Source organism: Natrix helvetica (genome assembly GCF_964273705.1).
Source record: "Natrix helvetica genome assembly, chromosome: Z".
Taxonomy (NCBI): Eukaryota; Metazoa; Chordata; class Lepidosauria; order Squamata; family Natricidae; genus Natrix; species Natrix helvetica.
The window spans coordinates 121,067,893-121,342,600 of record NC_138554.1 but is presented as its reverse complement, the minus strand read 5'-3'; the positions used below and the strand labels follow the sequence as shown (position 1 = coordinate 121,342,600).

Below are 274,708 nucleotides of genomic sequence, written 5' to 3'. Positions count from 1 at the left end.
TTTGTAGAATCCATCCCACATAGCATAGTATTCTGTATCTCCTTTATCTTTTATATTTAGCGTTAGTATGTCCATTTCCACACAGACTAGTATCTTAGTTATTATCTCCTCCTCTGAAGGGGTGTTTTCGCTCTTCCACTGCTGTGCATACACAATTTTTGCTGCGGTCAAGATGTGTCATATTAGATACATTGTCCTTTATCATAACCATCTGATATAATGCCCTATAAAAATAATTCTGGCTTAAACACTACATGTTGTCTAGTCAGTTTTTCTAACCACATATGAATTTGTAACCAAAATTTCCTTGCCTTTATACATGTCCACCACATGTGGTAATATGTGCCAGGTATTTGTTTACATTTCCAACAGTTTGGGGAGATATTGCAAAACATTTTGACCAATTTTGCCAGGGGCAGATGCCATCTATAGAACATTTTAAAAAGATTTTCCTTATAAGATGTGGCCATTGTAAGTTTCCAATTTCTCTCCCAAAGCTTTTGCCATTTATCCAAGTCTATATTATATCTAAAACTTTTAGCCCATACTATCATCGTCTTTTTAATTTATTCTTCTTCCATTTCATAAGTTAATTGTATAGTATCTTTATCTGGGACTCAGTGGCTAAGATGCTGAACTTGTTGATCAGCAGCTTGACAGTTCGAATCCCTAGTGCTACGTAACAGAGTGAGCTCCCATTACTTGTCCCAGCTTCTGCCAAGCTAGCAGTTCAAAAGCATGTAAAAATGCAAGTAGAAAAATAGAGACCACTTTGGTGGGAAGGTAACAGCATTCTCTGTGTGTTCGGTGTTTAGTCATGCCGGCCACATGACCACAGAGATGTCTTTGGACAGCGCTTTGAAACAGAGATGAACACCACCCACTAGAGTCAGGAATGACTAGCATATATGTGCCAGGGAAATCTTTTCCTTTACCTATCTTTATCAATTTGTCATCTGTCCCCACTAATATCTTGTCCAATGTTGTTAGTTCTCTATAAAAACTCCATGTTTTCACATCTTTCACATATCACGATTGTATCTGCAGGTGTGGTCACACTCTAATTCCATCCCTTGGTCTTTTAGTTCTAATAAGGTTTGCAATTCACAATTCTCATTTAATATATCCTTATAAGAAACATTTCCCCCCATATTTATAAGATTTGGGTGTATAATGCTTCTAAGGTGGGCAGCCAGACTAATATTTCCCTATAGTTTTATTGGTTAATTTTGTCCACACTAATAACAATGTGTTTCTTACATAATGTGTTTGGAAATATCGATGTGCCATATTTCTCCCATACCAGAGAAATGCATGCCACCCTAGTTGAAGGTCATGACCCTCCAATAATAATAGTCTTCTATTCCTCAAAGTTATCCACTCTTTCACCCATGTGAGTGCAATTCCCAGTCAGGCAGACCAAAACCTCCTTTTTCTTTTGACTCTTGCAGTAGTTTCACTTTTATTCTTGGTTTTTTCCCTTTGCCAAATGAATTTCAACATTATTGTATTCAATTCCTCAAAATAATTTTTCTCTAGTTTTATTGGTATTGTTGGGGCGCGGGGGGGGGGGGGGAAGTATCTTCGGCATTATGTTCTGTCAGGGGAAAAAAACGCCTGATATCTGAGATCAATGGATCGGGCTGATTCCCTTCCGCATATCTTTTGAGATATTAAGAAAATAAATAAAAGTCTTTGACGAGTATTCTAATTAACAAACAAACTTTAATAAAAGTAAATAAAAGTAAAATAAACTAATTGTTACATTTTGATAATGAAAGCTCCGTCTGCCAGCTCTGCTTGGCAGCCGGACAAAGAAGAAAGGAATTTTGGAATGTGTAACGCATGCGCAATAAATCACTTTCAGATAAGAACTTTTATGACCTGCGCAATAACTCTTTCTTAGTTTAACTCTTGAGTGTCAATTCATTCAGTTCAGGCCTAGCAAACTTTTTAACATCGTGACATGTTCATCTTTATTGTGGCTATTCAACTCATCATGGAAAGTTGCAAGCTTTTCCATCTCTCCATATCCAATTTAATTGGATGCATTAATTTTGTATAGTTGTTCTCTTTGATTGTTATACATCTTACTGTTAGATAGTTTCATAAGTATTTCACTTTTTTCACTATCTGGATATTCATTTTTTTAATTAATTCATCTCTCTGTTTATTTGTAAGATTTTTAACTATCATTTTGGTTTTTTCCTTATTTACTTTTAGTTCAGCAACCTCTCCATATTCGTCTGATTTCTCTATGAGTTGTGGGCCTGATTCTAATGGTTCCTCTAAGATGAAAAGTAAATTGTCTGCAAATGCTTGTAATTTGTACTTTTCTCTTTTGATTTCCATTCCTTTGATTTGCTCATCTTGTCTTATGTTTCTGGTTAGTACTTCCAGTATTAAGATAAATAACAATGGAGATAATGGGCAGTCTTGCCTTGTACCTTTTTGAATTGAAAAGTTTTCAGTCACCTCAACATCACAATCACTTTGGCTTTCTGGCTTTGTGTGTATTGAGAGGATGATTCTTTTTATCTAGTAAGAAATCTATCAATAGCTCCAGAGCACATAAAATTTAATCAAATCAGTGTCTCTAAGCAAAGCATTTGATTTTGCCATTTCAGCAAGCTCCATTAATTTCAAAGTCTATTCTTCCATTGTGAGTATATATTCTTCTTTCATCTTCAGACATAAAATACCTTGTTATGATTTTGGTAGCATAATTGGTCAGGCACCATAAATTTAAATAGCAAGAAAATAGTTGATTTAATGTCTTTATGAACATATATTAAATGATCATATGTGGAATTGTATACATATTCTGTTTGTCCTATTACAAAAGAAAAATTGGAGTTTTTTTTTAAAAAGTGTTTAAGAGGACCATCAACAATATCAAAAGACTTAATACCATTGGGATTCTCTCATGACAAAAAATAATAAAGTTATAATTTTCAACTTTTTAAACAGACTAATGATGAAAGATCTAAGGAAATATATAAAATTATGTAAGCTATAAGAAAGTAGACACAAACTTTCCTTTCCTAATTTTAGACAATATTACAATCCATCATGGCTAATCAAGCTGAAAAAGGGATGAGGTAAATAGGTCAAATGGAAGAATTTAAAGACATGATTCATGGCCTTTAAAAATGTTTGCTTTGATATAGAAAAGACAAAACAATACATATTTTTTAAAAATATAATAAATCTAAAATTGTAAAATCAGGGTGTATTGTTAACCACATCCATTATGTATTCTGGAGTAGTATTTCATAATTTAAGCAAGAACAGGATCCAACTTGTAAATAGCATAGAGAGATACTGCAGGTATTTGAAATTAAGTCCACTCAGATGGGGCATGGTTTGTGTTTGTTGTTATTTATTTTTTCTTTGCAGCTATTTTTTATTTTACTTGACAAAGTTAAGATGTAAAACTTCAAAAAATCTAAAACAGGGCAAAAAAAGAACAAAACAATCAAGACATTAAAAAAGAAAAAGATACATAAACACATACATATAATATAATACACATATAATATCCCTCTAAGTGAATACTGATTAATGCATTACTATGTCATTGATTCCCACACCTTGCGAAATAGGCACCCCACCAAAAAGTTTAAACTGATACATTTATTTGTAAGTTATTGACCTGTCTTCTACATATGACAAAATAGTTAAAAGGAATAATAATAATACTAAAACAAAACAAAATTAAAGTTTCAAAATTCTGTTAACTAACTCTTATTGTAATCACTCGTAGAATATTTACTATGGCATCATATTTATCCCAGATCATCCCAAAAGTTAAAAATAGTTCTGATAGTTTAGACCAAATCCAGCAAAAACTCAGGTATGTGCTTTCCATCTTCGTAATAAGCATGTTGCTAGAAAGCTGCAAATTATATGAAAAAGGAAGTTATTGGAGCATTGCCATAGCCCTAAATATTTAGGGGTTACTTTAGATAGGACCCTAATATATAAGCAGCACTCTACCAACATTAAACTGAGGGTCAGTGGACGTAATAACATTAAAAATTGTATCTTGATCAGTGTACACTTGAGGACGTTATAGCAGCATGACAGAACACAATTAACACTGCTAGTTTCTGGTCAAGATCTGTTTAATTTGTACATATTTTAATCTTGTATTTAATATTTTAAATGTTATGTCATGTAGTATGCCTTGTTTTAATTGTGATGCTTCTGACCCGAATAAACAAACAAGCAAGTACTATAGTACTATAGTAGCAAGTAAGCCAAATTGTATTAAAACACTGGTTATGCAATCAGTTTCATAAAGTAACTACCTTGGACAGCTTCAGATAAACAATAGCATTAAAAGAAATGGATCATTACATTTGTTAGTCTTTCCAGGTAAACTAGAAAGGAAGTATAACCAGATAAAGACATTCTTCTTTATTGTAAAGCTACATTAACAGATCTGCAAGAGTATTTCTCATACCATCACTTTTACAGCCCAATAACCTAGGACACAATCCTCCTGAGCTTCTCGTAATATCCACTGTGCAGCTCCGGACTATGCTTTCTGTCATCTGACCATTCCCTATAGGCAAAATCTCTTTGCCAGGTCTCAGACCAGAAGTTGCTGATTCTTGGGGGGTTCTTTTAAGCTTTAATTAAATTTCAGTTTGACCAAAGACCCAAGTCCAAATCTGGCTTCTAAAATATTTTATGAATGGTGTCTTTGCTGAATTTGATGCACTGTATCATTGAATGACTGAAGATCTCTTTATTCAAAGAAGCAGTAATTCTTCAATATTGACAGAAGCAACAAATCACAGTGCTAAAGGATAAGTGGAATTTATCTTTACTGAGTAGTTATGGCCTGAAATCAAGCACTCTGCCAACATCTTCTACTGGGTGCAAGTTGCTTTCCAATCTGTCATAATGTACTATTCAAATAAATCTTCATCTACTTCTCAGCCAATCAGGATTTGGCTGAATTCTGAATTTCACCTGACCACTTTTGCTATCTGCCAATATATTTTGTTCCTAAGTGCAAATCAGAAGTCATTGCCAGTAAATCTGCTTTCATACCTTTAAGTCATATTGTCACCTACTATGTGTTCTGCCAAACTAATCAATGTAGAAGAAGGGATGCTTTAAAATATAGACAAGGTCCAGAAGGCTGTTGTTCTTTGGCATATTTAAGAAGATGAACAGCATATCTGTAGGGTTTCAGGGCTGATCAGCTTGTTTTCTGTCTAACATGATAAATGGAAGGTAAGAAAGAAGTATGCCAGGGGAGCTTCAAGAAAAAGTTTTGGGTTGTATGAATTTCAAGATACTTCAAGTGTCATGGCTAAGCCAAGATAATTTGCTGTCTGAAGAATATACAGAGTCTCTGGCACTCTCATTTCATGTGCACTAGCAAATTTAATTGTTTCTCTTTAAGTGATCCCATCCCCAATATAGGTGAACCCCAGAAGAACAAACAGGAGTCTTCTATAACATACAGTGTAAGGACAGCTACAACCACTATGTAGGACAAACAGGCAGATGACTGGCAAAATGCATCCACAAACACCAATTAGCAGTCAGAAGATATGATGAAAATTCTATAATTTCACAACATAAATATAAATTTAACCATAGTTTCAATTGGAAAAATGTGACCATTCTAGACCAAGCCATTTCCAAAAACACCAGGGAATTTCTAAAAACCTGGCACTCTGACAAATCAGCTATCAATAGACACATAGATATTAACAACATCTATAGACTATAGACTATAGAACATATATAGACTATAGAGCCTGCCAACCTAGCAGTTTGAAAGCATGTAAAAATGCAAGTAGAAAAATAGGGACCATCTTTGTGGGGAAGGTAACAGCGTTTCATGTGCCTTCGGCATTTAGTCATGCTAGCCACATGACCACAGAGATGTCTTTGAACAGCGCTGGCTCTTCGGCTTTGAAATGGAGATAAGCACCACCCCCTAGAGTCAGGAACGACTAGAACATATATGGGAAGGGAACCTTAACTTTATTTATTATTATTTATTTTCTTAGATTTTTAGACCGCCCCTCTCCCAAAAAGGGACTCGGGGCGGTGTACAGTCAATAATAAAAACATTCACAATAATTAAATACGTTTAAACTGCATTTAAGATACATTGGAGGAGGAAATAGACTGTGCTAAGAAATAAATAATACTAATCTTAAAACATCACAAATAAAACCCCAACCCTAAAATAAAATAAATCCCTGGGAGGTACAACTAAGAAAGTGCCAGGCCAGCTGATTGAAACAGGTGAGTCTTTAACTTTTGCCGGAAGGAACGGAGGTCGGTGGTAGTTCGAATGTCTGGGGGGAGGTCATTCCAGAGGGTTGGGCCCATCACAGAGAAGGATCTACTCCTAGGTGTCGCCCGCTGGCATTGACTAGCAGACGGCACCAGGAGGAGCCCCTCTCTGTGTGAGCGAATAGGTCGCAGGGACGTGTGTGGTAGGATGCGATCCTGCAGGTAACTAGGTCCACTGCCATGGAGCGCTTTAAAGATGGTAATCAATACCTTGAAACGCACCCGAAAGGCCACAGGTAGCCAGTGCAGCTCGCGCAGGAGAGGTGTTACGTGGGAGTAACGTGTACGTCCCATAATAGCCCGCGCGGCTGCGTTCTGAACTAGCTGCAGTCTCCGGATGCGTCCCAAGGGAAGCCCCATGTAGAGAGCATTGCAGTAGTCCAGGCGAGACGTCACCAGCGCATGAGTGACCGTGCGCAGGGCACTCCGGTCCAGTAGGGGGCGCAATTGGCGCACCAGGCGAACCTGGTGGAACGCCCCCCTTGCCACGGCTGCCACATGGTCCTCCATTGACAGCCGGGCATCAAGGAGGACGCCCAAATTGCGCGCCCGCTCCACAGGGGACAATTGTTCGCCCCCTATGGCCAGCGATGGAGTCAGCTGGCTGAACCGAGGTGCCGGTAACCACAGCCACTCGGTCTTGGAGGGGTTGAGTTTGAGTCTGTTGTCCCCCATCCAGACCCCGACGGCTTCCAAACACCGGGACATCACTTCGACAGCCTCGTTGGGGTGGTTTGGGGTTGAAATATACAGCTGAGTATCATCAGCGTAAAGATGGTACTCAACCCCAAAACCACGGATGATCTCACCCAGCGGCTTCACATATGCGTTGAACAGGAGAGGCGAGAGGACCGACCCCTGTGGCACCCCACAAGTGAGTGGCCTCAGGGACGATCTCTGCCCCCCTGTCAACACACATTGCTTCCGGTCGGAGAGGTAGGAGCCGAACCACCGCAAAACGGTGCCTCCGACTCCCATCCCCTCCAACCGGCGCAATAGGATACCATGGTCGATGGTATCAAAAGCCGCCGAGAGGTCTAACTTTACCTATAAACTATGCAAAAAAGGCTATCATCCAGCCCAAAAAGGAGCAAAAAGATCCAAGCATCTCTCTACCAGTAATCAATACCCAGATCAGCATAAATTAACTATGCTGTTAATCAGGTGAACATCAGACCACCGTTCAAGTAAACAATACTCCAATCAAGAAATGCCAAAGAAGCCAACAGCAAATAGCCCAACCAACGAATTACTAAGACCAACCCTGACAGGCATGCCACCATGTGACAGTAAACAGCACTCCTCACTAGCACTGATGATGTTACCTAGTTTGGGTAATAAAATGTCTGCAAGAAAACAAGCAAGCTCAGAGAGCACCAAGGACCCCTCATTTCAACCCTGAGCTACAGATATTCTCCATTATTCGTACAATTTATTATGTATACTTCTTAACTGGCAAGTAACTGTCATGAAACCATTCCACCAGGTGATGTGAAGATTAGTTATGTCCTTTCAACTGCAATTGTGGTTTTTTTGTCTATATGGGAGATAATTACTATCATTTTAAGTTGAGATTACTGATCTGCTTTACAACTAATGAGACTCTGGGTCCGAAGTGTTTGTTAATATATAATAAAACTTCTGACTTATTAATTGAATAAATGAAGTATGTAATTATGTTATTATGAGAGACATTCTTGAATTTTGCTGTTATTAATACAAGAGGGGAATGGCAGACCATAGAGTCTTTCTCAATTATGATATGAAGAAAAACACTATTTCCTTAGGAATCCTCAGATGCTATCCATGGCATGACTAATAATTTTATAAATAATGCTCTTTGTTTTTTTTAAAAAAGCAGTTTGATAGTAATGCTTGTTTATATATCTTGTAGTAAGATGTGTGGCAAACAAATTAAATGTTTGTGTATGTCTCGGTATATGTCTCTGTTATATGTTTGCTTTGTCCACATATTTATTTCATATGTTTCATTGTACGCCGCCCCGAGTCCTTCGGGAGAGGGTGCGGCTAAGAAATAAATATTTATTTATTTATTATTATTATAAATAAATATAGTACGTTGTAGTTTCTTGTAGTTAGGACACATTTTAACAAATACTCAAAAACATGATTCTTTCTCAGTTATTCATACTTTATGTATCAAAGCATATATTAAAAACTATGGCAGTAACACAAAAGTTTTGAAATTTAATGTTCAGATTATGTTTGCTGTCCTCTTTGTACCTAGTTTTTAAAACAAAAAACAACATGTCTTCTGTTTTGTAGAGACACTGCTGGGTCCAGTAGCAAAGATTTTGTTTGCTAGTTTTTTTAAAAAACTAAAAATAACACCTAACTACACTAAGATGTCCATATTTTAAATTCTTTATATCTAGATATTTAATTTGTTTTAAAGAAATTTATTTGTCCTGAACTGAGGTGAATATAGCATGTGCTTAATGTTATTCTGCTTATGGGGAAAATTGCATTAAACTCAACAAAGGAATTGAACAATTCAGCATCAAAATCATTGGTCCCAGGAATCTTGGTTCATTGGCATGAATAATTGATTTTTACAGCTCCAATATTATAGAGCTGAATTAGATTGTACAGCAATACTTGCATAAGAATCCAATTTAGTAAATAAGAAAGGCCACTTATCTTTAAATAAAGAGTCCTTTATATATAAAGGATGACTATAATTTTTAAAGGGCAAGGCAAGGAAAAGATGTTTGTCCAATCCCTTAAAGAACTGCTGTCTGGGTCTGCACGAAGGAAAGGGAAGGAAAGGAAAGGAAAGGAAAGGGAAGAAGACATTTGTCTCAATAGCAGAAGTTTTGCATCAGCAGTAAAAGCTCCTCAATGGTTCCTTTCACTCCATCAGAATTAGATGTGCTATACAGCCACTCCCGCCTCCCTAAATTAATCTAGTGCACGGGTGTCAAACTCAAGGCCTGGGGGACAAATCCGGCCCACAGGGTGCTTAAATTGGCCTGCCATGCCACCCTGGAAACAGCAAAGGACCAGTCTGTGGTGTTGTGCCAGCAAAAACTGAGCTCGGGAGGGCTGTCCACAGCCCTTCTGAGCTCCATTTTCACTGGCAGAGAGTTGCAGGAGGCCATCATAGTAGAAAATGGAGCTTGGGAGCCTGTTTTTGCTGGCAGAGTGCTTAGGCCACCACAGGCGCCCCCAACACAAGTGACATTGAACTGGCTATGCCCACCCTAGCCACGCCCACCCCAGCCCTCTAAGGTCACACACAGCTATGATGTGGCCCTCAATGAAATTGAGTTTGACACCCCTGATCTAGTGCCTTTAGGTGCTTTGAAGAACTTAGCCTGCTTCAAGTTTCAAGGTAAAATTGAGCTACTAATTCATCTGGCTTCTGCACATGGAGTAGAGATAGAAATGTGGGCAGTAAGTGTGTTGATGATATGCAAGGATGGACCAAGTAGAGTAAATTACATTGAGTTAGGCCAAGGCCATAAGTGAACCAAGGTCATAAGTACACCATCATAACTTCAGGATAACAGATTTGAAGGGACCTTGGAGATCTAGTCCAACTCCCCCCCCCCCCTGCTCAAGCAGGAGACCCAGATCAGACAAATGGCTGTCTAATCTCTTCTTAAAAACCTCCAGTAATGGAGTATCCACAACTTCTGAAGGCAAGCCATTCCACTGATTAATTCTAGATTGGATACACCTTGACAAATTTCCATCCATTACTTCAGGTTCTTTGAAAAATACATTTACTCCGTCTTTTTTGAGATAGCTCCTTAAATATTGGAAGTCCTAGTCCGTTTCTTCATTAGACCGGACATTCCCAGTTTCTGCAATCATTCCTCATACATTTTAGCCTGCAGTCCCCTGATAATCTTTGTTGCTTTTTGCACCTTTTCAAGACTCAACATCTTGTTTGTGTCATGGTAACCAAAACTAGACATTTTTCCAAGTATGGTCTTACCAGTGCAGTACAAAGTGGTATTAACACTACACATGACCTTCATACTATCCCAAAGTACTGCTTTAAGTTTTTTTTTGTAGTTGCAGCACATTGTGGCTCATATTTAAGAGGTTATCCACTAGGATTTTTAGATCCCTCTCATAGTTACTGCTGTTGAGTAAGGTTCCATCTATTCTACACCTGTGCATTTGGAGTCTTTTATCTAAGTGTAAAATATTACTTTTCTCATCATTGAATTCCATTTTGTTGGATAAGGCCCAGTGTAGATAGGGCCCTTCTGGATCATAAGCCTATCACCTAAAGTGTTGGCTATTTCTCCTCGCTTGATGTTGTCTGCAAATTCAATGATTTCTCCTTCTATCCCCTCATGTAAATTGTTTTTGAAGATGTTGAAGAATACTGGATCTAATAACAGAACCACCATTGCAAGCTTTCCTCCATATAGATGTAGTTCCCTTAAGAAATATATGTTCAGTGCAGGTGGTCAGCAGGTTATCAATACATTTGGAGATGATGCTATCTATCCCACATTTTTATATCTTACAAGAAGTAGGATGCGATCTACTTTATCAAATGCCTCATTGAAGTCCAAGTAAATTATGTCCACAGCATTTCGCTGGTCACTTCAAACTCACTGGTCATAACTTGAGGACTACCTGTATTACAAAATCACCCTAACAGCACCATTAATAATAACATGGAGAAAATTATTCAGTCTACAAAGCTCAAGTCTAATCACTTCATCCAAGTAATAAGAAGGAACAGCTGTAAAAATAATTAAGAAAAACAAAACTGGACGCAAGCAGCTGTGTTAAAAATATACTTTATTTCTGAACAGATGGGCTGGATATGATTGAGAGGAAGCTATTCATTACCAAAAGGGGGAAAAAGAAGGGAGGAATTTACTTATTATCTTTAAAACCATGATAGAAGGAAGTTTGCATGGGATTCTGAAGCAATCTTAGATCTGTTTATTTTCCACATGACTTATGAACATGCTCCAAGTTAAATATATATCTATACAAATGCTATCAATCAATTAAGTATTTTACCTGTGGGAGCTCTCCAATATATTGCAATGATATTGGTACCCATGAAAGGAAGATTAGAAATATTTTTGGTTATTTATAAAGGCTAATAAAAAGAACTAAGTTAAATTTAGTTAAATTTTCATTATAAGGGGGGAAATTGTTATGATACAGGATACAGTCAAATAAAGGAGGGATAATAATACAAAGGAAATTATTTATGGATGGGTACAACATAAGGAAACTGGATGTAAATGGTAAATAGTGATTTGATAAGGAGGATTAGAAATTTTTGTTACTAGAAATTATGGATGTTTAGCTAGAATAGGCCATAAGGATTCAGTGTTATTGGAGGATTTTAGAAATAGCAAATGAAATGCCAGTATGTAGTTATGTTTTAAATCTTGATATATTTTATAATGAAGGACGTTTAAATAATTGTAGTCAAATGAAAATGGAGGTATGATGATGGTAATATGTATAAATATTGGAGTTAAAATACTTGAGTTAATATGAATTATGATTGATGACTATAGAAGAGATGCACGGAAGTTTTTTTGTAACCAACTGATACACTTTCTACAGTATGTAAAAAAGGAGGATTCTTTGTGTTGTGTTAGTTTTGAAAATTAAAAAAATATCAAAAAATTACATTTCTTAATTAATAAGAAAAAAGTAAAATCAGGAGTAAGGAATCAAAAATATTCCTGATAAAATTAAATGTTTGAGGACCTCATAACTTGGAATTTTTCTGCTTCAAAGACTAAGATTTTATTTAAGCATGATTTTTGTGTTTGTTAAAGAGGAAGTAAACCTGGACAGTGATGTATCATTAAGAGGATAAAACATTACCTTGGCTTCCTTCCTTTCTTTGAAAATGTTCAATGTTTTTTATTTGTTTATTATTAAACTTCTGCATTACTGCAATCACTCAACTGCTTACAATAGAACCAAAAGTCATACAACTATCAAAAGCAGAGATCAACGTGCAGAAAAAAATAATGGTGGCGTAATACATGAAATCAAAAGACTTCTCTGAAATGATTATTTTCAAAAATGTTCTGAAAGCTAGCAGGAAGGGAATGAGTTTGATCTCTATAGGAAGGCTATTCCCAAAGCAAAATACCCCTACATAAAAACTGTGCTTCTATCCTTGGTCCCATCACCACCCAGAAGGCCATAACCAGTATTTCCTACACTATTTAGTAGTCAGAGTTAATGGTCCTAAAGATGGGTAGGTGCCAAATTACAAATTATTTTATAAGTGAGCTCCTTAAGTTACCCAGACTCTAAGGCAGGCTCTGCAAAATTGATGTTATATGTTCCCATCCCTTAGAGCTAATAAGTATACCAATCACCATATTCTGTACCAATTGTAGTTTCCAAACAGCCCTTTGTGAAAAATGTTGTCATAGTCTAGTCTGATGATGATGAAGGCATGAGTTACTATAGCTAGGTCTTCATCTACCAGGTAAGGTCACAATTAATATATCAACTTGAGCTTGGCGAATGCCCCTCTAACTCTAGTTTCTAGCAGTGAAACTAGAAGGAACTGAAATTGTGAATCTGCTCTTTCACAAGAAGTGTCTGCCTATCAGACACAACACCTCTGTAGAAAGAGAACCTCAATGTACACATAGTAACTCTTTCTTACTTGTGTTCAACTTCAATCTACTTGCTCATATCTTATAGTCTCCAAGCATCAGGCAAATGCATCAACAGTCTCTTCTCTATGTCCCAGAATGGTAATATAAAGTTGGGTATCATCAATATATTGAAAAGTTTGTATACAAAACCATTGGGTGGCCTGACCGAGCAGTATATACGTAATTGTTAACCAGCAAGGGAGAAGGGGCTTTGGCTCCCCACATAAACAGAAGCTATTGGACCAACGTTCCATTCCTTATCACCATTTGAGAACATGTGTTGAGGAAGGAGCGGAATCACTCCTCTCCCTAACCCATAGACAATTCAGTGTCATTCTTAATTATAAGTGAATCATGGCATGATCTGCCCAAGATAATAGGATGATGGAACTTGTCTTCAGCTAACCAATCATCTGCTTAGAATCAAAATAATGTCTAAAGTGTAGCCACCAATATGGTTTAGGCCCATTACTTGGGAAAAACTCATGAGCACCATGAAGGATGTTCTCCACCACAAGATCCAATAGCTCAGGAAGGGGAAGATCTATCAGTACAGAAACAGGGTCGAAAGCTCATCCATCTAGTCTTTCCTAGTATTTAAGCACTCATACCTCACGATCTCAAGAGCAGCATCTCTGACTACATATAAAGCAGCACATATGATGAAAACCATTCCCTTCCCTGGTGTTGGTATTAAGCTGCTGAAACCTGGAAAGTCAGATAATTAATGAGATCTATAGTTATTCAAATAAACATTGCTTTTTATTGTTATGAGAAAAAGAGATCATTGCTAAACTCTGGTGTTAGACAATATTTTCTTGTCCACCTATAACTCAACTGAAAAGGAAGCAAATTGATTAGGAATTATTTATGGAATGAATGTGAATATGAAATTATGGGGTGAGTCCAGTTTTAGCTTATTTTAGAGTATAAATGTTGTACTGCTAACTCTTGTATATCTCTGAAAAAAATATTAAGTAATCTTTGTAGATCTGGTTTAAGTGATAGTAAGTTTAACTTGGGTTTATATGGAAAATTAGAGAAGCTAAACCACTTGAAGGGTGGTAGAAAGTGAGCATAGATAAAAATCTCTATTATGAAGACACTAGCTAGAATGGTGGTCTGAAATTCTGGAGGTCAAAGTATACAGGTGAAACTCAAAAAATGAGAATATCGTGCAAAAGTTCATTTATTTCAGTAATGCAACTTAAAAGGTGAAACTTATATGAGATAAGACTCATTACATGCAAAGCAAGACAGTTCAAGCCGCAGTTCACTCCCTCCAAGACGGAGTGGCTGTGGATACCGGCACTCCGGTTCAACCAGTGGGTTCCATCACTGGCCATTGGGAACGAACAGCTGGCCCCCTTGGAGCGGGCGCGCAATTTGGGCGTCCTCCTGGATGCCCGGCTGTCAATGGATGATCATGTGACGGCCGTGGCAAGGGGGGCGTTCCACCAGGTTCATCTGGTGCGCCAATTGCGCCCCCTATTGGACCGGGGCGCCCTGCGCACAGTCACCCATGCACTGGTGACGTCCCGACTGGACTATTGCAATGCTCTCTACATGGGGCTTCCCTTGAGATGCATCCGAAGGCTGCAGTTGGTCCAGAACGCGGCCGTGCGGGCAATTATGGGAGGTACCAGATACTCCCATGTAACACCTCTCCTGCGCGGGCTGCACTGGCTACCTGTGGCTTTTCGGGTGTGTTTCAAGGTATTGACTATCATCTTTAAAGCGCTCCATGGCTCAGGACCTAGCTACCTGCGGGATCGCATCCTGCCCAATACATCCCTGCGGCCGATTCGCTCTCACAGGGAGGGACTCCTTCGGGTGCCGTCCACTAGGCAGTGCCAGTGGGCAACGCCCAGGAGTAGGGCCTTCTTTGGGATGGGCCCGACCCTCTGGAATGACCTCCCCCCCAACATTAGAATAACGACCGATCTCCGCTCCTTCCATAACAAACTAAAGACCCACCTGTTTAATTTAGCTGGCCTGGCCTAACTGTAGCTTTTGTGTCCCTCTAGCCTGTATTTTAAATTTTAAATGTTTAGGGATAGATTTTATAGGTTGTTTTAATTTTTAACTATGCTGTACAGCCTATCATATAATCTGTTTTAATGGGTATTTATAATTATTTAAGTTTGTATATTGTTTTATTGTGGTCTGTACACCGCCCCGAGTCCCTTTGGGGAGAGGGGGCGGTCTATAAATTAAATAAAATTAAAATTAAATTAAATTTGTCATAATTGTGATGATTATGGCTTACAGCTCATGAAAACTCCAAATCCACAATCTCAGAAAATTAGAATATTGTGAAAAGGTGCAATATTCTAGGCTCAAAGTGTCCCACTCTAATCAGCTAATTAAGCCATAACACCTGCAAAGGGTTCCTGAGCCTTTAAATGGTCTCTCAGTCTGGTTCAGTAGGAATCACAATCATGGGAAAGACTGCTGACCTGACAGTTGTGCAGAAAACCATCATTGACACCCTCCATAAGGCGGGAAAGCCTCAAAAGGTAATTGCAAAGAAGTTGGATGTTCCCAAAGTGCTGTATCAAAGCACATTAATAGAAAGTTATGTGGAAGGGGAAAGTGTGGAAGAAAAAGGTGCACAAGCAGGAGGGATGACCGCAGCCTGGAGAGGATTGTCAGGAAAAGGCCATTCAAAAGTGTTGGGGACTTTCACAAGAAGTGGACTGAGGCTGGAGTCAGTGCATCAAGAGCCACCACACACAGACGGATCCTGGACATGGGCTTCAAATGTCACATTCCTCTTGTCAAGCAACTCCTGAACAACAAACAACGTCAGAAGCGTCTTACCTGGGCTAAAGAAAAACAGACCTGGTCTGTTGCTCAGTGGTCCAAAGTCCTCTTTTCTGATGAGAGCAACTTTTACATCTCATTTGGAAACCAAGGAGCCAGAGTATGGAGGAAGAATGGAGAGGCACAACTGCAAGATGCTTGAAGTCTAGTGTGAAGTTTCCACAGTCTGTGTTGATTTGGGGAGCCATGTCATCTCCTGGTGTTGGTCCACTGTGCTTCATTAAGTCAAGGGTCAACATAGCCATCTACCAGGAGATTTTGGAGCACTTCATGCTTCCTTCCGCAGACGAGCTTTATGGGGATGCTGACTTCATTTTGCAGCAGGACCTGGCACCTGCCCACACTGCCAAAAGCATCCAAACCTGGTTCAATGACCGTGGGATTACGGTGCTTGATTGGCCAGCAAACTCGCCTGACCTAAACCCCATAGAGAATCTATGGGGCATTGCCAAGAGAAAGTTGAGAGACATGAGACCGAACAATGCAGAAGAGCTGAAGGCCGCTATTGAAGCGTCCTGGTCTTCCATAACACCTCAGCAGTGCCACAGGCTGATAGCTTCCATGCCACACCGCATTGAGGCAATAATTGCTGCAAAAGGGGCCCAAACCAAGTACTGAGTACATATGCATGTTTATACTTTTCAGAGGTCAGATATTGTTCTATGTATAATCCTTGTTTTATTGATTGAATATAATATTCTAATTTTCTGAGATTGTGGAGTTGGGGTTTTCATGAGCTGTAAGATAATCATCACAATTATGACAAATCGTGGCTTGAACTGTCTTGCTTTGCAGGTAATGAGTCTTATCTCATATAAGTTTTACCTTTTAAGTTGCATTACTGAAATAAATGAACTTTTGCACGATATTCTAATTTTTCGAGTTTCATCTCTAACTTTCACAGAGTTTGTACAAGATGAAGTTTTAAGTTTTTTGATAGAAAAGTACTTCAACTATTGAGGGTGAAGGTTCGTTGTTCAATCTTGTTAATTGGTTTCTGGATGTTTCGTTACCAGTCTAGGTAACATCCTCAATGGAGTTTAGGGCTTGTCAGTGTTCTGAACATTGACACTGATATCCCCTAAACTCTGAAGATGCTACCTAGCCTGGTAATGAATCATTCGGAAACCAACCCGCAAGCTCTGAGAATGAACCTTCACCTTCATCCTACACCCAAGCTACAGATATTTGCCACTATTGCAAACTTCAACAATTATTAACAATATTCAGCCAAGACCTTCCCCCAGCTTTTCATTTTTTGCTTTGATAAATGCTCTTAACTAGCATGACTTTTTTTCTTTGTGTCCATTTTGAAATTTATAATTGCAGCAATTTAAAAATGTCAAATGTGTTGACTTGAAAATAGTTCAGGTGATGCTCTCATTTGAGGATTGGGACATAGAACATAAGAAAATTAACAGACTTAGGGAAAAGCAATATATCAATGATTTCTGCAGGAATAAAATAGTATAACATGTTGAAATGCATTGTTAGCAATGAACATTCACTAACATCCATCATTCAAAACTTTCTGATAAAAAGTATGTGTTCTATAAAAATGTATGTTTAGCAAATGGATATGAAATAATAGCAAGAATTAAATCTATGGTTTTTTAAAAATACATTAAAGAAGGTTGCATATAAAACCAATGTACATTGGGGAACGTTGCCTACAAACATTTATGTTATATATGTACACTTAAGACATTAGCAAAGATTTAATTTATATTGATCCATAGATATAATATTTCTGGCAAGCTTTAAAAGTTAAATAGAAGTATGTATGTAGAACAAAAGATAGAATCACAGAATCAGAAAATGATAGAGCTAGAAGGAACCTTGGAGATCTTTTGGTCCAACTCCCTGAACAGGTAGGAGACCTTATACCATCCCAGACAAATTATTGTCTGATATTTTGTAGAATCTAGGAAAAAGGACAGGAAAAAGAGTGGCTATCAAGACAATAGTCAAATAAGAATAAGGTGAGTCTGAAGAAAAAATGAAATCTAAGTAAATGTCTCAGATAAGATCCTCCCTAAAGTGAAAGAAGGAAGCATAGTGAGACTTGCAAAATTCTATTACTATAGTTTATATAATAAAATTAGTATTGATCTAAGAACATAGGATTCCTAGTCTGATCTACTTTGAAGGGCTGACACATCTCTGTCCATCTTTTTTCATGGTTGATGCTATTCATTGGGAATATATCTACTACAAAATGTCCATATTGCAAATAATACACAATGATGAACAGAAACAAGCAAAGAATAGTAACAAAACCCACTCTACTTCTACGGTAGTATCTGGAATGATAGATATACTGATCATTGAGATTTGTCAGTGCTTTGGATTCAAAGCGCAAGAGGTTTATTGTATTACTTGGTGTTCTCTGTAATTCTTTAATTTGACTGTATCTTCCCCTGGAATTGTGTGGTTACCTACCCTTGAAGTTGCAATATGATCCTGAAAGAATACATGCTTGGTTTGAGAAATTGCAGGTGTACCTGCAAATACAAAGTACTTTGCCTCTTTGCCTTTGAAACTTAAATGCCACATAACCTAAATGCTACATAGCATTTAGTCATCATTCTTTTGCATCTCTATTATTTTTCTCTCTAGGGCAGCTGGAGTAATGGGAATATTGTAATATATTTCCATTACATGCATTAGATAATTCTATCACAAAAACATGGAGATCAGCTTTGGCTCAGTTAGTGACCTGTTGTGATTGGATTTATTTCCAACATACCTGGAAAACAACAACATTGAAAATGATATGGACATTTCTCAGTGCAATTCCATTTAAAGATTCAAATTCAAATTTTTAATTTGTTAGCCGCTCCCTCTCCGCAAGGGACTTGGGGCGGCGTACAATAAAAATATACATACATACATATAGACATACAGATACACACATATACATACATATACATACATGGAGGAGGTAATAATCAAACATATATCACAATAATAATAATAATAGAAAATTAAAATTAGCCATTAAAATATCCCATGATAAAATACAATTTAAAAGGACTGTCAGGAGGAGGATAAACTACGGTTGAGCCAGGCCAGATAATTGAAAGAGGTGGGTCTTGAGCTTTACACGGAAGGAGCGGAGATCGGAAGTAATCCTGATGTCAAGGGGGAGGTCATTCCATAGGGCTGGGCCCATCACAGAGAAGGCCCTGCTCCTGGGTGTCGCCCCCTGACACTGTTTAGCGGACGGCACCCGGAGAAGTCCCTCTCTGTGTGAGCGGATTGGTCGTAGGGATGTATGGGGCAGGATGCGATCCCGCAAATAACTAGGTCCTATGCCATGGAGCACTTTAAAGATTGTAATCAAAACCTTGAAACGCACCCAATAGACCACAGGAAGCCAGTGCAGCTCGCGCAGGAGAGGTGTTACATGGAAGAACCTAGTCCTCCCCATAATCACCCGCGCGGCCGCATTCTGAACCAACTGTAGTCTCCGAGTGCATCTCAAGGGAAGCCCCATGTAGAGAGCATTGCAGTAGTCCAGGCGAGACATCACTAGCGCATGGGTGACTGTGCGCAAGGCATCCTGGTCCAATAAGGGGCGCAACTGGCGCACCAGGCGGACCTGGTGGAACGCCCCCCTTGCCACGGCTGTTACATGGTCATCCATGGACAGCCGGGCATCTAGGAGGACGCCCAAATTGCGCGCCCGTTCCATGGGGGCCAGTTGCTCGCCCCCAATGGCCAGAGATGGAAGCAACTGGTTGAACCGGGGGGCCGGAAGCCACAGCCACTCCGTCTTGGAGGGGTTGAGTTTAAGTTGGTTGTCATCCATCCAGACCCGTACGGCTTCCAAGCACCGGGACATCACCGGGAAACCCAGATTATGGGTTTACAATTCCCAACATTACCATCTAGTCTGGTCCTTCTGGTTGATAATTCTGACAAGTGGGTAAAGTTACTGCAGAGAGTTCCTTGCAGCATTCACATCAGTGGTGGATTGCTAACCAGTTTACTCCCGGTTTGCTCATGCACGCACTCATATGCAACAATTCTGTGCATGTGCAGAAGTGAGTGGGTGGGCGGAGCCTCCCACTGCCACCACTACCAGTTGGGCCGAACCAGGAGCAACCCATCTCTGGTTCACATGCATGTAATATATGCAGCAACTCTAAATAGTTCTGGATTATAGTCTTACACCACATTTTAATTTTATTCTGAGTTTCATCCAAATTCGAGACTTAGGTTTGCTTCATGTGACAACACAAAGGGAAACATTTGCCAAACATCTGTTATATATTCAATTATTGTTGGATTTCTAATCTCCAAGTCAGTTCTTCCAGGTCTCTCGTGTCATAAATTACATACCTCATCCCTTCTTCCATTTAAGTTGGCCCTCTAAGAAGGACTGCAGATGAATAAACTGAACTTCAAGACCAATGATTTAGCCTGCTTATCATACTATTGATCTGTTAAGAGGATGTTCCTAATAAAGTACTGAAGAAAACTTTGGAAGTTTGATGTCACGAAACACTGGAATTTGTACTGTTTCATTTTCTGGGTCAACAAAAGTGACAGGCAATTAAAGGTAAAGAACTGATATGCTTCAAAAAATAAATAGAAAGGAGAGGTGAATCAGTCTTTTGGCCAGAGATTAAAAGAAAATGTGGGCCTTTATTTAACTATAAACTGACAGGTGAAACAGACCAGGAAGAAGTACCAGGAGTGATTCAGGGACACAGTTCTTGAATTGCAGCTTTTAATTTCTCTCTGGGTTAGAATGGGATAGGAATTATGCAATAGTCCCTTAATATCCCTCCCAGCTGTGGAATACAACTGCATCTGGAATGGAATATCTCAGTGGAATTATATTACAGCTGTAGGGTTACTAAATACTTAACTACAAATATATAAAGAGGATTAGAGGAATAAACCTAATTTGTCATTAGCTGAGAAAAAGAAATTGGAGTCAGATACAGAGATACTTTTTTCATTTTAAAAACTCTACAATTAAAACAGTCTAGTTATAAACAAATAGGAAATAACTGGTCAGTTTGAGAGGTCAGATGCAGTACACGGTGCTGTGGAAATGTGGGTAGTTGCCAGTCATTTAGTTAATTGATTTATGTTTTTTTTTAAAGCTGCACCACTATAACTTCCTATTTCTAGTATGAAATATCTTGAAAATGTTCTTTTACTATTCAGATTTCAAATCACTGTTCAGTTTAAAAAATGAGCTTATTTAGGGCAACAGTTAGTCTAGCCTGGAATCTTGTTTCTACCTTAGCCAAACACAGACCTACAATAAATCCCTAAGTTTGGCATGAAGGCAGCAGTATTTCCTTTTCCATCTGCAATGCCTAAATATTTGAATAAAAAGATTTAAGAAGACATTGCTTTTGAACGTAGAAGTTCAGTTTAGTTACCATAGTTCATATCTATTGAAAAAACCCAGTTCTCTATTATAGTAATGCCTCTAATCCGGCTTTAAAACCACTTTTCAGCAGCCTGAAAGTTTAATAATTATTTTATTTTTTAAAGAAACATTTATAGTGCGTTTCATTCAAACAATTTTAGAATAATGCATATGAAAAGGTCAAGACTATTATAAAATATGTTTGAACCCATCATATAAAAATAACACCAAAAAACACAACACATTATTAAATAATACCTCAAACTGCATTGTAACCAATAACAGATGCTGTAGTGTAGTCCTTCTTAGACTTAAAATTTCCATTGCTAGGCAAAAATTGTTAAGTGAATCATGTCTGTTTTTACCAAGTATTGTACCACAGTTGTTAAGTAAATCACTGCAGTTATTAAGTGAAACATGGTTGTTTAGCAAATCTGACTTTGCTTATCAGAAGTCAGCTGGGAAGGTCACATTAGTGAACATCTGACCCCGGATTTTTATTATGTGACTGTGATGTTGCTGCAGTGGTCGTAAGTGTGGGACTGATTGTAAGTCTTTTTCCCCCAGTGCTGTTGTAACTTCAAACAAAAGCTGAGGACTATCTGCAACAATGCCTTAGCAAATTAAAATGTCTTAATCTGGTGTTGAAAATTATGACATTTCAGTTCTCTCTTTGAAGATAATATTTCAGAGCTCAAGAAGATCTTTGTAACATGTGGTAGCTGTATTCATGATGGTTGCATCTTATATGAATATCTTAACGGACAGTTGCCTAATCAACTATATCACCTACAGCTAGTCCTTAACTTAATAATCATAACTGAGACCAAAATTTCCATTGCTAAGCAAGACAGTTGTTAAGTGACTTTTGCCCCATTTTATGACCTTTCTCACCACAATTATTAAATGAACCATTGTGATTGTTGCATTAGTAACATGGTTGTTAAGTGAATCTGGCTTCCCCATTGAATTTACTTGTCAGAAGACATCAAAACGTGGTCACATGAGTCTAGAACACCACAACTATCACAAATATGGATCAGTTCCCAAGTGTCTGAATTTTGATCATGTGACCATGGGGATGCTGCCCTAGGTGTGAAAAATGTGCTTAAGTCACTTTTTTTCTATGCCTTGTAACTGAACTATCAGCAAACAAATGTAAATCAAGGAATACCCGTGGATCTATTTAAAAAAAGTTAAGGGACGATACCTTCAAGAACCTCAGATTGGAAAATTTTCAATTAAGGAGCAGACTAATAAATAGAAAGAATGAAGCTCTTTTTATTTTAATTTTTTTTCAGCTTTATGCTGGCACTCATAAAAAGATGCATTCTAAAAATCTTTTTAAATTTCAAGAGATTGGACTTTATTATCCAGATGTAATTCAAAGAAAATTAATTTCAGATAGCAGGAACAAAATAGGAAAAAAATCCTAAAATGTAGAGTGGCAGCTTCATTATAAGAAAAAGCTCATAAACTTGATTGCATAATCAAATCAAGTTCACAGGAAAAGTCTTCTCAAACTTGATGTTCTCCAAAAATGGGCTCCTCAACAATAGTGAGAGAAATTTCTGTTTAGTGTAGCTCTGGATTATGGAAGACAATAGTTTGGGAAAAGTGAAAAAAAAAACTGCTCTTGTAACTACATCAAGGATGGACTTCAAAGGTTCCAGCAATGGGTTTACTGCCATGTTGCTGGGTGGGCGTGGCCATGGTGGGCGTGGCCTAATCAGCCTCTTGCAACACAACGGGGGAGGGGGAGGTGTTGCCCTCCCCAGGCTCCGGAAGCTTTCCTCGAGCCTCCAGGAGGGCAAAAACTGCTCCCCCCAGGCTCCAGAGGCCAGCCAGAGCATTTAAGAGTTCACAAACCAGGAAGAATCCTAGCTAGAGGATCGTCCGAATCTGTGCGAACCCCCAGCAGCCCATCCTGAACTACATCATATAAATACATAATATGGATATGAAAATCTTCCAACTCTGGATATAAAAGGGAAAAAAGAACTCTGATAAGGTGCACAATGACAAAAGACGTTAACGTAAAAGAAAGTGCAGAGGAGAGCAATTAAGATAATTAAAGGGAGCTAAAATATATGCAGAATGGTTGCAGGAATTAGCTATGGCCAGTCTAGAGAAAAGGACTGGGAGTGACATGACAGCAGCAGCAGCATTCCAGTAATTGAGGAGCTGCCACAAAGTCGAATTATTTTTGAAAGCATCAGAAGGCCAGACAAGAAACAATGGATGGAAACTAATCAAGGAGAGAAGCAACCTGGAATTAAGGAGAAACTTCCTCACAGTGAAGACAATTAACCAGTGGAACAACTTGCCTTCAGAAGTTATGGGTGCTTCATTACTGGAGTTTTTAAAGAAATAAAGAAACAAAACAAAGAAAAGGGAGAAGACAGGAATAGAGAAGTGGGATAAAAGGCTTACTAGGAAAAATCAGATAATTGGAAATTGTTATATGGAGAAATATAAAGCTGAGATATGTGGTTCACTCCTATACATGATAATAAATTTGAGTTGCTAACTGATTTAATATGATAATGGAAAGATAACTAAATAAAGGTTAAAATATAAGGAATATGGACAAATACGAAACTTATGGGGAGAATGTAAAGCAGAGATATGTGATTCACTTTTATACATGATAATTAAACACAGTTGCTAATTGATTGGATATGACAATGGAAGGACAATTAAGAATGGGTTAAAATATATGAAACATGGATACATATAGAACCCCTAAGATGATGAACAAAGTGAGATGTGTACCGCTTGTTATTCTATATAGTAGATTAAGGGGGTTGTAATGAACATTGAACAGTAAAGATTGTTATTTAAAGACAAGAGTAATCTAAGCCAAGATATGGAAAAATGGAAAGGGAACATGAAATATACCTACAATGGGAAATTATTGGGATTACAAAGACAGAATCACAAATTTGGGGCATGTAAGGATGTATAATTATATAAATACAGTGATGAGAATATCTGGGAATTGTAACCAGTTCTACATCTCGCTCAAAAACAGGCTGTGGGGTTTTTAAAAATACAATGACTATATATCAGCGATGGTGAACCTTTTTTTGCTCGTGTGCCATAAGTGGGGGGAGCGCAGGGGGAGTCATGTGCAGGCATGCCGCACCCAAAATGCAATGTGCAACCCCCCCAGTACGCATGCGCACACTACAGGCATGACCCCCATTTTTGCATGCTTTTTTCGCCCTCCCCAGGCTTCAGAGGTTTTATCAGAGCATGGGGAGGGCTAAAACAGTCTCCCCCGCCCCACCGGAAGCCCTCCGGAGGCTTCAGGGACCTTCAGGAGGCTTCCCTGAAGCCTCTGAAGCAGTCAAAACGACCCTCCGAGGAAACTGGAAGTCACTTCCGGTTTGCTCAGAGGGTCGTTTTGAGTGCTCCAAAGGCTTTCAGTCAGGGACCTTCAGGAGGCTTCCCTGAAGCCTTTGGAGCGCTCAAAACGACCCTCTGAGCAAACCGGAAGTCACTTCTGGTTTGCTTGGAGGGTCATTTTGAGCGCTCCGAAGGCTTCAGGGACCTTCAGGAGGCTTCCCTGAAGCCTACGGAGCAGTCAAAACGACCCTCCAAGCAAACAGGAAGCCCTTTCTCAAACTTCTGGTTTGCCGGTAAGACTGGTTTTTTGCGCTCTGGAGGCTTCAGGGAAGCTCATGAAGCCTGCATAGGGCCTCTGGGGGGGGAGGCTCTTTTTGCCCTCCCCAGGCTCCTATAAAGGCTCTGGATCCTGGGGAGGGCGAAAAATGGTTTTAAAAGGTGAAATCAGCTGTCCAGCGCACGGATGTGCGCTGTCCAGCTGACAGGGCAGCGCCTCGCATGCCCTGACAAATGGCTCCGCGTGCCACCTGTGGCATGTGTGCCACAAGTTCGCCATCACTGCTATATATGTATACTTTTTTTCTCTTAAAAAAAGAAAGAGGAAGATATATGTTAAAATTAAATATGTATATTGAAAAAGAATTGTAAATACCATCAACATAAAATGGAGCTCGCTCAGAGGCTGAAATTTACCAAGTAAATGAGATGAAGAGTGTGAAGTAGAGGAGAGAGGTAAGGGAAGAAGAGAGGGATAGGAGAGAGGGCAGGGGGGAAGAGGAAGAGAGAAAGAAGGAGTGGAAAGGGGAGAGAGGAGAAGGAGAGAGGAAGGGGAAGTAGAGAAGGACGACAGAGGGAAGAAAGGTAGGGAAGAGGAGGAGAGAGGTAGAAGAAAGAATTGGATAAGGTACAAATATGGTGTATGGAGAGCAGAAGAGCCAATAATTGTTTTTGGGAGTTGATGGTAAGACGAATTGATGTAAACAGTTGATAATATAATACGATGTTGGTTATGTAATAGTATACATGTGGCTATATGTTATGAAAATGAAAAAATAAAAAACTTGGGGGGAAAAAGGTTATGGGTGCTTCATCTCTGGAGTTTTTAAAGAAGAGACTGGGTAGCCACCTCTCTGAAATGATATAGGATCTCCTGCTTGAACAGAGAGTTGGACTAGAAGACCTCCAAAATCCCTACCAGCTCTATTCAGATTGGATTGAATCTATCAGCTGAAAATTTGGTATCCACTTAAGCAAGTTGAAAAGGACTTACTTACTTAGAAAATAATAGGTAAAGCTTTGAGAGCGGCAATTTTTAAATCACATATTCTGTAACAAAGCTGCTGTTTTATAATGTCTCGATGTGAAGAGTTAATCAAGATGTGCGTCAGTCATCCAGAAATCTCCATTCAATCCCAGAACGGTCCAACATTTTTTTCAATCGTATACTCTCTTCTGGAATTTTCCAGCAAAGCACAAGTCAGTTGGCTGGATCTTAATATGGAGCAGTTCATCTTAACAGCAACTGACATTTGGATTCCAAACATGTAACCTTCTTTCACACTCTTTTATCCTCCATTTTATTGAAAGAGCCTTCCCTCAGCTCTTCCAAAATAAATTTTAGAGGTTACTGACTCAAGACCAGTAAATGTAAAAGTAACATATGGAAGTGCTTAAGGTGCATTGATGTATAAAGAGAAAAGTGCTGAGGTCTTTCCTTGGCTTCACTTTCAGCAGTTCATGTGGTGAGTGGAGGAGATGAGTTGATCAGCTGCACGTCCTAAACCTTTGGAGACTTCTGTACCATTTTAGAACTGCAAAGTAGAGGTGGAGAATCCATGGGGGTTTGTATACATTGTATCGGAGAAATATTTTCTTCTCATTTGAAAAGATAGGTAGGATATAGAATTTTAAACTTCAGATTTTATTTTTGTGGGGTTCTCGGTGCTCTCTGAGCTTGGATGCTTTCTTGCAGACGTTTCCTTTCCATCATGCTAACACTGATGATGGTTTGATAATGTTTTCTAGCAACAGCAGCACCAACAATTATTAAAAATTATTACAGTAGTAAAAACGAATGCAAACTTAAATATAGAAAAACAGAAAGAGTAGAAGATGCAGGAAGGATAAAAAAAGGGAAAATATGAAGATATATAGAAAAGAAAATAAGTATGTAGTAAAGAAAAGTCATTCTTGATCTTGTCAGATAAAACATCCTCTTTCATATCATATTGTAGAGAAATACTCTCTCCGCGTATACCAGATGTCTACCTTGACATTGTTAATAACCTGAGTCCATTTTGTTTTCAAAAATAACTTTCCATATGTCCAATGTTAGAATATTTTGCTCCATTCTATAATTGTAAATCAACTTTAAGTGTTGTTCTCCTTAATTGTAATTTTTATTTCTTATATAGGTGAAACTGGAAAAATTAGAATATCATGCAAAAGTTCATTTATTTCAGTAATGCAACTTAAAAGGTGAAACTAATATATGAGATAAGACTCATTACATGTAAAGTAAGATAGTTCAAGCCGTGATTTGTCATAATTGTGATGATTATGGCGTACAACTCATGAAAACTCCAAATCCACCATCTCAGAAAATTAGAATATTACATGCAATCAATAAAACAAGGATTGTTCCGGACAAATGCAACCCAATATCTTCTTAAAAACTTAAAATGTTGGAGGACCGACAACTTCTAGAGGCAAGTCATTTCATGTCAGAAAATTTCTCCCTACTTCATGATAACCCTTGTACATTAACAACTCAGTAAAAAGCACCTACTTTTAAGAATCCTATCCCTGTGGCTTTTCTTTACTGTAAAGCAAGGGTATCAAATTCATGTCATCACAGCAGCATCACGTGACTTATTGGGACTCCTCCCCTTCACTAAAATTTTATTTTATTTATTTATTTATTTGACTTATCAGTCGCCCCCTCTCCGCAAAGGGACTCGGGGCGACGTACAATCAAAACAAATATACAGATGTGGCATGGAGGAGGTGACATCAATGCTTAACAAATAAGATTCCAATAAAAAGCCACTAGGTTAAAATAAATAACAATAAATTAAAACAGTTAAAATAATTTAAAACCCCAAAATTTACCTTTACCGTAATTAAAATTGCCAGGGAGGTTAGAAAGTTCTAGTTTAAGCCAGGCTGGCTAGTTGGAACAGGTGGGTCTTGAGTTTCGTGCGGAAGGAGCGGAGATCGGTCGTTATCCTGATGTCTGGGGGGAGGTCATTCCAGAGGGCTGGGCCCATCACAGAGAAGGCCCTACTCCTGGGCGCCGCCCTCTGACACTGTCTGGTGGACGGCACCCAGAGGAGACCCTCTCTGTGAGAGCGAATTGGTCGCAGGGATGTATGGGGCAGAATGCGATCCCGCAAATAGCTAGGTCCTGTGCCATGGAGCGCTTTGAAGATGGTAACTAACACCTTGAAGCGCACCTGGTAGACCACAGGGAGCCAGTGCAGCTCGCGCAGGAGAGGTGTTATATGGGAGAACCTCGTTCTCCCCATAATTGCCCGCGCGGCCGCACTGGCTGTGGGCATGTCCAGCACATGACACATCCAGCCCACAGACAGGGAGTTTTACAGCCCTGTTGTAAAGAAATTATCCCTGTGGCAAACAGATATCAGTGAGCATGGTGCCTTTAATCAAGAAATCTTCACAAATCTGGGAAGATATTAGATTTTGGTTTCAGTTTGAATTTTTCAAATCTGGTCTCTTTAAATGCTAAGTCTCTTCATTGTAGTGTATTTGTGTTCTTTTAAGTTCTTTCCTGACTCAGGATGTTGAAGCCTGAATCTTTAGCTTGGATCCATTTCCTTCCTTGCCTCCTACCTATCTCAAGAATTTCAAACTTCCTGTTTTATTTAACAGTAAGGCAAGAAATGCTAAAAACAGGGACTGTGATGCAACTGTTGTGCCATCAGTTGTGTAAACTCCCTAATTTCCTAGGCTGTAAGAATACCTGTAGAGGCTTTCAAAGCTTCAGTATACCACTGGTCCAAAGAGTTGCTTGCACTAAATTAGAGTTTCCTGTGTAAATATTTTCATTGAAGTTCATAGTGGCAAAAGGAAACAGTTGAGAGTCAGTCTGGTCTGCCTACAGTTTTAAGATAATTTGTTCTGAGAAGCACAATAGTCTCTTGAAAGGATGATTAAGGAAATGCAGCAATATATATATTTTAAATTAGTCTGGAACAAGGGTGTCAAACTCAAGGCCTGGGGGCTGGATATGGTCTATGGGCCGCCCTGGAAACAGCGAAGGATTGGCCCATGGTGCCTCTGCCAGTGATGACTTGCGAGCTCCATTTCCACTGGCAGGAGGTTGCAGAAAGCAATTGCAATCGAAAACGGAGCTTGGAAGCCCGTTTTTACTGACAGAGAACTCGGGCCACCACATGAACCCCCAACACAAGTGATGTTGAACTGGCTATGTTCACCCTGCCCCCCCCCCAGGTGAAACACAACCCTGATGCGGCTCTCTATTAAATCGAGTTTGACACCCCTAGTCTAGAGTATCAGTAAAGCCGGGGAGGTTTAATTAATCAAGGATTGAGCTTGAACTGGAAGTGTGTGAATTCAGGGTGATATACTTCCTTTTATTCTGGCCAAGATTTAGTTTAGTTGGATTAACTGAACACAATTAATGAACTTAGATACCATACAATTAATTATTCCATACTACCATCACACTGTAAATTGCAAATTAGATCGAAATTAAGCACAATCCAGTTTTAGACCCAATATATATTTGTGCTGAGTGTAAGAAATAGAGAGAATGGTTTGGCATACAAATAAAACTTATCAGATGTTACTTCATTCAACATAACTTTGAACTTAAAGAGATAAGAGAAAATGTAAAATATTCTGGAGAGATAAAAGGAAAGAAAGAATTTAAAAAGGTTCCAGGTAAGTTAGGTTTCTTCCTACAAATTAAGCATTTACAGTAATAGTTATCCATGTTAACAGGAAGAGAAACAAATAAAAATGAACTACACAAATTTGTGAATAAACCGCAGTAATGATTGGCATGTAAATTGAGAAAAGATAGAGAAAAGAAAACAATGCTGAAACTTCAGGTGGGAGATACTGTATTAATGCATACTGTGGTGGTGCAAAGAGTATTTCATCAGTTTAAAAAATCCCTATTTATGTGATGTATCAGCCCAGGCCCTCTCTTCCATTCCTTGCCCTCATTCTGTCCCATAGAATTAATTAGTGGGAGAGTAAAGTGGAAACCCTGTATAGAGAAATGTCCGGACTCCTTAATGGGATGTTATACAAATGTGACAGGCAGACAGATGGATATAGCAAAGAATAAAATAAGAATTTTGAAAGCCAGAGGAAGCCATACAGCTAGAATTCAAAATCTTTCAGCTCTGTCTCATGATCTGCCATGCTAACCCTTCTCACACTTCTGATTGGTTTGGAACACAATTTTCCATTGGCTAGCAAGGCACCTCTCCTCTAGAAAATAGAAACAAGCCTCTGCCAGCGCATCTTAGCAGCTGAACCAAATGGAATTCCTTTTGTGATGTTTATGAAACTACCTCGACATGGGGACACACCCTCAAGCATGGCCTGCGTAGCTAAAGCCGCAACCTTCCAAAGGCTCCCATTGTGTTACTTTATTTGCACTTTTCCAGGCTGATTTCTTTTATTCTCTCCCTCCCCCTCCCCTCCCCACTTTTGAAGTTACAAAAATCATTACCATCTGTTTAAAAGCGAGCAGCGAAAACTCAGTGCTAATAAATGCCAACATGGACCGCAAAGCCCAAGGGAATTGATGCAAACCTTTTGGTTGTTAGTATGAAAGATTAAAAGCTATTACAAAAGTGGATTAGATGGCTTAGTATTATTTCTAATGATGTTTCCAAAAAAAAAAAAAAAAAACCAGCAAGCAAAATCTAGAATGGAAGAAAAACCTCTAGTTTTGTTTGTTTATAATTGCTACCCTTAAAATTAAAAATAACCTTTTCTCCCCATATACTCAGCTGAGTTTGTGCTTTGGCAGTATTTTACCTAAGTCACATTGAAACTTTTTCCTCCAAGGTAGCCTATGTCCCAGCAATTCAAATCTGGCTGAGGTTAGTGACGGCTTGAACTTGGGACTTGCTATCTCATAAAACAAAGATATAAATTGTGTTTTTTTTCCCATAGATCTCCAAGAAGACAGCATCACATTTTTTTTTAACAACTTCGGTGATTTTTATATTTTATGTATTACATCTGAAAGAAAATTCAGAAGTTTGAAGCTTGAGAATTGCCACACAAAAAAAGCCTTGGGGGCTGAAATTCTCCTAAATGCAATGAAACAAAATTTGGGCTCTTGCGTAGTACTAAAATGTAATATTTCTTTATTTAAATATAGACTGCTTTAGCCCTGTGAACGCAGTCATTGTTTTTTTGCAGATCTTCGCTTATGGGATAGTATGTTGCCAGCTATGTGTGTGTTTATGTCAGCCAATTAAGGTTTACCCAACAAACTATGTTTATGAAACCATGACTAAGTTTGTCATCCAGGATTTTGTCTTTACTTAATCTCATATGATTGATTATTCCATGATTATGTTTAATACTATCTGCAATAGCAATATTTATTATTCTATCAGTTTATCCAAATGTAACATTTCCTTGGCCAATCTTCTTTTGAGGATAGAGAAATGTTTGTGCTAAATACATGAAAAGGGGGCAGAGGAGTAATTTGTTAAAAATATACTGTTTTTGGTAGTCTTGCAACATGTAGCCCAGCAGTTAGACTCTTTGTTTTCTATATCATTATTCCATTGCTTTATTTTTACATTGCATAGAATTATTGCATATGAGGAACAGTAATAGTATTGTGATTTTTTTTTTCTATCTAATTTGCTAGGAGTAGGCTTACTGAGTCATTCAGGCTAATTCCCTTGGGTCTCATAAATGTAATACAATACTCAATCTCCTTTGATTTGTATTTAGTAAATACTTAAAAGCACTTGGGTCAGAAAAAAGAAAAGAATCAGGAAGTGGGGAAGATAAGATTTCTTCTAATCGTCTGAAGAAAAAAATGAATACCTTGAGATTTGAGGCAATTGATTAGGACTCTGATCAAAGGTGAAATACTTCTTTGAAGGTTTGCTTTATTAATAATCAAAATGGCACAGAAAGTGTGCAGATGTACAGATTACAGATTAATAGAGTTGGAAGGGATCTTATAGGTCATCTAGTCCAATCCTCCAGTCAAGCAGACCCTACACCCATGATGGTGAACCTATGGCACACGTGCCAGAGGTGGCATGAGAGCCATCGTCAGCTGCTCTTCTGGTTTCCAATGTACACATGTGCACCAGCCAGCTGGTCTTCGCAGGCACCTGAGCGCTGGAAAACAGCCTGAAAATGGCCCGAAAAACAGCCCAAATCAGCCAAAATATGGCCTGAAAATGGCCAAAATACAGGGCGATTTCTGGGCTGTCTTCAGGCTATTTGTCAGGTTGTTTTTCGGCCATTTTCAGGCCATCTGTCAGGCTAAAAACAACTAGAAAAATGTTCAAAAAACAGGTATGCATTCACTGGCCAGCTGGTCTTTGTGTTTTCGGTGCTCCGGTGTGCGTATGCACATACATAGATGCACATTCCAGTTTGGGCATCAGTGCTGAAAAGGTTCACCATCACTGCCCTACACCATTTCTGACATGTGGCAATTCAGCCTCTTTTTGAAAGCTTCCAGTAATGAAGCTGCCACAACTTCTGAAGGCCAGCTGTTCCGTTGGTTGATTACATTATGCCTTGTCTGGCCTTCAGGTGCTTTGGAAAATAGTGAGACCCCTTCCTCTCTGTGGCAGCCCCTCAAATATTGGAACATTGCTATCATGTCTGCCTTGGTCTTTCTCTTCACTAGACTAGCCATGCCCAGTTCCTGTAACTGTTCTTCGTATGTTTCAGCCTTGAGTCCCCTAATCATCTTGGATGCTCTTCTCCGTACTCTTTGTAGAGTTTCAATATCTTTTTAAAAATGTGGTGACCAAAACTGGATGCAGAATTCTAGGTGGGGTATTACTAAGGCTTTATATAGTGGTCTTAGTACCTCAATTGATCTTGATTGTATCCCTATGTTAATGCAGTTTAGGATTACATTGGCTTTTTTGACTGCTGCTGCACACTGCTGGCTCATATTTAGCTGGTTGTCCACTAAGACTCCAAGATCTCTCTCACAGTTACTGCTATTAAGCCTGGTTTCATCCAGTCTATATGTGTAGTTTTGGTTTTTCTTGCCTAAGTGTAAGACTTTACTTTTCTCTACATTGAATTTCACTTTGTTAGATAGGGTCCAGTGTTCAAGTCTGTCAAGATCCATCTGGATCTTGAGCCTATCTTCTAGGGTCTTAGCTATTCTTGCCAACTTAGTATCATCTGCAAATTTGGTAAATTCCCCTTCTATTCCCTCATCTAAGTCGTTTATGAAGATAAACGTATCTATATGTACTTATGTAGAATTCACAGCTTTTTCTTTAAATTCCAATATCTATCAAAACATTATGAACAGAATTGTACTAGCTTAACATATTCCCACTGCCATGCCATTTCTTTACAGTCGTGAGGTGCTGGGGGAACAAGGAAATTGACAATGGGACTGAGTCCATATCCTTAACTATCCATGTCATAGAAAGGACTTTGGAGATTTTTCAGTACAACTTCTTACTCAGGGCAATACAATACAATAGTAGAGTTGGAAGGGACCTTGGAGGTCTTCTAGTCCAACCCCCTGCCTAGGCAGGAAACCCTATACCGTTCCAGACAAATGGCTATCCAACATCTTCTTAAAGACTTCCAGTGTTGGGGCATTCACAACTTCTGGAGGCAAGCTGTTCCACTGATTAATTGTTCTAACTGTCAGGAAATTTCTCCTCAGTTCTAAGTTGCTTCTCTCCTTGATTAGTTTCCACCCATTGCTTCTTCTTCTACACTCAGGTGCCTTGGAGAATAGTTTGACTCCCTCTTCTTTGTGGCAACCCGAGATATTGGAACAATGCTATCATGTCTCCCCTAGTCCTTCTTTCTCTTAAGCTAAACATACCCAGTTCCTGCAACCGTTCTTCATATGTTTTAGTCTCCAGTCCCCTAATCATCTTTGTTGCTCTTCTCTGCACTCTTTCTAGAGTCTCCACATTTTTTTTACATCGTGGTGACCAGAACTGAATGCAGTATTCCAAGTGTGGCCTTACCAAGGCATTATAAAGTGGTATTAACACTTCACGTGATCTTGATTCTATCCCTCTGTTGATGCAGCCTAGGACTGTATTGGCTTTTTTGGCAGCTGCTGCACACTGCTGGCTCATATTTAAATGGTTGTCCACTAGGACTCCAAGATCCCTTTCACAGTTACTACTACTGAACAAGGTACCACCTATACTGTACCTGTGCATTCCATTTTTGTTGCTTAAATGTAGAACCTTACTCTTTTCACCATTGAATTTCATTTTATTAGATAGTGCCCAATGTTCAAGTTTGTCAAGATCCTTCTGTATCTTAAGCCTATCTTCTGGAGTGTTGGCTATTCCTGCCAGCTTGGTGTCATCTGCAAAATTGATGAGTTTCCCATTTATTCCCTCATCCAAATCATTGATGAAGATGTTGAAGAGTACTGGGCCTAAAACAGAGCCTTGGGGTACTCCACTGCATACTTCCTTCCATGTAGATGCAGTTCCATTGAGGACTACAGGTTGAGTGTGGTTGGTCAGCCAGTTACGAATCCATCTGGTGGTGATGCAAATTCGTTGCTTGATTATTTTTTCTAGAATCTTTCCTGGTATTGAGGTCAGGCTTATAGGTCTGTAGTTTCCTGGATCTAATTTTTTCCCTTTTTTGAAGATGGGAACCACATCAGCTCTTTTCCAGTCCTCTGGTAGTTCCCCGGTGTTCCAGGATCTCTGAAAGATATAATTCAGTGGTTCTGAGATCTCGTCTGCTAGTTCCTTCAGAACCCTGGGGTGTAATCCATCCGGTCCTGGTGATTTGAACTCATCTAGGGTAGACAGGTGCTCACTTACCATTTTCTTCCCTATTTCAATTTGTGTTCCTAATCTGATTTTTGTGGTGCTGCTTTTGATAGGTTGGACTGTTTTATCCCTTTGTGTAAAGACAGATGCAAAACTTTAGTTAAATAGTTCTGCTTTCTCCCTGTTGCTTGTCACCTTCTTGCCACTTTCTCCTAGCAATGGACCAATTGTTTCCTTAACTTTTTTCTTGTTTTTAACATGTTGGAAGAAGCTTTTTTTTTTTTGTTAATTTTTACTTTTGTGGCAAGCTTTTCTTCATTGTGAGCCTTAGCTTTCCTCACTTCATCTTTACAGGCTCGGGCTATTTGCTGATATTCTGTCTTAGTTATGTCCCCCTCCTTCCACTTTTTATACTTACCTTTTTTGTCTTTCAGTTTGTCAGATAGTTCTTTATGCAGCCATGCTGGTTTCTTATGGGAGCTGTTTTTTTTTCTTCATTGGTATTGTGCTAGACTGGGCTTTTGTAATCTCATTTTTCAAAATTTCCCAAGCTTCTTGAGTTGTTTTCCCCTTGAGGATTCTCATCCATGGAATTTTTCCCAAGCTCTCTCTAAGTTTATTGAAATTAGCTTTCTTAAAGTCCAAGACTCTAGTTTGACTTTGTTCTACTACTTGTGTTTGGATAATGTTGAATTCCAATATTGCATGGTCACTTGCCCCCAGGGTTCCTATGGCTTCAACAGCTTCTATCATTTCCTCTCTGTTAGTGAGGATTAAGTCCAATATGGCTGATCCCCTTGTTCCCTTCTCTACTTTTTGGAAAACAAATTTGTCTGCTAGGTTTGTTAGGAACCTGTTGGATCTTCCACTTGGTGCAGAATTTGTTTCCCAGTTGATGTCAGGGTAGTTAAAATCTCCCATTACTATTGTGGTGTGCTTCCTACATACCTTAGTTAGCTGACTAGCAAAAAGTTCATCTACTTCCTCTGCTTGGTTGGGTGGCCTGTAGTATAGACCTATGGCAATGTCATTTCCCCCACAACCTTTAATATTGATCCAAATGCATTCAAGATAGTTCTCTTACCTAGATAAATGAGTGCCTGACTATTGTTTTAAAAAGTTTTGGTACCCATGAATCCAGGAGGCAGATTGTTCCACTGGTTCTTAACTCATAGTTAGGAAATTCCTCCTCATTTCAAATTTGGGTTTCTCACTGTAGATCTTCCATCCCCTGGTTCTTGTCCTATTCTTGGGTGCTTTGGAAAATAGATCCACATTCTATCCTGTCACAGTCTTTCAATGATAGGAAGATCGCTATCAGGTTTCCCCTTAGACTTTTCTTCCTTAAGCTAAACATGCCCATTTATTTTAACCATTCTGTATAGATTTTAGTCGCCAAGATTCTCACTGTCTTTTTGCTCTTCTCTGCACACTTTTCAGCAATTTTCTTATATTACATTTACTAAAACTGGATCCAGTATTCCTGATACAATTTGACTGGTGCAATGTAGAGCAGAATCAGCACATCTTGTAATCTTGACAGCTGATGCAGCTCTACCAAGCCACCCATATCTTTGTGACAAATACTTCTGTTGAGCGAACCATCATCTACAGTATCTTATACCTGTGGCCCTGATTTTTCTAAATTAAATACAAAACACTGCATTTCTCACCCCTAAACTACATTTTCTTGGAAAAGTCTCATTATTCAAGTTATTCAAGGGCCTGTTGAACCTTAAGCATGCCTTCCGAGGTATTATTTATTATTATTTATTTATTTATTTATTAGCGTTTATATACCGCCCCCTCTCCCGAAAGGGACTCGGGGCGGTGTACAGTCCGTATCAAAATACAACAGATTAAAACATAGAAATAACTACATAAATACATGTATGAGAGGAGGATAAAATATGCCAAACTGTACAGCTAAATAAATAAATCGATACAAAAGTTTAAAATATCAGGTTAAATATCAGGGTATTAGCAATCCCCTCCCAGCTTTGAGGGTACTATACACTTCAGTAGGTTAAAGAAAAATGAAAAGTAATAGAGCAAAACATGCATTATGTGTAACATTTTGTTATAAGTAAGTTCTTTCTATTTGAGACTTAACTGATGGATGGAGGACCGTCATCTGATTTTTACTGTTCCTTAAAAGTTGGTATGATTTGAATTTAGGAAAGGAAGGTATGGGTCATATTCTAAATGATAACAAAGATGGGATTTAATGGGGAAGATTTGTCCAGATATCATTCATATCTTCAGAGCAGAAAGAAATAGAGGAAAGAATTTGTTTCGTAATTGGTTAAATTGTAACTTGAATCTAAGTTTAAGGAATAAATGTTTGGATTCTCTTTACTTCAGAAATTCTTTCTCATTTTAACATTTAAAACAGAATCAATCTCAGGACAACTGAAATCTGAAGCTCAGCTTGCAAAATTTACAAGTTTTTGTTGAGCTCAGGAATCAGAAGGGAATAAAAGCTACATTATGAACTTCTTGGATATTGATAGACTTTTGGTGTCCTTCTGCACATAATGATTTCAAAAATAGTACTTAAGGTTTGGGAAATCACTCGGAGTTCTCCAGGATTGGGAAGGTGATATGTCGTATAAAACATATAAAATATATAAAGTAAAATATAAAATAAATACAGTTATGCAATATTCTCTTCCTGTATTTATATGCCATTTTTCTGCTAAAGGATACTTGTAGTTTACAAGTATATAGTACATTTGCCAGGAGGGACAGTTGAATTATGCCAGGCCTGCTAATCGGAACAGGTGAGTCTTCAGTTTTTGCCGGAAGGAGCGGAGGTCAGAAGTGGTTCTAATGTCGGGGGGGAGGTCATTCCAGAGGGTTGGGCCCATCACAGAGAAGGCCCTACTCCTCGGTGTCACCCGCCGGCATTGTCCAGTGGATGGCACCAGGAGAAGTCCCTCCCTGTGTGAGCGTATTGGCCGCAGGGATGTATGTGGGAGGATGCAATCCCGCAAGTAACTAGGTCCCGTGCCATGGAGCGCTTTAAAGATGGTAATCAGCACCTTGAAACGCACCCGGAAAACCACAGGTAGCCAATGCAGCTCGCGCAGGAGAGGTGTTACGTGGGAGTACCTCGTACTCCCCATCACAGCCCGCGCGGCTGCATTCTGAACTAACTGCAGTCTCCGGGCGCGTCCCAAGGGCAGCCCCATGTAGAGAGCGTTGCAGTAATCCAGGCGGGACGTCACCAGCGCATGAGTGACCGTGCGTAGGGCATCCCGGTCCAGTAGGGGGCGCAATTGGCGCACCAGGCGAACCTGGTGGAACGCCCCCCTTGCCACGGCCGCCACATGGTCATCCATTGACAGCCGGGCATCAAGGAGGACGCCCAAATTGCGCGCCCGTTCCACAGGGGGCAATTGCTTGCCCCCTATGGCCAGCGATGGAATCAGCTGGCTGAACCGAGGTGCCGGTAGCCACAGCCACTCAGTCTTGGAGGGGTTGAGTTTAAGTCTGTTGTCCCCCATCCAGACCCCGACGGCCTCCAAACACCGGGACATCACTTCGACATGATGCTGAATGGGAAGAGAAAAGCATTTGGGGGGAATCCATTTATCACAGCCCTTCAATTATCCCACCACATCAGTTGCGAGGACAGCACTAGTCAGCAACCTGTTACTGAGGCAGAGGACAACTTGGCCATCAGGCATCACAATTTATGTTGGCATACCTAGATGCCAGCGCATGCATTATAGATAGGCATGTTAATATGATCATGACAAAGAACCCCGAGTGGAACAAATTTTTTAGGGATACCTGTGGTTGATTATCACCTTGTTATGGGTAGATAAGTGAACATTCCCAAACATTTATAATCTTGAAATGTTGCAAGATATGTCATCTGGGAGTCTGTTCTGAAGCTCTTTGTTCCTCAATGAATTGCATTTCCAGTAATTTGGAGCTGAATGTTTTAAGCAGATTATCTCATGGTTTAAGTTTACACAGGAAAGCAGTCACTGTTGCAAGAAAATATTTCTTTCTCCCTGAACCATAAATTTGTAACGTTCTGTCCTGAAGGTGATTTTATTCCTGTGCTAAACCCATACTCTGTAATGTGATCTCTGATTACACCCAGGATGCTAGATTTATATTTATCCCTTAATAATCCTTTTATGTGAATAAAACAGTAATTTGCTCCCTCCTCTTTACAGCATTTATATTAATCCTGGTTGCGAGAGGGAAGGAGAGAAAAGGCAGCAGTATCCACATGGCTGAATATTTTTGGATGGGCTCCAACATATAGGCTCTCGAATTCTGGGGGTTGAAGTCCAGTATATTAAAGTTGCCTTAAACACTGGTTCAAAGAAATCTCTTATGTTTAAAAAAAAACTTGCTTGTTGATATCAAAACCCACTCATTGGACATTTTGAGTTATGAAATGGCCAACCAGCTGCATCTGCAAAGCTCACAAGCAAGGAAAGATGAGCAATAAATCTTTCATTGTTTCTTCCAGTAGCTGGTATTTAAGGAAATAGCTTGTTCCTTTAGACATTTATCTAAGCCTCTTTAAAAACAATCTTAGTTCATGTCCTTCACCAGAGCTATGGAATGCATTCTGTAACAAAATACTTATGGGCCCTAAATTTTCTCACTCATTTATTTGTTTGATTGCTGCTGAAATGCACACAGATCTTTAAGTGAGGGCAGTGAGTTTCTTGCCTTATTTGTCACATTTTTTGGACCAGTAAAGATCAGGAAGGCAGTAGAATAAATCATACCAATTACCAACAAGGTTAGAAAGTAACCCATTCTTCTGTAATTGGAGGATTATGTTTTGTATATAAAGCAGAGGTGGGTTGCTAATCCTGTTGCTACTGGTTCGCTCACTTACACACACGATGCTTCTGTGCAGAAGCATCTGGGCAGATGGGCAGAGCCTCTTGCCACTGCCACTACCAGTTCGCCTGATCCAGGCCAAACCGGGAGCAATCCCCTCTGATATACAGTACAATACAATACAGAGTTAGAAGGGACCTTGGAGGTCTTCTAGTCCAGTGGTGGGCAACCCGCGGCTTGGGAGCCACATGCGGCTCTTTACACCCTTTAATGCGGCTCTTCTGTGTGCCGGGTGCCCGCTCCCCTCCCTCCTCTCGGGCTTCGGAGGGAAGCTTCTGCAAAAGCCCGGGCGAGTGACAACCAATTTTGGTCCTATGACTGCAGAATGCTGCAAAATACCATAAATGCAGGCCAGTTGTTGAGTGTTTCAAATGTGATTGGAACACTCAACAAGGTGACCACAGTGTGTGTGTGTGTGTGTGTGTGTGTGTGTGTGTGAGAAAGACAGACAGAGAGAGGAACAGAGAGAGGGAGTGAGGGAGGGAATCAGAGAGAGACTGACAGACAGACAGACACACACACACACACACACACACACACACACAGAGACAGAGAGGGGGAGGGAGGGAGAGAAAGATAGACAGACAGAGAGACACACACAGAGTGAGTGATTAAGTGAATGAGTGAGAGACAGACACACGGACATACACAGAGTGACAGAGAGAGGAAGGGAGGGGAGAGAGACAGAGGGAGAGACAGACACACACACACACACACACAGAGTGAGTGAGAGACAGACAGACACACACACACACAGAGTGACAGAGATGGGGGAGGGAGGGAGAGAGAGACAAAGAGCCAGAGAGAGAGAGAGAAAGAAAAAAAAGAAAGAAAGAAAGTGGGAGAGAGAGATGAAATTAAAAACAACATCATACAAACCTGACTTACTCAAACTATCCAAGGAAACGCAAGGCCAATGTTCACATTAGTGGTTGTGACTTTGTCAGTCAATGTCAGGATGTAATGTTCTCTACATTGTAAGGCAAATTTTACGGAATTTAACGTTATCGATAAATAATATCGTTCTAAAGTTTTTGTTTTATTAGTTGTGTTATTTGTATCCTCCCGACCTATGTGGATACTTGCATGCAGAATATTCTCAATAAAAACTTTTTGAAACTAAAAACATTGTACCATCCTATGTATTTTCGGTTTTAAAAATGTGGCTCTCAAAGTAAATTTCAATCGTGGTTTTGGCGAGATTTGGCTCAGTTGAAAAAAAAGGTTGCCCACCACTGTTCTAGTCCAACCCCCTGCCTAGGCAAGAAACCCTATACTGTTTCAGACAAATGGCTATCCAACATCTTCTTAAAGACTTCCAGTGTTGGGGCATTCACAACTTCTGGATGCAAGCTATAAAGAAGTTCTAATTCAGAGGAGTCATGGCTGACTTCACCATTGCACTAAGTCATGTTTTTGTGAATTCTATGATTTCCAGATTGTGCTATATTTTATTGATTTGTGCATGGTATAGACCAAAATTTGGGAAATTTAATACAAAGACTAATGGACAATGATGAGGACAAGGAAGAAAGAATGGAGCTACCAGAAGAAACAGAGGGGAAAGTGGAAAAAAATCAGCAAGAAGAAGATAACAAGGAGATGTTACCGAAACTAATAGTGATTAAGGAACTAAAAAAGGAGTGAAATAATGTAAAAGACCTAAAAAGGGAATGGGAGAAACAGGAAGAGAACTGGGGAAAAGAGATAGGAGGTGGAATGGATAGTTCTGGAATTAGACAGTGGGAAAGGATAGAGTTGGGAGGAAAAGTTAGACTGCATAATCAAATAGAATAAAAGACCTAAGGGTCAAATATGGGAGGAAAACTAAAAAGAAAATAAGATTAAAGGTTTGGATGCGGGTAAGAGATGATGGACAAGGGAAAATAGGATAAGGGAAAATATCAAAACTATACAGTTCTGATATTATTATTTTAGTGTGATAGATATCAGGATAATATTTTAATATAAATGGATATGAAGAATTGGAAAAATAGATTTTGAATGACTGTACTACTAAATATATATAAAAATATGAACAACAGTGGAAGGTTAGAACTTAACAATGGACGATTAGGGAAATATATATTAATATATATATTAATCTAAATGTGTATAATAGTAGAATTATATGGATTGAAGAACTGAAAAGAATATGAATAGATACCCTAAATGTATAAATGATTGTGATTGATACTGAAACTGTATAAGGAAATATTGAATAATGGAAAAATGAAGGAGGAATTTTCATTTAACTAAGAAAATATGAACAACAAAATAGGTGGAAAACACGTCTTTGAATACTATAGCGATATGAAAGGGGGAAGTTAAAATAGGGATAGAAAATAGTGGGGGGAAATAATAATTATATATTAATATGTTAAGATATACAAAGGAAAGTTGGTTCAGAAATGAAGGGTGATAATAAAAAGCATGTATAAATAATAGGAAATAATGGAAATGAAATGTAATATTTAGGAATAAGAAGACTATGTTTATGTGTACTGAAATGTATGTTACCCAGTTACCACACCATTTACACATTGATATGTATAAAGAATATAAACAATAAAAATTTGATTGAAAGAAAAAGAAACTATGAACTACAGAGGTCACACTGAGATGAGCGCAAATGAATGATATAGTTTTACATACTATGTCAGCTTGGACGTGGTTGGGCACTAGGCTGTTATTGTTTATTAAAATCATCATTAAAATTAGTGTGTGAAGGTAGGCATAGTTTGGACTCATGTGCACTTGGATTCTGGCAAAAAAATCTCTCCCCAATGACCTTGCATTTTCTTCCATTTTAGCTTTTTCCCAACATAAAGACGACAAAGGATAAAGGTCAGCCTATGATCTCATGGATATAATTGCTTCATATTCTTACTTTATTAAGGGCGTAAGCTGCTCATAATCACTTGATAATGAAATACACAGCATACAGTATATATTTAACAAACAAACAAATATTAAAGAATTAACCTTGTTCTTTATTCACCCTACTAAATTTTTCATCTGATTGACAAAGTGGGATATTTTATCTTCCAATTAACTTATAAGATCTTTCTGATATCAATTCCATTTTAAAGATTATAACAAAAGGAATACACAGACCCATTTTTTTTAAACAGCTGTGATGTCAAGTTGGAAGAATCACAGTTGCTTGTTTGTTTACTTTATTTCTACACTGCCATACTACATTGATTCTGTTCCATAATTTATTGGCATGTCCATGGTGTAATCTTACAGTTCATGCAAATGAAAGACCGGGTTTACACCCCATTGTTTGAAAAAACTTCATTTTCTGAATATTGCTTTGTCCAGCTGAACAAACTTCCTAGCAGATGTTTGGTGTATGATAATTGGATTTAGCTGAAGGCACAGCTCCTGTCTGGATGTCCTGCAGTGTGAACTTAAGATACCTTACTATATCTATTTTGTTTACAAGAAAGTGGCTTGGTATATAGAAAACATTGGAGGAAATTATACACATTTGAGTGCTACATTTCTGTTAGCATAAGGTGTATGTATCTATGCTATACTATGCATGCATGTACACACACACACACACACACACACACACACACACACACACTTTTGAGGAATCTTTATTTCCCTCCTATAAACAAACATCGGGAATAAGCTGTCATGACATTGACATGAGAATATATACATGATGATGCCGTCATGAAAATATTGCAATTCTTTGCATTGCAATATCTGACACAAGCCATAATGTCACATTGTACATGTTGCTAATCCCCCCCCGCTTCCCCTACTACCCCCAGACTATAAAGATTTCCCCTGTGCAGTCATGCCTGACCTAGGGGGCGGGGTTGCTCATCTCTGTTTCTTAGCCAAGAGAGCCAGTATTCTCTGAAGATACTTCTGCGGCCATGTAGCCAGCATGACTTTACAGTGAGGCTCATGGAACATTGTTATCTTCCCACTGAAGTGGTACTGTTGTGGCCTGTCAGGTGCCGGCCCCTCCAGCAGCTGAATCAGATGAGGAAGCGTGGGAGTCAAGGTCAGCATCGAGACAACCTGAGAGCTCCAAGGGGGAAGAGGGAATGGAGGTGTCAGAGAGAGGCAGAGGCAGAGCCTGGGCCATCCGTCAGCCTTCAGATGGAGAATCAACAGCCCCCAGGTCTGGGAGTGGCTGATGAGGAAAAGGAGGAACAGCTGGGTCCCAGGGCCTGACGTGCAGAAGCAGAGGAGAGGAGAGCAGTGGAAATCTATGGACCGATCCTTGGGACGGAAGAGCCACTGCTGCTAGTGAAGCCTCACCTAGCTCTGGGGATAAAAGGCAGGGGGCGGAGATGAATAGATGTGGCAGACAACTATTCATCTCCCTGCCAAACAGACTTGTTAGCCTGCGGTGAGAGAGAAACTTTTTGCCAGGACTGCTGGCACACCTAATAAAGGAATAATTGTTTCAAATTCAGAGGGTTTGTTGTGTTTGGGGAGCTGGGTCAGAACAGGTACCGATTTATCTACTTTCTGCTGAGCCATTGTGCTCCCCTCCCCAAGCCATGCAACGTTGTAATTCAACAATATCTGGAGGACCTTTGGGGATTCTTCATTCCTTAATCCTTACTCTTGTGTAAGCTCTTATATGCAATATATGGTTTTAAGTATATTTCAAAGATATGAAAATTTATTAATGGAGGTGATATGACTGAAATAAACCTTTATTGGACAATAGGGGATAACAGGCTATGAAAAATCAACCAATATTCCTTTTGCAAGATAGTCTGTTTTATGCCAAGGAACGGTTTAATTTGGATATTGTACTTACGATACAGCATGCAGCCATGACTTGATTTTTGTTTACTGAGTTATAAACATGGACTATCTTAATGACCATGCATGAGGATAATTCCATATTCCCTGATTAGAAAAGGAGTAATCTAATTGTAAGGCTAAGGGCTTCAGAAAAATAAATGTTTGGCACCGATAACAAGTACTGCTAAAGATGTTTGCTTGGCATTTTTAGCTCGCAATATACAACACCATATTGACATCCCTGCAAACACAGTAAATGCTTTCTTTCTTTTTTTTCTAAAGAAAGGAAATTCAACATAAGTGAGCCTTTTCTGCTCTGACATTAGCATTCTTGACAAAGGTTAGTAGCATAGCGGACGCAGAAATGACAACTTCCTTGGCAGTTCTGTACAAACGTCCCTTGTTAGGGTGAAAAAGACAGCTGAGTACATCCTGACTGCTGGATCTGTAAGATGTGTGTGTATCCATTGTCTGATAATTAGTCCTTTTGAAATGGCATAGGACTTCTGGTTCCTGAAATATATATCCTGGCCAAGATGCTGGCTACTTTCACTGCCCCCCCCTTCCTGGAGAAGAGGGCCTGTTAATTGCAGTGGTTTGCTTCCTATGCATAAACTGTGTTTAGACAGGAAAGAGCAAAATCAAGGAAGCAAAGATTATGCAAGTTTCTACCAATGAATTATTGCTTACAATGTATTATTATCAGTCAGCCAGGTATGAATATTAAATGTGTTATTCTGCTTAACTAGAATTAACAAATATCAATTTGTTATTTATTCTCTAAAAATCTTTTAACACATACCACTATATTTGCAAAACACAGCATGTCAACACCAAACATCTTTACCAAATCACAGTTCAGAGGAAGTCAGGTAGGTTAAAGGAAATCTGAAGTGTACTCTAAATTGGCTCCATTTTTTTGTAGTGGTTTTTATGCTTTATACTTAGTGGTCTTTGCTAGCAAACATTAAATACATGTTTTTGCAAGGCCAGTCTGTAATGACAGTAAGAACAATCAACCAATGGAACAGCTTGCCTTCTGAAGTTGTGGGTGCTTCAGCACTGGAGTATTTTAAGAAGACTGGACAACCATTTGTTTAAAATGGTATTAGGGTCTTTTGTTTGAGCAGGTGCTTGGACTAAAAGACTCCAAGCTCCCTTCCAACTCTGTTATTCTGTATTCTGATCCCATACTTTGTATCTTACAAATTAGTTTTCATAGCTGCTATCTTCCCAGGAATTCCGGGAGGAAAAGTCTAAGTGGTTGCCACAAAGAAAAGAGTCAAGCTATTCTCCAAAGCACTTGAAAGCAGGAGGAGTAATGAATGGAAACCAATCAAGGACAGAAGCAACCTAGAACTAGGGGAAAATTCCTGACAGTTACAACAATTAAATCAGTGGAACAACTTGCATCCAGAGGTTGTGAATGCTCCAACACTGGGAGTTTTTAAGAAGTTGTTGGCTAACCATTTGTCTGAAATGGTATATGGCAGGGGTGTCAAACTAGCGGCCCATGGGCTGGATGCATCATACCCAGGCCACGCTCACCCCAGCTCCATGAAGGCAAAAAAGTCATGATACAACAATGTCTGATGGGACATGCATAGTTCATTTGTTTTATATAACTTAGGTGCTCAAGTTGGTTAGATATTTAGTAGTAGAGAATGACTCAGTGTCCTCCAGATGTTGCTGAACTACAACTCCCAATATTCCTTACCATTGGCCATGCTGGGAATTGGAGAGGAACAACATCTGGAAGGCTAGTGGAATGTTTGACCCAGTTGACTATTGGGCACACTCAAAACCCCCATTCATTGTCAGAAAGATAGCGAGGCTCCCCATAACAATAAGATCCCAGCCAATCTCAAATCTCAATAAGCTACAAATTCCTGTTAAGTATAATCTTTATTGTCATTGTACTTAAATACAACAAAATTGGTTTCGTTCTATATTTTTGTTCTATATTTTTCCTCAAGAATGTTTCTGAATTATATAGGGGATACAAAGCATATCAAAAATAAACCATTAAAAATGTAAATAGTTTTAAAAATAAAATTAGTTAAGGAATGTAGCCTAGAAGAACTGAAGGAGGTAAAAGGAAGTGCACTGTTGAGATCCAAAATTTAGATGCTAGCCAAGAATGGAGTCCAGAAATTGAAGATAGATCTTGTTACATGTTGATTCAGTCTTTGGCAACAAATGATAAACTTGACCATTCGTGGTGGGTTCCTCTATTTCTGTCCATGCCCTCTGCTTTTGACTCCTGTCTTTTGGTTGAACACAGAAATTCAGTTTCACCTGGCAATGTTTTCTCCTTACGCCACCTTACTGCTTATCTGAGAGAGACCTTCTCTCCCTCAGCTACAGCCTGGTTGATCTGGGCACATGTATTATCGTCCTGTGATGTGTCTTTCAACGCACTGATATTGCACTCTATATTTATTTCAGCTCTACTTAAATGGAAACAGAGAAGCTTACTTGTTCTGTGCTAAGAAAGCGGTGGATATGTATGCACACATCCACATACGCTGTCAAATACACTACCACCCCCACTCCTGCCAAGATTGTTCTTTAGCAGCAACTGTGTTACTTAATATTGTTGACAATAAATTAAGGCAGCATGGTAAACATAATTTCTCAAAACCAGCTATGTTCAACCAGATGGTTTAAAATATTTTTGTCAGGCCAATTAGCCCAGGTTCATACATATATGAAGACCGAAATTTGTTAGATGACATATGGTGCCTATTTACTATTTTCAGAGAAAAGACTGTCATTTCCAGCTTTATTATGAAGGCAAGAATAGAAGAGTTGTTTCCTGTATTAAATGGGGATTCCTGACTTCTTAGGAGAAATGGAGAAGCAGTGGGAGGGAAAAAGACAGCATGGTAGGGAATAACCCAACAAAAGGGATGGATACTAACACAATAGAAATCTGGCAGGGCTCCTCTCCCAGATCTGTTTAACATCAACCACAAAATCCCCAGCCAGCACAGAAAAATGGGAATGTTGAGCTGACACATTTGAAGGGCATCAGACTAGGACATTGTTTACTGTTTTTGTGTTTTTTATAGCATTTAGCAATGAATGTTTTCACGAATGAAGGGAGATAAACATGTTTCAAGATTATGTTGCAGGATCCAATCTGGGTTGGGCACTAACTAAACCAACAATATGGCATACACTGCCATACATCATATATCAAAAAACATTTTGGAAGCAGTGGAATACAGCTTTTGAGATTTGCAAGTGGACATCACATACCATCCAGCAGTTATCATACAAGGACAAATGCTTTGCAAAGAACACTTGAAGGTTCTTTGTAATCTACCGGATCCCCTGCATGGAATTGCCCCTGTGACTATGTAGGACAAACAGAGAAGAAGCTAACCACCAGATTGCAAGAACACAAGCAAGTGGTCAGACAAGGAGATCCAAACTCATTGGTAACCTAACATTGCAGTGAACAATGACATACATTCAAATACAAGGCTACTAAGATTGTTGGCCAAGCAGGTACAAAAATAGCCAGCAAAATAATTGAAGCCTTGTCAATAAATAGGAGAACTGATTTACCACCAGATTACCAGGAGTCAAGGATTTGGCAACATAAGGAAGCAACAGCCAACAACTTAATAACTGGCCATCAACATCCCAATCAACAATTAAAAAACCACACACAACCAGGCACCACAGAAATACTGGGCATAGAATAGCCCAAAGCACACATTCTGGTGAGAGAGATGTTTCCTAAGGCCATGCCCAAAAGCTCAGACTAAACCTCTGGTCCTGGTGACCGACCCAGCTTGGATCTTGCATGAATGTTTTTATATATTTATTTGTTTTTTTAAAATACTGTCCCTTGTTGCTGCCACCTATCGCTGCTCTGTGCCCCCCATTTTTGGTTTCCTGCATCCTGTTTTCAGCCTCCGTGTGCCCCATTTTTGGCCTGTTCTAGTCAATGGGGATCACTGCTGTTGCCTATCACCACCGCCTGGAATGGGCCAAATATGGGATGCTGGAGGCCAAAAATGGTGCATGTATAGGCAGAAACAGGCAGCAATAGGCAGCAATAGGCAGTTGCAGCGATGGGTGGTGACAGTGGTGATGGGCGGTGGCGATCCCTGCAGTCTGGAAGAGCTGATAGATGGTATTCCGGGAGGCCGATCCAACCACATCAGTTGCTCATGCTAAATCAAGCTTTGCTGAAGCTGACCAGGCTGTTTGCTGTTTGTTGCAAGGAGGCAAATTGCTGGGACGCAGAGGTTGAAGGGTGGGGGCCTTCGGCAACATTCACAGTATAAGACACAAAGACATTTCCACCCACTTTTTTTGGGGGGGGGTGCGTCTTATACACTGAAAAATATGGTAAAGGACAGTAAAGTGAATGAAACCAAATGTAATCATAAAAATAACTTTCCTGAAAACAGTAGTGATTATCCCTTTAGTGAATAAAAAAGTCTTCAAATATCTGTTAAATGACAGATGAACCAATGTGTTTCATTTTTTATCAGAGTTCGAGATAAAAAGCTTCCCAAACACAAGGCAAATTATCAAATTAGCATATGGTTCGAATGAATCTGATTCTGTGCAATAGTTGGTAGAAATTAATAATATGCCAAACTTCCTTTTTTTTCAATATAATTGAAAAATAATTGAAATAAGAATAGAAAATCAAAAGTAAAGGTAAAGATTTCCCCTGTCCAGTCAGGGCCAACTCTAGAGAACAGTGATCATCTCCATTTCTTAGCCAATGTTGTCCAAAGATGTGGTCCTGTGGCCAGCAAGACTATGTGCCAAGGTGCACAGAATGCTGTTACCTTCCCGCAGAAATGATACCTATTTATCTACTCACATTTGCATGCTTTCAAACTGTTAGGTGGGCAGAAGCTGGGGCAAATAACGGGAGCTCACTCCATTGCACAGCATTCAGGTCTCAAACTTGAAGGTAAGTGGGGTGGGGACATGTCAACATTTCCAAATACATAGGCTGAAAGCAATCCAGGTAACTTATTTCAGGACAGGGCAGAATGAACAGGTAGGTAGCTAAACACAACAAGCCTGTCTTGTCTCATTTGGAAATAAATGAATTAATATACAATACCATTTCAAAGAAGTACTCTTGAAGGACTATTTTACAAATCAGTCAAGACTTAAATGCACCACTGACCAAGATGAAAACCCATTCTGAAACCCTGGCTTTGCAAAATGCATTGATGCACCATTGATACATGGTGTGCTTGGTCTATGGTTCATGTGTAGTACACATCTTGCCATTTACATTACTAATGAATCATGGTTATATTTGATAGCTTTCTTGGAGAAAGACAGGATATAAATATATAGGACAGATAAATACAAAGATAATTATAGAGTTACTAGGAAAACAATTAACCAGAAATTCTCTTGTGTATTTTAATTTTTCCCAACCTATTCTGAAAAATATTTAAGCACAGGAAAGTAATAACTATAATTACTTGGTCCAGCATTCTCCAACCGAGTGTGCTCACCATATTTTGGCATTCCAACTCTCAATTGCCCCATCCTGAATACTACTAATTGCTAGAGTTTTGCACAAAATGGAAAATATATTTGTTTTGAATTTAAAAGAAAATATGTTTCAAAAAACATATTGGAAACAAAATTTGAACAGGTACTAAACTACTGTTTAAATTCCTCCTAATTTTCCTCCTCCTCAGAATTGCTTATGCAGCTTGAAAGCATCTTTTCCTTCCTTCCTTCCTTCCTTCCTTCCTTCCTTCCTTCCTTCCTTCCTTCCTTCCTTCCTTCCTTCCTTCCTTCCTTCCAAGGTCCCTTCCAACTGTGTTATTCTATGTTCTCAATACATTGCACAAAAAAACCTTGCATTTTTCTAACTTTTGTCTTTTCAAATTATTTTCACTCCATAGTTGGGACAAAGCAGTGCTACTTTGCTCAATATATAAACCAAGGTATTCAAAATATGAATATTTTAGTTTGGATAAACTTGTTGTTCCACATATAGAAAGTTTTAGCTTAGTAACTACATAATTTGGGGAAACTGTAATTCAGCACCCAAAAGGCTCGAATTGGGAAAGTTTGATCTAGATAATATTCAATCACCTTAAATGTCTTTTGCAATATTACAGAGCCAGTAAGACCCAAACCATATATTCACAAACACCTTGCTTATTATTCCTAAATTGCACCGTTTTGAACATCCAAATACTTCAAATCAGTCAGCCTTTCCATGTTAACCAACTGTGTGCATGAAAAGGAAACCTAATATTGTATAGATAAGGATAGTATAATATATATTGGGAAAATGGGCCTCTTACTTATTATCTTAGAAGATTAGAAAGAGTTTCTATTTTCAATCTTTCTTTGCCTTTCTCACCTTTATGTGTTTCTCAGTAATTAAAGGTAAACGTAAAGTCAGTCCCTTGTCCAGTCGTTTCAACTCTAGGGGGCAGCACTTATCTCTGTTTCTTGGGCAAGGAAGGCAGTGTTGTCCAAAGACATTTCTGTGGTCATGTGGCCAGTTGAGGCACATGGAATGCTGTTACCTTCTACCAAATAGTTTGAATAGTTTTTTTAAAAAAAAATTCAGATTATCCACTCAAATCATATTACTGAGGATCTCTTCATCTGACTTATCTTTGCTTGCCTCTGGCCAACTACAGTGAACTTAACTTGATCATATATTACCTTCTATCAGTTTCCTATGCTACTTCAAGGGTCCCCAGGTTTCTTAGCATCTGGGCAAGGAAATGCCTTTTTGACAGAAGATCATAAAGAATTGAGGAAGAAAACAAATGATTGCACAGAGAAAGCTGGCTTATGTGGACCACTTCAACTATTCTTGTTTGACCTTTCAGACTAATTTTATGTATTTATTTGTGGAATTTTTATGCCTTTATTTTTTGCTAACTCAAGGTGACCTACATATGATACTTAATACTTCATATTAATAGTAACCCTGTTTTCTTCAAACCCAGAATGCCATGGGTTTGGGCTGAGAGAGAATGACCATCCCAAAGTAACTCAACTACCTTTCATGCCTAAGAGAAGACTAGAATTCACAGTCTCCTGATTTCTAGCTAGCACCTTACCCACAACATCCAACTGGCTGTATAATGACTGGGAGCCAAAGTCCTACAAAATCTAAAGTCCATAGTTTCCCCACCATTCAGCCTGGACATTCTTTACACTTTTGGTTTATGCTTCATTTATTTGGCCAAATGTGGTTCTTAAGGGTAGGAGAGGGCATGGGGTGGGTTCCAGCTCCTGTTACTGTCCGTTCGCTCGGGGACACACTTTGTGCACACGCATGCTTGATGTAGTAAAAAAAGTAGTAAAAGAAAACCTACTAGCAGTAAAAAAACAAGGTCGCAACGCCTACAGCTCTGCCGATAGAACCGTTTCGGGGGCGTGGCCAGCTGAGTTACTCCCTACTTGGCAGATCTGAGCCAAACCAGTAGGAACCCCTCTCTGGAAAGGACATGACTGCAACAAGGAAGAACCTTAAAACAGTCAGCGAATTTCACTGTTCTTTTAATCTGGGTTGATAGCTAGTTATTTATGAATAGGACCCTTTAAACAAATATATGCACTTATTCGGATCTGTATGTACCAATTTATGCATTTATTTAGTATTTATACAGTGGCCCAAGACATTTAGCCCTCCTAGCTAATTTATGAAGAAATAGGTTCCAGCAAAGACACTTTCTTGATCAATTCTATAAAATTGACTGTATTGCATTTTTCCAGTTGGCCGCCTTGTCTCTTATTAAAATAAATTAAATAAGTACTGATTTTATTACTTTGTTTTAGGGAAACATTCCTCTACCCTCTTGAATGTTTGCTATTTTTAATCACATTATAACAAAACAATGTCTAACTTCTGACATACAGTACAGATTTGATCAGATTTACCTATAAAGAATGATACTTGCCAAGAGAAAAATCAATGTTAAATCAATGTATTTGGCAGCATCTGTGATGTTCAAAATGACTTAAATAAAACAGCCAGTAAATTCTCCTTTGTGAAGTTTTATTTAAAAGATTATTGCAATATTTTAACAAAGTATTTAATTGAAGTTTTAACAACTCCCAATGTCTTGCAATTGACCATCAGTAAACCAATTTTTGGCATTTACTAGCAGCCATTAGGTACCAATTTAAAGGCAATAATATGAGATAGATATGATGTAAAAATAAAAATATTTGATACAGTCAGGCTCTGTGATGTGTTAATTAACATGTAATCTAGCTAGAAATTGTACATGGAAGAAATGCAAATTTATATAATTTTTATGCGGCTTTGATTTCATAAATTGCTTTAGAAGTAATATCTGAATTGAAAAGAAAACAAGGGGTAGTTTTCACTGGTTGATGGGCTTAGTTTAGAATATCTTGGCATCCAGCTGTGTCAGGACACCAGTCTCTGGATTCATCCACAAGCTGTGTCATTGACAGTGCAGTTCCAGATGTCAACAAGTCGGTGCTGACTCACCCTTTGCTCCTGTTGTATAATGATTCAATCATACATGCACATTGTGTGGACTTGGGCACTTGTGCATCAAGTACACTGATGCTCTGTGCTGTGTATTCGTAGCAAGGTAATTATCTTTATTAGAATCAACTCAAATAACACAGCAGGGTGTGTGGGCTTCCTCTGGGTTTCTTTATCAGGCAAGATGCTGTTTAGATGATAGAACGGGGGGGGGGGGGGGGGGAACAAGTCCAAATCCTTGGTTAATTATTTGAAAACTCCATTTAAGCCACTTGATGTCTTGCTCAGAATAATTCCCAATATAGAGTTATGGCTCTATTTACTGCTGTTTTTAGATTATATCTAATCTTCAGAAACATAAAAAATAATTATTCCCCCAATTCTAGTAATACGAAGTCATTGTCTCCAGTGGACTGCTTCTAATGACTATAGGCAAAAGAGTCAATCTCCGACCTCAATCAGTCTTTCCAACAAAGCCAGGAAGCTTATTTTGTGTGGTAAGTATCAAGTAATCTAGGGGTGGGTTCCAGATTCTTCTACTGCTGATTCCCTCAGGGACTCGCTTTGGGCATGTGCGCTGGATGTGCACTACTCCTGCATGCGCAGTAGATAAAAATGTTTCTGCGCATGCACAGAAGCAAAAAACAAGATGGCACCGCTTATGGCACAGCGAATAGAACCTGTTCAGGGGCATGGCCGTCCGAGCTACTACCTACCCACCGAACCGGCCTGAACCATTAGTAACCCACCTCTGAAGTAATCTAATTCTATACAATTGCCTGCATGGTAGAACAGGTATCTGCTAACTTACATATAGTAGCCATTGGATTCCAAGTATATTCAAGGGCCTTAGGAGATCTAGATTATTATTTTTTCCTATTTAAATGTTACCTTTTGCAACTTATGGTCCTGCTGTAATATATTATTCCTCACTAATATTGGAGGAGGAGGAGTGATTTGAAATGCCCACCTTCAGAGGCATTGTTCTGGATCAATATTGCATTTCCCTAGATATGAAAATCATGTTTTTAGAAGGCATCAGTGCTTGGCAAAGTTGATTTGGATCCTTTGCAGTCTATTTTTGCTGATACATTCTACCTTATGGTTATTATAGAACAGAATAGAATAAGAATAGAATAGTAGCCTAGCCTAGCCTAGAATATTTTTATAGATCAAGTATGACAAGGAATTTGTCTTCAGTGCATAAGCTCTCAGTGTACATACAAACAACAAAGTGCAAAATACTATCATAAATCATGAAATACAACCAACAAACTGATAGTCATAAGACACCAACAGGAGTAGATAAAAGAAAAGATGAAAAGGATAATAGTAATACAGTCCTGCTACATGGATAGATATCTTTAGGCATGGACAATGCTCTGGAAATTATGTGTTTAGCAGAGTAATAGTATGGGGTGGAAACTGTCATAGTGTCCAGTTGTTTGATTTATTTAAACTCTTGTAACTTCCAGTAAGCTTGTAAAAAAGATTATTATTTAACTGTTTAACTGTAATAAATGTTATAAATGGATGACAATCCTACTGCCTGCCTTAAAAACTTACTAAAAAGATGTGTGTGTGGGAGAGGAATGAATCCTTCCTATATCTTCCATGTTTCGATAGAGACTCAAGTCATTTTACTTAGATGGTTTTGAGCCATGGAATCAGGAACTAGTTTTTGAAGTCCATGTGGTCATTGGACATCTTTGTTTTCTTAGACGTCAGAGAGAGGATTTTAACATAATAGATGTCCCAACATTGGTATTAATTATTGATTTATTTCTACAGTTGGAAGAAAAAATCTTCTTATAGGCCCTAGAATTATACTGAACAGCAAATGTAATAATTTCCACCGTTATCCAGAGAAGGTTTATCCATTCCTTTGCATTTGATCTATGTCACCAATCTTGTTTGGACTTATTGCCAACAGGAATGCCTGCACTGAGAAACAAAATAACTATGAAATGAGACAAGGAGAGAGGGATCTGCAATTGTTATTGGCTGAAGCTCAAAACTCTCTCTCTCTCTCTCTCTTTCTCTCTCTCTCTCTCTCTCTCTCTCTCTCTCTCACTCTCTCTTTCTCTCGATGATATCTTATCAAGATTCTCCAGAAAATGACGTAATTGCTTAATTAGCTGCTGGGGCTAATAAAGAGAGGGAAAGGGTTATTAGAGAGGAAGGTTGCTGTTACAATGGAAGAGCACTTCCATAAAATCTACATTCAGAACTATTTATTCTGCATGTGTGTGCTTACCATTTCAAATTCTTCCATGAGTTATGCCATTTTTATTTCTTTAAATAATCATAGAAAATGATAGTTCAAGGATAGGAATGTTCTCTCCCTCTCTTTTTTTTCTGTCACAGGGGATTGCTTGAAAAATCTGTGCTCATCAAAAGAAGCATCAAAATAGATACTTCTGAACCAAAGAAATTTTATTATTTATTTATTTATTTTATTGAACTTATTAGTCGCCCCCTCTCCCCACAGGGACTCGGGGCGACGTACAGAGCAATAATCAAGATAGCACCATAAAATCGTGCAGAGGAGGTAAAAATAAGTCCATAAATAAGCATACTTACAAAGTTTAAAACCCCAAAAATATTAAAAACAAAATTTCCCATTGTAAAATGACCTGGGGTGGCAAGATAGTAACGTTATGCCAGGCCGGCTTGACAAAACAGGTAGGTCTTCAGCTTCATACGGAAGGAGCGAAGATCGGTTGTTGTCCGGATGTCTGGGGGGAGGTCATTCCAAAGGGTAGGGCCCACCACAGAGAAGGCCCTACTCCTGGGCACCGTCCCCAGGCACTGTCTAGAGGACGGCACCCGGAGTAGCCCCTCCCTGTGTGAGCGAGTGGGTCGCAGGGATGTATGGGGCAGGACGCGATCCCGCAGGTAACTAGGCCCTGTGCCATGGAGCGCTTTGAAGATGGTAACCAGTACCTTGAAGCGCACCCGGTAGGCCACAGGAAGCCAGTGCAGCTCGCGCAGGATAGGTGTTATATGGGAGAATCTCGATCTCCCCATAATAACCCGCGCGGCTGCATTCTGGACCAACTGCAGTCTCCGGGCGCACCTCAAGGGGAGCCCCATGTAGAGAGCGTTACAGTAGTCCAGGCGGGACGTCACCAGCGCGTGAGTGACTGTGCGCAAGGCCTCCCGGTCCAAAAGGGGCCGCAACTGGCGCACGAGGCGAACCTGGAGGAACGCCCCCCTTGCCACGGTCGCCACGTGATCTTCTAAGGTCAGCCGATCGTCAAGGAGGACGCCCAAGTTGCGCGCCCCTTCAACCGGGGCTAATTGCTCATCCCCGATGGTCAGCGATGGAATATGCTGATTGAATCGGGAAGCCGGGAACCACAGCCACTCTGTCTTGGAGGGGTTGAGCCTGAGCCTGCTGTCATCCATCCAGACCCGTACGGCTTCCAGACATCGGGTCATCACTTCGACAGCCTCGTTGGGGTGGTTTGGGGTGGAAATGTACAACTGAGTATCATCAGCGTACAGATGGTAACTCACCCCAAAACTACGGATGATCTCGCCCAGCGGCTTCATATATATGTTGAACAAGAGAGGCGAGAGAATCGACCCCTGTGGGACCCCACAAATGAGGGGCCTTGTGGTCGACCTCTGCTCCCCCGTCAACACACATTGCGTCCGGCCAGAGAGGTAGGAGTGGAACCACCGTAGCACGGTGCCTCCAATCCCCAACCCCTCCAGCCGGCGCAATAGGATACCATGGTCGATGGTATCGAAGGCCGCCGAGAGATCTAATAGAACAAGGATGGAGGAACAACCCTCATCCTTTGCCCTCCAGAGATCATCCACCAACGCGACCAAGGCCGTCTCCGTGCTGTGACCGAGTCGGAAGCCGGACTGGCGCGGGTCTAGATAATCATCTTCCTCCAGGTGACGCGGAAACTGCTGAGCCACCACACTCTCAACAACCTTTGCTAAAAAAGGAAGGTTGGAGACAGGACGATAATTTGCTAGTTCCTTTGGGTCCAGAGAAGCCTTCTTGAGCAGGGGCCTGACCACCGCCTCTTTCAGGGCGGCCGGCATCCGGCCCTCCCCCAACGAAGCGTTCACCAGCCCCAGTAGCCAGCCTCGTGAGCCCTCCCAGGAGGCCAGCACCAACCAGGAGGGACACGGGTCCAGTAAACATGTGGTGGCCCGCAGTTGCCCGCGCAACCTGTCCAAATCTTTGATGACAACAGGGTCAAACTCCTCCCAGCATGGTCTCTCAAGACTAGTCCCGGACGTCCCCACTGGAGCACTGGAGTGGGTCCAACCTCTCCGGATATGATCGATTTTATCCTGCAGGAACTCTCCAAATTCCTCTGCCCTGCCCTGCAATGGGGGGTCCCGCTGCTCCTGTGACAGAAGGGAGCGGGTCACCCGAAACAGGGCAGCAGGGCGGTTCTCTGCGGACGCTATAAGAGTGGCACAATACTGACGTTTGGCCACTCTTATTGCCACAAGGTAGGTCCTTATGTAGGCTCTTACCTGTGTTCGGTCAGCTTCGGAGCGGGAGGATCTCCACTTACTCTCCAGGCGTCTCCTAAGGCGTTTCATCGCCCTTAGCTCCCCGTTAAACCAGGGGGCCCGGGTCGATCGTGGCCGTCGGAGAGGCCGCAAAGGCGCCACCCGGTCCAAGGCACCGGCAGCCGCACTATTCCATGCGGCTACCAGGTCCTCAGCCCGGGAGCGGGACAGGTCAGCAGGAAATGGCCCAAGCTCAGCCTGGAACCTATCCGGTTCCATCAGGCGCTTGGGGCGGAACCATCTGGGATAGTCTGGTTCCGCCTCCCCGCGGTGGGGAGTAGCGCCAGGGAAGTCAAGCTGGAGAAGTGAGTGATCTGACCATGACAGGGGCGTGATGACTAAATGCCCTCTTCCCAGATCACTCGTCCACTGGTCGGAGACAAACACAAGATCCAGAATGTGGCCTCGCTCATGAGTGGGGTCCTGAATTACTTGAGTCAGACCCATGGCTGTCATGGAAGCCATGAATTCCCGGGCTACCTCGGATGCCTTTCCCGTTGACGGCAGGTTGAAATCCCCCATCACTAGTAGTTTGGGGGTCTCAACCGCCATCTCCGAGATCCGCTCGAGGAGCTCGGGCAGGGCCGTTGATGTATGGCGGGGAGCCAGGTATACTATCAACAGGCCCAACTGACTCCCTGGACCCCACTTTACGCCCAGAGACTCACAACCAGATGTCTGCGACACAGTGAATTCTCTCGGTGCCAGATCGTCCCGGATGATAATTGCTACCCCCCCACCCCTACCTTGGGCCCGTGGCTGGTGGAATACACGGTAACCTGGAGGGCACATTTCCCTGAGGGGTAACCCCCCCTCTGGGCCCAACCAGGTTTCCGCTATTCCTGCGAGGTCCGGCTCCCCCTCTGTGATCAAGTCACTGATGAGGGGGGCCTTGTTAACCACGGACCTCGCGTTACATAACATCAGCCTAAGGCCCAGGCTCTGCTGATCCTGTCCACCTAGTCTGCGGGGGTTGGTGCAAGCGACCGGGCGTATCCAGTGGCCCCGGTCTGCCAACCGACTATACGTTCTTCTGGTGTCCTCGCGCCTGCCCCTCCCTACGACCGTCGTGATTGGAATTCCCCTTATAGGGATGTTATTTCCTCCCACCCGCTCCGCTTCGCTATCTTCCGTCTTGACCCTCCCTTTGATGGTCTGCTTCCTAGGAACACATCAAATAGGCAAATTCAAACCAGTACCTCAATATGATAGGGGCTCAGGGTCAACACTTTTCCAGATTCTTGGGCAAATTAAGTTTTCAGTTCTAAACTGAAGGTATATTCGGGACAGTAAGGGATTATTTGCTTGAATGCTATGTATAACCCGAATTATGCAACAGCTACCAATACCTAATGTAGTCTGTTTATAATCGACATCTTGAGACAGAATCTGTAAACCTTCCATTTTGAATTACAATGTTCTCCTGATAATTCCAGTGAATGTTGGAATTTCCAAAAATGGCATTTTTGAAGCATTTAAATTGATCTATATAAGGATATGCCCTTCAATAGATGGAAGGTCTTTTCTCATTGACTAACATATCTGTAATTGATTTTCATATTTTGTTTGTTAGATTTTTTTTATCCCATTTTCATTATTTTACAAGTAACTCAAGATAACAAACGTACATAATATTCTTTTCTCCTCCTCTTTTTCCTATAACATGAGGTGGGTTGGGCTGATAGTGACTGGCCCAAAGTCATCCAGCTTATTTCATGCATAAAGTGGGACTAGAAACTCCCAGTTTCATGATTTGTAGGCTACACCTTACACACTACACCAAGCTGGTTCTCCTACATAAACCTATGTTATATAAACCAGATACGTTGTACAATATCTTCCATTATTCACTGCTATATGATTCGTTACTGATCATCTGTTAAAGAAAATCAAGTGTTCTTCCTTGATACTGATGTGTTGTGGCCCAGCTGCCACAAAACCTCTTGTCTGTTGGTGTAATGAACCTTGTTCCCTTGTACTGTTCCGGAGTGTGTGTGCTGTGTGGGCAACGGAGGAAGGGGGGGTCAGAACAGATTGATTGCTACCCCAAACGTATCTCCATTCAGCTATGATGGAGCAACTTCAGGCGGAGAATGCTCTCTTCGCACAGCAACTTGCCTTGCTAACAGCGCAAGTTGCACAGCTGTCTGCTCCTGCTAACCCCCCACCCCCCCAGCAGCAACGAAGGAAATGCCCAGTGGCCATGCCGGATAAGTTTGATGGCAGTCCGAAACTTTTCCCGGCGTTCCTGGGCCAATGCCGGTTGTTCATTGCCTTGAGAGCGGAGGACTTTCCCACCGACCAGACGAAGGTGGGCTTTGTGATAAGCTTGCTCTCAGGCACAGCAGCACGGTGGGCTACACCTTTGCTGACTCAGCCGATCCCCCTGCTGGATGACTTCCAGGGTTTTTGCACTCATCTTCGGCTGACGTTCGAGGACCCCATCAAAGGAGAAACAGCCACCAGACTCCTGAAAGAGTTGCACCAAGGGCGTGGTTCTTTACTGGACTACGTTACCGAGTTCCGGCTGCTCAGTCAGGACTCTGAGTGGAATGAGCCAGCCCTTATGGATGGTTTTCAGGATGGCCTGTCAGAGGACCTGCAGGATGAGCTGGTGAGAGTGGATAGGCCTCCAACGTTTGACGCGTTGGTTCATCTATGCCTCCGGATTGACGGCCGGCTGCAGAGGCGGAGGCCTCGCCGAGCGTCCCGGGAGGTGCTGAGAGTGCCAGTTCCACGAGAGACTCCTGTCCCACGAGAGGAGCCCATGGAGTTGGGTGCAGCCAGACCCCGCTTGTCACGCACGGAGATGGAGAGACGGCGTGCAGGGGGGTTGTGTTTTTACTGTGGGGATCCGGGACATCTGGCTACGGGTTGCCCCAAGAAGGGAGGTAGAGGGGCTGCACGGTCTACGCCCCCCCCTCAACGACGGACCTCCGTCTCAGGAAACGGGGAAAGCCCGATCTGAGGGAGACTTCGGGTCGGGCACAGGCCGGAACAGAGGCGGAGGGGCCTCCACGACATCTGATTCTTGCAGCGCACATTCTCTTGTCGGGTAGTCCGCAGGGAATACCAGCCGATGCCTTGGTCGATTCCGGGGCTACCACGAATTTTATGGATGCGTTTGTCACGAAATATCACGTCCCTCTGTGCCCGGTAGACCCTCCGATGCGAGTGGAGACCATTGACCGCCGGGTGCTTCTGTCTGGGCCCATCAAGAACGCCACGCAGCCTTTGTGCCTGATCCTTGGGGAGCATGAGGAGGCCATTCAATTTTACGTGGCTTCGGGTCTGCATTTCCCCGTGGTGTTGGGCTTGGCTTGGCTGCAGGCGCACGATCCCCAGATCCACTGGTCGCAGAACCGCATCTCGTTCCCGTCCTTGCAATGCGTGGACCATACCCGTCATGTTTGCGCGGCTCAGGTGCCCAGTTCGGCCGAGGTGACAGTGCCGCCGGATTTAGCGGAGTTCGCGGACGTGTTTAGCGAGCAGGAGGCGGATCAACTGCCACCGCACCGGCCTTACGACTGTCCCATTGACCTGGTACCTGATGCGGAACTCCCGACGGGCCGCCTATACTCCATGTCTGAACCGGAGTTGGCCGCATTGCGGGACTTCCTTGACAAGAACTTGGCCCGGGGTTTTATCCGGCCTTCGTCTTCGCCCTTGTCTGCCCCGGTTTTGTTCGTCAAAAAGAAGACCGGGGATCTAAGACTTTGTTGCGATTACCGGCGCTTGAACGCCATCACGATCCGTAATCGCTACCCGTTGCCTCTGATTCCTGAGTTGTTGGAGCGGCTCCGGGAGGCCGTGGTGTTTACAAAACTGGACTTACGTGGAGCTTACAATCTGGTTCGAGTCAGGGCGGGGGATGAATGGAAGACAGCTTTTGGCACCCGATACGGTCATGCCGTTCAGGTTGACCAATGCCCCAGCTGTCTTCCAACATTTTATGAACGATATCTTTCGGGACCTTTTGGATCAGTTTGTCGTCATCTACCTGGACGACATCTTGATCTACTCTACGTCTCGGAAGGAGCATCAACAGCATTTGCGTCAGGTCTTGCAGCGCCTTCGAAAGCATCGCTTGTTTGCCAAGCTGGAGAAGTGTCAGTTCTGGCAGACCACCATCGAGTTCCTGGGGCACCGTATATCCCCTGAAGGAATTGCGATGGAGCCAGGCAAGGTGGAGGCATTACGAAGTTGGCAATCTCCTCGACGGATGAAAGACGTTCAGAGACTCCTCGGGTTTGCCAACTACTACCGGTCCTTCATCCCCGGCTTTGCTTTCTTGACCGCGCCCCTCACTCGGCTCCTGCAAAAGAAAGTGCCGTTTCACTGGGGGTCCACGGAACAAGCGTTCGTGGCGTTGAAGCGCGCTTTTACAAAGGAGCCAATCTTGAAACACCCTGATCCCCATCGCCCCTTTGTAGTCGAGGCGGATGCGTCCGACATCGCGGTGGGGGCGGTGTTATTGCAGGCTCACGCCCCTGATGGCACCCTTTTCCCTTGCGCCTATTACTCTCGGAAACTCAATCCTTCCGAGCGCAATTATACCATCTGGGAGAAGGAGTTGCTGGCTATCAAGGCGGCGTTCGAAGCCTGGCGACATCACCTGGAGGGGGCCAGGCATCAGGTCGAAGTCCAGACAGACCATCGGAATCTGGAGTTTTTGACAACAGCGCGGAAGCTCAATCAGCGCCAGATCCGGTGGTCTCTGTTTTTTGCCCGGTTCCACTTCAAGGTCACGTATATCCCCAGTGCCTTGAACCAGAGGGCGGATGCCCTATCTAGAAAGCCGGAGTACTCAGACCCTGCTGACTCACTGCCTCCCCGGACGGTCCTACCCATCGAGTCCTTCGCTGCAATCCAGGAACCCGTGGATTTACGGTCGTTGATACAGAATGCGCAGCGAAACGACGAGTGGGTGGAACAACGGCGAGCAGAGGTAGGGCCGACATCCCCGTGGACCTTTGACGAGGACCTTTTGAGGTATCGGGATCGGCTCTACGTGCCTGCAGGACCGCTCCGTGGATTGGTTCTCTCCCAATGTCATGACACTCCGGCAGCGGGACACTTTGGCCTGTTCAAAACTTTGCACCTGGTTTCCCGTACGTTTTGGTGGCCTCGCCTGCGACACGACATGCAGACGTACGTCACGTCATGTGTGCAGTGTCGACAGGCCAAATCAGCGACGGGAGCTCCTCCAGGCTTGCTACAGCCATTGCCGACCCTGGACAGACCCTGGGGAGCCATGTCCATGGACTTTTTGACGGAACTGCCTCCGTCGTCCGGTTTCACTACGGTCCTAGTGGTGGTGGACATGCTCACCAAGATGGCGCATTTCATCCTCTGCCGGAGATTGCCGACAGCCCGCGCCACCGCCCGCATGTTCATCCAGCACGTGTTCCGGCTGCACGGCCTACCTGACCGGGTCGTCTCCGATTGTGGTACACAATTCACGGCCCAGTTCTGGAAAGGGCTGATGGCCGCTCTTGACGTTCAAGTTTGTCTGTCCTCGGCGCACCATCCCGAGACCGATGGAGGGACGGAGAAGGTGATTGGGATTCTGGAACAATATCTGCGCTGCTTCGTGAACCAGCAGCAGAACAATTGGGCGGAGTACCTCGCCGTGGCGGAGTTTGCGTTCAACAACTCGCAGCACTCCTCCACACGGACGACGCCTTTCATGGCGAATGTCGGGTACCACCCGCGTTTTTTCCCTCTCACCCCCGTGGACTTTCCGGTCCCCACAGCGCAGGATTTCCTCTCTGAGCTTCAGGCAGTTCACCAGATGGTGCGCCGCTACTTGAATCAGGCGAAGGAGGATTACAAGCGGGTGGCGGACAGGTCTCGCCGTGCGGTGCCGGAATTGGCCGTGGGTGATCACGTGTGGTTGTCCACGCGGCATCTTCCGTCCCACCGGCCTACGAGGAAGTTGGACCACCGGTATCTGGGGCCGTTCCCTGTGGAGGCCGTTATCAATCCGGTGGCCTATCGCCTGACCCTCCCGTGCTCGATGCGAGTACACCCGGTGTTCCATCGCTCGCTCCTGATCCCTGAGCGGTCGGATTGTCCTCTCCGACGTTCCTCTTCACCCCTGCCGTCGTCACCTGAGGTGCACGCACGGCCATCGCACAGAGTGACCCGGATCCGTGACTCGAGATGGCTCAAGGGTCGGTTCCAGTATTTGGTCGACTGGGCGGACGAGGACTCGGACGGGGGGTCCTGGACCGATGCGACGGCTGTGCATGCTCCAGCTTTGGTGCAGGCCTATCATGGACAATTTCCCTCTCGACCGCATCCCGGGCGTCAGGCCCGGGGGAAGGGCCCTGCGGTGAGGGATAGTGTTGTGGCCCAGCTGGTGCCGCTGTCACCAGACTCCGAGAGTGATACTCCATACGAGTCAGCTCCAGAGGAGATGTGCGATCCTGGACAAGATTCGGAGGCTGAGCAGGAATCCGAGAGTCTGGTCGGCCACCAGGTGGCGCCAGAGGCATGGAGCAGCGGTGAGAGCAAGAGGAGGAGGACTCCCGATGCCCTGCCTTGGAGCAGCGGAGAGGATAGTGACTCAGGACTTAGTAGGGCGTTTCGAGATGCCCGTTTCCGGCGCGCCCACAAACGCAAGGAGCGTGGGCGTAATTATAGGCAGTAAAGAGCTCTCAGGTGCTGTTGGGAGATGCCCTTTTTAGGTTATAAAAGGGTTGACTCTGGAAAGGCTCTGCGTAGCAATCAACAAAGGACTTTTGACAGCAACTCTAGTCTGGGATCCTGGCAAGCTGGATTGCTGCTTTTGTGTGTTCTGTCTTTGTGAGTTCTGTCTTGGTGGCTTGCTGCCACAAAACCTCTTGTCTGTTGGTGTAATAAACCTTGTTCCCTTGTACTGTTCCGGAGTGTGTGTGCTGTGTGGGCAACGGAGGAAGGGGGGGTCAGAACACTGATGTATACATGTTTACATATCCAGAAGTGAGACCGGGGGGGGGGGCTATCAATGTCCTAGAAGAAGACTATGATAATCTATTTCTGTATTGTTCCCCTCAAAAACTTCATAGATGTGACTAAAGAGTCATCAGAATGTGGCGCGATGACTCAGCAGTTAAAGACGCTAAGCTTTTCAAGTGGAAAGCTGACAGTCCAGATTTGAGACCGAGTGCCACATGATGGGATGAGCTCCCATTACTTGCCACAGCTGCTGCCCACCTAGCAGTTCGAAAGCATGCAAATGCAAGTAGGTACCCCTTCGGTGGGAAGATAATAGTGTTCCATGCATGTTCCATATTGGCATGTAGTCACGCTAGGCACATGACCACAGAAGCATCTTTGCACAACACTGGCTTCCTTAACTAAGAAACAGATATAAGCACATCTCCCTAGAGTCAGGTACCACTGCATAGGGGAAACGTTTACCTTTACCTTAGTCATTGGAAGCCAAGCTCTATAGAAAATTTCTATCAATTACTTTCTCTTTTTAATTAAAGAAAATAATTTGCAGAGAAAGATGCACAATGCTGTGTGTTCTTTTCCAGGAAAAAAAAGAAAACAAAGTCAGATACTGCCGTCACAAAAACACAATTCTCCTTCCTGTTTGTATTACCTAATATAGACTATTTGAGTTTTCATGGAGAGCTTGTAAGGAAGGTTGGACTGCAGCTGGTTTCTGGGGCAGCTGCAAGATGAATGCAAAGATGAGCTCACTTTTCTTGTTTGTTTGTTATTTGTTGGATTTCCTTATGGGCCTATTTTGGTAAAAATCCAAAACTAGAATGGACTTTCTTGCATTGAGGAGCTGTTGTTCAGCCAAAAATGGACACAGAACTATAGTATAAGGGATTGGGGATATAAACAGTACTTAAATACATCACTGCTGACACCGAACCTGAAATCAATTCCATGGGAATAATCCCTACACACTACCAATAAGTCTTATTAAAGATCTTCTCTGCTCTTCTGTTCATCTATCATATTTGTTGACCCAATAGTTCAGATCAAAAGATAGACCGGAAATGTAGATCCTGGATCTCAGCCAACCATTTTTCTAATGCCAGCAAAGACTTGCTGGCAGATACTTTTGACCACAGACTGAGACCCTTGGAAATGAACCTGAAAACAGCCCCCATAAATCTTAGAAGAAGCATTTAGAAGAACCAAAAATAAAAACAAGCAAATAAGCAGGGAGAAAACGGCAATAAATTTCTGACATCCAGTTTTGTTTTTGCTTTTAATGTTATGATGTTGGATCTCAAATCTGACGAGAAACATTTTCTAACCGTTAATTCCAAGCAGATTATTTATCTTCATCTAAGCAATGAAGATAAGACTTCTGAATGAATCATATAAAAACAAAGTAAATAATAAATACATTGGTCATTACATAGATCTGCTAGAGAATTTCTCACAAGACACTTGCAACTCTATATTCCAGAACCGAACAAGAAACAGAAATTTTTATAGGAGAGTTGGCAAACTTTCAAGCAAGGGCTACAATGTCAATCCATTTAAACCTAATCCATTTTAGTTTTTAGCAGATTAAAAAAATCTATACCTGTTTTATTCATAACTTGCTTTAATATACAGAACTTTTGCATGCAATTTCCCATAATGTATGTAGTTGTTCATGTACATTTTTTTAGGTAGTGTTCCAATGCAAATATCTCTGATGTCATTCTTTCTGAGGTAAACTTTCCTCATATAAGCTTTTAAAATAATTCATTTCCATAGAACTTTACTGCTAAGGTTGTGGGAAGAGGCCACTTTGCAGAAACTTCCTTTGAACCTTCTGACCTAGGTCAGAGCTCCATCCTCTGAAAGACTTTCCCACGTTGTCTTCAGTTGCACAAGCTGCTGGATGAACACTTTCACTTGGTGGCTAACTCAATGAAAGTGTCTTTTATGAAGGCAGAGACATCACTTTAAGTGACATCAGGAGGCCCTCGGAACAGGTGCCCTCAAACATTGAATAGATGCAGGACACCATCAGGTTTGAAATAGCAACCTGGTTGAGCTTGAATTTGCTGGAATATGTGTGGGGTTTTTTTCTCCCCCAGACACTATACAAATGGTTTTTGGTTGTTGATTCTTAGCAGATTTTGCATTCCATATCTACTGTAGATGGAAACCAAAGTGTACAGTATTTGGTTTTGGTGAAGGTCCTAAACTTATCTCCATAGAAAATTTGTGTCAGGTTTTGTTTCTATCTTCATTGTGACATTACTCCCATTTTTTTTACAAATGGTTCTGTGGGTGTGGCTTGGTGGGCATGGCTTGGCTTGGCTTGGTGGGTGTGGCAGGAGAAGGATACTGTAAAATCTCCCCCCCCCTACTCCAGGGAAAGGTTACTGCAAAATCCCCATTTCCTCCCGATCAGCTGGGATTCAGGAGGCTGAGAATAGATGGGGGCAGGCCAGTCAGAGGTGGTACTTATTGGTTCTCTGAACTTCTCAAAATTTCCACTATTGGTTCTCCAGAACTGGTAAGAACCTGCTGAATACCACCTTTGCATTACTCTAATGAGAAGTACTCATTTCGTGTACTGATTATATGAGCACAGTCAAGATGAAAACTATTCCTTGCTATTTTCCCACAAATGCTTCTTCCCTTGCTTCTTCCATACTTCCTTTCTCTGGATAACCTGAGACATAGCGAAGAGCCAGTTGCAGGATGACTTTTCCTTATGTAAACAAGTTGTAGAAACTCGCAGTCATAAGCCATTTGGGGAGAGCTGATGCTCCTCACACATCTCTAGATTTCCATTGATGAAACTTGCAAAGAAAAATAATCTATAAAAGTGTTATGTGAATAATTGAAACCTTGGCTAAAATCTAGGCAAGAACATTGTCTTGGAAATAGGATTTGAATGTCAACCCCTAAAACATAGGCAATCAGCTAGGGAATAATAGAAAGCATATCAGGTGCGTATTGGAAAATATGTTTTGCTTTTTGCTTTTCCATCCAGAAATGATGGGAGGGGCAGAAAGACTTTCCCCCCTTGAGTTCAATTAACTACAGGGCTGGGTTCATATACATTCTTGTAAGTATAAGCATTGCTGATTATACAGTTGAATACTCCTTTTGTCTAATAACATCTGTAAAGGAGAAATGATGCAAATTCTGCATTTTTATTTCAACATTTCTTTCGACCCAAAAAATACAGCCAATTTTTCATCCAGGTTTATTGGCCCCAAGGTTAAAGCCTATCCAAACCTGATAAGTTCATCTTTTAATTCTCCATCCATGTGGCCAAAGGCAGTGAAACGTTGGGTTAAGATTTCCATGTTCCACATTTTGGGTTTTCTCCAAGGAAATGCATAGATGAACTCATTCAGCTTGGCTACTTGACCACAATTGTACTCAAATGATTCTTTGTTCCTCCTGCTTTCTCTAATTTGATAATCTGTAGGAGGAGACCTGTGTTTATTGTGTTGGCCAAAAAATCACACACTTATATCTTTTAATAACATTTATTAATCAGAAAAGGTGCTACACGACTATTTTGAATTTGGGCTTGCAGATTTGTTCAACTACTACTCCTATTCTTCAAGTAGGTCTAGTAGGTCCATTATTATCAACAACAAAGAGTAATAGTTTTAGTCGGTCATGACAGGAGTTCCTAGGTTCGAAATCCTCCTGTTTTCCAGTATAGCTCTAAGGTTTGGCATGTATGTGTAAAATATACCAGCCCTGTGTTTAACATATTTATTTTTTCTACAGCTGTCCTTCCTGCTTGGCCTCTGCTCAGTATGAAAGCCCACTCTATTTTGGATTCTCTGTTTCCTGCTATCCTTGTATTGTTCTGCTCACTCATAAAATAAAGCCAATCACAACAAGCCATGAACTCTATAGTTAAGAAAATGTTTGGGAAAAATGTGGTGCTGCCACAGAGAAGGCTCTGTTTAACCAGGCACCTGATTATTTGACACTATGTAATAATATCTTTATTTACAGTCACAGACCAAAACACGAACAGTACAAAAGAGGCACAGCAGCCAGTCACCAAAAGCCCAACTAAGGGAGGTTACAGCTCTCTCCTCTAATGGTCACAGCTCTCAAGAAAAACCTGGAAACCTGAGAGGTGATGTACGAGGAGACATCCCCAAGGCAATGCACAAACAAATCACGGCCATCAGGACCAGAAGGGACGATTTCAGGAAGAGACAGTAACCTAGATCTGTCCATGCTATACATAGGGCAAAATAGAAGGACATGCTCCGCTGTCTCAACCTCGGCTCTGTCACAAGGGCACAGCCGCTCGTTAATCGGGAGCCTCTTGAAACGACCATCCAGAAGTGCTGAGGGCAAGACATTGAAGCGAGCTAGGGAAAAAGCTCTTCTATACTTGGGAATGGTTAGGGTATAAAAATAGGAAGCCATCCTCAATCCATAGTTATTAACTTGGTTGAGAGTCAGGGGGGAGCAAGTTTTATTGGCTCTGGCTCGTAGATATTGTAAATCAATGTCCACGAGCCGTTGGACTATCCTAAATTGGGCATCCTTGAAGTCATAGTTTCCCAAGGCATCCTCCGTGAAACCTAGCGGATGAAGTTTCTTCAGCAGCTCTTTCTCCCAGCGAGAAATATGGGAGTCCGTGACCACCAGGGAGAGGTAGCTGCCAGGAACTGCCAGAAAGAGCACCCGAAACCACCATTTAAAGGTGTTTATCCAGGCCATACATTCCACCGATCGAATGCCTAGTTCCAGGTATATTGGGGCAAAACCAACACAAGGGGGAAGACCCAGAAGTTTTCTAAGGAAAGCAGCCTGGGTTCTTTCAATGCAATCCTTGAAGCCCCATATCCATATGGGAATGCCGTAAAGAGTTTGGGCCAGCGTTTTGGCTTTGTAAATACGTAGGGCAGAAGGAATGAACTGGCCACCCTGGGTATAAAAGAATCTTAAAATCTGCTGGTGACTACAGGAGGCCGAGTTCAGCACCTGGGTTCAATGTCTAGTCCAGGCATGTATGTAAATGCCAGGAAGGATGTCTTAATGAAACAAAATTATTAGAGAAAAAGGGTCTGATGGCCCCTTGCACTAATCAGGGGATTTTCACCTACATATCCATCTGCAAAACTGGGAGTAAATGAGGCAGATGGTGTTTGAGGCACAGGTGCTTCCCTCTTTAGAAGCCAACACCGTAATAATAATTCTCTTTATTCCTACCCCTTCCTTTCAGTTCCTCTGTGGCTGAAAATATCCCCTAGCTGAATGGAAACTGAAGTCTACGCTGGTGACTGAGAACAGGAGCAGGGCTGAGAATTTGGCAAGAATGCAGCAATGGTTGTTATATTTAGTGTCTGATATGGGCAGATGGAAACCTGTCCCAGGGCATCCGAAGACTCTAAAATATGTAGCCATTCCCTCCACAACTGTGGTGGGAGCCAGAACTCTGGGCTGATACATTCCAGATGAAAATGGCTGTTTATACATATATAGGATGGAGCTCCAAGTAACTTGGAGAAAGGCTTCTGAGCAAAAGAGTATGTGTACATAATGCTCACACAAACACACACATACCCTCACACCCACTCACACATATTCAAAAACAGTTTTATATAATGCTCACACAAACACACACACACCCTCACACCCACTCACACATATTCAAAAACAGTTATATATATATATATATATATATATATATATATATATATATATATATATGTATGTATGTATGTATGTATGTATGTATGTATGTATGTATGTATGTACGTACGTATGTATGTATGTATTTATGTATGTATATATGTATATATGTATATGTATATGTATGTGTGTGTGTGTGTGTGTGTGTGTGTTGTATTTGTACTGATAAATAAATAAAGGGAGACTTTATTTAGGCATACCAGGGGTTGTAACATACATACATACATACATACATACATACATACATACATACATACATACATACATATATATATATATATATATATATATATATTGATGTGATCTGTCCTTCTGTCTTAGTCCAGCTGTTCTCTTCCCCTCAATCTTCCTTCACCTCACAGGTTTTTAAGCACTGTGTTGTCACTTCCCTTCTGAATCATAACCAAAATGCCTAAATATGTATTTTTTTCTTCTTGGAAGAATATCTTCCTGGGGCTGAAGCCAGATTTGATGATACGTAAAATAGACCCATTATAGTCAGTGGAAATGGAAATCCCCACTATTTTTTGTGAATGTACTCTGAATATAGAGGAATCTGGATCCAATCCATCAATTTATGCTTTCCATTTAAGGTGAAATAATATGTATTATTCTCATGTATTTGTTTCCTTTAAATCTAATATGATTTTTCTTTAAAGTTTAGCACCTCTATGCAAAACAGATTTACTTAATAGCCTTACCTGATTCTTTTGGCCTTTCCTATGTCTCTTTGAATCCTTTACATGCCATCAAGGAATTCCAGAAAAAATGGCTATAGTTCCCTAGGAACTTTAAGATGCTGGGACTTCCGGAGGGGCTGTCTGCTACATTTTAGCTCAAGTGTATAAATTTGGGACTCTACAAATGTTTTTCTTTGGCAAAGTTGCCTACTGCCAGCTTTAGCCAGCCTGTGATAGATTTAAACAAATGTTTTATAGATTGATTTCTTCTTTGCATGAAAGGAACAGGAACAAAAACAACAAGCTTAGCAACACATGAAGCCGCCTTAGCCTGTCTTGTATATCACACTGTCTGGCCCTGGGTCACTGCAGGAATTTTAGACTTCCGTTTTTCTCACTCCTACAAGATGCTGTTCATTAAACCCAGGGGCAAGAGCCTTCTGCATTCAAGGCACAGTTCTATGATCTCAAACATTTTGGTCTCAGGACCTCACAGAGCTTTGATTTTCAGGATTAGATCTGTCAATATTGACTGTATTAGAAATCAGATTTTAAAGGGTTAATTGATTTGACTTTGTGGTCCAGAGGTCCCCAGACCAGACTTTTAAGAATTACGGTCCCTGCAAACGGACATGTGCTTAAAGCTTTAATGGACACATTTCTTGTGCCTCTCAGGAAGATACTCCCGGGCCCTGTGTCTGCCAACTCTGATGAGGTGTCAGGAACTGTTTAAGACTTGTTGCCCTGCTGGGCCTCCGCGAAGGGAAATATTCCCCCCTCCACCTAGTTCCTGTCCAATTGTGTCATGCTGCGTCATGAAAAGGAAAGGAAACTCTGACCAAATGCTACTGGCTCTAGCTCTGCTTTCTTAAGTTATCTCTAAGCATGTTAATGAATTCCTCAATGGCTCAGTATGTTTACCAGTAAGCTGGGTGATAAAAAAAAAAAAAACCCAAAAAAATCTTCCTGAGAATAGCAAAAGTCCCCAGTCCCACATAATTTCCTGCTTGTTATTTTGTGGCACAGAAGAAAAAAACCCCATAAATAAAGCTATCTCCTGATTAAGCTGCTGTTGCTTTAATCGACTGTCAAGAAATCTCTCCTCTTTTCTCTTTTTATTCCAGCCAATTCCTGCAAATGGAATATAGCTTCCAATCTCATGAGGTAAACTGAAAGGGTGAGTGGGGGAATTTTCAGTTTGAAAGTGGAGCTCACCTTGGACATACCTTGTGTGGGCCCAAAACAAGCCATTCACAGCCTTAGCCAACAATCTGGAGTAGGCTGATGACAAAAAAGGCTTATCTTGTTGCATTCCTGTAAGGAAACAGAAGTGAAATACTTGGAATTAATTATGAAGAATATTTTTTTCCTAGAGGTCATGCTTCCAAACCAAACACTTTTAGGATCCACAAATGTTCCTGGAGCTAGTTCTGTTACTCCTTCAATTTCTTTGAATTAGAGAATATTAAAAATATTCATTACCAAAAGAGGGTGGGGTTTTTGCTGGTACAATTTAAGTTTCCATCCTGATATTTTTGAGATTCCTGCAGACCTCCCTGAGCATAATTAGTGTAATTAGGATGAAGTCTGAAAAGATACGAATTTTGTAATAATTAGGACAAGGGTGTTCAACTTTAGCAGCTTTAAGACTTGTGGACTTCAGCTCCCAGAATTCTCCATGCCTAGCTGGGGAGTTCTGGAAGTTGAAGTTCATAGGCCTAAAAGTTGCCAAAATTGGAAAACCCTGACTTAGGATAAAACACTTTGGAGGAGCCTGACTAGCTCCTCTCTTGAGATGGATTGTCTGAGAATTCAAACCTAATACATTTTGAGAGCACCAGCTAGAAGGAAAGCAATTGCAGCTTCCACAAAACCATCGTTGTGATTAGGATCCATTCATATAGCCCTGTTTAAGTCACATTCCCCATTGGAAAGGGGGGCATTTTACTTGAAAAATGGCTGGAAATGGGTACCTTTAAAATTCTACTTTCTTATCAGAAAAGAACGGGAAACAGCCACCCTCAGACTTGGTTTGATGTGGTTATCTCAACTTTGTGACTTCTGTAGGATCATGTGATGAGAGGATGAATGGGTTCAGAAATGAAGAGAGATACCTGTATTCCACATTTAACATCCACTTGTTCAAGGATTGCTCAGTTGCGATAGTGCTAAATGATGCTACTTATGATAGGTCCTTCTGTTTGTGGCCATTGTGGCATCTCCATGGCTATATTATCGCAATTCAGGCACTAGGCAACTGGCTCACAATTACAATGTCACAGCATCCCATGGTCACCATTCATGGCCTTCACTGCCAGCTCTCAACAAGCAAAGCCTTCAAGGAAGCTGGCAGGAGGTTGTTAATTGTGACCCTGTGATGGGGATATTGAGACTATGCAGGATTTGCCTAATGACAGCAATTGGGGCTGCTGGAACTGCCATTGTAGCTTGGTGAGGTCATTTGACTCATGCCTTGCAACTGCATTACTTAGCAGCGGAGTGCCCGTACCAAATACCGTCAGTAAGCAAGGATTAAACTTAGAAGCCAGGACTTTTTTAAAAAGTTGGGCTGTCTGTCCAACAAAATGTGCATGATCAAAGTCACAACTTAAACAGTGCAGACCATTTGTAGTTCTTCTACTGGCAAGTAAAGAGAGAAATGAATCATATACAATTGCATACGTGTCTGTGTGTGCACATGCAGACACACACACACACACACACACACACACACACACACACAGAGGAAAACACATCCATGGCTGTTGAATCATAAGCCTGCAATGCTGGGAGTCCCAGAATTTCTCATGGGGAAATGCTAATGGCTGGAACTAGGCCCATATCCTCTGCCGAGTCATATTCCACGTTGTTCACTTTTCAATAGCTTGTGTTTCAGGGTGTTAAATGAGCCGTGGACTTTATTTGCAGCACTCCAATCAGTTGCACATTTTTTCCTGACATGGAAACATGAACTATTGTGTGAAATCAGTCCCTGACTTGCTGATGTGACAGCAAATACAACCCCATTTTCCAAAAAAAGACAGCTGCCTCATGCCAAGAACTAACTCAGCTCCTCAATTGGCCTGAACCACCATCTAGTGGTAGTTTGAGAGAATTTCAGGTCACTTTAATAAATAGCTGAGTACTAAAAAAATATCCTTGATTTTAATAACAACAACATTCATGATAGTTATTGTCCATGCTGTAAAAGACCTATGTCTCCGATCAATATAGAGGGTATCAGAACTGAACCCGTTAATTGGCACTTCCTTTGCTACAGGAACACAGTGGCTTAGTGACTAAGACACTGAGTTTGTCAATCAGAAAGGTTGGCAGTTCAGCGGTTCGAATCCCTAGTGCCACGTAACGGAGTGAGCTCCCATTACTTGTCCCAGCTTCTGCCAACCTAGCATTCGAAAGCATGTAAAAATGCAAGTAGAAAAATAGGAACTACCTTTGGTGGGAAGGTAACAGTGTCCCATGTGCCTTCAGCATTTAGTCATGCCGGCCACATGACCACAGAGATGTCTTTGGACAGTGCTGGCTCTTAGACTTTGAAATGGAGATGAGCACTGCCCCCTAGAGTCGGGAACAACTAGCACATATGTGCGAGGGGAACCTTTACCTTTACTTCACCTTTGCTATAGGATGAGAGAACGCCAGTTTGGTATGGTGGTGAAGGCACTAGGCTTCAGGAGACGTGAATTCTAGTCCCATCTTAGGTCCAAACCAATCAGGATGACCTTGAGCCAAGGCTTCTCCCTCAGCTCTAGGAAGACAGAGGCAAATCACTTCCATAAATCTAGTCAAGGAATGTAGGGCCCAATCCGGGTACACTCCAGGAATCAACATCAACCAGAAGTCACAAAAATATTGCTGTAAAACCTGTTGTGCACCTTTCTGAAAAAATAACACCTTTATGTCATGATCAGGCCTCTCCCTTCTGTGGCACAAGAGCGCCTAGAAATGTTTTTTAACACCATGTTCTCATGACACTCCTTGTCTCATCCTGAGACTGGATGTCATCTTCAGCTGTTCCAGTTTTGGTTTCCCCCTTTTACTCATTTTTATTCTGGACATTCCCCTGCAAGCCTCATGCTTGATGTCATTGCTGACATTATCAGAGGTGTGAACTTCTCTCTGTAGCCATTTGGGAAGACCAGACACCCAGCTTCCCATAAAAGCAAATGACCACATAAACAGTGGCAAAGATCTTGGATTTTTGTAATACCTGCTGTCTCCCACTCTGTCTGCCAAACCAAGTTAGCATGCTCCAAGTTCTATCTAGCATCATTCTCATCTCATGCAACCTGGAATCCATCTGAGATCTACACACAGTAGTTCCAAGCTTACCTCCCTTCCAGAGAGCACTGAAAATCTGTTTATTTATTTGCATTTTGTGTACACAGAGTTATGCTGACTATTAAGGAATTGTTGACTGTCTCTCTCTCTCTGTAGGGCACTGGAATTCAGTGCAGGTGGTTTTCAACTTACAACTTTTCATTTAGTGACCATTCAAACTTAGAATAGCACTGAAAAAATAACTTACGATTGTTTTTTCATTTTTATGTCCTGTAGTAAAAAATTGGACACCTTGCAACTAGTTCTTATTTATGAGGGTTACATTGTCCTGGGGTCATATGTTTACCTTTTGTACTCTTCTAACAAGTGAAGTCAATGGGGAAGCCAGATTTACCTTACAACCATGTTACTAACTTAACATCTATAGTGACTCACTTAACAATTTTGACAAGAAAGGTCATAAAAGTCACTTAACAACTGCCTTGCTTAGCAACAGAAATGTTCGGCGCAATTATGGTTGTAAGTCCAGGACTACCTATACAGGCCTACCCAAATGTTTGGTTCAGCCCTTGATCACTAAGAGTTGGCCATCCATCCACACAACCAACTAAATTAACACTTTTTGATGGTATCCTTGTAGGATGTTTGTATCAGAAACACTGATCTTAAGTTAAGTTAAATCTTAATATTCATTAAAATAAAAAGAACTATTTTCCATCTTCTCCTGCTTTTATTCCTTATGCTTCTTGTCTTTTAGTCTATATTATTGTGTGTGTGTGTTTGTGTGTGTGTGTGTGTGTGTGTGTGTGTACATGCTTTTGAATCAATCCTAACTACTGCTAACTGCCATGGCAAGTCCTTGCAGTTTTGCAGGTTATATTTTTAGGGTGGTTTAGCCTTCCCTCCTTCCTATGGCTGAGAGACAAGAACTGGTCCAAGGTTACCCAGTTGGCTTTATGGTTAAGGCAGGACCAGATCTCATAATTTCCTAATTTCATGCCTGGTATTTTTAGCCAAGCCGATTCTTGTGATTGTATGTTATTTCATAATTTTAAAAAACCCAAATCATTGGATCCTCTGAGTATAGAATTTGAGTTTGCACAAGTTTCTAATGCACCAAGATGTAATCCAATACTTCCTAAAGTCCCAACCATCTTTCCCCAAGTTTTAACTTTTTAACTGTTCATCAGGATATTAATTCCTGTTCCGGCCTCCTTTGCCTATCATTACTACCCATATCGTCATCTCATATGACATTCCAAAAGTAAAGCTAGAAAACAAATCTGGAGAACTTTTAGCAAGGGGGAGAGATGGAGAAAGAATGATGGCAGCACTTTAAACTTACTTAGCATCTAAGGAATGAGCCTTAAATTCTAAATTGTATGGTAACATTATGAACACCATCATATCTGGCCTGCAAAAAACACTATGACCACTAGAGGGAAACAGAAAGAGTTAATCTGCCACTCTTTGGCATCATCTAGGTCAGGGGTGTCAAACTGAAGGCCTGGGGCTGGATCCGGCCTGCAGGGTGCTTAGACCTAGCCCGCGGGGCCGCCTTGGAAACAGCGAAGGATTGGCACCCAGTGCCTCTGCCAGTTAAAAAGGAGCTCAAGAGGGCTGGGTGCGGCCCTCCCGAGTACTGTTTTCGCTGGCAGAGGTTGCAGAAGGCCGCTGCAGCCAAAAACAGAGCTTGGAATCCCATTTTTTCTGAGAGAGCACTCAAGCCACCACAGCGCCTCTGACACAAGTGATGTCGAGCTGGCCATGCCCACCCTGGCGACATCCAGCCCCGTTCCCTAAGGTCAAACACAACCCTGATGTGGCCCTCAATGAAATCCGAGTTTGACACCTCTGATCTAGGTCATCAGGAATTTTGCATGTTAACCCCAAGTCTCCCATTTGCAATATGTAATGCAAATATAGGCAAAATAAAGTACAATCACTTTGCACTGATTCTTCAGTTCTTACCGAGATTTTAAGAAATTGAACAGTTCTAAACTACCAAATCTGATATTTCTTTACTAAAGGGATATATTGCTTCATAAACACAAGCAGAAAGATGTTTCTCGGCAAACTTTGTGCATTTTCAGATGTAAGATCTGGACCAGTAGTGGGTTGCAGGTGGTACACCCCGGTACGGGCGTACTGGATCCTGCCCGGAACACCGGGTACTGTTCTGTTCCGGTGCTCCGGAGGGCCCACCCACTCCTTACCTGTGCTTTAAGCTTTTGACACTGCCACGCATGCACATAGTGCGTACGGTGCCTGTACGATGCTCCGCCGAGCAGCTGGCTTGCGGAAGCGTGGCAGGCAAGCATGACGTATGCGCGCGTCGTGTGCGGTGCCACGTGGGTGATCCTGTACCAGTTGGAACGGAATCCGGAACCCACCACTGATCTGGACTCACAACACACGCCCAGAATTTTCTGCTAACTTGCTGCACAGAATTCTGAAACACCTGAAGGCACCAATTGGACATGATTAATCTAGTACCATGTCAGCTTTCACTGCACTATACTTGAACTTTAATTGCACTTTAAATCATATTATGCCATGATTGTTCATCTGTCTCCCTTGTTACATTCTATTACGTAATAATTTCATGAGAAAACATCCCCTGTTCCTCTGAATATTAATAATTAAAAACTAGAAAAGTTTCATAGCAATATTTTAGCTGCATGGTAAGGGCAGTTTAGCTACCTAGAATATGTCAGAAAAGAGAAAGCACATAACAACATTCATCCAAACTTTACTGGAGCAAAGCCTCTTTACTTGAATGAATTGCATAGGATAAACTCAATAAATAACATTTTTGTTAGAAGTAAAATATCACACAGATGTTTAGTAAATAAAAGCAGCCAAATCAATTTCTTTTCTCACCCTCTACTCTCCAGTTTAGTGCCCATTTATCGTAAAATATGCAGTAAAATATGAATTTTCCACTGAAACTGAAACAGTGATGATAAAATGTTGACAGCTCCAACTGGATTATTAGACAACAACATCTAATTTATGGAGTTAAGATGCTGATGCCTTTCTAAATATGTCACCCCTACTATGAATGGGCTATAAAAACAGTAAGCATGAGAGCTTTCTGCTTTACGGTAACCAAAAAACAGACAAACAGATTCCTAACTATAGAAATGAAATCCGATTAAATTTCATAGACTCATCTAATAATGGCCCACATATACTTTTATAACACAGTACAAATTTCTAGAGAAGAATTCATAAGTGTACCAACCAGGAGTTAAGTATTAAAGCAGCAAATGTAATTCTGTAAAATCATGATCTTAACTTATAAACTGATAAGACACCTGGGTTGCAGATTATGATCAGGTAAAAATATTTCAAGATTGGCAAACAGAGGATGAAAATATCTACCCAACATCCTGAGAGTTATACAACTATCAATATTCTTGATCCTGTGGAACGCCTCGACTTATCCTTTTTTCACAATATTTTGGAAATGTTTGCCACTGCCTCTCTCCTAGGGCTAAGAGAGAATGATTGGCCCAAGGTCCGCTATAATGCCTTAATAGTTACACCAAAGTGGCTCTCAATGTTTTACAGGTAGTCCTCAACTTACGACTGGTTGTTTAGCTATCATTCAAAGTTACAATGGACCCTAACTTAGGTCTATTTATGACCGGGGTCCAAATGTACAGTGGTCAGGCCATCTTTGCAAATCATGTAATGGAGCTTCAGGTACCTGACAAAAAAGTAACATTTTCAGCTGTTTGCAGTTTTACACAACTATGTTTTATGACATTTTTGCTGAAAACTATCACTTCTGGTTTTCAGCAAAAGCATGTCCATAGTGAATTGGTTTGCTTAGATTGGGTTTGCTTCGCAACCGTGGTAGCTATTTGACACATTAACGTAATGACTACCACAAAAAAAAAAAAAAGATCATAAAATTGGGTCAGTCATATGACTAATCCATTTTATGACGGCCATGACTTGCAACCATAATGGGTAGGCTCCATTATAATTGAGTACTATTTGCATTACCTTTATTCAAACTGGCTAGAATTGTTGTGCACAGGTCTAGTCACTGCATTTTTAAAAGGCAACTGCAAAGCTAGAAAATGTACAGAAAAGAGCTTCCTTCATTTTCGTCATAATTTCCTTATGAGGAAAGGATGCTTGTGTTTTGGGGGAGGGTGGAGAATGCTACGAAAGAACATAGTTAGGCATGTGGTTGGAGAAAATGGAGGATGGCATGAGAACCTTTTCTCTCTCTCCCTCTCTTGTAATCTAAGATTACACTAAATGGTAGGAGATTCAGGATAGATAATAATAAGTTGTGCTTGGCATCTGCACAGATAAATGGTGGAATTCACTGCAACAAGACCAAAGTGTGGTTTTTATAGATCAGCAACATCTGAAGTGTTCATCAAATTCATCTTCTGGATAGTTCATAAATTTCGTGCCATACAGAAGCAACTTTCAATTGTTTCTTCCAGGGATGTGTTTTTAACTCTCCTGTCTAATTTACAACTTTGCAATTGGCTGATAATTTCTCCTCAAAGTTCTAACGACCCAATTAAATGACTCAATTTAGTCTCTACACCATTGCCAGGTCAGCCAGGGGCTGCATCCACTGAGGTCAATTATAATTCAGGCAATATAAATATGTACATAGTTGTTTGCCCAGCTGGATTGCTGTTTTACCTTTAATTTGACCGTAATGCTTTGATTTCATTACAAATGCAACAGAAGAATGCAGGCTGAAGCCCCTCAAAGAGTTCTAGTTCTATTGAGCAGTGTTGAGCTTCAGATTTATTGGCTCTGATCTAGATAGTAGATACACTGACATTTTGCCAACAGCTTCAAAGCCAAAGTGTCCTGCTATACAGACCTTAGACAACAGAGACCAACTGAATTTCTGTCTTGTCACCAATCAGGACTGGACACAGAGAAGAACCGATGAAGGACTAACCTCACTAACCTGCAATAATCAGATACCAGCTGGATAAAGACCAAGCAGAAATCAGGCAACTTGTTTATAAAGGCAGAGCCTAGTAAGTCTTTGTCCCATATTGTTGCACATTTTAGTATGAATGATCTAAGATCCTCTCCATGTAACTCAACTCCTTAGAAACTGTAAATGCCAGTAGCATAACAAGAGTTGTACCTGGGATGGGAGGCCAAAATCAGCTATATATGATGTATTTGGAGTGTAATAATTCAGCAACTACACAAGACATCCATCAATATGGAGTCGGATATAGGAAAAGGGGTTTTGAGGATGTAGGAGGTAAAATGATAAGCAGGATGGGAGAGAGAGAACAAGAAATTGATGATGCTCACTTCCGGTTCCGGCGGCTGACCGCGATGGGCAGGCTCTGCTCGCCCCGCGCTTTCCCGGTGGGCCCCTCACTCCGTAGAGTGAGAGGCCCCGTACAGGCTCCTGCTGAAGGGGCGGCACCGCAGGGGATTCCCTGAATCGGCGGCGGCCGGGGGGGCCCTCCGCATCGCCCTAGGCATCGGGGAGCATGATGGGGAGGCACTCCGGCATCTTCGCAGTGAGGCAGCTGGAAGAATGAGCGATCAGAAGGACGCGGCTGCGGTGCGGTGAGGCGGAAACTTCTCTCCATTCCCTTTGCTTGTTTGAAGAAATTGCCAGCTATTTAAAACTTTATTTCGGCTTGGTTCTGAGAAGCGCGGCTGGAGGGAGGGAGATTCCCCCCCCCCTCGGACAGGCGGCTGTAAACTATTTTGCTCTCAGCCCTAGGGGAGGAGGAGGGAGAGAGCCAACTAATGATGCCACGCGCTTACTAAAGGCGAATTTTGGATTTAACCCTACAATGGAATGATGATCTGGAAACTTTGGAAACTTTGAAACCTTTGTTATGCCTCTAAACCCGAAGCTGGCAGGGCAAGATGGCACACTTCCGTTGTCTTTATGAACAGTGAAAACTGACTCCACCTTTAAAACTTCAGGCTTCTGGTCTTTGTCTCCGTGCTACTCAGATAAATCTCTTGTTGATTGTGACTTTTTGGACTCCCTGGTGTGAAAAACCTTACTCTACTGCCAGTGTGACTAGAAAAATCTCCTTCTGCTTGGACCTTTAATCTCCTGGACTCTCTTGGCTGTTCTACCTCTCTGACTGATCACTCTCTGCATTGACTGAACTCTTTATTGCATAAACAATGTCACGTAAAAAACCACCTCCTGGGAAGCCTGGCTTTGCTGCCTCTGCCCCGACATCTACAACATCCAGTCCCAGTACACAATCAATGATAACAGCTCTGATGCAACCCAGAACTACTAAGACTGAATTTCAACAAATGTTTCAACAAATCTTACAGGGACAAGAGGAGATAAAAAGACAATTAGAAGAGATGAAATAAGAAATTAAAGAGAACCAGGACCAAATTAATAAAAACTCACAGAGACTGGATCTTTTGGAGGGGGGGGGACAGCTGAGATGAGGGGGGAAATGGAAGGGGTGCAGAAGGGGAACAAAGAACTTGAGACCCAACAGATGAAAACAGAATTTGAGAGAATGTCCTTTTACCTTAGATTTCAAAATGTGGTAGAGACAGATGATGAAGACATAAGGGACATTATGACAAACATTTTGGCTGAATACATTCAGAAAGAGAAGCAACAGATGGGGTGGGAATTAGATCTGGTTTATAGGGTGAATTCAGCATATGCTAAAACACACAATGTACCCAGGGAGGTTCACATTAAATTTCTCAGAAAAACCACAAGAGATGAAATTCTGAGTGCACAAAAGGGGCAAGCTTTGAAATACCAAGATAGGGAAATAACCATTCTGAAACAGATCCCCAAGAGAGTGAGGGAGAAAAGGAAAAATTATTCGCAATTAGCGAAGAAACTTTACCAGAAGGGGGTGTGGTTCAGATGGCTGATGCCTGAAGGTATGCTAATATTCTAGGAGGACACAAGAGTTAGAATCAATACACCCATAGAAGCACAGGCCTTTATGGAAAAAAATAAAGCACTCCTAGATAAACCAGATGATCTCACAACAGACACACAGGACACGGGAGGGGCCGAAGCTCTGCTGGCGGGGGGAGAAGGTGCAATACCGAGAAAACTCAGATCACAAAAATGAATAAGAAAATCTGCTTGACATAAATTGATCGAAATTATTAATTGAATTTATATGCTGACTATATATTGCTATTTAGTAATGAACTTTGTGTAAATGTATACTATGAGTATGGAGGGAGGGGGCACCTGCCGCATATCGCAACTGCCAAAATTTGTAACCTTTCCACTACCTTTTTCCTTGTTATTTTTTTTAAAAAACCAATAAAACTTTGTTTAAAAAAAAAAGAAATTGATGATGCTCCAGGAGATAATTTCAACAGTGTGCTGGTCAACCTCAGTGGGAACTCTTTCCCATATTATCCAGACTCCCGCAAACCCCCCCCCCTTCTGAGTAAACTATTTGAGTTCACATTGTTTAAGCAAATCCATGGTTAGTATGAATGAATCCCCTTTTTGTCTTTTGCAATCAACCATGACTGAGCATCATGTATGAACTCCTCTGCTAAGGGCTCCATGTTCACAGGTAGTGCGTGATCCTATGATCTCAGCTTGGAGGAACATAACAGTGAGGCCAGGCATTGGGTTATTAATGAGCCTAAGCTAAAATAGTACTAATGGTGGTGTCCACATCTCAATTCCGTCAGAATCTGTGTTAAAAGGAAAAAGAAAAGAAGGGAAAAGAAATGTTTTGACTCAGACTTACAGCCCTGCAGACAGATGGGAGTGAAACACCAAGTACAGACCCTATTTTATTACAGAAATTTGGCAGGAATGAAACAGTTAAATTATACCCTAAGGAGAAGCAGATTTAACAGCCACAATTCCCTGGCTGGTAGCCCAGAGTACCTTCCTGAAGCTAAGCTGGTAGGCGCTGCCTAGACTGACAGGGTTGCTGGCAGGCACTGAGGACCTGCAAAAGAGGCTATATTTCTGGCTAGGTATGTGACAGCAATGAGGCCTTGAAATGTAAGTTTAATTTAGATCCATAATCCTGGAAACTGTATGACGTGGCATTTTCCCTCTTTCCCATACAGATTAAATTAAAATCACTTAGCAGATAAAACTCAAGAAAGATAGCAGTAAACTACTTACAGTTAATCCCATCCCAACACAGAGAGAGGGGGGAGAGGAGGGGGGAAGAGGGGGAGGGGGAGAGTGAGGGATGGGGGAAAGAGGGGCAGAGAGAGGGAGAGGGAGGGAGAGGCAGAGGGGGAGAAAGACAGGCATAGCGGGAGAGGGAGAGGGGGATGGAGAGAGAGGGAGGGAGGGGGAGAGAGAGACAGGGAGAGGGGGAGGAGGAGAAGGGGAGGAGGAGAGGGGGAGAGGGGAGAAAGAAGGAGGGAGAGGGGAGGGGGAGAGAGGGAAGGAGAGGGGGAGGGGAAGGAGAGGGAGGGAGAGGGGGGACTTCATAGTCTGGAGTTTTTTCAGGCTAGAATCAGAATAATGGAATAACAAAACAGAACAGAAAAAAAGCAAAGTAAAAGAATAAACAAAATAGCAGCGTAACAGAGTTGGAAAGGACCTGGAGACCTATTCTGCAGAATGAGAAAGGGAACAAAGAAGCCTTTAATCTGACATTAGTGCTTCAACTTCAGTTCTTTCCATACCACACTCCCCTAGGGAAGGTTTCATTCTTGCAAGCAGAAGAGAGAGCACTTCACTCCCTCTTTACTTTACAGGAACTCTAGCACTTTGCTCCTACTTCTCTTCTTCACAGGACTTCTACCCGTTCAAATGGCATTTGGAAGTGCTTAGGATGACGTTCAACATATTGGGGTAGGAGATTTTTGTGTAGAGAAAGGCATAATTTTAATGTGTGAACAAAATATAATCCTCTTTCCTAATATCTAGCAGTTTGTAGGATTTTAATCAAATTAGGGTTATCCCTACAGATGTAATTTCTGTAGTTTATGTCAGAGTAACTTTTGCAGCGTACTCTAATAAAGTACAATTTTTCACATGCAGTAAGGCTGAATCATTTTAATGTAATTTCTAGCCCAACATACAAAAATGAATACAATAAATAGAGCAGGTATAATTAATTATCTGACTTTCTCCCTTTCACTTAGCAATTGACAAAGTTGCTGTCGGCCTCTGCTTTGCTGCTTGCTTTCGGCTGCCATTGAAACGGGGAGGGTGGGGGAGATACATGGTATTTGGGAGGGGAAGCTTGAGCACAGGAGTGAATGAAGAAGGGAGTCGTTTTCTCACCATCCACTGCGCATGCTGCAGATATGGAATTGCCGCCAGAGCCAACCGTCCGGCATACCATCCTGATGATGGGTTTTGAAAGTGCAGCCCACATGACACCTGTGGGGTGTGGGGATTGGACTGGGGGTTGGGATCACTAGGGGGAGGGAGCTGGGTTGCATATTGATATCTATGATTGCGCGCGCTTTTGCCTCAGATCTTGCTTTGCTAGCTGCTATCTACTCATAACCAGTAAAAGTGCTCTTAATTCTGAAAAGTGGACTTGAGTGGTTTCTTTCTTGGTTACTGATGGAGGCCGCATCGACAGTTGCCAGTCTCTATTATGGCTGGTGAGAACTTCCTGCATTCTAAAAAGTGATGCCATTTAATACTTTCATTTTTCAGGTTGTTTGATAATGGTATTTAAACCTTAACTGATTTTTTTCTCCGTTTTGTTTATTTCATGCGCCTTCTCTCAGTTGAGAATTGGACAGAATGTCCAGGTTTTGATGGTACTACAAGAAAGAAAAATGTAGCCCTAATTAAACATTAGAGTTTTGGAAAAGGATCAAGCAGGGATGTCTGCAGAGCATGGTTTTTAAAAAAATGCAATGCATATAAAAACCAGAGCTGTAGCAGCACCGTCATAGCTGTGCATAAGCCTCCTCTATGATCTTTGACTTTTTGCCTGCAATCTTTTGACACCTCTGTGCTCAAGACAAGTGAAAACGGAATTTTCTGCTCCAGAATCTAGCAGAAAAATGTGTAAACAATAAAAGGGTCTAGCTTTGATTTTAATGAGCCGATCCCTTGGCATAGTGATGCAGATTGCATTAACCAGGCAACAGAATTTATTTTAAAGTATTATTATTCAGAAGATTTGGTGATACAACTTGTCTTCTGATCAATCAATTTAAAAAAAAAACTTTGCCAGACTGTTGGAAGAGAAATCCATCTGGTTCAGTTCCAACCCAGGAGAAAAAGGCTCTGGAAACAAAATGGAGGCTGGAGGCTGATTAGTTCTCTTTATTGATGAAACAGAACCACCAACCACATCTGATTCTGGCAGCTGACAAAGCGGAGCTGACAGTAGGTGGGTTTTATATCTTCTTTGGGGCTCTGTATTAGAGCTTCCTGTTCCTGTGCAAGAGCATGTCCTTTAATATTCTGTTGACTATTGTCAGATTCCTATGGTGTCGTAGCTGGTTCTATAGACAAAAGGGGAAATGCAAATCTTAAGTGTTTCAGTTAATTTTGTCAACCTTTTGCTTGTTACTTATCTGAGTTTCTGTCTGGACTCAGTCTTTCTGAATGGATTACCAAATATGCATTTCTAAAAGCTGGCCTCCTCAGTTTCTGCTTGGGAAACTGAGGATGAATTCTGCTTCCTTTAAGATTTTTTAATTTCTCCTTTAGTGGAAATATTTTATCCTGACTTTTTAATATTTCCAAAAATATTTCATTCTTTTGGGGAGGTGGTGCTTCCTACAAGACTAAGATTTAATTTCAGATTACCACATGAAGCTGAATTTTAGGATTAGAACACTAAAATTGGCTCCGTAAATCATATATAACTTAAAATGACTCTTTCACCAGAAATTTAAACACCCATTTTCCAAGTAGAGCTTGCCCCGTCTTGAATAAGGAAATGGATTCACAGCACTTTTCACTAAATGCATCTTCTTGAGAGCCACCAAATGCATCTTCTTGATGTAGTCTTTAAGGCACCAGGCTAGAAACTGGAAGACTGTGAGTTCTAGTTCTGCCTTAAGGCACAAAGCCAGCAGCTGTAGGATTTTGAGACAGTCACTTTCTCTCCGCCTTAGGAAGAAGGCAAAAGCGAAGAACTATGGAAATCCTGCTGAGAAAACTAAAGAGACCTGCCCAGGTAGTTGCCAAGCATCAATACTGATCTAAAAGGGACAAAAAGGGAGCATCTTTCTGAGCAATAGCAAGCTTCCATTTAGCCAGGGTTTTGGAAAGTTGAAGTATGAGGAAACATGGGAATAAAGCACTTGTTAAGTCTCTTGTAAACATATCCTCTTTCAGTCATGGATATGCCTCCGTTGAATCATTATGAGATACCATGCAGCCACATTTATGAGTCGGTGATTCTAGGGCTGACAGGCAGCTGTCACACACTCTGAATTCATTCCATACTAAAAGCTGTACAATCGCAAGGGAGCATGTCACCCAGACAATATAATTTCAAATTAATTGTGCTTGGCTTTCAAAGATTTCAAACTATACAGATGGTATTGATTGATGTTAGATTAATATCAAATCCTGCTGGCACAATCCAGCTGCCAGTTCAGACATCAAGATCTGCCTCACTGCTCTCTTTACTGCCCCATTTATTTTAATGATATTGGGTCCTAGTATCTTGATTCTGAAAAGGACAGAAACATTGCTCAGGCATTATGAAATGTGAACAGCTGATCACAGGAGCCTGCTCTTGCTGGCATTTTTGCAAATAATGTCTTTCTCTTGAAGATGTTCACTGCAATTTTTTTTCCCAAGAGAAACATCTTTGCATAAGTCTGTACCTATTGACTTATCTATGTACCAGGGTTGTATGTACAGATATTATATGTATGTCTTGCGTTATATGCATTTGAGTTCACTTACTGCTCACTTAGAAGTCTTTTTCAACCTTGAACTTTAAGAAACTTTAACTCTCAAAATTCTCCAGGGCACCCCAAGAAATCCACACCTCTTAAAGTTTCCAAGGTTGATAAACACTAACCTAGAAGCTAAATAGCCTTTTTCTTGACATTTCCAGTGAACATGACTTCAGAAGGACGACATCATTTGAATAAGAGTAGTGTATGGATTATATCATTTTTATTTATTACTATGTTGTTCCAAGCTAAGCAATTCTAAGCAGATTATGTTCCTGCCTACAGTATTAAGGTTGGGAATGTACAAAGAATAGCATTGAAGCATAAGCCAAATAATGAAAAATATATTGTGTAATACCGCTTTTCAACTGCAGACAATGAATGATCAGTTCTGTCTTCAAAGTTTTTCTGAAAGGGCTGGAACCTCACTTATGACATGACCGTGATGGCAAACCTATGGCAAGCCTGCCTGAGGTGGCATGCAGAAAGCTCTCTGTGGGCATGCATGCCATTGCCAGCTGCTCTTCCAGGTTCCATTGCACATGTGTTCAGCCACCTGGTGTTCATGCGAACCTGGAAGAGCAGCTGGCTGGCACGCATGCATGTGATGGAATCTGGATTAATAGGGTTAATGGACTTCAACACACCCAAATTGTCCCTTAGCTCAAGCACACAAGCAGGATCTCTTCTCTGCAGTTCCAATTCACTATCCCTATCCTTCCCTGCTCTAAGATCTTGGCTGATGCAATCCTGACACATGGATGATGTCTTGGTGATACAAACCAGATGTACCCTCTCTTCCACAATCAATCTTCCAAATTACAATCAACTATGTGAAAGTCACAGCTCTCAATAGTAAAGGCATTCCCTTAAGAGGGGAAGCAAATATTTGTATGAATTTGATGAAACAAACTTGATCACTTTCAATTTTGCTTTGCAAAACCTCCTTTAGCAGGTTATGTTTACACAAATAACAAATCTGAATTTTATTGTAAATTCAAAAGGAGTTGTTGTGTGTCCATCTCTCCAGATGTGTTGCTGGACGATCCTCAGAACTGCTAGTTGAAAATATTGAGAAGGGAAATGCCACATTAGGGAGGAATAGATTAGGAGAAGGGAAAGAGCTGTATCTGGCAGAACAGGAAAATGGTTGAACTGCCAAACTAACCGCAAGACCCTAACAATCTCTGTGTGCCTTCTAGTAACTCACTTTCAAGACTTAATATATTTGCACTCAGGTTGAAATGAAGGGTCCTTGGTATGCCTTGAGTTTGGCTGTTTACTTGGCTACCCAAAATAGGTAACATAATCAGTTCCAATGATGTTATCTAGTTTGAATAGTGAAACATCTGCAAGAAAATAACCAAGAACTCCTTCTTTACTGCTAGCACTACAGATGAATTAAAGGTTTATTACTATGAAATACAAAAGCTAGTAGAAATTTGAAGCTGTAGGGCCGTAATGACTGAATTGTAGAACTTGGCGTGATTTTTTTCTAACAGAATATTCTAATCAGTGACATATATCAAGCTTTTTCTAGCAAATAATTCTGACGAAAAGTGCAAGCAACTCAGGATAAATGTCCTAAACACAGATCTCAAACATATAGATATATAACTTCTAGCTGTTCCCCTTTAAGGTTAATATTTGATAGTATTTTTAGACAGTACTTGATATCAGACATTTTTAAAGTTTGTGTTTGTAAAATTAGTGCAAATTTATTTGGCAAGGCAATTCAATAGGTTTTGCCTGCAGTTGGTTTAGTCAGGCTAAGAACAATATCTGAAGACTTAAACATGTCACTTATGTGATTTCCCCCACACACCCCAGTTATCATAGTCTATTGAATATTTTCCTGAAATTAAAAGCTAAAAATTGAATACTTTATTTGTGATTTTGCAGAGAAAAAGGAGAGAAACATCCTGTGTATAAGAATAAACATTACAGGCTTACAGAGTATACAAACATTGTCAAACATCCTTTGTTCAAATCAATACTAAATTTAATGCCACAGAAATAGGGGTTCATTAATTTCTCATAATGAAATAATCCCTTTGCAAGTTTGACACTGCACAGAAGCTTGCCAGAATCAAGATTTAGCCAGATGTTTCATGGACTGAATCTGAACTTCAAATTAGATTTATGTAGCCACCATTTACTGAACACACAATAAATTACGCTTACAGCTTTACATATAAGGAAAAGTTGACACAAGAGTCTAAGTTGAATCCAGACATATATCATGCTTATGGATCATCAAAATTAATGAGATTTAGGGTTAATCACACATATTCTAAGTCTGGAGTACTAAACGTTATATTTCATATATACTCCATTGCAATGCTATTTTAAACCATTCCCAGAAAGTAATGTTTATCTGCTCCTTGAAAGCTACTTTCTAAAAAGATACTTGTTCCTTAGCCTCCTTTTCCCTACAAATAACAAACAGAAAGTTACCTGACTCTATGTGTCACACAGTTGTGGTACTGTTAGTGCCAAAAGACACAACAAAGATTGACTCTGAAGGAGATGATTTAATGGCCAAGACATTATTCTATTAGCATGATCTTATTGGACTTCAACTCCCACGAGATGAAAGCTGTTAGTTGTAATGGGACATCATTTTGATTTAATTAGACAGCGTTTAATATACAGGGGAATCTGCAATATAGGTGGCCAGCTTTTATGTATAGATCAGCACCTACCTTACGACATTTTAAAATATACAATCAGAAATCTTTATTGCCTGCACAGAACAGTTTTAGTCATGAAAACAGGATGAAAAGAGTCTATGGATTTATTTATTTTCTTAAAGGCATGTTACTCATTTGCTCTCAATGCAAACATTTTTCCACAGTAATTCCTAAAGCAAGATGCTCCATCCAGTTATCTACTTTAGATGGCAAAGGAGAGAATAAGGAGGCAATCCATTGCTACAAATTTATTCTGAAACCTTGCTTTAAGCCTTTATCACAAAAGAAGATTTATGTTTGCCACATTATTACAAACTGAGGGTATTTTTTTTATTTAGTTTCTACTATTATAAAAGTAGAGTATGTTCTGAGTCATTTTAAAAAGCAGGCCAATATTCTGGTATATAAACTGTACACAAACAACAACAAAAAACAAGGCACTATACATTTTTGGGATATAAATTTGGATTCAGTGAGATTCTCTGGAAATGCATATGATAATTCTTTGTTCAGTTTAGCAGCTGAAAACAGCTCTGAGAACAATACTTTTGCATTTAAAAACATTCAGAGAGAGAGGGAGGGAGAGAGAGAGAGAAAGTAAGGTTTTAAAATCAACCATAGTCTAACATAAAATAATAAGTCTAGCTACTTTCCTGGAACTTTCTTTACAAAAATGTTGAAAATGAATAATACAAACTGCATTGTTAAATACATCCTTTTCCTATGCGTTTACATAAATACAAATCCTGTTGAAAATCCACAGCTTAAACAAAATAAAACTTTACAAAAAGAGCATTTTCAAAACCCAAAGCATCGGCTACCAGAAAAGTTCCTGCACAGAGTACAAAGAAAATAATTTCTAAACACGGCCTGTACTTTGGAGTTGTTGCCCACAAAACGTCTTCCAAAGATGCTTCTCGCACATTTACATTATGATATGACTTCAGAACATATAATAGAACCTAGTAAGTTCAGACAGAATCTTGCTTTTGAGGGTGAAAATGGGCATGCTACGTTGGCCAAGAGGTGCAAGGGGTCACGTTCCACTCCGGCTCCAGCCCATTATTACAATTCTGGCACTTTCAGAAAAGCCCTTTTGCCTTTTTGAGGTTCACCTGCTTCCAGGAAGGCAGTGCGTTGTATTCTTCTCTAGTTAACTGTAATGCAGCCTGGACATGATTAGAAGGAAAGACTTTTTAAAAATGTAGACAAACATACAAAAGGAATACAAAACAGTCAGTTACTTCTTCTAGTTTACCTCAAAGTCCTCAGTCGAAAGGTAGATTTCAAGATTAAGTGGGTCCACTCCCTCAGGAAGAGGCCTTGCTAAGAGATCAGCAAGTGGATAAAACTTTTGGCACAGCTTGGCCAGCACATCTTCTACCAGGATGATCTGATTAGAAGCTTCGGCATCCTGAGGAAGAACCAGAGATCACAGAACAAAATAACCCAAATAAATAAAAATAATCTGAACCAAACAGTTTTACACGGAGTTTGAATTCTTCAGGGAAGCAAATCTGTGGGGTTATCACCTCCAACTCAGCCAAGTAATCTCTACAGAGAAATCACATTTGTTTGTTTATTTGATTATTTGTTTACTTAATAAATAAATAAATAAATAAACTTTAATTTATAAACCGCACCCTTTCCTAAACAGGACTCGGGGTGGTGTACAGTCATATTAAAACAGTATAAATACAAAATATGGGTATACTTAAATATCCAAATAGGTAAACGGAGGAGGTAGGATGTGGACTGTACAATATTTAAATTAAAATACAAATAAACATTAAAATACCCTTAAAAACTACCCAATAAGATGTTTGCCAGGAGGTTAAATGGGACTATAAATCAGTTAAGCCAGCTAATTGGAACAGGTGGGTCTTAAGCTTCTGTCGGAAGGAGCGGAGGTCGGTGGTAGTTCTAATATCGGGGGGGAGGTCATTCCAGAGGGTTGGGCCCATCACAGAGAAGGCTCTACTCCTGGGCGCCGCCCGTTGACACTGCTTAGTAGACGGCACCTGGAGGAGTCCCTCTCTGTGAGAGCGGATTGGTCGCAGGGATGTATGAGGTGAATAGAATAGAATAGAATAGCAGAGTTGGAAGGGACCTTGGAAGTTTTCTAGTCCAAGTTATAGGGCTCCATTCTGCTTCCTATCCTACTCAACATGTTTATAAATGCTTAAGATTGGCAAATTAGAAGAAATATTTATCAAATTTTCAAAAGACTGAGAACATTACAGATATACTGTACAATAAGCAGAAAATAGCAATGTGAATTTCAATAGAAACAAATTCATAGTCTTGTATTTGGATCAGAAAAACTAGACACATAAAGATAAGACCGGGGAGCCATACTGATCAGCAAAAGGATCAGAGAGTCTTGGTGCTATATAACCTGAGCAAGAGCCAACACTGTTATGGAGGTGGGAAAAAAAGCAATGAAATCCTACACTGTATATATCAAGGTTTTATGACAGGATCAAAAGAAAAGTTTCTTTCTATTCGGCATTGGTCAGACCACATCTAAAATGTTGTATCCTAGTTCTAGCACCACATTTTAGGATGGGCCTTGACAAACTGAACTACCAGAAAGAAATATGATACCAGAGGAAAAACAGAGAGAACATTTGGAGGCACTGGCTATGTTTAATCTGGAAAAAACAGATTTGTGGGAAGACACCATACGATAGCTGTCTTCAAGCATTTGAAGGGGTCCCATATAGAAAATAACACCTGGCTTGTTTAATTATTCCAGAATATAGGAAAAGAACAGCTGGAACTATATTGCAAGGAGGCAGATTTTGATTGAACAAACAGAATTTTCTACTGTAATAGCTGTCTGACAGATGGCTTTGAAAAGGGAGGACATCCTTTTTCTGAAGATGTTTAAAGAAACCTTGGAAGGCCATCTGCCACGGATGCACTAATAGTGGGGGGTGGGGTGGGGTGACCTGGGCAGAGAGTTGTTTGGGTTGGTCTCTAAGAATCTTTACATTTTATGATTCTGTAAAAAGATCTGTGGTATCATATTCTCTTTAATTGGCTCAGTCTTAAGTTTCATACTTTATTTACGAATTAATATTCTCCCATTGTTACCTTAAAATTTTATTGCAGCTTACATATTTCTAAATAAAGCGGTCCATTATATTACAAAGGAAAAGGTGCAACCATCACAAATTCCAGCTTTCCACAAACAAGAAATCCATTTCCTGAGAAAGATAAGGAGTAGCTCCTGGCCCTTTATCTAACAGTCTTGAGTTTACTGTTGTTTTAGCACTAGTATATTTCCTTGAGCCTTGGAAAATTAATGAATAGGTAATAAAAACTCAGTTAGGATCCACCCCCTCCTTATTGTTTTAAACTCACTGCCCTGAGAAGCTCCAAGCACTTTATCCTGGTTAACCCCCTGGATTTTTGTGCCTCCTACCATGAAGCTCCAGCGTGTCCAAATGCAGATAGAAAACTGAGAAAGCTGAAGAGAAAAGTTCATTTACCATTTCGGTGATTTCAGCAACGTCATCTCTGTGTTCCCAGCTGGGAAACATATTAGTAAATGTCAAAGGCTCAAGACCAGCATGGATTAGGTAAGATTTAGGAAGATTCTTCACGTTCTTTCCTATACATTAAGAAAAAAAGTGTTACTTACAAAATAAATTATTGCTTATATTCCCTTTACTATTCTGAATTATTTATGAGCAAACCCAACACCAAACCCTTTATATTGCAGTAGACATTTCAAACATAATGATTTTATATATATATATATATATATATATATATATATATATATATATATATATATATATATATATATATATATATATATATATATATATATATATATATATATATATATATATATATATATATATATATATATATATATATATATAAATATATATAATATATAACACTAAAGAGACTGAAACCAAATTATTTTATGGACAGTGGGAAGCTGCTTGGCTGCTTCAAGAATGTGTCCCATGCCCAACATGTCCCCCGTTTTCTATACATAAGTAACATTAATAAATTATTGTATGTGAGGCATCGTAGATGTGGATTCCTTCCTCAGATAGATCTAACCAGATTTCTCTTCCTGCCTTTGGATGGGATCAGGTTATTGTTTTGGCCTTCTATCTTTTTCTGTTTCGAATTTTTCATTATTATAGTTGGCTGCACACTTAGCTAGAGGTTTAGACTGGATTTGGCATTTTTATCCACCCATCGATTCCTCTCAAGAACACGGGATAGGCAGATGTTATTTTTTGATGGTGTTAAAAGTATCATTGCAAGATGTAGACATTCATCATCATGATTATTATTTAAGATGTAATCTTCGATTCGATTCACAGTCTGGGACTGGTTAAAAACTTAACAGTTCAAGTTCTAACCAAGGACCTAAGACAGGGGTGTCCAAACTTGGGAACTTTAAGACTTGTGGACTTCAACCCCCATGCTGGCTGGGGAATTCTGGGAGTTGAAGTCCACAAGTCTTAAAGTTCCCAAGTTTGGACACCCCTGACCTAAGAGCTTCTAAAGTAACAGCTTTATATAGGCAGTTTTGAGTAAGGTGTTTTTTTTTCAGAATATTGAGGTCTGATAAATTCAAATTTTCCATGTATCTAGGCAACCGTTTGGATATTGCTCCAAGGGCTCCTGTTACTATTGGTACAATCATTGATTTCCTCCTCCACAATCACTCAACTTCAATTTGCAAATCACAGTCTTTTGTTATTTTTTCTACTTGTTTCTCTTCAATTTGTGCATTCTTCTGGTATTGCAATATCAATGAACCAGACTTTTCCACAATTGTGATGTCAAGCGTGTTGTGGGCCACATCTCTGTCAGTTTGAATCCAAAAGTCCCACAAGATGACCTGTACATTTTCAAGAACTTTGTTTGGGGTGCCCAGTAATTTTTGCTGTATTTGATCCCAAACTTCAAGCAAAGCTTCCAATGTATGATTTTGGCAATTTGATCATGATGTTGTTAATAATCAGTTTGTGAGATTTTATTGCAGCATTATTATTATTTTATTGTTGTTATTATTATTATTTGATTCAGAGTCTAGGACTGGCAAAAACTTAACATTTCAAATCTCAACCAAGGATCTAAGAACTGCTGTTATTTTATTATTATTATAAACTTTTATTCATTAAACATGAAACTCAGGCAACTGCTGCCAGTGTCCTAGGTATCGACCAAGTATCTTCTTAAAATGTATGTTGTTCTGAGTAGAGTAGTTTTTTGCAGTTCCGCTGGAGTTATTGTAGGAAGCTGCAATTTCTTGATGTACTTTATAAAATTCTTGAACATAGTGCCAAGTGCCCCCATGACAATGGGCATCACTGTCACATGTTTCATCCATAATCACGTAGTTTCGATCGCCAGGTCGGGTAATTTCGTGATTTTTTCCAGTTCTTTCTCTTCGACTCTGGCGTCTCCTGGTACAGTGACATCAATAAACTGTACACTTTGGTTGTTGTTGTTATAATGTTCATGTTTCAGAACACTTTATATGCTAAATTTCAAGAATCTTGATAACCAATTTTTTGGGAAATTCAATACACAAACAGTTGAGACGCTTGGGAGAAAAATGAAATGTAATAAATGTGATTCTATGGCATGATATTATTACATAAATAAAATGCTGTAATTTATTATACTCTGTTACAGACAAATATTTAAAACATTCTGTACAGACGTCTTTCCCTTATATCATAATACCAAATTTTCTGAACAACATATAATGCTAAAACGTTATAAACTCATCAGAAGAGATAGGCTATGGGTTTTTCTGTTTTTTTCTAGATATGATAATACTTAAAGAATTACCATTTTGTTGTAAAAAGGAAACAAATGTTAAAGTGGAATTTGTTAGGTTTTTTTTAAAAAAAAACATAAAATGTCAAATTACACATTGTGTTTGTAGCAGTTGGTTACTAACAATTCATTTGAATTTACATTTACTTTTTATGTTTAATTAAAAGTAACCTGGTGTTCACATATAGCTAAGGAAGGTGCTTGAATCTGGCAGGGAATATTTCTGTTTTCTAATCTGATATGCAGTTCTGCTAAAATTCATTTCGCTAGCTGTTTTTCATGTCCAGGGCACACACAATTTTTGAAAGTAATGTATTTACCAACACTTATCTGCATAATTCAGTCTTGATTATTAGTCTCAAAAAAAGTATTAGGAGGATGTGAAATTTCTGCCACTCAAGGGTTCTAGAATAGGCTAGGATGAACCTTCATAGAAGGAAATGTCAAGAATTCTGGGCTATTCTTAATCCTGCCAATGTTTTAGGAAGATTACTGGAATGGTTAGGACTACCCATTGGGATAGAAATCTTAAGAAAACACACACACACACACACACACACACACATTCTCAGAACTCCCAGCCTTAATATTTTAAGATTGGGAATTAAGGAGATTAAGTTGCCACACACTTACTTCATAGTCACACTGTTGCATTGTGCATTCCTGTTCCACATCATTAAGCAAAATCCACCTTGATGATACTACTTTTGGCTGCCTATCTTTCTCTCTTCCTGGGCTTCAGCAACACCATTTCGAACATACCTGTATTTATTATTACCTTTACAGTACTGTAGGACAGTCTCCATGGCACATTTCCTGTCTGAAGCCCACCGGATTCGGGCAGATCCTGCAATTTTGTTTTCCAATGGCCACCAACCTTGCCAGAGATATACTTCGTGGTGATTGTCAACAAGGAAGAGAACTGCACAGATTAAATGAATGTTATTTTTGAAAGGGCATTCCAAAGACTACACATATAGATTTCATATGACTTAAACCAAGATAGATATACACCTAGTCTGCACATTTAGAAGTTCCCTAAGTACCTGGGCTCAAGGTAACATTTACTTAATGGAAATAATATCAAGTGCGGGTCTGCAACAATATGAAAGGGGTTGAGAGGATGAAGAGCTTCTCCACCCCATCTTACATAACATGGACACTTTTTGGTATTGCATAAACTGCTATCCTCACCTGACAAATCGACAAATCAAATGCAGGAAATTTGTTGCCTTTCCTAAAGTGGAATAGTGATTTCTCCTTGGATGTCTCAGAAGAAATTCTTATTTGTTTAGAGAACTGTCACTTTGCCTGCTGCTGTAAGTTTCATTTCTCCATGTGGTTTTAATGATGACAATTATAAACCCTTCACAAATGTTGTATGGTACAAAGGCAATGAAAATAATACTTGGCACACTACTGCACACATATTTTCACTGTTTTCAAATCTAAACAAAAGCATCTTTCTAGAAACAAGGATTTTCAGATGTTCAACATATACAATTTCATATCATTATTTATCCTGTACCACAGATGTGGGGAACAATGGCCCTTTTATGACTTGTAGACTTCAACTCCCAGAATTCCTGAGCCAGCATGAAATCCACAGGTCCTAAAATGCCATAGTTCCCCACCCCTGCTGTACCCTAAATAAGTTAACTTACCTGGCTGGGGGGCTGTGTAGAGGTCTTCCTGAAGGAAGGGCATGGAGTTAACCACGGAGGGGTCTCTTGATGGATAAATATACTCGGTGGCTGAGAATTCTCCTGATGAACTTCCAAAGATAAATAGGCGAGGTGTAAAATTAAACTTCCCAGGATCTTTAAAAAGAAAAACAAGATGTTTAAATTAGACAATTGGGATGTTACATTTTCCCCCTGTCCAAATCTTATATAGATGAATAATGGCAGTAAGTGAATAGGATTGGTAATGTAGATGTAAGCTCTTGAAAACATAATCTGACTGCCTTACTTTCATTGTACGTCTGACATGAAGTAGATTTTTAATTAACTTAATATGGATGTAATAAATTGGTTTACTTCCTTTCAGAAAATAGATCAACTGATTCACATTAGTTTGCATTTCCCCCCAGAAAACCTTATGGAAATTCATGTCTATTTTTGTATATAAATTTCTACACCTACGGATTTTATAGGTTCTCCTATCTAATGAACTTTATTTTACTCTAATACATTCATTTTTGTATGCAGAATTTTAAAATCAAGATACTACTTGAGTTCAGTTAAAACATTTTACATAAAAATATGATCCAATACATTTTGATCACATTCTTCAGTTTTTGACAGACACTGATTTTAAAAAAGATTAATGAGATTTAAAAGATCTTGGCCATCTTAAAGACATCCCAAGAAAACAACCCTAACCCTACCTTGCAACATGCAGTCATAGGCTTTTCGGTCTCTTCTTCCTAAGGCTTCCCAGAATCCCATTGGCTCTGTTCCTTCATCATATTCATGTATTGTCACTTTGCTACTACTGTGCAATCCTGCTTCCAACGGACATCTACAATGCAATTATCAGTCCGTCAGATTTAGAATTAGCAATCCAGCATAATTCATACCAAGAACCAATCATTTTGAGAGAAATTGTAGGAGGAACTCAGGGAAAAATTCTCGCCCAGCTTCATCATCATCTCTTTTCATAAAAGGACATTTGCTCCCTTTTGCAAATGATGCTCACTTAACCACATACGCTGAATTCGTTTTCCAATTTAAGGATAACAATGCATTCCTTCTGAATCATTCCCAAGGTCCAGCATTCAGCTCTCTAAAGCACTCAATCAGATGTTGTGGCAAAGCCGTCTTAACATATTGTGAATACCACTCTTTTTTTATAATGCTGTACTGACTGTGAATATAGAACTCCCATAAAATCCTCACAACTATTAAATGTTAATAGATAGACTTAAAAAGTGGGATATAATTTGTTTTTAGCCCATTTGTTAGTAAACATCAGAACTTGTGGCAGTCAGTAAATGCTATAAAGTAAATTATTCATTGTATGAAAAAAATACATTTTTATCCATTCAAAATCTATTGCTAATTAATTACACTGTATAAATGAGTTTCAATTTTAGGAAACAGATAGAGAAAAGCTTTACTTAATTCATCTTCTCCACACCATTAGTAATATATAACTACAGCTCAGAAAAGCTTTAAAACTTAAAGAACAGTGGACTACAATTGGGAAGATCAAGGTTCAAATCCTACTTTAGCTGGTGAGAAGATCTTAAGGAGATTACGGCTGCTCAGCCTGACCAATTTCATGGGATTGTTGAGAAGCTAAATGGAACATTAAATTCATGTACAGTATAATCATCTTGAATTCCTTGGAGCAATGGCAATGAATAAAGATGACATAGAATGGTTTATTGGCTTTGCTATTTTTAATTTTAATTATGTATGTATATGAAGTCATTTCTGTATAGTGAAGTGGAAAAGCGTTTGAAGCCAGTTTAGAAATCTCTTACATAAGTAACATAATTTTAAATATTACCCTGGTGCACGATCATTTTTCATCCCTGCCTTGAGTTGACAAGTATGAGTTCTACAAAGGCAGCCACAGACCAATAGTTCTACTACTTACTGTTCTTTTATTTTGTTAGCTGCTGTTCGTCCTACTTCCTTGGTATGTGGCTGGGCTTTGCAGCCATGCCACAAATAAATAAGGGCCTTATTGATGTTGAGAACAATCATTGAAGTCCTAGATCTCAGGCTGCTACAGTGACAGGCCACTTCAAGCAAGTTCCCTTCAACAGGAACTTCTCCTCGAACGCAATACAGTCGCCAATCACCTGCATTGAAAACACATATTTATTATGCACTTGTCAAGCTGGCTCATAAGTTAATCTTCAAATTTCGCCCAGACAAACTAAAACCAGCAGGAACTGTTTATATAATGGATCTTCTTCTTTTTTTCTTGCTTTGCATTTTGACTGTAGATTTGCCAATTCCACAATGATGATCTCCTATCTGAACAAACTATAAGGATCTCTTAAAAATAGAGGTTAAAATTCAATAAGTTACATTATACTCAATCAAGCATGGGCGTATCTATTTCAGAACTGTTTATCCACTGACTGGCAGTGGCTTATTCACATTTTTATAAGGGAACTTTCCTTATTTATTTATTAAATTTATATGAGGGGACTCTTACAAAAGCCAAATAACAATATCAAAACAATAAAACAATAAATACTGCCATTAAATAGACAAGAAAGCAGCAATATACAATAGGGTAGATGTGGAGTCTTCATTTAATCCACTAACTACTGTATGAAATGCCTCATTGGAGTCCAAGGCCAATTGGCAGAACCAAGTTTTCAGGTTCATCCTGAAGGCCAAGAGTATGTGTGAAGATCTCAACTTCAGTGGTACAATGTACTAGAGCACAGGAGCCAGAGCAGAAAAATTCTTTCTCCTTGACCCCATCAGTTGGAATTCCTTGACTGGTGGGGTCCACAATCTGCCCTTTCTATTGATGTGGGAGGGGTGTGCCAAACCTATTGAAGTGAGATGGTTCCTCAATTAACTTGGATCCATGCTGTAAACGGCTTTGAAAAAGATAGTACCTTGAACTGGATCCAAAAGCAAACTAGCCACCAATACCAGATGTATTAAGTAGGCCACCATAGGGGCTCCTGGAACTGTCCGCACAGCTATATTCTATGCCAACTATAACTTCCAAGTACTCTTCTAGGGTAGCCCCATGTTGGATTAATTGAGATGACCAAGCCCTGAGCTTTTTCTTGCTTTGAAGTTGGGTTATTTTTGGCTGAAAAGAATCACTATGCCATCAATCTAGATTTTCATTTTTTTCTTCTTCATCCTACCCCTTAATTGCTGTGGCTAGTCAGTTATTAAAAAGGCAACTTTTCACATATGTTCAAATGTATCAGATTTGCCCTAATATAATTTCACTTCTGGGACTAACCCCTAATTGTACACATAATTCTTGTTTATCAACTGGTTCATAGAGCAACTGTTCACAGATAGTGATGAAAAAGTAACTTTATGGTCAATCTTCATATTTACTACCTTTGTAGGCCTGAAAAGGAAGGCTGAAGTAAAATAGTAAGCACTGCCACAATTTCATTTAGTGACCGCTTCACTTAATGACTATATTGCTGGCTAAATTTCAAAATGAGGACCATCTGTAATGGCTTCTGAAGTAGCATTTTAACGAAATAAAATGGCAAAAGGATTACATTTAAGTTTATTTATCACACAACAACACTCTCCTGTGCCTTCACATTTCAGCAAAACTATTGCAACAAGAAGCTTTTTTTTACTTTGTGTATTTTCTTCTTCCTCTTCCCTTCTTCCTGTATGAACAATCATTCCACCTTGAAAACACTGAAGAAAACATGGAGGCTCTTTCCCTTGAAGAACTTGTACCTGAAAAAAGTGGTAATTGAAAATCACAACAAATTAAGATTTATGTAAGACCACAGTATAATTGGCTTGAAGGCAATATGTGGACTTTCCTGTATATGGGCTTTGCACAGAATGTCTGAACTAAGAAAGGTTAACAAAAAAACAAGCCTTATTTGTGGCAGCCCCCATGGGTTAGAATACTAATACTAATCCCATTAAACTCATTAAACTCATTAATGCTTTGGCAGGCCACTTGTGCAATTAAATAACATTATTGAATATAGTATCAATTGATTGTTAATAATGAGCAAGTAAATTCTCTTGCATTGTTTACATAACTTTTAGAACTGCCCAATTTCTGAAGAGTTATATCAGACTCCCTTGAAAAAGTTTCCTTCTAGTGAGAACCTATTGTTGCTGGCAAAAGCTTTGCTTTTATAGTTGTCCCCTGGCAACAGGGCTGTTCCCACAAAACTATTTTGCACGGGAAGTTGCCTTTCACCAACCCAAACAATATGTTTATTTAAGTATTATTTATAATAAATAGGATGACAGTGATTCTCTACAGTTCCAGGTGAGAATTTTCCTAGTTTTACTGGGAGACTGGCAACTGAATCTAGGTTCTTCAGCACAGAAAATATAAGAGCTCTGTCACTGATCTTTTGTCCAAACTGCAGCACAATACCATATGCAACTGGTATGCAAATCCATATGTTCAGTGAATTAAGACTGCCAAGCTTACAGCAGGCCCTGTAAAGAGTTCATCTAAAGTTTTTTTTCAAGCCAAAGGATTATTCCTACTATTTATTTTCATCTGCTCTTAAAATCTAATATATTATTAGATACAATACAATACAATACAATAGTAGAGTGGAAGGGACCTTGGAGGTCTTCTAGTCCAACCCCCTGCCTAGGCAGGAAACCCTATACCGTTTCAGACAAATGGCTATCCAACATCTTCTTAAAGATTTCCAGTGTTGGGGCATTCACAACTTCTGGAGGCAAGCTGTTCCACTGATTAATTGTTCTAACTGACAGGAAATTTCTCCTCAGTTCTAAGTTGCTTCTCTCCTTTATTAGTTTCCACCCATTGCTTCTTGTTCTACCCTCAAGTGCCTTGGAGAATAGTTTGACTCCCTCTTCTTTGTGGCAACCCCTGAGATATTGGAACACTGCTATCATGTCTCCCCTAGTCCTTCTTTCTCTTAAGCTAAACATACCCAGTTCCTGCAACCGTTCTTCATATGTTTTAGTCTCCAGTCCCCTCATCATCTTTGTTGCTCTTCTCTGCACTCTTTCTAGAGTCTCCACATCTTTTTTACATCGTGGCGACCAGAACTGAATGCAGTATTCCAAGTGTGGCCTTACCAAGGCATTATAAAGTGGTATTAACACTTCACGTGATCTTGATTATGACTGTCCCAATTTTGCTACCATGTTTCCTCGAAAATAAGACAGGGTCTTATTTTCTTTTGACGCCAGAATAAGTGCTTGGCATTATTTTCGGGGAGATCTTATTATTTTTGAGGTGCAGGAAGCGGCGAGCGTTGTCACCTCAGGGCTGCTGCCGTGTTGCAATATTTTTGGGGAGGGCTTTTTTTTAATGCATGCGCTCAAAAGCCCAATTGGGCTTATTATCCAGGGAGGTCTTATTTTTGAGAAAACAGGGTACCTTTTTTGTGGAAGTCATCAATGATCATTAAACAAATCTGTCAAAATTTTGGAAGGGATTATAAGTACTTTTAAGTACTTTCTTTAAATTACTGTTTATTTGTTTATTACTGAAATTACTGTTGTAGTTTCAAGGAATAGCTAAATGATTGGTCATTAATTGAGGACAACCTGTACTTGTAATTATTTCAATAATCTTCCTCCAAACTAAGTTTGACTCTTATTTAAAATATAAAAAGAGCATTACTAGCTGACATGTTAGTGGCACTAATGGCATCTTCATTGGACCAACTCAGGAAGAGCCATACATTTCTGAAACTTGAACATTGCATTGGTCACAGTGCTGGAGTCAGTTGAACTGGTCCTTATTCTCTCTGATGAAACTCAAGAACAATGGAGACCTAACTACTGGGTTTAAATGTTTTACCAAGTTGGAACTGGGAAAGCTTTTGATGGCTAGGTCTTATTTCAATATATTTTTTGGCAAGGGCTTGAATGGAATGTGGCAATGATGTTATGTACATGAGGACATGTCATCCAATTTGTCTATAAATCTTTCTTAGTTGTTTTTTATAAAAGAGTTAACAATTTTTTAGAGCTTCTACTACAATGTAATCTCAAAATGATGTGAAATCTGCTAATGTTTTTCAGTTGGTGTTAGAAGGGTGTTAAAAGAGGATTTGGTGGCCGTTTATGGCTCAGAAATTTCAGACCTGTCCATCCCTGGCCATGGTGAATTGTATTTTTTCCTTGGAAAGGTGGGGAAGGGGTGTCCAGATATAAAAGAAATTCTACTGTAATTAAAACAAGCCTCCCCTTGATTAAGATCTTACAGATTAGGAGAAAGTTAAAACTATACTTATCCACCCACTCATTTTAATATTGATCCTTATCCATTTACCATGTGTTTCTTTTCAGGATTGTTTTATTACATTTCTGTAAGTTGCCCTATGCTATTAAAGACATGGAAGCCTATGCACATTAGATCATGGGTGTCAAACTCGCCACATCACGTTACCGTCATGTGACATTTCACAATTTTTTTTCCATTTGCAGACCTGGGGTGGAGGTGGCCTGTGCATGATGCATCTGAATTAATATTGATCCTTATCCATTTACTATGTGTTTCTTTTCAGGATTGTTTTATTACATTTCTGTAAGTTGCCCTGTGCTATTAAAGACATGGAATCCTATGCACATTAGTTCACAGGTGTCAAACTCGCCATGTCACGTTGCCATTATGTGACATTTCACAATGTTTTTTTTCCATTCGCAGACCTGGGGTGGGCATGGCCTATGCATGATGCATCTGAATTGCGGGCCGCCAATTTGACTGAGTTAGATGGATTGCAATATGCTTGGTTTAAGAGTGAAGCTGGAGACCCCCCATTCACAAAACCTATTATTCTGCCAATCTCTGCTTTCTTCACCTGTGCACCTCTCTCTTCATCGAGTTCTACAGTCATCAATGCAGAAGTCCCCTTCTCACTGACAGTAGAATGTCTCCCTTGCCAAAAGAAGTATACACATTTCTCTTTGCCAACGACTCTCGTCTGTAAGTCCCCCTTTTGTCTGCTTCCAACTGCAAGATCAAAACAAAGAGGTCGTAACTTGGAAGGCATATACCCAGCTTAGAATTCACAACCAAAGTTGCACTAACAAACATTATATATAAGCAATTCAATATGCTGTTCAAAAGTACTGGGAGATAATCTTCTGGAGATTTGATTAGCATTTCTTGCAACAAACTCAATATGTTTCTGGTATTATACATGCCCATCATGTCTTATTAAAAATGTGCACGTTTTTATGTATAGATTTGTATTAATTGGTACATACATATCAGACACACACATATGATATCACATAGAGAAATGTACACTCATCACTTGTTTTCTGCCTCAGAAGCAAAGCACTTCCTACAAATTAACATGGTAAACTCTATAATCAACTTCCGATGGCCTTGAATAGCCATCGGAATAAATAACATAGCCATTTGAATAAATAACATTTATTGTGAGATACAGGGAGTACTTTCACCTTGTTTAAGCATATCATTTATAGAAGCTTAAGTCATAATAGAATATATTTTACTGACCTGAAGTGCTCACTAGATATTTCCACTTGACAACATATGTGTCGCCTTCATGAAATTGTCCAATACTTTGTTTAGGAAGCCTGCTATAATCAAATTCCAGGATGTGCCAGACGTCCACAGAGATGGTGATAATTTCAAATTGTCTCCCATCATCTCCTTCAATGAATCCATAACCACGTCCAATATTTAGTCCATCCAAGACAGTGCCAACGGTTGCCTGGGGAACGGGGACCATGAGCAGGACATCATATGGCTTTGTGTCAGATCTGGTTTCTTCCTGCAACAAAACACAACACAATTTGGTATTAGGCAGCAAGTCCATTGTTCATATCACAATATAAAGCCAAAAGTCTTATTACAGTGCTAACGCATAAACAGCTTTTATCAACAATTCACTCATGCTGCTCTCCAAAAATTGTATTTCCAAAGAACTGAAAGTAATTCAACTACCCTCTGAATTTACCTGAGATACTAGGACTTGGGTTTCTGATGATAAACAGTCTCATGCATTAAGATGTCATTTAATTTTATAAGATATCACCACCACCACCACCACCAACAAAAGATTAAATAAATCTATTATATACTTACTGTACTCTAGTGACTACTGTGCAGATTTTAGAAAAAGTTTCCTAATTATATTTTCATTGAGTCAATCACTAATTTGGGCTGTTTATAAATCTACTTAAAACAACTTCTTTTGCCTAGCTGGTTTTTTTTAAAGCAAGATACCTTTCATGCCAAAAAATCTACTATACATTTATCAAGTGATTCCTAATAAAATGATTATAAACAAGTAATAAGATTATAAACAAGTAAGCCACCTTTTGAGGGAATTCATTGGAGTACTTCTCAGTAAGTTTTTTCAATTCAGTCCAGTCAAGAAATTTTTCTTTAAATACTATCGTCTCATTGTGTTCTGTGAGTCTGCCAAAAATGGCCCAATCTGGTCGCCCTTGTCCTTTTCTGAATGACAAAAAGAGAGAGAAACACATTGACTGTTCCAACATCATTTAACATTTCATGCTAAAAAAGAAAAGCAAGCCAACCAAAACTATCTAAATAAACAATATGTCAGGGTTCCGAATAGCATCTGAAATAAAATCAGAGTCCGAGGCAAAAAGCTTCCTCAAAGTTCCAATTTATTAAAAGAGCCATATTGGCACATCTGGGAAAACCCAAGTCTGAAAGCTTCCATGTTTTTCCATCAAGTTGAAAGTTCAAGATCCTGCCCCAACACCCACATGGTCCAATCTTCCACTGCCATGAAGACAGAGTTCACCCATCCAGTTTAGGCCAGGTGCAGAGACAAAGGATGATCTTGACTTTCTAAGAGTCAATGTTATTATGGCTACATATCACCCAACTTCACATAATCCCCCCTCCCAGTTTCCCACAGTAGAAAGTGTGGCAGGCCTGAAGCCCAAAAAGAAAAGATGGCTTGTAAGCATGACACAATATTGGCAAAATATGTAGCTCATAATTTGGTAGTTATTGAGTCTTGACTTTTGAAAATTGCAGGTCAATATCCCCCCCCCCCCCAAACACCCTCCCCCCAAACTCATGAAGATATTGAGAAGCCAACAGAGGCCTTTGGAGACTTTGTCCCCATAAATCACAGGTTGCAGATTCCGACTTTGACCTAGATATCTGAGAACCTTAATCTCAGAAAAGTTTGGGCAGTGACGCCAGAGAAAATTGAAGGGCTGAAGGTAGAGGGGCACAGTACTGCAAGAAAAATCTTGTAAAAAATAATATGTCCTTAATCCTGGGAGCTGACTGAATTATACGTATGTTAGCTGAATTATATTCATATTAGCTATGCTGGGATTAGAGTTGCATTGTGAAGCTTCTTTGTATAATTCTCCCTATTGGCAGATAAGCAAATACTGGAAATTATTTTTTTGCTAATTATGCTTTAGTGACAAGCTATCTTCAATCTACGGTACCCTTGAAATGCTCTGCGCCTTGGAATCAACTTCCTCTCACTCTCAATTTGATCTGGCCCTATCTATCTTTTCTTGTGTATTCTAAACAGAAACTCTGATGACCTAGTTTGGCTATGTTTTGCACTTATCCATATTACTTTTGCACCATATCCGAATTACTTTTTCCATTCAACATGTACATGATTACCTGTTGATTGCCTGGAATTTACAATTAAAGACAATTGTATTGGTTTTAATTAGGCTGTGTTCCTGCCTACAATAGGACAGCTTTGATATATATCCAATGGTGGGCTGCTGCATGGTCACATGTGTTCGGGCGACCCTTAGCTTTGATTGGTGGCTGGGCCTGCCTACCCGCCCTTGTGCTAAGATATCCATTTATAAATAACTCTCTGGCTCATTCCCTCTGCCCTCGGTACCCAACTGAGTTTCGCGCCGTCCCTGCTTTACTCACTGGAGCTGCCTGAGTTGATTACCTGCTTCTTTGAAGCTTTGTTTCACTCCCAAAGGGGTGCGTGCAAGCGAACCTGCTGTGCATGCACGCTCACTAACAGTGAACTGCTTGTGAACATAAGTGCAATCCATTCCTGTATATATCATATGTGTGTGTGTGTGGGGGGGGGAAACCTAGGGACACAACTTTCTAATAATTTGAAAAATAATATTGAAATTATTATCTTAACAGGTTTCCTTTCTTAAATAAGATTAGCAACACCATCACTGTGATTAGGTTTGATACCTTGGAATAAGAGGATTGCATTCACCAGGATCCAGGGGATTGATGTCACAATTGGCGTAGTCGAAAGTCCCATTCCACAGGTGTTTGGCCAACTGGAAGGCAACTTTTCTTTGAGCTAGCGTGACCTCTTTCCCATGCCAAACATACACTTCACTTCCAAAGTCAAACACCAAGACCTAAAAAAAAGAAAAGGGAGAGAGAGAGAGAGAGAGAGAGAGAGAGAGAGAGAGAGAGAGAGAGAGAGAGAGAGAGAGAGAGAGAGAGAGAACAAGGAAATAAGAAATATTTTTTGAATGGACAAGGGGAAATATAGAAACAACATTCAATTTTTATCCAAGCAGTAACAGTTGTTAACATTCACTAAAATGCCAAATGAATAAAGAACAAAGGCAAGCTCCAGAATTGATTGATAGTCTTCATCTGAGGATTTTATGAACTTTTGATGCATATTTTCATACATGCTTATTTGTCTTATTCCAGGTGCCACAAAACATTGTTTATATTGGAATGAACTAAAAATGTCCATATTGACCACTTCCCCTCTCCTTATTTTATTTAGTCAGACTGAGGAGGCATAAAGATGATAATTCTGTTTTTAGGCTAATTGAGAATTTAGCACAGCATCAAATCATTAAAGATCCACTGTACTTTGATGAAACAAACCAGTTTTGAATACTGTGATTTGAATTCATTTTCAACAAACTATATTTAAGATTACTTAATGTAAATTTGAATACTGGAAACATGATGATTAGTGGTTGATCTAAAATTGAAGTGAGAGCTTTGAAATTCTTCCTTAAACTCATATGAAAAGATAAGGAAGAGGAGAAATTGTGTAAATTTAAAACTGTCTAAAGCTTGTTTTCATAATACAAAGCTGTGTTTAATGATACATCTGATGGAGGCCAATCTATAGGAAGCAGGCTGTTCCTTGAATTGGTTATCCTTGGTATCTTTACCACGTCTGCTCTGCATTTTTAAGAAGCATCTTTGTTTTATATTACAGACATTTAATTCATTTGTTTCTGCTGCAAAACAAAATAAATTCTAGATTATTTACAATGGAAATGCAAATGAAGCAGAACCATATGATGCTCTGTGACTTGCATGGCTTAGCTGATATATTAATTTACTTCATCCCTCTCTGCTGTAGCATCTTGGTAAAATATATGATGTGCTACATTTTTCTATTTCCTCTGTGCCTCTACTTCACTAGCTGTTAATGTAATTGTGTATTGTGTAAGTTTTCTCTACAATTCATTCAACTGCATAAATATGCATAGTTTGGATATGATTGTTGAACAGTCTCCTTACACAAATGCTTCTTGGCTGCCTTCTCTATAAGTCAGAAGATTCACAGTCATATAATTTCAATTAAAATAATCACAAGATTAGTTTTTCTGTTTAAGAAATGTGAAGTTTCCAATTTTAATTATACAAATTTAATTATTCCACTTTAATAGTGCTTATTGACCTAGCTTCCTTTCTGACTTTCTTTAGGAACCCAAATATTACAATCTACTTTCATGTAAGGTTGCTTGGTTTTCTTATTTATTTACTGGAAGCTTTTAGGTTTATACACATTATGTTTGACAGTAAAAAAAAGACAACCAATTCTGAGCCCAAAGAGTAAACAAACATTTAGAGAGAAAAGTGAGAAAAGAAGATACAGGTAGCCCTCAGCCTACAACCACAACTGAGTACAACATTTCTGTTAATAAGCGAGACAGTTGTGAGTGAGTTTTGCTCCATTTCATGATCTTTCTTGACACAGTTATTAAGTGAGATACTGCAATTGCTTGCCAAAAGGCTCCAAAAGAGAATTATACAACCCTGGGACATTGCAATGGTCATAAATATGAACCAGTTGCCTAGCATCCGAATTTGATCACGTGACCATGGGAATGTTACAATGTCATGTGAGAAAAGGTCATAAATCATTTTTTCAGTGCCATTGTAACTTTGAATAACCCAAACAAAAAGTTGCATGTCAAGGACTACCTTCATATACATATTCATCAGCACTTAAGTTGGCTCTTTTAAGACTGAAAATGCCTATTACTATACCTCTTTCGAATTTAACAATGTACACTTTGGCATCTTTCCCCAGTGGTCGTCATCAGGAATAAGTTTATCATCTACCAGCCGGTAAATGCAATTTGTTTCTATTATTGCAGCTTCATACATCTCATCTTCCTCTGGTCTTCCAACCGCTTGAAAGAGGCAGGCAAAATGAACATTTTACCAAAGCAGCCCAAGGATGGCAATTAAAAAAAAAGCAATTTAAGAATATTCTTACAGGAGGAAAATGCATGGAGATGGCAAAAACAAACCCACTCTTACCCTGATAGCTTGTTTGTCCACCAAGGAGTTTCCAGAATTCTTTGGCTGCATGAGTATGAGTATTGATGCCTTCTTCTATGGTCTGTATATAGGGAGCTCTGCAGCCAAGTTCTCGCTTTGTCTGAATTAAAGCTGCGAGCTCCGAAGCCTAAGAAATTGAACATGATTAGCTGAATAGACTGCCTAAGCTTTGGGGACAATTGGACTATTCAGAAAAGAATGAATGTGTACTTGTTGCTACTTTCATGGGACATACAAAACTGAAAGATGAAAACTGTGTCAAATACAGATAGGTTCCCTTGTTTCCATTTTAATGAGAACACAGTCCATTGAACTGCAAAAGTCAGAAAGGACTTCCTGTCATTCAAGACTTATTTTTTCTTCTTGAATGTGGACCTCTTTTCCCTAATGATTTTTAGCGAGAAAAAAAATTGAGAAGGGGTGGTGGGCTGTAAGTATTTTCCCATCGACATTCAAACCGTGTTTACAGACATTAAGAATCTTGTGTATGATTATTTTTGCAAATGCCCATGAACCTAACAAAAAAGAAAAGAAAACCAAGGGTTGTGCCTATCTCAGACTTTCCGAGCACTAACCTTAGCTTTTTCTATGACGTTTGCAAACTCTCCTACCCACAGGAAGCAAAACTGTGGCGTGAGTAGCAAGAAACAGTCACCGCTATTAAGTGATGAGGCCCTTGGTTCAACTAATCTAGTTTGGACATGTCTTCTTCCTAAAAAGAAAAAAATTCCAATAACATCCTATAAATAAGGGACTAGAGGCAACTTCTGGATATGTTTATTTTAGAAAGAAGACCATATCAGACAAATACATTTTCTAAATGACATTTAATGTGTCATAACAGCAGAAACTGAACATATGCCTGGAATAAAGTGGCTTGAAGCAACCATTTACTTAAGACAAAATTATCAAGTATTTTAATATATAAATTAAATTAAATTCTTCTCATCTTTCTATTATCTATCTCCTTTTCTACTTACGACTATAACTTTATTGCTTGTATCTTTACGATTTGTATTGTTTTATTTAGTTTCCTAGTATGATTTATGTTGATTGCTTATTTAGTATCTATGACTATCACTAAGTGTTGTATCTTATGATTTATGATGAATGTATTTTTATGATGACTATAATAGCTTTTATGTACAATGAGAGGTTATGCACCAAAGACAAATCCCTTGGCCTATAAGGAATTCTGTCCTATCCTGTTCTATCTTATAAAATAGAGTGGGCAATCCTTGGTGGTCTGTAATCTCTAAAGTACCTCCCCAAGATAGATCTAAAACCTGGGAATAAATTGCTCATTTTCAGCAATGAAGGTTTTTTTATTTTTATTTATTGGATTTGTCAACCGCTCCCTCTCCCCTTTTAAATATTTAAATGAAGAACTCAAATAATTGCATTACATTGATCTAGACAATTTTTCTATTCCAAACCTTTCAAAATTGGTAAGAATGGAAGTTTTGCCTCTTCTACTTCTGCATTATAACCATGTCACTATCACAACTTTCAGCAACCCTTAGGATCATCTTAGGATATCAATCTTAAACGTAAAGATTATTTTAATGCATAAAAGCCTGCTGGGTGATTTTGGGCTAATCACTAGGAGACTGTGAATTCTAGTCCCATTTTAGACATGAAAGCCAACTGGAGTGGGCTGGTCATGCTCTCTTAGCCCAAGTCAACTAACAAGGTCATTGGGAAAATGGGAGAGGAAAGAGTATTAATTAGGTATTGTGTGCCTTGTGTTATTCATAAAAATATAAGGTAAAAGTAATAAACAACTACTTTTAAATTCAAGTCCTTTTACTAATATTGCCAGATTTTAATGTGATTTTTTAAAAAACGATATATGCCAGAGAACATGATTACTAGACAACAAGTACATTTATCAATGTATTAAACATGGTTACCAGCATCTTTCTTTCCCTTTCCCCATCTTCTCCATAGTTGAAAAAAAATAATTGAAACTCATTGCCAATATTTAACATTTTGGATCAATTAAAAATGTACTTATTCCACCTACCTTTGATCTGTAAGAGCATCAGCTTCTTGTATGGAACAGCACTGTTGTTTGAATTCTGCTCCGTCAAATTGACACTACGCAGACTAATATTGCTGAAGTTCTCTTTACTCGCTAAGCCAGCAAGTGCTACCTCTGAGAAATTTGAGTTTGCAGACACTTAAGACAGACAAAGTAGAAAAAAATGACAGAAAGAAGGGGAGGGGGAGAAAATACAGAAAAAATAAATAAAAGAGCAGAGACATACACACATAAAAAAAACAAAAAAAGGATATTATGTTTTGTTTCCAATATTTATTTAGCTTTTTTTCATGCATGGCTCATATCCAGCCTTTAGTTTTGTTGATGCTGCTGAAAGAAATAATTAAAAAAACAGGTTGAGCTCAAATTACTCTCTCGTCTGAAGACCCTCACATTTCCAGGAGGAACAATCTCTATGTTTGTGTGCTTCAATTCTGACTTTGTGTACCAGGCATAGACACCTATTTTATTTATGGTTTTGTTTAAGATAATTTTCCATTAATATTCTAAATGGAAATCTCTGATTTAATCCCTGCCTTCTAAGAAATTAAGTTTTTATATTGGGAAACTGGATTAAAGGAGCTATAATATCTGCATCAACACTGGCATAAAAAAATAACAGTGATGGAAATACAACTTCCATAACTTGCTGTCAAGCAAATAAACCATAGTTTACCATTATCAGTGGTGGGTTGCAGGCGGTATGTGCGTACCAGAGCCAGCCCTGACCACCGGATACAGTTCCAGTACGGTGCTCCGGAGGGCCCACCTGCCCGCCCGAGCTCCTTACCAGAGTTTAAAGGCTTTTGCGCTTCTGCGCAGGCGCATGGCACGATGCTCTGTACCGGTTGGAACGGCATTTGCAACCCACCATTATGATTGAGAAGCATCTTGATATACACTCCATGGCAAAATAGAGACAATAGTGCTGTTTTCCTCAAACTGAATTTTGACCATCCTGCAGAAGAGTCATCCGATAAAAGTACACAGAAAGCCGTTTGGAACCTTAAACTTACTTTTTTCAACTTTCATCCGCTTCGACTCCATGAAGGCCACATTTAATCTCTGCTCTGTGTATTCATGAAGAATGTCGTCTCTTGCTGCTAGCATTTTTAAAGGGTTCTTGGAGGCCTGGACTCTGCGTGTAGGCCTCACAGCCCGTTTGTGCTCTGTTACTGAAGAAATCAACCTGAAAAGCAAAAGATCTTCCTACTTAACCTACCATTTTTCACCAGCTTTTCTTAAAGGCACGGAATACAACTAACCTCTACATCTGAATGTCTTAACCAACATCCAGAAAAGCAAAGGCAGCCATGAAGGCTTGTTAGACAAAACTAGATGGAGCATAAACTAGGCTTAATCATCCTCTTGTGCCTAAAGCTGTTGTTTTATTGTGCCTCAACAATAAAACACATCAGAACTGCTGTGACACCATATAAATCATTCTGAAGGGCTACAGAGCAACACCTTAACAAAGTGATTGTGACCCACACAATAATGCTTTAAAGTTAGCCTTGTGAGTAGTGGAAGGGTGAATGATGACATAGTTCTGCTGTGAAAAAGGAACATGTAAATACTTATGGAAGGAGAGTTGGATGCTTTGACTATTTCTTGCATATGCTTTTCAACCCTGTGATTTGCTCAATATTCTTGTGATTTGATATGACAACCTCAATAGAAAGACAGAATTAATATGGGAAGTATTATATTTGGGCTGAAAATTCCCTAAATGCTAATTTAGTAAATTGTTACAACCACTATTTGTCTCTATCTCATTTTCTTCAAATTATGGAGTTTTTATTTTCCAATGTTTTTTCTTTAGCATTTCCTTTGTGAAAATTTGATTCTTCTGTTACCTCCTGGATCAGACGAGGAATAAGATGCAGGAAGACAAAAGAAGAAAAACTGGAAATATTCCAACCATAAACACGCAGAAAAGAAGTTAATAGAAGTGATAATCCAAATTTGCAGCATGATATATCAGAAATGACTTATTCTTGGTCCTTACACTTCCACTAATTCTTAAAAGAATGAAAGGGGAACTACTCACTTTGGTGAATTGGGATTAAATATGGCATCAAAGTCTTCATCCAACTCCACAGGCAAAGAGGGAGGTGGAAAACTCATGCATCGGTAAAATTTGGAAAATGTTTCTTCGTCATCCAATTTCATGACTTCTTTCACAGACTTCCCTGTGACTGTCAAGACTGTTTCCTGCATTCCAGCAACTACAGAATACATTAAGATTATATAGTAATATTGTATATTATAGCAGTCTTTGACTTTAAAATTTCTATCACAAAAACATTCATTTTAGTGCTGGCCTGTCGATTTGGTACATAAAAGCATACCACATTCTTCTCCTGATTGATAATAAACAACACTGCTGATTTAAATAACTCAAATAGTTGTAAAGTAGAAATTGACAAATTTAGAAAGTGTACAAAAGGTTGTCAACAGTCAGTGGTTTTCATATGGTATGATACTTTTAACCGGAAAGAATGCACAATGTAACTTCTTTGATGTCCTGCTTGTAGACTGTCTACAAGTATCTTGTTGGCAATACTGGAGAACCAGCAGTATAGCTAGATAGGCTGGTCTTATACTTTAATCTGAAAGGTGTACTAGTTATCTGGCCATGAATTTCCTATTGTTTATATGCTAGACAAAGGTTTATAAGCAAACTAGAAGATTTTTTAAAAATTTGGTTGCAGAAACAAAGGGAATTTTCTCTGGTGAATATTAATTAATTTTTAATTAATTTATTAAACTTCTAGACCGCTCCCTCTCCCCAAAGGGACTCGGGGCGGTGTACAGGTACAAATTTAAAAACCATACACTCAATAATATACATAACTAAAATTGAATTAAATATCCCCTGTACAAATTTATAAGAATTAAAAACTTAAACCTTAAAACCAAACCATAAAATTTAAAAATACAAACTGAGGTGGGAAAGCTGGAATTAGGCCAGGCCGGCTAGATGAAACAGGTGGGTTTTAAGTTTCCGGCGGAAGGAGCGGAGGTCCGTAGTCGTTCTAATGTCAGGGGGAAGGTCATTCCAGAGGGTCGGGCCCATCACAGAGAAGGCCCTTCCCCTGGGCGTCGCCCGCTGGCACAGCCTAGTGGACGGCACCCGGAGGTATAAAGGTGATGACCATTTTTAGCTGTCACAGCCTCAATGATCAATGATTAGGGGCTATGGGAATGGTTACCTGGGATACTTGGAAATACCAAGTTGGAAAGGGTGAGCAACAAGATGATCAAAATGTACATTCTCTCACTCGAGCTCTTCAGATAATAGTTTAACAAAAAAATCAGTTGCTTTAAGTAAATGTGAAAAACACTCCCTTCTCTCTTATCTATTAAAAACTTTAATACCAAGTCTAAAAGAAGAGGGCAAAAACATGGTAGCAAAAATCTATTTTAATTACTCATACCATTTAGTATGAAGTAACTAAACAAACGACTATGGTGTATGTCAATCAGAAACTCAAAGATTAAAGTTCAAAATAATCTATGTCTTAGCCATGCTTGTTCCCTAACTGTCATGAGAAATATATTTTGTGTTCTCTGGAACATCATTATTTTTCAGTTTTTTTTAAAAAAAAGCCATTATAACATTTTCTAATCTAGTTATACAATAATACAATACAATAGTAGAGTTGGAAGGGATCTTGGAGGTCTTCTAGTCCAACCCCCTGCCTAGGCAGGAAACCCTATACCCTTTCAGACAAATAGCTATCCAACATCTTCTTAAAGACTTCCAGTGTTGGGGCATTCACAACTTCTGGAGGCAAGCTGTTCCACTGATTAATTGTTCTCACTGTCAGGAAATTTCTCCTCAGTTCTAAGTTGCTTCTCTCCTTGATTAGTTTCCACCCATTGCTTCTTGTTCTACCCTCAGGTGCCTTGGAGAATAGTTTGACTCCCTCTTCTTTGTGGCAACCCCTGAGATATTGGAATACTGCTATCATGTCTCCTCTAGTCCTTTTTTCTCTTAAGCTAAACATACCCAGTTCCTGCAACCATTCTTCATATGTTTTAGTCTCCAGTCCCCTAATCATCTTTGTTGCTCTTCTCTGCACTCTTTCTAGAGTCTCCACATCTTTTTTACATCGTGGCGACCAGAACTGAATGCAGTATTCCAAGTGTGGCCTTACCAAGGCATTATAAAGTGGTATTAACACTTCACGTGATCTTGATTCTATCCCTCTGTTGATGCAACCTAGGACTGTGTTGGCTTTTTTGGCAGCTGCTGCACACGGCTGGCTCATATTTAAATGGTTGTCCACTAGGACTCCAAGATCCCTTTCACAGTTACTACTACTGAGCAAGGTACCATCTATACTGTACCTGTGCATTCCATTTTTATTGCCTAAATCTTTTCACCATTGAATTTCATTTTATTAGATAGTACCCAATATTCAAGTTTGTCAAGATCCTTCTGTATCTTAAGCCTATCTTCTGGCGTGTTGGCTATTCCTGCCAGTTTGGTGTCATCTGCAAATTTGATGAGTTCCCCATTTATTCCCTCATCCAAATCATAGTTATGGTTAGCAGGAAGACATACTGTAGCAATTTTTTAAAATAAAGAATACTTATACTATTAATATTTTTGTACAAAAATATATATATAAACATTTGAAGCATTGTTTTTCAAACTTGGAAACTGTGAGGGCTTCAATTCCCAATATTCCCCAGTTAGCAAACTTGCTGGAGAATTATGGGAGTAGAAGTTAATATGTCTTAAAGTTTCTACGTGTGAAAAACGTATGAAAATATTTAGATCATTGAATAGTTTGAACATTGAACATTATCAAGCATGAACTAAATGTATATGTTACATCCTACAAGGTGCTATCCATCTGCTTAAGAAAATAACTTTTGCTTATGAGTCCTTACTTATAATTCTTAATATAGGCCATAGACCATTATTGGAATAATGTGTACAGTTCTTTACACAGGAGAGCAAATTAAAACACAGGCTGCCTTTTTAAGACTTTACAGACCTTTGTTGTTGAGTCTTCCTAAGAAAGTTTCCAGTTTATCCAACTTCATGTCTGATTCTAACTGCATATCTGGCCTCGCTTCAATTTCTAAAGAAAATAAAAGTAAAAACAATCAACTTTTTAAAAAGAATAATTCAAACTGTTCTTACATATTTTAACAACTTACCTTCCAGAGGTTTTGAAATAGGTGAGGTTGATTTTAGTTTGCTGCAGAAAGGAGATGTCACTGGACAGACAGCAGTTGGTGATGCTAACCCTGCGGAATAATAAAATACTTAATTTCATATCAAAGAATGGATGTTTCCAATTTTCTGCAAAATTTAGTTTTCAGGCATGCCCGAAACTTTTCAGGCAATCAAAAAGGCATGGCATAGGTATATTCCTTGAAGGACATTAAGAGGCTCTATTTCTGAATGAATTATGCATTTACCAAATGCTTAAATCAACTAAATAAGTAAAATGTCAGATTCCATGGATAATAGGCAATATGGGTAGCTTTTAGGGGATCAAACAGAATTTTTGAAGATACAAATAACCCAATTCCTTGTTTTAATATGGTAATTAAAAAGATGAGCAATTGCTGGAGCAATTGTGCTGGAGCAAATCTCCAGAAACATATTTAGGGCAAAGCATATGTTATGTTTTCAACACAGTCTTGCCTAGCCTGTCTAATAAATACGTTTCCAATATTTCTGCAGTGCTTAAGCCCATCATATTGCAAGAAATCACTGAAATGTGTTAACAAAAGAACATATAGCTCACTGAGTTCTAGTTTTTGTTAGACATTTGCTATTTCTATGGTTTGCCAACATTTTCCCACATTATAATTTAGAAGATCTAATAGTGATTGACACCTCTGACAGAATAACTTTCTTTTTTCTCAATGAGTTTTAAGGACTTCTTTAAAATTTCATTCTAAATTCTCTAGAGTGCTCAAGAAATAAATCCATGGGCATATGTGTCTGGAGGCTCAGTTCTATTCTACTATTTGCAGATTGTTAACTCCTTCTGTGCAAATGTGGCTATTGGATAGAATAAAAAGTTAGACTATACAAGTGAAATTTCCCCCTTAATGTTAAATGTTGTTAAACTATAATTCCAGGCAGCCTTGCATACAAATGATTGTTGGTAAGGAACATTAATGTTCTAACTAAGCAACATCTAAACTAGATAAAAAGCTGGTCATGTGTTTCTATTTTTTAAATTGGGCTTTCAAAGTCAGCTGTGCTCTGAAGAAACCAAGAAAATTTCTTTATTCCTAATAGAAAAGCCCCTCAGTTAAGCTGCTGGAAGAAAATATAAATGCATCCTAAAAATAGTATGATATTCCATTTAAGTGGTTTCATGAGATGTGATCAGCTTGTTCACTCAGTTATGGTGTATTTTGTTTCTTATTTCAATGGAAACCTATTATGTACATTAAGATATAAAAACATTGCAGCCTTTAGAACAGAAGTAGTTTGCGGTTTCTGCTGGTGGTGATATTCTGCCCAATTGAATTTTAAATATCACTGAAATGACTACTTAAATAATATGCAGATCAAAATAAAAAATAATGAAAGCAACATAAATCCTTTGCAAAATCTTTTTTGGTTGCTTCAGGTTTCTAACTTTTTAAAAATCCAGATGCAAAGGATAAATTTACTGATTTGTTGTTTTTAATTGTTTTAACTGTTTTACAATTGTAAGCTGCCCAGAATCACTTGAATGAGAAGGGCAGCTATAGAAATTGAACAAATAAATACAATTAAATAAATTTGCTGACCTTTTTTAACCATTCTGCCAGCCACTGTAAATTGGGTAGAATCGTTCGATGCTCCCTTGCCCTTAGCTTTCCAAGCTTCTTCTCGAACAATTATTAATTGCTTTCTTTCTTCAATAGTCATTTGATTTTCACCGGTATCCACATTCCTCTGTTTTTTTTCAAAGAATAAATGCGGTCATCAATATTTTATATATCTCTTGATAGAATTACATGATTAGATTGAACTTTAAAGATTTCAAAGTACTCTGTACTTATTTTCTTTTATAATACAATTGAATAGAACAAAAGTCCCTTTTTTGGCCTTCAAGGTACAATGAATGCATCTATAAAACTGTTGCAAAATTGTATCACAGCCTTGATCTGCTTCATATATGATGATCTTATCCAAGGTTTCAGTCATGGATATTTTCCCCCCTCACCTGCCATTTAATCTAACTGGAAATGCCAGATATGGAATTTGTAATGTTCTAAATAGTCTGTCCTATGGGATACCACATAATTGTTTATTTTCTCAAAATTATATCAAATCTTGTTCCCAAGCATAGTGTACAACAATCAATAACCTGGTTATTTATTTAATTTAAATGTCAATAACCTTTGTATGTTTAGTAGTTGTTTGATTACTATGTATAGTGCCTTTCTCTATAAAGAAAAAATGACAGTTGGCAGTTTGGGTGCATACAAATTATGCCTTTTTCAGATAAAAGCAGTCCATTTATCAAGTGGTAATATTTCTATTTTAATCAACAATTTTTCAGCAGTATTCATCTACACTGCCAACAACTGTATTATCTTTCTTTTAGCAGCAATGTAACAAGAAATAATTTTCTCAAAAATATAAACTGGTGATTTTTTTCCTTAATTTGCATGTATATGGACTAGTTACCACTTGGAAATGAATGAGCCTGTATTTCGCTTATTGTAGAACAACCTCAAGATTTAGAGAGAACCATATAGATTAAATACTAAGAACTTTTTTAGCTATTCCTCCAACTTATTTCAGTCATTGCTTTCTGTCACAACCATGTGATTTGCTACATATTTTATTAAAAATGAAGGCAGAATAAAATAAAATATTTGTTATATTTAACTGTCCTTTGCCAAAGTGGATTTTTAATAGAATAAAATCAGTACTGTGAGCACCTGGGAATTTTTTCTATAGAATTCTTTATAGATTAGAATACATTATTTTATTGGCCAAGTATGATTGGACACACAAGGAGTTTGTCTTTGGTGCATAAGCTCTCAGTGTACATAAGGAGAATAAAACACATTCATCAAGAATCATAAGGTACAACACTTAATGATAGTCATAGGGTACAAATAAGCAATCAGGAAACAATATCAATATAAATTGTAAGGCTACAAGCAAGAAGGACATGTTAAAAAATAATGTTATACATTTTTGTATTAGCTACGTGCAAATATTTACTAGTCCAAAAAATAATAATGCAACAAAAAAACAGTGAAATCCAGAAAAAGACAAGGATTGCCACAGAAGTTTATGCTTTTATAAAAACAAGACAAATATACACCAAATTCATATATTTTGTTATAAACAATATAATCCCACTAAAAGATAAGAGCCTGACAAAACATTCTGTATTTGTAGAATCATAAAGCACTTCCACATACCCTGGATTCACTTCCACTATACAATAAAAAAGAGCCATGTACTATATTATGCAACTAGTAGTACAAATGATTCTTGCACAAATGAACAAAATCATACAACCCAAAACCTCCTCCCAGAAGGATGCAGGACTTCTATTGACAAAAAGTCTCACTTGAGCTTTAATGGCTATATAAGAAGCTATATGTCAGAAATTGAAGGACATCAGGACAAAGAATCAAATAGGACTATAGCAACAAAGTTAATTAATTAATTAATTAATTAAATTTGATGCTGCCCAACTGCAAACAACTCTTATATGTTTGGAGCTATGATGGTGTAGTGGTTAGAATGCAGTATTGCAGGCTAACTCTGTCCATTGCCAGGGATTCGATTCTGACCGGTTCAAGGTTGACTCAACCTTCTACGCTTTCAAGGTTGGTAAAATGAGGACCCGGGTTGTTGGGGGCAATATGTTGACTCTGTAAACAGCTAAGAATGCTGTAAAGCACTGTGAAGCAGTATATAAGTCTAAGTGCTACTGCTATTTGGCATTAAAAAACAATTTAAATACTAGGCATGCATTTTATAGTAAGGATCATTAACTTACAATCACATGTTCTGGACAGATACCTTTATCCTGTCATCTGAATAAGTTAAGGTACAACTGAATAAATTATCCCTGTCTCATAACCATAATTCTCATAAAAAGAATGGCTTGTACAAACAATTCAGAATTCAATAAAATAGAAAGCATAAAGTTAAGATTATTCATTCCTAAAGTGAGAATATTTGGTAAGATACCCAGAGATGATCTACTTAAGATCATATTAACTTTTGACCTTATAAACAATGCTGAAATGCTTCATGATGGAAAACACCAATATACAAAAAGAGATCTTTGGGACAGTATCTTAGCTCACAAAGGTTAAAGGAAGAATACAGAACAAAGTGAAATGAATGCCTTCTTGTATAAAGTATGGTCTATTTCTACAGTAATGTAAATTTTAATATACCGTATTTTTTGGACTATAAGATGCACCGGTGTATAAGACGCACCAAGATTTTGAAGAGGTAAGTAAGAAATTTTTTTCCTCCTTCCCTCAGCCTCCAGCAGAACCCTGCAGGATTCAGCAGGGTTGGGACAAGGCAAAAACAGTTTTTGCCTTGCCCCGGCCCTGCTGAAGCCTGCAGAGGGCTGCTAGGGGCTGAGGAAAGGCAAAAAAGCCTCCGCTTTTGCGAAAAATTGATCGTTTTTCACAAAAATGTGATGTGGAAGCAGGGCTTCAAGAGGCTAAAAATGGTTGGATTCGGTGTATAAGATACACTACCATTTCCACACTCTTTGGGGGGGGGGGGGGAAAGAAAGGTGCATCTTATACTCCTAAAAATACCCAGCCTGGAAGTGCCATTTATACGCATTTGAGTCTCGACTAAAAAGAAAACCCCTCACTTCATATAAGTAAAATCCAGCCACACAAATAATGTAGGTGCATATTCTGAGAACTGTGCCCAATACAATCATATTTGAAATCAAATATGATTTTCAAAACTCCTTCATTTCAGTGATTGCTAAGCCAAAGAAACAGGCAGAAAAGTCAATATTTCATCTTCTATCTCCAAAGATGACGGTCAAACTCCGGGGGGGGGGGGGGGTTGATTGTGTCAAACTAGCACTATTGACTTTAAAAGAAACCCAAGTATCAGAAAGAAATGCAGCACAAAAACAGGGTCAGAATTGAAGCAGAGACTCCAAGATCACTAATCTGAATTGTTAAGGCAATAAAAGGGAAATTATCATATTTAAGGTAATTTAAATCTAGAACATCAAGCAATGGTTTGTGTTTGTGATCAAGAATCTTATGTCACAATGGTGGCCTCACACTAATAAATGTTATTTTCAAATATAATGCAAAATAGAATTTGCAAACCTAGCTACCAACCCAGAAACTTGGTTCAAGCATCTGGATTCTTATACAAAATGCTCCTAGGTATATTCAGAAGACTTGAATTTGTTTTAGAGAAAAAGAGGTAAGAAATATCCAGAATAATAAGAGAATGATGACTGAAGATATTTATCGTGGAGAATGTGATTAGGCAAACATCTGAATATTTTTTTAAAAGGGAAATTAAAACAATTCCACTTGTTCTTTTGAAAGTCTCCTGGATTCATTTTTCCTTCACTAAATTATTTTCATTATTATACTGTAAGATTATTAAAGATTTCTAAGAATTCTTGTTTTTTTCTCCTTAAACTTTATCAGCTTGTGGGCAGTGTTTGTAACTGATCATATGTACATCACTCCACTCTTGGAGTACCTTTGACTATGTAAATAGTGAAATATATTAAGCAAATAAATCATAACTTGCACTATTGCTGCCTTCTTTAACATAGGATTAGAGATAAGAAATTTATATCTATAAAATGTACTTTATATAGGTTTCTATCATATTGCAATTCAAAATTTATTATGAATTCCTAATCTAAAAGCAAACTCTTATATAGTTAAACTATTGACTTTACAGATTATGGAGTCAGTTTGATATAATGATTAAAGCAACAGGCTAGAAACTGCGAGACTGTGAGTTCTGTTTCCTACAAAATCAGCTGGGTGACATTGGGCCAATCACTCTCAGTCCTAGGAAGAAGGCAATAGCATAGCCACTTTTGAAAATCTAGGCAAGAAAAATGTTAAGGCTGATTGACAGATCTCTCTCTCTCTCTCTCCTCCCCCCCCCACTCTCTCTCTCACACACACACTGTATATTGGAAAACAATGTAAATGATCTGTTATACTTATTATCACTGATGTCTAAGAAGTGAGCTAGAAGTGAAAGTACATTTTAAAAAAAGAGAATGAATAGAAGAAACGAGTCTTACGCTATACAACCTTCCCCAACTATCAATATATTGGAATACAATTCTAAGAACTTCTAGACAGAAAAGCTGTAGATTGATATACATGGAGGTGGGAAAAACTTTGTTGAATAAGTGCTCAATAAAGACCTAGCCTAGAGTATGCAAGATTTGCTCACCTGATTAATAGGTATGAAGGAATGAAGTTTATGGGCAGCAAGTATAGCAGGAGAATAAGTAGAAGCATAGACAGGTTCCTATGAACAGGGAGCAGAAGCATAGGACAGAATTAAAAAGACATGGAAACGATATGTTAGACAGAGAAGAGAAGAGAAGAAAAGAAGAAATGAGTTTACATGAAATAATTGATGAATGTTCTTATACTCAAGTGTTTCAGGATTTGACAATCTAGCCAACGTGCTGTAATAATCAAACAAGAAAATCCATGCAAGAATGTTACACTTATTATAGCCACTCAGATGCAGCCATAGAAAGAATTAGTGATGAAGGATTAGCAATGATAGAAAGATTTGAAGAAGGCAAGCATGGAGAATGACTTTTAATCACACCAGCAATACTTTGGCTAGTAATGTATTTGGCTCTTGCTAGAAACAAAGAAGTGCCCATAATTGTGATGCACCACTACCACATAGAGCTTGAACATGAAGCTGACCATAACCAGAAAACAATAAGCCTGCATGCCTAGAATAGCTGCTCTGCATTCATGTCAGGCTTACCCAAAGAAGCTTAGATATGGCTTTATCATCTGAACCTCCTCCTTCTTCCTACAGGTTGAAACAGACAGGAAACATTGCAGAGAATGAGAAAGGGAAAAATTGGAAAGAACTACTTTGTGGTCCTGAATTGTACAGTTTCTTATCTAATTAAGAGGTGAAAAAAAGAAGAAGAAAAGCTATCAATGTCAACAGGCTGCCAACTGATAGCTACAGGGACAAACCAATTACTAACCACTTCTTTTTTTTAGAAATATGTTCATACTTTAGACAACAATTTAAAATGGTAACTTCTCCTTCTGTTCAATTTTGTCAAGATCATTTTTAGTAAGTTTTGAAAGATTAATCTTTTGCAAGAGGAATTTGCTGGAATAAAGTATAACTAAAATCCTTTGGTTTGGTTAATCTTGTGACATAATGACCCCAAGTTTAGTGGATAATCTGGTGCTCAAAATGTAAATGTAATAAAGAGTGGCCATTTCATTATTGGAAAAATTAATCTAATAGAGAGGTTTTGAGGGGGGGAGAGGTTTTGTATGATTGTGAAACTATGGAAGAAGGAAAAAAATTAAAATACAAAGAGAATGTGAAAAAGGACTTTTTCAGATACAATTTTACTCCTATCTGGATGTTTTAAAAATATTAAACCGATTACAACTTCATACATATGAATTAACAATTAGTCTACCCTAATGCAGTAAAATGCCACAATTGTGTCAACAATTGTAGCAGATGGGTACAATTAATCTATATGTATAACCATCTACTTTTGATACCATGGTAATTGGCGTATGCAATATTTCTATCAAAACTGTGCATGTATTTATTTAAAATATTTTATTATTTCTGAATGAGATTTACATAAGTCTCAATGATTTCCATACAACTTAATCTTAATTTAAAATATCTGCATTTAGAAGAGTTAGGGTTAGACTTTACAGCTATCAACTTTTGAAATTCCTCATTCTGAAATAATATTTTATTGTGAGATAGCCCAGACAGGAAACATACCCATATGTACTAATTCTACTTTATTGTAAGGTTACATTAACAGAATCTTGCAAATCTAAAAGTACATATTTCCCCTTCACCCTTATACCCAAGAAACTAAGGTCCTTTTTGAGATGTGTGCTATTCCCCCAATTTCTTCTATGAGCTCAGCTGCTTCTTATTTGATCATTCTGCTGGCTGTGCCTCTTCCTTCTGTCTCCCAAAGTCATTCCCACACACCATTACATAAGTATGCTAAAACAATTGAAGGTGTGGTGTTTCTTACATTATTTCAAAGTATTAACATGCCTAAATATTTTAGGACTGTCTTTAATTTCTAGATAATTTGCAATCTTAACTAAAAGGTTACTAATTAAAGTTTATTCAAGCATTGGTGGCACCACTTTATTGTTTAAAACCATTCCAGTTTTATTCCAATGAAATTTAATTTAGTGGTTATATTTTTTTTGTATCAAGGTTCATGCAAAACATATAAGGAAGAAGTATACACTGCTCCAATTCTACCTAATAGCATGCACCAATAACTAACAGCAACCCTGATTTGAATGAGATAAAGAAGTTATCACTATTTGGCAAACAATTCTCAGTATGATTATTATAGTACTGACCCAGAATTTAAGATTCTTTTAAGCCATACTGTTTCATGAAATAGTAGTTATTTCCAATGTATGTGTGTGTGTGTGTGTGTGTGTGTGTGTGTGTGTGTGTTACAACCCCTGGTATGCCCAAATATGGCTTAGTGGCTAATGCATCTGCCTAATATGTAATACAGCCCAAGCTCAAATCCCAGTAAGGGTATGGCTAGCTGATGAGAGCTAAATAGCTTGAAATAGATCTATACTAGTCTCCCTTTATTTATTTATCAGCACAAATACAACACAAACATAGCAAAGGCAACATTAAAAATAAAAATATGGTTTTCTGCCTGGATAGTCCTCTGTAATGAGCCAAAGGACAGAAAGGGGGAGTAGTGAGCTCCCTTCCATATTTGGGCATACCAGGGGTTGTAACACAAATACATACATACACACACACATACACACACACAAAATACCACTAGATTATAAAAGTGGGGTTCAGAGAAGTTTTTAAAAAGAATTCATAACCCATTCCCATAAAAGAATTTTGGCCCCAAAACTTTCATCTGGAATGTAAGGCTGGTTACCAGTGATTGTAAAAATTTTAATGAATTGATGCTCCAGTTGCAGTAATCTTAGAGATGATTTTTCACAAATATTTAGAACTTTTAATTAATACATGCAGTCTAGCATGTCAAGAAACCCCGCTCTTTTCAGATTGGGTTCATTGCTAGCTCTAGAACTGAATCAACCATCGCTGCCTTGATACATGTCCCAAATAGAGATATGGGGCTTTATTGATGTTGATTGTTTGGTCAGCAATTTTCAAAGCTGACTAGAGTATTCTCTGGGCCTGTTTCTATGAGGGGACTGGAAGAGTTGTGAGGTACTGTTTTCTCACTAATTTGAAGGCATTGTCTCAGGAAATAGAATTAGGTGACTCTAACTCTGTTGCCAGCAAGCAACAGTGTAAGATGTCACATGACACTACTTATCTGTAGCATTACTCAGGTTAGATGTTGTTAGTAAGCTAACAGTGTTCATCTTTTCTTTTCCTTATGAATCAGGAGAAGTTGAATGCTCTGAACTGCAGTCTGGATGTATTGACGTAGTGGACAAAGTAAATAAATTGAGATTGAATTCTGATAGAATAGAGATCTTGTAAAGTAGAATTTGCTTGTTCTACATGGGTTTACACTTTCAGAAAGAATAAATACATAACTGATGTGTTCCTAAGGATCAAATAATCTCTTGAGTCTGGACTGCCTATTGCCAGTTTTGGTGTTTCCCAAACAGGAATAAACCTGTTTATTCCCAGGCAGGAATAAACCTGTTATAAACTGAGATTTAAATTATGTAACATACAGAAAGGGTGGGCATGGCCAGTTTGACATCACTTGTGTCGGGAGCGCCTGTGAGCCAAGTGCTTTGCCAGTGAAAACAGGCTCCCGAGCTCCGTTTTTGGCTCAGATGGCCTCCTGCAGACCTCTACCAATAAATCCGGAGTACGAGAGGGCCGCACACAGCTCTCCTGCGCTCCTTTTTCTCTGGCAGAGGCACTGCGGCCTGATCTTTCACTGTTTCCTGCGATCTAAGCACCCAGTGGAAGGCCCCGGCCCACGGGCCTTGAGTTCGGCACACCTGTTCTAGACCATCATAACACATCTCATTCTAAGGGAAAACCAGGGGCTGAAACAAGAAATTTTCAATGAGGTGGCAGCAACAGAAAGGAAAGAAAGCTGGGTGATCACCCAGTGCTGAAGCTGGGTGATCATTGCTATCACCATGGAGCTGCTCTCAAAGGAAAGCTTGGTCTGGCCTTCCACCAGGAAACTGCTGGCAAAGCTTTCTTCCACAAGTTGTGTATCATGGCTTCCTTACATGTCCTGGGTAAGAAGGCCTCACATGGCCAGCAACTGTCTTTAAAGTGCTAAGTCTCCCGCTTGTCAGTAGTTGGACCAAGAAGGCAACAAAAGTCAGTTGGGGTGGTGGATTGCAGGGTGGCAGGACCTCAAAATGCAGGGTGATGAAGGCAGTAGGGGCTGATCTGGAGCAGCCGGGGCTTCTTGGACTGGCTGTGGCTTTCTGCAGCACTGCATCTCTGGGCTTCTTATATCCCAGAGCAATTTGACATCAAGATTCTTGACTGCATTACTTAGCAAAAGGAATGTCATTCCCAATTGCCATCATAACTGAAGAACTATCTACACTGAACCTCCTCAGCCAGCTACTTAGTCCCTCCACTATCTTGTTTCCACTTGCTGTTTTCCACTGATCCCAAGATGTTGTTTTCATTTCCTACATGACTCAGCTGCAACAAAGGCTGACTACTAATGACGTCCTTACACCCAAGAGTTGGGAAAGCTGATGAGGCAAGAGCTATGCCAAAAGAACAATGGTTCACTTGCAAGTTTCAACACTGCCCCCACCCCAAAAGGATCTGTTGACTGGTACAAAGACAGAAGAACAGCTCACTCAACCCTTACACATGCCAGCTTTGAGGGAACAAGCAGGCAGGGAGCATCTTCTGAATGGCACAACATTTTTGCATTGAGCTACTTTAACCATTTATCCTGCTGTTAAAAGAAAAACATATTTAAGCATAACTTCCTAAGGAATCATCTTAAATGTCCTATTTGTGCTAAGATACTAGCAAATCCTGATTCTTGGCTACCATTACATGATGGTCCTCCCACAATGAACCCCCTCCCCAAATTATAGCTCATATGCATACATGTGTCATAGTGTCTCCTGTGCCTTCACAATTTCCTTCTGAGGTTCACAGTACTATTTCATACAGGATTAGAGCCAGTAGGATATACTGAATTACTAACTGCCATTCACCACTGATATCCCAAACATTTTATCCATAAACTACTCATAGTGGAGGGGTTTCAGAAGGTTGGTGCCAAAATACAAGTTTTGAAGGAATCTAACATCTATCTATCATCTATCTATCATCTATCTATCTATCTATCTATCTATCTATCTATCTATCTATCTATCTATCATCTATCTATCTATCATCTATCTATCTATCTATCTATCTATCTATCTATCTATCATCTATCTATCTATCTATCTATCATCTATCTATCTATCTATCTATCTATCATCTATCTATCTAACTATCTATCTATCATCTATCTATCTATCATCTATCTATCTATCATCTATCTATCTATCTATCTATCTATCTATCTATCTATCTATCATCTATCTATCTATCTATCTATCTATCTATCTATCTATCTATCTAACTATCTATCTATCATCTATCTATCATCATCTATCTATCTATCTATCTATCTATCTATCTATCTATCTATCTATCTATCTATCTATCTATCTATCTATCTATCATCTATCTATCATCTATCTAAATGGATGTGTGTATGTTCCAGCATAACTCTGGAAAAACTAGAGTAATTTCAACCAAACTTGGTATACAGATGACTTACTCTCTGGAGACAAATACTGTGGGAATAAGATATCCCTGACATCCCTCGGGAATATGTTCTGTTAAGATTCAGCTGTTGTGCCTTTAAATGTCTTCTACTGTACAGCCGCAAAATAGGTTCTATTCTACAGCACAGTGGAATTGCTATGGTAGCGGCTTCACAGTACTCCTCAAGGGGTCTCCCTCTGGTAAGAGGGAAAATCCAACATTAGAAATTACGTTTGGTCCGGAATTCCCCCCCTATAAATAAACACTGGGCAATGCTGGGTTATCAGCTAGTTATAGAATAAAGCAGGAATAGTCTGTAGGATGCAGAAATATGAGCTGGTAGGGGGGGAAAAGCCAATGGGCAGAGCCACTGGGATATCCCAAACTAGGATGTTAGTTGCAGAAGCAGCTGAGAAGTGAAAGCAAGGAGAATGCAAGAAGATAGATAGATTGGTGGCTATGCCATGACAGGATATTGGCAATGGATGAGTAGACAGGAATATACTGGCAAGATTGGGAGTGGGCTGACTCATGGGATATACATGTTGGGATTTGCTGAGAACCACCATAAAACCAAATCCAGGATGTGATACAGAAATATGTTTTCAGAGTATTTTGAAACTTGGGGAGAGATGAAATCCTAATATATGAATGGTTCTAGATTATATCTTACTTTCTTATAAAACCAGAGAAATAATGTATTGCTTCAGAAATACTTAAATAAATATAAAAATACTAAACTTTAAAAGTATAGAATTTATTGTACTTTAAAAGTACATGATTTACTGTAGCATATGCTTATAAAGATTGTTTTTGACAGATTATCGCATGAAATATTGTATAAAAATGACTACTTTTGGCAAACCAATGAGGTTACACAATGGAAACCATATAAAACACTTAAATTTATGGTACGGCTAATCTAAATACTATGAGTGATTTAATATTGTGTAATATATGGAACTTTTTGTCTTTTTAGAACTTCTTTCCCACTATGGAAACTTTTGAAGTAAAAAAAGGACATTTTAAAGAGGAATGCTGTTTCTAAATATAGGGGACTGTACCTTCTTTGTAAATAGTTGCTCCTTCTCCTGTAGTGGAGGGCTACGCTCTGTGCCTAATACTTGTCCATGCTCCGTTTTTTTAGTCAATCTGTTTTTCCAGGCTTCCTCACCACTCTTCTTCAGGAGTGCCAGCCTAAAGAAAAGAAAAAAAATATATGGACTTGGTTGGATCTATGAATACAAATTGTGTGAAGTAACTAAATGAGAATTCCATTCAATAATGGAGACAAAGCAAATTCTGACTTTCAGAAACTTTACTCTTTGACATAACCATACTTTATATTTTAGTCTATACATACAGAAAAAAGATTTAGTAACTAACCCATGACACAATCCTTAAATAAAAGTAATATTACATAGATACAATGAATCCTGGATCATTTAAACGTCACATACGAACAAAAATTCAGTAATAAGTGATTTTAAATTGTTCTTTTGAAAAACGTATCAAGAGTTTTAAATACTAAAATGGCATTCTTCTTCATCTTATTTTGGGCGCGACCCAATGAAACTCAGACTGACAATTAAAACTAAGAAAGAAAAGAACGCTGGAGGTGTGGTCCTGAGATCTACCATGCCTTAGGCAGACACCACTTGGAGTATTCACATGCAGTTCAAAAAGGACCCAACAACAACTTGAAGCAAATTCAGACAAGCCCTACCAAACAGTGAGGTCTGAAAATACCCCAAACATAGGATGTTCTGTACTAAATGAAGATGTCCACTCCTCATTTAGAACTGGCATCTCAATCTTGATCACATCCTATTCCAAAATACGAACTGTCTGTACAGGTAGGGACATTAGTGCTGTGAAGGTGCTTTTACAAAAGGCCATCCAAAAAATGCAATGTTCATTAGAATTTTCAAAGTAAGATTGAGAAACGGAGCACCACAACAGAGGACACTATCCCAATTCAGTTTCCACTTGAGCTTTTTTTTTTTTTAATCTCAGGGCAGATAAATGAATTCAAGCATATTTTTCTATTATAAATGGACTATTACCCTTCTTTCATTTCATGTTCCTTATATTTACTTTCTGTTTTCCCTTACAAAAAAGGAAACCTTAAGTGAATTGACATTATATAAAAAGGAATGTTAAAAGACAAATAAACAATATAGAATACTATCTGCCATTACAAGAATTACAATATGATTATAAGCAACCTGGATTTGGACCTTTAAAAAATGACATATTCCAATTATAGCTGATGCAAGACTAACAAGCAATTGTATCAATAAACAAGAAGATAAAAAAGATAATTTACAATGGAGACAGAAATATACACAGCTGTACCATCTATTCCAGCACCCAATTAGCAAATCACTTGAACTTAATCTGACACCTCTATCATAACCTACACGTGCATTTGAGTTTTGATACAATATGGGTCCATACCGTAGTTGGAATACAATTTGTCCTTACTTTTCTTTTCCAAAACTGAGTGTTAAGTTACGTGTTCAAAGATATAAGTTAGGAGAAACAATGCTACTTCTTGTTCAAGAGAGGTTGATTTTCCTCTCTTTGAGGGATATAATGTACTTATAAGAATCCAGGCTGCAATAGACTGACATCAAAATTAATATTCTCTGTCATTTGCCAACCATTGTTTTTCCAATCCCTCCTCCAGAAATTATAACCATCACTTTCCTCCATAGGAGATTTTATTGGACACATGAAAACATTGGATTTTTAGCGACAATTCTGAGATGACAACACAATATTTCCCCACCATGAAATTTAGGAAGGTGGCAAACTTTGCACTGGTGACTGGTCTTATGACCACAATTGACCCAAATGTTTCTATTCCAAGTGAGGTTTTCCTCCATTTTACAACCTTTCTTGCCCCAGTTGTTAAGTGAATCCCTTCAGTTTATAAGTTAGTAACACAGTTGTTAAAGTGAATCTGGCTTCCCTATTGACTTTGCTCATCAGAAGGTTGCAAAAGATGATCACATGATCCTAGGACACTGCAACTATCGTACAGTAAATATTACTAAGCATCTGAATTTTAATCATGTGACCATGGGGATCCTGCAATGGTTGTGAGTGTGAAAAATGGTCCTAAGTCACTTTTTACAGTGCTATTATAACTTTGAAGGGTCCCTAAACAAATAGTTGTTGAGAACTACCTATAATCCCAGTTCTTCATGCAGCCTGCAAATGTTACTTCCTTGCTTGCTGTATGAAAATCTTGACATCTTGACATAATTCTGAAAGTTACTAAAACGATCAAACTACAGTTTTACATTGCAATCCTGCCATGGAAAAAAAGATGTGTGGCCAATAGCTGTATTGGGAATTGTATATAATGTATGCTTAAAAGGAAACCATGCCAAAAGAGCTTAGATTTTGCACAGATGTGGAATAGTGTATTGTAACGTGTTCATTTGTTCAATTGCTATAATTCATTCTGCTTCATCATATGGATCGAGCAAGCATAACATTTTTTTTTTCAGTTTGATACCGACAACATACTACCAAAAAAAGCTCTTTGTTTAAAAAAGAAGAGTAGGAGACTCACAAAATGCTAAATGCTGGATTCACAGCTATATTTTGGCAACAGGATAACTGTAATAAACAATTGCTTGGTTTGCTCTCCTTAAAGTTAACCATTTATTCAGCTGTCTGATTAAAACCACATTTCAGACTCTGTTTTCTCATGTTTGCAAGGATGCCTTACTTAATAAATTAACTATCCGATAGGATTGTGGGTCATGTTGTTCTATTTTTTAGCAGTAAAAAAACGTGGCTTAAAATATGCAAAGGTACCTTGGTACTCGCCTACTTTAAAACTCATCAAATTTGGTACCCTGACGCATTTCAATGTGAAGATTAGGTCTCCTAGTGCTCATCATTTGTTTAGTACTCAAGGTGCAAGCTAGAACTACTAGGTCTCAGCTGCCTCGCAACTTGCTACAAAGGGTCATGTGCTAAGTCACATGGTTTGTTTGGTACTCGCCGTTTTTTAGTACTCGTCCCACCTCCTGGAACCAATTAACGGCGAGTACCAAGGTACACTATATAGATGAAGATTGTCCACAAGGAATGGTCTTCTGTATCATTACTAAACTAGACTCCTCCTATAAATAAGAGGACAATCATACACTCAGAAGAGTCTATTTACCTTTCTTTAATGGACATAGTTTTGCTGGATGCATCAAGGGTGTCCTCTGTTATTTCAGCTTTACTGTCACTAAAGCCTTCTTTTCCTAACAGCTCAAAGGTTTCCTGTTGCCTACAGGACAGCACTGCTGCTGATTGAGAAACACTTTCTGTTGCAGCTGCTCTAAACTCTGAAGATGGTTCATCAATCTCTGAAGGGGAGAAATTCATCATTAGTGCTTCATTGCAAGAACCTCCTGCATATTTTGCATCAATTAAATCGATAAACGACTTCTACTTTTTAATATGTCTTTATAGTACTCATAACTAAATGTTAATGCTTGTCCTCACAGTTAATAGATTACTGCAGCTTTTAAAATATGATTTAAAAAAAAATCTTCCAAGATTGACTTCCTGGTGATTACATAGAGCTGTATAATGTCTGGATGTGGTTTTTCAACTTTCCAGACAGATTTTCAATCTTGGTGTGCCTTGGAAAAGATGAAGCTGCTTTGGATGTGGCGTTATGATTTTCACATTTCCACATGCTGCAAGCCACAAATGCCAGCCTAGAAACCAGGATACTGTGAGTTATTGTTCCATCGTAGGCATGAAATCTGGTTGGGTAAACTCTGGGCTGCCCTATCTTAGCCCAACTTACCTTACAGGGTTGTTGTGGGGAAAATAGAAGTAAGAAGGAGTATTAGCTATGTTCACTACCGCGAGTTATTTATAAAAATAGTAGAGTGGAATAATCTAAAATAATAACCTTTTATTATTTAATAAATATAATAATCTAAATTAATCTCTAAAAAATATTTTTTTTTCAAATGCCTGAAGTGCTAAGCAATTGTAATACAACGCTATTACTTTTTCAATAAATTTAATTTCAAATGTTCAATTCACTGGGGATTAGTGATTCTGATAACCTTTTATATTATTCAAGCACTATTTATTTTCATAGTTTTTATTAATATTCCTAGGAACCTTCCAATTTGTCTGGATTAGTAATAACAAATATTTCTCAGCAGGTGGCAGCACTCAATTGATCTGGGTTGATTTTTGTCCTGGTTAGATTTTGGATGATAGATCCAAAGCCCATGGACTATTTGTGTTCCTTGCTTAGTACTTCTGCTCATACTAATATAGAAGATAAACTTATTCAGAATTTGTATCTGTAAGACTGCCAATTCAAAGTCACTAAATCATAGCACCCCTAGTTCAAATATATAAAATATGCAAAGGTAATTTCTGAAAAGTTGGGTTCTCCATAAGGTGATTGCAAAATATCTAGTAGGTTTTTCCTGATGAACAAATTAGCACTTTCTCTCCTATATCACATAAAAAAGGAACTGTGAAAAGAGTACTAGATTTCTTACTATGGGTAAAAGTTGACTTTTCAACTTTTCTCAATTGTTCAGAAAAAAATACTGTCAGTTTGTTTTAAAAATTTGTTCTGTAACACTATAATGTGATTGTTGGGATTGTTTTATTGCCAGGAAATAAAATAACTGCAGCGCGAAAGGTTATTATATCTTAAACAAATAGACTAATGATTGTTTTTTAAAAAGTAAACATTTAGAACTAAATATCAATCAGTATCAACTGCGTGTTAGCCCTTATTCTTATAGTAAGAAATATGTTTTAATATGTTGTACAAATATTCAAATACTTATTTGGTTCACATATTATGCAAAGCCATAATTTACTTTTACTAAACCTCAAGGGTTTGATGTGCACAATAAATTAAAGCATAAACCATGGTTTACAAATAATGTCACTGAATAAAACATTATTTTATAAAGAAACGATTTTGAATTCGTTTTTTAAATCAGTAAAAGTATTTCAGCAAATTTGCATTAGAAAAAAAAGATGAATAAAGAAAAGTAGACCTCTTTAAGGTAATTTATCTTTATCTTACCCTGTGCTAAGGTGAGTGGCCAATAAATTTGATGAGTAAATAAATAAAAATTTGAACATAACTTGAGTTTTAGAAATTTGGTTTTCCATGCCTCTGGAGAGAATAACACATGCTATACTGTGATTCCCCCCCCCCCCGGAAAACCTATGGAAGATTGATATTAAAATAGCATCATTGATTTTATTAAAGAGGAAAAAAATCTAACTGCTACATTTGATAATCAAATAGATTTCCTGAGAATAATTACTAATAGGTTATAATCACATATTGAATTTAGGACAGCTATATTTAATTGATCAATCAGGCAACAAACTAAAAAATGTGTTCCAGTTAATCAGGCAGCTTTTTAAAATGCACATTTTAAACACAAGAATTTATAAAAGGAAGGAAGGGTATTTTTAGATCATAGCTTACAAGGCATGTTGCTTCAATCCATTTCCTATCATTTCATTTTCACTTACACATATACAAACACACACACACCTTCCCTGGGAGCTAAATGCTGATTAAAATTCATATAATGAGAAGATTAAGATTTATTTAGACAAACGAAGAACTGGAAGTGAACCATTTACCTCTTTGCAGTGTTGAGTCCATAGCAATTCCTTCACACTCCATCAACTCCTCAAAGGACTGCTCTTTGACTCCTTGTTTCGCTGGCAGGATGTCAATGACCTTTTCTTCAGTACGCTGAAAAAGAGACTGTGGGCTAAGCAATTCCATGCTGTTTTTTCTTGGGAATGCATATTTCATCTCTTTGTTGTAGTCTTTATCAGGAAGAGGATGTGGGGGCTCTTCCTCAAAGGAGTTATGCTTTCTTACGCCATTCATTTCCCATTTTGCAAATTCCTTGGGCTCTGCTTCTTCATGGTCTCTCAACTGCTGATTGTTCTTTCTGATTTCTGCCACAGGCTGCCACAATTCTGTTTTCGGGTTGATTTTTAATGACAAATCCGTGCTTTCCACTGAAGGGTGGTACTTGAAATCAGGTTTACCGATCATTGGATCTTCGGCTGCCTTCACGTGGAGATCTTTATTAAATAATGGTGACAATGCAGATATCATGGTTGACACGGATGTTATAGTAGTTGGAGACAGAGGAGTGATCTTCTCACTGTCACTTTGTACCTATGGAATGAGATACAGACTTAAAACTGGTTGTCTACAAGAAAAACTGTGTAATAACCAGCAATTATGCTAGCTATTCATTATTGTAACCTTTCAGATGCTGAGCTGGCAACATGATTGTACAGAAGCATAAAGAGACTAGTAAAAATGAGATAGACGAGAACAATTGTCTTTTCTGTTCCTCTTCTGCCATAATTCCATATTTTTCAAATGCTGTTTCTGGAAACAGTTGCAATTCAAGATTCTCCATGGTTCACTTTTCATCAACTGAGAAGTATATTTATTTACAAACCTACTTTTCTTCACATCTTAACAAACCTACAATCATATAGGTTGGCTGATGAATGTGGAAAATCAGAAACAGAAGTGGGAAATCTTGATCCTTTCCTGATGTTGGATTAGAACTTCTATTGCCCCAATTTCTGATTAGGACAGCTAAAGTCTAGCATTCATCTGGAAGACCATAAATTCTCCAGCGGAGAATTAGAAAGCCAAACTGGGTTTCAGATTCAATTCTTCATTCAGCAGAAAACTTGCTGGGTGACTTTCAGATGAAAGTTTTCCAAATAAGTTCATATATCACACTAAATCATCATTTGCTTAATTCCGTTCACCTGAATTAATAAAGAACTGAATAGCACAATATACAAACAAATCACATTTTGGTTTAGCAAAATATATGAATTCATTGTCTTCATACAATCTAACTTTTAAAAGTTGTGGGAAATAAGCATGGGAAAAAGGAATTGGAGTGAACCTTGTATATAAGTTGGAGGAACAGTAAGATAAAAATATAATAGTTTAATTTGAAAAAAATACTTTGCACTGTATTCTAAGTATTTATGTACATGGTCAGGAAGCATTAGCTTTTATATTTTAATTCTACAATTAAACTACTGTACACATATGCTTAGTGCTACCACTTTTAAATAAAATGTATAGAATGTACCAGGTTTTTAAAAATATTATTTGCTTCAGAACATGATTATATCCAGATTAGCTCAACACACTTATGCCAACATGGGTCAATTATACTTTTTTTTTTTTTTTTTGGGGGGGGGGGAGGAAACAATGTTAAAAGAAGATATTTGCTATTTGTACAATTTTTCAACACTGAAAGTTAGTTTAGCAATATTGGTCACATACAGATGAAAATAAGATAGACACAATTCTTGAATAGGCACTGGTCACTGAGCCTAATTAAAATTGTGTTCAATTATTGGGTGTAAGAACAGTAGCAGCAAACAAGTTGCGTATAAACCAAATCATCTAAGCCCTGAAGATAAACACAGTCCATGGTTACCCTATTTATAGGCAAGCTGGTTCCATGTAGCAGCTGGGCTTCTGAAGTTAAATTTCCAATATGGAAAAAAATCGTGGTGTACTTGTACCTAAACCAAGAGGGATTTATTTTGTACCTAGTAAACATGTTTAGAATTAGAGAACAAGTATACAGCTTTGGGAGTTCAGGGCTAGAATTGTGACTAGAACTTGAGATCTGCTTAGGACAGGGGACTTTTAAGATTTGTGGACTTTAACTCCCAGAATTCCCCAGCCAACAGGGCGGGGGAATTCTGGGAGTTGAAGTCCACAAGTTTTAAAATGGCCAACTTTGGACACCCCTGGCTTAGGATAATACATCACAGCACATTTTCCTGAATAAGACATATATTAACAGTTTCAGGTACTTCAAGAACTTACAGAATTTATGTGGGGCAGCCTTTGCATTTAGAAATTTAGAAAAGCTTAGGTAGAACACAGCTATTAGGTAGTTATAACCGTCTTATTAAAAATCATGCCACTTCAATGTTGTACTGTCTTCGCCGGATTGCAAAATTATAAATAATTTTGTACAGACAGCTACCTTGCACTAGAAAAAAAAATATTTGGGTGTTTAAAGTCTGCCTCATGATAAGGGGTTATCTCTACATGCTTAGACACTAATCACATAACTTGATTAACAGCAGTAGAGCTGCTGTCGGATGAAGTGCTGGAACCACATTTTTATGCAAGGAAGTTTGATGAAAGAGGACATTAGATTCCATGTGGAAGAAAACATCTGCATTTGTACCTGCTCAACTTCTCCAAGAGTGACAGGCTGAGTTTGATAACGAGCTTTCGATCTCCTTTGTCTGAGATCCCTCTTCTTTACAAAGACTGCCTTTGTTATCGGTTGAGACAATTTATTAAATAAGGCCATCTTTTCAGCCAAACTCAGGGTAGAAGAATCTGGTTCTCCAGACTGATTTTGCTCAGCAGCATCTTTGGCTTCGTTTATTTCTTCTCTGGTTGATGTTTTTTGATGGGCAGATGCTTGCAACCTTAAAGGAAACCTCAGAATTAACATATCTAACAGGTTTAATAGCACATGAGACATTTTAAAAACACCAGGAAAGCTTCAAAGAAGACCTAGGAAGAGTCAGGAGCAAAGTGTTGGCAACTTGGTTTTGTGCAGCTGGATCTGCATTATCTTTTCTTAATCATGTATTCCACATTTATCTAAGGGCAGTGTTTTAAAACCCAAAAGAGTCACAGCAATCATAACTACGCCATGCACCAATTTACATTGTGTAGCTAAATATCGTAAATCAGAGGGTACATAATCTTGATGAAAGGCTCTTCTGAATTCTCAGCTATTAAATTCAACATTTCTTCTTTAAAACTCTCATTTTGATTCTTATTTGTTGTGAACATAGCAAGACATCTGTGTCATTTTCATAGTAACATGCATAAAAGAATACCAAACCTGAACCACATTTTACTTTTGCTTCGCAGGAATCCATTTTTAGGGTGAGGGATATCCTCCACCTTATCTAGCCTTCCACTCACTGCCTACAATTTTTTTTTAAAAAATAGTGACTATGCTAAAACAATATCTATTCTGTCGCTATTGCTTATGCGGTCTTTCAAGCTTGTATTACTAACAAAAGGAAGTGGGGTAAACATTAATCTTTGTGCAGCATGCTCAATTCATGGGAGGGGCAGGAAGAACTGAGCCAGATGTTTCGTAAGATCTATGGTGAGCACCACATGCATGGGTTTTTACATGCAAAACAGGCAACAATGACAGCAACACTGTTACATGGCAATTATTCCAAATTCTCTGTTGGTCTGGGATATATGTATGTGTTTTTGTGTGTGCGCGGGCACATATGTAATACAGACAGAGACAGAGAAAATGAGTCAGGAAACTCTGGCATGATTTCTCACACTTCAGGGAAAGTCAACACAGTAGCAATGGGCATTAATTGAGTGCATAATGCTTACGGCTTGAATCAGCCTAAACTTGTGAGATCAGTGTAATTATCTTTCTATAATCCTATATTTTATTCTTTTGATTAAACACAAAAGTTGAGCAGTCCTCAAGTATACTTTATTTATTATACACAACTTTTTATAACTGGCAGAGTAAATTAAGAACTATATTCTCTTCCAGATGTTTAATCTAGCTAACCTCCTGCTTGGATTCACCAATCCCATTTTCACTTAAGCTATTAAGTTCAAACACATTATCCCAATAAATATACGAAGACATTGGGAAGCAGTCAAGAGTCATGGAAGGATGAGTCACGATGGTCTATGTTGTGGGTAAAAAGATATTTGTTAATCTATCAATTCATCTTTGCAATTTAAAAATGACCATCTGGCAAAGTCAGCTACAGTCAACAGAAACAGAAATCCCAATAAAGTCACTAGGGTTTAGGAAAATTCTGAATTGTTTCTTCTCACCATATTTTAATATTTCAGTTCTGTCCCTTTCAGTTTCTTTTACAAGTATTAAACAGCCGAAGGGCAACACAAACAAGAAGCGAAATTTATGCTTGTACCTATAGATGGTGCAATTGTTCATCCTTCCATTAATCTTTCTAACTGTTAAGGGACTAGAGACAGAAAGTAAAGTAAAGGTCCTATGAGTATATCTGACTTTCTCCATGCGTTTCCCCCCTTTAATATTTGAGAATAAGACCTTCCCCCTAAAAAAGAAAAAAAAATCAGATACTGTGCCTAATCTAAAAGCTCTTGAATCAAGCGTGCAACAAGCAAAAATGTTTGACTGCTTTTGCAGTAGACAAAGAAAGGTTTTTATAAGAAAGACAACCATTCTTTAAAGGTCTTCAAATCATCCAGTACGCTTGCTTTTACAGATGCATTTGCTAGCAATGAAGCTTGCGTACCCTGTTACATGCAAGTTGCGTCTCTCAGTACCTGGTAGGATGTACAGTGCTCTTAACTATAGTGGGATTAGGTATTCTTGCCACTACAGTGTGGGTATTCACAGTACATGAGGCAGGGGTAGGTTCACTTTCAAAAAAAAAAAAAATAGCCAAGAGGAAGAAAAATTCACAAGGAAAGAGAAAAGAACAGCATTAAGGAAAGCATATAGTTTTAACTGTGCAAGATGATATACAGTAGCTTTTCCAGGGTTGAATAAAGTTCAATAAATATTTTATAAAACTGCATTTCGAAGGCCAAGTTATCTGTTGACAGGAATGTTTCCCAAAAAGTTTCACTGATTTTTTTTATGGTCTACAAGAGCAGAGAGATTTGAAGGACAGTCGCAGGATTTTAAACATACAGAATATGAATTCATTATTAGGAGGGTACATGCATTTAGAAGGCGTCTGCGATCCTGGTAGATTATGAAATTTCACTGACAGAGTTTTTCAAGGAAGTCAATATATTTGATTTCACTTCATTCATAACTCCAAGTAATATCAAGTATATCCTATTATCATATGTGATTTATTAATTAGTGTACACATGTACTTTGTCCTGATTTAAATCACTGACTTCAAAAAAATGATAGTTGTTTTCCTTTAAGCTACCACAATTTTCTAAAAGTTGTTACTCCTCTGCTAGAACCCCTTCAAAATTACCTAGCTGTAAATACTTCATAAATGGAAGTAAAACTATCTAATTAAGAAGCCAAGTAAATATTTTAGGTAACATATGTCTAGGACTTACGTAGCAGCAATGACCACTTCTTCCGTTGTAACAGGTTGTGTGCGTGATCTATCTTGCATCCGTCTTAATCTTCTCTCCACAGCAGAATTTCTTGAACGTGGTTTTGGAACACTTTTATCGTCAAATGATTTTTCCATTTCCTGGAATGAATATATTACAGCTTAAAAAGAGATCTTGGGTCTTGGATCAATACATTTATGGAGAAGAAATCTCTAGCGCATTATGAGAGTTTACACCCATGAGTGTCAATCTCGCCATGTCACATTGCCGTCACGTGATGTTTTGCAACATTTATCCTATTCACGGAGCTGGGGTGGGCGTGGCCTATGCGTGACACATCTGATTCGTGGGCCGCCAGTTTAACGCACCTTCCTTAAACTGAAGTAATGAAAAAATTACATCTTTTGAGAAAAAACAAGATACTTACTCGGAAAAGCAATCTTTTTGCAGCAACACTCAGCTTAGCTCTTTCATCTAATTTCTCTTCATCTATAGAAAAAATGATGTATTAGGCTCTAGGGCAGACAATCTAAATTGATTCTCCACAACATATACCTATAATGGAGGCCCCAAGTTTCAATAGGTAAGCCCCATCATTTGTCATCAGTCTATGACAAAGATTTATTACAGTAATAACTAGCAATCACAAGAAACACCATCCATTTGGTTCCTTGATGAATGAATGGCATTGATACCGGTTGAAAACCCACAGATTCTACAGAATGTATGGAGTCATAGAGATGACCATTAAGAAGGCAACTAGAAGCTGTTAGGACAATCTATATTAAGTTCAGGCAGGGGAAAATACTGGAAAAAGAAAAAGAAAAACTGTTAGACTACAAAACGGAAAACATGGGAACTCTTGCAATATTCTTTTATTATAACCTATTTCAATAGAGTTCTACTCTTCCTATAGAGAATCAGTGTCTTCATCTGGATTATCTTGTAGGGCTGACAGAGAGGCTTTGAACATCTAAGCATATCTGGCAACCTCTGCCTATAAGTTGAAACACCATCCTAAAGTCTTCTCCAGCTATTTCAGGAAGAAAGACACCGTGGGGCTGATAAACAGGCAATGCTTCAACACAATCTATTTTCTGCCCTATACCTCTATCTTCCAACCGATCTTTAAATTTTATTGAAGTTTATTACCAGATGTACCCAGAGGCAAAGCATTTAAAACTGCAGCAGTCAGGATGTTTTCACGTTACCTTTTGTTATTAATTCCAAAAATTGAGAGCATCTAGGGCAGCCTGCATTTGCAGCAGGTTTGCACACGTTGAGACCAGATGTGACCTTTAGAGTTGCTGTTTGATTTATTCATTAGCCCTTAGACACTGACCTCTCTGATGTTATCCTTTACTTTAGTTCCAAAAATTGTCTTACCACACCAACGAAGAAACAAGACCTGGCCCGTCTGATTTGCTCTTGAAAGTTAAAAGAAGAATGCATTTCTTGAGGGCTATAGTATAAAAGCACTGTCTCCTACATAGTCCTCTAATGTCCACATTTCCCTCTCTGAAAATTAAGTCTCTCCCTTCTTTCTCTTTGCTTTCAGAACAGGTGTTTTTGAAAATATACATTTACTCTGGGCTTGTCAACCGGAAGGTTGACATGTTGAGACCCAGGACAAGTTCCTGTTGTTTCCCCAGCTCCTGTCCATCTAGCAATTTGAAAGCATGCAAATGCAAGTAAATAAATTGGTACCATTACGGTGGTAATAGGGTTCTGTGTACCTCAGCATAGTCATGCTGGCCACATGACCAATGAAGTGCCTTCAGACAATGCTGGTTCCCTTGGCTAAGAAATGGAGATGAGCACCGGCTACTAGAATTGGTCATGACTGGACAGGGGAAATCTTTACCTTTTACCTATTTGACCAGAACGTCTCTAGTTACCCTCAAGGTGTTGAATATATTATCCTTATGTTTCATTATATCTTATGTGGTACTGGAGGGGTGAATCCCCCGTTCACATGCTTTAACATCCATATGAAGGCAAGAGGAAGTTTGCGTAATGTTCAGATTAATTTCTATCCAGCAACCTGCCAGTCAATCTCTATATTCAGATGAGGTTAGGAAAACATTTCACTCAGGCAACCTAGCAAAGAAATATAGCCTGATGTTTATATATTAAATATCAGTGAACGTTAAAACAGTGAACTGGGGAAAAAAGGATAAAAGGCAGACAACAGCAAGGAGAAAGAAAAATATGAACAGGCCTCCCCCACAAACAAATAGACATACATACAAACAACATATATAATAGTTGCAACCTCCATTTGGCTCTTGAAGACGTGAAGATAGCAATCTGCAGGATGTGGATACTATATCTAATACAGTTTAGAGTATGGTTATCATTATTATGTTGGTCTATCCAACTTTATCTTTTGTCTGAAATGGTTTAGGGTTTCCTGCCTGAGCAGGATGTTGGACTGGAAGTTCCCTTCCAATATTCCTGTTCTGTTCTATCCTATTATTTATTCTCTTATTATTTTCAGATTTTTCTATTCTATCTCCTCACCCCAACAATAGAAAGATGCTGTCAATGTCTTCTCCAGATGACTGAAGGCTATGACAGTCTGGGAGTAAGAGAACTTGCTGAAGATGAATCCCAAGAAAGATAGAAATGAGAACAGCCAGTTCTCTTACACGCCAAACTGTACACTACCTGAAGTTTACCTTCAGCCAGTTCTCTTACACCCAGACTGCCATAGTCTCCAGCCACCTGGAGAACACATTGACAGCATCTTTCTCTTGTTGTGGTTGTTAGGAATGTAAGCTAACAGTTGGGTTAACAATATATAAACCAGGATGGTAGTACTGTTTCTTTAAGTACTGCTGTAATGTGATTGGTTGCTGTTACCTCAAGCAGCCATAAGATGGAGCCAGAATGACTGTTAGCTCTCTGTTTGTTAGATGCTGATCAGTAAACACTGCTTGTTAGACGTATCATGAGTTACTGTGTTTTTGCTACTGTTAGCTACTTTGTGTGCTAAACTGATTATATGATACTGGACTGTGTTCAAAGGATCATTCCTTAACTGATAACATTGATAACTGACTGACTGACTTGGACTTTAAATTGAACTCTGAATACCTCTATATTTCCACATAGTAAACTACTATTATTTATACTATTCAGTGTCTCTGTATGCTGGTTTGTGCGTGTTCTTCCATACCACTCTCATTACGCTTCTCTGCACACTCGCTGTCCTAACGGAGAGCTTACTTAACAGTGGTGATAAGATAAAATTGTGTAGATCAACACAATAATGATACCACACTCCAAACCGCTGGATGTCTTCCCTGTGTTAGATACATCAACCCCATCCTGCAAAATTACACTAGGATATAAATGCAATAAGCAAAAATAAAGTGAAACAGTCAAGAAAAAAGTATGGGTCAAAAAAAAATCTTACCTTCAGGAGATGCCATTTCTGGACTGAAAGTGGACCTGTGGAAATTTCACAAAGGAAAAAGATAAATCAATGATCTTTCTTTTTACAAAGGAAAAAGATAAGGCACCTGATGTCAAGGAAGACAGGAGAAACAACAAATAAGACAGTGTTTCAGTTTGCAATAATCTTTTGATTGCAAATAACCTGAAAGCAGGATCGCAAGCAATTCCAGCCAGATGTAAGTTGCATGAAGGAGAATGAAATAAGGTAATTCATTACATAAATAATAAAAACAAAACACTTTAAAATGCTCCCCCAATGATTACATCTAGCACCGATTTCAGATTTTTTAAAAAATTGCTTAAAACATTATAGATAGATTGAATCTATTGCAGGGATAAGCTACTATTTTCACCTTAGAATGCATGCTGAACTTTTAAAGACAACCTGTTTCCTGTACCTAATATGGAATAGAATGTAGTTACGTCCATGTGTGTGTGTGCATATATATATCAATGTATAATAAAACCACTCCCTCCAAATCAGCCGCCTCCAACTGCATTATTAGTCTGGCTGAATAATATTTAACTTTAATTTTAAAAAACAAAAGAAATCCTAAAAGACCTTGAAGAGTCACATTTATTTTACTAATATAAAGTGCAATATATGGACTATTATTCAGTGATCTCAGCTTTACAAATGCCTACCGATCTGTTTCCTTTCGCTCTGCTGAAGTTATGGGTTGAGTCCTAAATCTCTCAGAAGTCTTTCTATTTTCCTCAGGAGAAAAATACCGCCTTGGCTTTCGTGACCTTTTTTCGCTTTGAGCACTGCCCGGCAAATCAGTACCTGATGTTTGCATCTCACACTGAGACTCGCTTTTTAACATGGCAGAAAGTGGAGAGAGAGGGAACAACAAAGAATTAGGATGAACAGGGAGAAAAGAAGAATGAGAAAAGAGAAAGATGAAGGTCAAATGTAAGCATCCCATCAAATCAGTCCATTATTGCTCGCTCTGCATGCTTCCAGAAAAAAACCATGCACAGAAAAAAGTACAAAGTCATTCCATTCCAGCCACCCAACATCAGAACTTGCACTAAGCAAGCAGAAGCATGTATGAAGAAGAAGATGGAGGCCAACATCGTGTCAAACATACTAGATGGAAATTACACTGGGTATTTGAGGTGCTGCAGAATGCAACTGATGTTGAGTTTTGAGTGCCGTTTATGCCAAGGACGTGCAAGTGTTCACATCAGTTAAATAGTAGCAGTAATAATAACAATAATAACCAGAAAATGTCACCTACAGTTCAGGTTTCTTCTTGGCATTAGCAGTTTCCAAAAAGGCATTACGGAGTTGGGCCACGGAAACTTTTGTATCAACCACAGTAACCTCACCATTGGGGAGCTTTCCTTCAGTGCTTTGAAACTGCATGATGTTCTTTGAAACATGTTCTTTACTTCTGAAAACTTCTAGTTTAGGAGATCCAGTGTGATCCGATAGGGAGCGCATAAGGAACTTGGGTTTTGCAGAAATCTCTTCCTGGGGCTGTGCACTCTCTCTAGCACTTCGAAGGTACATAATCTTTTCGGTTTTCTCAACATTCTCATGAATCTTCATCTTAGGTTCAGGCATCCACTCCTTAAAGCTCTTTAGATCCTTCGCAACTTTCAAAGACTTTAGCTTCACAGTTGAATCTTTCTTATATCCATCTTCTCCACAGTAGGCCTCTCTACTCTTCATTTGCCTGTGCACCTCTGAAGCTCGAGCTGCTTGTCTTTCTTTCTCAGCCTCCAATCCAGAATAATCAACCTTGAGTGATCCATAATTCTGAATCAAGTGACATTTCTCATTGTCTATGGTAGCATCTTGTGGGAATCTAGTTATGAAGCTGGCACTGGCCTGTATGGGAATCCTGTTAGTAGTATTCCTTTTTGGTTCTTCGGGTGCCACCAACTGAGCTGAATGAGCAATTCCAGCAGCCTGAACATAGCCATGTGCTGGTTGGCAGGCTAAATCAAATGGCTTACTGGCAACTCTATGGAAAGCAGATGTTTCTGACTGAAGAGGCACAACATTAACAGGTAGTGGGAGAATTTTTCTTTGAGACATAGTGTCTGTGAGAAGTTCAAGGCTTCCACGAGAATTCTCCTCTTTCACCAGTTTCTCTCTAACTTTTACTCTTTAAGAAAGAAAAATGGATTAAAAAGTGGTTCAGCTGTAACTAAGAAAAGGAGAAAGAAAGAAAAAAACATGCACCAACTTTGGGAAGAGACAGTAACATTAAAGTATTAGATATTGTTAAAAACAGGAATTCGCAGAGAATCTTTCCATGAAGTAATTGTTGCCAATTTCACCCCACTCGTGTCATGATTCTGGTCACTGATGTCAGTATAGCTACTTCTATTTTTATTTTCATGCACTAAACAATGTGTTTTGAACTTTTATGATCTACAATGTTAATTTGGTAGGGTGGATATGGAGCTCAATATGGCCAAATAAAGAACAGTTAAATGTGTAGTCTAGCTCCCAAATAATAAGTAGGGCATTTGTTCTCAAATGTGTTGAACATGCCCTTTTCTAATGTTTGCAGAACTGTGGATATACATGGACTTTTGACAGCTTGTCATATACACTCTTATCAAATGGCTGCTGTGTATACCCAAATACAGAACACTTTTTTACTAGGAGGCAGGATGGTAAAAATGTTTCCTGTAAAGTTTTGAAACATCCTAGAATTTCCCTTTCCCATTTCATCTTACTGCCTTTTTTCCCCCTTAGCAGGTAGGAACACTTTCTAATGAAGCCATCAACCACCATTTCTGACACATAATGTCTTGGGAAACCTAGTTGTCACATCAATGCTCTGAAGCATTGTCGTAAACATACTTGTCAACTTCCCATATATTTGTTATTTTTAACTAAAAGAATATAAAATAGAATCTGCTGAAAAAGGAATCTGGTGAACATACAGGCAATTTAGCACTGAATTGGAACTTAATCTCTTTCCTGATAAGAATGACTCTAAAATTATGGACAACATATGTCTAATTAGAGCTAATTGTTTCAAATATAAACAATGCCAAATTTCTGTACAGAGACGAAAGAAAACCTTCAGTTTTGGTATGCACACAGAACTATTATATTTTCAATATACATAAATGTGTTATTTGTGAAAGATGTTAGCCAAAATAGACAATAATTATGAAACAGAAAAAATAAGGTGCTGAACACTGTATATTATACTGGATATGTATTCAAATATTCTATTATCAAAATTGAAACCCAGATGCTTGCAACTGGGAATGTCAGTTCAGCTGGCAATGTCCTCTTCCCAATCTTGTGTCCTTTTGGGGAGAAGGGATGCCTGCAAATTTGCTTTGACCCTGTATGCTACCTGGACAACTCTCTGCAGTTTTTTGGCAATAGGATTTTGATCTTATTTGCCATTTCTTTTCTTCTAGAGCTAAAAGTGACTAGTCCAGGGAGATTGATTTGGTTTTCTAACTCAGTAGGACTAGAGATCACAAACTCTTATACCAAACTGGCTCTCTTAAATGTTGTGCTACTAAAAATGGAGCTTGTGATTCTGGAAGTAATATATCAATATTGTGATTAAGAGTCACTGAAATTTTAAAACATATTTATTGAAATTGTTAAATGCTTATTAAACATAGCTACTTGCTAGCATTTGTTAGTCAATGAAGGCTCCTTCACTGAAGATAACTCATCTATATATAAGCATTAAGATTTCCATGATTATAAAGAAAAGTTACTGAATTAAATACTATGGGAAACAACCCAGTATGGGAAACATTTCTGCATTTAGTACTTGAAACATTTCACAGGCTGTTATTCTGTAGTGTTACTGAATGCAAGGCAATGAAGTAAATTAATGACATAAAACTGAAAAAAAAGCTTAAATTTAGCCAGTTCCACTGTAGCTATGGAGCAATTTCTATTAACAAATCATCAATTAATTGTGAGTGACCAGGATTTCCTAAGGGAACACTGTGCACCAAAATGGTCCATTAACTAGAGACAGTGATTTATGATTCCATGCCATCAATAAATATTAATGACATTTGTTAAAATGATCATGGGTGAAAGAAAAAAAGAGGGAAATATTACAGTCCAATTATTATTTACACCACACAGCTACATGGTAGAATACCTGGAGGGCCAGTTGATAAGTGAAGTTGTGTCCCCATCTGAATCTTTCTGAAGAAACCAATCGGATTTTGTTTTCCCTGTACTACTACAGAAAATAGAACTTCAGAAAATGTTCAGATACTATTCAAAACATGTACACTCAACTCCTCTATTGACCCTAGTTAAACACATCCTATATGTGAACATAACTAGAGATCCATCTACAAAAATTACTTCTACTGGAACAAGTCCATGATATAGAAGAGTTCACAAAGAAATATTTTTCTAAATATTTAATCTTAATAAGAAATATTGTTTAATCTGAATAAGAAATACTGAAGAAATAAGGCAATACTTAATACTAAATTAACAAATGATACCTTGACTTAAAGTGGGAATGGAATTATAAATATCAAGACAAGATAATTTAAAACTTAAGTATTTCCTTATAATCTCTTATATTATTAGTTAGACTGAATCCTTTATTAGAAAATATATTTATTTTTAACGTATATTTTATTTAAGAAACATAATTTTTCAAAGCTTTAAATATCATGGATTTGAAAAGCATTAATGCCAGAATATTCTTCACTTCCCCACATACCTAAATTATAACAAGTATATGTATACATTTAAATGAGATTTTATTTAATCTCATACATATAAATTTTATTTATGGGATTTAAGTACATATGCGTAAGATCGACCCCTTTGTCATTTCTTGCTTGAAAGCAAACAGCGATATGTAAAAAAAAAAGGCTTGACACTGAAACAAAATTATATCTTTTAATAACAATTTGCATATTCAATTATTTATTAATAAGATTAATAGAATAGATGTTTTAGGCCAGTTTCTCATAGCAACTATTTTTTTCTTGTCTGGTATTGGTAAAAGTAAGCAATACGTGTGCAATGATCAGGATACAAAAGTGAAAATGAAATTTGGTGTGCGTCATGTATCACATATCAGCACTACTTTATATCATATATGTCTTTTAGGAATTGTCAAAGATGCAACATGCATACCAATGCAGACATCAAATGACCTTTTCTTCTTCAAATCCAGACATTGCACAGTCTTACTAAGTTTTATTAACTTTTAAAGCCATCTGGAAGCTACACTTTTTCAAATTACAAAACTGGCAAAATGCTAATGCTGAAACAAGAGACTGTAGTGATAACAAAAAGAGGAAACAGAATGCATAATTCCCACTGTGGTTGTCTTAGCCCAGATCTTCTTTGTGGATAAGTAAATTTGATTCAACTATTTCCAAATGTGGTGCACTCCAGATGTATTTGACGTATTCCCAGGTATTTAGCCCTGGGAATTATGAGACTTGTAGTCAAAGTATATAAAAAGGACCATATTGGGAAAAAATCTGCTTTAGAAAAACTTTACACTGAAGAGAATGAAACACAGGGGAAGGAAATGGGGAAATTGCAATTAGGAATGATATCTTCAGATCTGATACAAAATACTACCCAGAGTAAGGGCAATTTTATAAAATAGAAGTGAATTTATGGAAGGCATCGCTGAAAAAGACAATAACTATTGTAGTAAAATAAGACATTAGTATCAAGTCACAACTTTTTGTTTTTCCATAATATGAAAAGTCATTTGTATAAAGATCTATCAATCTAATCTATAAAACCCAAAGTCAGTTACATTCTTTTCCACATCAAGCACGAAATTCAGAAGCTGTTTCCATGTGGAAACGAAAATATTTATGTTATCTTCTTTAATCAGAGTAGTATTTTACTGCAACAGAGAGTGGGAAGTCAATGCTTCTTTTTCTTTCCTTTCTCCTACCCTTCCTCACTTCTCTTTCTCCTTTCCTTTCCTTCATGTTCCTCTATTTACTTATATACCATATTTTTCAGAGTATAAGATGCACCCTTTTCCCTCAAAAAGAGGGTGAAAATCTGGGTGCGTCTTATACACTGAATACAGCATTTTTTGCCTCCCAAAACTCTGCCCCTTTACCAAAATGGCCGTGCATAGCTTGTAGGATGCTTTTAGAAAGCTCCTGGGGGCTGGGGAGGGCAGAAATGAGCAAAAACTGGGCCATTTTTGCTCATTTTTGCCCCCCCCCTGGGCTATTCATGCCTTTTTTTAAAAATGGGCCCATTTTCACAAAAAAACGGGCTGTTTTAGGGAGGTTTGCAGAGTGCGAAAACTTTTTTTTTAATTTGCCTCTTCAAAGCCTTGGCGTGTCTTATACACCGAAAAATACCGTATTTTGTATTTTATAATGATAATTTAATTAAAATATTTGAAAAAAGAAAATGACAGTGACTGTAATCTGTATAAATCAAAATCTATGATTATAGCTTTACTTTCTTAGTAATTCATTGGTTTAGAATTTTTTAATAAATTGAATGGAAGAAGCATATCTAAAATAATTGTCAGTTTTACGAACTAGCACTTTTGCTTTATCGCTGAAAGCGTAATAAAAGTCATATAAAGTTGTTTGAACATACTCTACAGATTTTATATTAGGTAACCATAAAGTAATAAAAAGATAATGTGAATCCAAACTACTTATATGGAGTAATTAATGTTATAACAGTAGTGCTTCCCCAACTGATGGTTTTATATAGGAAACAATGCTTTGAATCAACATTCAAAGATTGTGATAAACTCCAGAGCTTATTCCAAAAGTTTTCTTTTACTGATATAGTGTTGAAACTTTTCTCTAATTTTAATTTCCTAGGAGGTTTATTTAGAAGGAATATGTATTTGGAAGTGTATTTGAAATGAATTCTGGGGGCTCAGTACTTTCCAATATAGGTTATACAATGAGGATTGATCAAAACTGGCTAAGTTCAGATGTAGGCTGAGCTCATTTAGCATACATCTCTTTCCTGGCCTGACAGCAGCATGGGACTGGACCAATTGTTTTCCCAAACCAATCTTGTACCTTTTGCTTCCTAACTCTTAAGTCTTGGCCTATCACCTGGAAACCCTTTGCCTGACCTTGATTTTGTCTGTTGCTCTACTTTATGAAATGCCATCATTGATACAGAACTTTGTATGTCCTGAATGTTTGATATGGCCATAAGTATACAGGTAATAAAGGTGACATGGCTGGTTGCTTAGTAACAGTTTGAAACTTCATTGGAACCCAAAAAGGGCATTTATGAACTGGATTTGACATTCCAATAATTGCCCTCCTGCAGTCCTATGATTGCATTTTGAGTGCTTGTCAATCAGCTTGCATTTATGGCCGTTTGCAATATTCCGTAGTCATGGGACTGGTGTTTACTTCTAGTTTCTGGTGAAAAAAAACACCAGTCATTGCAGGCAATGGATTTGCTTAACATATGTGGCATTCAATTAATGACTACGGAAAACAATGTTGTAAAATCAGGCATAACCACAATATGACTTGCTTAACAAGTGGAATTACTTACAGTCATAATTCAGGGCTCAGTTAAGTCAAGGACAACCTGTATCTTCACTACTCTACTATAAGTTGCTTTAATAAATCTGAGCACTATTCAATTATTTTAATCCCCTAGAATAGGGTTCAAGTATAGATTACTCCCTCACCTCAAAACAAAACACTTAAGTACACTTTTGCAAATGGTTGATAATGAATGAAACATGCATTTTCCATGTATAATATATGACACAGCGAGGAAAAATAGACCCTTCAGATATTCTTAAGCAATAACTTCCAGTGAAATGTCCCTATTATTTGGGACTATTTATTGTTATGTTTTGAAGTGTTAATTTGATTTTTTTTCCCAAATTTCTTTTCATTCTCAACAAGGCTTAAAAAAAAAAGAGATGGTCTCTATAAACCTTTCATTGCATAACCCAAAGTTGGGCTTGCTGTTATTTATGCTTTTTTTCACCCTCTCAATAGAAGTACAAACAAGTATCCATTCATATTTTTTGCTTCTTCAGTGGGTTTTCAAGCATTCTCTGCTAATGCTCCATTCAGGGAGCTTTTCAATCATGAAAGATTTTCTCTATATCATTGCTTCAGCTTCTTTTTTCAAGACTCATTTTAGAAGCATTCCCCTTTCCTTTTTTTCCTACATTATTAGTAATATTAAATCTGAGTGCACAATAGATGCATTTCTATAAAATATGCCTCTTATGAACACCCCTTTGCCCCCTCTCTTCTTCTCATCAGCATTTCCTTTATTATCATCATTTTTCTCTATAGATCAAATATTGAGCTATTGTAAAGACTTTGGATAGGATCATATAAATCGAAGCAGCTCAGTAAACAATGACAGTAATAGCAGACTTACCCTAATTTGGGGTCGTTCAGAGAAGGGCTTTGTGATGTTCCTAGCTTTGGTGAGGAAAGAGAAACACTCTGAGTTTGCTTTGGTGAACTTGGTACTTCATTTATGGAAGAGTCATAACCCAGAAGTGAGAAACCTGTGGAATTCTCTGATGCAGAGGGTATATTGTATTTGAGCAAGCCAGCTTCAGGGACTGTTGGTTCACTGCCTTCATTCAAATTGAGTTTTTCTCTTTCCGGAGAACTCACTTTGTCATCATGCTCAAGAAACTCCTTTGACTCAGAAGCAGCATTCCTCGGTTCCTTATTTTCAAACCTTAATGAATATGGAGAACTGTGATCTCTACCTTCCTCCTCTTTTTTCCCACCTTTCAATACTTTCTTCTCAGACATATCTTGGTCTTTCTTTGTCCTTGTGTATTTGGATGAATACTCTGAATCCACATCGGAATCTATGGAGACGCCATATTTTTCAGCCAGTTGCCGACGTCTTTCTGCCTTGTACCTAGCTATCCTCTCAGCTTTGGACTCAAGTCCTTGGGGATCCATGACTAAAGGATTGTAAGAAGGGTTTTTTGATTTTCCTGCTGTGGATTCTACTTGATGCCTGGATCTAGGCTGATTTTCTAACAGAGGATCTGAAAATTCCTTTTCATTTGATCTTCCTATAACAACACAAAAGAATCAGATGCATCAGCATAAAGCGTATGCTGGACTTTAAAGAATCTAAGTAATCTGAATTTAAAGCATTGCTATTTACCACAGCTACAGTTGAAAACATAGGCAAGGCAGCTTTCTTGAAGCTACAGTCTTTCAAATACCTGACCTTGCTGGCTAAAATTCTAAGAACTTTAGTTGTAACACATCTGGGGAAAAGCTTAACAGAATTGGGATACAAGCCTTTTGCTTCTCTGCCAATTGCTTTTGAGTTAGGAAACTCCTCGGATCTTGGTTAAAGATGTTACGGACCTTTTTAGATTCTTTCCTTCTCTCCCTCAGGTTGAAAAACATCACTGGATTTTTCATTATAATCACATTTTTAAAGACATTTTATGTCTGTAGAGTCAGGAATTCCCTGATTTCCACTGCATTCAGAATCAAACAACGTGTTTACAAATATATTTAAAAACTCTTAAGTATTTAAGGTTAGAAAACAGCCTTTTCTAAATATGACCTGTATTTTTTTTAAAAATTAGCACGTAACCACAGCTTTGCAATCCTACATTTAACGCTTTATTTTCTTCCGATATTCAGGCTAACCTTGATGCTGATGGAAACAGATTTTTCTAGGTCCTTATACAGTCATCCGTTTCTCTGAACTATGTGATAGAACATCTGTGAGGTGGAGCTAGAGGTGATAAGCATTTACAATGTGCCACTAAAGAAAAAGTAGGAATATTTGCTTTGATCCTCTTTTGACTTGCAGTTTCATGAACTATCTACAGGTAATCTTCAATTTTAGACCGATCATTTAATAACTCTTAGAAATTGTTGCCTATAAAGGACTTCCGACCATCATTAAAACATTGAACTACATCTCTGTGATCACATTTCAGGGTCATGTGACCACAACTTGCAACTTTTTTTGACAGTTTCCAATGTACTTTGCTCTTTGATGGCAAAAACTGTCCATTTGGGGGAACAGATTTCACTTAACAACCATGTGGTTCTCTTAATGATTGCATGGTTCAGACTTATACTCATGTGATTTATTTAATGACCACCATTGAAAAATTGGGTCTGGGCATGTCTGTTACTCAACTGATAATCAAAACCACTTACAACCAAAATTCCAGTCATAATTGTGGTCATAAGTTTAGAACAATTAATCAATTAGAACAATTAATCAGTGGAACAACTTGCCTCCAGAAGTTGTGAATGCTCCAACACTGGAAGTCTGTAAGATGATGCTGGATAGCCATTTGTCTGAGGTGGTGTAGGATTTCCTGCCTAGGGTTGGACTAGAAGACCTCCAAGGTACCTTCCAACTTACTATTTTGTAGTAATTGTAATTGTATTTAATACCACTTGTAATTACTATTGTAATTGTAATTAGAACCACCTGTAGCTATGCTAGAGAACTGACGAATCCTTTGGAAACATATCTCATATGGACAGGCATGTCTGAATTTAACCAATGATAAAATATCTTAAAAAACCCCTTCTCTGATATTCTTTATAAGGTAAAGCAGTAACATTCATAACACCCTAGCCAATGACAGCTTCTAGGAGCTCAAACTTAGGATAGCACTTGGGCAACATGAATATATATCACAAATGTATTCCTTACCAAAATGAGGACTATATGGATCAGTCGCACGCATGTATCTTGGTGTATCCTCTTCTAACAAACGATGGGTGACCAACCCAGGGCAATTTTGCAAAAGGACGGGCTGAACATCATTCTCAATTCCTTCTAAACGCCTAGCTATCCTCTCTTTCCTGTAAAAGAGAAAATAAAAATAAGAGAGTGTAACATAAACGTCACCTAGGGAAAAGGAAGTTGCTTATACTTTGCTTAACATAAAGATGGAGAAATACCTTTTCATTTCTAAAATATCCTGCCTTTTTGGTTCAAAGAGTTTTCTTAATTCAGAAACTAAAAAATAAATAAAAAAATAAACATTAGAAATTTGAAACAATAGAGTTGTAAAAAGAAATGCTTGCGTTTTCATAAAACAATTGTTAATAAATGAAATGAGATAGTGATCACCTACCAATTATTTGCTAAGTTTATCTTTCTTGCTTTCCATAGGATATATATTATGCAAATGTTTGCAAGCCACTAATTATCAGAATAATATCAATAGTCAGTGTTTCTCAACCTTATGATGTGTAGGCTGCAACCTTCCAAATCTCTTAACCAGAGAAGCTGGATGTCCATACATCTTAAAGTTTACAGAGTTTAAAAAAGGCTGCTCTAACTTATACCTAAAATGTTCCATAATGATATTTAGTCATATATCAATGTTGGTGTATGAAAGCAAAATGTTTTACAACCTATTCTTTAAAATCTATTTGTTGGAATTACCTTTGTTCCATAACAGATATCCACAGAAGATTTTTAGAATAGCACATCACACCTCTGCTCCGTAAGGTTTTTCCCCCAGGCTAATTCAAGATGCTGGTTTTGACCTTTAAAGTCCTTCATGGGAAGGGGGGTCAGATTATCTGAGGTATGGTAATTCCTGATTATATCAACCCATTCCATTTGATCTGATAGAGAGGACATGCTAAGGATTTTCTCTGAGAGTGACCTACATTTGATGGGGACTAGGAAGGGGACTTCAGTACCATAGGGCCTGTCTGTGGAACATTGTGCCCTTTGAACATAGGTAAGCTCTGTTCTTGTTAAATTTAGGAAGTTCTTCAAGACATGGTTATGTAGCCAGGTTAGGGAGCCAGAAACATTTTAAGGCGGCTCTCTCGTTATGAGTAACAGGTGATTGTTATACTTGTGGTTTGTGGTCTGTAATTTTAATTATTTTAAGGATTTTTTAAAAAATGATTTCCTATATTTTTATAACTTTTTATATTATGATTGCTTAAATTGTACCATACTCAGAGTTGGATGGCTATATCAGTTTAATTAAATAAATAAATATTACTACACTGGCAATATAAGCAGTGGTAGTAATATTATCAAAATGACACATGGTCAGAGGAGTCTATCATTTTGTATCTTCAAATCAGTCTTGACTTTTGACGACTCCCTGGACAAATCTCTGCAGTCTTCTTGTCAACATTTTAGGAACTGATTTTTCATTGCCTTTGACCTCCTAGGGCTGACAGAATGTGTCTGGTCAAAAACCATCCAACTAGCTTTCACATTTAGGGTAAAACTAAAACTTATAGTCCAGGGGTGGCGAACACGCGGCTCTCGAGCCGCATGCGGCTCCCGGCCAAAATGAATGTGGCTCTTTGCCTCTTATCATTATTTTGTATACTGTGGCTCTTTGCCAAGTTTGGATTTTGTCCCTTTCGGCGCTAAACCCAGATCGCGCGCTCCCTTTTGGCGCTAAACCCGGAAGTACGGTCTTGCCCCGCGCCTGGCGACGCGACGCTTGCCTGCGCTCCACCAGCTCGGCTGGGAACGAAGACGTTTCTCTGCTCAGCAATGTCTTCAGTGGAGTGGTGGCAGCCTGGCAGGCTGAGCCTGCGTCCCTTTCAGGCGCTCCGCTCCGCTAAGGAAACGTCTCCGTTCCCAGCCGAGCTGGTGGAGCGCAGGCAAGCGTCGTCGCGTCACCAGGGGCGGGGCAAGACCGTACTTCCGGGTTTAGCGCCGAAAGGGAGCGCGTGGTGTGGCTCTCTGACTCTCACAGTTTAAAATTTTGGCTCTTTTTGTCGAACTTGTTCGCCACCCCTGTTATAGTCTCTTCATTCTAGCCAAGTGTTTCTCAACCTAGACAACTTGAAGATGTCTGGACTTCAACTCCCAGAACTCCCAGCGAATGCTGGCTGGGGAATTCTGGGAATTGAAGTCCGGACATCTTCAAGTTGACAAGGTTGAGAAACACTGTTCTAGCCTTTAATACAAAACTGGATGTTATGATCAGAGCATACATTTCTTTTAATGTGCTATCCGTGGAACCATACTGAAACTTCAGAAATAATGTGAAGTATGTTTTTTTACCCTCTAACTTACATGGACTTTCCTTCTTCATATGATCTAATGTCTGAAGGTCATTGATCCATACTCAGAAATGAGTCACTGAAGAACAGATGCAGTAACGCAAAGTTTGCACTGAGTACTATGCTACAGGCAAATACGATGCAATTTTGTAGGCCAAAATAAAAGCAATGGTCTTAAGAATAGTTCCCAAAACTTTTCTGAGCAAGACTTGAGATAAAAATAGCACACACTAATCTATCTAGGGCTACACATTTTCCATGCTTTAAATTCCAGAGAGGTCGTATCAATTACCTAATTTAGATCCTATCTACATAGAGAATTATTAATATATTTTAATTCTAGTGTCAATACAAGTTAGTACATAGGCTTTTGCAATATGTTCATATAAGTAAAAATCACATCGGCTTACATATAAAGATATACAGAAGATCTTATAAATTCCTGGAAGCAGTGACGTGCGGTGAGGTTTATGGCTGGTGACATCATCAGGAAGGCAGGGAATGGGACCACGTTTGCAGGAGGCTGAGGCTGCCTCAGCCTCCTGAAGATATGGTCCCATTCCCCGCCTTCCTGAGTCAACATGAAGGGGACCGCAGAGCGCGAACCACAGGACTGCAGAGCGCACTCCTCCTGCACACGTGGTCCCATTCCCTGTCTTCCTGAGTCAACATGAAGAGGACCGTGGAGCGCAAGCCAGCAGAGCGTGAGCCGGCGGAGTGCGCTCCGTGGTCCCCTTCATGTTGACTCAGGAAGGCAGGGAATGGGACCACGTGTGCCTTTTCCCTTTTTTTTTTCTTTTCATGATGAGAGCGGTGTGGCTCTGCCTCCCCTGCCTCCCCTGACCGCACATCCCTGCCTGGAAGACACATTCAATGGTATTTTTTTCTGTACATTCTGCAGTGTATATGACACTAGTGCAAGTCACCTATTTACTCTTTTCACAATTCTACTAATGGTAAGTAATTTAAAGTTTAGCTCAGTGTTTCTGAACCTTAGCAAAGTTTAAGATATGTGGACTTCAATTTCCAGAATTCCCCAGCCAGCACATGGGAGCTGCAGAATGTTAGCCCAATCAAGCCGCAATTTAACAGAATGTTTAGAAAAGAAGGAAGGTGCATTTTAAAAGTATGTGCCTTAGTAATGATCTGTCCCAGATTTCCTTAAATCCTTTTCTTTTATGGATTTTGCATGCAGAATGTCAGCAGCAACTTTATTTAGCATGCTGCCTCCATAATATAAACTGGGTCATGCTAAGATATATTCCATTAAAAATCATTTTGTTTAAAAGCTGTATGTTGTTTAAAGTACGTTTAATAAACCCAACAAACACATTTCAAGAGTTGAGATATGCAGGCCCTAAGAATATCCCAAATACACCACAAATATATCAAAGTAATAAAAGACAAAGCATATTTTGGCCTACATCATTGCCTTTCAAGGAGCTATAAATTACAGAAAAGAACAGTCTTCCTATTATAATTAAGGAACAAATATCTGGCAGAAGCTTCTTAAGGCATAAAAGGTTTCCTCTTAGATACAGATCTCGGGATTGTATTTTTCAATTTATTTTAAAAGCAAAATTGAACGCCTTATTGTAATTCCAGTCACAAGAGAAAGGCATACAGTATAGTTTAATAATGATATCTTAAAATGGTCCAAAAGAAAGAAAAATTACTTTAAAAATCATATAAACAAGCCTATGGACATTTTTTAATGCATCGAGGACCCAGATTGTTGGGGGCAATATGCTGACTCTGTAAACCAGAGAGGGCTGTAAAGCACTGTGAAGCAGTATATACTGTAGTGCTATTGCTATTGCTCCACCTGTGATCAGTTCCTGTTGCAATGACAACCTCAATCATTTAAGGGAAGCAATGTGGTAACAAACACTTAGCCAGAACAGTCAAAATATTCAAAGACAGAATAGCTGTACTTAAGGGAAATTACAGTCTGATCATCTACACCTGTGCAAAACAACAATTGCCTTCTTCTATAATAAGCAGCGTGAGTCACATCTGAATGTTATCTGTATATGTAGCTACACACTGAAGTTCAGGGTGAACATTTAGACCAGGGGTGTCCAAACTTGGGAACTTTAAGACTGGGGAATTATGGGAGTTGAAGTCCACAAGTCTTAAAGTTCCCAAGTTTGGACACCCCTGATTTAGACCAAAGGTGAGAAATTTCTGCACAGAAGACTCAATGTCTCCATTCTGAATGGAATCTACAAATTTGTATGTGGGATGAAAGTTGGGAGGGTTTTAAGACATGAAATAGGTATATTCAGCACACTTTTTCTAATTCCAATTCCTCACAAATTGTTCCAATTTCTCTTCCCACAGTCTCCCTCTCCCCCCGCCTTTCTCACTCTCATTGGATGCAAGTCATTGAACAAAACAAGACATATGATTTTAAACAACTGCAATTACACATTGACTTTGAAGGCAGATATTAAAAAACTCGAATTGCTTTAAGGATAATTTATGATTAAAATATCCTTTACAGCTTAAATATGACATGCCAGAATAAACATCTAATAAATGCTCTCCCAAGTTCAATTTTTGCACCCAAACAATGCTTTCATATCAAATAGCTGATGGATATTCAAGTTTCATTGTTTGGGTGGTAAAAATGAACTGTTGGAAGAGCATATATTTAATGTTTATTCTGCTTTGTCACATTTAGCATGGACTGAAATAAATTTTCTTCCAAGATTAAGTGTCTTATAGTACATATATTATGATGCTGTTTATAAAGAAACATAACTATTACAAGCCTTGTACGTACCTTTTGGTAACACTGCTAAAAGGCTGGCATCAATATCTTTAGTGCTGTTTGAAAAGTCTTCTTTATCTTCAAATGAAAACTCTTTCTGAAAACTAAAGCATCATCACCTTATTTTAGCAAAGCTGCAGGAACTCCAGATATTAATCTAGTTACAGTATATTAAAACACACAGATTATTTTTATCATGGACATAATATGGAGTAAAGAAGAACAGGACCAGTTCTCAACATGGCCAAAAAAATGAAGATAATCTTTATTGTCGTTTTTTACTGTGATCTCACTGGTCAACATTAAAAATGAAAGTCTGTTGCCTGCTCTCAAAAGAAAGTATATATCTACCCATACTCATACATAACACACATATATACATACTAAGTGAGATTACAAACTATATAGTCCATATAATCATGTTTTGTAACTGATAGTTCTTTTGATTTTAGTATGGAACATAGTATTCCATAACACAGGTACTTAGAAACTTCTCTTTTTATATTTTTATGGAGAAATGAAGAACCAGAATTTACATACTCTCTATATTCACTGAACAGCCAGAATATTTGCAGGGAGCAGTGAGAAAATTTTCAATTCTGGAAGGTCCCTGTGTGTTTCCAAGCATAATTCAATATTTTGGTTTTGCCTAGGTAGTCCATTTGATATGTTGGGTATAATTCATATAACCATTAATTATCAGCCATACTAGCTAGGGGTTTTCAAGGTTTCAATCCAATTCATTTGGGGAGCATCAGCTGGTTTGGTATGATATTTCTTAAGAAACAAGTGTTTACTATCATACAAAAACTTCATACTATCTGTATTTCCTATCAAAAGCTAATAGATTACCAGAACAAAGGAGGGATTTTTTAGTTGAAGTCCTGTCTTTGCAACTGTCCCTATAGTTTAGGAAGTGAAATGGTGAGTTTTTCCAGCCTATTTTTCGGACTATAAGACGCACCAAGAGCACTCTCCAGGCCTCTCAAACCCTCTGCACTCCCTGTTTTTTATGAAAAGGGGGCATGCAGAGAGTTTGAGAGGCCTGCAAAGTGCTCCTGGGAGCTGGGCATGGCAAAAAAAAAAAAGGGGTGTGTGCAGAGGGTGTGGGAGGCCTGTAGAGTGCTTTTGGGGGCTGGAGAGGGCAAAAAACGAACAAAAAAACAACCAGTTTTTCGTTAAAATGTCCCAATTTTTTTGCAAAAATGGGCCAGTGTTTTTGCAAAAAAACAGGACATGCAGAGGGTGTAGGAGGCCTGTAGAGTGTTCCTAGGGGCCAGGGAGGGCAAAAAATGAGCAAAAAAGATCTCTTTTGTGAAAACAGCCAGGTTTTTTTTTTTTTTTTTGCAAAAAACGGGGCCTGCACAGAGTTTGGAAGGCTTGCAGAGTGCTCCTGGGGGCTTGGAAGGGCAAAAACAGCTCCATTTTTGTGAAAAACGGCCCAATTTTTCACTTGCTTTTTTCCCTCCACAGCCCTCAGGAGCACTTTGAAGGCCTCCCAAATCCTCTGCATGTCAATTTTTGCAAAAAAAAAAAAAAAAAAAAGTTGCATGGGGCGGGGTTTCAGAAGGCCAAATATTCTGTATTCAGTGTGTAAGAGGCACCCAGATTTCACCCTCTTTTTAGGGGAAAAAGGTGCATCTTATACTCCAAAAAGTACAGTATGTTTTAAGTAAGCAATGACCTATTCTTATAGTACTATAATTTTACTGTAAATTTATATTGAACTCTTTGAATGAAGTGCAGGGTAAAGTTTGTAACAACAAAACTTGGGGATATTTGGGGATAAAGTTTAAAGAAAAATGGCATATAATTTTATAATGATTTTATCTTCTGTTATTTAAACTTTGCAATTGTCCTGGATGTTTAGAAGTGATGGTGATTACTGACTAATATACTCTATGTACAGAGGACATCAAGGGTGTTACAAGATATCTGTAGACAGCAATCCTGGGATGACAAAATGCATATATCATGTTAATCTGCATTATTGTTCAAGTTTTATTCTCTAGTTTAAGTTTCGTTCTTGGATTATTTATTCCTAATTGATGAATTTTGAAGTCTCATTTAGTCTATATACAGACACTGAAAAAAGAAACCAAGTTCAAATACTTTTTAGTACAGAAAGTGTCTGCAACACAGTACACCATTTTGTAATTTGGTATATTGATGTAATTAGTTGGGAGCCAATTCTGATTGCAACCAGATTTATGCTGATTGGATGAGAAATGAATGCAAATTAGATTTTGAAATGTCCACATATTCCTAGAAAGTTGCCTTTCTAAAAGTTATTTCTATCAATACAACAGAATATTTGTAGCTGAGGGATGAGCTGTAGGAATTCTGGTGCTCTCTGAACGTGTTTGTTTTCTTGCAAATATTTCATTACCCAACTAGGTAACATCAAGAAACTACCAAAAAGAAAACAATTGCACCAACACTTGCACCAACACTGACAAGGCAAACCACTAGTATATAAACAGAGAGAAAACCCAACACTTTTCTAACACTGATATTGTTATCTAGTTGGTTAATGCTTATAGGAAAATAACTGAGATCCGATGACACCAAGGATCCCACAATTATTCCTGTTCTGGAGACGTGGGGATCAATCTTGATTATACTTGCCTGACAGGTTTTCATTGAAGATACATATGAAGACATACCATGGGAACAGTGATAAAGTCTAAACTGTTGATGTATCCATGTTTAGGTGGCAAAAATAATTTGAAAATAATGGATAAATAAAAAAATAATAGATATAACTAAAAAAAAAATCCATGTGATAGGAAGGCAAAAAAAATGGCAATTTAGGATAACTTCTCAACAGCCGTCAACAAAACCTCACAGGACCTTCTAATCTCCTGATTCCTATGCCTGGGAGAACAGCTAGGTTTTGAGCACTTTCCTTCATGCTAGCGAAGTTGAGCTAAGCTAATTATGGATAATGAGGTGCTCCAAAGGGCAGGTGCTATGATAGGAAACGCACACTTCCTGGTGACACCAGATGTCATTCTTTAATCACTGGGACCTGGAGGATGCCTCTCCTGCCAGATTGAATGGAATGAGTAGAGGAAATAGAAAGATCTGGTCCCGTAAGTAAGGCAGGTAACAACCAACATCTTGAATTTCACCTGGAAGACAACCTCCTAAACTTCTTTTTCTCATTATATTATTTCCATATAGTTTGAGATATTTCCTCTATATTTATTAAATTTATACTGTTCCATGAAAATAAGACCTCCCCAGATAATAAACCCAATCGGGCTTGTGCACGCATGTGCTAAAATAAGCCCTCCCCCGAAAATAAGGACTTCCCTAAAATATTTAAATGTATGCGCAGCCGGTCTCCACAATTTCCTGAGGGGAGGGGGAACATGCCCACGTGCCCTGCATGCACCTGCCATCCACGCAGAACGGCCTCGCAGAGGCTGCTCCTGCAAATCCTAGATACCATGCCCCTTCTCTTAGTGGCAGCCGCAAAAAGAACAGCAGGCCCAGCAACGCTAGGGCTGGCAAGAATGTGCCAGAAACAGAGACAGAACTTCCTGCCCTCTCTGGATCAGCTGTTCCATGGGCTGTGGTTAAGGGGCCACCTGCACCTCAAAAATAATGAGATTTCCCCAAAAATAAGGCCAAGCACTTATTTCGGGGGTCAAAAGAAAATAGGACCCTATCTTATTTTCAGGGAAACATGGTATATGTTAAAACTTTTAGATCATGTATGAAGTCTCTTACAGCAGAATTTACGTCATTCTTAATGAATTTACCTCAGATTCTTTATTTTTAAAAAAAAAATATTTATACATTTTTCTTTAACATACATAAGTGCTTAATAAACAGTACTGTCTGGATTAATTTAGTTATACATAATAATAGTAATAATATTATTATCTACTTATTCATAGTGGTATTCTTCCAACTTCTAATTTCTACCTCTATTATCTAACCATTGATAAAGCAAATCCCATGTTGTAAAATATTCTGTATCTTCTTTATCCTTTATCTTTAATGTTAACCTATCCATTTCCTTACAGTCTAGTAATTTTTAAATTATATTTTCATCTTTAGGAATTTTCTCATTTTTCTAGTGTTGTGCAAATACAACTCTCATTGCCGTCAAAACATGTAGTATTAAATATATGTTCTCTTTGTCATACTTACAATACAATACAATAGCAGAGTTGGAAGGGACCTTGGAGGTCTTCTAGTCCAACCCCCTGCCTAGGCAGGAAACCCTATACCGATCCAGACAAATCCTATCCAACATGTTCTTAAAGACTTCCAGTGTTGGGCCATTCACAACTTCTGGAGGCAAGCTGTTCCACTGATTAATTGTTCTAACTGTCAGGAAGTTTCTCCTCAGTTCTAAGTTGCTTCTCTCCTTGATTAGTTTCCACCCATTGCTTCTTGTTCTACCCTCAGGTGCCTTGGAAAATAGTTTGACTCTCTTCTTTGTGGCAACCCCTGAGATATTGGAACACTGCTATCATGTCTCCCCTAGTCCTTCTTTCTATTAAACTAGACATACCCAGTTCCTGCAACTGTTCTTCATATGTTTTAGTCTCCAGTCCCCTAATCATCTTTGTTGCTCTTCTCTGCAGTCTTTCTAGAGTCTCCACGTCTTTTCTACATCGTGGTGACCAAAACTGAATGCAGTATTCCAAGTGTGGCCTTACCAAAGCATTATAAAGTGGGATTAACACTTCACGTGATCTTGATTCTATCCCTCTGTTGATGCAGCCTAGGACTGTTGGCTTTTTTGGCAGCTGCTGCACACTGCTGGCTCATATTTAAATGGTTGTCCACTAGGACTCCAAGATCCCTTTCACAGTTACTACTACTGAGCAAGGTACCACCTATACTGTACCTGTGCATTCCGTTTTTGTTGCCTAAATGTAGAACCTTACTCTTTTCACCATTGAATTTCATTTTATTAGATAGTGCCCAATGTTCAAGTTTGTCAAGATCCTTCTGTATCTTAAGTTTATCTTCTGGAGTGTTGGCTATTCCTGCCAGCTTGGTGTCATCTGCAGATTTGATGAGTTCCCCATTTATTCCCTCATCCAAATCATTGATTAAGATGTTGAAGAGTACTGGGCCTAAAACAGAGCCTTGGGGTACTCCACTGCATACCTCCCTCCATGTAGATGCAGTTTCATTGAGGACTACACGTTGAGTGAGGTTGGTCAGCCAGTTACGAATCCATCTGGCGGTGATGCTGTCCAACCCACATTCTTCTACTTTATCTAGTAGTAGGTTATGGTCTACCTTATCAAATGCCTTACTGAAGTCCAAGTAAACTATATTGACGGCATTCCTCTGGTCCACTAATTTTGTCACTTTGTCAGATTAGTCTGGCATGATCTGTTTTTGACAAAGCCATGTTGGGTTTTCTGGTAGTATACCGAATTTAGCTCAGATTCTTATTGTTATGAAAATGGGATATTAATCACTTGGAAAATTAATATTTTGCTGTAATACAGGTCATATTTCAAGCAGCATTCAGTATTGTAACTTAATAACCTAGACGATTTACTTACAAACTTCACTTTAATTCCATTTTTGAAAGTACAAATTATAGTTAATTAGAAGTAATTGTTTACAAATTGTAAGACCCAGATTGTTGTAGTGCTTAAGCTATCATGCTAGAAATTGGGAGTCTGTGACTTCTAACCTCATCTTGGGCACAAAGCCAGCTGGGTGACTGGGTCAGTCACTTTTCTTAGCCCGATGAATGAGTAAATGACAAATCATTTTGAAAAACCTTGTCAAGAAAACTGCAGGGACTAGCCCAAGCAGTCTTTGAGAACAGGAGGGGAAAAAATACAAATTCTAGAGCCAATTTTTGTTGGGGTTAAAGTGCTGGCCTAGAAACTATGAGATGGAGAATTCTAGTCCTGTCTTAGGTACAAAAGCCTAGGTGACTGGATTAGTCATTCTCTCTCAGCCCAAACTACCTCATAGGATTGTTACTGTAGAGAAAATAGGAGGAAAAAGGAGAGGCATGTTATTTATAAAAAAATATAAAAGAGGGATTTTTTTAAAAAACCCATAATTCACAAAAAAAAAATCATGAAAAAATGTTTTTCTTCCTTTTCCTCCTTCTCAAATGTAACTTATGCTATTTGCAAGTGAACATAAAACACGGCCCACAGAATTCTGTGTTTTAATTTTGTTTTCTTCTTTACCATTTTAAACCCAGGTGGTTTTAAGCAGACTGCTTAATCTTGTCCTATTGCAAATATTAATTGTGACAAAGAGCTCACTATGTTGTGACATGCAGCCTTTCATCAATTCTATTAACCTAATTGTGAATAACATAAACCCTGGGGAGAACCATATTGTGTCATTATGGCTCATTTTATCTCTCTTCAAAAGATGGCTATCACCTTGAACTCCTATGGGAAAAGTATCAAAATTTCATCTCAAAATAAAGGCAAACATACTCTACTGTATTTTTCAAAGCCTAACCATTTAAGAGTCATATATAAAAATACCAGGTATGCATCTCTTCTCCCATTTACATTTTTTGGACTATAAGACACACCAGAGTATACGGTGCACCAAGATTTTAAAGAGGTTAATTAAAAAAAAACAGTTTTCCCCCTCTCCGGCCTCCAGGAGCACTCTGCAGGCCTCCCAAACCCTTAGGACTCCCTGTTTTTTGGGAAACAGGGCATGCAGAAAGTTTGGGAGGCCTGCAGAGTGCTCCTGGGGGCCGGAGAGGGGAAAAATATGATGCACAAGGAGAGTTGGAAGGCGAAAAACAGGTCCACTTTTTGCACAAACAGGGCATGCAGTGGGTTTGGGAAGCCTGTAGAATGTTTGGGGGCTGGATGGGGGAAAACGAGCAAAAGATGGGGCCATTTCCCCTCATTTTTGCCCTCCCTATCGCCCAGGAGTACTTTGCAGGCCTCCCAAACCCTCTGCGGGTCCATTTTTGCAAAAAACAGGATGTGCGGAGTTTCGGAAGGGCAAAAATGGCTGTATTCAGTGTATAAGACGCACCCAGATTTTCACCTTCTTTTTGGAGGGAAAAAGGTTCGTCTTATACTCTAAAAATATGGCATTTATTTATGAACATTTATATGGCTACCCAACTCACTCTCTGTGACTCTGGGTAGCTTACAAAAATAAAAACTTAATATGAACAAAACAAAAAAGCAATAACTCCCCAACTCTCTAATGATACTAATCAAATGATCATTCCTGGCGTCATCCCATTCTGTGACTTGGCAATACCAAGACATTTGGGGCCTTGCGAAAGAGTGGAGGCCAATCTTATCTCTGCAGGGATATTGTTGTACAGGGAGGGAGTTTCCCCGATGAAGGCCCTTCTTGTTGGTCCTACTAGATGTAACTCATTAGGAGAGAGGACCCATAGAGTCCCTACCTCATCACTCTGGTAGATTGGTTAGAAAATGGTCTTTCAAATAACCTTGTCCCAACTTTGTAAAGGTTTGAAGGTAACCAACAGCCTGAATTGGACCTGGAGCAAATCAGAAGCCAATGCAGTTCCTATAGGAGAGATGACACATGTGCATATCTAGATCTGCACAAAACCATGTATTATTGTGGTATTAGATTTTGAAGTCAAAAACCACTTCCTTGAGAATGTGGTATTTATCTGAAAGAGGCACATGCTAATGTGTGTACAATACAGTGACAAAAGCATAAATAGCATTAGCAGGACCCCAACATCGTGACATTAAATCAGTACAAAGGACAGGGCATATTTCTATTTGAGAATTGCATAAAAATATCACAAAATCAAATGCTCAATTTGGAATGTATAGTATTTTGCCTTCAAAGATTTTGTGTTTGTGTGACAATTGATTACACACATTTCTTAAGGAGTGTGAGTGATCCTATACACAAAACACTATAGATCAATTTCTTCCCGAATCACTGTCATGAAATAAAGGAAATTAACCTGTTCTTTTTCGGTCTCACTGCAAATTGACTCATTATACACAAGAAGTGCAAAAAATGTTTTACCTTAAAGTCCTCCTCCTGCTCTGGAGTAATCTTGGAGTTTTATACGTAAACAAATTCTCTTTGTCAAAATCTGAAATAAGAGTGGTGGAAAAAGTTATCCACCAATACAGTTTGATAGTAAGGAAAAATCTTTAAACAGTTAACGGCATTTTGAGCCTTAAATAGCAATTAACCTGTAATGATTTAAATGTTCATATTTCAAAGCAGACAAGATTGGGCAGAGTGTGGGGATAAAAGAAAGTAGAAACTTATGAAATATGACCTAGAACTGTAAAAATACTTCTAAATCTTACTTCAATTATGTTTGGTCTATACAAATCTATCATATAGTATTAGTTATTTATAGTGTGTGTGTGCATGTGTATTAAATCATACTTCTTTATAGAAAAGACATCTTCTGCGCTGTACTTCCATGAAAATAATCATTCATAATTCCCAATAATCATCTATTTGATAAATAAACAAGATACTAATAATTAGCAATTTGCTGGTATTTCTTAATACAAACAATTTGGTAGGGATAGCTTTAAGAAGCAAAAATCACTACAAAGACTGCACAACTGCCCTTTCTATATATTTCAGTGTCCATACTAACTTCAAAATGATCCCAGATTGTCTTGAGGAGTGTCTGGGACAACAATAAATACATAAATTTGCCTGAGCTCTGATAAAGTCTCTTATGAAGAGATATTTTTAAGGCAAGGTGTAAATAAAACTGTCAGAAGAGATTATATAAAAAAGTATGGAAGAAAAATCTCATAGCCTTTATCAGCAATAACCTATGTCATGGATGAATCCCAAAAAATGCTGACATGTGACTGCCATTTTGCATCCAAATTTGGCATTATGCCATCCATGTGATGTGTACCATGATGGGATGGCATTGCTGAATTGTTTTTACAAACCAGCATAGCAAAATCACGTATTTTTCTCTTATCGATTTCTATAATTCTCAAGTAAAAGAGAGATAAATAATAAGTAATCAATAAAAGGTTATCTGTTCACCAGAAGAGATACCATTCCACCTACCCTTTTCCTTATAAATGTTTTAAAAAACCAATAAAATTTTCTGAAAAAAAATAAAATAAAAGGTTATCTGTTCACCAGAAGAGAAATTAATCATTTGGATAACAAGAAACCATCTTCTGCAGATCTTCATTTTATTTCTTGTGTACTGTATGCAGTTTTAGATTTTCCCCATCCCCCCATAACAAAGAAAACATACATTATTTAAATTAAAGATTGCAAATTACGGTAGATACTGTTATGATTTGTTTGAAAATCAGGGTCTTTTTGAATTTGCACTAACAGGGGCACAATCATGAATCTTATTTATCAACATGGTTTGTCTACCAAAGTTCCATAATATTGCATGCATGAGACAGGTTTAAGTACACTGTTGTTAAAACAGAATTTTCCTCCCTGTTTGCTTACCTTCCAATGGTAACCAAAAGGTATATAATATGTGTTCATCTCTTACCTCAGAGGGAAGTCATATACAGTAACAGCAACAATTAGAGTTAGGTGCCAAATCAAGGATAGTGACTAACAATACATCTTGGCAGAAAGGAAAGGCATCAAGATCCCCTCAAAAAGCATGTTAAAATATCTACTTGGTACTGCTAAAAAGAGTAGCTGTTAATAATATTGTGTCTGGTTAAATTAGAATCAGGCACGCATAAAACTTTAAATGGTATATAACTCAATACACGTCCTGGAATGTAACTCTCCCTACCATGAAAGTCTCACCATAGAACATACAGTGTGTTCTTTTGTACCCCTGAAGGACAACACAGAGAAAGATGAACAACAATTATGAAGAAGAAAAGGTTATTCTGGCACACTATTAGCCATGAAATACAAAGCCACACTAGAATGCTTGAGCCCAAAATTTGGAGCATACTTTCCAGACCAAATTCCACAGTTTTAGTTTACTATAATCTCAAAATGTTCCATAAGTGAAGTTTTAGTGATAATGTAACAGTATAGCACTTTTGATAGTATATCTTTTAAAATCTCCCCCACCTCCTCCTTTCACTTAAATGTGGTGAATGAAGTTTAATGTTCTTTTTTCCACTGCTAATCCAGAAAGCATGTCTAGTACATTTTCCATTCCAGAAGTATGGCTCAGACAGATTCAGAATTAAAACTGTATTAATAAAACTCCCTAAAAAGCAGCCTTTATGTATTTGCAGAGTTTATTAAAGGGTTTTATATGATTTCTTGCTTCCAAGTTTGAGCTCTTGATTCTTACAATCTTTTTAAAAAGATATTTTTGTCACAACCAAGCCTCTGCTTATTGTAAGCATGCCATGAAGACATGAACAGTATCATTAAAAAAATCTTTAAAGGTACCTTGGCATCAACAAGGACTTAGTTTAACTGCTAGCTAAGCTAATTACATGATTAATACAATCTGATTTTAAAAAAAAGACAATCCTTTGAAAGAGCAGTAAGATGAAGTACTAAAATGAATGCTGATAACTGAAGAAGCAAAGGTGTTCTGCTGCTATTAGGGGGGGGGGAGAAGAGCAATTTGTTTACATTTAGAAAGCATATAAGTGACAATGAATTGCATTATTTTTGATGTGGATATAATTCTTACCTTGCTGTTCCAAATATCTGACATTTTGCAAACAGCTGGATATCCAAGGATTTTGGAACATGGACGCAGAATGCAAAGACACTCAGCAAAGGAGGAAGCCAAGAAAACAGCTAATTCTTAGACAACCCTAGCCCCAAGCAGGCCTATCTTAGTAATGAGTAGAGATTGTGCATAGCCCAGGACTGGAGCTGCGAGGCTATTACGTTGCTGAGAGTACAGTAAATGCATAGTAATAGGCTGGAAAACTGGAACAGCTCAAAACAGTAATCATATTTCAAGCAAAAAAATTAAGCACCTGAATGGTAAAACACACTGGATAATCGTGATGGGAATGGTAATATCACAGATTTTCCAAAGTGTTAGTTAACTGGGTGTTTATATTCCAGAAATTTTTAAATGGATATAATTCTTTTCTTAAGAAAAATATATTCTATACATTTGTATGCAACTTAACTGTGAATATGAATGCACAAACATTTGTGCCTGTGTGTCATCAGGCCAATGTTGACTCCTGACAACTGCAAGGACTAGTCCTGGCAGTTTTCATGGCAAGATTTTGGAACTTCATCAATTGTCCCACAGTGATAACTTAAACAGAAAATTTTAACAACCAATTACTCCACTCTTTGGAAAGGTTTATGCTGGTATTCATATTCATTATGCCAAAGATATGTCTCTCTAGACAACATGCTATTAGCAAAACATTTTAAAGTTTAAATTTATGGGCATCCGAATAAAGCAACCCATGATTGAAAGCAGGGAGGTGCGGTCAGGGGAGGCAGGGGAGGCAGAGCCTCACCTCTCATCATGAAATAATAATATATAATAATAATATATATTTCCTCCCATCCCTTTTACACGGCTCCCGCTAAGCTCCAGTAAGGAGAAGAGCCTTTGGGGAGTGAAGAGGAAGAGGAGGGAGGAGGAGCGCGCACGGGGCGGTGCCAGCTGGGAAACCGGCGGAGGCAGGAGGGTTCTCGGAAGCGCCAATAACCTTCCTGCCTCCGCTGTACTTTGCGCGCTCCTCGCGACTGCAATAGACGTGCAGAAGTGGCAGGGGCTGTTGGGCTGGAAGTCCAAACCCATTAGCCACAAAAGCCGCTTCTGGACGTATATTGCAGTTGCAAGGAGCACACGAAGTCCAGCAGAGGTAGGAAGGGTCTTGTTCCCTAGTCGCTTTTGTGGCTTCGTCATCAAGACGAAGTCCAGGAGCACCAACAACATTTCTGCCTCTGCTGGACTTCTTCTTGATGATGTCGCCGCAGCTGCCATGCACGGACGGACGGAGGTAGCCAGAGTGGCGCCGAGGCAGTCCAGCGGACGAGCGACCAAGGATCAGGCTGCCTGATCCTCCATCGGTCGCTCGCTCGCTCTTTCGTCTGCCCGGACCCCTCGGCGCTATTCTGGTTACCTCCGGCCGGCCGCGCCCAGCAGCTGCGGCGACATCATCAAGATGAAGTGGCTTGGAGGCGAAGTGCTTTTCAGTGCTTTTCTGTGCGTCTGGTGTTTAGGTAGATAGCTGGATGTCCTAAACGCCAGACGCACAGAAAAGCACTGAAAAGCAGCTGCTGTTGGGGATCACGGAGCGCAAGCCGGCGGAGCGCGCTCAGGAAGGCCGGAATTGGATCACGTGTGCTGGAGGCTGAGGCAGCCTCAGCCTCCAGCACACGGGGTCCCATTCCCCGCCTTCCTGATGACGTCACCAGCCTCACCAGCCATAAACCTCACCGCACGTCACTGATTGAAAGTATAGGATAAGAGCTAAACAAAACGAAGGACTTCTAAGAGCCATCCATCTGCAAAATATTTTAAATTCCAGATACATGGCATTAAGAATGCAGCCACAAAAATTGGAGGAGAAAATTAATCTGATTTCTGACTTCATTTCAACCTTAACTTTATAAACTGTTTTTAAGCAGTTACTTCTTACATTTCCTTAAAAAAAGAAAAAAGAAATATGGCTTCTTCTCAAGACAAGCGAATGTTTTATGTAATTTACATTTAAGATTTGACTCAAATTTAGATACCTTATTTCATGAAATATGGCTCTCTTTGCAGCAATTGAAAGGCAGAAGACATGTGTGTCTCATTCCTATCATCTTGAATTAATTTTTCAGGAGACAGACCCTCAAAACCACAAAAAGTTAAGCACAAGGTTCCAAGTGTTCAGGCCAGATTCATCCTAAGCCCTTTGAGATATATCAAGAGCCCAACTCCCAGGTCAAAATTTTCCATTTGAAGTGAAAAAGTGTTTCACATTCCCAAATAAACTGGGGAACAAGTTCAACTACTTAAATAGTTCAAAAAGTGGCGGTGGGCTTTTCCTTTTATTTAAACTGCTCCACAGCAATCTTTAATTGGTTGATTATAGAGAGAAGCTGTAGCATAAAGGCAGATCACGGCCTGAAAATCTGGTATACATCAAAATCTTACATGTAGCTCTTCCTCCAAAAATCCCACTGAACTATAATTAAAACCACATATAATAATTGTAATAACTAGATACTGAATACAACTATTGTTTTCTTTTCAAACTGGTGCTGCTAGAAAATGCACCACTTTGAATTCGTTCGCCTATTCATTTCCTTTCCCTTAGATCACGATGTCAAACTTGCGGCGTCATGTTGCCGTCACATGACTTTTTCCCTTCGCAGAGTTGGGGTGGGCATGGCCTGCACGTGACACATCCAGCCAGTTTGACACCCTGCTACAGATCAAGACAAAAAACAAAGAACACCCAGTGTCTTATTTATGGAACTATATACCATATACAATATATTTCATACGATTCTGCAATAGTTTAGAAATGTTTCCTATCTTCAATGGAAGACAATTAAAAATATGTTCTGTAACAATATTAGGGAAGGGAAAACTCCTAGTGGAAGTAGATGATCTAAACCTTTCTAGTTTGGGTGCTTAATTCAAATCTACCAAAGATAAAGATGTACCTAGGGTTCTTACAAAATAAGTAGCACATATAGAATTTCTGGGTTGCAGCTGGTGCAAAATTCATAATACTACTAAAGGATCTCTTATAGATGGTAGATGATAGATAGGTAGATAAGTGGATGAATGGATGGATGGTAGAAAGGAAATAGACAGACAGACTGATATTCATTAGTGCCATTTTGATACAAACAAGTTTAATTGTATAGACAAGATTTCTATGGACACTAAATGACTGAGATTGGTGAGTCCAATACATATGAAGGATATTGGGCTGAAGAATTCGTATTAGACCTATTATGTCCATAAGAGATAAATTATTTCACATCTTCTAAAATAGTTAGCTACCACTGTGTGGATAATTGTTCTTCAGGTCAGTATCTATTTAATGAACTCATGCTAACGATTCCTACTGTATTTTAGAAATACTTGGTTCAGTCATATTGACTAAAAGCCTCTTGCTTTACCAGTGAACCCAGTATTGAAGTACTGGTGCCCGTTTTTTCATAGTAGCCATCCAAATGACAAACTTGGATGATATAAAAACTCAGAGGTCCAAAGCTGCATAAATTGTGATATTCCCCCTTCCCTTCAGATGAATTAACTTAAATGGCTTTTCAATTTGATAGTTGTTTTTTTAGAAGATAAAATAGGTTGAAGTATGAGGAAATATATCAACCAGCTCACTGTAATGCAATTACTAGGCAAGCATATAAAAAGTTTTATTCATACAGATGTCAAACCTATTTCTCTGATGCAGACATATAAATCATGATCCAATTCCACCTGGGAATGCAAATCTTAAGGCGGCTAGCAAAATTCTTCTACTCAGATAGAATGGATTCACGCACATACCAAAGAGCAAAGCTTGTTTATACAATGACACATAAGCATGGCAAAGGCAGGGCATGCCAGTTCTAATACATCACAGAATATCACAGCAGATTTTTTTTCTTTTAAACTAGAGCACCTGATCTTTTCTTGGGGGATTAAGCATGCAACCATCAGCATAAATTGTAGAAATTAGGGCATAATGTCACTACAGAAAAGAAGAGTGAGGAGAGAAGAGACTAACAGCAACAATGGGTTCTACTAGTATCAGCCAACAGCCTTTACAAAAGTTGAAATTTAACTAATTGTTACTCCTACCAGGTGTAAATACAAAGGATAAGTTTAATAGAAATCAAGGCCATTTGAAAATTACAAAAGGAGAAAATCAAGTAGCACTTCTGAAAACAACAGTAGTAATACTGTAATAGCCGGATGCTTAAGAAGGACTCAATAGATGGTGAAAAATGCCAAACCCAGTTGTGGAAGGACTGTGTGACCAATCAACATAATACATTAAACTTGTGTATTATCTGACTCAACAAGACAAAATGATTTGTAGGGCAGGAAGAAAGTGAACTTCCTTCTTAGTGCACTTAATACAGAGATTTTCAAAAATGTCTCAATCAAAGAGAAGCTGCACTTAGCATCTGAAGAATTTGCGAGTCATTTACTTGACATCAGTAAAGTTTGAGTTACATACTTCAATTTACAATAGCATGCAGTAGCATGTAAGAACTAGTCTACAGTGACTTCATTTTAGATTGAAGCATCCTAAAGACAGGTATCTCAGCTACTGGCGTGCCCCATCCTACCAAGAGAGCCTGGTCTGATGTAGTAGTCATTGCCTTCAGCTGTTCTTTGGTATCAGCATTTTCTTTCTTTCCTCTACCTGAGCTAAGGGAGCAAGTTCCAAAGAAAAAACACACATTTCCTTTTCCTAAATGAAGGACACAGGAACTCCTTCAGCTAGTGCCTCCTAGTCATTTTGGAGAAGCATATTACCAGATATTAAACCCCAACACACAAATTGGCACTCCTCAAAATAAACTATGAATTATTTAAAATACATAACAAAATAGGACTTGCATGAGTACAGGTAGTCTTAAACTTGCGATCACAATTTAGCCCCGAATTTATGTTGCTAAATGAAAAGTTTGTAAAGTGAGTTTTGTTTCATTTTACGACTTTTCAGCTGCATATGTTAAGTGAATCACTGGATTTGTTCAGTGACATCTGACTTTCCCTTTGACTTTGCTTATCAGAAAGCTGCAAAAGGTGATCACATGATCCTGGTATCCTGCAACCGTCATAAATATGAACCAGTTGTCACGTGAACATGGAGATGCAACAATTACAAGTGTGAAAAAAGTTTCATAAGTCACATTTTAAATGCTGTTGTTAACTCTGAATGATTACTAACTGAACAGTTGTAAATCGAGGAGCACGTGAAGGAAAAGATAAATGCTTCAAAAGAGAAAGTATGAATATATCAACAATTCTAAGATGACAATTAGACATCCAAAAAGCTAAGAAAGTAACTGAGTAAAACTTGATTTGAGAAAACACAAACTCAAACTTTAATGGCGTATAGTCACCACACCTAGAAATCTATGTCAGTTATATTACTCATCCTAGTAGATTTCATCCTAAACTGGGAGGTGAGGTGTGATAGTAGACCTTTCTCCTTCTGTTTCTTGGCCATTATTCCTAGGGAAAGTCAAAGCAATATTTTCCAGCACATTCATTTCAGAAGTGGTATTCAGCAGGTTCTGACCAGAACTGGAGAACCAGTAGCAGAAATTTTGAGTAGTTCAGAGAACCGGTAAATATCACCTCTGACAGGCCCCGCCCCTATCTATTCCTGCCTCCTGAGTCTCAGCTGATCGGGAGAAAATGGGGTTTTTGCAGTAACCTTCCCCTGGAGTGGGGAGGGAATGGAGATTTTACAGTATCCTTCTCCTACCACGCCCACCAAGCCATGCCCACCAAGATATGCCACACCCATCAAACCACGCCCATAGAACCGGTAGTAAAAAAAATTGAATCCCACCACTGACTCATTTGTAGAGGATTTGTCCTGGGTTGCTGAATTGGCCAACTGACTCTAAGTTTACTATCAGTGGTAATAGTCTACAGATCAGTTATGAGTTGTTGTAACATATCAGAATGTACACAAGCTTATTGTGCTGCAATGCTCATTTATACATAAACATGGACAAAAGATCTATCTAGCCTACTATAATAATTAATATGTCCACTTACATGCTTTCTAGAAACTCACAATAATATTTGCAAGATGCAACAGCTTTTCATACTTTTCCTCTTCCCGAATTAGATTCACATGCATTCTGACAAACATGCTTTACTCATTTTGCATGGGCTGGCTAGCTGGCAATCAGCAAATGTTGGATATTTTTCAACCCCAATCCCAAGTTGTAACTCCACAACTAAAGCATTCAATCAAATGTGGAAAAGGGAGGAATTCACTTAAAATGTAACACATATTTGGGTGTGTAAATGCATAATGGAGAATTTTTTTTCTTGTTTCACTCCTCAAAAGCTGATGTTTTCCTACTGGATATTATTTATGTAAGTTTTATTCTGGTATAAAGTTTCCTGACATGAGATCATTTCTCCAGTGGGAAACATGTTTTAATACATTTTATTTTCCTTCACTCAGATCTATTGCTAAGCAATAATTCAAGACTGTCTTAGAGAATGTTGAAAGTTTGGGACACATCCATTTACAGCTAGAATTTGGTATTACTTTAAACCAGGAGTTTCCAAACTTGCTCGCTAGAGAATTTTGATTTAGACCCCTGCTGTAAACCATATTTGGCTGCATTGAACCATTTTCAGTTATTACTTCAAATAGAGTACAAGGTATTCCCTCACTCCCTGCTGCAAAAAAACCCCATTAAGGAAACAAAAAACAAACAAACCCATAAACATTACAATAATAAAAACTAAACAGGACAAATGGCTTGCACATTCATTTCTTTCAATAACATTTCAACATTAAATATCCCAGTGGTTTTTCTCTACCAAAGGAGCATTTTAAACATGAATTTTAAAAGCTTTGTAATCCATACTGAAGTTTTCATCTTACCAGCTATGATTTTTTAAAATTATTATTTATTTTTGGCCAATGAAAAAGCCAAGAAGGTGGCTTCATTCTGGCAGTTTAGAGTTTGAACTAGACACAGAAGTTCTTACCAGTTATGATTTGTTTTTAAGAACAAAATACATGTGTGTGCGTATACACATAGAGAAACATATGAATGATATCTGACTCAGCAGAGGCCTTAAGCCTATACAAAGTGCAATATTGAGAATTCAGCGTATATCATACCTTGAATCCAGTTAATTCTGGATTCAGTATCAAAAAGTAATTATGATATTAATGTATTAATACATTAATTGGGTCTGAGGAATTATTCATTTGACAAACCACTAAGAATATGTATGTATGTATGTATGATGTATGTATGTATGTATGTATGTATGTATGTATGTATGTCTCCCTTTATTTATTTATCAGCACAAATACAACACACACACACACACACACATATATACATACAGTATTTTAATTGAAACAAGAAATTGATTTTTTTTTAAAGAAGAAAACTAATGGTTTCTTTCAGTACTGGTGAAGAATCAGAGCTGCTGCATTTTTATCCTAATCTTCCATTTAAAGACTATATTCGTCTTCTTATAGTAATGTAGAAATATAGCAAACCTGTGTACTAGTTGACATCTTAAGGCTTTCATTTGCTGCAATAGGAATATTCTGATCCCAGGAAATTTTTAAGAATAGAAGGTTTCTTTGAATCGAGAGAAGATAAAAGGAGGGGGCATAATGTAGTTATAGAACATGTGCTTTGTGCAAAAAGCTCTATTCTGGCGTTTGCTAGAAAAATTGTGAAAACTTCTTGCTGGAAATCCTGGAGAGATACTGTTAAAACCCCTCATACAAGAGTAAGCTATCGAGGGCTGGCAGGAGGCAACATGTTAAGGACTTAGACTGTCCTTAAGTATTATTTGCATATAAGAGAAGTAACATAAAAGTCAAATTGTAATTATTTATATTATTTAAGAGCAATTTGAGCCTATAATTCTGCCTTGTACGGAGTGGAAGCTCTATATTAAGAATTCTATTGCAGATCAGTGCCAGTGTATCAGTGTCAGTCATTGGTCAGTCTCTTGCAAACAGCATGAATAGAACAATTCATGTTTATAGTAATTTAAACCCTAGACAAATCACGTCACATTGCCTTCTCACCAATAGTTTTGTGCTATTTTTGCCTAGTCTTGGACGGTTGTACTTATGCAATCCTGCATTCTTGGGTTGTTGTTTTTTTGAGTTGTTTTTGAACCTACTTTGTTTTTTTTTTAATTATCAGATTTTACTAAATGATCACAGCCTAAAAGCCTGTTTTCCATACTCGTTTCCACATGTCTATTATTTTTAAGTTCCAATTATTACATTTATGAGCTAAATTTTTTACTCTAAATCAGTAAATGTTTATAAATTAGGAAAGAAAATAAAGTAAATCCATCAATATTAGCAAAACTACTACAGTAATGGGAAACTGCATATAATATAGTTCAAGGTACAGTGAAATAAAAGGCCTCCGACTGTTCTATTCCTTCCTGAATTCATGAGCTATGTGGATAAATCTTTTCACTACAGTTTGTAATGCACACAGTGTAAATTCCATACTCAATGAAAATGCAAATGGAAAAAAAATCTCAGCACCATGATTGTCTTTCGACTGGGCTACATCCCTTAGGGGCTTCTCTCTCTCTCTCTCTCTCTCTCTCTCTCTCTCTCTCTCTCTCTCTCTCTTTCTCTCTCATTCTCTCTCTCTCTCTCTCTCATTCTCTCTCATTCTCTCTCTCTCTCAGAAGGATGTTCGGCTAGCCATATAGTCAATTCTGTCCTCAGACATAATCCCCAGCTGCTTACCTAATAAGGCAATGTATGAGCTGACTGGCTGGCTTATAGGTCATGCAATGTTTACCTCACAAGAAACTGACATCCTACCTTTTGGCAGGCAGAGGGTGCTCAGCTAAGCCATTCTCAACAGTCACAGACAATTTCTGTCAAATCACAGAAAATTATCAGATTAACAATGTGAGCCGGTAGTCATAGAGAAAGATGCAACTGTGCAATCATATTGGGAAGCAACGCAATTGTTTAAGAGGATGAAACAGGATTGAACATACATTAATGCCCAAAGGAGTATAAATTGTCCTCAGAAGAATTTATTTTCTCCCCTCCTTTTTCCAGCAGTGCAGTGGTTTAAAAAGTGCAAGGTATTGGCTATTTATTTAGAAATGGATCTAATGGTTGCATTTGTGTGCATATGTACAAATGAAAATATAACAAGGGAAAAATTAACATGGAAGTAATCCTGAAATAGCATTGATGCTGCATCTGCTATGAAAAATATCCCAAAATCTTACGATCAAAAGGAGGAAAGCCTTTAAAGAGTTTCTACCTTGCTTTAGTAGTCCTTTTACAAAACAGTTTATGAGATGAATATAATGTGGAATACATCTATAAGGAATATTGTTAAGAATTTAGTCATTTTCAAAAGTTGTTTAGCAGGACAAGTAATTTAACTTCATCATCTTATAATGAAAAGGCATCTGGATAAGGGTGTTGTAGATGCCTTTAACTGCATCTATGGAGACCAAGGAAAGAGAAAAATCACATTTACTGTAGAAAGATAAGTTTATTAAAATATCCACCCCTTCCATTCTAACTCAACTCTGATTTCATCTTCTCTAGATTCAATCCATGCCTTTCGGATAAGGCCCATATTCTGTCATTAGCTTGCCTAATGGCTCCCAAAGACATTTTAATTCTGCCAGCTGTCGTCATCCCAAAAACTACTAATGTCTGCTCTGCAAGATCAGCAGTGAGAACACTCAATATATTTAGGATGGGGTAATGGCAAAAGCAGTTTGCAATTTCTATATTTGTCAGCAGTACGTCCTCCTGCAATTGTTAAAGAATAGGCCCAGATTTTGTTTTTCAGCACTCATTCTTACAGTCTGCTTGTTTCTTCTTCGGAGACTCAAACCTGTTCATTATGATTTTTGAGTGGTGATAGTTTGAAGTTACAATGGCACTGAAAAAAGTGACCTACAGCTGTTACTCACACTTATGACCATCGCAGCATCCCCATAGTTATGGGATAAAAATGTGGGCACTTAGCAATCAGCATGTATTTATATCATGCTGATTATATAGCAATCAGCATGCTGCATGTCAGGGTCACGTGATGACCATGGATAACCTTCTCAGCTTCTGACAACCAAAGTCGATGGAGGAAAGTGGATTCGCCTAATTGCTGTACTACACTTAACAAAGGTGGTGATTCACTTTAAAATAGTGGCAAAAAGATCATAAAATTGGGCACAACACACTTAACAACTGCCTTAGCAACAGAAAGTCTGTTCCCAATGGTGGTTGTATGCTAAAAACTACCCATTCTACTCTGTTCCGCTCCCATCAGCAGCATGATGGCTAATCACCTAACAGTTGAGCATATTCAAACCCTGTCCTTTTTACACTTATATGAAACTCAAGTGTCGTCATAAAAGTTTTCTTGGTTATATTAGAAATCTATATATAATTTCTTTTAAACAAAAATATTTTCACCTGGTTTCAATCAGACTCCTCCTTAATAGCCACAAAAAGTATTTGTTGATGGAGACAGTAAATCCCATTCTAATCATTGCTTTTTTAAATTCTTGGACAATAATTCCCTTTCTAATCATTGCTTTTTTAAAATTGTTAGTTGGAAACTTTTTTTCTTTTGGCACAAACACCACCACAGTTTTGAACACAGTACATGATTTGTATCAAGAATATACAGGTTCAATGAGGAATCCAGCAGCAATTATTGTGGTAGCATTGGCCACAACCACAAAGATCCAGAATGCATTGTCTCAGACATGCACAACAAACAGTAGAACACAGTGTAATGCCCAATTTATTGCAATGTCTTAGTAGCCAGAGGACAGAAAGGCTAAAAACAAGATAAGGGATCATGTCAGACCACACCATCTGATTATGGTACTAGAATAGATACCAATGTTATTTGAGTACCCACAGTCAGTCTTTGACACTAACCTGGTAGAGATAAAATATATGTCAAAGGGATAGAAACATATAAAGGTAATCCTTGACTAAAGACCATAATTGAGCCTAGCAATTACGATTGTAGGTCTTGATACCCATAAAACGGGCCATTACACGACCAGACCTGATGTTGCAATCCTTTTTGCAGTGGTTGTTAAGTGAACATTGTGTTTATAAAATGAACATGTGATTATTAAACCAATGTTACGGTCATTAAGCGAAATCATTTCTTTTGCTACAGACAGTTTTATCTAGAAACTAGAAGTAAAAACATTGTAAATTATGGTCACACGTGGCCCAGCTGTCCCAAATACAGTCATGTCACCATGACCAGGGTGCAAACGCAATAACTTTGGAACTGTAGCTCCTAAGTAGCTTTTTTTAATGAGCTGCGGTAGCACAGTGATTAGAGTGCAGAACTGCAGGCTACTTCTGCTGACTGCCAGCTGACTGCAATTTGTCAGTTTGAATCTCACCAGGCTCAAGGTTGACTCAGCCTTCCATCCTTCCAAGGTGGGTAAAATGAGGACTCAAATTGTTTGGGGAAATATGCTGACTCTGTAAACCACTTAGAAAGAGGGCTGTAAAGCACTGTGAAGTGTTATATAAGTCTAAATACTACTGCTATTTTAGGGGATCCATTGTAACTTCAAATGGTCACTAAGCCAAGTACACTTAGTACAGGGCAAAATATAAGGCTATTTTGCACATGAGAAATACCCCTATATGATTTCATTTTAAGAAATTAATTATGTGTGAAAATGTATGAAACAATAAAACTGGAGTGCCTGATTGAGGTAGAATGATCTCATCAGAATAATTTTATTAGACAGATGTTCAATTTCCTTCTCATCTTCGGACAATAAAGCCATATTTAAATGATTTACTATGTGTGCAAACAATCCCTTTAGGATTTCATTTTTCTGCCAAAATCCATTTCAATTAGTCGTGACTTATCAAGGGAATATAATCATAAACTCTTGCATGGGACTCATGAGAACATAATATTCCAAAGCTCTCATGTAACATATGTCTGTCCCAACTGTTTACTCCTCACAGTTCTAAGAATTGGGAAGGGATTCTGAGTCACCTAAATCCCTACTTCCAACTTAACCGTGCAAAAGGGACAGAAACTTTAAACCCCAAACCACATTTATTGCATTTTTGTTCCAAACAATTATTTAGAGAGTACACATGAAACATACTTAAAGGCATTACATTCTTGCATCTGCTTTGCCTCAGTAATCAGTAACTCATCTAAATGAGGTATTAACTTGTTTCCTTTATGACGTATTAATGTATTGAAATATAGCACCTGCTTTTTCACTAGCCCAAAAGCCCAAAAGCAAAAAGCTTCTTTGCAGCACTTTCTCTCCCAAATTTATAAAGTTTATATTAAACTTAAAGAATTTGAGAACTTTCCTTCAGCCCCCTCCCCACCCAAATTTATTTCTCAACTTTATCAGTTTTAAAATGTGTGGATTTTAATTCCCAGAATTCTCCAGCCAGCATGATCTGGACTGCTGTGTATGGCAGTTTCCTGGTTCCACTAGGGGGCACCATACTTGGTTCTGATTGGTTTCTGCTTGACAGCCGGCATATATAAAGAGCTGTCAAGCAGGGTCTCAGCGTTGCCGTTAGCTGAGTCACGCGGGTAGTGAAATGCCATGTTGGCAACCTGTTAGCAATAAACTGTTAGCTTAAGAGATCTGGCTCGCCTCAGTCCTTCCCTCCACACGAGTTCTCCCAGATAGAACTTTGGCGACGTAGGTGGGATCTCGGAACTGAGGACAAAGCCAGAAGAGAGCTGATTAAGTCACTTCCTCAGAGCACAGTCACTGAGAGCTGATAACCCTTGCTGAGGAAAAATTAATCACTACGAGCTGATTACCTTCGTGAGGGAGGCAATCGAAGAAAGGGCAGAATGACCGTGACAGAAGAAGGAAACGTTTTGTTTTCTTTTATTATTTTTTTCTACTTAATTAGAAAAGGGCGGCTGTTAGATAGGCATGGCTTCTATGAACACGCTTGCTGAATTTAATGCTGCCTCAGAAACCTGAGACTCTTATATTAACCATTTTGAGTGTTTTTTAGAGGCAAACGAGTACACTGATCTGTCAGAAAGTAGGAAAAGGGCATGTTTTTTAAACCTATGTGGAAGGGAAATGTTTAACATTGCGGGTACTCTAGTGGCACCGCAATCCATTCACACAGTACCATGGGAGGTTTTGATGGCAATATCAAAACACCATTATGCGCCTACACCGTCCCGTGTGGCCCGCCATCATGCATTCCACAGGAGGAACCAACATGAAGGGGAGTTGATCAATGGCTATGTAGCGTCTTTAAGAGCGGCCACCCTATACTGTAATTTCCATGATTTGGATGATGTCATACTGGATCAACTTATAAGTGTTAAAGACCTCTGAATTCAGCACCGCCTCCTATCCAAACATGACTTAAATTTACAGACTGCTTTGGATGAGGCTAGAGCAATTGAATTGCCTACCAAATCGGCAGAACAGATCCAGGTAAAATCCAGCATTCAATCCGCTGGGAAGCAGTTCCAGTTTCACTACGGGGATGCTATCCCTGAAGATGCCATAGATGACAATGACGATGTCCATCGACTTAAGGCTGGTCCAGCAAGAGGTCAGCAGGGTAAGCCCCAGTCAGGAAAAGCTAAATGCCCAGGATGTGGGGGTAAGCATAGCAGAGCTGACTGCCAATTTAAATCTGCAGTTTGCCTTAGATGCAGAAAGAGAGGGCATCTGGCTAAGGTTTGCAGGGCTTCCTTGCCTGTTGATAGCTCCCCAGTTACGTCCCCAGTAAGAGGCAATTCTTATTCAAGCAAGCCATCAAAATTCCATCCTCAGAGGAGAGAGACGTGTTTCTCTGTTCATGAGGGTGGTAGGGAAACAACAATTGATCAAATTGTTCACAAGGCAAAGGAAAGCTGTTTGTCACTGTGGCGTTAGAGAGACGTCCGTTCCCTATGGAAGTTAATACAGGGTCAACTGTCTCCATTGTCTCCTGGAGCACAGCTAAAAGGTGCCTGCCTAATTTGTCTAAGGCTCAGTTGCTGCCTTGTTCACTGCAACTCGGGGATTTTCAGGGAAACCCTACTCTAGCATTAGGCAGCTACATCTGCAGGGTTACCTTTAAACAGTTTCAAAGCAGGCTGCCACTGGTGATAGTGCAAGGAAACCACCCGTTTGTTTGGACTAGAGTGGTTTGAGGCGTTAGGTTTAAAAGTGACAGGGATCAATAATGTGGGATGCAATTTCCAACTGGAATTGCTGGCCAAGGAGTTTCCTGATGTGTTAGTGAGAGTCTGGGAAAGTACACAGGGACCCCAATATCATTCAGCCTAGACCCACAAGCCTGGGCGGTTCAAACCTAGGAGAGTTCTATTTGCGTTAAAACCAAAAGTCGACACGGAGCTTGACAAGCTGATAGCTTAGGAGGTCCTGGAACCTGTAGATCATGCCTGCTGGGAGACCCCCATTGTAACACCACTCAAAGCAGATGGATCTGTGCGCTTGTGCACTGATTACAAATGCTCTTTGAATTTAGTGTTGCAACAAAGTGCATATCCAGTCCCAGTGGTGCAACATCTATTGCATTCCCTGGGCCAAGGGATAATTTTTGCGAAGTTTGATTTAGCCCAGGCGTACAACAGTTGCCTGTCAATGAGGCAACTGCTGAAGCCCAGACAATAGTAACTCACAGGGGGCCTTTAAATGCCACCGCCCATTACAGCTGCTGACATGGCGAAAGCCACACGGAAAGATAAGCTGTTGTCCAAGATGTTGGATTGGGTTCAATGAGGGTGGCCGGTGGGGAATGTGGTCTCAGAGTTCTGCCCTTATCTACTCCGAAAAAATGAATTGTCTTAGCAAAAGGGGTGTTTGTTATTGGGTAGCCAGGTGGTGATCCCAGAACCGTTGCGGCACTCGGTACTATCTACCCTGCACGAGGGGTACCCAGGAGTGGTGTGTATGAAGGCTTTGGCCCGTAGTTACACCTAGTTGCTAAAGATGGACAGCAACATCGCTTGTCGGATAGCCGTTTGCCAGCCTTGCCGATCATCATGACCCTCGACCCAAGGGCTCTGGTACTAAGCTGTGAGGTGCCGAGGGCATAATCGTCCAGAATTCACCTAGATTTCGCTGCCCCTTATAGGGGTCAAACATTCCTAGTGACAGTTGATATGTTCTCTAAATGGGTCGAAGTGGCAGTAATGTCATTTACAAATGCGCAGTCCATCATAGCAGCCCTTAGGCGATTATTTGCCTTACATGGGATACTTGATGTAGTGGTATCTGATAACGGCCCACAGCTAAGGGCTGCGCAGTTTGCTGAGTTTCTAGTGGAATTAGGAATCTGCCATGCATTTGTAGCCCTATTCAACCCCGCAGCCAATGGTATGGCTGAGCGAGCTGTCAGCACCACAGAAGAGGCCCTGGGTAGGCTGAAGGGGGGAGATTTGCAGGAGAAGACATATAAATATCTCCTCTGGCAGCATGCTACCCCATGCCCAACAACAAACCTAAGTCCAGCGGATTATTAATGGGCCAGAGGATTAGAACGACCCTAAACCATTTGCATCCCGAGTATGTTCCTGATAAGCCTCCTGGGTTCTGTAGACAGCCTAGGGGGTTTGGTTTAGAGGATTGGGTATACTCTAGAAATTATGCTGGCCATCCCTTATGGCTACCAGGGAAAGTCACGGGAATCGCTGAACCCTGCTCCTGAGATAGCGTTAGAGGATGACAGGGTCTGGAGGAGACATATTAACCAGCTAAGGGCCCGCCATGTCACGACAGATGTCAGTACGGAATCATCCAACCGGGAGCCGGAAAGAGTTCAACCAGGAGGCACCGACAACTTGGCCATAGAAGATAGTGACCATCCAGGGAACTTACCAGGGACTCCGCAATTGCCTCCAGCGGTGAGAAGTCCAAGCCGGCCTGGCCTGTTAATTTTATCTAATTTTTAAAATATTATTATATTAATTGTTTTTTTGGATACTTATCTAATTTCCTTTTAACTTTTGTGATATGTGTTTTTTAATGTTGTACACCGCCCTGAGTCCTTTGGGAGAAGGGCGGCATATAAATCCAATAAATACAAATCCAGGTCCAGAGGGGCACAGGAGTCAACACAGCCCAGTAATTCCGGAGCTCGGATGAGCCCACCTGCATCTTCAACGGCCGCCAGCACACCAAGAAGATCTGGGTGGATCCACCGCCGCCCAGCATATTTGGCAGATTACACATGTGCTGTCTAAATTTGGAGGGGTGCTGTGTATGGCAGTTTCCTGGTTCCACTAGGGGGTGCCATAGTTGGTTCTGATTGGTTCCTGCTTGACAGCCGGCATATTTAAAGAGCTGTCAAGCAGGGTCTCAGCGTTGCCGTTAGCTGAGTTAGCGTAGTGAAATGCCGTGTTGGCAACCTGTTAGCTTAAGAGATCTGGCTCGCCTCAGTCCTTCCCTCCACACGAGTTCTCCCAGATAGAACATGGAGAAAGGACAATAACAGAGTGTTTGGAATGATAATCAATCTAATAATTCTAAATAAGTAACAGGAGAAAAATATATTTTTATTTCTAAGTTTTATTCTCCAGGGAGAACTTTGCCAAACACTCATCTGCTTTTAAATCAAGGTTCTGCATATTTTCACCACTTATTTTCAATGTTACCAAAGTTTTGCTTTAAATCCTCAGCTTTCTGAGTATTTTAATGATTGTAATTTATAGGTTTATATATATATTGGTAAACCTTTAATTGCTATTTTAGAAAGATACATAGTGTTTACAAATCAGAAAATGCTAACTGAAAAATTATTTTTTTTATTACATCCATATTCAATCAGATCTTCCACTTTTAAGCCTATTAATAAAATAAATAAACTGCTTAAGTTCATAAGCTTTCTGAAATTAAGTTGCCTTATCAAAAAGAAATTCAACCCATTAGATCACATAGCCAATTTAGTAATTTTCAGATATAATGGACTACAAACCAAATATCATCACTAAATACTAAGAAGAAATTCTGGATATTAAACCAAAACATTTGAAAGATACTAATTTGAAGAATGCTAAGCTATACCAGTTAACATCAGGCCCTCAAAATCCCAGTTCAAATTGTTCCTTCATTCAGTAGGCATTTACTGAAAGACACTTATGAGAAAATATTGTTGTTTATTAAATTCAGAGGCCACCCAAGTCTACCATGGCTCTGGGCAGGACACAATACAGGACAGTTAAAAGTAATGCAGTATAAAACGGCATAACACAACCTCCAATAGGCCTCTTATCCTATAAGGAATCCACCACCCATTCAATCTCAAAGCCTCAGGGAAGAGCAAGGTTTCAAAAGCTTGTCTAAACAAAGCCAGGGTGGGACTGTACAAATCTTAGGCAGGATATTGTTCTAGAGGGCAGGTGCTATTACAAAGAAGATGCACTTCTTTACTCCATTAGGCGATACTGTTTAATTAATGGGACCCAGAACATGCCAACTCTGCCCAGTCACATGGGATGGGCACAAACTAGAGAAGGTAGATATTGTATCGGACAACTAGGCTATGAAGTAGTCCTCAACTTATAACCAGAATTTCTGTTGCTAAGCAAAGTGGTTGTTAAGTGAATCAAGGCTGACTTTATGACCTTTTTTGCCATGGCTTTTAAGTGAATCACAGCAGTTGTTAAGTGAATTACACTAGGGGTCTCCAACCTGTGGGCCATAGCCCAATACCAGGTTGTAGCCTATTTGCAACTGGGCCTCACATGAACGAGTGTCACATGCACTCGCAGCCCCTCTTGTGCGGGTTAACAGGTGCCCGCCTGCCCCTCCCACAAAACCATTCCCTTCCCCCACATTCTAGGCCGCCAACCCAGAAAGGTTGGGGAACTCTGAATTACATGATCATTAAGCAAATCTGGTTTCCCCTATTGTTTGTCAGAAGCCAGCTGGGGAAGTTTCAAATGGTGATCCAATGACACTAGGACACTGCAACTATTATAAATACATTTTGATTACATGGCTAGGGGGAGACTGTGATAGTCGTAAGTATGAGAACCCAGTCATAAGTCAGTTTTATAGTTCCAATGTAACTTTAAACATCATTAAATGAATGGTTGTAACTGAAGGACTATCTTTAAAGCATTAATAAGCAATTTATCAGGAACCCTACTGACAACAAATGCAGCTTACAAAGCATAGTTGTTACGTGTGCATCTAGCCATAACAACCTGTGTCACTGAATTCTGGACAAGCTTCAGGTTTCCAGGGGTCTTCAAGGGCAGCCCCATATAGACTGCATTGCAGTATCCACACACAAGAGGATCATAAGATCAGTATCTGCCTTAAAGGCCTTCTGATTCACGTATCAGCACAACCAACACACTAGATTAATCTGTGTGAAGGCTTTTTTAGCCAAGGTGCCACCTGCTCCTTCAGTAAGAGCTGGGAATTCAAGAAGACATCTCACCCACCCACACTTCCTGAATTGTACGTTAAACATAATGAGGGAAGTAGGATCCTGTTCCAGTATAACAATGCAACATTTTCGATCTGGAGGTCCAAACGTTTATTTGGCCATGTCAGAGGTTGAGCTGAGTATTTCCTCCCCATCCATAGCCCCTGGGACAAGATCTTGACTTGGTTATTTTTAAAGAAAATGCTGTTGTGCCTCAAACCTATGTTTGCTCTGATATTGGGCTACATTTACTTTTCATTTTTCTGTTGTAATATTCAGAAAAACGTGTATGCAGACAATACTAATCTTACTAATAAGGTGCAAACACTATGTGGCTCAAACTTCAGAGAGGTGTGGGCTGGTTCTCATATACTGTATAATTGAAAAATGTATCATAGAAGATAATAAACCTTACTTATTTAGAAATGTCCAGGGCATAGATCTCCAATAAGTGGTGTCCACAGATGCCGAAATATAGTTACTAATAATAATTTATATTGTTGATTTAAGTGATACTCTTAAAAACAATATTAAAAATCCAACAGTAGAAAAATCTAATGTATCAGCATTATACCATTGAAATCAATTAAACTATTATTTACATTACAGTGTTTCAACATTATTTCAATCAAAACATTGCTTTTAACTGAAATGCCCTTGCAAACTATTTAGAAGCCTAAACTGCTGATACACAAACATTTATGTTAGGAAAGATTTTCAAAATTGGTGATCATCACTGAAAACCAGTTATATGCATATTCAAATAAATTGATCCTGAAGGTCACCAATTGGAAATTATCAGTTCATAGAGGTAGAGTATTCTGCAAAGCTACACATTAGATCACGTTAGGGGGTAGAATGAAACAATTTCCCATCCTTCATTTCTGACAAATAAACAATTCAATATACCTAAAAGGTAATTTTGTTCATATTTTCTATTATGTAACTTTTAGTCTCTTTGAATACTAAGTTCACAAATAAAGAAAACCATTATATGGTATAAGCAGCCTTCATTGTAGGTGTCCCCCCCCCAATAATCTTATTAAGACCCTGTGCTTTAAATGAACCTTCAAATCCTGCAACTTCAATATTTTACTTTCACTTGTGACTTCTTCCAAAATTCTACAGATGGTCCAATTCCTACAGTGCATTCTGTAGACTGGATTTCATTTTGGACAACTTTCTTATCATAAGAATGTACCTCTAGCATGCAAACACTGAACATGTTATTCTAAAGATGATTTCTCAACAGGGTCATTTCTAGGATTCCAAATATAGGTCTGCAATTTATTTCCCTCACTATAGTTGAAGAAAACATTTCAAAACATCAGTATACCAAAGTTTGGTAGTTTACAACAACTAGAGAAGAATACAGAGAACAAGTGACTTCATAATCAATAAGCTCATAATTATTTCCCTTTCTCCTTAAGGGACTAGATTTGCTGGGTTTCAACTGTGCTTTTTATCTGAAAAAAAGCAATCAGCATGCAGAATTGTTTTTATATACATATAGTTTTAGTGCTATACAGGCAAGCAAAGAAATGACCCTTTCAACTGGCACCAACAGTATCCTCACATGCTGCGTATCATTTTAAAAATAAATGTAATTTTCTAAAATACCATCTATTCATAAAATGAATAGTACAAAATTGAGCGAGCACTTATGCTTTGTTAGACTTAAAGTGGATCCAATGGATTTGATTTTTGACTGATTCACTGACTTCAACATCTCCTCTAGATGTAACTCTTAATAAAAACAATTGTCTCTATGAAATATTCAAAATTAGACTTCATCTTGGCTTCAAATGATAATTAAAATAAGTTAAAGGACAATTAGACTTTTCTGATGTGGTTAACATTAAAATATCTAATTTAACTGAATTGATCTCCAAAGCCAAGCATTGTGAAGTGTGCCTAATCTTTGGATGGGAAACAACTTTGAAACGTAAGGATAGTTAAAAGAAGAGAAAAAAATTCAAGAGAAAGCAATAGGAGACCACATAAAAAGGTGAATGTGGTCTTGAGAAGTTTGTTTTTCATTTTTCCAAGATTTTTTTTCTCAATATAATATATTATCTACTTTTATTTATAGATTTTTGCGACTCATTTACTTAATATATGATATGTGTATCTGGAGCGTGTGTGTGTGTGTGTGTGTGTGTGTGCGTGCATGTGCATCAGTGTGTCTGTATATTTCTTGATTTCCAAGTCATATTCCAAATCTGAGAAAATTGCAGATCTCACTCCCTAATTATGTGAATTGATTCATAGGCAGATTCAGAGTTCCAAAGTATGATGAAAATATTCTTTAAAAATTGGATCAAAGAAATGTTTCCTCCAACCCTATTCTACAGGATGCCTAAAATTAAAACTTGGAATGCTTCAAATGAATAAAACATCTGGATTTCAAACATTGTGAATTGTTTTTAAGTTTGCTTGGGTTTTTTTTCTCCAAACCACAATGTCACTTTTATTATTTTCTTGTTTCTTTCCTGCCAGGATTACAGAAGCATTTCATCTCTGTTTATAATGCTTCTTAAATTACAAGGATTGTCATTTTCATAAATTCCTTCCACATCCACAGCCAATGATTGTCTCACTCTGCTTCAAAAGGTAATTTATGCCAGATGTAAAAGATGTAATCTGAAATTAAACAGTATGAATTGCTAACACAAGACAATATTCTTATTTTTAACATGCTATTTAAACCAGAAGCAAAATTATTATATGCTCCAAACTTTCAACAAATTTGCAGGTACATATTTGATCGATCATAATCACACTTGCTAGCAGAATCATTAAAACACAGGACAGAAAAGATTTTCCAATTCCAATGTAAATCCTACCAGCCATAACAAATCTCTCCTCTTTCAAATCCCAAGCAGTTGATGGAAAGATTTTTTTTCTGATTAAGCTTGCATGCCACAAATAAAATGTTCTTAGTCTTTCATTTATTGGAAGTGCTTAGAAATAATTTAATTGTACCTAAAAATTATTGAAAAAACTTAAGGTTTTGACTTGAACAGGAAAAGAGAACTTACTAAACTAATAGGATAGAAATCAAAGAAATTTGAAAATGGATAAATTGCTTTGAGTAAAGACTTATTTTGAATTTGTTGAATGGATAACAATGAAATTCTAAAAATTTATTAATCGGTGATCAAAATTAAATAAATAGGAAAGATTTTTTCTTTGTTTTTAGATTATTTTCCTTATATTTCATCACTTTATTATTATTATTATTTACTTACTTAATTTAATTTTTACACCACCTATACTCTCAATATGAACTCTGAGCAGCTCTCAAGGAAATATGAAAATTGTAACATGATTAAAAAATAAAAATAAAGTAGTACTACAAGAAGAAACGTAAAGGATAGATGGCAGCAACAAAACACATACCCATTCCTTGGAAGGGGCTATCCTCATCCTCATCAAAAGTTGGGTGGTCAGGTTTTCAAGGCCCTCCAAATGTGGAGGTCCTGGGGTGGGGGAACCTTATTCCAATGGAAAGCATGCATGCCTTTGGAATCCTAATAAACAGCATTGTTTAATCAAAAGAACTATGAGTGTGTCAATCCTGTTGAATCGAATTGGCCAGGTTGATACTATCTGACAATATACCTGACACATAATTCTTTGGCAAGTCTATGTCCTCCTGATGCTATTAGCCATTCTGGCAGATATGTGGGAGATATTGTGTTTTAGAAGGCATCAGATTGGGAACAGTTTCCCACAACTATTTAAAGTGAAAGACAATTCATAGGTTTAACCCAAACAAGAACTATCCAACTGTTTTTCCCCCTCAGTTGTCTTTGAATTTTCAAACTTCAGCTGAACTTTGAAATTATGCCCAATTTAAATGGTAGATATGGTACAAAGTACAAATCATTACAATCCCCATCTATTATGATCAGCCTGCACTCATATCCTTCAGTGAGCAAGACCAATGTTGACTTGAAAGACTGATCACCTAAACCTTTTCAAGAGAGGGTGCAGGTTACAGGCTACAGGCTATATGACCTCATGTGGTCACTACCACTGCACACAGAGTCAAGTCACATATGACCCAGGTAGTTGTCACAACCTTCACTTTCAAAAGAACTAAGACGTAAATTATCCTTATATATTTTTACATGAGAAGGGCTCAGTTATGCTCATCTTCCCATGTTGTTTACCATGTAACAAAATGTCTAAAAGAATCACAAGGCTCTCAGCAATGTTAAAATTCACATTTATCCTCCCGGGATGAAAAATGCTTATGTTTATTTATAATTTTTCATTTTATAGTACCCTATAAAGAGAATACTTAATATGAGTTTTCTGGTAAAATAATTCCAGCTGCAGATCCCTGGCAAAATGTTTTTTTTTTTTTAAAAAAAAACCCTCTCATTTTTATGCATTTCTCTTGATGATTGCAAATTTAATTTAGCTTTATAATCTGCAATTAGATGATAACTAGCCCTTCCCTCCAGGTCACTTGCACAAATTTAAAATTAGCAACTGAACTGAAATACGAGTCTTAAAAATATCCTGCTTAATCCCCTTCTGGATATCAGCATGCGGTAATGTGGTAATATGTCTAATGTCTCTAATCCTTCTGCCCCCTTTTCTTTCCTTTTTTCACTTTCTTCCAGGTTTTCAAGCTTCAGTCGACAACAGCATTTTGGGAGTTGTTCTCCCCAGTCTTTTTTCCTGCCGATCCGCATGGAAGATTTAAGCTATCATCAACCAATTCCTTTCATTAAATTAGATATGCCCAATCCCTGCAATTGTTTCATATGTCATAAGGCTCTGCCATATGCTAAAACGTATGCCAGGAACTGGCCCATTTGCAGAAGCTATTTAAGTCTCTGACACATTATTCTGTGAAGTTCAGTAGATCACAGATACGTTTATAAACACCATAGTTGAATACTTCAGGAAGCAACCAGATCATTTCTACTTTCAAAAAACCTCATGCATTCATCAGCTGCTCTATTATCTAAACTGATTTATTTTCTTTAATAGTACCCATGATACCATTGTTAAGATCTGTAAGGTCTTAACATCTCAATAAATTTTCCCATCATATCATAAAATAAAAACGTTTACAATAGACGACAATGTACATTGTTTTTTAACTATGAATATGATCTATAGATGTAGAATAGTGTGCATCATACCACATGTGTCTCTTAATCCGCCCAGTCTGGGCTCTTTAGTAAAGCTCAGATTTAATTAGAGTTTAAAACTATCACAAAGATAGAAAACTGCCAAGTCTTTTGAATATGAAGTTTGTAGCAAAATGATTCAAGTCTGTGGTTTGCTTCAGCTATATCAATGGAAAATTCTCCTGCCATGTAGCTTTCAAATTCAACTTACGATTTAAGCTATGACTCAGCTGTCTGCCAGGTGCCACTATTTTATGGACTATGTCATATTTCTATCCTAAATGCTTTCTCACTGAGGGGTTTTCCAACTTTGATTAAACTTTTTATAACTATATTTTTCTTCTAGGTTATGTCCCCATGTTGTCTTTCTTTGATTTTCAATCCATTTGTGAGACAGGCTTAAATTGTCCTTCAAATGTACACGTATTAAGTAATATTTTCCTCTTTATGCCAACACCACTGAATAACAAATACAAATTATACTTTCCAACCTATTACCCAAGAGAGGAATGCAGGTGGGAGTGGATAGCAGGTAGGGGAGGAGCAACATTCATTGGCTATTTCAGATTGATGACAGCACAGCCTCTCTTCTCTTGTCCCTAGCCAACCTCACCTACAATCAAACTAGTGTTTTGTTTCTCTAAGAAGCTGGACATGACAGTACTACACTGGTCATATAGCTCTGGCTCAGTGGTTAAAGACCTTTAGCTTGACCGTTTGGAAAGTTGATAGCCTGGGTTCGAGACTTGAGTGCCATGAGATGGAGTGAGCTCCTGTTAGCTGCCTCAACTCCTGTCCACCTAGCAATTTGAAAGCATGCAAATGTGAGTAGATAAGTAGGTATCACTTTTGGTGGGAAGGTAAAAGCGTTCCATGTGCCTTGGCAAATAGTTATGCTGACCACATGACCACGAAAGTGTCTTCAGACAATACTGACTCCCTTGGCTGAGAAATGAAGATGAGCACCACACCACCCTTAGAATCAAACATGACTGGACAGGGAAAACTTTTATCTTTATTTTTATCTCCATTTACACAAGGCTGAAATACAAAACTGTGCCATGATAGTTCTTGCCCTTCAATTCTCTCCCAAACTGAACACAAAGGAATCTGGAAAGTGGCATTTTTGCCTATTAAAAAAAAAAACAAGGAAGAGAGGAGGAAAGAAATCTTAAATAAGAGTATTGTTGTGACCCAGCTCCCTTCTGACTCTGATCTGGGTTGTTTTGTTGAGCTTAGTTTATGAGGGTGTGTGGTGTAGGCGGGAGGGCACAGGAAAGGGTCTAGAAAACAGTTGGGTCTTGAACCCTGACCCACTTTATTTTTGTTAGAGTAGTGCAAAACATGGCAGACAATTTTCCCACAAGCTGGGACAACCAAAGAAATCTTTGCTTACTGCATATCAACAGGCAAAATTAGGATACTTGGCAGCAAGTCAGAACACACACAATCTGAGCAAGATTGGATTCAGTGAGAAGGCCAGCAAATTTCATGCCAGTACTGTTTTCTGCAGATATAAGGATGATAGATAACTCCTGAATTTTAGTTTCAGATTGCATTACTATGCAATACAATGAATATGAATATTGTAACAGAGATATAAGCAATGCTAATATTCCAAACTTCTGCAATAGTTAATGTTTTTATTGTTAATAATTACGATCAGAATATTAATGATACAGTTAATCTGTGGTTATACTTTTATATTTTAACTAGAATGAATTTTCTCTGTTCATGTTGCAGATACAAGCACAGTTTAATTTCTTTTTACAACTTTCAAATGTAGGCAATTATTTCAATTTTTTAAACTTACCTACTAGTTCAGGTCAAAGGAAGAAATTATACCCTTCAGTCTGACAAGAGGGTAGATTCAGTGAAAGAAATGAAATGCAGAAACTTAGGGTTAGGTTTCTTCATTGCCAACAACATTTCTGGAGGATGCGAGGTCAGAGATCCCACTACAGTGACACATTATCAAAGCTTTATCTCCATGATAATTAAACAATACCAACTAGTCATTTTGTACATATAACATTAACAAAATAAGCAAGCATTAACAGCACATTAGGAAAAAAAAAGTGAAATAAATGCTTATGCTCTTTAGTTATAGTTTTGGGAGGCTAATCCCTCTCAGCAAAACTAAATAAATTATAAAATCAGTAGATCAGAAGGATCATGCTATGCAAGAATTTAAATGTGTTGACCTCTTTTAAAGTTTTGATCCATGTTGTGCAATTATTGAACAACTGCAAACATCTATTTTATAAACTATGGCTCAAATATTTAATGACAAACATCTCTTGGATGCAGATTTAAACCATGAGGTTGATTTAGAAATATGTTTAGAAAGACCTGCCAAACTTCCAAAATGGCTCCATCTTCAGTTCTTAAAATTCTTCAGCCAACACAGCCAAATAACCTATATAATGTGCTTATTAAATTACTGATCATGAAACATTATCCATTCTCCAGTATCAAACCAAAGTAGACATTCCCACTGTAATTCATCACACGTGAAAAACAGGTGAGCAAATATTTGTTGGCCAAATTCTGGTGGGAGAACCAGTAAGTCAGCTTAGCTGCCAGCAATACTAGCTTTTGGCAGCCAAGGCTCACTTAGGTTGCCTTCCCAATCAGGTAAAGGTTTTTGAAGTATTGCAAAACATAGTAATATTCCTTATTTAGTTTATTATACTTGCCTACCTGGAATCCTAACCTTGATGAAAAGCTCCTGTAGAAGGAGGAATTGGCTCAGCTTAGAATCCCTACGTTGCCAACAAGCAAACTAAGTCCAAACCCCCTTGAGATCCAATGATTCTTATTTGATGAAGTGCTGACAACAGCTAGTCCTTGACTTACAACAGTTCATTTAGTGATCGTTCAAAGTTACAACATCACTGAAAAAAGTGACTTATGGGCGTTTTTCACATTTAAAACAATTCTGGTATTCCCATGGTTACATAATCAAGATTCAGACGCTTGGCAATTGACTCATATTTATGACGGTTACAGTGGCTCAGAGTCATGTGATCAGCTTTTGCACATATCTGACAAGCAAAGTCAATGGGTAGCCAGATTCACTTAACAACTCTGTTACTAATTAACAACTTCACTGACTCACTTAACAACTGTCTCACTTGGCAACAGAAATTTTGGGCTCAATTGAGGTTGTAAATCAAGGACTACCTATATTAGTTGAGAAGATTCTGGTGCCTAGGCTTTTAGCAGTAAATCAGCGTAATTGAACCTTTGCATGTGGAGCTGGTCTTTTGTGCCAGACAGCTCTCTAGATCATGTTTCAACTTTAACAACTTTATAACCTTAACAATTGTGAACTTCAACTTCCAGAATTCCCCAGCTGCTGAGGTTGAGAAACAGTGCTCTGGAGTACTGAATAATCAGCTTCTTCTGCAAAGAAAACAGCAGATACTTTATTTGTGTTCTACTCGTGCTTACTCTTCTGTGATATGGAACAGAATGTCCTAGTGCTTTTTTTCCTGGTATGTAACATCTGGATTACAGGTGCAGGACACAGTTAACAATAAAATATTCTGACGATATGTCCCTTCAACCAGCTTAGGTATAAAAAAGAGCCCTTCAAATATTGTTGAATTTTCTCATCCCAAGAATAAGCCTTTTCTATAAATATGCTTTAATACATGAAACCACATCAGTGCTATCCAGAAAGGGAATGTTACTCATGTTTATTCAATTTGCTTTAAATATATCTTCCCACTTTAGGAAACAAATTAATTTCTTTTCAGTTTGCTTTCAAATTATTTTGCTTTGGGAAAGCTAATTATTTATCATTAGTTTCAATGATTGTCCGAACCTGTCATTTCCCCAAAAGAACAGTGCTCAATAACAGTCTTGTCCATTCTTTAATGTCAAAAGTGACATGAAGTTGTTGACTGATCACCCTATTAAGGCTCAGGGCAGCATGGAACTTCTGTTTGCAAGTAGCAATTGTCACTGAAGAAACAGCTGCAATCCAAAATCCTCTCTTTTACTGGGCACCCGACACAATTGGAATGGACATTTGACACTCGCCTCCATGATCCTGCCTTCTGGGGAAAGTGGCAAGGTGAGAAGGATGTATTTATTTATATTTACATGTTAGATTTGTATCTTGACTGTCTTCTAGCAGCTCCCCCTTCTTACTGTTGACTCCACTAGTAGATCAGATCAAGAAATCAACTCCACAAAAAGCGCTAAAACTTTTATTGCAACTGGCTATAAAAGCAGAACAGAAACTCTGGTTTTGCTGTTCTTTATCTTTGTAGTTCAGTGAATTAGGGAGGTGTCTATCTGATCCATTTACAAACATGATCTGGATGTTGCTTGTTGCTTTGCTTCATCAAGGTCATTTTCCCTATGTTCTACACTTCCTCACAACAATAATTCTGTAGACAGGTTTTGCTGAGAGTGAACTTGCATAGCGTCACCAATTAAGGTATTGATTTAGGTTTAGACAGACCTGGAGATCCAAACCTGGGTCTGCCCAGTGTGAAGGCAACATCTTAACTGCTTATAGCACACAGGTTCTGGCATGTGCCACCATTAGTGACCAAACAAAAGGGTTCCAATTTGTAATCTTAAAGTCTCTCTCTCTCTCTCTCTCTCTCTCTCTCTCTCTCTCTCTCTCTCTCCCTCCCTCCCTCCCTCCCTCCCTCTCTCTGTGTGTGTGTGTGTGTGTGTGTGTGTGTATTTTTAAAGCAGCAGGGATTCCTTTATCAGTGTGAAACGATAGAGGATACAAGGCACTGGGTTATTATACAGTGACAGAACATGGGCTTGAGATATTTGTGCTCACTTGAGGGTCAGGAAGAACATATTCTTACTGACTATGCCACATTCTGAGGGTACAGCTGAGGCTACCTGTAGAGTTCTGCTATCATTATTAGTTAAAATCAGTCATTCAGTCTCTGCTCCACTCAAGTGTGAAATTTGAAAGACTTGGCTATGGGAAGACTAGATATCTGGAATCCACAACCATTCAAAACATCTGCATTTGACATAAGAATGGTTTGTATTTAGGAAACTCTAAATAAGCATTTGGCTACAAATCCCAATTTTATGAGACAGAATGGTGTCCTGTTTGGGGATGATGGGAGCTTTACTTCAACAATCAGGAAGGTGCTATGTTAGGAAAGGGCGACTTAGGAAGAAAGGAGTGTATCTATTGTAGAAGCTGTCTTAGCTTTCTCCATTTAGATATACACACAAGTCTATTGATGGCTTTAAGAATGTCTGGGCTTAAAATATAAATTTCTTCCTTAAGAAACTTTCCATGCTTTCTGATTTTAAAAGCACTTTGATTTAAGCTCTTTCCTCTGAGAAATTTTTTTCTGATCTCTTTTTTTCCGGCTTTTTTTCCCTTAATAATCTTTTTAACTCTGACCTTTTGGTTCAGCTTAATTTCTTAGTTCATCCATTGAGGCTTTATATATTAATTACATGTTTTTAATGTTGCGACTGTTAGCTGTTAGTGAGCATTTTTCCCTTTGCTCATTTTAAGAGAGGAATATAATCTCAGGGGTTGCCACAAAGAAGAAGGAGTCAAACTATTCTCCAAGGCACCTGAGGGTAGGACAAGAAGCAATGGGTGGAAACTAATCAAGGAGAGAAGCAACTTAGAACTGAGGATAAATTTCCTGACAGTTAGAACAATTAATCAGTGGAACAGCTTGCCTCCAGAAGTTGTGAATGCCCCAACACTGGAAGTCTTTAAGAAGATGTTGGATAGCCATCTGTCTGAAACGGTATAGGGTTTCCTGCCTAGGCAGGGGATTGGACTAGAAGACCTCCAAGGTCCCTTCCAACTCTACTATTGTATTGTATTATAATTATCTAAATAGAATAAATCAAGATGGGAATCGTACTGCAGCTTTTAACACAAGACAAAAAAGGGCTATACAGGTAGTCCTCAGCTTATAACCATTCATTTAGTGATTGTCCTAAGTTACAATGGAATTGGAAAAAATGACTTATGACCATTGCTCAGGCTTAAGACCCTTTGCAGCATTGCCAGGTTATGAGAACAAAATTTGGCCACTTGGGAACTGGCATATACTTATTAATGTTGCAGTTTCTCAGAGTTACATGATCCCCTTTTGCGACATTCTGACAATCAACTGTGTTTCTCCAAAAATAAGACAGGGTCTTATTTTCTTTTGACCACAAAAATAAGCACTTGACCTTATTTTCAGGGACATCTTATTTTTGAGGTGCATGAGGTGGTGAGCGTGGTCACCTCATGTCTGCTCCGCTATGTTGCAATATTTTCAGGGAGAGTTTATTTTCAGGGGAGGGCTTATTTTAGCACAAGCGCTCAAAAGTCTTGACTGGGCTTATTATCCGGGGAGATCTTATTTTCAGGGAAACAGGGAAGTCAATGGGAATGTAACAACTATGTTACTAACTTAACTTAACAACTGCATGATTCATCTGTGTGGCAAGAAAGATAATAAAATGGAGCAAAACTCACTTAACAATTATTTCGCTTAGCAACATAAATTTTGTGCTCAATTTTGGTTGTAAGTCAAAAACTATCTGCATTAAAATATTAGTAGTAAGGGGAATATTGGGGGAGCTAGATCAGAAGAAAAAGAGAGATGGCTGTATTCAGAGAGTTTCTATAAAAAAATCATTAGTATAATATGTTGCCAATTGCACTGACGTGCGGTGAGGTTTATGGCTGGTGAGGCTGGTGACGTCATCAGGAAGGCGGGGAATGGGACCACGTGTGCTGGAGGCTGAGATTACCTCAGCCTCCAGCAAACGTCATCCCATTCCCGCCTTCCTGAGCGCACTCCGCCGGCTCGCACTCTGCGGTTCCCAACAGCAGCTGCTTTTCAGTGCTTTTCTGTGCGTCTGGCGTTTAGGACATCCGGCTATCTACTTAAACGCCAGACGCACAGAAAAGCACTGAAAAGCACTTTGCCTCCAAGCCACTTCGTCTTGATGACGTTGGCGCAGCTGCTGGGCGTGGCTGGACGGAGATAGCCAGAGTGGCGCCGAGGGGTCCGGGCGGACGAAAGAGCGAGTGAGCGAGTGATGGAGGATCAGGCAGCCTGATCCTCGGTCGCTCGTCCGCCGGACTGCCTCGGCACCACTCTGGCTACCTCCGTCCGTCCACGCCCGGCAGCTGCGTCGACATCATCAAGACGAAGTCCAGTGGAGGCAGAAATCTTGTCGGTGCTCCCGGACTTTGTCTTGATGATGAAGCCAAGAAAGCGACTGGGGAACGACGAGAACCTTCCTGCCTCTGCTGGACTTCGCACGCTCCTCGCGACTGCAATATACGTCCAGAAGCGGCTTTTGTGGCTAATGGGGTTTGGGCTTCCAGCCCAACAGCCCCTGCAACTTCTGGACGTCTATTGCAGTCGCGAGGAGCGCGCAAAGTACAGCGGAGGCAGGAAGGTTATTGCCGCTTCTGAGAACCCTCCTGCCTCCGCCGGTTGCCCAGCTGGCACCGCCCCACGCGCGCACCTCCTCCTCCTCCCTACTCTTCACTCCCCAAAGGCTCTTCTCCTTACCGGAGCTTAGCGGGAGCCGTGTAAAAGGGATGGGAGGAAATATATATTATTATTATATATTATTATTTCATGATGAGAGGTGAGGCTCTGCCTCCCCTGACCGCACGTCCCTGGCCAATTGAAACAGAAGAGAACACTTGGATAAAGAAGAGATGAAAAAAACTTTTAGCTATAATCAGTTCACAATCAGAGTGTTTTAAAAGTAAAATCTAGCTGTCTTTTGCCTCGTGTATGGACAGCAGCATAGAAGCCCCTTAGGGCAATGTCTATACCTGATTAGCCACAGTATGAACAAGGCCAGATGGAGGGAACTGAGCAAGCTATGTACCTGGGTCTCAGAAGGTATTAAGGGCTCTGTTATTTAGTTTTACTATTATTTGATTAATCCTCATTGCAGCTATGTATATTTGTTTTTATTCTTTCAATGTTTCTAATGGCTTTATCATTTTAGAATTTTAAGCCACCCAGAGTCACTTGGTTGAGGCAACTATAGAAACCAAATAAATAAAATAAATAATAAATTAACCATGGTGGTTTTACTGGCTCTATATCAGGTGTGTCAAACTTGATTTCATTGAGGGATGCATCAGTGTTGTGTTTGACCTCAAGGGGGGGCATAGCCAGGGGGCATGACATCATTCGTTTCAGAGGTACCTATGGTGTATGAGCGTTCTGTTAGTAAAACAGGCTCCTGGCCCACGTTTTCAGCCTTGATGGTCTCCACCACTCTGCCAGTGAAAACGGAGCTCAGGAGGGGGGGGGGGCACTCTGTTTTTGCTGGCAAAGGCATCACTGTTTCCAAGGTGGTCCAGTAGACCAAATTTAAGCATCCTGCAGTCCAGATTCAGCCCGCGGATCTTGAGTTTGACATCCCTGCGCTTTAGCATCCATTTACACTGCACTGAAGCAGTTCTCATTTTGCATGCATGCAAAAAAACAACCAACATTTGGGGTATTAAGGAATGTATAGAAAGGCCCATCTTCACATACAATCCTGCATAGAGGTATGCCTGAGATTATTGGAAGAAAACAAGTTTATGTGAATATAATAGTGTCTCAATGTTCTCATCTTCAAAATATTGGCTTTTTAGGAATTCCGTTTTGTAGTTTATCACCATAACTACTTTTCTGGTAAGTGTGTTTTACAAAGGACTGATTTCATTTTCCACTTAGCTAATAGGTTTACTGGTCATGCTAATATATTTAGTATGTCAAATGTCTCATTGTTCCACATCTCTACAATAGATCTACAAGACAGAACAAGTCTTTTTTTTTAAATCATAACACAGAGACATAAACGGAGGCAGATGTGCTATAATAGCCTATCTAGGAGATCATGTCTGTTTTGATATTTGAATAAAAATTGAACTTAGGGCACCTTGGAGCAGTTTACTTTTATTCACCACATTAATTTAGGATATCATGCAGTATTTACGGTATATGAACATATGTGTATGCTACCAGTTTTGTACTAAGAAATGAATGACCCTGTTATAAAACAGGCCAGAATATTAAAGGCTATGTTCCATAATAAATGCTGTTGTTTTTGTTTTTTGTTTTTAAAAACTTTATTCATTTCCTTTCCCAGAAATGTCAAATGAGGCAGAACAAATGGCTGATTGTCACTGCCAATTGCTCTAAACTATTTAATTTGGGCTTAACATGTTACGTGTGCATAGTTACTATAGCCTTTTAATCATGATTTTGGACTTAATATGTTATGAAACCAGCCAATTATTCAGTAATTCACTATTAAGAAGCTGTGACTCAATGAACCCAACCAACTATGGTTCATTCACCAAGCCATGGTTAAACATAATATAATTCAGCATATTGTGCTAAACCAGATTATGTCAACTCAGAAATCACAAGAAAAAGGAGTTCAGCATAACATACCGTAATTTAAATTTAATGACTATATATATCTATCTATCTATATATAGAGATAGATAGATAGATAGATAGATATAGATATATAGATATATAGATATATAGATATATAGATATATAGATGATATATAGATATAGATATAGATTATATATATATATCATCTATATCTATATCATCTATATCTATATCTATCTATCTATCTATCTATCTATCAATCATCTATCTATCTATCATCTATTATTAATATATATATATTAATAAAGGCCATGCAAATCTTCCATTATAAATATTAACCCTCCCATACTATATTTAATCTGATGTATCTCATTGGTATTTAAAGGCCAACACATTTATCATTAATTATAACACACTTCACACAAAAAAAGCATTGAGGAAAACATTCCATCCATAACGAAATTTATCCAATACTCAAACATTTTGAATGACTGACATGCACAAACTCGGGACAAAAAAAAAAAAATTTCATTCGCATAACAAACTGACCAAGCTCAAACATTCTCAAACAACTGGCTGTGAACACTTTTGCTACCAAACATTTCAAGAAAGTAGAAATTACTTACTTCAAAAGTCTTGTTTGTCTTGTTTTTTATAACCCTAGCTTATTTTTCTTAACTATAGAAAAAACAACTTTCACGAAAGAAAAAAAAGCCCCACTATTCTAAAACATTTAAATCCAGTGAACTAAGCTAAACTTCAGAAGATGCTGCAGCATCAACAAAAAATTATCTCAAAAGCAAATATTTAAGTCTAAGTGACACATCACGTAAGAAGTTACTAGCATATAGTGCTCTGAAAGTATATCTGTGACTGGCCGAGATGATTCAGTGCCAGATGAATTTAGAAAGGTACTTTCCAATAGTGTGTACGCACCAAATAAGAGTTCATGTGCAAAAGTTATACTCCAAGAACTAAAAGTCTGGGCCAAAACATTAATGCAAAAACCTTCCTCCTTTCAAATGTTGTCCAGCATCTGAAACTCTCAATAGAACAATTCTCTGGTTTAGCATTTCTATCCATCATTGGAATTCCTTCACAGACAACTATAGGCTCCCGAACTTCAGCCAAATGCAGGGTGGTAGCTTCACACAGGACCAACCTTTTATGGACTGATCACTGGAGCTTTGATACCAGCTAATCTACCATAAATAGCTCTTGAAATGCAGAAGGATCAGGTCAGCTGTTATAACAGTCCTAGTCTGCAGCAAGTCCAAATCCTATTCCTCTGTCAAAATTTCCAATCTTAGTCTTTATTTCAAATGTGGGTGCACTTCCTCACTCTCCAAACAAAAAGTGAGGTGGGCGGGGAAAATATCCTAAAAAACAAAAATGGAGAGGGTCAATTGCAGGGAGGAGATTAACCAGAGGAAAATGCTTCTTGGAAACAAAAAGATGCATATCTGGTCTGCATCATTTTAGTAAGCAGTTTAATACTTTTGGATCAGAGTGATATCTACTAAGTCACTTCTTCATCAGATTAATAGAAAATGGCTAATGCTTAAAGCCCCCTTTCTTTAGAATGCAGGGGCAAAAGATTCTGTGTTACGGAGAGCACCCCACAGTTTAGGAAGCAGCTTTGTCATTAAAATCATTATTGGTAAAGAGGAAAAAAAATAACCAGAGAGCAGAATAGGAAAGAAAACTCCAGTGATTAAGTCAGAGATACCCAGGCCAAATTAAAATACAATAGATCTTAAGGGAGACTTGTAATTCTTCGCAGTTAATAGTTTAAGGAATGCTGATGTTTCAACAAACATACAGTAATTCTATGATTCTGCAGGATAGATCAGTTCAAGTCTGGGAATTTAATTTATTCAAACTTCACAGAAATAACAAGAATCATACTATACTGTCTTCTTTTATTTATTAATACAATTTGTAGAGGTAGAGGTAACTTGGCATAAGTTGGAACCCAGATCACTAGCAATTAATAGCTTCTTGGGAGGAATATTAGGAACTAAAACTTCATTATTTATAATTATTAATTTGTTAATAATGTTATCATTTGTACAGGAACTCATTAAGCATCCCATTTTCCTACACAATAATGTTGTCAGGTAGGATGGGCCAAGAGTGACAGGAGCAAAGTGAACGTCCATGGCTGAAAGTACCAATCTAACATCTACACCATACTGGTTTAATCTTTGAAGAGGCTACTGAAAGTCAGTACTATTCCCTTTCTGACCATAACTTCCAGGTTCCTTGAAAACAATAAAATAACATTACCAGAATAATCTTTAAATGTGTTATTTAAAACTAAGTGTTACCTAAAACAAAGCTCAAGAGAGCTGTGCTTTCAAGCAACTGGGCTCAGAATTGCAACCTTACCTTCAGTTATCCTATTGACCATTATGCAATTACTTTTAAGTAAATCCGTAAAAGTTAAACAATAGTCATGTTAAACAAATGTAAGAAAAATGAAACATGTATATTAGAACCAAGGAGTTTAATTAGGTATAAGTACCATCTTCAGAAGACTCCCTCCTACAGCAAGCACAAAATTATGCCTTTGTTCGTAGCCATCCAGCAAATGCGAATTCTTCATGACCATTTAACCAGAACAACATTTACTCATAACACACCCTCTACACAGTTATGGAGAAGTCATTTGAAATGTTTCTAGTAACCCAAGTTGCTATTACAACTGTCACCTTCCTTTATTAAAAAAATATATATGCAGAATTAAATTTTTAAAAAAGTTTTCACAACCACCTAATAACATATATCATGGGGTTTGCAACACCCAGCAGACTTCACAGCGGGCTGTTAAAATTTCCCTTATGCTACACACTGCTTCTTTGGAATTTCTCAATGCTTAGCACAGATGACTCTCTGTGAAATAAATCAGAGCCACGGCTTGATCAGAGAGATTGCTCCTGCCTGCCTGCCTGCCAATACCTCCCATCTCACTTCTAGCTCCATTAAAAATGGCATATTGCAGGGATGAAGGTCCCCCATAAGGATTTCACATGACATATTCCACAGATACTCTTTAAGCCAATCACACACTAATTAGGGTGTAGGCACGGATTTCCTTTAGAGAGCAATTGAAACGAGCACATTTGTTTGTATTCTCCTCACCCGGTAAAAATCTTACCCGTTTCCATTGTTAGGATCATAATTCCACTTCTTTCTCTCTCTCTTTCACCCTCTCACTTTCAGGGTCAAGCTTTACTTATCCAGGGCATGTGAGCGATTCAGAGACACAGCTTCGCTTTGTTTGAGCTTATATCTTCTGCCTCACTCTCCCCTCCTCCCTTTGGTGTGAGGAGGGTGGAGGAGAGAAAGGAGGAAAACACTGCCTGTACCCTCGCGGCCAGGCCATCTCGATTGGCTCATTCACAAACAATTCTAATAAGCGCATTCATGTTTCCCCGAGAGCTTGAAATGACCCAGAGAGGCATTTTTGGACTGCGTTGTTTGAAACTTGCGGAGTTAGAAGTTAAAGCACATAGCCAACAATTGTCTTTCAAGCAGCTTGTCTCCAGAAGGGCTAACCACTGACTGAACACAACTTCCCCAACACTACCTAGACAATAAATGCAGGCACCAGAGCTACACCCCAGACAGAGGATGCCATCATCCCTTTCAGGAGAGGGTTTAATATTGTTAACTTGCGCAGGAAGCTTTAAAATGGTACCGACGGGCATCACAGGCAGCGTCTAATTTGAGATTGGACTTAGGCCCAAAACCAGCTTTCCATGTCAAGATTCGGCTTTGGCACACAACCTATAATCAACGTTTCCTCAAGGATGTCTGGCAGAGGAGATTTTGCTGTGAGTGCTTTATCTGTTTACAGAGGTTGTGATGATGCAAAAGGGGTGTGGTTGGTGTGATTTGGGGAAGAGATGGGTGCTATTTTTCTGGCTTGTTTGGGCTTATTTTCTAAGAAACTTAGCAGACAGCATCCCCTGGCTGACCTTTGAAATGGTAATCATCAGATCTGCTTACTATTTAGATAGGACACCACCAAGAAACAAAAAAGCTGGATACTAAAGTTGAAGAGAAAAAAAAATCCAATTGCCAACCTCTTCTCCATTGTTGCCAAGAATACACAAACCATTTGACTTGTTTTTATTTTTTAAGATTAGCTTAGTTTCTACTATGTCAGTCGTGGTAAGAATTAAGAAGCTATGTCATTTTCAGCAGTTTTTCCATAGAAATTTGGGGAAGAGAGGAAAGCAAGGGAAGGGAGCAAGGGAAGGTTTGAAGCTAAGAAATAAAGAACATTCCTTCTCTGTGGGTCTTACTAGGTTCTGAAGATGATCTTTTTGGAAAACACAATGATCCACAAACAAGACTATGCATACACTTTTTGGATATTCTAAAAGCCTTACATACAGTTCAGTACAAAAAATTGTACTACCGGTTCTGTGGGCGTAGCTTGGTGAGCATGACATGGCTGGGTGGGCGTGGCTTGGTGGGTGTGGCAGGGAAAGAATACTGTAAAATCTCCATTCCCACCCCACTCCAGGGGAAGGATACTGCAAAATTCTCATTTCTTCCTGATCAGTGGGACTTGGGGGGCAGATAATAGATGGGGGGGGGGGCAGTCAGAAGTGGTATTTACCAGTTCTCTTAACTACTCAAAATTTCCGCTACCGGTTCTCCAGAACTGGTCAAAACCTGCTGAATACTATCTCTGATACAGTTGTGTGGAAAAAGTATATCCCATTGAAATTTATGAGTGTTTCAACACATGCACAGTAGGTATTTATTTATATACCGTATTGTTTGGAGTATAAGAGTCACCTTTTCCTCCCCTAAAAGAGGGTGAAAATCTGGTTGCGTTTATACACTGAATGTACCCCACTCACCCACCGACCCCCACCCTTTGGCCTTTGCCACCCAGCAATTTACCTCCTTGCATCAAACAGGGAAAATGGGGCTTGCGGAGGTGGTAATAGGCTATGGCAATCCCTACAGCCTGAAACAGCTGATGATCAGGAGGCCCAGGCTGAAATTGAAAGTGAAACTTGCTGTTTGCTGCAGGAGGCAAATTGCTGGGAAGCAGGGGCAGATTTTTTTTCTTGTCCTAATCAGGCTGTTTGCTGTAAGGAGGTCAGTCAATAACTATAAATGCCTATAGAATGTTCAAATTATTAAACTTATTTTTTAAAGACTGCTTTATTATTGTTCTAGACAACTTAACAAAATGAAGAAGCTTTTAAAATAAATGTTTGATCTGAAGAGGCCCAGTGCTATTGTATCTTCTTTTAAACAGCAGAGAATAACTATATTCCCAGAAAGCCACATCAATTTTAACAGCAGCTGTACAAGTATAATCTGAAATGTAACACCACAAACAGTGTATATCATCTTTACTATTTACTGTTTGCTGCAAAGAGGAAAATCGATGGGAGGGAGGGGCAGATTTTTTCCCCTTGTTTCCCCCCCCCCCAAAAAAGCTAGGAGCATCTTATACTTCAGAGAGTCTTATACTCTGAAAAATATGGTACTTCATTTCAAACATTTATTTATTTACTTCTTTAATTACCACTTTTATTATTTTATAAGTAATTCAAAGTGGCAAATACAGGCAGTCCTCGAGTTACGACCACAATTGAGCCCAAAATGTATATTGCTAAGTGAAACATTTGTTAAGTGAGTTTGCCCCATTTTACGACTTTTCTGGCTATAGTTGTTAAGTAAATCATTGCAATTGTTAATAACATGGTTATTAAGCGAATCTGGCTTCCCCACTGACTTTACTTGTCAGAAGCAAAGCTGATCATATGAGCCCGGGACCATGCAACAATCATAAATAAGAGTCAGTTGCCAAGCACCTGAATTTTGATCATGTGACTGTGAGAGTGCTGCAATGGTTGTAAGTGTGAAAAATGGTCATAAGTACCCTTTTTCCAGTGCCGTTGTAACTTTGAATGGTCACTAAATGAATTGTTGTAAGTCGAGGACTATCTGTATACATAATACTCCTCCTCTTTCTCCACAGCAACCATGTAAAAAGAGTTATGCTGAGAGAGAACCATTTTATTTTTTATAATGCTTTGGATAACTTGCAAAACTTTCTGCTATCAGTATTATAATAGAAACAAGAACAACAATAATATTAATGGACATTATGAACAGAATTATTAATTTTTAAGGAGTAACATCCTTTTTTGTCTAGATAGGAAAAAGGTCCACAGAAGATAGCTTTGGCATGAAAGCATCCAGGACTGAGTCTTCTTAGGTGGATTGCTCTTAAACTAATTATAGGTTTCTCCAAGTTTTACATTCATTTCCATTTTCTTACAAATTCTTGGGAATTTTGCCTGTATGAAAGTTACAGTTTTATCTGTGTTCATTGGAATTCAATTTGAAAATATTTGGGAACAATATATATCACAAAGTACGGCCAACAGTAACATTACCTTTCCTACTGGTTCGCTAATGTGTGCGCACGCATGCACTCGGCCTTCCATGCATGCGTTTTGATTTAAAAAAACGTCCCTAAATAGGACGAAATAAAGCCACCTGCGAATTCTGATGCACCCGCGAATTCCGCTACCGGTTCGGGCGAACTGATCCAATCCGGTTGCTTACCAACTTTGGCTGAGACATTGTAAGTATTACTATATGTATCTATCCTAACATTACCGAAAATATGTAGGGAATAATTTCATTGCTCCTCATTGTAATATATGCTATATAGATAAAGAAAAATAGAAGGATGCCCTATTTTATGTTTCAGATTCCTTGCCTGAAAGCCAGAACCTATTCTTTAATAGCCAGTTTGCTATAGGATAAAACTCTGTATTGTCCTTGCCATATAGTCCTTGCATTCAACAATGCCGTATTCATTGTTGAAGCTTCACTAGTAAATTCAGTAATTAGCAGTGAAAATATCCAGTCCATTGAGAAGGGAGTAGGACAAAACCTTGCATTATGTGATCAATACAGGTAAATACTCGGCTTAGAACTGTAATAGATCCTGCCCATCCTCGACATAAGGCATGAAGGTGCTAAAATGATTTTGCAGCAGTTGTTAAGTGAACCACTGCACTTCTTAACTTAATGCTGCAATCATTAGCAAACCAATGGTTTGGCATGGGTGTGGTTTCCCCCAAAAAACTGGAATTTAGAGTCAATTTTCAACAAAATCATCATAAACCGTGGTCATATGATTGTGGGACATTACACACACCCAAAGTGACACCGTATTGCCAGTACCCAACGTTTGGTCATTTGACTGTGGGAGGGCATGTGCAACTATTGGAACTTCAAATCTGGGTCATAAACAGCCTCCAAATGTATCCACCCTAACAGTTTCTAAGTCAAGGACTACTCCACATATTTATCATGTGACCTATAGGCTAATTTTTACATCTGTCAGTTTGGTTCAAGTACTGAATTAATGATGCAATGAATCTTCCTTGTAGTGTATTCAAGAAGTAAGGTTATGGACAAAATCGTTACGTTTAATATTTAAGGTCTATTGCTTCTAAAAGATACTTTTGTTAAGAAGCTCACCTTAACAGTTGTTCCTGACTGCTAAGGCCCAACGACCGACACCGACCCTCCGGAGAAATTTTCAGTTATTTTTCCCTAGAAGAAATAAAAAAATATATGATTATTAAAGGGACCGTCAAGTCAAATGAAATAATTATTGTCTGTTTGAACTTAAGGCTGTGATGGCATGAACCTATGGCATGCATGCCACACATGGCACACAGAGCCATATTTGGTGGCATGCCAGTTGTCAGTTCCAGAGCACTTGTGCCTCCGGGGGTGTCGTTCGTGCATGTGCAGAGGGGATCGTATGCGCAGGTGGGTGAGGACGATGGAATTGGTGTGGGCACACGTGCGCACACACACAATTTTGGCACGCCATAAGAAAAAGATTCGACATTATTGACTTAAGGGTTGCCTAATGAAGAACTTTGTTAATGTCCCATCACACCATGGAGCCACTTGTGATCATAGTAAGGAGTAGACATGACACACATTAGGAAACATAGCCTGTACTAAGAGGTAAACTTCTTAAAAAGATAATTTAAGTATTTTGCAACATCATCTGAAATTTTATGATGTTTGCAACATCATCTGACATTTTATGAATGCAAAGAACAGTGCACGATGTTGAAGTCCTCAACGGATAGGGTTAAAGGTGATGATCTGAAAGATTAGCGGTCTGATGTTGAGAGTACATGAGATCATGCTAATAAGAGCAATGTGAATATATAACCAACCCTTTCTGAATTCTGAACTACGATTGTAGAACTCAAACACCGAAGATGACTCCCAAGAAGACCAATGTGCACAGACTCTGATATCATCGATCATAATTTGAATATTTGTCAAATACGTTGAAGCAATGGCAGGGCGTCTCACATATGGTATTCTTCATTTGAAGCTGCACTCTGGTTTTGTTTCTTTTACTTATAACAGGATAAACCAAGTTGGAAGAGACTTTGGAGGTCTTGTAGCAGGAAACACTATACCAGTGATGGCAAACACCAAGTGCCCAAACTGTATGCGTGCATGCCCAAACTGAAAGGTGCACACATGCATGCATGGATATGCACACGTGCATTCACGAACATGTGCGCAGATGCACAGCAGAGACTCAAAGACCAGCTGGCTGACGGGTGGAGGGGCATCCAAATACTGGCAGCCTGGCAAGAGGTAAGATCTTTTTCTTTCATGAGATTCTGTTTCGTTGTTTGCAGGGAAACAGAAACCCACCACGGAGATCTGACCTGTGGTAACGGCATGTATGCCAGCAGAGTGGGCTCTGCGTGCCATAGGTTCACCATCATGGCCCTATACCATTTCAGACAAATAGTTTGTTCAATCTCTTCTTAAAAACCTCCAGAGCACTCACAACTTCTGGAGGCATCAGATTTTTCTGATTAATTGTTCTAACTGTCAAGAAATTTCTCCTTAGTCCTAATTTGGTTCTGTCATTGATTAATTTCCATCCATTGCTTCTTGTTCGGCCCTCAGGTGCTTTGGAGAATAGTTTGACTCCCCCTCTTCTCTGTGGCAGGCCCTTAGATATTGGAACACTGCTATATTATCAGCCAAGAAACTCTTACAAGGCCTTCTTCCAAGAGAGATACTGAAGAAAAATATGAAAAATGAATTTTAAAAATCTATAAGAGAAAAGCAACAGCTTTTTTTTTGAGTGATTGGACTCAGTAAGAAATCTGTATAGAAACTCTAGCCTTCCTCTGAAGGAGTTCCTTTCATTATACAATGACCTCTAGTGTGCTAAGCAGTGACGTGCAGTCAGGTGAGGCAAGTGAGGCAGAGCCTCACCACTTTCATCATGAAAAAAAAAAAAGTAAAAGGAAAAAGCTGAGCTAGTTGCTGCCTCACCGTGGATGACTCTGCTTAACCTCACTGGTGCTCTCCCTCCCCAAGTGTAGTGACTTCCTCCCCAGGCCCCCATTCATTTCTCTCTCTCACACATACAGCTGGATAAAACTATATAAAAATCTAGCCCAGCTTCACTGATTACAAGTTTGAAAAGGCAACATGGCTCCACCTGCAATCAAACTACACTTGGGGAGGGAGAGCACAAGTGAGCACTGAGGAGACCACAGGAGGAGGCAGGAAGCCAGGCAAAGAGCCATGCTGTAGTACACACACTTCCCCCCAGCCTCTTTCTTTTGGAAGGCTCAGCTCGGCTCCCCTCCGGCTTCTCTGCCTCTCCTCTCACCCCAGCCTGCCAGCAGGAGGTGGTGGGTGGGCTTTATTGTGTTCCAGGCATTTCCCACCCAGACAGCATGCTGTAAGGCACCTGAGGGTAGAACAAGAAGCAATGGGTGGAAACTAATCAAGGAAAGAAGCAACTTAGAACTGAGGAGAAATTTCCTGACAGAACAATTAATCAGTGGCAGGGGGTTGGACTAGAAGGCCTCCAAGGTCCCTTCCAACTCTACTATTGTATTTTATTGTATTGCATTTGCAATGGTGGAGGTGTTTGGGAAAGGCAGCAGGGGAATACAATACAATAGTAGAGTTGGAAGGGACCTTGGAGGTCTTCTAGTCCAACCCCCTGCCTAGGCAGGAAACCCTATACCGTTTCAGACAAATAGCTATCCAACATCTTCTTAAAGACTTCCAGTGTTGGGGCATTCACAACTTCTGGAGGCAAGCTGTTCCACTGATTAATTGTTCTCACTGTCAGGAAATTTCTCCTCAGTTCTAAGTTGCTTCTCTCCTTGATTAGTTTCCACCCATTGCTTCTTGTTCTACCCTCAGGTGCTTTGGAGAATAGTTTGACTCCCTCTTCTTTGTGGCAACCTCTGAGATATTGGAATAATGCTATCATGTCTCCCCTAGTCCTTCTTTCTCTTAAGCTAAACATACCCAGTTCCTGCAACCGTTCTTCATATGTTTTAGTCTCCAGTCCCCTAATCATCTTTGTTGCTCTTCTCTGCACTCTTTCTAGAGTCTCCACATCTTTTTTACATCGTGGCGACCAGAACTGAATGCAGTATTCCAAGTGTGGCCTTACCAAGGCATTATAAAGTGGTATTAACACTTCACGTGATCTTGATTCTATCCCTCTGTTGATGCAGCCTAGAACTGTGTTGGCTTTTTTGGCAGCTGCTGCACACTGCTGGCTCATATTTAAATGGGGGGGGGGGGGATGGCAGAGGAGCTGCTTTCAAGCCACTGGAAAAGATATCCAATCCAACTTTTGTGTGTGGGGGGTTTTGTTTGAGAGTGAGTGAGAGAGGGAAGGGGTAGGAGAGATAGTCCAATCCAACTTCTCTCTCTCTCTCTCTCTCTGTGTGTGTGTGTGTGTTTGAGAGAGGGGGAGGAAGGGAGAGAGGGAGGAAGGAGGGGAAGGAGAAGAAAAAGAAAAAGAAAGAAGGAGCAAAGGAGAAAAACAAATGCTGTCGCTTTAAATTGGAACTGAGCATGCCTGGCTGTGGAATTCTGGGAGTTGAAGTCCACAAGTCTAAAAATATTTGAAACTCAGCACTGTGTCAGTGCCTCACCAGTCATAAACCTCACCGCACGTCACTGGTGCTAAGGAAGTATCACATTTATGACTTTATAAGTAATTCAAGGCAGTGAACATACTGTATATAACACTTCTTACTTCTCCTATTTTCACAACAACAACAACAACAACAACAACAACAACAACAACAACAACGAGGTTGGGCTGAGAGGGAGAGACTGGGCCAAGGCCACCAAGGAGATATTTTGCTGAGGAACACTGCTATGTATGTCTTAGAATACTCAGAAGTAAAAGAAACTAGATTTATGGATGACAGTAAGCCAATGATTTTAAATACTGAGTGAAATACTGAGGCATGTAGCAATAGCACTTAGACTTATATACCGCTTTACAGTGCTTTACAGCCCTGTCTTTACAGCCCAGTTTACAGAGTCAGCATATTGCCCCCAACAATCTGGGTCCTGATGAAAAAGGCAGGTTGGATGCACCTTGCTTGAATTCAAACATGGCAGGGGCAGGGAAGGGAAGTATGGAACAGGTCACCTTAGAACCGTGATGGCGAAACTATGGCATGCGTGCCTAAAGTGGCATGCGGAGCCATGTCACCTGGCACCCGCGGCAGCACCCGTTCCTCTTTTGGGTTTCTGGCGTGCATGCGTGCATGACAATCAGCTGGCTGGTCTTCCATTTTCCAGCGTGATTATGCACATCAGCCAGCTGACTGTCACGCACACATGCATGCCAGTAACTGGAAGACTAGCTGGCCAGCGCGCATGTGCGTACCGGAAACCGGAAGTTCATTTATTTGGGGCACGCATGCACCAGGTTCGCCATCACTGCCTTAGAATATTGGCACTATTGGATTTAGGTCACGCACGGGAACAAAGTCTCCAAACTAATGATGCGTTCAACTTAAAAATATATGGGTGAATTTCTCCAGCCTTTAAAATGTACAATGTTACATCTTTACATGTCTTAAGTGGGATAGGAAGGGGGGGAAATTACTACAAAACTTAACAGAAAGTTGCAGCTAGAGCAACCTGTGTTTGCCTTATTGATAGAATTACAGAAATTATTCATTCAGAGCGCCATTCAGTTAGAGCAGGGGTGTCCAAACTTGAGAACTTTAAGACTTGTGGACTTCAATTCCCAGAATTCTATGGTTGTGGGCCCGCCACCCACAACCACAAAGCGCACTTCTAGAGCGGTCTCTGCTGGAAGAATCGGAAGCCGAGATCAGGAGTTTGGAAGCCAGAGAAGAAGTTATGCTCATAGTGTGGCGGAGGCGGTGCCCTGGCCCTGAGGGAGAGCTCGGCCAGGGCATGGTGAGGCTGGGAGGTATGTGAGCTGGGGGCGGAACAGGCACTCGCGCAACCACCCTCTCCAGAGCTCCATGCACTGACCTAGGTGGTATCCCGAATGTGACAAGCCACGGGAGCTGGGGGGCAGGCAGAGCACCATGTGGCTTGGCGCTTAGGGATATCCTAAGTGAATGGCGCTCTGCCCGGCTGGAGAGGGGGTTTGCCAGGCGGCTGCTCGTGAGCGTGGTCACCTCATGGCTGCTTCACCCCCCAGGCTGTGCCCGGCTCTTCGAGAGCAGCTGCCCAGCAACCCCAAAACAATAAGCCCTCCCCTGATAATAAGGCTCAAGCATATTTTGTGGGTCAAAAGAAAATAAGACTCTGTCTTATTTTGGGGGAAATACGGTAGGTCCCATCATATTTATCTTTTCTGAGATCAACCAAGACAGGCTAAGTGCTCCAACATCTGTTGCAACATAAATCATATAAGGATGAGAAAATATAGAACAAAAATCCATATACCCTACTTAAGGATGGTAACCCTGTGTAAGAAATATTGCCTGCTCACCCAACCAAAGTAATTGACAATAAGTCATTCGCTTTTGTACCTATTCAATATTTAACCTTCACACGTAAGGAATATATTGCTATCACTACATCTATCCTCCACTTTCAATCTCCCAACTTCACTTTCAACTTTACTATCTCTCTGACCTATAATCCTATCTTAGAAAATGTTTCTTTCCAAATCCTATAAACACCAGGAAATACACATTTTGTTTCTGTCTGGGTAATGAAATGCTTTCACAGAAGAAGATATATCAGTAAAGTATTTTACAATCAAACTATTAAAATTAAAATGTTAGATATTTTACAATCAAACTATTTACTAAGACTGTAAATAGTTGTAGATAATAATAGCTGTATTATTATCATCCTTCCTATTACCTATCTCTTTTTACTTATGACTATAACTTTGTTGCTAGTATTGTTACGATTTATGTTTTATTTAGTTTCCTGGTATGATTTATCTTGCTTACTTAGTATCCTATGACTATCACTAAGTGTTATATCTTATGATTCATGATGTTTTGATGATGATGATGATGATGATTAATATAATAATAATAATAATAATAATAATAATAATAATAATGACTCAAAAGCAAACTGAGGAAAAAAGGGAGGAAGAGGCTGCTGAAATGGATGAAGATAAAGAACAAGGAAGCACTGAAGAGCAAGCACCAACAGATCATGCTCAATTAGCTGAGAAAATAAAGCATCAAATGGAAGATGCTGAAAGAACACCTTTGCCAAAGCTGAACCAAGTGAACCGGAAAGAATTGAGAAATGTATTAAAAAAGGTCAATGAGGCTGTGCAAACCATTCAAACCACTACATTAGCTGAAACAAACCAATTGATGTATACAGCAGCCTTCATAACCACCAAAGAATTGGGTTGATAAACAGCAAGAAAAAAAATCACAAAATACCGGGACTTGAGGTTGAGCGACTGTGGAAAAAGAAATCATGTGTTGTCCCAATTGTAATTGGAGCCCTTGGAGCAATATCTAAAGGGCTACCTCGCTATTTGAAAATTCTAAATTTACCTGACTTGAACATTCTGACTCTACAAAAAACCACCCTACTTGGAACAATTTATATTCTCCAACATTACCTTAACAGTTCCTAGGTCTTTGGTTAGGACTCGAGCTGTTAGGCTACCAACCAGCCCCAAAGACTGTGAATCTCACCAAAGATTAACATAATAATAATAATAATAATAATAATAATAATAATAATAATAATAATAATAATAATAATAATAATAATAATAATATTACCACCACCACCTCACTATTTGGAAATTCTAAATTTATCAGACTTGAACATTCTGACTCTACAAAAAACCACCCTACTTGGAACAGTTTATATCCTCTGACGTTATCTTAGCAGTTCCTAGGTCCTTGATTAGGACTTGAGCTGTTGAGCTGCCAACCAGCCCCAAAGGCTATGAATCTCACTAAAGAAGAAGAAGAAGAAGAAGAAGAAGAAGAAGAAGAAGAAGAAGAAGAAGAAGAAGAAGAAGAAGAAGAAGAAGAAGACAACAACAACAACAATAATAGATGTATACAACAAAATTGCTTTAGCTTTTACTGGTGCAATCCATAACAGAAAATACAAGACAACATGAATAGTATAGAGAATAATCCTTAACAAATAAAATACAAAGAAAGAAAAGAAAAGAAATCATGATTTATCACTTATATCTTTTATGTACACTGAGAACTTATGCACCAAAGACAAATTCCCTGTGTGTCCAATCAAACTTGGCCAATAAAGAATTCTGTTCTGTTCTGTTCTGTTCTGTACTGCTCTGTTCTGTTCTATTCTATTATACTCTACTCCTACTCTTACTCCACAGGTTAAGGAACATCTTGCTTGAAGCAGGCTAGCTCAGAGAGCAAACAAACAGCTTGAAAAGCTTTATTACAGATGCTATTGATTGCACTGTCAGCAGCATTAATTAAAAATGGCAAAGTAAAAGGTGATAGGATCACCTGTTTCGAGCATGACAGCAGGCTTTCCAAGCAAAGCACCAGATGTCAACTGTCTATTCTTGTTTAATATCATGAGAAAAATAGTTATCTGCCAGCCACATGGAAATCTTTAAACATAACCATTTGGCCATAACTTGAGCATTAATCTATTTCACATTACTACAATGATTTACTTCAGTTTAAGCTTCAAAGAGAATTTAAAAATATAATTGGGGAAACATAAACAAACTTAACCAGATGCAGTCATACTCGAAGACAGAGTTACTATAAATTCTAGCTTATGTTCATAAACAGTATGTTGGACATATTCACCTTTTGCTCTTACTTAGTTCTGTCTGCCAGAGTGGCAAAACAAGAGAAAAAATCAAAAGTACTAGCTTATTTGCTACTACAGGTATTTTTCATTTAATGACCGGTCATTTAGTGACCAAAGTTATAACAGACCTCCCAGAGTTACTTCTGATCTGGTTCTGATGGCCACATTCCCCTCTGCAGTCATGCATCATATTTTGAGCATTTGGCAACCAGTTCACATTGGTAGCCTTTTTCAGCACACTCAACAAAACATGATTTTCCATATTTGTTTCTGGTTTCTAGCAAAAAATTTCCATTGAAGAAAATTGGTTGCTTAGTGATCATGATGTTCATTCGCTTAGCAACTGATGCAAAAAAAAAAAAGGCATAAAATCAATCATGGCCATGTGGTTAGCCTCATAACAATGGCCACATCTTACAACCATAATTTCAGGCTCAATTATGGTTATAAACCAAAAACTACCTGTAGATTACGATTAGGTTTTCTGACCTGTACTTGGCAAAGAAGCTGGAGTCTGTTCTTGGTTTATGATTTTCTGGTAAGGTTCAGAGTGACAAGCCAGGAATTCATGAATGACTATAAAGCCAAACCATCATTTTAATATTTCTAAGTTTGTGAAATCATTATGACAGGAAGAAACACTAGGACAGGGGGGTCAAACTTGCGGGCTGAATGTGTCACACTCTGGCCATGCCTACCCATTTTAGCGAAGGGCGAAAAGTTGCGATACATCATGTGATGACATGTTGTCGCAAGCTTGACACCCCTGGATGAGGAGCACCAGCCTGTGCCAGTCCACTGCTTATGAATAATAAACCCAAAATTCACAGCACTGCACACTGACCTAATAATTTATTGAACATTCCCCATAATCCTTGACATTCTCTTGAAGTTCTTTTTGGTTGGTCATCACTGTCTATTATCTTTCGATTTTATACAAATTGATGAATGCTACTTTCTACAAGTCAAAAAAATAGGTTAGAAGCTTGGTTGATCAATGAAGAGACTATTGTGGTGTTCAGGCTTTTTGGCAAGAATGATAGATCTGACAACTACCAAAAATTACGCACATTTCCAGCAATTATGAAGATGTGTGTGCAAGAATTTTGAAATCCAGATAAAAGAACCTAAGTGGGGGCAGGAAACCATAATCAAAAAAGTTGCTTTGATAGTGTTTCTTGTGCCACATGACTGATTACTGCTCCTAAGGAACAATGTAATGAAGCTTTGAAAGACCATTTCCTTCCTAAAAGTGATTGAAATACATTCCATTGAAATTGGTACAACTTACTTTAAAAATAAACATGATGTGTCCAGGGTCACCAGGAGCCAAAAAAATTCAGGGGATTTTTTTTACCAATCAATCATCTTATAGTCTGCCCTATTGCCTAATAATAATCTAGTGAAATTATTTTTTATTCCAACTGTTTGCAACACTAAGCAGTCCTCAAAAGGCTTACATTCTTTTCAGACTTTGCTTAATATGTAGGAGCTAAGAACAAGTTACATGTATTTTTTTTAAAAAATCACAGAACTCTTAAGAAACCACAAAGAAAATACAGTAGTTCTTCCATGCATGCTATTTCTTTTCCTATGATTTGCTTCACTATTGCTTTACATGAACTCAATTTAAATACTGATCTTACCTTAATGATAAAACTAACAATTAAAACCTTCATTAATTAAAAGACTGGACTGCCAGAAATGGTGTACAGCAAAGATGTCAAACTCGTGTCATCACGCTGTCATCACATAATGTATCATTAATTTTTTCTCCTTCAGTAAACAGGGGATGGGCATGGCCATTGCGTGACGCATCCGGCTCACAGACCATGGGTTTGAGATCCTTGGTGTAGAGTCTCCTGCTTGGGTAGCGAGTTGGACTAAATGACCTACAAGGTTCGAAGTTCAAAGCCTTCATTGTCATTGTACATCATGTATACAACGAAATTGGCTTAGCCTCTACTGGTGCAGTCCATACAAGAATACAAGACAACATGAATAATATAAAGAATAATTCTTATACAAGTAGTTAGGGGAAAAAACTAGTCATATGTTTCCATATGTATGTCATATTCTGTGCAACATGTATATAACTCTGGTGTGTGATCTTGTATCATGGAATGTACATATTACACACTACACTGCCACTGGTGAAATTTGTCGTATTAATCTGTTTGTAGTGCCATATTGTTTTTAGGAATCTGACAGACCATGGAAAGACACTGTTTTTAAAACTATTTGTCCGGCTGTGTCTTCCAATATTGTTATTCTGTAAATAAATAAAACCTCCACAACTTGGAAGTTGTGTGGACTTCAACTCCCAGAATTCCCCAGACAGTAGAATTCTCAATGGAAACTGAAAGCCTATACTTCATTTCATTAATAATGAATTAAGCAGCAATTTAATCATGTACTGTAGACAAAATGCAAGGATGTTGGTTATATATACTGAGAAACAGATCATCATTTAATTAAGGATGGATAATCTGTCATCTATATTCATCTCACCTATGGAGCATATTTGGCATTCAGGCTTTTTTGAGCCTGTCTGAAGTGCCTGCAAATTAAAGCTTACAATTTTTTTTCTAATATATAGCAGGGCAAAATAAGCTGCAATATACTGACTTTTTCCCTTCATAAAGGCTAAACTACAGGCAAAAATATTACCCTCTCTAATGTGTAAAACATTTACAAAAATATTTCCTCAAATCAGAGAAGACACACTAGGTTCATAAACTGATTTAATGCAAACATTGTATCCTAAACAAAAATAGATCTAATGTACCGTATTTTTGGAGTATAAGATGCACCTTTCCCCCCCCCAAAAGAGAGTGAAAATCTGGGTGCATCTTATACATTGAATACAGCATTTCTGGCCTCCTGAAACCCCACCCTGAGCATCCCATTTTTTTGCAAAAATGGACGCGCAGAGGGTTTGGGAGGCCTGCAAAGTGTTCCTGGGGCTGGGGAGGGCACAAACAAGTGAAAACTGGCCCGTTTTTCACAAAAATGTGGGCGTTTTTGCCCTCCCCAGCCCCCAGGAGCACTCTACAGGCCTCACAAACCCTCTGCATGCCAGTCCACGCCCTCGGCTGGGACACCCTGATCACAAAATTAAAGAACCACTACGTGTCAACACCATCGCGGATCGCCCGCCGCTATGCATTCCGGCAATGCATCCAAAGGGAGACTGAATCGGTCAGCCAGTTCCTCCAGTCCCTGAGAACTGCAGTGATCCAGTGTGAGTTCGTCGAGCTTGACGACTCGCTAGTGGAACAGTTTGTGTGTGGTGTGTGGGACCTGCGCCTGAAGCGGCGGTTGCTGGCCTGGGCCAAAATTACACTTCAGCAAGCAGTGTAGCAGACCAGAGTCGCTGTCCGAGCAGTCCACGGCCGAAATGTACAGGACCCAACTGCCACCTTCGCCCAATCGTGCCTGCCTAATAGACGAACTACTGCCCCTCGATGAGCTGGATGATGACCAGGTGGACCACCTGAGGGCTCTGCCACGGCGCCAACCTCCTCAGTCGGCCAGCCGCCTTGTTCCCTATGCCTGCCTGGGTTGTGGTGGCAACCATGTCTGTTCCGCATGCCCCATCAAAGCCACCGTCAGTCGCAGGTGTGCTAAGAAGGGCCATTTGGCACAGGTCTGCCACGCCACCCTGCCAGCCACCCAGCAGACAGATTCCCAGCTGCAGTCTTCCGGCCAGCAGCCGCAGCCGCACATCCAACCACCCCGCCGTCAGCAGCATCGAAGGGATGACTGTTTCACCATCATCTGCAACCCACTGGACACCACTGCAGAGTCGGTCAGCAAGGCAATGGCCGACTCAAAGCAAATTTCCATCTCCCTGCTGTTGGAAGGGACTCCCTGCATTATGGAAGTCGACTCCAGCTCCTCCCGCTCCCTCCTGTCCTGGGCCACCTTCTCTCAACTGTGTCCTGCCATCAGACGCGACCAGCTATCCCCACCGGACACCAATCTCAGGGACTACCAGAGGACTCAAATTCCCACCCTGGGCTGTCATTCAGTGTGGATGGATTATGGGGCTTTCCACGGTTCCCTGCCCATCCTGGTGGTGGAAAAGCCCCTACCTGCCTTGCTGGGGCTGGACTGGTTCCCCGCCCTGGGCCTGTCTGTCTTAGGGGTGCACCAAACCTCCTCCGCCTCCTCTTCCATTGAAGACGTCATCCCGGAGTTCGCGGATGTTTTTGATGGTAAGCTGGGGGAGTACAAAGGGACCCCTATCTCTTTAAATTTAGACCCCCAGGTTGCACCTATTAGGCTGAAGGCTCGCAGGGTGCCTTTTGCCTTGCGGCCGAAGGTGGATGCCGAACTGGACAAACTGTTGGCACAGGGTGTCCTAGAACCCGTTGACCACTCTAAATGGGAGACCCCCATAGTGGTCCCTGTCAAGGCTGACAGGTCCATCAGGATCTGCGCCGACTACAAACCCTTATCCAGTCCCTGTGGTGCAGCACCTGCTCCATTCCTTGTGGCAGGGCTGCATATTTGCCAAACCATATATGGCGCAGGCCTACCAGCAGCTCCCGGTGGATGACAAGGCAGCGGCTGCCCAGACCATCATCACCCACTGTTTTCCGCTGTCGCCGCCTCCAATTCGGCGTTTCCGTTGCCCCGGGGATCTTCCAGAGCCTCATGGAGCGCTTGCTCCACGGACTCCCAGGCGTGGTTCCCTACTTCGATGATGTCCTGATCGCTGCTAGCAGCCGCTCAGGTCTCATCGAAGTACTAAGGAAGGTCCTCCAGTGTTTCAGGGGCGCGGGTTTAAAACTAAAGCCCAGCAAATGCTCCTTTGCTGTGCCGCGGGTGGAGTTCCTGGGTTTCTTGATTGATGCCCAGGGCATCCATCCCACTCTCTCTAAAGTCGCTGCCATCAGGGATGCCCCTACGCCCGCCTCCAAGGCGGAGCTACAGGCGTTCCTGGGCCTCTTGAACTTTTATGCATCATTTTTGCCACATAAGGCATCACTAGTTGAGCCGCTGCATCGGTAGGTAGGTAGGGAGAGAGTAGGTAGGGAGGTAGATGTTTCCAGGTGTATTTATCCATGTGCTGGAGAAGGAAATCACTGACAAGCTGCAGCACCTTAGACTTGTTTCTGCTGGCACAGCATTTGATCAATGTAATTCTCATCAATCACTCTAACTAAAGAGCTTTCCGAAAGGAAAAAAAAGTTTCTGCACTCTGCAAACCTCCCAAAAACGCCTTTTCACGAAAAGGGGCCTGTTTTTTTTCCAAAAAAAGGCCCGTTTTTGTCAAAACAATTGCATGCATACCCTAATGGAGGCTGAGGGGGCTGGGGGGGGGGGCAAAAACAGCCAATTTTTTGCTCATTTCTACCCTCCCCAGCCCCCAGGAGCACTCTGAAGCCTCCATAAGGATATGCACAGTCATTTTCGTGAAGAGGGTGGGGCTTCGGGAGGCAAAATAATGTTGTATTCAATGTATAAGACGCACCCAGATTTTCAGCCTTTTTTTCAGGAAAAAAGGTGCGTATTATACTCTGAAAAATACGGTATCTGATTTTCTCGGGGAAAACAAAATGCTGGACCAAGATGCAGCATTTATTCTTCTAGTATTATCATTGCACTTTAATTCCTTATACAAGGAACGTTGTATATTCCTTTGGTTGGCTCTATTGGCTTTATCACCTTCATAGAGTGTCACTTTTATGCAGCCCTTTTAAAAGCAAACAGCAGCCATAAAGCTTTCCAATTGTAACAGAATTAGGGCAAGTCAAAACAAAACTTCTGTTTTGCATAATGCAATGCAGAAGTGTCAATCACTCAATCAACTCTTCATTCACCAAATGAATACAAAGCCAAAGTTAATTTTTTACTAGTTTTACAAATTGATAGGTTTCTATAACATGCAAACAAAAAAGGTCTTATTTTTGAGGTAGGATCCATATGCAGCTGTTTCAACATTCAATTTTGAATACATTCAAGTGGTACTAGAGCAGGGGTGTCAAACTCACAGTGTCATGTTGTCGTCATGTGACACATCACGACTTTTTCCCACTGCGCTAAACCGGGGGTGGGGGTGGTCAGTGAGTGACGCATCAGGCCTGCAGGCCGCAAATTTAATACCCCTGTATTGTTCTAAAGATTACATCTTGTGTTTATTATGACTTAGATGTATTTAATAGTGATACAAATATTGAAATGAAGCACACAAAGTCTACAAGTAATCTACAGATTCAAAAATCAAAAAATTGAAGATATTTATTTCTTAAATTTATATTCTATGTCTTCTCCGAAAATTCAAGGTGACATGTCTAACAGCTTTTCCTCTACTTTTATACCCCAAATAACCCTGCAAATGGGTGGGTCAAGAGAATGTGACTGGCCCAAGGACATCATGAGTTTCCATAATTGCAGGTGGATTTGAGTCTAATGTTTCCACTTTAACCCTTAAGCCACACATTCTTTTCTTTATGGCAGCACAATTACCACTGAGAGTTTCACAAGTAGCCAGATCAGAGGCAGAATTTATGCATCCACTTTTAATCCTTTTCTAATCCAAAATCCAGGGTGAATAAAAACTGATGATTTTTAAAAATAAAAAATGATTTTTAAAAATTAAATTGGATTTTTTTATTTAAATTGGATTTTTTAAATTTCTATCAAATTTATTTTGATAAAATACTTTTGGAATAAAAATCTATCTAAAGGTAGTTTTCTAAGATACAATAATAATTTAGTTTATTCAGCATGAAATGGAGCTTAATTATGCAGCATGAGGCTGTATATTCTGAAATATTTACATTTTCAACTCATTCAATGAATTCAAGCCAAATAGCTCTGCAAGCTAAATAGGAAACCTTCATTTTGTTTGCAAATAATAACATTAAAGATTCTGACTAGCAGCAAGAATGAGTTCTTATTAGTGGTGGGATACAAATAATGTAATAACCAGTTCTCTGCCCTAATGATTTCTTCCAACAATCAGTTCACCAAATTGCTCACAAAGTTAACAACTGGTTTTCCCGAAGTGATGCGAACTGGCTGAATCGCACCACTGGTTCTTACATTTAAAGAGCACCCGTCATTTCAGATCCATCATGGCAGCTCCTGTTAGCGGGCATCCACTCATCTGCTGCCCGCCATGTCCCTCACTTTGTTGTGCCACTGCCACACCATCAGCCTTCCCATTAAAATGAATGGGATTGTTGGGGAGTCAACAGCGTGTCAGAGGAGGAGCCCCTGCGGGATAGTTGCTCTTTAAAAATTATGATTTAAATCGAGTTGATTTAAATCAAACCTTTTTACTAAAGATTTAAATTATGATTTAAATCGGCTTGATTTAAATCAAATCTACCCTGCCAAAATCCAACTCTTGCACTCTCCCATTGCTCTCCTTGCTGGGATTTTGGTGCTGTGAGAAAAGGGGAGGCAGTGAGGATTTTTCTAACTGCCTCAACTGAGATCAATAGTGGAGGTGAGCAACTAGTTTTTAAGATCATTATTGATTCCAAGCCATCAATAGCAAGAGTAAATCAGCAGTTATGATTTCTTTCTAGCAGCTGGTTACTTCCCGGCAGGAAAAACAAGCAGAGATCTTGGACCGCACTGACAGCCAGATTGGCTTCCGGCCCAAAGATTGCTGACTTTTGCTTTACAGTAACTCCCCCACTTCCTATCCTCCTCTATTATGTAAAAGCTAACATCCCGACAGAAACCACAGGAATTGTATTTAATCACCCCTAGGGAATTCAAGGAAAAAACAGGTTCTACAAAGAGAGGTCCAATAATTAAAGCCTATATAGAGTTGCAGACAAATAAGGAAAGAGATCTCTCTATTTTGATAATTTTGCTTTCTGATAAAACTAGAGTTAAGCCAGGAGTTTAATAAGTATTTTTTTCTGCAGTGGCCCCCAAGAAGGTATCTCTATAAACCTGCAGTAACCAAGAGTCTTGATTTCCCCAACAATCCCTGTAGATTAGGGGTGTCAAACTCGATTTGAGGGCCGCATCAGGGATGTGTTTGACTTTGGGGGGCCAGGATGGGTGTGGCCAGTTCGACGTCACTCATGTCGGGGGTGCTGGTGGTGGCCTGAGCACTCTGCCAGCAAAAACTGGGTCCTGAGCTCTGTTTTCAGCTGCGACGGCTTCCTGCAATCCCCTGCCAATGAAAATGGACCTCGGAAGGACTACATGAAGCTCTCCTGAGCTCTGTTTTTACTGGCAGAGGCACTGTGGGCTGGTCCTTTGCTGTTTCCAGGGCAGTTTCATGGGCCAGATCTAATCACCCCCCAGGCCGGATCCGGCCCCTGGGCAGTGGTGGGTTCTGTTCTCTGTCGCTACCGGTACACTGCGCACAGGGCCAGGCGCTCTAATCGTGCATGCGCACTGCGCGCACACACTGGCACCAGCGCCGCTGTGACACCCAGCTGCTTGTCGGAGGTAGCACAATTGGCCGGTTGCGTTAAAAACAGGTATTGAATGCGGGAGGGTGGGTGGATGGGCCAAACGAGCCACTGTACCGGTACGATGGCCACTACTCCAGGCTACTACCAGTACGACTGTACCAGCCGGAACCCACCACTGCCCTGGGGCTTTGAGTTGGACATCCTGCTGTAGATAATAGTCCATTTCCTCAGATCCACATTGGAACTGGCAAAGTTTTCCCCATCCTTATCCTCAACCAGAAGAAGAGTGTCTGAAATAAGTTTGCTTCATCTGTATGAAGCAACAGATACTCAGCTGTAGGTATACAGGAAGGGTGTGTTCTTTTCCTTTTGGTTTGTTTGGCGGAGGAGTTGCTGTTTTCATACCCATCAGGTCTGTGTCACTGTAACCATCTGAAAAGATTTTGCATTTATGGATATCAGTCTGACTTTCCAGATGCAAATGTTTTGATTTATGAGCATTAACAAACCGAGTTCTTTCAGCATGCACTATCCTGTTTGCAGGAGGCACATAATCCTTTTCATCCATATATTCGGAGTGGGGGGGGAGAATGGGGGGGATTTTGGAGCTCCTGGACAACATTATAGCTTCCTACATCACTATGAAATGCAACAGCCTGGAGGTAGAATAGAGGAAAGTAGTTTTTAGGAACACAAATGTCAAAATGTGGCACCAAAGTGCATTTGTATCACAAACTAGCTCCAGGGTCTTAAAAGATGTATATTTAAAACATACATCACCCATACATATTGTAGACAGAACATCAAAGTTGCAGATTATATGAAGAACAGGTTTTAAAAACCTGGGGGTCATATTATGGACACCCTTCTCTACTTGAGTAAAAACAGCTTTGTGTTGAGTACATCTCTTTGTAATAGTATGAAAGATGCATTTTTCTTGGCAATATTTGGAAAGCAGTTTGCCATTCTGCCTTGTCCAATCACTAATACACTTTCACATATAGATAGATACAAATACAGAGATACACACGCATCCTATATTTCCTCCATATTTATTTTGGAATAAGATACGTTAGGAAGCATTCCACCCTTTCAAAATCGGTAAAATGAAGATCCAGATTGTTGGACACAATTTGCTGACTCTGTAAACTGTTTTAAGGGGGCTTAAAGTACTTTGAAGTGGTGTCTTATAGTTATGTTAAGCCTAAAGACATACAGATATTGTAAGGCCCCTTTCCAACTCTGTTATTCTATTATTCAAGGACTATTATATCTGGGCTGCAAAACTCTAGGAAATGTCTAGATGATGATAATAATAATAATAATACACAGAAAAGTAACACTTTGCTGGGTATCTCTACTGTTTACTTAGATTGTTGTACAGCTAGTTCTTGACTTACAACCGTTTGTTTAGCTTTTGGTTTAAAGTTAGAAAAGCTATGGAAAAAGTGATTATATTTACAGTTGCCTCACTTCTGCATTTACAGAGAATTCAAACTCATTTATGACCAGCTCTCATTTATGACCAGCTTACACTTATGACAGTTGCAGTATTGTGCAGTCAAGTGATTGCAACTTGTGGCCTTTTTTGCTGATATATGGCAAAAAAGGGGGTCATTGCAGAAATCGGATTTGCTTAATGGTTGTTTGATTTGATTAATGTAAAAATTGTCCTAAAATTGGATCTGACTCAACATAACTGCAGCCACTTACGACAGAAATTCCAGGCCCAGTATGGTTGTAAATCAAAAACTACCTGTATTCTATGTAGAGTAGCCCTATTCTTCATTTTTTAAAAAAGTTTTACTACCGAACAACAAAAGAGGTTCTAATCCATCTCCCTCACTTGAGTGTAAATTATTACTACAAATATAGAGAAACTATCAATGACTGCAAAATGCAAAAAAAGAGAAAAAGAAATACCAAAGTTAATTCTTGCCATCATCTCCCAGTATGGCTGCAGAACATTAGTAGCCTTGTCTAATACGATTCCTTCTAGCTGTGTGGATGTTAGTTCTCCTAATTTTCAGCTAACACAGATAAAAATCAACAGGTTTGGAAGACAGCAAGTTTGAAAACAGATGCAGATTCCAAGTTAGAATACGGATATAAACTCTGTAGTCCAAGACAATAAATCACTCCTATCTCACCACTAATTAAAGCCTTTCTTGGAAAGATGATAAGCAAACTAACTGGTATGTGTTTATACAGGTTTGCTGATTTTTTTTATAGGTACAGAACTTCACCAAGAATCACATAAGAGTTTCAAGGACTTTTAACACAGTTAGCTGAACAGGCCTAAATCTTCACAGAAGAAGAGAAAACTACTTGAGAAGCAAGATATTTTTTTTAAAAAAAATGGTTTAAAATATAATGATAAACATGGACTCCTACAGTAAAATGAATACTTACACCAATTTCTTCATAACCTAAATTTCATTATTACTATATTTTATCTCAAAGGTTCAATTGTGAACAAATTTATCAGGAGGAGCAGAACCCTGTGATTAAGCTTTTCTACCTATAGTGAATTCAGGAATTTAAATTGATGAATTGGTTTCTTTGTGCACAGGATTCATATTTTACATGCAGGATACTTGAATTACACTACAATCAAGTTGTCAGAGTAGCTTAGAAGGTCTGCTAACCCAGATGCAGTCTATCACATTTCACTGCAAAACAAGGAACTTCTCATTTAGATTTCATTTAAGTTGTATGAAAGGACATTTTAAGCCAAGTTTAAAGTGAGCTGCAATAGAAGTATAAATGGTAATTATCTCAAGAAAGGTAAGTGATAATTCTAAGCCAGCACCAAATACAGTCATTCAAAAATAGACTGCCACAGAAATAAACAATTATTTTATTAGGAATTGCAATTACAAGAAAAGGATTTTGGATTTTTAGAGGATCAACAGATTAAACAATGGCTTTGGGCTCAATATCTAAGTTTGAGGTTTGCTTAGTTTTTGGATTGAAGAACCCCAAGAAATTTCAGGCTGGTAAGACCGGGAAATTGAAAAGAATCCAAGTAGAAAGCAAGAACAATTCACATCCAAGAAACCATGTCCAGAAACTTTCTAAGGGTGAGCTTGACTTAAGAGATTTTTTTTACTTTTTCCTTTGCTTTACAAGTACAGGTAGTCTTCAACTTATGACTACAGTTAAGTCCAAAATTTATGTTGCTAAGTGAGAAATTTGTTAACTGAGTTTTGCCTCATTTTACAACTTTTCTTGCCGCATTTGTTAAGTGAATTGCCGCAGTTGTTAAATTAGTAACATGGTTGTTAAGTGAACCTGGTTTTCCCATTGGCTTTGCTTGACAGAAAGTTGCAAAAAGTGATCACATGACTCACATTTATGACACTGCAATGTGAGTCAGAGATCAAACATCCGAATGAAAACCACGTGATTATGGGAATGCTGCCACAGTCATCAGTGTGAGAAATGATCACAAGTCACTTTTTTTCAGTGCGGTTGTAACTTCAGTCACTAAGTGAACTGCTGTAAGTCAAGAATGATCTGTAATATTCAGATGGTTGATGCCTGAAGGTATGCTAATTTTCTGGGAGGATACTAGAGTTAGAATTAGCACAACCACAGAGGCTCAGGCCTTTATGGAAAAAAACAAAGCACTCCTAGATAAAACTGATGATCCTACACCAGATCTACAGGACAAGGGAGGGGCCGGAGCTCTGCTGGCGGTGGGAGAAGGGGCAATACCAAGAAAACTCAGATCACAAAAATGAACAGGAAAATCTGCTTGATAAAAATTGATTGAAATTATTATCTGAATTTATATGCTGACAAAATATTGCTATTTAGTATTAAAGTTTATGTTTAAATGAATATCATGGGTATGGAGGGAGGGGACATCTTCTACACGTTGTAACTGCCAAAATTTGTAACCCATTCCACCACCCCTTTCCTTTTTTCCCCCTAAAAAAACCAATAAAATTTTGTTTAAAAAAAAGAAAGAATGATCTGTAATATGAACATGCTGCTGTAAGGCAGTATGAAGATTGCCTTAGACAGCTTCCCAAAAATCTGTATTTTCCAACCTTGGCAATTGCCAGGTGTGTAGACTTCAACTCAGAGAATTCTCAACAATGCCCATGTTGGCTAGGACATTTAAAATCCACACATTGCAAATTTGTCACAGTTAGGAAACACTGTTGTCAAGTCCACTGAATAAGGAAACAGAATGATATAGCTTTAAAAATCTGTAGGGGGAGATCTGGACAATGAAGCCAAAGTGAAAAATCAAATGCTTAGTTTTTGATACACTGATTTATTGTTTATGGAAATATTTCAATTAATTTCATATAAGAAGAGAAAGAAATTAAACAAGAAACATTTATTGCTTCCAACTATTGAGCAGCAATGAAGAAGGAAAATGGCCAACTAGTTCAGGTGATGCAATAACACTACTCACTAGCAGCAGTCCTTGACTTATGACCAGAACTGGGACCAAAATTTCCATTGCTAAGCAAGGGGGCTGATAAATGAGGATGCTGTGATGGGTCATAAATGCGAGCGCCAGTTGTAAGTCACTTTTTTCAGTTCCATTGTAACTTGAAGCAATTGCTAAACAAAAGATTGTAAGTTAAGGACCACTTCATTCCTAAAACTAAATGCATGAAGTTGAATCTGAAATTGAATGGACACCTTTCAGGTATAATTTTTAACGCTTAGTTTCAGGAGATACCCTCCTTGATAAATAAAAAAGTTTTGTTATTTTTAAAAGACAAAGACAACTTGGGACAAAAAAAAATGTAATATTTGAACTAGGAAAAAATGTGCATCATTGGCATTATCCTCCAAAGCTGTGAGAAATTCAGGAGAAAGAAGATTTTGCATTAATATTTAGGTTGTTTCTGTAGAATTAGATAATGATACTGCATTAGACTTTTATTTTTCTTGGTGTATCTTTTCCCTCTTATGACTATGTACAAAATAGTGCATAATTATAAATCCATAACTGTTGTAGATTTTTTATTAGATTCATGAATGTAGCCTTAGAATCATTCAATAATCATTTTTCCTTTATAAGCTTGGAATTCTGTAATATCTTGAGCTGGGTGGCAAAAGAGCAGTTTCTAGAGGACCAGCATGATCTTATTATCTCTTGTTCCTTTCTTAGACACACACCCCCCCCCCCCCGTTAATTTATTTAACTAATGGAAACTAATCCAAAAAACCAACCTAGAACTAAGGAGAAATTTCTTAAAATTTTAAAAAATTAATCAATGGGACGACTTGCCTCCAGAAGTTTTAGATGTTCCAACACTGGAGGTCTTTAAGAAGAGATCGGATAGCCATTTGTCTGAAATGGTATAGGGTTTCCTGCTTAAGCAGGGGTTTGGACTAGAAACCTCCGAGGTCCCTTCCAACTTTGATATTCTGTTATTGGGAAGCATTTGTTTTATTGAGGAATTCCACCTTTCTTTTCTTTAACCAGGGGATGGCACCGTGTTAACAAATGAAGTTCTTTTAAAAAAATCAATAAAGTTTCATTTTCTTTATCTCTTATAGGAATTATCTATCCTGTCATAATAGAGAAAAAGAAATGTTGAATCCTCAAGGCTATATGACCACTAGGTGGAGATATGACCATTATTTCCATATATATATATATATATACACATTCAGCAGTAAAGCAGAACAGACTGTGGAAGCCTTGTTATCTCTCTTACAAATTAGGCTTGGGAAAGGATGCCAGGTGAAATGGCAGACAGCTAGTGATAGAGAAGTTATACTAAGGCAGAAAGGTGGTATGTGTACACCAGGGGCTCTTACAGGTGAGATGATTTGAGATCTCTGAACTTTCTTTCTACAGGCTTGCCCCTGTTGCTACAATAAGCATTTGTAAATATTAACATTTATATATTTTGCCTGAAGGTATTTCCTTTTGTATAGGAGTCCCAAAAATTAATCCGGTGAGCAATTCCTTCACCAGCTGCATACCCCAAATTCCAGATTCAAGAGCTAGAAATGTCTGTCATTCAGGTCTATTTGTATAAGATTATAATACATTTAATGCTTCATGGGATAGGCACTTCAGTGGTTGCATTTTTGCAAAAATAATCCCTTCTTTTCTCTGAGAAAAAACTAGGTTACGAAAACCCATGCCAAATATCTAAAATCAGTTGAAAGTTGACAACCTAAACGGAAGTCAAGGAAATCTACATTTAGATTTGGGGAAAGCAAGTCTGAACAAAACCCATGCTTTTCTTGTGATGCTGGTTTCTTGTGATCCCTAAACAAAATACAGACACACTATTCTACATGTACACAGTCAATATAAGATTTTAGCCTGATATGAAGTTAATTCAATCACATAATTGAGAAACGCATAGTATTTTTCTTGATACTGTCATCATTTTCAATGCCGTCTTCCAAATATATTTCTCTAAGATCTTATGATATACAGTAATTGCCTTTTTGAAATGTATTTTCTACCTTAGGGATACAATAAACACAATAACAGAAAATCATATTTATTCAGGAAGCAAACTCCACTAGCATTCCCCCCCCAAAAAACTCACATATATACTTTATGTGCCTTGTGACATGCCAAAACAAATCTCTTGCTATTCACAGGTATACCTATCAAAGGTTAACTGTATTCAAAATACTTCTACTTCCATAAACTGCAGTTTCCATCAATTGACCCATCCTTGAAGCATTAGTCAAGGATGATGCTCACTTATAGTCTTGTGTTAAATGAAACAGAACATGCCTTAGTTTATGCATGTCTGTGATGGCAAGGATGAGACTAAAAATACCTTTTAACTTTGAAGTCACCAGAGCTTTTCATTAAGACACAAATTCAGGGAGCCATATTTAGAATAAACTTGTCAGTGAACAAGCCAGAATAATCTGCTATACTATCCTTTAAAACATTGTCTTTTCTCTACAAAACTGGGTTATTTCAACTTTCTAAGCTGAGAACATTCTAGCGGGTTTTTAAAAAGAAAGACAGATGTGCTATTGGTTCCCTTCATATTTATATCCTGACTTTCTGTAAAAGCAATTGCACTTAGACTTATATGCCACTTTACAATGCTTTACAACTCTCTCTAAGCAGATAACAGAGCCAGCGTATTGCCCCCAGCAATCTGGATCCACATTTTACCCACCTCGGAAGAATGGAAGGCTGAGTCATCCTTGAGCCTGGTGAGATTCAAACTGCCAAATTGCAATCAGAGGCAGTCAGCAGAAGCAGCCTGCAGTACTGATTTTTCTCTAATAGTTCAAGTCTGTTTATAATAGGATATCTCCTCATTTTGTCTCCTATGCTGGAGAAAGAGGGGCAATGAAGACATTGTAGTGCTAGGGCTTCAAATATACAGGATTTCAGTGACTAAAACTAGACTTCTTTATAAAATATGAAATAGATGAACCTTATGTAAAATCTTCTGACTCCTGACTGACCAAGTATCTTCATTTCTATCGGTACATTGACCACTTCAATTCATGCACTACGTATTAATAACTGAAACCGAAGAATCTGCTCTTCTTTTGAAAAGATCTTTTCCCACTTCTAATCACGTAACTACAGTATAGAAAATAAACATCTCAACAGGAAACGATGGCCTCAATTCTTGAAAAATTCCAAAAGGATTAGAGAAAGGATAAACCAACAGTCTCACAACTTGCTTTAGGGAACGTTCCTCATTAAGTTCAGAAGAACATTCATTTCCTCTTAAATTTTATATTTTTATTACATACCACCACAAAAAAGCATTAACTATAGTTAGATGGTAGAGCCACCTAGAGGTTCTAGCTGATTGTAGTGGCTCATAAGTACACGAAGAAGGCAGGCATTAGCTTAAAAATCTTAACAGACCATAGAGTAATTTTTAAAAAACAAAATATGAAACATTATAAGGAAAAGAACTGTTTTTGTGGTGTCCTTGTTGTTCTCTGAGCTTGGTGGTTTTCCTGTGGACATTTCATTACTAGATTAGGTTAACATCATCAGGTAATGTTACCTAGTTTGGTAATGAAACGTCTGCAAGAAAACCACCAAGCTCAGAGAGTTACAATTCACTCCTGAAATACAAATGTTCTCTTCTACCAACTTTTTTCTCAAAAAGTTGAAAACCACTGTACATGTGATATCCTATCTTTTGTGGAGGAGAACACATGAAAAAGAATTTTCCAAGCCCAGTTTCATGCCATACCTATTAAAAATTGAACAATATTTCAGATCTTACTATTGAAAGCTAATATTCAGCCAAGAAATACAGTGACTGGAAGACCAGGACTAGTTTAACAGCAAAGGGGGAAGAGAGCTTGGGTGGGTTTTCATAAACTTGTTTACTCAGCTGTCAAACATTTTCTATGGAAAGGAAAGACCATTTTCTTTTTTGTATTCTGGGAAATCTTTTTCCTGAATTTTATCCAACTCCCTAAATCTTCATTACAACTGAACCTAAACCATGCATGTGTCCCTCAAGGCAGACTGTATTCTTTCAAGTTTAATCAGTTAAGAAAGATCTGAGAGCTGGCTTTAGAAAGGTTACATGTTTTCAAGAAATACCAAGTTGATGGATTCCTTTCCATAGAAAATTTTTATTTCAGATTCTTCCACAAAACCAAAAAGGAATAAAGCATGAACAGAGAAAATGGACGATCTCCAAGGCATTTCAGAGTAAGAGCACAAAAGTTTGGTCTGTTAAAACTAGAAGAGAAAATTAAAATAGAGGTAGTCCTCAATTTCTGACCACAATCGGGACTAGAATTTTCATCATACGGTTGTTATGCCCGTAAATAGAGTCGGACACACTTTTATGACTGATAGGATGATAATTAAACACACACTCATTCTTCCGAATGGATACATTTTTCTGGAAATCGGCAAAAAGGTCGTAAATTGTGGTCCCGTGGCCGCAGGACACTGCCATCGGTCATAAATGTGAGCCAGATGCCAAACACCCTAATTGTGATCACATGAACAGTTGTATGTGTAAGGACCCATCCTAAGTACAAGGACTAGATTTTTTTCAGCACTGTTGTGAATTTCGGATGGTAGCTGAAAAAATGGTGGTAAGTTGAGGACTACCTATAGTACATCGTCAGACTTGGAAAAATGAAGTAAGGCAGACAAGTCTAGATTTTCAATTGTAAAAATTATTCCAAGTTCAGAAGGAAGAAAAGTTAACTTGGTAGGCACATAAATGATACCTTTTTCAAATTACAGTAAAAAATCTACAGTAAAAGAAATGAAGAGGAGATATATCTTTTCACAGGAATAGTTATATCTTTTCTGAGATATCCTTCAAAACAATACCAAAGGACACTACGATGACCTATGAGCATTTGATTGAGTACCATATACACCAGGGGTCCTCAAACTGTGGCCCAGGGGCCAGATACGGCCCACCAAAACCATTAATCCAGCCTGCGAGGGACCACAAGACTGTCCCACCTACTCACCGCCCTCCACCTTCTGGAGGCTGAAGAGGCCAAAAATGGAACCGTTTTTTGGCCTCCCCAGTTTCTAGAGGGAGGGAGGGAGGGAGAGGGAGGGAGGGGAAGAAAGGCACACTCACCCCAAGGCAGCCGCATCCCTTCACTAACTTCCTTTTCACCCCCAGGAGCATAACAAATTAAAGCTTAATTTGTGTGTATTGTTTAATGGACCGCTAAATTGGCCATGCCCACCAAGTCACAGGACCACTAGCCACCCCCACCCAGTCACATGACTGCCTAGCCACCCCCACCCAGTTACATGACCACCTAGCCACCCCCATCCAGTCATATGATCACCTAGCCACACTTACCCAACCAGTCCGCCACCCCAACAGTCTGAAGACAGTGAATTGGCCCCGTTTAAAAATTTTGAGGACCCCTGATAGAGACAGAAACCTGGGGATAATAATAAAATTATTATGATTATCTCTTTCCATAATTCATGTAATACTGTTATCAATACGAGTTTATCTCCATGCACTAGATCAGGTTTGCCAAACTCAAGGCCGGTGGGCTAGATCTGGCCCGCAGGATGCTTAGATCTGGCCTGTGGGTCTGCCCTGGAAACAGCAGCGGATTGGCCCATGGTGCCTCCACCAGTGAAAATAGAGTTTGGGAGGGCCTCATGAGCTCTGTTTTTGCTGGCAGAGAGTTGCAGGAGGCCAACGTAGGCGAAAATGGAGGTTGGGAACCTGTTTTCTTTTTTCTTTTTAAGAATTTTATTGGTTTTTAAGCATTTATGGGGAAAGGTAAAAAGGTACATAGAAAATTTTGGCAGCTCCCGTGCTAGTGGTAGAAATCCCTCCAAATCTCACAATTTTTACAATGTTAAAGACAATGTATAAAAGATAAGCAAAAACAGAATCTTGTTCTACATTATATCAACCATGTGTTCAATCAACTCTTTTTTGTCACTTTCTAGTATATCAACAATTACAATAATATTTCAAATGCATTTATTTTTGTGACCTGAGCCTTTTCGATATTGCTCCCTCCCCCCTGTCCCCAGATGGAGCCACAGCCCCTCCCTCCTTCATATCTTGTACATTACTACCTTTTTCACTACCTCCCATATTTTCGTCCTTCAGGAGAGAACTGTGTTTTTTAATGAAGGCTTCTGCCTCACCCACTGTATTAATTCTAATTCTGTTTCCCTGCCAAAAAATCAACATTCCCTCTGGCAATAACCATCTAAACCAACTTTATTATATAATTTCTTTGATAAGGAGGAGTACTTCCTCCTTTTTTCTCTTATTTTTTTCGGAATTTGCTTAAGAATGATAATTTCTTTGTCTTTATATTTTAGTAGTTCCCCCCCTTTGGGCCCCTAGCACCTCATCCCTCGTGGTCCTCTTAAGAAATTTAACATGTACCTCCCTTGGAACATTATGTTCCGAGTCCCTTTCGGGAGAGGGGGCGGTATATAAACGCTAATAATAAATGTGTTCTAGCATATGCTGAATTAATCCTGTAAACCAGATCCATATCCCACCACAACTGTTCTTTGTCTCTCTTAATATATTCTGCTAAAATTGTACTCATAATATCCTTAAGATCTTCATTTTCTGTCTCTGGTAGGTTCTGGAATCTGAGAAAAAAGGACATTCTTTCGAGTTCTATCTTTGCCATAAAACTTTCCAATTCTAAATTCCCCTTCCTGACTGCCTTAACCTCCTCCCCCAACCCAGCTGCCCCCTCCTCCAACACACTAATTCTTTGTTTTCTGTTATATGGTGTTGTACACCTCTGAGTTCTTCTTTGAGGCCTGTCACCTCTTTTTTCAACTCATTTTGATCCCTCATAATTTCCTGAAACATTTGGGTAACAGATAAGTCTTTTGAACTCTCTCCAGTCCCTTCTTGTTGTAACAATGAAGTAATTTTCGTCTGATGCATACTTGGGCTGGAGGTGGCAGAAGTGGGAGCTGAGAATGACTTGCCTGTTGGTGGTTTTTGGGGCCCCATTTATCTGAGTTCAGAGACGGTATAAATCTTTTACAAAAGAAATGGCATCAGTGGACTGCGCAGCTGTGCTGATCCAAGGAGGCAGGCAAATCCAAAAGTGAAAAGTTAGTTCTCCATCACAGTTCCAAGGCACAGAGGCACACCAGAAAGAGGAAAATCAAATAATCAAAATCCAGGAAGACCACATAACAGGAGAGGTCCAGGGGTCCTTCAGAGGGGGTAATAATACAGTGCCAGAGATTTTTTTCAAAGGTAGTTTCAAAAGGCAGACTTCATTTATAAGTACAAAAACGAAGACGGAGGGGAGCCATCTTGGCTCCTCTTTTCACAGGAAGAAGAACAAAGATTTCCATAGTTTTTTTTCCTTTAAGAAAACAGCTCAGCAATCACCTCTTGCAGTTGTGATATAAATCTTTCTCACATAGTTAATACAGGTGACAAGTCAGCCTTTATTCTCTCTCCATTCCGATATAGAGAGAGATAATTCAAATGCCGCTTTATCTGAGGGAGGTAAAGAGAAAGAAAAAAACCCTCTAATCTTCCAGCTTCAAATAGATTGAACACGAACTTACAATAGTCTGCTGCTTATCCATTAGCGATAATTAAGGAGATTATGACGGATCTCTCGCCACCCGCATTCCAGCCGCTCCTCCTTAATTAACTCCTCCCTCCCAGAGTCCATTCAGCGAAAGGGCAGACAACCAAATGCTGTTCCATGCCCCCCCTCCGCTCCCCGGCTCCTGGAGCGAAGCTGGAAACACCCCCACTGGCTACCACTGAATCCGGGGGGTTCCAGCAATCCGCCCTGTGGCAGGTGGTCCCTCCGAGACCCCCTGTGCTCCTAAAAGGAGTCCACCAGAGAGACGAACAGTGGACAACAACGTCCGTCACCTTCAGTGACCGGAAGTGATCTCCGGGTACCCGTTTTCATTGGCAGAGCACTTGGCCACCACACACCCACAACATGAGTGACATCGAGCTCCACGCCCACGCCATCCGAAGGTCAAACACAACCCTGATGCGGCCCTCAATGAAATCGATTTTAACACCCCTACACTAGATATAGAAGTTTATACATCTTAAAAGTTGTCAGGATTGAGAAACATACCTCTATCATAACTTTGACAGCTGCTACTGGAATGACTTAGACCAGGGGTCTTCAGACTATGGCCCACCAGCCGTATATGGCCCACCGAAACCATTAAACCAAACCTATGCAAGGTTGCCCTACCCACATTTCGCTGCCCACCCACAGGACCCCACCCTTTGGTCGAGCATAGGACATACCTTCGTGAGCCCCGTAGGCTGGAACTGGAAGGTAAGGCCAACATTTTTGGTCTACAGAGTACTACTGGAGGCGGGGAGGTGAAAAACAGGGCACGCGGATGCCCAGGGACGCTATAAATCCATTTTGGCCCATTTTTGGCCTGCAGAATGCTAATGGAGGCAGTGAAGTGAAAAACAGAGCATGCAGATGCCCTGAGGCCAAAAAATGGGCTCGTTTTTGGCCTCCCCCGCCTCAGGTAGCACTCTGCAGGCCAAAACAGGGCACACAGAAGCCTCCCAGGGAGTCTGTGTGCCTCATTTTTTATCTCTCCCGCCTCCAGGAGAGAGAGGGAGAGAGAGAAAGAGAAAGAGGGAGAGAAAAAGAGACAAGACATAGAGAGAGACAGAGAGAAAGAGACAGAGAGAGACAAGAGACAGACAGAGAGGGAGAGGGAAAGAGAGGTGGGGGGAGAGAGAGACTTGTTGATTGTAAGGGCTGAGAAGAATTGCTGCACAACTGAGTTTCCTGAAGTGGACCACTGGACTCTTAAAAAATTTAAAAAACGATCTAGTAAAAAAAGGCAACCAAAAAGAACAACATACAAACAAAAGCAAATAAAACACCCCCCCAGGAGCAAAGCAAATTAAAGTTTAATTTGTGTGCATTGTTAATGGACTGCTAAATTGGCCACACCCACCTACACATGAACCCCTAGCCATGCCCACCAATCACATGATCACCTAGCCACGCCCACCCAGCCTCAACAGGCTGAGGAACCATGAATTGGTCCCCTGTTTAAAAAGGTTTGGGGACCCCTGACTTAAACCCACACAATGCTCACCTAATCTGGAATACATTGGAGATGTTTTTGGGAAAATTAATGTAAGATACAGGTAAATTAACCCTCAGGCTATTAAGTCAATATTATAATTGACTTAATAACATAATTCATTAGCTGGTCAGATTACATGAGTTTTTACCAGACATTTACTCCCAATTTACCGTGTGTGTATGTATGTATGTATGTATGTATGTATGTATGTATGTATATATTTTGAAGGAGGTTGATCCTTATTACCTTACATACTTTCAAGATATCAAAATGTAATGCTCTCCAAAATCTGAATTACAGCTTCCGTAATTATAGTTTGAAAAGCTAACATCCAAAGATTGTGAAACTGACATTTAAGACAACAGACTGGGGCATTACATCACACAACACAATCACATTATTAAAACGAATAAGGACAGAAATACCCAGAAAACCCATCTGAGTGGCTAGAATCTAGATATAGATTAACTAATCACCTGTGGGTTAAATCAGAATTCTTTCTTATTCAATGTGCTTCGAGGAAACTCGAGGAAATGTCCTCTAATTAATGAACAGAAAGGAAAATAAATAATTCATGCAACCTAAAGTCTAGTTCCAACATATTATTCTTGATAGTCTCTTTTTTCACTAGAACAATACAGCACTGCCCAAGAGTACAATAGGCAACAGCAAGATGCAGACAGAAATTGTGACATACTTCAGCAAAACAGTTCACTAGCAATGAACATGGATGCAAATCCACCTCATTTAACGATACAATTCTATTTACACTATTAGGATTTAGATTCAATAAACAATTGCCCCAAATCACTGAACATTTATTTTTTTCTTCAAAAAACCAGATTTTACACTATTTATATCTCCTAAGATAAAGTCAAACCGACATATGTATTTGGTGAACCACACACATCTTCTAGGCCAGAACTGATTCTATTCAAAGCACAATCAATATCCAATGGTAAATAAATATAACAAGTCCAGAGTAGGATTTTCTGTCTACTGAAGCATATATCTGCTAAGTTCATAGATGTAACTAAATACCCAATGAATTTTAAATTTATTTTCTTGGGGTTAGGGTTTTACTCTGCTTAGTGCATTTCTATTTACTATAAATGCCAAAATCTATACAATTGGTGTGTGTATATATATATAAATAGAACTTTGTTTAAAGAAACTGAGGAAATAGGGGAAGAGAGAATAAACATGTATGTGCATGTAAAGAAATAGAGGAAGAGAAAAGCAAGGTATAATCAATGACTTATAACAAGAACACAAAATATAATCACAGCTGAAAAATGTAGCATCATACTATTTGTTTATCACATGGCCATTCAAATAGTGTTGACTATAATTCAATGATAGATCACATTCTTTCAATGACAGATTCAATCTCTGGCATATTCAGGTATGATTGAAAAATATCTCTGGCTCAAATCCAGTAAATAACTGCCAAGTGAATCAGACAATCTTTCCCAATCTGGTAACTCCCAGAATGTGTTCCCAGAATTCCCAACCAGCAGGGGATGCATGTTTTCATTCTTAGATTTGAGACCAATTGCAAGCTGACAGAAAAGAAATGCTGGAAGTGTTAAAATCTATATAAATGCAATTCTAAACCCCAGTTAAGATCCATCAGGGATGACTGAAGAGTGATGGAAACAGAAGCATTGTAAATATTATGGCCACTGCAGATCATAATAACAAGTGCAAAATGCAGTGATGATATGATTCCCATTGTAAAGCAACAGATACAATTCAAAGTGTGGGTGGTGATGTATAAAACCCCAAACAACTTAGAATATTTATGGCAATGTTTCTCAAACTTGGCAACTTTAAGTTGTGTGGATTTCACTTCCCAGAATCCCCCAGTGACCAGTCATTTGCCTTTTCAGAAGATAGCTCAGTTGCCAGAGATTCAATTATCTGGTATGAAGAATTTAAAATATCCTAGAAAGTGAATATACACAGACACATAAGCCACACCATGATTGTCAAACAGATAGATATGAGTATAAATTGACTAAGTGAATGAATGAATGAATGAACAATTTTACAAATTGTGAAGCATGGTATCAGCTATTTGTGTTCATTTGTTAGGGTTCTTTTTAAAGAAAACTATAAATTTGGAAATAAGGGCTAGTAACCTAGTGCTCACATTAATTTTTTTAAAAAAATTAAAGTTTGTAAGCTGTTAAATGCATGGCAGTAAATATATTACTATACACTGACAAAATGATATGTCTTGTTAAGCCCAAGTATTCCAAGTTATAACATGTGAAAGTGAAGTCTGCATTAATGGAAATATATAATGAAGAAAAATAAATGCCTTTGAATAATGATGCTGGATAAAAAATTGTGGAGAATACTTTGGATCACAAGTCATGCAAACCATCCAATACTAGAAACTATAAAGTAAAATCAAACTGCATTGCAATCACCAATAATAAAGTTATTTTGGACCTGAAATGCATAGACACCAAAAACCTAAAGACAATCTAAAAAGAACCACAGAAGAAAAGGGTAGAGTCAATTCCAACTCCAGGGGTATGTGTACTCATCTCTGTTTCCTAGCTGAAAGAGCCAGAAATTTTCCATGACCATGTGGCCAGCATGACTATATGCTGAGGGGTACGGAATGCTGTTACCTTCCCACCAAAGTGGTACCTATTTATCTATTCGCATTTGCATGCTTTTGAATTGCTAGGGGGGCAGGAGCTGTGGCAAGTAACAGGACCTCACTCTGTTGTGTGGCACTCATATTTCAAACCCGGGCTGTCAGTTTTCCAACTAACAAATTCAGCTTGTTTAACTGCTGAATCATTGAGCTCCCTTCAAAAATTAAATTATTTTGGACCTGAAATGCAAGTAAATTAACTAGGGATGCTCCTGTGGTTGGAAAACCTAGACAATCCAAAAAAGGTTGTTAAATACAGGGAGTCCTCAACTTATGACCATAAATGAGCTCAGAATTATAGTTAAGTCGTGGTAGTTGTTAAGTGGGTCACCACATGATCACTTTCTTGTTTTACAACCTTTAAGCGAATGTCATGGTTGTTAAACAAGTCCATTTTCCCCAATGGGCATGTTTTGCTTAAGGCCAGAAATAAATTCTGAAAACCAACAAAAAAATGCCATAAAATTGCAATCACATGACCACAGGATTCTGCAAATGACCGTAAATGCAAGCCAGTTGTCAAGAGTCCAAAATGCTATTACATGACCATGAGGGGGGCTGCGGGGCCACCATCACATTAAAAAACAAGTTGTAATTACTCCTGGGAGGTCCATTGTAACTTTGAGCAATTACTAAGCAACCGGTCATTAAGTGAGGAGTATCTACATTATCTTTGGTGATATCAACTGGTGATATACCATATTTTTCAGAGTATAAGACGCACCAGAGTATAAGACACAAGATTTGAAGAGGCAAATTTTTAAAAAAGGTAGGTAGATAGAGGGATAGAGAGAGAGAGAGAGATGCAGTGGGTAGGTAGGGAGAGAGAGAGAGTAGTTAGGTTGGTAGGTAGATAAAGGGATGGATAGAGAGAGAGAAATAGAGAAATAGAGATAGAGAGATAGAGAAATAGAGAAATACAGTAGGTAGGTAGAGGGAGAGAGTGTAGGTAGGTAGGTAGAGGGATAGAGAGAGAAATAGAAATAGATAGATAGATAGATAGATAGATAGATAGATAGATAGATAGATAGATAGATGGATAGATGGATAGATGGATAGATGGATAGATGGATAGATGGATAGATGGATAGATGGATAGATGGATAGATGGATAGATGGATAGATAGAAAGAAATACAGTAGAGAGAGACTACAGGAGAGAGAGAGTAGGTAGGTTGGTAGGTAGAGGGATATATATATAAGATAGGTAGGGAGAGTGAGAGTGAGTAGGTAGGTAGGTAGATAAAGGGATAGAGAGAAAGAGAGAGAGAGAGAGAGAGAGAGAGAGAGAGAGAGAAATACAGTAGGTAGGTATATATAGAGAGGGGGGGGGTAGGTAGGTAGGTAGATGTTTCCAGGTGTATTTATCCTTGTGCTGGAGAAGGAAGTCGCTGACAATCTGCAGCACCTAAGACTTTGTTTCTGCTGGCACAGCACTTGATCAATCTAATTCTCATCAATCAGTTAAAGAGCTTTCCAAAAGGGGAAAAAATATTTTTGCACTCTGAAGGCCTCCCCAAAATGGCCTGTTTTTTGCAAAAATGGGCCTTTTTTTAAAAAAAAGGCATGAATAGCCTTGGGGGAGGCTTGCAGAGTGCTCCTGGGGGGTGCCCCCCCCAATATGAGCAAAAAATGGCCAGTTGTTCACCAAAACAGGCCCATTTTTTATCAAAAAAAAATTGCATGCATAGCCTTATGGAGGCTTATAGAGTGCTGCTGGGGCTGGGGGGGATGGGCTGTTTTTTGCTCATTTCTGCCCTCCCCAGCCCCCAGGAGCTCTCTGAAAGACTCCCTAAGGGTATGCATGGCCATTTTGGTGAAGGGGTGGGGCTTCGGGAGGCAAAAAATGCTGTATTCAGTGTATAAGACGCACCCAGATTTTCAGCCTCTTTTTTGGAGGAAAAAAGGTGCGTCTTATACTCCGAAAAATAGGGTAAGGTTATAGGAAGTCAAAGAAGCAATTATTAACAGATAACCCTACTATCCAGTTTCAAAGACTGAAAAACATTCTGCAGGAAGATATTGAGGAGGATTATTTCTGATTTTTGGTAAAAATGAAAATTCCTACTGTCAATTCATTAATATTTAAAATATAGTTTTGCTGGTACTTATCCTGAAATATTTTTCTTGAATTTTACTGTTCTCTATATATGTTTCTAAATTTTTTTTATATTGTAGTTTTAGTGTATGCTAAGCTTTTGCCATAAATTTTTACCGATTTCTTCTTTTAAGTGTTGTCATTCTTTTTATCTTATTTCTGAATTAGATAATTATATATCATTATAATGAGTTGTTATATTTGAAGAGCATTCCAAGCAATTAAGAATTGCTGACTGCTAAATGAAGACTGCTAAATTTCGCAATGAAAAGTTTTGTACAACTATTTTCTGAATAAACTGGCTCATCTCTGTTGCCCAATGAACAAATACCAGCTGTTCATATACGTTCAATAAAATATCAAGAATGTTAGTGAAATAGTCACGAGTGAGAGATTAGTATAATAGCAAAAACTCACCTATAAAGTATTTGCCTCCAAAACACTCAGATTAGCAATTCGATCAACATTTCTTGAGTAAGATGTTAACATGCCATTTCATTGTAATAATTACTGTGTTTTCCCCAAAATAAGACAGGGTCTTATTTTCTTTGGACCCCCGAAATAAGCACTTGGCCTTATTTTCTGGAAGGTCTTATTATTTTTGAGGTGCAGGAGGCGGCAAGCATGGTCACCTCATGGCTGCTATGTTGCAATATTTTCAGGGACGGCTTATTTTGGGAGGAGGGTTTATTTTAGAGTATGCGCTCAAAAGCCCAATTGGGCTTATTATCTGGGGAGGTCTTATTTTCGGGAGAACAGTATAAATAATAACAATACACTCCCTAGAGGCAGTTCTAGAATATGTATACAAATGAAGAAAAATACACAGAAGTTTAGTTCTGTGCTATAGACAGAAGAGGAAGCAAGCTTTTGAAATGTACAGTACAACATGTTAAGTTCAGGCTAAATCTTCAGGTCTTACTTGGGAGTCATGGAGCAAGACTCCCAAATAAGAAAGGAATAAAACTTAAAAGCCTGTTCCAAATACAAGAGGCATTTCATCCATAATAGGAAGTCAGGTTTAGTGGTTAAGGCATCAGATAAGAAACCAGGAGACTCAGTTCTGGTCTACCTTAGGCATGAAAACCATCTAGGTGATTTTGGGCCAATCATTCTCTCCCAGCCCAGCTGACCTCACAGGATTGTTATGGTGGTGAAAATATTAGGAGGAAGGAGTATTACCGTATGTATGTTCACCACTTGAACTACTTCTAAAGTAATAAAGGTGGAATAAAAAATCTAATTAATAAATAAATAGTAGGACAACTACCAGCTCCAATAAGACAAAGACTGGGCATATAGGTTAACAGTACTACATAATCTCTTTTATATCAATTAACTGGGAAGGACTTAGATAGACAGGAAAGATGATATCAAAACCCTGGAGCTTTTGTTGCCACTACAGACTAATATATCCAGTGGTGGAATTCAAATAATTTAATAACTGGTTTTTCCAGAGTCAGGTTGGCCTTCGTGGCCCATCCCCATGCTCCAGCTCCGCACACATGTGGGACAAGCCTCTTGCACCAGTCAATCTGACCCTGGGCGAACCGGTTGTTAAATTACCCCCCTCCCGCTATCAATGTAGATCTTGGATGGTGCACTGCAATGGAAAAATGGGAAATGGAGCAGACGACGTGAGGGAAAGAGAAGACTGCTTTTCCTTTCTTCTTCCTGCTCTTCCTTCCCTCATGCTGGCGGTTCCATTTCCTGTTTCTCCACTGCAGCACAGCGCCATGCCATGGAGATTGCCCCACCCACCCCCACCAGATTCCCTTAAAAAAAGGTTCAGTCAATTCCAACTTCTCGTGAAAAAAAAATCTTGTGAAGTTGGAGTGGATTGAACTTTTTAAGGTCCCACAAACTTTTGTTTTCCTGCACACGATGGCGAGAAATGCCACAGAGAAACGCGATGAAGCTGGAAATCAGGTTAGCAAAGAAATGCTTGGGGGAAGCGAGGGCATCTGCCTGCCTGGTGCTGAAATGGGCCTATGTCTTTCCAGTAGCTGCCCAGGTCAGTCAGAGGGAAGGCCAGCATCTACTGGCGCTTAAACGTGGAGGCATTCCAGCTCTGACCAGGAAGGGGCAGCCAGCATGGGAACTGCAGGCAGGATGCCCGCTCACTTCAGCACCCTCCCTGACCCTCTGGCACTCCACCGGCATTTTGGCCCTGGGCTGCTGCAACACACACACATCCGCCGCCGCCACCTGCTGTAAAGTAAGACAGTTTTTGCCTCAGTGACATGATTGAAGGTGCTGTCTCTGTTTGGTTTCCATTGCTCCTCTCCTGGACTTTTGGGGAGAGTTCCCCTGCCCCGCCTGGAAGGAAGTTGAACGAAAACCAGACATGTTCCGGAAAACACAGATTTTCTAGAACATGTCTAACCGGTTTGCCAAACTCAACAAAAAATTAGGTATTGGTTCTGCTGAACCAGCTGAATCCCACCACTGAAAATATCTTTTTCTTTAATGAGAAACACTTCAGAAACTTTAATTCAATTTAATTCAACTGTGTGTAAAAGAAAAGGCAGAACTATACTCTTCCAATAAAGAATATTTCTGGCTCAGGATTTAACTGCAGAATCCTTGGTGCTCTGTAAGCTTGGCTCTTTGCTTGCAGACATTTCATTACCCAACCAGGTTAACGTCACTGATGATGTTACCTGACTGGGTAATAAAATGTCTGCAAGCAAACAACCAAGCTCAGAGAATACCAAAGATTGCACATGACTATACTGTATCACAATATTTACACAGCATGCTTCATCTAGTTAGCCTCCAAGCCAGACAAATTTGTTTACAGATAGTTTAAGCATTTCACAATTCAGAGTGTCTCAATATTTTGAATCTGAAACATGTTGAGGTTGGAATGTCCTATTCCAGAACCCTTCCAAATTCGGAACAGACTTATTCTGAATTCAGAACTCGTTTCAAACTTCAAAGTTTGCAGAAAAGTAGTAACAACTCTTTTCAAACTTGGAATAATTGCTTCACACACTCATACTTAAAATAATATTAGGAGCATCCCAATTTTTCTACTATTTCTACTATTATTTAGCATATCATAAGCCAGTGTATGAAGAATTAGCAATAATTCATTATATTACCAACTTCTTTTCCACAAGCAAAGCAGATAGCAGTGGGTAGGGTTCAGATAGCTACTGTGTTTTCCCCAAAATAAGACATAGTCTTATTTTCTTTTGACCCCCGAAATAAGCACTTGGCCTTATTTTCCTGGAGGTGGCAAGCATGATCACCTCATGGTTACTGCTCTGTTGAAATATTTTTGGGGAGGGCTTATTTTCGGAGGAGGGCTTATTTTAGTGCATGCCCTCAAAAGCCCAATTTGGCTTATTATCCAGGGAGATCTTATTTTGGGGTGAAACAGGGTATAGACAATTTGGTAATGGAGAAACTTGATTTTCCTGCCACTTTGTATCTTCAACCCTTAATTGGAGGACTCATAAAATGGGATTTTGAAAAACACACCCCACAGTTAACTGGACTGAGCAAGACCAAAAGATTGAAAACGGCAATTTAACATTTATAATATCAAACAACTCCCATCTAGATATGAATGCCTCTCCTAATTTATGGCTGACTGATTTATGGTGTTCGCACAAGGTACTAACCTCATTATTTACAAATGATTGCGAACAAAACATGAGCCAGCTTTTAATTTATGTAAAACTATCTGGCACCCATATGTCTCTATTTACATGAAGGCTGATATGATATGACTTACAAGCATTTGTTCCAAGCAACCTCAGTGAAGAGAGTCAACTTTGAACAATATTAGGAGTTGATAGCTCAACATCTGGAACTCTAATCTTTGCCACAGCTAGAATAGAGTAAAATAAAATAGAATGGAATGGAACGAAATAGAATGGAAGGGAATTGGATGGAAGGGAAGGGATGGGAATGACTATTGGGCTTACCTGAAAGGTCCTTTTCTGTACGCTGCGAGGAGAGTCCAAGCATGGGTTAAATTCTGCCTGACTGCCATGGACTGACTTGAAAGATCTTTAGCCACGCCTTCTCTTCCAGCTCCTCAGATTTTTTCGATTAAGGTGTGGACCTGTAACACCGTTCAAAGGTGGTTCCATTGAGTCTGTCATTAGTTCAAGTCAAATAGATTCAAATTCGGAAATGAAAATCACAAATCCACATCAAGTAAGTTCAAATCAGATACAAATGGAAGCTGGGAGAGAGATCCTAGAGTGGGGTTGGACTCTCCTCGCAGCATACAGAAAAGGACCTTCAGGTAAGCCAATAGTCATTTTCCTGTACGCTGCTTGGAGAGTTCAAGCATGGGACATACCCAAGCTAAATGTCACTAGGGCAGGAAGAATGTGATTTAGTGGTCTCTCCAGAGGCATGGATATCCTGAAGGACCTGTCTCCCAAATGCTGCTTCCGCTGACGCAAACTTATCCAATTTGTAGGCTCTAACAAATTGGGATGGTGAGGCCCACGTAGCTGCTCTGCAGATCTCTTCTATGGGCACTTGGGTTGCCCAGGCTGCTATGGACGCGGCGCTTCTTGTAGAGTGGGCCATAATGCGATGTGGTACTTGTTTAGACTGGAGCTGATAGGCAAGAGAGATGCAAGCATGCAACCATCGGCTGATGGTGGCGGAGGTGACTTTGCGCCCCATGGAAGCAAGTTGAAAGGAAACGAAAAGCTATTCCAATTGCCTGAACGCCGCAGTGCGCTTGATGTATTTGCGAATGGTTCGATGCACATCCAGTTTGTGCCATCTGCGCCCCATGTCTTGGGTGAGGACAAAAGTCAGGAAGAATGACTTCCTGGCTCCAATGAAACCAAGAGTTGACCTTTGGGAGAAATGAAGGATCTAAGTGGAGAACGACCCTATCTAGATGTATGACACACAAGTCCTCTCTGACTCTCTGACTCTCACTGACAAGGCCGCCATCTCCGAAATCCTACGTGCCGAGGTGATCGCGGTCAGGAATACTGTCTTGAAAGTTAGGTGTTTCAGGTCACAGATTCGAATGGGCTCAAACGGAGACTCGACTAGAACCCAGAGTATCACATTCAACTCCCAGGTCGGATATCAATGAATGATCAGGGGCCGCAAGTTGGAGGCTCCCTTCAGGAAGCTGCAAACCTTGGAATGATGTGCTAGGGATAGATGGCCGCTGGGAGCAAGGACGGTAGACAGCGCCACCACTTGGCGACAGAACGTGTTTGCTGCCAACCCCTGGTCCAATTCATCTAGCAAAAAGTCCAAAATTTGTGGTGTAGAGGCACACGTGGAATTTATCTGCCTTGGTAGGCACCATTTTGCTTATGCCGCCCAGGTGGCCTCATAAATTCTGGTAGTCGATAGTCAACATGTAGCCTGGATGGTTTGTATGACCTTGGAGGAGAGCCTGTCCCTCTCTAGGAGGTCCCTCTCAAGTGCCAGATGGCCAACTGTAACCATTGGGGCTCCGGATGTTATAGAGCCCCCTGGCTGGGAGACACCTCCCCTGGAGGAATCCTCCGTGGCTTGTTTTGGAGAGGTTCACGAGGTCGGCAAACCAGAATCCGCCTGTTCTATGAGAATCTTGCGGATGACGCTGGGAAGGAGAGGCAATGGTGGAAACATGTATGGCAGACCATGTGACCAGCAGCAAAGAAGGGCATTGACTCCCTCTGTTCTTGGAGACTTGTACCTGGAGAAGAAGTGAGGGAGGTGAGTGTTCTCCAGGGTGGCGAACAGGTCGAGTGAAGGGCGGCCGAACCTCTGTGTGATCTTGAGGAAAAAGTCCAGGTGCAGGCACCACTCTGAGTGATTGATTGTGGCCCTGCTCAACAAATCTACCTGGACATTGCTCACCCTGGAGATGTGCTCCGCTCAAAGAGACGATAGATGCTTCTCCGCCCATTTCCCAAGGCACTCTGCTTCTGCCATCAGAGACTTGGAGTGAGTTCCCCCCTGGAGGTTGACATGTGCCTTGGTGGCCACATTGTCCATTAACAGCATCACCTGCTGGCCTTGGATGGTCATCTGAAAATGAAGAGAGCTAGCCTCGCCGCCTTTAACTCTAGCCAATTTATGCTGTGCTTGAGATCACTGTCGGACCACCTGTCTTGAGTGACCTGATTGTTCAGATGTGCCCCCCATCCGAAAAAGCTGGCGTCCATGGTGATGTTAAGCGATTCTGTTCGCGGAAGAAACTGCCCTTGGTCAGAACAAGAGAATCCCACCACCCCAGGGACTGCTGGATCTTGAGGGGAACTGGGATCGGAGAAGGGGAATTGCTCTTCTTGGTCCTTTGGTGTGGTAGAAGGCACCATTGCAACTGTCATGAATGTAATCTCGCCCAAGGTACTATCGATAGGCAAGAGATCATTTTGCCCAGCAGTTTTGACAGCAGGATGATGGGCGCAATCTGCAAGGTTCTCACCTGAAGGATCAGTTGTCTGAGGCTGGAGATTCACTCCTGCGACAGAAAGACTTGGCAACTTACAGTATCTATTATGGCACCAATATGCAGCAACTTGGGGGTGGGAGTGAGATGGCTTTTGTCTGTGTTGATGGAGAACTCGTGGTCTTGCAGGGCTCTCATGGTCACCTGAAGGTCTCGGACCGCTGGCTGGCAGGACGGTGATTGTATGATGAGGTCGTCCAGGTATGCTTGAAGTCTCACTGGACGTCAGGGAATCTATCACGGCTGGCAGAATTTTTGTAAATGTTCTTGTGGCCGATGAGAGGCTGAATGGTAGTGCTCGGTATTGATAATACATTCCTGCATGGTAGAATCTCAGGAACCTGAGGTGGGCCTTGCGGACAGGGATGTGAAGGTACGCTTCTGAGAGATCAATTGATGTTAGTAGATCCCCTGGCCTGATGCAAAGCTTGACTGGAGAGACTGCATTTTGAAGCGTTTGTACGCTAGATGGTAATTTAGTCTTTTGAGGTCTAATATCCCCCTCCACCCTACGGAGTTCTTTGGGACAAGGAACAGGATCGAGTAAAAACCTGACTCCCCTTGACCTGCTGGTACTGGTTCTATTGCCCTGATCTCCCGAAGATGCTGGATCTCTTGCTCCATTAGGGACTGTTTGGCTGGAGAGAAGGGAGTGGGGCAGCAAATGAAGTGGTGGGCAGAGGGGAAAATAAATTCTAGAGTCAGACCCAGGCGGATTATTTGAAGTACTCACTGGTCTGACGTGGTCTGCTCCCATCGGTCCTGAAATAAGTGCAGGCGCCCTCCAATGGGAGCCATCAGCTGGCTGTCACTTATAGCGACAGAAAGACCTAGAGCCTGATCCGCCACAAAAGGACCACTTAGAGAAGGATTGCTCTCTGGCCCTGTCTCGAAAGGTTTGATGATCTTGTGACCGGTCTGGTAACAGACTGTATGGGCAGTGGTACTGAATGGTGCTAGTGGATGGTTCTGAGGAACGAAAGGACTGCTTTCTAAAATAACCAGAGCCTTTGCGTTCTGTTTTCTTGGTGACGGATGGGATAACTTTCTTTTTATCCTGTTTTCAACTAGGACAGGGTCCAAGGCTCCCCTCCTTTAAAGGGGGCAGAGGCCAACTTCCACTTGGACCTCATGTCAGTGTTCCAGTGGAGAAGCCACAAGAGCCACCTGGTGGTGACATTTGAGGCTAGGGCCCTGGAGGCGAACTTAGGAGAGTTGAGGGTGGTATCCGCAGTGTATTCTGCTGCCGCGAAGACCTTATTGAACTCCTGCCTCAGTTTGGTCACCTGTCGGAAGCCTGGCAGATATCTGTCTGAGCCAGAGGAGAGATGCCCTGGACATGAAAGACGCCGAGGTGGCCATCTTAATGGCCCAGGCAACCACCTGATGGGGTTTTGTGACATGCCCTTTGTCATATCTTGTCCTCTGCCTTCAAACCCTCTAATTGGTCAGGAGGCAAGACTGAGGAGGATATAAGGGCTTGTACCGGAGGATCCACCTGAGGTAATTTTAATAAATCCTCCAGGAAGGCATCCACAGTGTAAAGCTTTTTATCACTGCTACCAGGCATGGCTAGAGTACCCGGTTGAACCCACTGTCGCTGCACTACATTCAAAAATAACTCAGGAACTGGCACAATCTCCTGGGGAACAACTGGTTCCTCAGAAAGATCTTTCGCTAGGGTCTGATGGGTCTACTGCGACCAAATCAGTGGCAGTTACTCCCATATGAATGGCTGTTTTAGCTTTGCTCAAGATTTTTTGAACGAAGCATGTTTAAACGACCCAGTAAAGGCTGGCTTATCCATGACGGCTCCCTCGTCTTCGGAAAATGCCTGCTCTGGAAGGACCTCCTCATCTACAGCTGAATCCTCGCTGTACAGTGAGGAATGGGGAGAGGCGGATCCCTGGGGAGCCTCTGAAGGAACAGACCTAGAGGAAGAAGACCTGGACCTGCGAGGTCGCTTGGCACGTTGTTTGATGCCCTCTGCAATGCCCTGGGATATAGCCTTGGCTATGACTTCCTGCATTTCAGGGGAGAGGGACGGCCCTTGGTCTTCTACAGACCGCCTACACTTAGTGGCCTGGCGGGGCAGAGGATGTTGTGGAGCCAGTGATAAAACTGGAGGAGAATCCTCTGTTTCTAATGAGAAATGAAACAAATCAGCATTATCTCCCATGGATGGTCTAGGAGAGTTAACTCAGAGCAGTCATCTGATGAAAATTCCTGGCCCTCGACCTTACTATCTGACTGTGGTGGGTCCTGATTAGTAGGATCTGGGGCCTCTGGTGATTCCACTGCAGGAATTGGAGAACTAGCCACCAATTGTTGCTGGGCTTGTTCAGGTTGTTTCTCTGGTGCTTTTTGGCACTGGGGGGGGGGGCAACTTGGTCTTGGGGCTTGGTTCCTTTCTTTCCCCCAGCTTTGCTCTGTCTGCTGAGGGCCTCTGAGGTTGCTTTGCTAGCCTGTCTGGTGAGGCTCCTGCTGCTAGAGGGCCCTGGCTGCATTGCCTCCTGATTAGTCTGCCATTATGCTGTGAGTAAGGGTAGTCTGGGCACCACTCACCACCTGGAACACAGTTGGGGATGTGAGGGTAGCTGCAGCTGCTGATTCAGAGTTGTGAAGATTGATGGCTGAAATAAGTAATTAAGCCGGTGCTGCCACGAGGAAACCTGGGGCGAGATCCAACCTCCCAGCGTCTGCAGGGTTAACAGCTGGAGGGAGGCCTAAGGCAAGGACCAACACCTCACTGTTAATGATCAATTAACAATCAGTGTGGTGGGGAGCAACTGACTGCCAGATTGCCGGACAGAACAAGTCACGCTGCCACCACTCTCCAATGCTGACTCACTAATGGAAGGGAAAACCGCGGCAAAACTGCAAACAAAATGGCCGCCAGAAGTTTTTCCCTTAACAAAAATGGGCACCGCAATGATTAACTGCTGGAAAAATGGCGCCAAAATTCAAATCTGCAAAGCGATGGTGTGAGCACCTGGGTCTTCGCACCACTGACTGTCGCGCTAAATGCTCAAGTATATCGCAAGTGGCTGGGCCCTCTTGCCACTGACCGCTGTGCAAAGATAAAGGGCGATCACGGCGGCTCCCAAGCAATTTAAAGAGATCGCGCGTGCCCAGAGAAGCCCGGGACAAGCGCCAGCAGCAAATAGCAGCAATAGACTCAAATACAAGAAAGGCAGACCTTATTTCTTTGCAGGATGAACAAGAATTTGGTTGAAAAGTCCAAGTTAAGGTTAAATATCTGTTGATAGTCTGGAACCATCTAAACATTGGGCTAGGCTGAATTGAAAAAAGTCTGAGGAACCGGAAGAGGAGGCGTGGTTAAAGATCTTTCAATTCAGTCCAGGGCAGTCAGGCAGAATTTAACCTGTGCTTGGACTCTCCAAGCAGCATATAGGGAAATGGGAATAGAACAGAATGCTTTATTGGCCAAGTGTGATTGAACAGATAAGAAAAAGATGAGAACAATAATGCAGTCATACTACATGGGCAAATATCCTTAGACATACAGTAAGACGGTACTATAATAATTAAATGTTTAGCAGAGTGAGTATATATTGATTAAAAAGATATCTGAGAATTAACAGCTTCTTCTCAATTTGTCCTTTCTGATATTCAGGAATTTCATATTTATTGCATAAGACCAGAGTCTATTTTGCCAAGAAACTGTCTTATTGCCTCTCATTGCATAATTATTTGAATCCATGTATTTGAAAAGAAGGTGCTGGTCAATTCCTATGAAGGTCTATATATTTCATTTTCATACTTACCATTTCTCTTTAACCCAATGATTAAGTGTATTTTCTAAGTTCTGCCTGTTTTTGAAATTTAGTCTGCCACTGTAATCTGATACTATTATATATTGCATTAGGTACTACATTATAACATAACTCATTTGACAAATCATTTTAGATTGCCAAATTTTAACAACTACACATTGTAAAAGCACTCCCAGAATTAATAAGCTGTTTTTAAATTATTCTAGCCATTTACAAGCTTACTCTATCAGGAGCCGAATAAGTAGTTAAATTGGTTTAAACAGAAATCACAGCACCAACATAGCTGAAATTACATATGTGAAAGCAGCTGATGGGGCTACGCAGAGAAAAATTGTGAAACAGCTGGGAAATGCAAAACACTTCTGGGCAGGCTATAATCCAAAATAATGCTTAGAGGCACACACACCATGAAGCAAGGGTAACAAGCAGCCAACTCAAGCCTGGCGCATGCACTCCAGCTGTTCCTTACTTTAGCCATGCACAAGTAGCTACAACAAGAGATTGTAAAACAAATCGTTTAATCCTCAGCATCAAAGAAAGCAGTTCAGTTACTACAGTCAAGATTCCCCTTGAATTCATTTTGCTGAATATTAATTGCTGGATACTTACTGATCTGAAATAACTGGACATTACTTTAAAAGTACATAAAAGAAAAAGGGTATGTATCAGTGGTGGGTTCTGGATCCCGGTGCAACCAGTATGGTGCAACGGGGCAAGGCGCCCACCACATAAATGTGTGCTGTGTGCACGCGCACAGCACACACATGCATACTTACCACCCACGATGCTCCGTGACCCCTTCCATGACGCTCAAGCTGCTCGGCGGAGCATTGCGCAGGTGTTTATGCTCCGTGCACCTACGCAGAAGCCCCGAAAACTTCAAATACCGGTAAGAAGCACAGGCGGGCAGGTGGGCCCTCTGGAGCACCGTACCGGAATGGTACCTGGTGCTCCTGGCAGACACCAATACACCTGTACCGGGGCGTACCGGTCATAACCCACCACTGGTATATATCTAGTTTTGCATATACAGGTATAAGCCTCAGCATTTGAAAAGCATCAGCTGAATATTATACGTTACAGTGCAGTATGTTACACCTGGATCAGAAAAACCCAGCTAAATCTTCATTTAGCCTGGAGAGTTAAGTCATCTCTAACTATGATCCTATGAGCTATCTTGAAGGAGGACAGGATAAAAATGCAATTAAAAATAATTAAGTAGGACAAGGTATCAGAAGAAAGATAGAGTTATGAATGGATGGTAAGGGATCATTGGGTAAAAGTGTCTCATTTGTGAGCCTAATTTCCACAGGATCAAAACAAAAAACAAAAAAGGTAGGACCCCCCACCCTGCTTTTGGGGTAAAAAATGTGTGAATCCAGCCATTTCATCAATAGAGGAGGTTTTACATTTTTAAATTGATGTTTGAATATGAATAATATTTTAAGTGTATCTGTGTTGTTCCTGATCACTGCATATTGATTACTGCAAAATAATTTATAAACGCATGTTCTCCCAGTAGTGCATGGCATCTGATTTTTATAGGTTAAAAATTGCATTCCTATTCATGCTTTACTGGAATATTTCTTTTCCCAAGAATGGTAAAATTCCAAAGGATTAAGACAGAAGGTCTCACTTTAATCCCAAATAGAAGGGCTGTTTATTCAATTTAAATAATCTATAGAATCTCCAGAATGTGTCTTTATTTCTGCATTCTCAAAAACAGAAATAAACTCAATACACTCTCTTTCATTGCTAGTTTTAGGAAGGATTGTTTTTTTTAAAGAAAGCTTAAACATACTGTGATTTTTTTCTTCCTGTTTAAATATAAACAGAGTAGTCAAACACAATCTTTAAATCCATTCCATTTATAAACGGTAATACCTTTTCATTAAAATCTGGATGATTTAAGAGCAGCTTTTAGCAAAGCATCTTGCTGCATTACAGTTGTGATAGACAAGAACAAAAGTATTTGGGAGATTTGAGCTAAGGATGATTCTTGTTTGGAAAGCATGTCCAGTTTTTAAATTACAATTCCATGGAAGTAAACTCACCTTTTTGACATGAAATTTCAAAACAGTGGACTGTAAATTACTAATTCCAACCAGCAGGGATTAGAAACTGGCATAAACTAAAACTATGCTTACATAACAGACTAAACCTCTAACAAGTCAATCACATTTCAGTTTCTACACACTGTCTTAACTCAACCCGTGTAGCTTCATTTCTTGGCTCAGAATCTCATTGGAACCCACAATTCCAAGTAAATTTCATAAACCATGATCAAAGTTACTCAAGTGAAACAGCTTTTTCTTACCTCGATCATGCCATAGAATTTTAGAAACAATAAAATCTGCAGGAACAAATTTAAGATTATAAATCAGTCATCTGCTATCATTTCAAAAACCAAGATCAGAGCATTTAAATGTATATAAAGACCATAAATTCTGATCACAGCACTCTGAGCTTATCTTGTAGCACAAACTGCTTCATATCTTCATCTCATTTAAATTTGCCAGATCAGAGTAACCAAATTCAGCTCATTATATCTAACGGTGAGCTTTTAGAAATACAATGATGACTACACAACCAGAGAAAACCAATAGCTATCTCTAATCCTTCACAAATTTTAGTTCTTTGCATTACACTTTCACCATGTTACTCAATAAGACATTTAAGAAACCTTACATCTTAGTCACTTACTTATAAGTACAACTTTCCCAACTACAATTAAATGTGTAATTAAAACTGCATTTTCATCTACCCAGGACCAGCAAATTAAGCAAACATTTGGCATGAACAAGATTGAAATGCTGATGATTTTAAAAAGATTAAAATCTTAAGATGGATAGGAGACTATTCTTAACTATGACATTTGTCACTTCCAGGCACTGTTTTTGGATGTTATTCAGCTTAGCTAGAACACTTTGCTTACAAAATAGTTTTGAACAATTCAGACTTCAGCCCAGTCTATACTTAGCACCATAGTAATTATAAAAGTTCAAACTGAAGTGATTCAAAACAAACAGGATATTAACATGGGGAAAAACATAGTAACCTGACACTCAGTTCTGTTTTACTCACAGCTAAATAACACCAATGCACAAAACCCTAAGAAATCTTCAGCAGAGTCCAGCAGCAAAATATGAAACAAATGAAATGTTGTGCATTTCAAAAATTCTGCATAGCTTGTAGCAACACTGGTAAAACTATTTAGAAATACTTCCATTCATTTAACTTTCCATATTTCTCCTTTTCAATAAAGTTATAATGGTTTTCATACCAAGGAGGACAATATAAATGTTCACAGACATTAGTTAACATTATGGCTTGAAGATTAAGCCACATACAATGAATGACAGTAACCATGGGGCTTGCCTTTAGGAGATATTTACCAGAGCTGCAAGTTTTAACTGACAATGTGATTAGTTATGATAAAAGCTATAGCAGAGATTCACACTGTGAGTTTCTTCCAATCCCAAACTTCTCATCAGATTCCAGGAAGATAAGGCTGAACATCTGGTATATTCCCAAGTGGCTGCAAGCTTCTGTATACATAAGAAAAATGGAAAGGGCTTTCATTGCAACCACTCTCACTGAAAATTGCCTATTAAGACAGCCCAGTGGAGAGTCACTGAGCAATAATGTAATCCCTTTGAAATGTGTAAGAGACCCATTTTAATGTGGTGGTTAAGGCAGAAGGCTAGAAACCAGGAGATTCTGAGTTCTAGTTCTGCCTTAGGTACAAGACAGCTGGATGACGATGACCTTGGGCCAATTACTCTTTCTCAGTCCTAGAAAAGAAGCACTGGGTACTACTTCTGAAAAACCTTGCCAGGAAAACTGCAGGGACTAATCCATGAAGTTACAGGAGTCAAAAACTGAAGACGCATGGGTGTACACACACACACACACACACACATGAGGGATTCAATTTTTTTTACTACCGGTTCTGTGGGCATGGCTTGATGGGTGTGGCATGGCTTGATGGGCGTGGCAGGGGAAGGATACTGTAAAATCTCCATTCCCTCCCCAGGGGAAGGTTACTGCAAAAACTCCATTTCCTCCGGATCAGTTGGACTTGGGAGGCAGAGAATAGATGGGACGGGGCCAGACAGAGGTGGCATTTAGCAGTTCTCCGAACTACTCCAAATTTCTACTACGGGTTCCCTAGAACTGGTCAGAACCTGATGAATACCCTTCCCTCTCCTCTCTCTCACACACACAGTGTAAGATTAGACAAGGGTTTAGCCTCATCAGAAATAAGAGTATACAGTAACTGCCTTCTGTTTTTGAACAATTTAGCAAGCCAATATAATTTAATCCTAGCAGAGTTTTATAGAGAAAGCCAACTAGTTTCCCAATCATTCTCTTCGCCTACCAACATCGGCTTTCTTCTTCAGAAAGGACTTTGGCCTGAAGATCTGACTGCAATTTCTAGCAGGACCCCAAATTTTAGTTTAACCCAGTGTTTCCCAAACCTGGCTAAATTACCCAATTGGATAAAATTAGTCTTTCTTTGGATAACAAGGTCATTACCCAGTTACAAAACAGGGGCATTTACACAGACTTAAAAGGGTTTTACTTAAATTGGGTAAAAACGGCTTTCTGATAAATAGCTTTGTAAAACGAAGGTTGCCGTTTTATCATTCCTTCATTTCTGTATCTATTTGCATTGAAATTGATGATGATTCTCAGACATCCAGGTAAAGCAGTCTAAAAGGTGGGTCATGGCAATTGGGCTTTTTTCTTGATTTGGTTTGCAACATTTCAGTGCTCTCATTCAAATAGCTTCCTCAGATTACTTGGATATATTTTCATTATTTGGATCTGTTTGTACTATGTGATCTATTTGCACTGAATGCTACAGAGCCGCAAATGTGGCCCATAAGAAGGCAAGGAAATACCTGAGGTTTTTTTTTTCTTTTCCAAATGTTTCTTTTTTCTTTCCTTCTTGAGATGTAAGGACATTTTAAATGGATTGTTAAGAATTTGTGTCATTCACTACTCTGCTTACTTTTAAGACATGCCTGTCAGGCCACAAATAAATAAGAATATGGAAAGAGTCTGTATTTCTTAGAAGAATTTGCTAATATGTGGGCTGTAAATACAAAAAAATAACATTTGGCCGGCTACTAGAGTAATGTATCTAAAACCCTTTCAATGTTGGCTTCCAGATGAAGATAAAACCCCTTTTTTTTTCCACAGAACGTTTAATTGGCATTTATTCTTGCTACTATTGTAGCTAAAAGAAATGAGAATCAAAAAGACTTGTTTTTATATTGAACAGACTACATAACTCCCAGGAAAGAAACACGGGATAAGATTTGCCTTTCAAAAAACAAAGCTTCTTAGTTTGTAAGTCATTCATCAAATCAGCCTTTTTAAAAAAAAAAAACGCTAACAAAATAAATAGAACCTGAGTTTTGCCATACTCACTTCACTGGCTCTTTTCCAAGCAGTACTGTGGTTCAATATTGTTGAACTGTAACTCCCAGCAGTCCCAGCCAACATGGTCAGTGATGAAAAGAGGTTAAAAGATAGACTTTGGCCATATTTGGAAGGCATCACTGGTTAAGAGTAAATCCTTTTATGGGGTACCAGGCCAAGAGCTATGGTTCAAGGTTTTACCTCTGAATTTGGGAACTCCAGTGTGTTTCTTTTATTTACATTGTCTGCTATAAGAAATAGCATGGGCATTAGGAAAGTCAGAATGAAAAACTTGCAAAGTATCAACCAAAGATATCTTACAGGTCATTTAAGGAAGGGAAGAGGGTAAGGCGTTTGGATCAGATCTAGACTTTTAAGAAGTTACCAAAAGAAACATTTTTTTGAAGTCCAACTGCTGTGCAAGAACAGGCAAGCTGAAAATATGTCAGGCTGAAGATTTCCCAACTCTGGTTTATTTATTCTGCAATATCAAAAACTATCTGGATTACATTTCTTTAGCAGCTGGCTGCATTTCTAAAACAAATCTGAAATACCCTGTATGTCTGCCTATATATACAATTTAAATGAACTGAATTCTAAAAAATTAAAGCTATCCATGGCCAAAGATAACTAATGTTAAGTTAAACAAAGGTTTGTTTAACATTTAGTATCATTTTTCCTGAAAACTAATCCCTTTCTCTTAACACCACTCTGTTCCTGAAGGTAGAATCAAATTTACCCCTGCAGTTGAATAATAGGAAACTTTACTATTATTCAAGACAACCAACTTGGAAAGCACTTTAAGTTTAAAATCTATCCAGTTGCAAATAACAGCTTGCTTTACATACGCTATGGCGTGCCTCCTTAGACTCAATGAGGACAATCTCAAGGGATGCCTGGAGAAAAGCAAAAATTGAAAAGGACTTAGTTGATATTTAACATAATTGCTGAAACGAGAAAACACTTTGAAAACACTCCAAAGCGGTAGGTAAAAATATAAACAGACTGAAGCATGTTTAATTTTTATCTGGCTTGTGCCAGTGATGCAATGAAATCATTTTAGACTTTGGGTTGAATGGTTTTTATGGAGCCACTCCTTAGACAGCAACATGTATTGTTATTTACCTCAGAATGGAGGAGGGGGACAGACTTGCTCCCTCGAGTGTTTTCCCTCAGCTTCTATTGCGCAGAAGGATGGAATTTTTTTACGCTATTTCCCCCTCCCCACCCTTTGGACCAGCTGATAAGCCTATTAAAGAGCGCTCACTCCATATCAGAAACAAACAAAACTTGGCACTCCTTGTGAGACTCGACACCGCGCTGTCAGCTGGCTTCCAAGAACGCGTTGCTATTACGTGGTTGACAGAAAGCCTGCAAGCAAGGCACATCGGAGCAGTAAATGGAATTTACTAAGGCTACAATCTTGCTCCCGGAGCACCCCTTTAGCCCAAAGCTGCTTCTCTGCAAGTGGGCGGATGTGCACTGTCCCCGGAAGCCAGCCAAATCATGCCCTGGAAACCAGCTTCGCTTCCAGCCCAGGGAGCTTTTGAACGGCAACTGGGGGGGGGGGGGGGAGAGATCCCACCACCTGGCAATGCACACTAGCCCTCCTTGCCCTCTCTTCCCACCCCAAGGGTTGGGATTCTCAGTGCGCTTCTGCAAGCCTCAACTTCGAGCGAGCCACCTTCCCTCTTTCTCCCCAACGGCGTGTTGTTGCAAAACCATCTTACTACCTTTCTCCCCTTCCACCCCTCCCCCGCAACCCCGTCTCTCTTTCACACAACCTGGCCTCTTCCTTCTCTGGAGGGCCAGTGTTATTGGCCGCCTCGCTGCAAAGGAAAAAAGAAAGAAAGAAAGAAAGCGCAAAAAAGTCCCGAGCCGGAAGAGTCACATTACCTGCGTGACCCAGGCTGCCAACCCAGCGCCGACGTCCGCCACCTGTCCTGCTCCCCTGGCGTCCCCCGATCCCGGCTGGCCGAAGGCGGGCAAGCGCGCGACTTTTCCCCAACAAAGGAGAAACTTCTGCCGAATCGCGCGCGGCGGCGAAGCAGGCAAGGAGCGCGAGCAGCTGGCGGGGGCGGGCGGGCGGCCAGACAGGCTCGCGGGCGCCCAATGGGAAAGTTGGGTTCGTGTAGGAACCGCAGCTGCTGCTGCTGCTGCTGCTGCTGCTGCCGGTGCTGCCGCCGCCGACCTGGCCCTGGCTGGAGGGGAAGCTGCTCCGACCGACCCACCGCCAGCAGCAGCAGCCCCGAACTGTGTGACCCCGGGCGGGCAGCAACGCCAAGGAGTGCCTTCGCGCTGGGACGGAAGGGGAGGGCTGCCGCCGCCTCCGCCGCACCCTTGTCCGCCACACAGCACAAGAGCGAGGAGAGAGCGAGCGAGCTGGAAACGCTTCCTCCCGGTGGGGGCGGAGACCAGGGGCGCCCTGTCCCCCCCTTCCCGGGTATGAATCAGGAAGAGAAAAGAAAGGCGAGGTTTGATCAGCTGTGCCCCGCCGGAGGGTTGATTTTATTAAGCAGCTCCCAGAGCTCAGGGAGCGTCGGGGAGAACAAAGGGTTGCTTTGGGGCATGTCAAGAGCGCTTTTTCCCATTTAGGGAAAGTGGCTCTCTAGCTCTGGGAGATTTTCTTCTTCTTCCTCCTCCTCCCTTAAGCCTTCTGCGGTGGTTTCACCCCCGAAGCCCTCCTCGCCTCGGGAAAGGAGATCATAAAAGGCTTTATGCGCCTTGCTTTAGCGGCTTTAAAAAGTTCAGCCGGGTCAGGATGGGTTAATATTTCTAAAGCAGGCCTCCGGGAAATCCCAGGACTTCTGGATTTCCAAGAGGTTCTTGGGAATCCCAGGATTTGCCGAAGATGATGGTTAAGATGCAACTGGAGTAGAACCAAAAAGATTCAGGAGTGAATCTAGCACCAGCCATGATTAGGAACCAATCATTCCCTCTGTATATAAGCACAGCTTTCTAGAGTGGTTGATGTAGGAAATTAACATACACATATTGTGATTAATTGTAGTTGTCAGTTGAGGATTCCTTGCATAACGATGTTCAACCATGAAGATTGATAGCTGAGTTGAACTGCTGTAACTCTTAATCTAACTTTTCCAAATCCCAATTTTGGAAGAATTTACCTCTTAGAAACAATATGTGTTAAATCCGCATTAAGGTAAAGGTTCCCCTCACACATATTTGCTAGTCGTTTCCGACTCTAGGAGCCGGTGCTCATCTCCGCTTCAAAGCCAAAGAGCCAGCGCTGTCTGAAGTCGTCTCCGTGGTCATGTGGCCATCATGACTAAAGGCCAAAGGAGCACAGAGCGCTGTTACCTTCCCCACCAAAGGTGGTCCCTATTTTTCTACTTGCATTTTTACATGCTTTCAAACTGCTAGGTTGGCAAAAGCTGTGACAAGTAATGGGAGCTCACTCCATTATGCGGCGCTAGGGATTTGAACCGCCTAAATGCCAACTTTTCTGATCGACATGCTCAGCGTCTTAGCCACTGAGCCACGTGCCATATCTGCATTACTTGGTAAAAACTGTTATTTTGTCCCTCATACTCAAAGCAGTATATCAATTATGTATGTACATTAAACATATAACCTGAGATTGGGGTATCTTTGGCCCCAAGACATGCTTAACTATATTTCCCCAAAATTATACACCATTCCAATCGTATATTCTGGAGCTCACGATCCTAGATTTGGGCAGCTGAGAACCATATCAGTTATAGGGGGCTGAACAAAAGCAAAGTTTCTTCTTTTTGTTTAATTGTAGTGTGTCTATTTCAGGACCTACCATAGCATTCATTTGTTCCGCACCTAAAAATAACAAAAAACTGCAGACAAGAGCAGATCCTCAAGATTTGATAACCTCAGGTGAGCTGCGCAGTAAGTCATTGGGTTGTTAAGATTATTGCACAAGGTATAAATTATATGTGAAAATTAAATCTGAGCCAATTCTGATCTTTAAACCATTTGTTTCCATTTAAACTGCTGTGTAAGAAAGAGATTCAGCTATTCGTCCTCCTCGTCTTTTTCCAGCAAAGTTAGGAATTGAGGACAGGATCTCCATTTGATCATCCATCCCACTGGCTACATTCACAAGGTACATTGAACTTACTTATTGCACTTAAGGTAAAGGTTCCCCTCACACATATATCCTAGTCGTTCCTGACTCTAGGGGATAGTGCTCATCTCCATTTCAAAGCCAAAGAGCCAGCGCTGTCCGAAGAAGTCTCCGTGGTTATGTGGCCGACATGACTAAACGCTAAAGGCACACGGAACGCTGTTCCCTTCCCACCAAAGGTGGCTCCTATTTTTCTACTTGCATTTTTTACGTGCTTTCAAATTGCTAGATTGGCAGAAGCTGGGACAAGTAACGGGAGCTCACTTCATTACATGGCGCTAGTTTTGAACCGCCAAACTGCTGACCTTTCTGATAGACAAGCTCAGCGTCCTAGCCACTGAGCCACTGCATCTTTTTCTTTTAATTGCACTTATCCAGTGCCTTTTCTGAGTTCAGGCAACACACATAGGAGTTGCCATTCATTTTGGCTGTACAACAATCTCCCTATGCAGTGGTTGGGCTAAAGGAGTCACAGGCCCTGTGCACAGGACTATTGCTTGAAAGAAAACATAGATCTGACTCCCTGCTGCCAATCCAACATCTTAATAATGAGCATATTTTAAATCTCAGCACATATGATTAGTTTATTGGTTTATGGTCTAACTGAATAAATAATGGATAAATGTGTCATGCAAGTATAACCGGTATTTCTTTTACTAGGCAGTTAAAATATCTACCTTACTCCCAGTCTTTAATACCATTAAAAATATTTTTACATGAGCATTAAATTACCTGAATTATGCTATTCTTTAACTGCCTAGTTAAGGGACGTGGTAGCTCAGTGGCTAGGACGCTGAGCTTGTCGGTCAGAAAGGTAGGCAGTTTGGCGGTTTGAATCCCTGGCGCCACATAATGGAGTGAGCTACCGTTACTTGTCCCAGCTTCTTTCAACCTAGCAGTTTGAAAGCACATAAAAAATGCAAGTAGAAAAATAGGGACCACCTTGGTGCAGAGCAGAGGTGGGTTCCTACTGGTTTGCACCAGTTCAGTAGAACCAGTATTGGAAATGATGACTGGGTCTCCAAACTGGTAGGGACGGCATGCTCCCCACGCCCCTGAACCAGTTCCTCAGTTGCTGCAACATCTTTTTTGACCTTTTTTAATGTTCTGCGCATGTGCAGACCTATTTATAGGCAACTGAGCACGTGCACAGAGCAGGCATCAGGTGTACACATGAGCGGAGTGAGCGCACATGCGCTAATTCGCATGTGTACCGAACCAACAATAGTGCCAGCAGAAACCCATCCCTGGGTGCAGAGGTGGTATTCAACAGATTCTGACCAGTTCTGGAGAACTGTTAGCGGAAATTTTGAGAAGTTTGGAGAACCGGTAAATACCATCTCTGACTGGCCCCACCCCCATCTATTCTCTACCTCCAGAGTCTCAGTTAATTGGGAGGGAATGGGATTTTGAGATAACCTTCCCCTGGAGTGGGGAGGGAATGGAGATTTCACAGTATCCTTCCCCTGCCACGCCCACCGAGCCACGTCCACAGAACTGGTAGTAAAAAAAATTGAATCCCACCACTGCCTTGGTGGAAAGCTAACAGCGTTCAATGCGCCTTCGGCATTTAGTCATGCCAGCCACATGACCACAGAGATGTCTTCGGACAGCACTGGCTCTTCGGCTTTGAAATGGAGATGAGCACTGCCATGTTTGCCCAATAATAAGACAAGGTCTTATTTTCTTTTGAACCCGAAAATAATCACTTGGTTTTAATTTCGGGAAGGTCTTATTATTTTTGAGGCGCAAGAGGCGGCGAGTGTGGTCACCTCATGGCTGCTGCTATGTTGCAATATTTTTGGGGGGAAACAGGGTAGCACATATGTGTGAGGGGAACCTTTCCCTTTCACTGCCTAATAGAAGAAATACCGGTTCAATATAGTATGTATCTATCTTACCCAGGCTTTAATACCATTAAAAATATTTTAACTTGAGCACCAAATTACCTGAATTATGCTATTCTTATTATATTGAACTATGCTGAACTTTCTTTGAGGAAGGAATCATTTTAGTAGCATTTAATATAATATATTAACAGGATATTGGTTTAAAGGAGCTGCAAATACTCTAGGTCAGGAGTCGGCAAACCTAAACCTTCAAAGAGCCATTTGGACCCATTTCCCACAGAAAAGAAAACACCGGGAGCCACAAAGGTCCTAACCGGGAGCCCCCCGTTGAATTCTGGAGCTGACCGGAAGTTCAGTTCCCCCATCATAGTCTCCTCTTAGCGCAGCACACTTTTTCTCCTACCTGTCATAACTGAAAGCCCTATCAATTGTGGAGACAAATGGAAAACCCTCCCCTTGCCATAGAGTCTTCTCCTGGCACACTGTGCTTCTCCCCCCCCCCCCCACCGGAAGCTCCTCTCAAAATTGTGGCGCTCACCGGTGACGGAGCCACAGCAGAGGGAAGAAAGAGCCACATGCGGCTGCAGATCCACAGTTTGCTGACCCCTGCTCTAGGTAATCATTTGGCCCGAGGTTGACAGAATTCCAAAATAAGATGACATTCTTAAAGTTGAATATGGGGGCTATGTCCAAATGAACTCTTTGATATATATATAAGCAGCAAAAATTAGGGCATTCGAAACAGGGTTCTGCAATTCCATAAAGACTTCCAGGGAAAACAATTCCTTTGGTATTAATTTATTCATATACTCTGTGTGTATGTGTGTGTGTGTATGCGTGTGTACACACATACACTTGCATATGCTGTTTGTATCCTTATACACATAATGTCTACATTAATTAAGCATCACCTTCAGGCTTCTCTGGGAGAGAAGTTTTGGAAGTAATGGCGCCTGGATAGCTATCTAGATGATGTTGTTAGTTGCAAAGTCATGTCCAACCTATTGCGACCCCATGGACGACATTTCTCCAGGCCTGCCTGTCCTCTACCATCCTCTGGAGTCCATTCAAGCTCAACGGTGACTCTATCCAGTCATCTCATTCTCTGCCGTCCTCTTCTTCTTTTGCCTTCAATCTTTCCCAGTATGAGGCTCTTCTCCAGTGAGTCCTTCCTTCTCATTAGGTGCCAAAGTACTTGAGTTTCATCTTCAGGATCTGGCTTTCTAAAGAGCAGTCAGGGTTGATCTCCTCTAGGACTGATCTCCTCTATCTAGAGATAGCTATTTAGATAATGCCTTCAAATCAGGGTTGACTGCATACGTCTCGGCAATTCTCAAGATTTCTTAAGTGGTTTGCCATTGCCCACTTTCTAGGGCTCAGAATGAGTGACTGGCCCAAAGTTACCCAACTAGGTTTGTGCCTCAAGAAGGAACTTACAGTCTCTTGGTTTCTAACAGGATGCCTTAGCCATTACAGCAAACTGGCTCTTTCTTGAATATTTATTTTGTTGCTTTTGTCCAATTGTTTCAGAGGTGGATTACTCCCGGTTCGGGTGAACCGTTAGTGCCGGCAACAGGAGGCTCTGCCCACCCACCTGGGTGCTTGCGCACACGAGTGAACCAGTGGTAAAAAAAAAAAAAGGAAGCCCACAACTGAATTGTTTGTGTATATTCTGGAGATCTAAAAGAGGGTGCTCAAATCAAATAACATTGTTAAAACAATTCCATCTTATGGAACTGTGTCAGAGGTGGGCTTCTTTGCAGCAGGCCCCACAAAGGAATAGCACCCACCCACACAAGTCCACAAGTCCTTGTTGACTTTTAAGGTCTTGGAGATTTTTCATCAGGTCTTGAGGCAATTTGAAACCCCCCTTTTGAAAGTGATGGATGTCTGCATAGTGTTTCTAGTTGTGGATTCCCCAGCAAGGGTTGCTAAAGTATTTTGTTTTTTATTTATAGTGATGTGTGCACCATTGGGAGGCTTGAAAGAACAGATTAGGGCTAAATCATCCTGGGGAAAATCTATGTCAACCATGTCTAACCTATTGGCTTGCCTAGGCTTCCTTTGAGGCATGTAATATATTTAATATATGTACGTACGATAATGTTTAAGGTTTATGATCTTGTGGGGCTATTACTAGCTCTCTAGAGCTACATGCGGCCCATGAGTTGAGCATGCCTGATGTATCTGGTTGCTAGGAGTCAAAAACCACTTTATGGCACATAATTAAAAAGACTGCACGCTACCTAGAATTGCAGTGGCAGTTTAAGCTGGTTCACAATTGATTAAACTTGACTAAATGAAATTGTTTTTTTGCTGGCAAACCAAATGGAAAGAGGACTTTGGTCTGCTGTAGTCTGTTCTACAAAGATGATATCCTTCCTTTGACAACTTGTCTGCTGCTAGATTGTCCAGGCCAAAACACAAAAGAAAGACCCACAGGCAGGGCCTTGAAGCTGGCCATCCACAATTAGCAAATGAATAACAGAGGGAGCTGTTAAACCTACATGTTATCTTGTCAGTCTGCTGCAAGGAGCAAGAGATAGTGGGTTCTATTGAAACGACAGAGCAGCCCCCCCCCCGTCTTTTTTTTTTGCATTGCTAGACAAACCTTACGACGTCCTATTTTTTTGAGGTGGTGGGGGGGGAGGAATTTCCTCTTGCCTCTTGCCCATTGGGCATAAATAGCCAGGCTCGAATCGCATTCGTTTCTGTAAGGAAAGCTTCGTTGGCGAAGAACCACGAAACAAAGCATATTTTCAGGCTGTATCCTGAAGAGCCGAGTTCCGTGGAGGGGACGGTCCTTGCAACATCTTGTGACTGAAGAAACCTGTTGCAAAATCCTTGTTCCAAAGTCACTTTGAAAAAATGCCTCCTGACTCAGCAGCCGCTACCCCTCGCCCCAGACGCGAATCGAAAGCTGGCTAGCTCGCTTGCCGTCTAGACCACGTTCAGATCATTGATTTCATTAAAATCAAGCCTTTAGTGTGAAGCCGCGGACCAACCGGCCCGGTTCCTAAGCGAAGTTTTTTCCCCCCCGACGTTCAGAGAACTAAGGCAGGATGTTTGCATATTGCAAAGGCTTTTTTTTTTTTTGGCGTTGAGAAAGAGGATTTCCCTTCTGCTTTTGGAAGAAGAAGTAGTTGCTTTTTTTGTTCCACCTCGATCTCGCGACTTACCTCTCCCAACCGGCAGCCCCGCGGAGTTATTAATTGCAAAGGCGCGAGCCTTTCTTGGCGCTGCTTCCGCAGCTGCTCTCCAGAAAGCGACAGCCTGGCAGCCGACCTGGTTCGCCGGCATCCGTAAAATTGAGCCGCTGCCCGGTTTCTTTTTCTTTTTTTCCCTCTGGCTCTTGATTCCATTTTAAAGGAACCGCGTCTCATTCTGCCTTCCGTGGTGCTTCCCCCACGGGCAACGTGCCGGTTATGGATTGACTCACTCACTCACTCACTCTCTCTCTCTCTCTCTCTCTCTCTCTCTCTATCTCTATCTCTATCTCTCTCTCTCTCTCTCTCTCTCTCTCTCTCTCTCTCTCTCTCTCTCTCTCTCTCTATCTATCTATCTATCTATCTATCTCTGCTTTGGAGGGATCAGACCTCGTAAAATGATATTTTCAAAAAGCTTCTGCCTCGTAAGCTCACAGGTCTTGCACTGTCTGTAAATACATTTCACATCAATTCCCAACAGCCACTGCAATTCAGCTCTTAGGATAGTTTGTGATCTGTGCTGCGCCAAGCCGGAAAAATTGGTTTAATAGTGAAACAATAATTAAGTAAGCCAGGGGGTAGCATCACTGCGAGCCAGTTAGATGCAGCCTTTAAAAGAACAGCACTAGAAACAGATACTGATTTCTGGTCCTGACTTAAATGTGGATGCCAGCCGAGTGACCTTGGGCCACTCTCTCTCCAGCAGGGGAAAGGCAAGGCCAAAGGACTCCTTGCCAAGAAAAATGCAGGGACTTGTCCTGACAAATGCCAGGTATCAAGACTGGCTTGAAGGCACCAAAACACACACACACACACACACCATAGGAACACTCAGAGGTGGGTTGCACCGGGTTCAGGCAGGATAGGACGAACCGATAGTGGCGGCAGCGAGAGGCTCCACCCGGATGCTTCTGCACATGCGCAGAAGCGGCGCAAGCACGAGTGAACCAGTAGCCCTGGGATTTGCAACCCACCTCTGGGAACACTGTAGCCCTAATGTCAGTCTGAATTTCTGCCATTTGCTTTAAAGGCTAGATCAGTGATGGCTAATCTTTTTGTCGTCAAATTGCCAAAAGCAAGCGCGCACCCATATTGCAATGTGCGTGCGACACCCACTTTGCCCAGCCCCCTGTGCATGCACACATGCCCCCCATGCTCCCCGTCCTCCCCACGCATGTGCATGTGACACCCCCTGTGCCCCCTTTTGGGCCTAGTAGGCTCCCCTGTAGCCTCCTGGGACCAAAAATGGGCCACGGGGGGGGCACACATCCTTGTGACGTATTTTGGGCCTAGTCGGCCTCCCTGCATCCTCCTGGGACCAAAAATGGGCCACGGGGGGGGGCACACATCCTTGTGAGCCATTTTGGGCCTAGGCAGCCTCCCTGCAGCCTCCTGGGACCAAAAATGAACCACGGGGATTACACCCCACCCCCTGCGCTCCCATCTCCGGCCCCTTCCCCCACATGCGTATGTGACCCCGCACATGCGCACCTGACCCCCCCATCTGCCCCGCGCATGCACGTGGATATCCCACATGCACCCATCCCCCGCCATGTCCGACAGAGACCTGAAAATCAGCTGGCCAGCGAAGGCACTCGTGCAGGCATGGTAGAGCTGAGCTGGGCCCACACAGTTCGTGTGCCCACAGAGAGGGCTCTTTGTGACACAGATTCACCATCGGGCTAGATTTTTCTGAATTCACAGAATGTCCTCAAATGGTAATGAGATGCTGGAAATTAAAAGCCTAATAGCCGTAAGAATTACTAGTTCAACCTTCCTATATACGGCATTGTCCAGGTTTTCAATTGGAATGCTTCTGAGTACAATCTGGGTTCCCAGATTGTAGAAAAAACATTGTAAATCATGGTTGCGGGCATATGGGACACTGCAGCATGTAATCAATGTGAGCCAGTTGCAAACACCTGCCTCTTTTGAACTTTTGTCATTAAGCAACCGGTCATAAGTCAAGGACTATTTGTATGCTACCTATTTGTGTAACTTAAAGTTGCTTATTCTATAGACATGTTAAAACAGGGGTGTCAAACTCAAGGCCCGTGGGCCGGATCTCGCCTGCGGGGCTGCCTTGGGAACAGCGAAGGAGCCAGTCATGGTTGTCAGTGAAAACGGAGCTTGGGAGGGGCCGCATGCGATTCCCTTTTGTGACCCTCTGACATACAAAATCAATGGGAAAGCCAGATTCACTAAAATAACCATGTTATGAATTGAACATCTGCAGTGATTCACTTAACAAAAGTGGCCTGAAAAGTCGTACAATTGGGCAAAGCTCACTTAACAAATTTCTCACTTAGCAACATAAATTCTGGGCTCAAATTGTAGTCGTAAGTGGAAGTCTATCTGTACTGTATTCCCCCGTTTATCTGCATAGGTATGCGTGTACACGTACGCAAAGAGGAATGAATCCAATGCATAGAGCTTAATGAATTTCAACAGGTACAGTCATTTAACATCTTACCATGTGGTGACCAGAGGTAGATTCAGCTGAACCGGTAGTAATGTGGCAGCCTGGTTGCTGGAGCTGGCAGCGACCCAGACCTGCCACGTTCCTGAACCGGTTCTCCCATGCCGCCATCTTGTTTTGGGCTTCTGCGCATGCGCAGAAGCAATTTTTTAGTGCTGTATGCTCTGCGCAACCACAAGCGAACTGGCAATAGTGGCTGCCAGAACCCACCCCTGGTGGTGACCATTTGTGGTAGTGGTCCCTTGCAGCAGCAAGAAATTGCCAAAGACACTAAAGAATTTATGTCTAGCAATGTTACATTCATCAAATGTGCATCAAATTTAAATCTAACACTGCCAGTGATAAACAACATTGTGTTTATCAATGTAGGAACAGTATGCCCCATCAACCTAAACCCGTGATGGCGAACCTATGACATGTGCCAGAGGTGGGTTGCAAATCCCAGCGGTACTGGTTCGCTCATGCTTGCGCCGCTCCTGCAGAAGCATCCGGGTGGAGCCTCTCGCTGCTGCCACTATCGGTTCATCCGATTGGGGCTGAACCCGGAGCAGCCCACCTCTGAGTGTTCCTATGGTGTGTGTGTGTGTGTGTGTGTGTGTGTTAGCTGCACTTCCAGGTTCCACCATGTGCATGCATTTCGGACAGCTGCTCTCTTCCAGGTTCCTGGTTCCGACACGAATATGTACGCCGGCACCTGGCCTTTGTGCGAAAGCCGGAGCACTGGAAGAAAACAGCTGGCCAGTGCATATGCATGCCAGACCATCTGTCCGGCGTGCATGCATGCGACAGAACCCAGAGGTGCAGCTGGCCGCAATGCGTATGTGCACCGTCCAGCTGCTCTCTTCCAGGTTGTGGTGCTCCAGAGCGCGCACACTCCAGTTTTAGCACTCGGTGCTGAAAAGGTTAACCATCACTGGCCTAAACCTTTAAAGATTATAATTCATGCACTGTACATATACCAGATATGTCTATGTTTTATTAGAAAATGAAGATGAAGAAGGACATTTAATCAAAAGTGGAAACTTCTGACCCTCTCCTTATGGCCATTCCAGAAGACAAAGGGTATACAAAGGGCCCAGATCATTAGCCTGCAAACCATAGTTTATTGCAAACAATGCAGTATCTTGCAACTGGAGAATGTCTCCTTGGGAACTGCAACCATGTATTTTTCTTAGGCAAACATTCCTCCCTACTCTCTGCTTTCTAATTTTAGTGCAAGTGTTTTTTTTTTTTTTTTACCAATATCAATGAAAGAATTCCCTATCTGTATGGATAGTCATTGACTTATGATTAGTCGCTTAGTGACTGTTTGAAGTTACAGTTCCCCAAAAAAACTACTTATGGCCCTGTTTTGAAGTTTCAACATTGAACTTACATGATCACATTTTGACACTTAACAACCGACTCACATTTACACTGTTTGCAACATTCTGCAATCAGATAAACACAATGGATAGTTCTGCCAGAAATTGGTCTTTACTTTCAGTTTCCAATGAAACCCAGCCCATATCATACAATGGATTTACTTAATGACTCCTGGATTTGCTTAATAATTGCTGCAAAAAAAGTCATAAAATCAGGTGTAGTCATAGGCTTACTCTCTTTACCACCATTGCAACGAATGACTGTAATTTCCAGACTCAATCATGGTCATCCCTAAAGGACTACCCATATGAATCTCTGCAACTTAAAGCTCTTCAGACTTCAAATCCCAGAATCCTCCAGTCAGGGGAAATTCTGGGAGTTAAAATCCACCTATCTTAATCAGGTAAATGGGACGTGGTGGCTCTGTGGTTAAGACGCTGAGCTTATCGATCAGAAAGGTCGGTAGATTGACGGTTTGAATTTCTAGCGTTTCATAACAGGGTGAGCTCCTGCTACCGCCAACCTAGAAGTCCCAGCTTCTGCCAACCTAGAAGTTCGAAAGCATGTAAAAAAAAGTGCAAGTAGAAAAATTGGGACCATCTTTGGTGGGAAGGTAACTCTGTTCCATGCGCCTTTACCGTTTAGTCATGCTGGCCACATGACCACGGAGATGTCTTCAGA

At 39.6% G+C, this 274,708-nt stretch overlaps 1 protein-coding gene and 1 long non-coding RNA gene across 10 annotated transcripts; one reads left to right on the top strand and one right to left on the bottom strand.

Annotated features, from left to right (window-relative positions):
- Positions 1-88,569: 88,569 nt before the first annotated feature.
- SVIL (supervillin) lies at positions 88,570-263,514 on the bottom strand. 9 transcript variants are annotated; one of them, XM_081932203.1, is made up of 41 exons: positions 262,907-263,514; positions 211,009-211,083; positions 167,910-167,979; positions 159,921-160,012; positions 155,042-155,099; positions 154,791-154,942; positions 152,505-153,165; positions 148,261-148,344; positions 145,393-146,268; positions 144,794-144,964; positions 144,108-144,142; positions 141,114-141,175; positions 140,687-140,826; positions 139,928-140,023; positions 137,793-138,042; positions 135,169-135,721; positions 132,695-132,884; positions 129,570-129,702; positions 123,472-123,519; positions 122,914-122,991; positions 118,266-118,413; positions 116,667-116,756; positions 116,501-116,587; positions 113,539-113,716; positions 112,505-112,677; positions 111,471-111,626; positions 110,020-110,156; positions 109,424-109,571; positions 109,148-109,293; positions 107,081-107,256; positions 105,217-105,358; positions 104,393-104,669; positions 103,725-103,876; positions 100,539-100,644; positions 98,834-99,041; positions 97,617-97,750; positions 96,892-97,047; positions 96,006-96,149; positions 92,899-93,020; positions 90,660-90,815; positions 88,570-90,570 (listed from the first exon to the last, which is right to left on the bottom strand). In XM_081932203.1, the coding sequence occupies exons 5-41, from the start codon at positions 155,047-155,049 to the stop codon at positions 90,484-90,486; spliced, it is 6,660 nt and encodes a 2,219-aa protein (XP_081788329.1). In that variant the 5' UTR covers positions 155,050-155,099; positions 159,921-160,012; positions 167,910-167,979; positions 211,009-211,083; positions 262,907-263,514; the 3' UTR covers positions 88,570-90,483. The 9 variants fall into 9 exon arrangements, with proteins under 9 accessions (XP_081788329.1, XP_081788323.1, XP_081788324.1 ...); XM_081932197.1 differs by lacking the exons at positions 211,009-211,083; positions 262,907-263,514 and adding an exon at positions 206,633-206,757; XM_081932198.1 differs by lacking the exons at positions 211,009-211,083; positions 262,907-263,514 and adding an exon at positions 206,633-206,757 and having other exon boundaries at positions 148,261-148,341.
- On the top strand, positions 93,739-94,575 carry LOC309382092. Its single transcript, XR_014173629.1, has 2 exons — positions 93,739-93,815; positions 93,882-94,575. It is a non-coding gene; the product is annotated as an uncharacterized lncRNA (long non-coding RNA).
- Positions 263,515-274,708: the final 11,194 nt, after the last annotated feature.

What these genes read in the sequence shown, in the direction of transcription:
- SVIL (XM_081932197.1), bottom strand. Translation starts at nt 206,654, where the DNA reads ATGATCCTAACAATGGAAACGG. An exon ending in TCCATATAGTCCTCATTTTG is followed by an intron (nt 153,166 to 154,790) that starts GTAAGGAATACA and finishes GTGTTGTTATAG; the next exon opens with GAAGATCAAATGAAAAGGAA. An exon ending in CAAAAAGATTGCTTTTCCGA is followed by an intron (nt 140,827 to 141,113) that starts GTAAGTATCTTG and finishes TATTCATTCCAG; the next exon opens with GAAATGGAAAAATCATTTGA.